This window comes from Pongo pygmaeus, chromosome 7 (assembly GCF_028885625.2).
Source record: "Pongo pygmaeus isolate AG05252 chromosome 7, NHGRI_mPonPyg2-v2.0_pri, whole genome shotgun sequence".
In the NCBI taxonomy this organism is placed as follows: domain Eukaryota; kingdom Metazoa; phylum Chordata; class Mammalia; order Primates; family Hominidae; genus Pongo; species Pongo pygmaeus.
In genome coordinates, this window is record NC_072380.2 from 132,574,423 (window position 1) to 132,843,592 (window position 269,170).

The following is a 269,170-nucleotide window of genomic DNA, read 5'->3' on the forward strand; positions in this document are numbered from 1 at the left end:
GGCGGGCCCTGTGATACCCACTTGGCATGTATAATTCCATGAGCCCGTTGCCACAACCCTGTAAGGTGGTCCCTTGGTCATTCCCTTTTGCCAATGAGGAAGCAGGCTCCTTGCTCGTGATGGCAGAGCCAGGAGGTAACAGAGTCTGACTCCAGCCTAGTCGACTGTGGCTCTAAAAGCTTCCTGCGGAGTTTTGTGCAAATAACCCATGCCCGGGAGCGAGGCACTTCTTTGGGTCAGGGCACCATCATATCTGGAGACAACGGCGGGACTAGTCTATTCGTTGAATACCTAGCGTTAACCGAAAAGTGACTGATGCAGGTCTCGTTCAATAGAGGTTTATTTAACCAAGGTTGAGGACGCACCCAAAGGGAAAAACACAAGTCACAGGAGCATCTGTGACTTGTACATTTTCCAAAGGTTTGGGGAACTTCAGTATTAAGAGTTTTAAGAGAAAAGGTTTTCACTGTGCACACATACGTGAATTGCTTGTAACAGCATAGTGTGTAAACTTTCCCAGAGATGCTTACAGACTCATTTAGGGCCCTGGCTGTCCCTGAGAGCTAAAATAGTCTGGGAGGAATCACTTAAGAGATGGTGACCTCCTGCTAGTTAGTGCAAATCAGACCTTGCTTGAAGTGAAAGAAAGTGTTGGGTAAGGTGTTGAATTCAAAGGATCTGAGCAGACATTTTTTTCAATTATTGGGTAAAATGATATGAAAATACCAGAGTAGGGCATCCCAGGAGTCTGGGCAGTGCTTTCGTTGGTGGTGGAAAGGTTGGTTCATGTGACCTACTTCTTCACTAGCCTCTTTTACATTTGAATGCATAGGAATTCGGTGAAATGAAATCCTGAATGTGACAGTGGTTGCCTGATGAGAAGTTATTATTGAAGACAATCAACCATTGTAGTTGCTCTATTAAATGGGAAACATTCCCTACAACTAGAAGCAGTGTCAACTAGAACCCTGACATTTACATCAGACAGGAATGGCTGGGAATCCCAACTCTCTTCAGAACTTTGTGACCTAAGGCAATTTACCTAATTTCTCTGAGTACAACTTCTTTATGGATAAAAAAGGACATAAGACCTACATTCTTAAGACCTGCATTCTAAAATGCATGGCTGCTTAATAAATGGCAGCAGTTCTTTTTATGTATTAATTCATTATGAATTTAATTTCCAATTAATGATATGAAATTATTGCCATTAATTTGATATTCTGGCAGGGAGCTGGACCTGTGTTCCTCTCATAAGATAAAATGATGATAGTTTTTATTAATTCATTCCTTAAAATTATGTTAATATGTTTTTCTAAAGTAAGAAATTTTCTGTACCTTTTCAAAAAACGATCGAAGCTGGCTTAATCATTCATCTGGTAGCAGGAAAAAAATATTCTTTATCAGGTAAAAAAATGAACAGTTATAATAAATTTCAAAAGTTCTGTTCATGAGAACAGAATCAGCTAAAATTGATTCTGTTCTCATGGACACTGTACTGTTGATTATATTGCTCATATATTGTGTTTCATGGCATGAAATGAGAATTTTATTTACTAAATCATAGTTCATATTATAGAATCATGTATGAACTTTTTTCCTTTTCTTTTCCTCTCTTCTTCTCTTCTTTTTTATTCAATAAAGAGCACAGTGATGGCCGGGTGCAGTGGCTCACGCCTGTAATGCCAACACTTTGGGAGGCCGAGGTGGGCAGATCACCTGAGGTCAGGAGTTCGAGACCAACCTGGCCAACATGGCGAAACTCCGTCTCTACTAAAAGTACAAAAAAATTAGCCGGGCATGGTGGCAGGCACCTGTAATCCCAGCTACTCTGGAGGCTGAGACAAGACAATCGCTTGAACCCAGGAGGCGGAGGTTGCAGTGAGCGGAGATCATGCCACTGCACTCCAGAGTGAGACTCTATCTCAAAAAAAAAAAAAAAAAAGGAACACAGTCACTTCCAGACATTCCAAAAACTGAAAATGTGGCCTTGGTTTGGGTCCTTATTCTTATTACTGTGACTTTCTAACAGATTTTCCTGCTTTTCATCCCCCTTCCCACTGCCCCTCCATCTCTATATCACAGTCAGATTAATTTTCTGAACATTAAGTTCTCTAATGACATTACACTAAGCTCACAGGTCATCAACCTCTCCCTCTCCTGTCAAAGCTCATACTCAAACCTCCGCTGATTTCTGGTTTTCTGTGCTTTGTGTCCGTTCTGCCTTTCCAGACTCCACGGCCTTGAGTACTCTTCACACACATGATAGCCAAACCTACAGATGGCCCCGTCCTTCCCTACTTTCATGCTTGTGTGGCCAGGCATGTTTAATTTCAGCCATCATTTACACATTATTATTATTATTATTATTATTATTATTATTATTATTTGAGATGGAGTCTCGCTCTGTCACCCAGGCTGGAGTGCAGTGGCACGATCTCGGCTCACTTCTGCCTTCTGGGTTCAAGCGATTCTCATGCCTCAGCCTCCCGAGTAGCTGGAATTACAGGTGTGTGCCCCCATGCCCAGCTAATGTTTGTACGTTTAGTAAAGACGGGTTTTCACCATGTTGGCCAGGCTGGTCTCAAACTCCTGACCTCAGGTGATGGTGATCTGCCCACCTTGGCCTCCTAAAGTGCTGGGATTACAGGTGTGAGCCACTGTGCCCAGCCCATATATAAATTAGAAAAGTTTTCATTAACATTTTCATTTTATGTCTTTTAAAAAAAATCAGGATATCTATCAACATGGGACTCATATTTCTGGATAGCAGCACTAGGCTGGAGTTGCTAATGGTTTCTTCATAGTTCTCTCCAGGCCTGTGCCAGGCTCTCTCAATATGGAAACTTATATTATTCTTCAGTTCTGGGAAGTTTTATTGTATGATTTCTTTGATAAGATCCCCTCACCGCTACCCCATCCCAGATTTGTTTTTCTTTCTTTCCTTATTTTATTTCTTTTCTTTTTCTTTCTTTCTTTTGAGACAGGGTCTCACTCTGTTGCCCAGGCTTGAGTGCAGTGGCTCCATCTCAGCTCACTGTAACTTCTGTCTCCCAGGCTCGAGCTATCTTTTCACCTCAGCCTCCGAAGTAGCTGGGACTACAAGCACGGGAACCACCATGCCTGGCTAATTTTTGTATTTTTTTGTAGAGATGGGGTTTTGCCATGTTGGCCAGGCTGGTCTCGAACTCTGGGACTCAAGTGATCCACCTGCCTCAGCCTCCCGTAAGTGCAGGGATTATAGGCATGAGCTACAGTGCCTGGCCTGTTCTATGTTTTGGAAATCTACTTTTTATACTTTCTTATATAGACATGTAAGTTTCAATACCAGATATTTGGTTTTAGCAAGATAAAGAAAATGATAGAAAAAGTGGGGCAAAATGTTAACAACTGGTACACCTGGGTAAAGTGAATAAAGATCAGGGAAATTCAAAGCCTAGGTACAAAAAATGAGTGATGGCTCTAGGGCAAGTATCAGGTTGATTGAGCAGCTAAGCTGGTAGTACCCTCTTGTCCAGCTATAACAAGCTAGTAGTAACTTTGTAAGCTAAAGCAGTGTGGGAAATGGTCTTGGATAGGCAGAGAAATGCACCCCCTTCCCACCTTGCAGCCAGTGAATCATGCAGCGCTGAGGAGCATCAGCTCCCAGAAGACAAACTACCACCAACCCTCCCTATTCAAAGTATGGCCTTACTCCCTCCCCACAATCTCTGGAGTTAGGGAGAGAATACAGAACAGCTGGTGCACAGGGCTTCTCAAATATAAAGCTGAAGAGAGAATCATCGTTTGTGTACATCCAATAGCGCAAAATAGAGACATCTAAAATCATCAAATAGAAGAGTTAGCACCCAAGGAGGCAGAATAGAGCAAAAACCACATGACTTTCTGGTAAATACACTATCTTCACAGTAATGGGAGATAATTCATAGAAAAGAGTCAATCAGAGATCAGAGATCATTTCCCAGCTTCCCAAATGTCGGTCGCATTTGGAATGACATATTTAGTATTTGGCAGCCTCTCCTTAGGTCTTTCACTCCTAGAGTAAGAATTACTAGGCCAGGTATGGTAGCTCACGCCTGTATTCCCAACACTTCAGGAGGCCAAGGCAGGAGAATTGCCTGAGCCCAGGAGTTCAGGACCAGCCTGGGCAACAGGGAGACTCCCTGTACAAAAATAAAAAAGAATTATTATAGTTGAAAAGCCCAAGTAGAAGGACTGAAATTGACTCCACGCAGAAATTAAAAACAGCATCACATAACAGAGGTAATGGCAAAAATTAATGCTACCCTTAAAGATTTAAAGAATGCAGAGATAGTGGTTCCTCTTGTACCTGCATTTAATTCACCTGTCTGGCCCCTGCAACTGCTGTGATGAATGTAGTATCTTTCCTAAGACAGTTTAGCATGGTTTACGGTTTTTGTATCTGTTATGTTTGACCTCATCTCTCCCACATTTTTTACTTTCTCTATTTATAGGCATATTTGTTTTGTTGCTTATTTTCTTATTGGATTGCTTTTGTTTGATTTTTTCCTCCAGCAGTTTGGAATGTATGTACCCTAACCGAACTCATCTACTACTTTCCCTTTTCCTCTTCCATGTTTCTTTATAGCATTGGGCACACTGGCTTTCTTTTCTTTTTCTTTTTTTTTTTAGGTTTTTATTTCTATCATATTGCCTCCTGCCATACAGTGCTCTGTCTGGCGTTTTCTTCCCTGTGTTCTTTACCTGGATAACACCTATTCATTCTCTAGCCAATAACACTGTCTGATAGAATTTACTGAGATGTTGGAAATGTTCTATAGCTCCACAGTTGAAGTGGTAACTACTAGCCCCATGTGGCTTTTGAGTGCTTGAAATATGGACAGTGAGAATGAGAAACTGAATTTTAAATTGTATTCAATTTTATTTAATTTAAATTTAAACATCCACCTGTGGCTAGTGGCTACTGCGTTGGAACACTCAACTCTAAATCAATAGTTGCTTCTCAGAAATCTTTCTCTGATCTCCCTGATCAGGCCAAATATCTCTAATATAGGCTCTCATGGTAGAAAATCTTCTCATTTTTAGTTTTAAGTAAATTGCAATTTTATATTTATTTGTGTGATTACTTGATGTCTTTTTTGTCAGACTATAGACTTCAATAAGATAAAATTTTGGTTGTCATTAAGCAAATGCCCAGCATGTAGTAGATAATGATATATATTTGTTGAACAATTTGCTGAATGAATGAATGAATGAATTATAACAATGCTTTACCTCTAAGGAGAGGAGTAGAAGGGTAGATTAAAAGGGATTTCTTATTTATCTTTATATATCTCAACACGGAGAACATATTCATGCATTAAATATTTGCAGTTAAAAACATTAAAAAAATTTTCCTCAGCTTTACAAAACCCAACGTACAGACAATAACTTCAAATGAACAGGTAATAAATCATACATGAATAAAGAGAAAGAAAAAAGGAAAGAGAAGAAGGGAGGGAAAAGGAGAAGGAAAGAGGTGATCATTCTATTTTGTGACACAGATTAAAGGGGGACAAGAATAGAAGCAAGGACACCTGCTAAGAGGCCAAATGAGTGATGAAGGTAGCTGGATTGAAGGAGTAATTAGGGCTGGCCATGGTGGTTCTTGCCTGTAATGCCAGCACTTTGGGAGGTCCAGGCAGGAAGACTGCTTGAGACCAGGAGTTTGAGACCAGCCTGAGCAACATAGTGAGATCCCCATCTCTACAAAAAAATTTTTTTAAATACAATAAAAATTAGTTGTTGTGGTGGCACATGCCTGCAGTCCCAGCTACTCAGGAGGCTAAGGCAGGAGGATCACTTGATCCCAGGTGCTTGAGACTGCAATAAGCTATGATTGCACCACTACACTCCACCTTGAGCAACAGTGAGACCCTATTTCTTTTTTTATTTTTTTTGAGGAGTCTTGCTCTGTCACCCAGGCTGGAGTGCAGTGGCATGATCTCAGCTCACTGCAACCTCTGCCTCCTAGGTTCAAGCGATTCCCTTGCCTCAGCCTCCCGAGTAGCTGGGATTACAGGCATCTGCCACCATGCCTGGCTAATTTTTTTTGTATTTTTAGTAGAGACAGTGTTTCACCATGTTGGCCAGGCTGGTCTTGAACTCCTGACCTCAAGTGATCCACCCGCCTTGGCCTCCCAAAGTGCTGGGATTACAGGCATGAGCCACCACACCCAGCCCCTATTTCAAAATAATAATAATAATAATAATAATAGTTTGGAGATAGCATGGACAACAGTGAACTTCGAATTTGAATTAAGGTCTTGCCAGAAACTAAAATATAAAGCTTTAAAGTGTACATATATTGTAGTTATGAGAATGCCTGTGATTGAGATCATCCAGGGACAGTGTGATGTGCAACTGATAAAAGGGCTGAAGTTAAAGCCTTACTAGCATTTGAGGTGGAAGCCTTGAAAGAAGTATCTCCCCAGAGGAAAGAATTGCAAGCAGTTGGAGAAATAGAATAAAGCAGTGTCTTGGAAACTGTATTACTTTGTTTCAAATAAGCAAGTTCTGGTTTACTGCAAGATTCATTTCATCCTATAAAAAATAGAGTAGCTTAAATTTTAACTTCACATCTTTTGTTAAACTTCCAACATTTTGCTTATAAAACAATCAGGCTTTTCCCCCCACTAGATGGCAGTATTATTTAATGTTTTATAAAGCAGCCTGCTTTGCCTTTTTTTTCTTCCACTGCCTTAGAAAAGGAAAGTGAAGGAATATTTATTCAATTATTTACTGAGTTAAGCACTTAACTGAGTACCCTGTATAGGCCGGGCGCGGTGACTCACCCCTGTTATCCCAGCACTTTGGGAGGCCGAGGCGGGCAGATCACGAGGTCAGGAGATCGAGACCATCCTGGCTAACACGGTGAAACCCCGTCTCTACTTAAAATACAAAAAAAAAAAAAAAAAAAAAAAATTAGCCGGGTGTGGTGGCAGGTGCCTGTAGTCCCAGCTACTCGGGAGGCTGAGGCAGGAGAATGGCGTGAACCCGGGAGGCGGAGTTTGCAGTGAGCAGAGATCGGGCCACTGCACTCCAGCCTGGGCGACAGAGCAAGACTCTGTCTCAAAACAAAAACAAACAAACAAACACAACTGAGTACCCAGTATATGCTATCTCATGCAGTCCCTGCAATAATGTAAGTCAGAATCTTGGCATTTCTCTGTTCAAAATGCTTCAATGGATTCTGATCTTCTTTAGAATAAAAACCAAAGTCCTTACCAAGGCCAATAAGACCTTATGCAATCTCCATTGCCCCCACACCCCATAACCCATACCTTGCCACTCTCTAAATTTACAGAAAACACTTTTACCTCAGGGCGCCTTTGTTTTTTTAATCAACCTTTTTGAGGTATAAATTAAGTAAAATAAACTGCATCTGTTTAAAGTACACAATTTAATCTTTTGGCACACGTACACACTGATACCTTCTCTTTCTTAGAGGCAGGAGAAAACTTTTGGGGGGTGATGAGAATATCCTGCATATTTGGTTTTTAATATTGTGCACATTCTCATCACCCCCAAAAGTTTTCTCCTGCCCTAAGTAAAAGAAAGAGAATGAATATTTATGAAATACTAATTTCTATTTACTTTGTGTTTGCTTTACTCTTCTTTTTCTAGATTCGTATCATTGTGTTAGACCTTTCTTTTCTAATATAAATACTTTAAACTATTAATTTTCCTCTAAGATCTGCTCTAGTTACATCCCACAAATGTGGAGATGTAACTGAAGTATTGGAGAGTTATCTTTCTTTTATTTATTTATTTTTTTTGGAGACAGAGTCTCGCTCTGTCACACAGGCTGGAGTGCAGTGGCACAATCTCAGCTCGCTGCAACCTCCGCCTCCTGGGTTCAAGCGATTCTCCTTCCTCAGCGTCCCAAGTAGCTGGGATTACAGGTGCCTGCCACCATGCCTGGCTAATTTTTGTATTTTTAGTAGAGACAGGTTTCACCATGTTGGCCAGGCTGGTCTTGAACTCCTGACTTCAGGTGATCCACCCGCCTTGGTCTCCCAAAGTGCTGGGATTAAATAAAATAAAGACAGCATTACTTCCAACTGTTACACTTGTAATACTGTTTTTGTGTTTGTTTTGGGGTATTAAGACTTTTTATTATGACAACCTGCAAAGTTTTGACCTTTTGTTTTCAGTGCCTCTGTTGAGAGAACTCTTGTGGCCCTTTGTCAAGCAAAACTTTCCAGTAAGCACACATATTTATATCAAGCTCAATGATTTTCCAGGTCATCTATTGTGATGGACAAAAGTAAAGATGTTTGATAACTTCTTCATCAATGGTATTTTTCATTTCAGAATAAAATAATATTTTAATGTTGCAAAGCACTGAATAAGTACATTTTCTGTGCCTAGAACTGGGCTAGACCCCACAAAGGGAGAAAGGAGGATGACAAAGGTGCCATGCTTATTTATAATTTAGGAGGAGAGAGAAGACATACACTCAAGAAACAAAATCTATTCCATGCTGTATTGGAGTATGCTAACTGACGGTTAGCATATAATATGATGCTAACTGAGGAGTATGACAGTGCAGGAGTCATAGCAGGTTGATCTCAGAGAACCGCCATCATTTCCCTTCCTCCTTTTTTTTTTTGAGATGGAGTCTCACTATGTTGCCCAGGATGGCCTGGAATTCCTGGCTCAAGTGATCCTCCCACCTCAGCCTCCCAAGTAGCTTACCACTGTGCCTGGCTCCCCTTTATTTGATGTAGTTATAAAGCACTAGCTGATTATCCAGGCCCGTAGGGGGATGGAACTAATACCATGTACAGCACTTGCAAAGCTCCTTCGAATTTCTCATTCAATCCTGTGAAGTTGATGTTACCATCACATTCATGGTCTGAAACAGCCAATAGTGAAGACAGTCGGGGCTCTCTGTGGCTAGGCAGCCTGGAGGTAATAACACCTACATCACAGGGTTGTGATGAAGCCAGTAAAGCACATAGAACAGAGTGACTGGCCTGTGGGAAGAGCTCGGGGCTCAGTGATCTGTCTCTATGGAGAGGCAGTAGAATGGAGGAACTTCCAGCGGGGCCTCTAAAGCCAGAGTGGCTGGGTTCATACCCAACCTCTATAGTTTACTCTACTACAGAAGACTTGCCTAGTCCTCTCTGGGCCTCAGTTTGTTCATCTGAAAATGGGAAGGAAAATAGCCAACTCACAGGGTTATTTTGAGATATAAATGTAATACTTTTTGAACATGGCACATAGCAAGAGCTCAATAAATATAACCTTATTGTTATTCCACGTAAAAAATTATCAATCCCATCTAATTCAATGTCTCCTTTAAAAATAACAGGTATGTGGCCGGGTGCAGTGGCTCATGCCTGTAATCCCAGCACTTTGGGAGGCCAAGGTGGGCAGATCACCTGAGGTCAGGAGTGCGAGACCAGCCTGGCAAACATGGTGAAACCCTGTCTCTATTAAAAATACAAAAATCAGCCGGGTGTGGTGGTGGGAGCCTGTAATCCCAGCTACTTGGGAGGCTGAGGCACAAGAATTGCTTAAACCCAGTAGGCGGAGTTTGCAGTGAGCCAAGATTGTGCAACTGCACTACAGCCTGGGTGACAGAGAAAGATTATGTCTCAATAAATAAATAAATAAATAACAGATATGTAACTCTTATTTTATTTTGTTGTCATTAAATTAATAGATAACATAACCTTGCTGTGTATATAATTTGAAAAATCAATACAATGCCCTTAATAATTAAAAAAGAGAAATTATGTGTAATAATGTATATTTCAGTATTTAAATGATTACAGTAGAAGGCCTAATGAGATAGTTGTAGTCAGATGTTTACAACTACTCATAATGAATAATTTTAGAGTAAGAAAATTAAGACAATATTTAGCTGAATATTGCCATCAATTCTTTTTTATACTTGGCATTTTAAACTTTGGCTAAGTAATATATTCCTATTCAACACACACCTAGAATTACCCCACATGTGACAGCTCCAAATGCAGACTGAAGTTGTGTTATACTGGAGGTGTGTATGCCACACAAATGACACAAAAGAGGAGTAATTTTATGCAGTGATAAACCTTTCTTAGTAATATTTTGAATAGAACAATCTTCTCAATGTACACAATAGTTACATTCCTGACCATTGAGGATTATACGCTAATTTTTTTTTTTTTTTTTTTTTTTGAGACGGGGTCTCACTCTGTCACCCAGGTTAGAGTGCAGTGGTGCGATCTCAGCTCACTGCAACCTTCGCCTCCCAGGCTCAAGTAATCCTCCCACTCAGCCTTCCAAGTAGCTGGGACCACAGGCATGCACCACCACACCCGGCTAATTTTTTGTATTTTTTTCTTGAGGTTTCACCATGTTGGCCAGGCTGGACTCAAACTCCTACGCTCAGGCGATCCACCCTCCTCAGGCTCCCAAAGTGCTGGGATTACAGGTCTGAGTTACTGAGCCCAGTCTACCTACTAAAATTGTTACAAAAATACCTCATAAGAAAAACATTCAGGATTTGGAACAACCCAATTTTTTTGTGAGTTGTTGTCCCAAACAAGTGAGAATATCTAGCATTCCTAGTCTTTCATCACTAAACCCAGTAGCATTCCCAATAATATGACACACCACAGCCTCCACCCCAAATTTCCCAACAAACCCTCATGGGGGGTGACCCTTTTTCTGTAGGAGACCTACAAGCATTTCATGTCATTGGGAAAGCAATCACTAGGTGGCAGCATATATCAAAGTACTCAAGACCATGCGGGAACCAAGGTTAAGATTAATAAGACTTCCTGGGAGGTGAGCAGGGTTAGAAATGAAGGACAAGAGGATTTCAGTTTTATTTGTAATGTTTTATTTCTATCACTACAAAAAGAGGACTCAAATATGACAAAAATATTAAAAATGGGTGTGAATGACAAAAGCCATGGAAATTGTACATTTCTCTGTTTTTACATTTATTTATTTGTTTATTTAGAGACAAAGTCTCCCTCTGTCGCTCAGACTGGAGTGCAGTGGTGCGATCTGGGCTCACTGCAATCTCTGACTCCCGGGTTCCAGCGATTCTCCTGCCTCAGCCTCCAGAGTAGCTGGGATTACAGGTGTGTGCCACCATACCCGGCCAATTTTTGTATTTTTATTAGAGACGGATTTCACCATGTTGGCCAGGCTGGTCTTGAACTCCCGACCTCAGGTGATCCACCTACCTTGGCCTCCCAAAGTGCTGGGATTACAGGCATGAGCCGCTGTGCCCGGCTTTTTACATTTATTTTTAAAAGATCTACAAACAGAAAGATCTGCACAGAATATTGCTAAATCATGAATCTTCTATTCACAAAGAGAAGAAAAATTGTGGTAGCTAAAGAATCAGGACTTCCATTAATGGTTAAGAACAATTTAAATCTTCTGTAAGATGTACATTTGGGCCGAGCGCTGTGGCTCACGCCTGTAATCCCAGCACTTTGGGAGGCCGAGGTGGGTGGATCACCTGAAGTCAGTAGTTCGAGACCAGTCTGGCCACATGGTGAAACCTTGTCTCTACTAAAAATGCAAAAACTAGCCGGACATGGTGGCACACGCCTGTAATCCCAGCTACTCGGGAGGCTGAGGCAGGAGAATCGCTTGAATTCAGCAGGCAGAGGTTGCAGTGTGCCAAGATTGCGCCATTGCACTCCAACCTGGGCGACAAGAGTGAAACTCAGTCTCAAAGAAGAAGAAGAAGAAAAAGATGTACATTTGTAGGAAAGAGTGAAACTGCTTTAGTAAAATTATGACTGAGACAGAGAAAGAGTTCTAACTTAACCAGCTCTGTCTTGCTTCTAACATCCAAGCTGTCCTTGTTCATTCCTGGGCATTGGCTGAACTAATTTGGGGAGAACCTTAATTTATAGTTTAAACCAAAGACGCTAACAGCCCCTTCACAAAGCAGACCTCCTTCTTGCCTGGGGACTAGATTGCCTCTGTAGGACTAACATTAGCCACAAGATTAGAAATTATAGTTTAGGGATTATGCAGCTGGAGGCTACAAGATTCCGACCCTCCCTAAACTGCTCCTAAGATCAGTGCTTGTGATATTTTGCAGACCCTGAACTTGATGGATCAGCTGGCACCACCCAGATCGATTAATTGGCTCATCTGATCTGGGGGCCCCCCATCCAGGAACTGACTCAGCGCAAGGAGACAGCCCCGACTCTCCATGATTTCATCCCTGACCAATCAGCACTCCTGGCTCACTGGCTCCCCCCACCCACCAAGTTGTCCTGAAACACTCTGCTCACCCAATGCTTGGGGAGACTGATTTGAGTAATAATAAAACTCTGGTCTTCTGGTTCTAGATCCTTGAGGAATCGCCACACTGTCTGCCACAATGGTTGCACTAATTTACACTCTCACCAACAGTATAAATAAAAACAAAACAAAACAAAAAAAAGTGTTCCTATTTCTCCACATCCTCTCCAGCATGTGTTGTTTCCTGACTTTTTAATGATCACTATTCTAACTGGTGTGAGATGGTATCTCATTGTGGTTTTGATTTGCATTTGTCTAGTGACCAGTGATGATGAGTTTTTCTTCATATGTCTGTTGGCTGCATACCATTTGACCCAGCAATCCCATTACTGGGTATATACCCAAAAGATTATAAATCATTCCACTATAAAGACACATGCACACGTATGTTTATTGCAGCACTGTTCACAATAGCAAAGCCTTGGAACCAACCCAAATGCCCATCAATGATAGACTAGATAAAGAAAATGTGGCACATATACACCACGGAACACTATGCAGCCATAAAAAAGGATGAGTTCTTGTCCTTTGCAGGGACATGGATGAAGCTGGAAACCATCATTCTCAGCAAACTAACACAGGAACAGAAAACCAAACACCACATGTTCTCACTCATAAGAGGGAGTTGAACAATGAAAACGCATGGACCCAGGAAGGGGAACATCAAACACCAGGGCCTGTCGGTGGGTGGGGGGCTGGGGAGGGATAGCATTAGGAGAAATACCTAATGTAGATGACCAGTTGATGGGTGCAGTGAACCACCATGGCACATGTATACCTATGCAACAAACCTGCACGTTCTGCACATGTATCCCAAAACTTAAAGTATAATTAAAAACAAACAAACAAACAACAACAACAACAAAAAAACCTCTGGTCTCCAGCACAGCCGGCTCTGCATGAATTACTCTTTCTCTATTGCAATTCCCCTGTCTTGATGAATTGGCTCTTTCTAGGCAGTGGGCAAGGTGAACCCCTTGGGCGATAAATAGCAATAAACTGCTTGGAGAAGTGCAGGAAAATAGCCCAGAGAAGGTGGCATTTCAGTTAGCCTTTAAAATCAGGCAGGATGGCCGGGCACAGTGGCTCATGCCTGTAATCCTAGCACTTTGGGAGGCTGGTGGGAAGGTCACCTGAGGTCAGGAGTTCAAGACCAGCCTGACCAACATGGTGAGATCCCCGTCTCTACTAAAAATACAAAAAAATTAGTCAGGCCTGGTGGCATATGCCTGTAATCCCAGCCACCCAGAAGGCTGAGGCAGGAGAATTGCTGGAACCCGGGAGGCAGAGGCTGCAGTGAGCCAAGATCATGCCACTGCACTCCAGCCTGGCTGATAGAGAGAGACTCTGTCTCAAAAAATAATAAATTAATTAATTAATTAAAATCAGGCAAGAATAATACCAATGCATATTAAAAGGCAACAATAATCATGACAGCTAACATATTAATCTTCATAGCTGACAGTATTCTTTCATGCATTTTATCAATTCAAGTTCATCTCCTTTTTATATTGCTGCTGACCCTTAGGAAGAGTTTATTACACCAGTGCTACTCCAAGTGTGGTTTGCTAACTGGGCACGATCTCGGCTCACTGCAACCTCCGCCTCCCAGGTTCAAGCAATTCTCCCACCTCAGCCTCCCAAGTAGCTGGGATTACAGGCACCTGCCAACACACCCAGCTAATTTTTGTATTTTTAGTAGAGACAGGGTTTCGCCGTGTTGGCCAGGCTGGTCTTGAACTCCTGGCCTCAAGTGAGCCGCCCACCTCACCCTCCAAAAGTTCTGGGATGATAGACGTGAGCCACTGCGCCTGGCTTCATTTTTATTATTGTATGTCATCAAAGTATCAGGCTTCAATGGGTTGAAAGCATACATATACACACACACAGGTGGATCTTCCCCACCAAACCTTTGAGAAGCACTGGCCCCAAAGCACCAAAACAGACAGAAGGCATGAAAGAGGTAAGTGTGGAGAGCTAGAAGAGAAAGCTCACACTTAATAGTTCCCACCTGTAATAAGTGCTTTCGGTACATTTTATTTAATCCTCCCAATAACCCAATGGGATTGGTGTTATGATCTTAATTTTACAAAAGAGGGACAGCAAATTCAGAGACGATAATGAGCTTGCCCAAACATGGCCAAGAATCAAACCAAGGTTTGTCAGAATTCTGTTTTTCTGAAATATTTATGCTGAATTAGTTGCCATATGAGTGCCCTTTTCTCCTTGATCAATATCTAAAAAATTACAGTTTATCTGGAACCAGTTGCTCCTGGGCTCACAGTCACGGACATGTCCTCAGGATGTGGCTCACCAATTTTTCCCTAAGTTAAGAAAAAGGATCTGTCTTCTTACCCAGTGGAGCATGGTGTGTGTCATATGTCAAAAGGTTAAAACAATAACAGCAAACCAGTTCCCATTTCCTGTTCAAATATACCTACCTATACACACACCGCCCCCTACACACACTTCTTATTAGGCAAGAAAAATAAATCATGCTCTCTCACTGTCACTGGAACAATAGCATCAGGTACTTTCCTAACTCGAATTTCCTTTCTTTTCTTTTCTTTATGTTAAGGTGCTTTTTTATCTTAAACTTACAAATTTGTGTTACTGACATGGATCTTAGAAACTTTACATAATAGAAATTTTAATGTTATTTATTTTTTCTTTTTTTTAAGTGGCAGGGTCTTGCTCTGTTACACACACTGGAGTGCAGTGGTGCAATCATAGCTCACTGTAACCTTGAACTCCTGGGCTCAAGTGATCCTTCCACCTCAGCCTCTGGGACAAGTAGCTGGGACTACAGGTATGCACCACCATGCCTGGGTAATTAATTTTTTTTTTTTTTTTGTAGAGACAGGGTCTTGCTATGTTGCCCAGGCTGGCATTGAACTCTTGGCCTCAAGCAATCCTCCCGCCCTAACTTCCCAAAGAACTGGGATTACATTATTTCATTTAAGGCATCCCTATGAAGTAGAAATTATTATTCCTGTTTTATCGATAGGAAAGGGAGGCCAAGAGAAATAACTAGCATAAGGTTGCAAAATTAGCAAACGACAGAATTGAGATAGAAATTGCATGTTTGACTGAGAAGCCCGTGCAAACTCTTGATATTCTATTTAGTAGTTATAAGATTAAAACATGAGCAATAGACACCTTTTAATCTCATTAACTCTGGGACTTCTGTTCAATGATTTATATATTTTATGCAGAATAAGGCTCTTAGAATCACAGTCACCTAGAACTATGTCTGCCTTGGTCTACATGTCTATTGTGGCCTATTTAAAAAATTAAGAAACTTAAATAATTTCTTTTGGCAAAAGAGTCACCTAACATCTGTCTCATGCAGAGTCAGAGCTGGTCTGCTCCTGGATGTTCAAGAGAGTTGGGCAACTATTCTCTTTCTGGAGTGGGGCTGAGCATGGCCAGGGTTTAAGGGCTGCCTAACTTTCTAGGCAAATTACTTCATCTTTCTATACTTAAGCTTTCTCATTTGTAAGTTGAAAATAATACCAAACTCCAAGGTTTTGTAAGGATAAGGTGTTTAGCGCAATGTAAAGCACAGAATAAATGCTCAACAGACATGAATACTGCCATAAACATTACTTCACCTTCCTGCAGACCAACTCTGACTCTGCATGAAACAGAAAATCAGAACATTTATTTGGTACTAATCAAATTTCTTTTCATAATCTTTTACGGTAGACAATACCATTGTATCCCCATTTTAAGAGGCAGTCTTTCAGTCTTTTCAAAGCATAACTTTGAAGCCAGAATGGCCTGGGTTAGATTTCTTCTTATACTTATTATTATTATTATTTGAGACGGAGTCTCGCTCTTGTTGCCCAGGCTGGAGTGCAATGGCCCTAACTCCGCTCACCCAAACTCGGCCTACAGCAACCTTTGCCTCCCGGGTTCGAGCGATTCTCCTGCCTCAGCCTCCGAAGTAGCTAGGATTACAGGCATGCACCACCACGCCCGGCTAATTTTGTATTTTTAGTAGAGACGGGGTTTCTTCATGTTGGTCAGGCTGGTCTGGAACTCCTGACCTCAGATGATCTGCCCGCCTCGGCCTCCCAAAGTGCTGGGATTACAGGCATGAGCCACCGTGCCCGGCTCTTCTTATACTTATTATTTGCTTGCCTTAGACAAGTAACTTCACCTCTCCAAGCCTGCATTCTAACGCAAAACAAACACCAATACCCATTTTATGATTTATTGTAATAATTAAAGAGGTAATACCATACCTGAAGTATCTTTAATGCAGCAGATGTCAAAAAGTGGTAGCGGCAATTATTTTCATTTTGTAAGGGAGGATTAAACACATTTAAATAGGACATCACAGGAGCGGAGCTGGATCCCAGGTCTGCCTGATTCCTAGGCCTGCGTTCCTTATTGATTACAACATAAGGCAAACAAGTCGTCTTTGGTGAGAGAGGTTGGGGAAAAAAGAATGTTTAATTTCTCCATGCCCTTCAATGACATGTATAACCTTCACTGTTGACCATTTGGCCAGGTCGTTGAATTATGTTTTGCTCTCTGGCAACTTGGGGTGTGGAACGAACAATAAAAACGCCTTCATACTAATAACCTCCAGGCCTGTCCCCAGGATTCTACAGCATGAGCTTTGTGGGTAAAGAGAGCTCACCAAATTCAGCCTCCAGCAGCACACACAGCTCGGTAACAGCGCCCCGCCCAGATGTTTATATTTTCCTCCATCGGCCCCGCCCCCCGACCACGAGTTGCTCTAGCCACGCCCCCAAGCTCAAGTTTCTGGGGCCGGACTAGCCCAGCGCGTCTGCCTACCCACAGGGATTCCCTCTCCAGCCAATCCAGTCAGAGCAGCGGAGCTGCCCCGAACAAAGATGGCGCGGGAAGCGTCTGTGAGGGCAGGCTGATCCGAGCACCCAAACCCTCGGCGGACAGCGGAGCTAGAGATAGCCGCACGGCCCCAACCATGGAGGAGGGCGGCAGCACTGGCAGTGCTGGCAGTGACAGCAGCACCAGCGGGAGTGGCGGAGCGCAGCAAAGGGAGCTGGAGCGCATGGCTGAGGTCTTGGTCACCGGGGAGCAGCTACGGTAAGGCAAGAGACACAGCGGGTGAGCTCACGATGGCACTGCCAACGCGTGCCCGCTGCAGTGCTGCGCGCACGCGCTCCCTGGCTCGTGGCTTGCGACTCGCGTGGGGCGCCGGGACGGCTGCGGGCGCGTGGATGGTCCTCAGTGCGCCCGCGCTTAGCAGCTGCAGCCCCGGTCCCTGAGGACTCGCTCGCCACGCGGGGCTGCCTGGCAGAAGCCGACGAGCGGGTGGTGCGCGCTGCGCCCTAGCCTGGCTGCTGCAGCCCTGTGCCGGGCAGAGTCCCTGCCACCCACCGCGCTGTCCGTCTTCTCGTGTACCTGGACGCCGCCAGGCCTCCCGGCTGACAGCCTGCGCCTCGTCCGCCAAGAGAGCAAGAGGGGTCGGTGTGGGGTCCCGAGAAGACCCCAGCCCCTCTACTCCTTGATAAGAGGAGCAAGACCAACGATAGCCTTCACTAGGTTTTCCTTTTTGCTGACAAGTCTTCCTTTACTCCCCTGAGCCTCGGTGTTTTACATCTGTAAAACAGGGCTGATTCAAGGGCTTTTGTGGGGTTAAACTGAGATAGCATTTCTGAAACCCTGCACCTATCAGTTAATTGGCACATCGTCCTCAATCATTTGGGTCCGCAAGGGGGCGTGGAGGCACCTTGTCGGGCTGCCTTGAGGCTGTGCCAACTCCCCGGGTTCTCACGTTTTGGGCAGCGGGATCTATGGGGACCCTGGCTGCTGCAAGAATTAAGACTTGCGGCGTCTCACGGAACTTGGGAACAAGGATGACCCCCAGAATCCCCCTTGCCATTCCTATCCCTGTATGGTCTTTCCTCTAGGGCTGTTTGGGAATAGTACTTATGGTCTAACTGGTTCTGCAGCTGCCCTTCGTGTGGTCACAAATCAGTTTGCCAGGAAAAAGAAAACCCAGCTCTGCAGCGTTTGAGCCACAACTTGTACGCAGGCCCCTGTTACTTCTAGTTCTTAGCCTGAATTCCCCAGCTCGTTTTGGTTTCTAAATGTCTGTGTTTCAGGACCTGAAAGAGTGTCTTGCAAAGGTCTCTGAAGGAGACCAATATTGGAAGTCAGAATTAACTGATTTTTAATGTTACAAAAGGCAAATTGCACCTATTGATTCTTTGTTGATTTTTAAAAATATGTGGTCAAAATTAAAGGGAATAAAAACTTCTTTTCCTTCGTCAAAAGTACTTTCTAATGAAACCTGTCAAGCGTGTCCGTGTGAAGAGACCACCAAACAAGCTTTGTGTGAGCAATAAAGCTTTTTAATCACCTGGGTGCAGGTGGACTGAGTCTAAAAAAGGAGTCAGCGAAGGAAGATGGGGAAGGGGTTGCTTTATAGGAGTTGGGTAGATAATGGATAGTGGTTTAAGTTTGTGAGGTGCAGTCCAAGAAGGCGGGGGTGACTTCATAAAGCCCTGTTGTAAAGAGTAGAGTAAGGAAGAAGAGACCTGATATCCCTTGGAGAATAAATGTTGAAGGAGCAGGAGGGTGTCTTGCTGAGAAGATTCAAAGGAGGGGCTACAAAGTAGAAGGTCATCAATATATTGAATAAGGTGAGAAGCAGAGAGGTAGAAAGAAAGTAAATCATGAGAAAGGGCTTGGCTGAAGTAACGAGGGCTGTTCCTGAAGACTTGCAGCAGTACAGCCCAGGTAAGCTGCCGGGACTGATGAGTGTCAGGGTCAGTCCAGGTAAAAGCAAAGAGAGGCTGGGATGAGGGGTGCAGGGGAATAGTGAAAAAGGCATTTTTAAGATCAAGAATGGAACAGTGAGTTTGGAGGAAGGTATTGAGGACAAAAGAGTGTACAGGTTGGGCACCACAGGGTGGATAGGCAAAACAATTTGGTTGATAAGGTGCAGATCCTGAACTAACCTGTAAGACTTGTCCGGTTTGGGGACAGGTAAAATGGGGGAATTGTAAGGAGAGTTTGTAGGCTTTAGAAGCCCAAGCTGTAGCAGGCGAGTGATAACAGGCTTCAGTCCCTTTAAAGCCTGCTGTGGGAAAGAAAGTTTAATTTCTCTGCTCTTTATTACTGGGCCATCTTTTTAAAAGTCTTCTGTTGGATAGGGTTACTTATTTTTTCATTTATTTTACAAATATTAAATTGCATGATGGCTCTTTTTGTCCAGCAAGTACTTTTTCCTTCAAGATGCAGTTTAAATGCCTTTTCCTTGCAGTCCCCAGAGCACTTGTTATTCCCCACTTTTCTAGCGCCTCTCTGCACTGCAGCAGTTTTGAGAGCCATCCTTGTCACGCAGGAATTAGACCTGGGTTTGAATGACTGCTCCACCATTATGTAGGCAAGTGTCAGCATTAAGTTGTTTCAAGGAAGACTTTAAGCTAGACTGAATCTTGGCTTTGCTACTTACTAGTGTGGGACCTTGGACAAGTTATTACGCCAGTAATCCTAGCCCTTTGGAAGACCAAGGCAGGCGGATCCCTTGAGGCCTGGAGTTCGAGACCAGCCTGGCCAACATGGTGAAACCTCATCTCTACTATAAATACAAGAATTAGCCGGGTGTGGTGGTGCACGCTTGTAATCCTAGCTACTTGGGAGGCTGAGGCAAGAGGATTGCTTGAACCTGGGAGGCAGAGGTTGCAGTGAGCCAAGATAGTGCCACTGCACTCCAGCTGGGGCAACAGAGTGAGACTCCATCTCAAAAAAAAGAACGATGGGTAACAATGGAATTTACCTCATAGTGTTACTATGAGTATTAGATGAGTTGCACTTAGGACAGTTTCTGATAGATATGTACTAAGCACCAGGTCAACATTAGCTAAGGTGGAGTTCTGTGACCTTGGACAAGTAAATTCACTTCTCTGAGTCTCTGTTTCCACATTTGAAAAAGACAATGAAGATGAATGTATTTCATGGAGTTGTGAGAATTTGCCCCTGGGCTTCATGTATTAATGAGCATTCATCAAATTGTTCCTGGAATTAATTAGTATTATTGGTCTCTCTGCATCACTGCATGTGACTTCCAGCCAAGCAAGATCGGGCAGGAAGGATTGGGTGGTGGTGAAGAGCGCAGGATATAGAACTAGGCTGCCTGGGTTCTTATTCTGCCTCCACCGTTTATTCTGTAACTTTAGGACAATATGTTTAGCCTCTCTGTGCCTCAGTTTCTTCTTCTACGAAATGTTATTCTGATGACACTTCTTCAGGAGCTCTGTGAGGATTAAATGAGATGCTACATGTAAAAGGCTTAGGAAATGTTAGCCACTTAATTCTACTTTGGAAAATTTTAATCATTGCTCTTTTTTATCTCAACTGTTTTGGCACTGTAACTAGCACATAGTAACTACTCAGTAAGTAGTTAAATGAATATCGTGAATATTCAATATACTTCTGTTAGTACAGAGCAATATAATAGTCAGAATTTAGGAATTAAAGTGGTCGTATGCCTGGTTTCCTAGTTATTGGAGGGTTGGAAGTTCAGTCATTATTGTCACTTTCACAAAGAGTTCTTCTGTCTGCAGGATTGTAAGTGCTTTGCAATATTCAGGCCTCCTGCCTCTAAGTGCTTCACACACTCTCAGTTCCCCTCTGCTTTCTCTCGCTTTGCATTACTTTCTGGGTCATCAGAGATGAGGTAGAGGTGATAAGAGGAAACCAAGGACTGGGATTTGAAATAAAAAATTTAGCCTCTAGGCCCAGTTCTATCAATTTCTTTTTCTTTCTTTAATTGTAGCTATGCCCGCTTGAGCAAGTCACTTAACCTCTCTAGTCCTAAGCATCCTTCCCTACAAAATGGGAACAATAATATCTTCCCACATAAGATTTGTGGTGTTGGATCAAATAGGGTACAACATGGGAAGAAACTTTGTAAAATAAATCAATAAAGCAAGAAGAGTGTTGTTATGACTATTGTAACCTCCAGATGTGAAACTGGGGGCTGGCTCCACAATCCTGACACTTCTTTTTTTGTTTATATTTTGTTTTTTGAGATGGAGTTTCACTCTTGTTGCCCAGGCTGGAGTGCAATGGCACGATCTCGGCTCACCGCAACCTCCGCCTCCCGGGTTCAAGCGATTCTCCTGCCTCAACGTCCCAAGTAGCTGGGATTACAGGCATGCGCCACCATGCCCTATTTTATATTTTTTAAATTTATTTTTCTTGAGGCACAAGAATCACTTCAACCCAGGAGGCGGAGGTTGTAGCTAATTTTGTGTTTTATTTATTCATTTATTTATTTATTTTTAGAAGAGACGAGGTTTCTCCATGTTGGTCAGGCTGGTCTCCAACTCCCGACCTCAAATCCACTCGCCTCAGCCTCCCAAAGTGCTGAGATTACAGGCATGAGCTGCACCCGGCCGATCCTCACACTTTTTTTTTTTTTAAGACAGAGTCTTCGCTCTGTCATCAGGCTGGAGTGCAGTGGCATGATCTCAGCTTACTGCAACCTCCGCCTCCCAGGTTCAAGCGATTCTCCTGCCTCAGCCTCCCGAGTAGGTGGGATTATAGGTGCGCGCCACCACGCCCAGGTAATTTTTTTTTTTTTTTTTTGTACTTTTAGTAGAGACAGAGTTTCACCATGTTGGCCAGAATGGTCTCGATCTCTTGACCTTGTGATCCGCCCGCCTCAGCCTCCCAAAGTGCTGGGATTATAGGCGTGAGCCACCGTGCCCGGCCAATCCTCACACTTTTTAAAGGGCAGTTGGTTGTATAAGGACAAGAAATTAACTAACAGACCTAAAAATATCTCTTGCTTCCTTTTTCAGCTTAACTGCAGGACCCTTTGTTTAATTTTCTTCATGTTTTTCCCTTGTCATAAAAGATTTGACTTCCTTCCCCCAATGAATTTCTATTTTTGCATCTTAAAGATGCATTTGGGGCCAGGCGCAGTGGCTTAACACCTGTAATCCCAGTAGTTTGGGAGGCCAAGGCGGGCAGATCACCTGAGGTCAGGAGTTCAAGACCAGCCTGACCAACATGGAGAAACCCCATCTCTACTAAAAATACAAAATTAGCCAGGCGTGGTGGCACATGCCTGTAATGTCAGCTACTCGAGGGTCTAAGGCAGGAGAATTGCTTGAACCTGGGAGGCAGAGGTTGTAGTGAGCCGAGATTACGCCATTGCACTCCAACCTGGGCAACAAGAGCAAAACTCCATCTCAAAAAAAAAAAAAAAAATGTATTTGGATACTACTTCACAGCCCCCAGGATGGGTATAACAAAAAAGACAGTCACAAGTGTTTCTGAGGATGTGGAGAAATTGTGGAGAAATTAGAACCCCTACACACTACTTGGTGGGAATGTAAAATGGTACAGCCACTTTGGAAAAATATTTGGCAGCTCCTCAAATATTAAACATAGAGTTATCATATGACCTAGAAATTCTGCTTTTAGGTATATACCCAGGAGAAATTAGAAAACATGTCTACATAAAAACTTGTACATGAATGTTCATAGCAGTATAATTCATAATAATCAAAAACAGGGCTGAGTACAGTGGCTCACGCCTGTTAATCCCAGCACTTTGGGAGGCTGAGGTGGGTGGATCGCCTGAGGTCAGGAGTTCCAGACCAGCCTGAACAACATGGAGAAACCCTATCTCTAATAAAAATACAAAAATTATCTGTGCGTGGTGGTACATGCCTGTAGTCCCATCTACTCAGAAGGCTGAGACACAAGAATAGCTTGAACCCAGGAGGCAGAGGTTGCAGTGAGCTGAGATTGCACCATGACACTCCAGCCTGGGTGACAGAGCAAGATTCTGTCTTAAATAAATAAATAATCAAGGGCCGGGCACAGGGGCTCAAGCCTATAACCAGCACTTTGGGAGGCCAGGTGGGTGGATCACCTGAGGTTGGGAGTTCAAGACCAGCCTGACCAACATGGAGAAACCCTGTCTCTACTAAAAATACAAAATTAGCTGGGCATGGTGGCACATGCCTGTAATCCCAACTACTTGGGAGGCTGAGGAAGGAGAATCACTTGAACCCGGGAGGCAGAGGTTGCGGTGAGCTGAAATTGTACCATTGCACTCCAGCCTGGGCAACTAGAGTGAAACTCTGTCTCAAAAATAAATAAATGAATAATCAAAAATGGAAACAGCTCAAATATCTATTAACTGATAAATGGATAAACAAAATGTGGTATATCCATATAATGGAACATTATTCAGCAATAAAAAGGATTGGCCAGAGAATGCAATGACATTTATTTATTTATATATTTATTTTTTGAGACGGAATCTCACTCCACAGTGGCTCATGCCTGTAATCCCAGCACTTTGGGAGGCTGAGGCGGGTGGATAATGAGGTCAGGCGTTCAAGACCAGCCTGGCCAAGATGGTGAAACCTCGTCTCTACTAAAAATACAAAAATTAGCCGGGCACAGTGGCAGGTGCCTATAGTCCTAGCTACTCGGGAAGCTGAGGCAGAAAAATTGCTTGAACCCGGATGGCAGAGGTTGCAGTGAGCTGAGATTGTGCCACTGCACTCCAGCCTGCGTGACAGAGCGGGACTCCGTCTCAAAATAAAGTAAAATAAAATAAAATAACATAAAGAAGCCCAACAATATCACTATTCTCTTTCTAGCAATGGTAGCAATTGTAATAATAACAATAACACTTTCATGGCACCTATTACCTGGTAAGGACTCTTCTAAGCACTTTATGTATGGTAATGCCTTTAATCTTTATAGCAACTCTATGTAGCAGATACCTTTATTACTTGTATTTTGTAGATTAAAAAATTGAGGAAAAGATCATTTAAACCAACAGGCCATAGATTATTCAGCCAGAAAATTACGGTAGAGTTGAGGGTTTCTGCTCTTAAGCAGTATGATAAGCTACAATACTGTTCCCAACTAGTGACTTACAGGGTTAAAAAAAATGTAACACTAAAACAACTTTAAAACAGAATCATGTATATGAGAATATCACATTGCAGTGTGACAACTTTGGTAAACAAAAAAGTAAGACAAGTAGCTTTTCCATTCTGCTGGGGAGAATCTGATTTATTCCTGTGAGTATTTATATTTTGACAAGATAGGATTGTCACTTTCTCTACTAAATATTAAACTCAATCTTTCCTGACATGTGGTTTTGAAAAGTGAATTTGGACTCCACAGATTCAGAATTTGTAACCATTTTAATGGGAAGATAAATTGCAGTTCTATTTTGCCATCTGTGAGAATGGGAGTAGGGTAAGGAAGAGAATTAAGAATGTATAATAAAGGGAATGCTTAAATAGAGAGAAAATGCATTAATCATTAATTTCACTTTAATTCATTTAATTTCATTAATTCATAATTAATTTCACTTTTGCTCCTCTACCAAGATGAAGTGTGCTAATTACAACAATCTTATCCAATCACTAAGGCTGACTTCCCAAAAGCAACTTACTAGACTATGAGTTTAGTTAGCTAAGTTGGAGGAAATGCAGTTCTTTCAAATTGTTTGTCACCTTTGCCTTTTTTCTATAACAGGCTGCCTTTCAGGCTCTTCCAGGCTTGCTATTGTCTTTTTAATAAAAACGTCTTTAATAAATATTGAATTGCTTTCCTGAATTTACTTTGCAAATGTTAATGCAGTTTTCAGAAAAAAGGTAAAAACAGGCCAGGTATGGTGGGTCAGGCCTGTAATCCTAGCACTCTGGGAGGCCGAGGTGGGCAGATCACTTGAGGTGAGAAGTTCCAGACCAGCCTGGCCAACATAGTGAAATCCCGTCTCTGCTAAAAATACAAAAAAATTAGCGCTGGTGGTGGTGCATGCTTGCAGTCCCAGCTACTCTGGAGGCTGAGGCAGGAGAATCACTTGAACCAGGAAGGCAGAGGTTGCAGTGAGCTGAGATGGCACCACTGCACTCCAGCCTGGGAGACACAGTGAGACTCTGTCTCAAAAAAAAAAAAAGAAAAAAAAAAAAGGTAAAATCAGCCATTGAACCAAAGATCAAGCTCTAATAAATCGAATATGAGATAAGGAATTTAGAGCATACACAACAGGAAAAGGAGAAATAATTCATTTTATTCAAGTAGGCACCTAAGGAACTTTACGGTTGGTATAAGAATATCTTAGGGGGTGTCCCTTAGAAGCTAGGATTGAAATTTTCTTCTCCTAAACAGCAGAGAGGTATCCTGGAGTCAGGAAATTACTGCCTATACAGATTTTTGAAAAAGAAGGGCTTTAGGAAATGAAGAGTCCCTGTATTTGGAGTCAATGGTCAAGAGCCTAATTCATGTAGAATGTTTATTCTATTTTTATTTATTTATTTATTTATTTTTGAGATAGGGTCTCACTCTGTCACCTAGGTGGTGTGCAGTGGTGCAATCTCGGCTCACTGCAACCTCTGCCTCCCAGGTTCAAGTGATTCTCCTGCCTCAGCGTCCTGAGTAGCTGGGATTACAGGCAAGTGCCACTGCGCCCGGCTAATTTTTTAATTTTTAGTAGAGATGGGGTTTCTCCACGTTGGCCAGGCTTGTCTTGAACTCCTGACCTCAGGTTTTCTACCCGCCTCGGCCTCCCAAAATGCTGGGATTATAGGGATGAGCCACTGCGCTCGGCCTTGTAATTACTTTTCTAAAAGGCCATTGCTGATGTAAGTTATGGCTTCCATCAGCTTTGGAATCAATAAAACTGAAAATAAGTTAAATAAACCTCAAGAGAAGAGAATGCAAGGTGAAGGAAGGTCATTCTTCTGTCCTGTTGTGTTATTTCTTTCTTTTTTAATTTGTTTTTAAATTTTAGAAAAAAATACATTGTTTTATATCTTTTTTTATTATTTATTTTTATTTTTATTTTTTTAGACAGGGTCTCACTCTTGTCACCCAGGTGCAGTGGCATGAACCTGGCTCACTTCAACCTCTGGGTCCCGGGCTCTTGTGATCCTTCCACCTCAACCTCCCAAGAGTCTGAGACTCAAGTATCTGAGACTCAGGCACATACCACCACACCCGGCTAATTTTTGTATTTTTTGTAGAGATGGGGTCTTGCCATGTTGCGCAGGCTGATCTCAAACTCCTGGACTCCAGCAATCCTCCCACCTCAGCCTCCCAAAGTGCTGATATTAGAGGCCATCAGCACCAGCTTCCTGTCCTGTTCTTTCTAGTTTTCATTTGAGTCAGGAGTTCATTTTCCCTTAATTAGTGGCCCTTAAATGGTTGGTTTCCATGAGTTTAGTGATTAGGAAATGACAAAGGAAAGAACAATCGGTCCCATTTTCTACACGGTAATTATACTTTTCCGTGTTCCATTATCTACCAAGGAGAGGTGGGTACCAAATCTGAGATCCTTGTTCTAGTATTATCAGCCTTAACTAAACTTAGAAGTTTATGGCAGTGATTGTTTCTATGTATCTTTAGATACATGGGTGACACAGTGAAGATGGAGTTGGGGAGAGGATTTAGTGGGACAGACAGCATGCTTGCAGGGTGGTACCTTCAGGATCAACTTGAGCTATTTTCATCAGGGCGGGCTGCAGAGAATCACTTTTTGGTAGCTTTACAAATATTTGTGAGGTTGGATGGGGAGATGAGGAGAGAAAACACACCCTGCAGTATGAGACAAGATATGCTTTAGGGCCGGGCTTGGTGGCTCACGCCTGTAATCCCAGCACTTTGGGAGGCCGAGGCGGGTGGATCACAAGGTCAGCAGATCAAGACCATCCTGGCTAACACGGTGAAACCCCGTCTCTACTAAAAATACAAAAAAATTAGCCGGGTGTGGTGGCAGATGCCTCTAGTCCCAGCTACTCAGGAGACTGAGGCAGGAGAAATGCCGTGAACCCAGGAGGCAGAGGTTGCAGTGAGCCGAGATCACGCCACTGCACTCCAGCCTGGGCAACAGAGCAAGACTCCGTCTAAAAAAAAAAAAAAAAAAAATGAATGATATGCTTTAGTATTCCCACTTTTCAGATAACAGCTGTTGGTAGGGTGTAGCAAAAGGGAACAAATGTCATGGCCTCTAGCTTGGGGAAGCCCGTGGCAGCTGCAGAGGAGGAGGTAGGTAGCAGCTGAGGGAGGCTCAAGGCTCAGGTCTTTCCACCTATAACTCTCAGGCTGCTACTTATAGATCTGTTTGATTGTGTTTGTTTGCTTGGATCCTTGTGTCCTCCTATCTCCCTGCAATACTTTTACCTACAGATTTTGGGTTCTGATATTTACCTGGAAGCTCTGTTTACTGAGCAAGCCTTGGGCCAGTACGTATCTATGTCTTGGCCTTGTTTAGATCATCCCCCTCTATGAGGCTCTCCTTTGAGTGGTTAAACTATTACAGCTATAGAGAACCGAACCTTGTCCCTTGTGTGCAGAGCAGGCAGGATTCAGAAGGACTAGTCCTAGCACAGTACGCTCAGTAGCTACTCTGACCTTGACTTAAGGTGTAAGAAACAAATGAACATTCTCATGGCCATTCTCTCATTGCATGCCACCATAGTTTCATTAGAGTTAGGTTACAGTTAGAGTGAGACGAAGTTTCTCTGTTGCCCAGCCTGAATTGCAATGGCGCGATCTTGGCTCACTGCAACCGCTGGCTCCCAGGTTCAAGTGATTCTCCTGCCTCAGCCTCCCCAGTAGCTGGGACTACCGGCATGCACCAACACACCTCGCTAATTTCTGTATTTTCAGTAGAGACGGGGTTTCACCATATTGGCCAGGCTGGTCTCAAACTCCTGACCTCAAGTGATCTGCCCGCCTCGGCCTCCCAAAGTGCTGGGATTACAGGCATGAGCCACTGCACCTGGCCAGTTGCATTTTATTATGTATGAAGTTTGACTAACATCTAACAAATATTGAAATTCTGGAGGAATACTATGTGAGTCGTGAGTGGTGTCCGAAAACAAAGAAGATAGTGTAGAGGGGGAACAGTGTAGAAATAAAGAATTATTTGCTGGTTTAAGGACAACCAATATGAGAAAAGGCAATTTATAAAGAAAAAAAATACTTTTAAAGGATTGGCTTTTTCTTTTTTTCATGTTGAAGGATTGAGCACATATTTCTATGGAGGATCTTGAGTTAGTTTGCTACTTAAAATGCAAGTTCCTTATACAGATAAGGTTTGTGTCCTATTTCCAAACACATATAATGAGTGTAGTAAAGAAGGAATTTCTTTTTTTGTTTTTCTTTTTTGGAGACAGAGTCTCTCTCTGTTGCTCAGGCTGGGGTGTGGTGGCGTGATTGCAACCTCTGCTTCGAGGGTTTAAGCTCACTGCAACCTCCGCTTCCAGGGTTCAAGCTCACTGCAACTTCTGCTTCTAAGGTTCAAGCAATTCTTGTGCCTCAGCCTCCTTAGTAGCTGGGACTACAGGCGTGCACCACCATGCCCAGCTAATTTTTTGTATCTTAGTAGAGATGAGGTTTTACCATGTTGTCCAGGCTGGTCTCGAACTTTTGAGCTCAGGCAATCGGCCCGTCTTGGATTATAGGCGTGAGCTACCTTGCCTGGCCTGAATTTCTTGATTTGAAGAACTATTGTTTTGCTTCTTAGTTTCTTTCTCCTTTCCCAAAGGGAAGGAGAATGGGGTAACCTTGGACCCTCTTTTCACTGAATTTTTTTAAAGCACTACTTATTTTTTACTCTTTAACTTTTCTATATATGAAAGTGACGTACACAGAATATATTCACTGCAAAAAGTGGGGTTTATTCCCTGTAGTGGTATATGACTGTGTTCTACACTGAAGTGTGAAATGCCCCTTAATCATCTTAAGTTATAGTGTGGTTGATAAAATAAGACTATACCAAAGCTCTTCCTATTTTGTTCTGAGGAACTGACAATAATAAAACTGTTTAGGGATATGGTTTTGAGGGAATTACCTAATGTATGACTCTGATTCATTTTCCTTCACATTGCCGATCACATTCTACAAACCAGTCATCAATAAAATAAATTCTAACAGTAGAAACAAATTCTCCTGTTATACAGTGAGCATAGCCTAAATCATCTTGAGAGAGGATTAGCAGGCCTTGACGCCACGATAAGGAACATTTTTCATCTTGCTATACTTGAAGAGCCAGAAGCCATCACATAATATCTAAAGACATCCCAGTATAAGCAATAGGAGTGAGCTAGTTTTTCCTCTAACATTGTATTATGAAAAATTTCAAATGTACAGAAAAGTTTAAATAATTTTACAGTGAACACTCATGTCCACCACTTAAGATTCCACAATTAACATTTCACTGTATTGCTTTATCACATAACTATCCATCTAGCTCTCCCTCTATCCATCCATCAATTAATTCATCTTTTTTTGGAAAGTATTTCAGAGTACGTTGTAGACAATAATACACTTTTCCTAAAACCTTCAGCCCTCAGTGTGCTAACTAGTATTCACTATTTGCTTTTGGTTCTTTTTTTCAGAGATAAAATTTATATAGAATAAAATATACCATTTGATGAATATTGGCTAAGGCAATTGCAAATCTATGCAACCCAAATCCCTATCCAGATATTTTTTAATGCTTTTGACTGCAAGAAACAGACAATCAACTTAAACTTATTGCCTCCTATAAGTGGAAGTTCAGGAGATACAATGCCTTACAATTTAATTCATTCTCTGCAATTCTTTTGGTTCTCTCTTGTAGCTCCTTCATGTGCCAGCTCTTTTATTGGTTGGCTTCATCTTCCAGCCAGTGGTAGAACAGGAATTTCAGGCCTCATATGGCTTATAATAATGTCTGGGAGAAGGAGAAGAAGCATTTCCATTCAGGATTCCAATCACAAGTCCTGAGGTTCACCCTGATTTCACTGGTTAGGTCACATGCCTATTCCTGAGTCGGTGGGATTGTAGCCAGGGGAGGGGAATGACACAAGCCAAGGAGGCATCTCCCCCAATACACACACACAGACACACACACACACATACATATACACACAGATACACACACACAGACACACACATACACACATAGACACATACAGGAGTCACTCCACGATTCACGCACAACCCTATTCTACCACTTCCAGAAAAACTGCGCTGGTTAATATAATTTTCTACTATTTTGAGAAAGGGAAAAACCCACTAGTACATGTTGTTTTGAGAAAAAGAAAAATAGTGTCACAAATTAGAAAATACTCCAGTGAAAAGACAATCTTTTATTTCTTTGCAAATGTAAAACTACGATGCAGGAGGTCAACACTGTGATAGTAATCCTTAAATTTATAATAGGCAACTATATTTCAGCTAATTTTATGAGAATTTCTTTTAAACAAACCTTATTTTTGGCAAATGATACCATTTCTTCACTTGCTCAGCTCACATTTACTCAGTGCCTGCTATTTGTCGGGCATCTCAGTACTAGCTGTGAGAGATACCAAGTGAAATAAGAGAAGGTTCTCATTCTTGAGCAGCTCAAAATATATCCTGCCCAGTTTTACCAAGTGTGTGTACTAAGTGGAATTCATGACCTAAAACCACATTATATTAAAGACTATGGAGAAATGGTTATGTGTTTTTACCAGTCCCTTCCCCTTCCCCTCCCCGCTCCCCTCCCATCCCCCGTCCCCTCCCCTCCCCTCCCTTCCCCTTCCCTTCTCTTATTTCTGGAGTTTTACTCACTCTGTCACCCGGGCTGGAGTTCAGTGGTGTAATCTCAGCTCGCTACAACCTCCGCCTCCAGGGTTCAAGTGATTCTCCTGCTTCAGCCTACCAAGTAGCTGTGATTACAGGCATGCAACACCACGCCCAGCTAATTTTTTCATTTTTAGTAGAGATGGGGTTTCACCATGTTGGCCAGGCTGGTCTCTAACCCCTGACCTGACCTCAAGTGATCCTCCCGCCTCAGCCTCCCCAAGTGCTAGGATTACAGGTGTGAGCCACCGCGGCTGTTTTTGTTTTCTCTTCTTTCTTTGTTTTGTTTATTGGACACATGGTCTTGCTCTGTCACCCGGGCTGAAGTGCAGGGGCATGATCACAGCACACTGTAGCCTTAACCCTACCCACTCAAGTGAGCCTCCCGCCTCAGCCTCTGAGTAGCTGGGACTACAGGTGTGTGCCAACACACCTGGCTAATTTTTTTTTATTTTTAGTAGAGTCGACGTCTCACTGTATTGCTCAAGCTGTTCTCAAACTCCTGGGTTCAAGTAATCCTCCCGCCTTGGCTTCCCAAAGTGTTGGAATTACAAAGGTGAACCACTGTACTGGGCCTCATTTATTTTTTTTTACTACAGCAATTAATTTAAAATGTTATTTGTTTTATTAGAAAGAGAACAAAGAGAACACAACATCATATTTTTCTCCTTCTAGGAGAAAGAACTCCTCCAAATAGAATAACCAAATGATGCCACACTCGTACGTAACTACGTTTCTTCTGAAATTATACTGCATCCTTAGAATTATGATACTATACTATTAGAATTGTCAGACATCAAGCCCTCCCCTCCCTTTAGCTCTCGACTTGGCAGAAGTGTCGAAAAGCTATAGAAAAGATTGGATTGTACATTTTGAAGCCAAAAGTTGACTCAACAGTGGCATAAAGGGCTCTGTCTTCCTGTTGAATTCTGGGCAGAATTTTTCTCAGTGCCTCATTACTAGTTTGATAAACAGTCAACAATCAACAATCTTGATTGATAAACAAGAATTCTTTATCCAAGGCTGGCAGGGTGGCTCATGCCTGTAATCCCAGCACTTTGGGAGGCCGAGGCAGGCAGATGGCTTGAGGCCAGGAGTTTGAGACCAGCTTGGCCAATATGGTGAAACCCCGTCTCTACTAAAAATATAAAAATTAGCCGGGTGTGGTGGTGCACGCCTGTAGTCCCAGCTACTCAGGAGGCTGAGGCAGAAGAATTGCTTGAACCTGGGAGGTAGAGGTTGCAGTGAGCAGAGATTACGCCATTGCACTTCAGCCTGGGTGACAGAGCAAGACTCTGTCTCAGAAAAAAAAAAAAAAAAGACTTCTTTATCTGTTCATTTGTATTTGTCCTGAGGTAAAATCAATTTTATGAAGGAGTGTATATCACATAGGAGTGGGAGTTGGGAGGATGCCTGGGCGGAAAAGGGCAAAAGCACATATTATGGAAATCTCATGTCTCATACATTATTCATATAATGAATTTATTTAAAAGTTTGTACACAATAACTTTAATAAATATATTGATGATAATTCAATAGATATAAAAACTGAGAAACATTAAAATGAGGTTATTCAAAATCTAAGGGTGGAGGAGTTAGGGAGTATTGAAGATGTTATCAGGCATCCTTGGCAAAGAAGGACACTGAAAAAAGGAAGTCATACTTCTAACACAAGGGAAGATAACTGTCTTAGAAACTTCCACAGAAGCTGGGTGTGGTGACTCACGTCTGTGATCCCAGCCCTTTGGGAGGCTGAGGTGGGAAGATGGCTTGAGCCTAGGAGTTTCAGACCAGCCTGGGCAACATTGGGAGACCCCATCTCTACAGAAATTTAAAAAATTAGCCAGGTGTGTTAGTGCATACCTGTGATCTGAGCTACTCGGGAGGCTAAGGTGGGAGGATCACTTAAGCCCAGGAGGTGGAGACTGCAGTGAGCCATGTTCTGGCTACTGCACTCCAGCCTGGGTGACAGAGCGAGAGCTTGTCTCAGAAAAGAAAAAAGAGGAGAGGAGAAGAGAGGGGAGGGGAGAGGAGGGGTGGAGAGGGGATGGGAGGGGAGGGAAGGGAAGGGGAGGGGAGGGGAAGACGGGGAGGGGAGGGGAGAGGAGAGGAGGACAGGGGAGAGGAGTGGAGAAGGGAAAGGAGTGCAGGGCAAGGGGGCTTAAGACCATAAACCTAGAATAAGTGATAAAGAGCCTATGTTGTGGGAAACCAGGCCAGAATTGACCCTTTAGCTTCTGGGTTGCCCCTCTGACCTAACAAGCTTGTGGCAGTAGCTCAGTACAGTATGAAGATCTTCTCATGACTTTTAGATGAATTTGGGACAAAAAGTTAGAGGTGATGATAATCATTGTAGAGGAGGGTGATCAAGGTGTCTTTTTTGTTGTTGTTTTGTTTTGTTTTGTGTTTTTAGACAGAGTCCCACTCTGTTGCCCAGGCTGGAGGGCAGTGGTGCAATCTTGGCTCACTGGGACATCTGCCTCCTGGGTTCAAGTGATTCTTGTGCCTCCGCCTCCTGAGAAGCTGGGATTACAGGCATGGGCCACTACACCCAGCTATTTCGGGTCGAGACAAAGATTCCCAGGCTGATCTCAAACTCCTGACCTGAAGTGATCCACTTACCTTCACCTCTGAAAGTGCTGGGATTACAGGTGTGAGCCATTACGCCTGGCAAGGTGTCCATTTTTATATGAGTTTTTTGTTTGTTTGGTTGGTTGGTTGTTGTTGTTGTTGTTGTTTGAGACAGGGTCTCACTCTGTCACCCAGGCTGGAGTGCAGTGGCACAATCTTGGCTCACTGCAACCTCCCTCTCCCAGGTTCAAGTGATTCTCTTGACTCAGCCTCCCAAGTAGCTGGGATTACATGCACCTGCCACCATGCCCAGCTAATTTTTGTATTTTTAGTAGAGATGGGGTTTCACCATGTTGGCCAGGCTGGTCTTGACCTCCTGACCTCAGGTGATCCACCCACCTCGGCCTCCCAAAGTGTTGGGATTACAGGCATGAGCCACCATGCCTGGCCTATATGTGAGTTTTGAAGAAATGCAACAATTCAGTCATTTGTTAAATAATAGTGATAGCAACAATTAAAAGAACTAGAAAAGCAAGAGCAAACACATTCAAAAGCTAGCAGAAGGCAAGAAATAACTAAAATCAGAGCAGAACTGAAGGAAATAGAGACAAAAAAAACCCTTCAAAAAATTAATGAATCCAGGAGCTGGCTTTTTGAAAGGATCAACAAAATTGATAGACCGCTAGCAAGACTGATAAAGAAAAAAAGAGAGAAGAATCAAATAGACGCAATAAAAAATGATAAAGGGGATATCACCACCGATCCCACAGAAATACAAACTACCATCAGAGAATACTACAAACACCTCTACACAAATAAACTAGAAAATCTAGAAGAAATGGATAAATTCCTCGACACATACACCCTCCCAAGACTAAACCAGGAAGAAGTTGAATCTCTGAATAGACCAATAACAGGATCTGAAATTGTGGCAATAATCAATAGCTTACCAACCAAAAAAAGTCCAGGACCAGATGGATTCACAGCCGAATTCTACCAGAGGTACAAGAAGGAACTGGTACCATTCCTTCTGAAACTATTCCAATCAATAGAAAAAAAGGGAATCCTCCCGAACTCATTGTATGAGGCCAGCATCATCCTGATACCAAAGCCGGGCAGAGACACAACCAAAAAAGAGAATTTTAGACCAATATCCTTGATGAACATTGATGCAAAAATCCTCAATAAAATACTGGCAAACCGAGTCCAGCAGCACATCAAAAAGCTTATCCACCATGATCAAGTGGGCTTCATCCCTGGGATGCAAGCCTGGTTCAATATACACAAATCAATAAATGTAATCCAGCATATAAACAGAACCAAAGATAAAAACCACATGATTATCTCAATAGATGCAGAAAAGGCCTTTGACAAAATTCAACAACTCTTCATGCTAAAAACTCTCAATGAATTAGGTATTGATGGGACATATCTCAAAATAATAAGAGCTATCTATGACAAACCCACAGCCAATATCATACTGAATGGGCAAAAACTGGAAGCATTCCCTTTGAAAACTGGCACAAGACAGGGATGCCCTCTCTCACCACTCCTATTCAACATAGTGTTGGAAGTTCTGGCCAGGGCAATTAGGCAGGAGAAGGAAATAAAGGGTATTCAATTAGGAAAAGAGGAAGTCAAATTGTCCCTGTTTGCAGATGACATGATTGTATATCTAGAAAACCCCATTGTCTCAGCCCAAAATCTCCTTAAGCTGATAAGCAACTTCAGCAAAGTCTCAGGATACAAAATCAATGTACAAAAATCACAAGCATTCTTATACACCAATAACAGACAAACAGAGAGCCAAATCATGAGTGAACTCCCATTCACAATTGCTTCAAAAAGAATAAAATACTTAGGAATCCAACTTACAAGGGATGTGAAGGACCTCTTCAAGGAGAACTACAAACCACTGCTCAATGAAACAAAAGAGGATACAAACAAATGGAAGAACATTCCATGTTCATGGGTAGGAAGAGTCAATATCGTGAAAATGACCATACTGCCCAAGGTAATTTATAGATTCAATGCCATCCCCATCGAGCTACCAATGACTTTCTTCACAGAATTGGAAAAAACTACTTTAAAGTTCATATGGAACCAAAAAAGAGCCCATATCACCAAGTCAATCCTAAGCCAAAAGAACAAAGCTGGAGGCATCATACTACCTGACTTCAAACTATACTACAAGGCTACAGTAACCAAAACAGTGTGGTACTGGTACCAAAACAGAGATACAGATCAATGGAACAGAACAGAGCCCTCAGAAATAACACCACATATCTACAACTATCTGATCTTTGACAAACCTGACAAAAACAAGCAATGGGGAAAGGATTCCCTATTTAATAAATGGTGCTGGGAAAACTGGCTAGCCATATGTAGAAAGCTGAAACTGGATCCCTTCCTTACACCTTATACAAAAATTAATTCAAGATGGATTAAAGACTTAAACGTTAGACCTAAAACCATAAAAACCCTAGAAGAATGACGAGTTGGTGGGTGCAGCGCACCAGCATGGCACATGTATACATATGTAACTTACCTGCACGTTGCGCACATGTACCATAGAGCCTAAAGTATAATAATAATAATAATAATAATAATAATAATAAAAAGAAAAAAAAAAAAAAAAAAAAAACCCTAGAAGAAAACCTAGGCATTACCATTCAGGACATAGGCATGGGCAAGGACTTCATGTCTAAAACACCAAAAGCAATGGCAACAAAAGCCAAAATTGACAAATGGGATCTAATTAAACTCAAGAGCTTCTGCACAGCAAAAGAAACTACCATCAGAGTGAACAGGCAACCTACAAAATGGGAGAAAATTTTCGCAACCTACTCATCTGACATAGGGCTAATATCCAGAATCTACAATGAACTCAAACTAATTTACAAGAAAAAAACAAACAACCCCATCAAAAAGTGGGCAAAGGATATGAACAGACACTTCTCAAAAGAAGACATTTATGCAGCCAAAAGACACATGAAAAAATGCTCATCATCACTGGCCCTCAGAGAAATGCAAATCAAAACCACAATGAGATACCATCTCACACCAGTTAGAATGGCAATCATTAAAAAGTCAGGAAACAACAGGTGCTGGAGAGGATGTGGAGAAATAGGAACACTTTTACACTGTTGGTGGGACTGTAAACTAGTTCAACCCTTGTGGAAGTCAGTGTGGCGATTCCTCAGGGATCTAGAACTAGAAATACCATTTGACCCAGCCGTCCCATTACTGGGTATATACCCAAACGACTATAAATCATGCTGCTATAAAGACACATGCACACGTATGTTTATTGTGGCACTATTCACAATAGCAAAGACTTGGAACCAACCCAAATGTCCAACAATGACAGACTGGATTAAGAAAATGTGGCACATATATACCATGGAATACTATGCAGCCATAGAAAATGATGAGTTCATGTCCTTTGTAGGGACATGGATGAAATTGGAAATCATCATTCTCAGTAAACTATCGCAAGGACAAAAAACCAAACACCACATGTTCTCACTCATAGATGGGAATTGAACAATGAGAACACATGGACACAGGAAGGGGAACATCACATTCTGGGGACTGTTGTGGGGTGGGGGGAGGGGGGAGGGATAGCATTAGGAGATATACCTAATGCTAAATGACGAGTTAATGGGTGTAGCATACCAGCATGGCACATGTATACATATGTAACTAACCTGCACATTGTGCACATGTACCCTAAAACTTAAAGTATAATAATAATAAAAAAAAATAGTGATAGCAATGTGTCATGTCCTATTTTATGCTTTTATATGTACATTATTTCCTTGAATTCTTACAATAATTTTATTATCTCCATTTTAAAATGGAAGAAACCAAGGCATGAGCAACTTGCCACGGTCACACATGTGGTAAGTATGGGAGCTTGGTTTATTGGTTTTGAATCCAGGCCTCTCAGAATACATACATACAGCTGTGGAAGTAGCCCTGTAAAATATCAAGAAGTAGGGCTTATTCTCTTTGCCTTCAGGTCGCGGTCTAAGCAGGATGGGAAGGAGGAAAAGACATGCATTTAGGTACTAATTCAAAAGGGCAATATATAGAATGGTTTAAACAATAATGGGGATTTCTTAAGCTTATGTAACATTAAATTTCAGGAGAGGGTTTGATCAGAATTTCAGGTCTATTCCTCCCATCCAAGTACCCAGGCTGGAGGACAGTGGTGCAATCTTGGCTCACTGGAACATTCTGTGGACAGGCCTGTAATCACAGGATTACAGGCCTGTCCCTGCTTAGCTTCCGAGATCAGATGGGATCCGGCGTGTTCAGAGTGGTAAGGCTGTAGACTCAAGTCTATTTCTCTTAAATTTCCTTGATTCTACTCTGAGCATTCACGATGTCTTCATGAAGACTTCTTTTATAGTCATACAATGGCCACCCACAGCAATCAAGACTGAAGACAGGGCTGTCTGCCATTCACCATCCACAAAAGTTGTGAGCTCTGATCTTTTTGAATCATCTTAACTCACAGACCCACTAGATACTAAGGCACAGCAATGTCCTTCATTGGTTGAAGAAAATATTCCACAGAAAAAGATACAGGCTGGGAAAAATTAGGAGACGTTAGTGTACATTTTGTTCTTTACTACTTACAATGTGATTGTCCTGGTAAACCTCCTCACCGTGAGGATGGCCTGTTCATCATGCTCACTCCTTCACCCCAAACCATTCCCTTACTTGGAAGATATGCCTGTCCCCCCCTACAAAGATTTACTCAGTAATAAAGTAAAATAGAGCTCTCAACATATGACTGAAGTGGTAATTGGCTTATGTTCAAATTTCATGGAACGATTTTTGTATTACTTGAGTTTTGATGTCTTTCCAAGAAACACCTCCACCCAGAGAGAGTCCCAGCCAAAGCTGTATAAAAGTCATCTCTTTGTATAAGCAAAGCTACTTAGGGAATAATTAAGTTGCAGACTTCTGGGAAAACTGCAAAATGTTCTTTACTTGCATAACTCAACTGAGTAAAGGTCTTTCAGGTCGTGTGTTTCAATATATTTGTCATCCCCTCAGCCTCTGTTGGAGCTACCTTTGTTTTTTTGTTTTTTTGTTTTTTGTTTTGTTTTGTTTTGTTTTTTGAGACAGAGTCTGGCTGTGTCACCCAGGCTGGAGTACAGTGGTGCAATCTTGGCTCACTGCAACCTCCGTCTCCTGGGTGCAAGCAATTCTCCCACTTCAGCCTCCCGTGTAGCTGGGACTACAGGCACGTGCCACCACGCCCGGCTAATTTTTGTATTTTTAGTAGAGACGGGGTTTTGCCATGTTGGCCAGACTGGTCTCAAACTCCTGACCTCAAGTGATCCACATGCCTTGGTATCCCAAAGTGCTGGGATTACAGGCATGAGCTACTATACCTGGCCTGGAGCTACCTTTGATTATCAAGGTGTCAATTTTTTTCTCCACTATTAATAAGATTAAGCTTATACCTCAGTATATCATTGCATTGACATTACAACAGTAACTTTGGCATTGATTTTGTACTGCATCTTACCATAAACATAAGTAATAGGAATGAATCCAAATAAAAGTGATTTTATGCTCAGATAATACTGTATGAGTTTAGCCTTTTATTCTATGGAATGGGTAGCACGTGTCCACATGCAGCAAACCTTTTGTACTCAAGTACTGACAAGGAACTGTGATATGAAAAGCATGATTTTTCTTATGCCTGTGTTGACTACAAAAGAGAGAAGCTCCAGTTAAACCCATTGAGAAGTATCTATGAAATACAAGAAGCTGGGCTTGGAGCCAACACATTTGTCTACATGTTCACCATTTGCTGAGTCTGCGCTAATGAGAGCTTTAAGCCAAGAAGAGCAGAGTCTGATTACTAAGGACTTTATTATAATTTTTTTTTTTTTTTTTTTTTTTTTTGAGATGGAGTCTCGCCCTGTTGCCCAGGCTGGAGTGCAGTGGCACGATCTTGGCTCACTGCAACCTCCATTTCCCAGGTTCAAGCGATCCTCCTGCCTCAGCCCCCCTAGTAGCTGGGATTACAGACACGCACCACCAGGCCCAGCTAAATTTTGTATTTTTAGTAGAGATGGGGTTTCACCATGTTGGCCAGGCTGGTCTCGAACTCCTGATCTCAGGTGATCCACCCGCCTCGGCCTCCCAAAGTGCTGGGATTACAGGCATGAGCCACTGCGCCCGGCAGACTTTATTATAATTTACAATTACATCTTTCAGGTGAAGGTATAGTGGTTAAGGGCAGGAATTCTTTAGAAACCACTATCCCGATGCACCAGGATTTATTGAGCCATTTTGTTTATCATGGGACAAAAAGTTATTTGATTATTTATATGCTTAATTAACCAGGGGGAATCTCTTCAATTGTCTTCCTCTGCTTTGGGTGGTTATTCGGCTGCTAGATAATTTCTTTCCCTAAAGGGGAACACAGAGAAGGGGAGGAAGTTGGTTTGGCTACTTGTCAGCAGTTCTGGAAGAACGTTTATTTAGGGAGGAGTTTGAAATCTGTGAGAATTTGGGGATTATCTGGACATTTTTGGTTCCTTCATGTTGTTCCTGTCTATCTGTAGTCTATGATTTCCTGGTTGAAGCCAGACTTACTGAGAGTGCATGAAGTTAGTGGATGAATCTCATAAAGATCTTCTCTCCTAGGCCAGGCCTGGTGGCTTGTGCCTGTAATCCCAGCTCTTTGGGAGACCGCAGTGGGCAGATCACTTGAGGTCAGGAGTTTGAGACCAGCTTGACCAACATGGTGAAACCCTGTCTCTACTAAAAATATAAAAATTAGTGGGTGTGGTGTCATGCACCTGTAACCCCAGCTACTCAGGAGGCTGAGGCAGGAGAATTGCTTGAACCTGGTGACAGAGAAGACTCCATCTCAAAAAAAAAAAAAAAAAAAAAATCTCTCCATAGGTTCTTGAGATTCAGAACACTGCTCTGTCGCCTGTGACTCTGCTACCCTACCAGTGTTCCTCCATTGATTCTCCAGCCTCTGCCAGAGAAAACTTCTAGTGGCCAGAACTCTATCTCATCTTCATGAGCTTCTAAACAGACAGGTGTTGAGGGGAAGGCCACCATCACTGTGGTAGTCATACTAACGGGATCTATATGCTTTTGGGGAAATCATTGCAATCTTTATTAACAGCTTGTGTGAAAGGAAATTTTCTTATGATATTTATCCTCACAGTTGTTTTGTTTTTTGGTACAAGGTCTTCCTTTGTTGCCCAGGCTGAAATGCAGTGGTGTGATGAGGGCTCACTGCAGCCTTGATCTCCTGGGCTCAAGCGATCCTTCCACCTTAGCTTCCCCTTGAGTAGCTGGGACTGTAGGTGCACACCACCACACCCAGCTAATTAAAATTTGTTGTCGTTGTTGTTGAGACAGGGTCTCACTATGTTGTCCAGGCTGGACTCAAACTCCTGGGCTCAAGCGAGCCTCCCACCTCGGCCTCCCAAAGTGCTGGGATTATGTCTTGGGTGTGAACCACTGCACCTGGCCTCTAATAGTTCTTAAACGTCAGTAATTGAATTTACTATTATTAATAGAACATAGCCACAGTTAGTTAATATGCCTGGAGAATCCTGGGAATTGGACTTTCATGGAAAGTTCAGTATAGTATGTAACAAAGACAATACTTATTTATAACTACCCTGGGGTCTATTCAGAATCTTTTTCAAAGGTTACATCTGAAAAATGCAGTTTGTCACTTAAAATTTGCCTACATTAGAAGGTAGACATTTTGTACCACACGAGGCCATGTGGCTTTGGGAATCGAATCTGTGTGACCTGAAATGCATTCCATGGTAGAACGTTGTCAAAGTGAGGTATGTTTTTCTCATAGGGCAGATGTTTTCTACTTGAAGAGCCCCTATGTCCCATTTGATAATTTTCCTGGATAAAGGTCAAGGTGATTGCAGGCCTGTCTCCCCGTCTCCTTCAGACTTTCAGGAATGGAAAGTGTAAGCAATAGTTGAAACCTGAAAGAGAAGTACAACTGTAATTGCTGGACTCATTATTCTAGTGACTTAAAAGAATGGGCGCCCTTCCTGCATTGAGCCTTTTAGTACCTTGTATAGACTTCCATCAGAGGGTCTACAGCCTTGCACATTTCTGTCCTGTTTGTGTGGTGAAGTACATAAAGGTGAATACCACAACATTTTATGGTCCAGATTAAGGAACAGCTTAACTGGGCACCCATAAATGCAAAGGATCAGCAAGAAGGGACGTACAGTCCTCTGTCCTCTTAATATCCTACAATGAGTTGGGCAGGTACATCAAGCTGTCTGGCCAAGCTGCATATTTCTGTTCCTCAGGGGGTACCCTATCCCTCTGCTATAGTACAAGCATGAGAATGGCTGAATGGCTTTATTTCTGGAGGACAAGTATTTTGAACTCAGGCACAGAAGAGACTGAGCTGGGAAAGAGTGAGTGCTGAAGTCTTGGGGGCTTGCTTGAAGCTGCAGCTTCTCCTGCTGTGGAAAGGCCAGGCTACTAGTCCCAGCCCACTCACTGCCTGGCAGATCAAGCTGAGCTTCTGAGGTCACATCCACAAATTCCATGGGTCCCTCCACAGCTGGCATGTCTGCACAATTTCCAAGGTGAGGTATGGTGTCCTATTTATTCATATATCCAGGGGTTCCTTGCTTAAAATCCAGGAAGAGGCATACCATTATTTCCATGGTACAAATGCATTTTGACTTACACGGATGCTTTGAAATGAGGACTTTAAACTTTACCTTATCTTATTAGATAAGGATGTTTAGATCAAAGGTTAAACTAGGTTTTTTTTTTTAACCTCTTACTCTTTTTAATTGTTTAACCCTTTTTAACACTCTATTTTATGTCCGCCAAGATACATGGCTAATTTATTCCTTGGGAGTAGGTTGTAAATTTTGTTATTATGCTATTTTTTTGCAGTATTTGTGGATTTTGTGTTATGTGGATTTTTTTCAACCTTCTCAATAAATAGTAACAACAATAATAAAAATAAAAACCAGTATTTATTGAACCATACTATGTGACCAGTAGTTGCATGCAGTTTATTTAAACAGTATCATTTAATCCTTGAGTAAGTATCATTAGTCCCATTTTAGAAATGAGAACGCAAAGGCTTAGAAAGATTAAGAAACTTGCCCAGGGTTACAAGATGAGCAGGTGGGAGCTGGGATTGCAGCTCCAGTTTCCCTCCAAAGGCCATGCTCTTTGATGGTTGAGGACACAGCTGGGCTCAGCCCTAAGCTGTTGGAGTGTGGCGGTCAGAGGCAGAGATGCCCCAGCTATTGTGGACATGGAGCCTGGACCTTTGAATTTGACTTTTCTTTGTTTCTTTGTATTTTTGTTTTGTTCTGTTTTGAGCCTGAGTCTCGCTCTGTTGCCCAAGCTGGAGTGCAGTGGCGCCATCTCAGCTCACTGCAACCTCTGCCTCCTGGGTTCAAGTGATTCTTTCGCCTCGGCCTCACGAGTAGCTGGGATTACAGGCATGTGCCGCTGTCTGGCTAATTTTTGTATTTTTAGTAGAGACGCGGTTTCATCTTGTTGGTCAGGCTGGTCTCAAACTCCTGACCTCGTGCAATCCTCCCGCCTTGGCCTCACAAAGTGCTAGGATTACAGGTGTGAACCTGTAATCCTACCCAGCCTTGACTAATCTTTGAATATTTGTGAATACTTGACTAATCTTGAAAACCGTGCCCAGCCTTGGCTAATCTTTGAATATTTGTGTCTGTGTTGGGCAAAAATTAAACTTAAATAGATGATAATAATTGTGTCAACCACATATATGGAAATGATTGATAACAACATTAATACATTGTAAATGAAGAAATATTTATTAATAAAAGCTACAAAAACTTGGGTTGGTTGCATGAATAATTATTTATACTATTATGTATGCCTAATTACCAGACAACATACTGATCAGTGTATGTGTGTATGTACACATATAAGAAGATATCACTATGGATTATAAGTAACTAAAAATATTAGAAGTTCTAGAATATGAGTATAGTTGGTTATATTTTAGGTTCTCGAAGAGTTTCTATGACATGAAATTCTAGGAAAATGCATATCCCCAGACTGGATGTGTTTTACACACAAGGGATAGATTATCCATCAGAATCTCATGTAAGGATCATTAAAACATATTCCAGGTCGGGAGTGGTGGCTCACACCTGTAATCCCAGCACTTTGGGAGGCCGAGGCAGGCAGATCACGAAGTCAGGAGTTCAAGACCAGCCTGGCCAGCATGGTGAAACCCTGTCTCTACTAAAAATACAAAAATTAGTGGGACATGGTGGCAGGTGCCTGTAATCCCAGCTACTCAGGAGGCTGAGGCAGGAGAATCATTTGAACCTGGGAGGCAGAGGTTGCGGTGAGCTGAGATTGCACCATTGCACTCCAGCCTGGTTGACACGGTGAGACTCTGTCTCAAAAAAAAAAAAAAAAAAAATTCAAAAAATTATTTGGTATATTGTAGTATAAGAGCTTTTCAAGATATTTCTCAATTTCTGTAAGCACTGGACAATTAATTCAAGACACTCCTGCTTTCTTTGTAGGAATAGATAAGGCAATAATTTTATGACTATAACTGAATTTTTTCACACAAGACCTTGAGATTTGGTAGAAAATAGGATCTGTTTGATCTGCCTGCCTTGGCCTCCCAAAGTGCTGGGATTACAGGTGTGAGCCACCGCGCCTGGCCTGTTTACTGTTCTATAAAATAAGAAGAATAAATGGGGTACTTGAGGTACATGCATTTGAAGTTCTTAGAATGACACCTAGCATGTAGGAAACACTCATTGTTAGTTGCTCCTGCTATTAATAATAGTAAATAGGTCAACATGACTCAGTTAACATTCAGGAAGTACCTTTTTTTCAATTATGAAATGAGGATGTACAAATTTTCATATATCATTTTAAATGTAGAGATGTTTAAGTTATAGATGCCTATGTGAGGGATAGACAACAACTATGGCTACCTGTATAATAAAGTTTTACTGAAACACAGTCATGCCCATTGATTTACATATTGTCTACAACTACTTTTGTGCTTCAACAACAGAGTTAAGTAGTTGCAACAGAGATTGTGTGGCCTCCTAAGCCAAAACTATTTGCTATGTGGCCCTTCATAGAAAAACTTTGCCAACCCTTGGTGTATATCTAAGAAAAAAAAGATGTGTGTACGTGTGTGAATGTGTGTGTGTGGTTTCTATATGGTTAAACTAAGGAACATTTACTAGAAGTTGTTGGCATTCTCCCAAACAAGAGATTATAAATTTATAAATTGATTTTGAAAGGTTTGGTGTTGATTATGATATTTTTAATTTTAAAAGCCTTGTATTGGGCTGGGCATGGTGGCTTACGTGTGTAATCCCGAGAACTTTGGGAGGCCAAGAAGGGCAGATTGCTTGAGCTCAGGAGTTCAAGACCAGCCTGGGCAAATGGTGAAACCCCGCTTCTCCAAAAAGTACAAAAAATAGCTGGGCATGGTGGCATGTGCCTGTGGTCCCAGCTGCTCAGGAGGCTGAGGTGGGAGGATCGCTGGAGCCCGGGAGGTTGCAGTGAGCTGAGATTGTACCACTGCATTCCAGCCTGGGTCCCTGTCTCAAAAAAAATAAAAACTGAAAAAAAAAAAGGTTTATATTTTAGGAAAGCAAGCTTAGGGACACTGATAGTTTTGATCAAGGGTAAATACTTTACTGAAATAATTAGCCACATAGAACCCTAAACCATTTGTTTTCTAGTTATTTTCCCCTCAGCATAGGTGCCTACCACTTATTTCATTGATACAGAAGATGACATTAAAAATATATATGCCACTAAGGACTAATAGGTTCTCTCTGTGCAGCCTGTGCCAAAACCCCATATTCCTTTCGGTGAAATTCATATGAGACCACATGTATTGTTGTTTTAGCCAAATGTGGAATACTGACTTAATTTTCTCCCATCTCTTTTGGTGAACCCTCTATCAGCCACTATAAATTTAAAAGTAGTATTGTAGATAGAAAGTCATACTGTTCTTCAGCTTTTCCCTATCCTGTAATAGAGTGATTTATTCATTTTGTCATATATTTATCGGCTGCTTGTTTTGGTTAATGTTATCAGACTTCCTCATGTTACGAGACAAGAAATTACTTTAGAAACCCATTATTATTTAGCTGGATTGCACTTTACTAACACAGGAGTCTCTTTTGATATCTTTTAATTCTTGTTCTTTGTCTCAGGATTTTATCTAGGAGCTGAACGAAGGCTGAAGAAGGAATTACCTACTCTTCATTCATTTTCATATCTTCTTTAAGCGGGAAAAGTTGTTTGTCAGTTGGACCCAAAAGGCATGCATACATTCATTCAGATGCTAAATATAGACTTATAGAAGGTTAATGCCTTAAATCTGTGCAAGAGTGTATGTGCATTTACAATGGTAGTAAAAAATTTCAGTTAAATAAAGTATCTGGTTTCTGAGATGAGTTTTTTGGCATTGGCAATTGGAATGGTTTTTGTTTTGTAAAATATTTTTTTAAAAATCACAGTCTGTTATGAGACAACCATAATTTGTGCTCCGTGAATCACTACATAGCTCAGAGAAACTTGCAAACCTATTTCAAGATCATGCAGTCTTCGTCATCTCGAAGTTCTTAAATGTCTCTGGAAATCTCTTACCTATCTAATTTTAAATCCTTCTAGCAGTTCCTATGCTTCCCTAATGAGACTCCTAAGCATAGTCACAGTTATACAGTTATGTTTGTCTGAGCTTGGTTTTTTAGCCTTCCCTTGAATTTATAAGAGCCTCTATTTCCTTTCAGTAAACTCCCTCTTTGCTTAAATTAGCCAGAATTTGTTCTTGTTTCTTGTAATCAAAGAACCATAATTAACACAGAGATTAGTACCAGGAACGGGGTAAATATAAATTCTATGTGACAAAAATTATAGATGTCGGCTGGGCGCAGTGGCTCACGCTTGTAATCCCAGCACTTTGGGAGACTAAGGCAGGCAGATCGTAAGGTCAGAAGTTCAAGACCAGCCTGGCCAACACGGTGAAACCCCGTCTTTACTAAAGATACAAAATATTAGCTGGGCGTGGTGGCACACACCTGTAATCCCAGCTACCTGGGAGGCTGAGACAGGAGAATAGCTTGAACCCGGGAGGCGGAGGTTGCAGTGAGCCAAGATTGTGCCATTGCACTCCAGCCTGGGTAACAGAGTGAGGCTCCATCTCAAAAAAAAAAAAAAAAAAAAAAAAAAAACTAGATGTCTATTACACACACACCCCCCCCTTTTTTTTATTTTTTTGAGACAGGGTCTCACACTGTTGCCTAGGCTGGAGTGCAGTGGCATGATCATAGCTCACTGCAACCTTGACCCCCTGGGCTCAAGTAATCCTACCATCTAAGGCTCCTGAGCAGCTAGGACTACAGGCGTGTGCCACCACACCTGGCTCATTTTTAATTTTTTTTGGAATGAAAAGGTCTCACTATGTTGCCCAGGTTGATCTGAAACTCCTGGGCTCAAGTGATCCTCCTGGCTCAGCCTCTCAAAGTCCTAGGATTACAGATGTGAATCAGTGCACCTGGACCTTACACTTTTTTTTTTCTTTTCTAAAAGCACAAAGACAGAGCTATTTATATTAAAGTATTGCCTGCTACAAGGTATAAGCAAAGGCTAATTCTGCTTGATATAGAATAACCATCTTATCCCTCACATTTGTATGAGCTCTAATACCCAAAAATGTTTGACTTCTAACTACATTTGTTATATAAATGGCTGAATGTTATTCTATTTTTGCAACTCTCACAGCATCTTCACTCTTCTAGGCATAGAGTAGAATATAAATAAATGTGAAATGCATGTTGATTGATCCCTAGTGGAAAGTAAAATTGCTTTTAGTTTCAAAGCATTGAAATTTCATTCTCCTCTTTCCTTTTTCAAAAGCAGGAAGACTCAGAGATTTTAAGAATTGAACCTCTGTGCTTTGGAATTCACATTGGGAGTAAGAAGCAGAGTGTTTGTACTTAATTGATTTCATTTGGTTGTTTGCAGTTTCAGATCTATGCATGGACAAGGATATTTATGCAATTCTCTCATGAGCCATTAACTTTCTATTGGTCTTTTTATGTTTCAGTCTGTCACTTCAGTGTGCTATTGAAACTGCTAAATATTTAGGTACAAACACAAACTCCCACTTCAGAATCAGCTGATTATGTAATTGCAGGTGAGAAGATACACAAACATATTAATATTTTTAGCTCTCCCTGATGCTGTTAGAAAGATATGATAATTTCAGCCAGGCGCGGTGGCTCACACCTGTAATCACTGCACTTTGGGAGGCCGAGGCGGGTGGATCACGAGATCAGGAGATCAAGACTATCCTTTCTAACACGGTGACGCACCATCTCTACTAAAAATACAAAAAATTAGCTGGATATGGTGGCATGTGCCTATAGTCCCAGCTACTTGGGAGGCTGAGGCAGGAGAATTGCTTGAACTCAGGAGGCAGAAGTTGCAGTGAGCCAAGATCGTGCCATTGCACTCCAGCCTGGGCAACAGAGCAAGACTCCATCTCAAAAAAAGAAAGTTATGATAATTTCACTCTCATGGATTCGCAGCAGCTGTTAGTTGATGGCTCGAATGCTTTCTGAAGCGATGGACATAGGTCGTACTGTTAGCCTTTGGTCTGTAGAATCACAAGGAACACTTGCTGGGTGAGACGAAAATATAAGGAAATTCCACTATTTCTATATTTCTGTAACAGTTTTCCTTTCCTTTTATTTTGTTTTATTTATTTATTTTTTATCCTAATTTTTAAACTTTTTTTTTTTTCAGTTTTCCTTTTCTTGATTTTAGTTTTGTGCTAAGTGTCTGTGATACATATTATGAACATCTGCTAACATTTACACAGCATCTTATATTTTGGAAAGAGATTTTATATACACCAGTCTATTGATCCCCAACATTCTACTGACCCTTAATCCTAAGAGCAGAGAGGAACCTGAGTGATTATGTTGATTCCCAATTTAGAGATGAAAAGCTTTACGTGAAGTCTTGTAATACTTCCTTGCTCAATGTCGTGTCCCCAGGATTTGGCACAAAGATGGGTATACAATAGACACGGAATAAAAAATATGCTAAGTGGCAAAATAAATGGAGCTCAGAGAGAAACTAAGTGACTTGGCCATGGGCACACATGACTGATTGATAGAGACAGTGCTCAGATTTAGGATTTAGGATTTTTTTTTTGAGACAGAGCCTTACTTTGTCTTGCCCAGGCTGGAGTGCAGTGGCACGATCTCAGCTCACTGCAGCCTTTGCCTCCCTGGTTCAAGCGATTCTCCTGTCTCAGCCTCCCGAGTAGCTGGGACTACAGGCGTGTGCCACCACACCTGGCTAATTTTGTATTTTTAGTAGAGATGGGGTTTTACTATGTTGGCCAGGCTGGTCTCAAACTCCTGACCTCAGGTGATCCACCTGCCTCAGCCTCCCAAAGTGCTGAGATTACAGGCGTGAGCCACTATGTCTGGCAGATTTAGGACTTTTTGACTCCAAGTTCCATACAGCTTTCTAATGCTTATGCTCCAAAGAGGACAACTGAAGTAGTTTATAGTGATGCCAAAAGCTAAAGTAAAGAAATACATTTGAAATCTTAAGATGCAGATTTCTTAAGTTGGATGAGGAATTATTTTCAGCTAAAATTAAGTTGTATAGTTCGTATGTGTTCAAGGGGAATTTTTAAAAAGTATGCAAAATTGGAGAGAACATCTTGAGGGTCATGCCATTTTGGAGTTTAGAGTGAATCATCAAATTTCAGGGTTTTTAGACACGAAAGAACCTGTACATCTGGAGACAAGACAAGTGAAATGTACTAAAATTGTGTGCTCCATGAGGGCAGGGTCTATGTGTGTCTGTTTACTACTCTATGCACAGTGCCTGGCACAGTGCCCAATGGACAGCAGTGAAGTAGGAGTTCAAGTAATATTCATTGGCTGGGTGAGGTCCTTTTTTTTTTTGAGATAGAGTCTTGCTCTGTTGCCCAGGCTGGAGTGCAATGGTGCGATCTCGGCTCACTGCAACCTTGGCCTCCTGGGTTCAAGCAATTCTGCTTCAGCCTCCCAAGTAGCTGGGAGTATAGGCACCTGCCACCATGCCAAGCTAATTTTGTATTTTTAGTAGGGATGGGGTTTCGCCATGTTAGCCGGGCTGGTCTCAAATTCCTGACCTCAGGTGATCCACCCGCCTCGGTCTCCCAAAGTGCTGGGATTACAGGCTTGAGCCACTGCACCCAGCCAAAAATACTATTTTTTTGCCCTAAGTTTGTTGCCGTAAGTCACTCCTTAATGAGGGTCTTCCTAAAGGTTACTCAAACCATGCATGGTTGATTAACATACCATCTTTATGTCATCAGCATAGGGAAGTTGTTGAAACTTAGGCTGGAGGAAACAGCAATGATCTAATCCAGCTCCTTTAAAGGACTCTTGCTTGGCCATCTGATTTGGTATTAGATCAGGGATGAGAACTGACAGTCTTGGTCTCCTATTTCATCATGTCAACTATGAAAGTTCTTATAAGGAATCTAGACTGACTCCTCTGGCGACCGAGTGGCCCCTGAGGTAACCTACAGAGACTGAGCAGGACATGAGGCTTACAGCTCCATCCTGGGCTCCTTTCTGCTCAGTCCTGCAGGCATCTTCACAGGACTGTGCCACCCAAACACAGCATTTTTCTGCACTTCCAATTTGGTCTTCCCAGCTTTACCAGTGCTTAGTCTCAATCTTTAATTCAAGATTGAAACTGGGCAGCCCTCACTGATAAATTTAAAATGTGTAGCACTCCCACCTCCCTTCTGTAAATGTTATTCCTGATCTGGGGGTCAGGGGTTGTTACTCTGACATCTTGAGCCTCAACACTCTTCCCCACCCCAAAGTGCCTCTATCCCTCCACAAGAGGAGGAGGAAGTAAAAGGCACTTGATTTAATTGGCTGTGTGAAACCTCAGTTCTCTCTCTCTCTTTTTTTTTTTTTTCTTTTGAGATGGAGTCTCACTCTATCTCCCAGGCTGGAGTACAGTGGTGTGATCTCAGCTCACTGCAACTTCCACCTCCCAGGTTCAAGCAGTTCTCATGTCTCAGCCGCCCTGAGTAGCTGGGACTACAGGTGCCTGCCACCACGCCCAGCTGATTTTTGTATTTTTAGTAGAGACAGGGTTTCACCTCGTGGGTCAGGCTGGCCTCGAACTCCTGACCTAAGGTGGTCCACCCGCCTTGGCCTCCCAAAGTGCTGGGATTATAGGCGTGAGCCACTGTGCCCGGCATAAACCTCAGTTATCTTTAAGTCAATTGCAGCTAGAAAAAACTAGATACATTTTAAAAAAATGTTTATTTATTTATTTTTATTTTTTTTGAGGTGGAGTCACAGTCTGTCACCCAGGCTGGAGAGCAGTGGTGTGATCTCGACTCACTGCAACCTCCACCTCCTGGGTTCAAGCAATTCTCCCTGCCTCAGCCTCCCAAGTAGCTGGGATTACAGGCGTGTGCCACCACGCCCAGCTAATTTTTGTATTTTCAGTAGACACGGGGTTTCGCCATGTTAGCCAGGCTGGTCTCGAACTCCTGACCTCAGGTGATCCACCTGCCTCAGCCTCCCAAAGTGCTGAGATTACAGGCATGAGCCATTTTGCACCCAGCCTTTATTTTTAAGAGACCAGAGTCTTGCTCTGTTGCCCAGGCTGGAGTGCAGTGGTGTGATCATAGCTCACTACAGCCTCAAACTCCTAGGCTCAAGTGATTCTGTCACCTCAGCCACCCAAGTAGCTAGAACTACAGGCACACACCACCATGCCTGGCTAATTTTTGTATTTTTTTTTTTTTGTAGAGACAGAGTCTCACTATGTTGCCCAGGCTGGTTTTGAACTTTTGTTCTCAAGCAGTCCTCCTGCCTTGGCCTCCCAAAGTGCTGAGATTACAGGTGTGAGCTACCATGCCAGCCAGTGAATACACTTTTTACCTAAACTGTGAGTCTCCTATGTGCCAGGCCCCGTGCTAGCCCTTGATGGCAACATGAAAACCATCGGAATCTTGTCCCCAAGAAGCTCACAGCATGAGATTCCAGACAGCTACAGCCAGAGATAGAAATGTGGACAGAAAATTACAACCCAGCGTGAGAATTTCTGCGGTAGAAGGATGTGCAAGGTGCAATGGGAGCTCCGGATGGAAGTGACAGACTGCCTGGGAGAGTGAGATAGCCAAGACTTCCTGCAGCAGGTGACAGCTGAGTGAGGTTTGAAGTTTGGAGGTGTTTTTACTAGGAGTGCAGTGCAGGAAGGGGGAAGCACCATACAGAGACAAGAGCAGGTAGAAAGAAAGGTGTGAAATAACATGACATGTTTAGGAAAGTTGAAATAGTCCTGTTGTCTAGTGGTTTTCGATGTTTCTGATGTTTCTGCTTGCTCGTCTCTATCTGTAAAAATAGTTCAGGCATAGATTTTTCCCCAGTATGGGCCTTATATGGGCTTTTTTTTTTTTTCGAGACAGAGTCTTGCTTTCTTGCCCAGGATGAAGAACAGTGAAGTGCAGTGGTATGATCTCGGCTCACTACAACCTCCGCCTCCCAGGTTCAAGCGATTCTCCTGTCTCTCAACCTCCTGAGTAGCTGGGACTACAGGCACATGTCACTATGCCCAGCTAATTTTTGTACTTTTAATGGAGATGGGGTTTCACCATGTTGGCCAGGGTGGTCTCGAACTCCTGACCTCAAATGATCCACCCACCTGGGTCTCCCAAAGTGCTGGGATTAAAGGCACAAGCCACTGCACCTGGCCAATTTTTAAAATGTTATTTATTTATTTATTTTTATAGAGACAGGGTCTTGCTATGTTGCCTAAGCTGGTCTTGAACTCTTGGGCTCAAGCAGTCCTCCTGCCTCAGCCTCCCAAAATGCTAGGATTATAGGCATGAGCCACTGTGCCTGGCCTAATGTAACAGTTACACACATGTACTACTATACTAATGCATTCTGTATATTATAAACATACACACACACACAAATTTTGCCGGGTGCAATGGCTCACACCTATAATCCCAGCACTTTGGGAGGCCAAGGCAGGCAGATTGCTTGAGCTCAGGAGTTCAAGACCAACCTGAGCAACATGATGAAACCCCATCTCTACTAAAAATACAAAAAAAAAAAGCCTGGTATGGTGGTGCATGTCTGTGGTCCCAGCTACTCAGGAGGCTGAGGCGGGAAAATCACTTGAGCCCAACCGGTGTAGGTTGCAGTGAGCCAAGATAATGCCACTGCACTCCAGCCTGAGTGACAGAGTGAGACCCCGACTCAAAAGAAAAAAAAAATTAAAATCCTTTTAAGAAAAAGTATAGATATGCTGATGTTTTCTAGCTGTGCACCAATGGTTGGTCTTAGGCCCCTCCTTTATAGGCCACTGTTAAGACTCTAAGCCCTGTGAGAGAGGCCAGGCCTGTCAGATTCACTGCTGTATACCCCTTGTCTAGCATTACTAGGCACCCAATAAACATGGATTGTTGGATTGAGTTTGATTTTCCCTATTGCTGGGCCATAAGCCTAAAGTGATGACTGGTGACAAATGTTTATAGACTTTACTGAAGGAAGGCCTTCATAGGATTTCCCAGAGCTCTATGCAGGACACCAGAGCTTTGATTTTGAGCTCTAGCCATCACTGTTTATCTTAGGGTAGTCAAGACCCTCACATAATTTCTCTGTGTCTTCTGAGAGCATTCGCGTTGTTCATCAGGGCCAATAGTATTCCTGTGCATTACGTGGTGCCTGTGGTGAGTGATTAATAAAAGGGATATTGTGACTCTCTTGGCAGGGATGAAAGGACTATCAACATGGTAAATAGCCCTTGTATAAGCAGGCGAAGAGAATGAGGCTATTCTTTTCCCACCATGGATCTTACTGGTGATGATAACAACACCAAAAGCATATTTTTCTGTTTGACTTTTGAATCCAGGGGTCTATGATGTTGTAGCAACAAAACTGTTTCTTTCACATGGCAACAAAACATAAGATCTGGCCCATGACACTACCTTCCTACTAATGGGTGGATTGGAACAAGGTTGAAGGGTAGTGTTTTGTGTGAAGTGCAATTAACATTGTATGACACATTAATTTGAGGTTTTTAAGAAATATATGGGGCACAGATTTCTTCACCAAATTTCAAAGAAACCTAGATTTTTTTAAAAAAATATTTTCTTCCCAGAATGATTTTTAAAATACATATGCCTACTGATAATATTTTATGTTTAGTTAATCAGCCTATAAATATTTATTGAGGGCCTGTGGGAACAGCTTTTGCTTGTGCTAAACAAAATATCAAGAAATAGACACCATGATTCCTGCCCTTAGGGAGATGACTTTTTAGGTAGAGAAAGAAAATAAGGGCCAGCGTGGTGGACTTTGGGAGACCGAGGCAGGCGGATCAAGTTTGAGACCCGGCTGGCCAACCTGGTGAAATCCCATCTCTGCTAAAAATACAAAAATTAGCGGGGCGTGGTGGCACATGCCTGTAATCCCAGTTATTTGGGAAGTTGAGGCAGGAGACTCACTTGAAGGTTGCAGTGAACCAAGATCATGGCCACTGTACTCTGGCCTGGCAACAGAGAAAGACTCTGTCTCAAAAAAACAAAAACAAAAAAAAAACAAAAGGAAGAAAATCAGAATCCATGAATCAATGGAGGGCAATTGAGTTACTGTGATATAATATAAAACATATTTAGTCCCTGGTTCCTCACAGAGCTTCAACTCTCAGAATTTCCCCAGTGATAAGAGTGTCTGTTGTTATAATAAGCCCTTATTAGCACAACTGAATTTATGTTAATAAAGTGACTTAGGGTGGGACGCCTAGCTAGCCTCACCATGGGGCTGGCCATCAGAAAGACCAAGTGATTAGAGGATGAGAGGGTTGGAACTTTCAACCCCACCCACCAACCACTAGGAAAAGTGGAGGCCGAAGGAGTCTGGAGATCAAACTGTAAGACTCTTGAACAATGAGATTTGATGAACTTCTGAGTTGCTGACATGTGTAGGTGCTGGGAGGGTGGCTGGCCAAGAGAGGGCATGGAAGCTCTGTGTCCCCCTTTCTATACCTTGCCCTATCCATCTCCATCTGGCGTTCATCAGTATCCCCTCTAATACACTGGATTAAAAACCAGTAAATGGGTGAGGTGCAGTGGCTCACTTGTAACCTCAGTGCTTTAGGAGGCCCAGGCAGAAGGATGGCTTGAGGCCAGGAGTTCCAGGCCAGTTGGGGCAACATAGTGAGACTCTAGTAGCACAAAAAATGAAAAAAAAATTTTTTAACCAATAAATGTGTTTCCATGACTTCTGTGAGCCTTCCGAACAAATTACTTGAACTTGTGGAGGAGACGATGGGAATCTTGATTTAAAGCCAGTCAGTTAAAAGTACAGGTGACCGCCTACTACTTGCAATTGGTATCTGGAGTGGGGGCAGTCTTGTGGGACAAGTGTAGCTGGGACTACAGGCATGCGTCACCCCGCCTGGCTAATTTTTGTATTTTTAGTAGAGATGGAGTTTCGCCATGTTGGCCAGGCTGCTTGCAGCTCTTTTCTTAAAACAAAGAAATTGAGGACTTGAGTTGCTATTGAAGCTGTTTGTCCCTGAGCTTCCCTTGTGTAATCAGTGGGAAAATTACAAGTCTGATAAATGCGAACTGATTTTCTGGACATTTTACATTTCGTTGGAAAAATAGAGAGTTATCAGATTCCTCCAGGGCAAATGTAACTGTGATGTAAATCAGAGTCACCAAGGAACAGAGCCCTAGGCTAAAATAGATGCCAGGACCTCATTTAAAAACCATGACAGCCAGCCCACGAATTATCAGAACACAAGTATCATTTACTTCTTGGTGCCTGGAGTGAGAGTTTATCGTATTGGCTTTGCTTCCTAGCATCTCACACAATAACAAATGCTAGGATGGAACGATATTGGAGACAGGTGCAGTAGTGTGATTATATTAAATTGAGAAAAGACTTTCAAAGGCTGTCTAGAATCTTAATGATTTCCAAAGGGTCCTCTTTCAGCTTCCCTACCTTGCCTCTGGTAGCCTAATTAATAGAGTGTGACTTTTTAGTTCTTGCCAAGTGCCGCCCCAGTTCAAATGACAGCTGTCAGGAGAATGTGACAGATAACTGATGAAATCTTTAGTTACCTAGCTATCTTTAGAAGACACTGTCTTTGGCTTAATGAGTGCTGTATTTTATAAGTAGCCACAGGTGTTTGGCACCCTGTCGGCATTCTTGGGACTCTAAATAGAGTTAAGTTTTCCGTCTTTATATAGGCATCAGCAGGGTTTGAACACCTGCCCATCTACCATAGCAAAGTGGAAATTTACAGAGAGAAAACGGAGCCTTTAGGGTGGCATGAAAGGTGTAAACATGCAAATTAACTCTACAGATAAAACCATTAATGTAAACAATTGCAAACTATGCAGAAATATTAATAAGACTAAATATACTCTTTCAAATATGAGTCTTGATGAGTGAAAAATCTTAAGTTCTAGGTTCTGTATGTGGCCTTGCCACTTACAAACTATCCATAACCGATTCCAATCACCAGAAGTGAACCTTCTTCTCATCTACAGACAGGGGTTAATCATCTCTTAACTAGGTTACATGCTTGTTTGCCAAATCAAGTTTTTGCAAATGAGATGCAGTATGTAGAGGTAATTTATAAGCCATAATGTGCTGAGCACATGAAATTTGGATTTATTATTATGTAGAACCTCATTAGGTATCAGATATATAGAACACTGGATAATCTGGAGCTACCACCTAAAGTCTCACTCACACCTGACATGAATTTCCACTTGGCTGTTGATAATGGCTTTGGTGCCTCTTGTATTTTTTTTCTGATTCTCAAACTGTTTGAGTGACCTGGAGATCCAGATAGAGGTGTATGTAGATATATGAAATTGTATCTACCAAAGCCTCATCATATACAGGCATATACCAAGAGTATTCAGGGGCTACACTGGGAAACAGGTAGTCTGAAAATTTGACTCTAAGTGTAAAGAACACCTGCAAAAGTCAGAGCACCTATGTTAAGAAAGGGAAAATGCAAACCTGGCATAAGCCAATATACGGATTACCAGAAGGTGCTTTTCACTGGCTGTGTCTAACAGACATAGAAAAGATTTTCCTGAGGGTGGTATCAGATATGTGAAACAGCATTTTATTATGCAGCCCTGGGAAACATTTTTGTTTTCTACATTGTCAGTAGTGAAATATAAATTTTTAGGGTTTTAAAATTTTTTTCAGGCCTTATTTTTTATTTTTTATTTTTTTGAGACAGAGTCCCGCTCTGTCGCCCAGGCTGGAGTGCAATGGCACAATCTCGGCTCACTACAACCTCTGCCTCCTGGGTTCAAACAATTCTCCTGCGTCAGCCTCCCTAATAGCTGAGATTATAGGTGCCCAGCTAAGTTTTATATTTTCAATAGAGACAGGGTTTCACCATGTTGGCCAGGCTGGTCTCGAACTCTTGACCTCAAGTGATCCACCCACCTCAACCTCACAAAGTGCTGGGATTACAGGCGTGAGCCACTGCGCCTGGCCCCCAGGCTTCATTTTAACTCATGTTCTGTTAGACATAAAAAGAAATCACAGTACCAAGTGTATTTGATGTCTGCACTGAGTACCAAAGATGGCCTAAACATTTGACTACGTGAGTTAATGATGGGTAAGGGATAGTTAACCCCCAAAATGCTTAATGTGGAGTGGTTTGGGATCATTTGTGACTTTTTTGTTTCCTAGAGGGGTGTGTGTGTGTGTGTGTTTGTGTATGTTTCGATCACTGCATCTGAGATTTTCAGTATTCAGCATTTTTGGTGGGTGCCGTTTTATCTTTTCAACACAGCAGAGCTGCCTCTGCCCATTGCCTCACAGGACTTTAGTGAACAGGAGCACCTTCAGTGTTGGCTGTTTATCTTTGGGACTGACCAGATACCATGGCCTTCTATCAATTTCCCTGCTAGCTAATGCTCTGACTTCTTTGCTCAGCTATCCATTGTCTCCTGGAGTGCCCTGTGAACCAGCCTGAGCTACACCTATCCAAACCTGCCTGGATCCTGACAGCAGACAGAGCTTCAGCCACAGCCAGGACCATGCTATGTACACACATTCTTTTTTTTTTTTTTTTTTTTTTTTTTGAGACGGAGTTTCACTCCTGTCACCCTGGCTGGAGTGCAATGGCATGATCTTGGCTCACCACAACCTCCGCCTCCCGGGTTCAAGCGATTCTCCTGCCTCAGCCTCCCAAGCAGCTGGGATTACAGGCATGTACCACCAGGCCTGGCTAATTTTGTATTTTTAGTAGAGACAGAGTTTCACCATGTTGGTCACACTGGTCTTGAATTCCCGACTTCAGGTGATCCGCCCACCTCAGCCTCCCAAAGTGCTGGGATTACAGGCCTGAGCCACCACACCCGGCCCCTGCTGTGTACACATTCTGTGAAGAATAACATGTTCCTTTCTGAAGGAAGGGTTATGTAACATTTCTTATCCAGTGGAACTAAACAGACACATAGGTTGTCCAAATACTTCTTCATATTAATAGAAAGGTGATGGCAGAAACATTCTGAAGTCCTTCTCTTCCATGGATATGACAGCTATCAACACAGCTATCAAAGGACCCCACACTAGAGGCTCAAGGTTTGCATTCTGTACTACACTATGGTTTCTTTTTGTCCAGCCTGAAACAAAGATGAAAATCCAAACCTTTATACTCACAGAGTGTCATTTACCCTAAGCCCTGTCCCACACACTTTGGGAAATATGAAAGAAGAATGAGACAGTTTTTTACTCATCAAATTTGTAGTATAATTGAAGAGAATTAATGCAAATAAGATTAAAGTAATACAAAATATTATACAGGTCAACCTGAGCATTTTAGAAAGTAGATCATATCTGTTGGATGAAAAAACACATCATGGAAGAAGGCTGAGGCATTTGAGTTTGGTGGATAAATAGGAAAAGAGGGAGAGCATATTCTGAAAAGGGAGTACCCTAAATATAGGGAAGAGGCAGAAAGGAAGGATTGGGCTAAAATTGGAAGAGGAAAATAATGTTGGATAGATTGAGTTTTAACATATTAAGGAAACTTTGACTGGCATACACACACACAATTCCCTAACATATAGAATACAACATTTCCATTTGGAAGAAACAACACCTGTTTCAGTTACATAATCCTTGAACTCCAGAAACTGGGCCAGCATGAACAGTTGTTTAAGCTATGCCAGGTATGCAGTTGGGAATCAATAAATGTGTTTCGGTTGAGAAATTTTTGCAAGTCCTTTAACTGCAAGCTGCCTCCGCGATAGCTGCGGATGTTCCTGAGAACACTGCTGAAGATTTGAAATATTTTTAAATCCAGAAAAACCTTGTCTATTCTCAAGTTATAGACGTGCAACACTCAAAGCCTGTGGCACTTTGGCAGCCTCAGCATCTGTCCTGTGAACTGAAAATAGATGATCATAACCCTAGACAGTGTTTGTACAGCATGCTTAGCACAAGATTCACTTTAATGTGTTCATCCTTGTTTGGAAGCCCAAAGGAAATGAGATTTGCTGTTTTGTGCTCCCTGGCCTTGTGGCTTATGGTAGATCTTTTCAGTACAAAATGTACCCAACACAGTTGATTCTATTTTGATCTTGTGTGTGAGGATGTATCCTAGAGGCTGTCAACCTAAAATAATAAAAAGGATCAGAATCTAGTTTTGTATTTTTGTTTTTGTTTCGTTTTTTGTTTGTTTGTTTTTGAGATGGAGTCTTGCTCTGTTGCCCCGGCTGGAGTGCAGTGGCCCGATATTGGCTCACTGCAAACTCCACCTCCTGGGTTCAAGAGATTTTCCCTCCTCAGCTTCCCGAGTAGCTGGGATTACAGGCGCCCACCACCACACCCGGCTAATTTTTGTATTTTTAGTAGAGATGGGGTTTCACCCAGTTGGCCAGGCTGGTCTTGTACTCCTGACCTCAAGTGATCCGCCTGCCTCGGCCTCCCAAAGTGCTGGGATTATAGGCATGAGCCACTGCACCCGGCCAGAATCTAGTTTAAAGAGTGTTTATTCAAGCTCAAAGTTTGAGGACTGCAGCACCAGGCACTTCCAAGTTGCCTTGGGGAGTGGTCTGGAAAACAAGAGAGGTTCACATTTTTAAGGAAAAAAGAGGACGAACAAAGAGAGGGGGCAATGACAAAAGTTGTTCATCAGGAATTTTCACTGGTTTACAGAAATAACGTTGATTGGTGATTGGCTGTACATTGTTGAACTACAGGGTGCATGGCATTTTATGGCTACTTAGTGTCAGTCTATAGCCCACAAAGTAAGTTGCTTCAAGAGGTAATTATTTAGCTCAAGTGAGAGTGGGATGTGACTGCTGTTACCTTTTAAATGTCTTTCTAAGCCTGATAATTTAAAGGGGCTCATATTCCTTGGATAAAAGGTTTTTATTTCTCAAGTTTCATCAGGGTGTCCATAAAAACCTGAGAAGTTTGAGTTGAGAGATTTTAGAGACAAATCCAGTCAGTTTCCTCAAGAAGCTGAGGTCTTAGTTGGGTGAGAGATCTCCCCAGGCCATGTTACTTAAACCAGCAATGCATACTCTTCAGTTAGGTGTCCTGACTCCTCCTAGAGACAACACAGGCCCTAGCTTCTGTTGTTCCATCGAGGCTTGGACAATTGTCAAGTTGGCTTACTATGCCCTAACGTCACCTCTGTGCATCCTTTCCCATCAGCGGGACAAGCCCTCCTGCTTTTCCTTCTAAATCATGAGGCTTCCTAGTTTAAATTTCTTCCCCATCAAAATGGGAATGGCTTTAATACCTACCCAGCCTTTCTTTTCTTTTCTTTTTTTCCGTGTTTGTTCTTTTCTTTTTTCTTTTTTTTTTTTTTTTTTTTTTTTGAGAAGTCTTGCTCTGTCACCTAGGCTGGAGTGCAGCGGCACGATCTTGGCTCACTACAACCTCCACCTCCTGGGTTCAAGCGATTCTCCTTCCTCAGCCTCCCAAGTAGCTGGGACGACAGGCAAGTGCCACCACGCCTGTCTAATTTTTGTATTTTTAGTAGAGATGGGGTTTTGCCATGTTGCCCAGGTTGGTCTCGAACTCCTGACCTCAGGTGATCTGTCTGCCTTGGCCTCCCAAAGTGCTGGAATTACAGACATGAGCCACCGCACCCACCCTCTTATTTATTTCATAATGCAGTGTTGGCTCTGTTTCATTCCAACCCCACTGGGTTTGCAAAGTGTGGTCCCTAATCAGTATCATCAGCATCACCCAAGCCTTTTTTTTTCTTTTTTGGGATGAAGTCTCACTCTGTTGACCAGGCTGGAGTGCAATGGCACGATCTTGGCTCACGGCAATCTCCGCCTCCCAGGTTCAAGTGATTCTCCTGCATCAGCCTCCCTAGTAGCTGGGATTACAGGTGCTTGCCACCATGCCAGGCTAATTTTTGTACTTTTAGTAGAGACAGGGTTTCACCATGTTGGCCAGGCTGGTCTGGAAATCCTGACCTCAGGTGATCCGCCTGCCTGGGCTTTCCAAAGTGCTGGAATGACAGGCGTGAGCTTGCCAATCCCCCAAGCACTTTTGAAAAATGCAAATCCTTGGGCCCACCCCAAACCTATTGAATTACAAACCATAAGAGGTGGGGCCCAGCCTTCTGTGTTTTACAAGCCCTTCAGGTGATTCTAACACAGTCTATTTTTGAGAATTACTGCTCTCACCTTCTCTGACTGTAATAGTTACAGCAGTCTGCAGATTACTTGGTGTGTATTTTTTTATATCAATGAGGGGGTGGTATATTGGGAAATATTATTATCTTTTTTGAGATGGAGTCTCGCCCTGTCACCAGGCTGGAGGGCAGTGGCGCAATCTCAGCTCACTGCAGCCTCTGCCTCCTGGTTTAAGCAATTTTCCTGCCTCAGCCTCCCGAATGGCTGGGACTACAGCCACGTGCCACCACGCCCAGCTAATTTTTTAATTTTTTATTAGAGGTGGGTTTCACCATGTTGGCCAGGATGGTCTCGATCTCTCGACCTCGTGATATGCCTGCCTCAGCCTCCCAAAGTGCTGGGCTTACAGGCATAAGCCACCACGCCCAGCCTATTTTAGTTATTATTTAAATAATATTTTTATATTTGATCTTTCTATATATTTTGTCTTTGTCTAAAATTGTCCCTGAGACTGTTTCTTCTCAGGAAAGAAATTTTCAGTTTCCAGGACTAAACATTTCGTGGCAATGCAGTGTCTTTCTCAAGAGTGAGTATAATCTGGGTGTTTCCAGAAATGACTTGCAGGGCTGTCACAAACAGATTCTGGGCTAGCTCTCTCATCAGCGGTCCACTCTTGCTTAAAGCACTAGATTAGCAACTTCTGTTTCCACAGTGGCGCTCAACCAATATTCTGGTAGTAGTCAGGAGGTCAAGGTTTAAGTCTTATCTGGGAAAAGAGGCAATTTACCTAACTTCTGTAAGTCTCCGTTTTTCCAGCTGTAAAACAGTGATATTGGCAAGGACTTGAACTAGATTGCCTGACATTTCTTTCCAGTTAAGACAATTCAGTGATTCTGGTTATCGGTTAGGTTGATACCATAGAAGAGATGAGGTTGATTCCAGCAAACCTCACAGTAAGGAGTGGCCAAGCACTCTTTCACCTGGACTTTTCTCTGCTTTGACTTACTACTCCACCAGAAGGGCTCTCTTTCTAATCCTTTAACGAAAGAGAACAGCCAAGTCTCTCCAGTAATTGCCAATCAATTGTTCCTTGATTCAGGACTTCATTTGTTAAAAAAAAAAAAAAAAAAAAAAAGCTGAAATGCTACTTAGTGGCCTCTTGATGGCACTTCTGGCAAAATCTGACTCTCATTTAATCCTCTCAATAACCCTATGAGACATTCTCTATTATTCCCATTTTACAGATAAGAAAGTAAAGGCACTGAGAAGTTGAATGCTTTGTCCAAAGTTACACAGTGAATAACAGGTGGACGCTGGAGTGCAGTGGCGCAATCTCAGCTCACTGCAACCTCCACCTTCTGGGTTCAAGCGATTCTCCTGCCTTAGTCTCCCGAGTAGCTGGGATTATAGGCACATGCCACCAGGCTAGGCTAATTTTTTTTTTTTTTTAGAAATGGGGGTTTCACCATATTGGCCAGGGTGGTCTGAAACCCCAGACCTCAAGTGATCCACTCACCTGGGCCTCCCAAAATGCTGGGATTACAGGCACGAGCCACGGTGCCTAGCCAACAGGGATATAATAAGGCTCAGCTCTGACAATGTATTATGGCGCCATTCAGATGTAAGATATTACTGTTACTATGTCTGCTGTCCACCAAAGAAAAAGTTAAGCTTTTAAAGGATTAAAGTTAGTTTTATTTGGAAGGCTTACTGAGGACTATAGACAGGGGTCAGCAGCTCAGGAGCAGCCCTTTAGAAAGGTTCTATCCAACTGCCCCGGCACAGTATTTCAGCCCATTGCTTATATACAGGTAGTGGAGGTTCAGTACGTGCAAAATCACATCAGACTTGTTCAGAAATTACATTAAGCTGAATCACATCAAGGTTTGGATGTAAGGGTGCATCTGATTGTAGATTACAGAGGCATAATTACTAACTCCTTCAGATGTTATCTTATGGGTAGGAAAAGGCAAGGACTAGAGTCCTTTATCATTTGTTTATTTATTTGGTTGTTTGTTTGTTTGAGACAGGGTCTGGATTTGTCACCCAGGCTGAGGCGTGTGCCGCCACACCTAGCTAATTTTTTAATTTTTGTTGCTAGAGATGGGGTTTCACCATGTTGCCAAGGCTGGTCTCGTACTCTTGGGCTTAAGCAATCTGACAGCCTTGGCCTCCAAAGTGCTGGGATTATAGGCGTGAGCCATGGTGTGGGGCCTCATTTATCTTTTAAAGTGTACAGTGCTCCGGCAAGTCTAGGGGGCTGTGTGCTCTATCCTGTTTTGTCTTCAAAGTATCTTTCTAGAGAGCTACGCATTATTAGAGTCAAGGGCTTTGTGAAATTATGTTGGCAAACAGAAATGAGCAAACATGCCCTCTTATATGTGTTACATTGTCTCACTCTGCTAATACTCCATGTTGATTTCAAAGACAGTACATGATATATGAGATTCAGAATGAAACATGCTTCCTTCCTTGTGGGGAAAAGAAAGACAGACCAGATTGTTACTGTGTCTGTGTAGAAAGAAGTAGACATAGGAGACTCCATTTTGTTCTGTAATCTGTAACCTTACCCCCAACTCTGTGCTCCCTGAAACATGTGCTGTATCAACTCAGGGTTAAAGGCAGTGCAAGATGTGCTTTGTTAAACAAATGCTTGAAGGCAGCAAGCTCGTTAAGAGTCATCACCACTCCTTAATCTCAAGTACCCAGGGACACAAAACACTGCAGAAGGCTGCAGGGACCTCTGCCTAGGAAAGCCAGGTATTGTCGAAGGTTTCTCCCCATGTGATAGTCTGAAATATGGCCTCGTGGGAAGGGAAAGACCTGACCGTCCCCCAGCCCAACACCCGTAAAGGGTCTGTGCTGAGGAGGATTAGTAAAAGAGGAAGGAACACCTCTTTGCAGTTGAGATAAGAGGAAGGCATCTGTCTCCTGCCCGTCCCTGGGCGATGGAATGTCTCGGGTGTAAAACCCGATTGTATATTCCATCTACTGAGATAGGGGAAAACCGCCTTAGGGTGGAGGTGGGACATGCGGGCAGCAATACTGCTCTTTAAGGCATTGAGATGTTTATGTGTATACATATCTAAAGCACAGCACTTAATTCTTTACCTTGTTTATGATGCAGAGACCTTTGTTCACGTGTTTACCTGCTGACCCTCTCTCCACTATTATCCTATGATCCTGCCACATCCTCCTCTCCGAGAAACACCCAATAATGATCAATAAATACTAAGGGAACTCAGAGGCTGGCGTGGATCCTCTGCTGAACGCCGGTCTCCTGGGCCCCCTTTTTTCTTTCTCTATACTTTGTCTCTGTGTCTCTTTCTTTTCCAAGTCTCTCATTCCACCTAACGAGAAAAACCCACAGGTGTGGAGGGGCAACCCACCCCTTTACTTCCTGGGTGTGTTTATCCTCTCAATCCATTGCAGTGGCAAGACAGAGAGGTTGCATAGAACTTTACTTTGTATTAACTTGACGTGAGTCCTGGAAGGGCTCTGTATAGGAGTTAGGACTCTTGACTTGTTTTTTATTCACAGAGCCATTGCTAGTGAAACATTTGGCATAGACCACCTTTATTTATTTATTTATTTATTTAGAGACAGATTTCACTCTTGTTGCCCAGGCTGGAGTGCAATGGCACAATCTCGGCTCACTGCAACCTCTGCTTCCCGGATTCAAGTGATTCTCCTGCCTCAGCCTCCCGAGTAGCTGGGATTACAGGCATGCGCCACCACGCCTGGCCAATTTTTTATTTTATTTATTTATTTTTTTTTTGAGACGGAGTCTCGCTCTGTCACCAGGCTGGAGTGTAGTGGCACGATCTTGGCTCACTGCAACCTCTGCCTCCTGGGTTCAAGCGATTCTCCTGCCTCAACCTCCTGAGTAGCTGGGACTACAGGCATGTGCCACCATGCCCAGCTAATTTTTGTATTTTTGGTAGAGACGGGGTTTCACCATGTTGGCCAGGATGGTCTTGATCTCTTGACCTTGTGATCTGCCCTCCTTGGCCTCCCAAAGTGCTGGGATTATAGGCGTGTGCCACTGCACCCAGCCTAATTATGTATTTTTAGTAGAGATGAGGTTTCTCCATGTTGGTCAGGCTGGTCTCGAACTCCCAACCTCAGGTGATCTGCTTGCCTCAGACCCCCAAAATGCTGGGACTACAGGCCTGAGCCACGGCGCCTGGCCATGGAGCACCTTATGAAGTGGTTACTGCAGCTATTTGCATAGTGTGTGTGTGTGTGTGTGTGTGTGTGTGTGTGTGTGTGTGTGTGTATGTGTGTGTTGTCCAAGACCAATTGCTTCTGGCTCTACAGAATCACCTGTGCTCTGTTTCTATAAACCAGTTGTATTCTCTTTCCTTCTTATTTCTATTTGTATTTGTTGTTTTGTTCTGATCAGGTTGGGAGAATTCAAGCATTTTCTTGAAGCAAAACTACATGAAATGTGTATTATGATCCCATTTCATGTAAAAAATATACAAATATAGCCATATGTGTACACATACATAGAAGATTTCTGTAAGAATACATAGGCAGCTATTATATTAGGTTCCTTTGGAAAGTGGAGGTGGAGGAAAGCCTGAAACATATTTTTTGCACAGTAGGTAGAAACATATAGTGACCTCCTATGTCGCCATCTCCTAGCTTCAGCAATGATCAGTTCATTGCCAGTTAACTCAGCTTTAATAATTGTCTGTTCATCTGAAACAAGAAAAGAGACTTTTAATTTTATTTTTATATACATTTGAATTATTTTCTACTGTCAGGATATATTATTTTGATAATTTAAAATCTGAATTAGAAAATAAGTTCAAATATTAAAAGGAAATGCAGTGTGTTATATTTCATTTTTCTTGTTTTTGTTTTTTTCTTTTAGACTCAGAGTCTTTCAAGGGTGTGTGATAAAGAGTGACTTTCCCTGGGTTCTCAGATCCCCAAGGACAGATATTGGCTGTTGCAGAACATCTGGAAAGGAGGATAGCCGTAGTTTAAAGCACATCTATGTCAGTACTGTTGCCCAAATCACAGGCTCACACTGTCAGCCGCACTATTTGGCTTGCTGTGTTTGTTAAACTGTTTACTTTGGCTGAGATTTATGACGCTGTTTTAAAATGAGAATATGTGGTTTCAATCTCCCCTTTGTTCCCTGAGTCCCACAATCTGCCACAGTTCTCTGCAAGCTATTTTTGAAAAACAATTTCTACATTTCTTATCAGATGGACAGTGATTTTGCAGGTATTATTAACACCCTGCACCCAGTAATGTTTGTTCTCTTAGGGCTGGAAGAGGAAATGGTCTGATGCAATTTCAGCAGCTGGTTAGCTGCACAGGAATAGAACATTACAGAATCACCTTGAATCTAAAGCCTGTGAACCAGCTGTCTGAGATAAATAATAGGAAGGTTTTTTTTTTCTTAATTTATATTTCATAGCCAGTGGGATTGAAAATGCAGCTAAAATACAGATGGTCACTTCCCAATGGTTTAATGTGGAGTGATTGGGACTCTGTTGCTCAGAAAACTGTTCTATCTATGCTTCCTACCATGCTGAATACATAATATGCACGAATTAACTTTCACATCAATGAGATTTCTATCTCCTACTATTTGCTATGCACTAGAATTGCAACAATAAATAAGCAACTCTCCTTTAGTATCCCTGATGTCATCTAGTTGTAATACAGTTCGATGAAGGCTTTACTGTTGGCGCTAAAATATTGTGGGACAATAGAGGAGAGAAAAGGCTGTTTTCTGGCTTTGGAAGGCTGGGAAAATGTTCACAGAGGAGGTGCCCTTGAAAAGCTGACCCTTGAAGATAAGTCAAATGGTTATGAATTATTGAAGGCAGGAAGAAGGAGCATTCTAAGCAGAGGCATGCAGGGTGATTAGCATGTTCAGAGGCTGAAGAAGAGTTCAGAATATTCAGAGTACAAAGCAGGAATGCATGTGATTGGGAGGTGAAAGAGACAAGGAAGCTCAAGAGGGGATCTAGGGTCAGGGTGGAAGGCCTCCTTCCTTAGCTCCTGGGTAGGTGAGGTTCTTTTGGATCCAGGGAGTCGAGTCCCACTCAGCCCCCTGAGGGGATTGGTAGTGTCTTGGCTATTATACGAGTGCACATGGCTTGGAAGAGGAACTGGAAAACTCTAAGGATCTGAGGAACTCCTGCAGCTTGTTCCTCTTGCATCCCTCATTTGCTGTTTCAGGGGCTTCCTGCTGCTTTCTTGGCTTCTCTGTGCTGCCCCCACTCCCCTCTCCTTCCTGAGGGTCCAGTTTCCTCGATGACTTTTAGCACTGAGTGTTTTTTTTTGTTTTTTTTTTGAGACAGGGTCTTGGCTCTGTCACCTAGGCTGGAGTGCAGTGGTGCAATCTCAGCTCACTGCAACCTCCATCTCCCGGGCTCAAGGGATCCTCCTGCTTCAGCCGGCGTAGTAGCTGGGACTAAAGGCATGTGCCACCACACCCAGCTAATTTTTGTATTTTTAGTAGAAATGGGGTTTCACCATATTGGCCAGGCTGGTCTCAAACTCCTGACCTTGGGCAATCCACCCGCCTCGGCCTCCCAAAGTGCTGGGATTACAGGCATGAGCCACTGCGCCCAGCTGAAAATAACATCATTTCTATTAATGTCCTTATACATTCATTTGTTCACCAAATATTAAGTATTTGCTGTGCCAGGCAAAACACATATGTGTGCAGTGTGAAAATTTTTATCTCTTTATTGGGATAGTTTTTCTGGAATTATACAATTTTCAAAGCTCATTTTTAGAAGTCTGTGTTTCTGACTACAAAAGAAAAAAGATAATAGCACAGTTCTTATAGATTTTAACCCCTGGTGACGTGTCTAAAAATATTGAGTTCTAGGCTATATCCTGGATCCAAAATTATTTCCCCCCCATCATACTCAGTTTTCTTAAACATGGAAATGTACCAGGCCCCAGTGGGACAGTAGGAATAGTGTGTAGTGCTTCTCCCCTTCCACCCTTGCAGGGAATTGGTGGAAATCAGGAATGTTCAAGAATTAGCCCTAAGCTCAAGGGTCATAGAAGGATAGTAACTGAAAGGTTCTATTCTGTAGTTTTTTTGTGTTTTTTTTTTGAAACAGGGTCTTGCTCTGTTACCCAGGCTGGAATGCAGTGGCATGATATCGGCTCACTGCAACCTCTGCCTTTTGGGTTCAAGCAGTTGTCCTGCCTCAGCCTCCCGAGTAGCTGGGACTACAGGCACACACCACCACGCCCGGCTAATTATTTTGTAGTATTTAAAAATAAATAGGCTGGGCGCGGTAGCTCAGGCCTGTAATTCCCAGCATTTTGGGAGGCCAAGGTGGGTGGATCACCTGAGGTCAGGCGTTTGAGACCAGCCTAGCCAACATGATGAAACCCCGTCTCTTCTAAAAATACAAAAAATTAGCTGGGCATGGTGGCGGGCACCTGTAATCCCCACTACTCGGGAGACTGAAGCAGGAGAATTGCTTGAATCCACGAGGTGGAGGTTGCAGTGAGCCAAGATTGCACCACTGCACTCCAGCCTGGGCAACAAGAGTGAAACTCTGTCTCAATAAAAAAAAAAAAAAAAGATAAATACTATCTAATAATTCTTTTAGGTTGGAAAGTTTACAGGAGCTAAAACTCTTTTCTTGGCTCATAATATATTCCTCCTCCTACTATATATAACAAATTACATAGTAGCTTGTTCCACATTTTAATTTCTAAGTAAATTGGTCTTCATTATTCTTGGATTCCTGACAGACATCATATCTAAGAATTAATATTTTGCATTCTGCCACTCTGAGCATGTTAAACAAATTACTCAGTGTTGTTGTCACTGAATTAATTAGAAGGATTCATGGGATGACTTTAGCACACCCTATGTAAACTTGTTTTTTTTTTTTTTTTGTAAGCTGGTGCTTAGTTTTTATTATTAATAATTACAACTCTATATAGGTATCATTTGTGGTTTTAGAATTGACTGCTTCAGGGAGTTATGAGGATTAATGCCCATAAAGCAGTTCAAACTGTCCCTAGCACATAGATGCATAAGATTATCTTCATTTTACCAGTAAAAACTCTGATTGATGCTCAGAGGTTGTAGAGTTACTGGCAGCACTAGGGTGAGAACCAAGTCTTTGTATTCCTAATCCCGTTTTTCTCATTATCCTCAGAACTGACATTTTGGGATGAAATCTGTGATAGTCAGAAATGAACAAATCTGTGTGGAGTGGAAATGTAGCAGGCCCTGGTGGGACAGTAAGGATAGTGTGTAGTGCCTCTCCCCAGGAAGTACTTCAGACCCAGGAAGAGTTGGAGGGTCTGCACTTCCTGAAACACCATCCCAGAACATGGACCGGTTGTCCAAAGGAAGAACTGAACCTCATTGGCTTGCTAGGAAATACTCCTGCCACCTCTTTTGTTCTGAAGATCACCTAGGTCTTCCCTGGAATTGTGTGCTGGAGGCTATTTTAGTTGGTTTTGTTTAGACTTATTATGTATATTGAGGTAATATTATAAATTAATTTAGTGGCTTAAAAAATCTCCATATCTATTAACTTCTATCTGCTGTATTTATTTATTTGTTTATTATTTATTTATTTATTTTTGAGACGAAGTCTCTCTGTGGTGCCCAGGCTGGAATGCAGTGGCATGATCTTGGCTCACTGCAACTTCCGCCTCCCAGGCTCAAGTGATGCTCCCACTTCAGCCTCCCAAGTAACTTGGATTACAGGTGTGTGCCACAACACCCAGCTAATTTTTGTATTTTTATAGAGACGGGGTTTTGCCATGTTGCCAGGCTGGTTTGAACTCCTGAGGTCAAGTGATCCTCCCGCCTTGGCCTCCCAAAGTCCTGAGATTATACGTGTGAGCCACCATGCCCAGCCTATCTGCTTTAATTGCTTTTTCTTCTTTGTTTTATTGAAGTATTTTTTCAATAAGAATTTCATTTTTCAGTTATGTGATTTATTTGTCCTGACAGCTTATAATTTGCTTGATAATCTATCTGACATCCATTTATTTTCCAAGATCTATATCTCCCTCTTCATAATTATTTTATCTTTGATTCCTTATTTTCTTGACTTTGTGTTCTTTTTAAATTGTTTTTAAATTTTTTATAGTTCAGAACACTTTAAGAAAATTGTCTGTTTCTTGAATTGTGTTTTCTTTCAGACAGGGTTCTTCTTATCTACTGAATGCTCTCTTTTTCCCTTCCCTCTGTTTTTCCTTTCTTTTCTTTTTTCTTTCTTTTTTTTTTTTTTTTTTTGGTATTATTTATTTTTGCTTCACAGTATCACATAGCTGTTTGCTTTTTCCCATGATGTTTATGCTTAATGCAGACAGTTTTGTCCATGCTTTCAATCTGTCCATACTCCATCTGTGCTCGGAAATAAAAGCAGGTGACATCTCCTTAGCACCTTCCTAAGTCATCTCAGAATGTCATTTTCCCCTCTGAGCTAAATTTGATAGCTAATTATTTGTTCCATTGTTTTACAGCTTAAGGGCTCCTGGTGATGGAAGGAGAGAGTCTTGCTTCTGAGGTTTTGTTCAACTTCCTGTCCTAGGGTTCGTTTCACATAGTCAGAGATGGATCCCACTGCTATGGAGGGATATTTTTGCCGCTGCAACAGTCCCCAAATTTATTATTGAGTTTGGGAGGCTTCACTGTTAGAGAAAAGGTCTAGTTCTTCATCTCCTTCATTGCACCTATTTTTCCCCAACAGCCATTTCGACTGTCTCCTAATCAGAAGACAGAAAACTCAGTTATTTATGGTTATTTTTTCTTCAGACTTTGGGGTTATTAATGAAAATTCTGAGGGTTTCATTGACTTAGCAACAAGGCTTCTGGGTGGTGAGAGTCTACTTGCCTTACCTTGCCACTCTAAAATCTCCTGCTTATTTTTTTGGCTGCTACTTTATTTACGTTTTCATCTTTTCCCTTTATTCAAAAATTACAAAGCCTTTTTTTGGTTATTTCAGTGGGTAGAGAGTATTTTAAGTCTAATCTACCCTATCAGTAATACAGGCCTAAATCACTTTATTATATCATGATTCCTTTTGTTTGTTTGTTTATTTTTATTTTATTATTTTTTTCTTTCCAACTTTTATTTTCGTTTCAGGGAATTCACGTGCAGGTTTGTTACATGAATAAATTGCATGTTGCAGGGGTTTGGTGTACAGATTATTTTGTCACCCGGGTAATGAGCATAGTAGGCAATAGGTAGTTTTTGGATCCTCACCCTCCTCCCACCCTCCACACTCAAGCAGGCCCCTGTATTAGTCCATTCTCATGCTGTTAATAAAGGCATACCTGAGGCTAGGTAATTTATAAAAGAAAGAAGTTTAATGGACTGTCAGTTCCATATGGCTGGGGAAGCCTCATCATCATGGCAGAAGGCAAAGGAAGATCAAAAGGACTTCTTACATGGCAGTGGGCAAGAAAACTTGTGCAGCGAAACTCCCATTTATAAAACCATCAAGGCTGGGTGTGGCAGCTCATGCCTGTAATCACAGCACTTTGGGAGGCCGAGGTGGGTGGATCACTTGAGGTCAGGGGTTCGAGACCAGCCTGGCCAATATGGCAAAACCCCATCTCTACTAAAAATACAAAAAATAGCTGGGAGTGGTGGTTCACACCTGTAATCCCCACTACTTGGGAGACTGAGGCAGGAGAATTACTTGAACACGGGAGGTGGAGACTGCAGTGAGCCGAGATTGCACCACTGCACTCCAGCCTGGGCAACAGAGTGAGACTCTGCCTCAAAAACAAACTAACAAAAATAATAAAAACAACAACAACAAGAACAAAAAAAACCCATCAGATCTCGAGATTTATTCATTACCACGCGAACAGTATGGGGAAAACTGCCCCATGATTCAATTATCTCCACCTGGCCCTGCCCTTGACACATGGGGATTATTACAATTCAAGGTGAAATTTGGGTGGGGACACAGTCAAACCATATCAGCCCCAGTGTCTATTGTTGCCTGTTTACTTTTTTTTTTGACACAGAGTTTTGCTCTGTCACCCAGGCTGGAGTGCAGTGGTGCAATCTCAGCTCACTGCAACCTCTGCCTCCCAGGTTCAAGCAATTCTCCTGCCTCAGCCTCCTTAGTAGCTGGGATTACAGGCGTGCACCACCGTGCCTGGCTAATTTTTGTATTTGCAGTAGAGACAGGGTTTCACCATGTTGGCCAGGCTGGTCTCGAGCTCCTGACCTCGAGTGATCCACCTGCCTTGGCCTCCCAAAGTGCTGGGATTACAGGCGTGAGCAACCGTGCCCGGCCTATTGTTCCCTTCTTGATATCCATGTGTTCACAATGTTTAGCTCCCTTTTAGAAGAGAGAACATGTGGTGTTGGTTTTCTGTTCCAGCATTAATTTGATTAGGATGCCAATTAAAAACATTTATGTAGTTAGGGTTTCTTTTTCTTTGTCTGGCTACTTCTGTTTGCTGTTTTTTGTGTTTTTTTTTTAATTATTTTCCTTAATATGAAGAAAGGGAGATTTTGTGCTTCAGTTTCACTCCACCAGCTTTACCAATGTATAATCTTTACAGTTCCCATTTCCTACCTGGTCCTTGGCAAATGAAGGCTAGTCTGGCTCCAAGCACATGGGTTGAAGTATCTTCTGGAACACTTAGATAAACATGATGATTCAGGTGCTCTAAAAAAATCACACAACTAGCTTTCCCTAGAAGAGGAAGCCCTAAGGACTCAAAGTGTCTGCTGGCATCAATGTAGGTTCCTTTCTTTTTTAGCTTAAAACATTAATCCTAATGTACTAACCTTCAAGTTTAATAAAATATATCCCCCATAAGGTTGTCAGAAAATGCAGAGTGCCCACTAAAATTTGAATTATAGATACAGTATAATGAATTGTTTTTTTAAAGTACAAGTACATCCCATGCAATATTTGGGTCATGCTTTTCTACACAATGGTTTGCTGTTTATCTGAAATTCAAATTTAACTGGGTTTCCTGTCTGGTTTTTCCTTCCTAAACCTGGCAGCCCTACTCTAACACCACCATCTTATGAGAATGTTTTCTGGGTCTATTGGATACCTCTCCTTTAGTATTTTCCTGATATCACTGATATCCTCATCTCTGTTACTAGTGGATTCATTGCTATGTCCTTTCCTTAGCCAATCCTATAGTGTGACTTGACTCTTAAGTTTTAGATAATAAATATTTGCAGATGGTAGAACATTGTACAGTAAGCATCATTAACATTTATTCCCAATTATTTAGCACTCAGCTAAAGAGCAGTAATAAAGCACATAAGGTAATCTTTGAGCAACCAAAATAGATGTCATAAATTCCATGCCCAAAGTGCTCATTTTCTTTCTTCGTAGATGTTCATATCAGGCTTTTGCTCAAAATATTTTAAATCCTAAATACTGACTACTTAGCAGACCATGGCAGAACAGAAACAGCAGATTAGGGGAACTGCTTGAGTTTAGGAACAAGGACAACAAGTGCATATCACAGCAGGACAGGGAAAGAAGATAGGAGAATGAGAAACAGACCCTATGAAGTTCTGGAACCACTGGGTGCAGAGTACATAGCTCTGGCAGTTTACGTGGTCTCTGAAGGCACCACTGTGGCAACATTCCATGCCATGGAGCCACAAGCTAGCATTCAGCTTGAGGGTGTATTGGGACAATATTGGTATTAGTAACAGATACCTGAATAAACTCACTAAAGCACAGGGAATGTATCGATTCATATAATTTAAGCCCCGGTTAGGTGGCTTCATGAACTGTTGAATTCAGGTGCTCAAACAGGGTTGTTTGTAATCTCTCTGTCTCTCTCTTTTGTCTCTATCTCTTTATCTCTATCTATCTGGTCCACTTTGCTCTGTGTTGTATTTATTTCTAGGCCGGTTCTTCCTTTATGATGGCAAGTGGCTAGTAGTAGCTCAAGACGCATATATACATATATATATACACATATATATTATATATATACACATATATATATTATATATATTTTAAGACGGAGTTTCACTCTCGTTGCCTAGGCTGGAGTGCAATGGCACGATCTCAGCTCACTGCAACCTCCACCTCCCGGGTTCAAGCGATTCTCCTGCCTCAGCCTCTTGAGTAGCTGGGATTACAGGCACCTGCTACCACACCTGGCTAATTTTTGTATTTTTAGTAGAGATGGGTTTTCACCATGTTGGCCAGGGTGGTCTCAAACTCCTGACCTCAAGTGATCCTCCTGCCTTGGCATCCCAAAGTGCTGGGATTACAGATGTGAGCCACCACACCCTGATGTATGTCTCTAGTGCCTAGAAGTACCTAACAGGCAGGTAGTAGACATTCATTAATATTTGTTATATGAATGAATGACCACAAGTAGGGTGGGCCCTGAACAATTTGTGATAAACAGGGTGCACTTTGTTTCAGCACATTTCTAGGGTTTTTGTTTGCTGGTTGAAACAATAACCCCACTGGAGAGAGAAAAAGCAGGGAGTGAGGCAGAGTAGGGGATGGAGAGCTTTTCTCACTCTCAGGAGTGGCAGGAGAGTTCTGGGTTGGCTGTGATTGTTTCACCCTCATATTTACCTCTGTCATCTAGATCAGAGGCTGGAGTCACTTTCTGGAGCCTTTGAACTCTGACAGTATGGAAATCACCAAGCGAGCTAAAGATGTTCAATGACACTCTCATGCCTTTAGAACTTCTGTTATGTTATTACTCTCTGGGATTGGTTTAATAATTTGTGCTGTCATCAAGATTTCCAAAGTAATTGCTAATTTTTCTTTCAGGCTCAGGCTGCATGAAGAAAAGGTTATTAAAGATAGACGTCATCATCTCAAGACCTACCCAAACTGTTTTGTCGCAAAAGAACTGATTGACTGGCTGATTGAACACAAAGAGGCTTCCGACAGAGAGACGGCAATTAAACTCATGCAGAAATTAGCAGACCGGGGCATTATTCACCATGGTGAGTGCGGTGGCGAGTCAAGGTGACTTGAGAGAAATAGAAGGACTAAATCTTTTCATGAACATACCCACTTAAGAAAGAAAACATTTTGCTTTATTTTATCTCCAGTGTACCTCTCCCTGATTGCATTTTCTTCCTCTCTCTAAGAGGCATTTGGGTTCTTTCTTTCTTTTTTTTTTTTTTTTTTTTGTATTTTTAGTACAGACCGGGTTTCACCCTGTTGGTCAGGCTGGTCTCGAACTCCTGACTTTGGGTGATCTGCCCACCCCAGCCTCCCAAAGTGCTGGGATTACAGGCGTGAGCCACTGTGCCTAGCCGGCATTTGGGTTATTTCTATGTACTGCTTTATACCTGTCTGTATATGCATCTTTAAGGAATGCATCATATTGTTTTAAAAGTTTTCTATCATTATAGAAGTGCATATTTATTCTTTTGCAACTTGATCAACACACTGTGAGCTTCATCCACGTTGATAGTATATGTCTTATTTGTTATTTTTGCTGTTGTGTAATACATATGTATAATTATGCCACTATACATTTTTCAGTGGGCGTTTACATGGTTTCCAAGTTTTTGCTGTTACTCTCAGTGGGTTCAATGAAGATTCACCAACATGTCTTCTTGAAATCTCTCATCCTGGCCTTGACCTTTGCACATGCCATCGTTCTCTTGGAATACCCTTTCCCCTCATTTTTTGCCCAATTTCGATTCATTCTTCAGGTCTCCACTTACATGCAAACTCTTCAGGGAAGCTTTCTTTTTCAAAAGTTGTGTCACTGTGTTCCTGGGGCACTGGGTACTCTTCCTTTGGGCTCCCATTGCACTCTCTCCTTACCTCTGTAGCCTTATCATACCGTATTTCAATTACAGTTAACATTTCTCCTTACCTCACTAGATTTCACATTCTTTGAGGCTGATGCATGCCCCAATATGCTTTAGAAGAATTTGTGGATTGCATGATGAATTGAATTATGTGAACTTCCTAAAGATGGTGATGATGATGATGATGATGATGATGATGATGATGATGATGATGATGGTGATGGTGATAATAATAGCTAAAAATACTGAGGACTTACTCTGTACCAAGTACTATGTAACTGTTTTACAAGTATTAGCTCATATGGTAGATATTTGCATGCATGAAGAATTTGGTAGTGAAATAATTCTTAATTAGCATCATGCTTCACTTGAGTAATTAAATAATAGCGATTTTTTTTCTCATTTGCTTCTCTGTGCATATTGTGTTTCAGTGTGTGATGAGCATAAGGAATTCAAGGATGTCAAACTCTTCTACCGCTTTAGAAAGGATGACGGCACATTCCCATTGGATAACGAAGTGAAGGCCTTTATGAGAGGACAGAGGCTATATGAAAAGTATGTTCCACATGAAATCCCCCCTGTAATCTTGACTTATAGAGAGAAGCAGAACTGTGCCAGTCTCATTATGTTGGTTTCAGCGTGGCTCTTCTATGTGGGCTGGTTACATAACTGTTCTTTTCCATATGAGAAAACTATCAAGCATTTGCTGTCTCTTTGCCAGAAAATAAGTCAATTTCATAAGGTTCTTAATAAAGAATTTACTTAAATCTTATTTTCTGTATTTAAGTTGATTCTACAAAGCTCCAGAATTTTTGTTTACCATCAAATGATGTGGATGCCCCTTTCCTCTCTTATTTTTATTTTTTATTTTTTGGCACTGAGTCTCACTCTGTTGCCCAGGCTGGAGTGCAGTGGCATGATCTCGGCTCACTGCAACCTCCGCCTTCTGGGTTCAAGCGATTCTCATGCCTCAGCCTCCTGAGTAGCTGGGACTACAGGCGTGAGCCACCACACCTGGCTAATTTATGTATTTGTAGTAGAGACAGGGTTTCACCATGTTGGCCAGGCTTTTCTCAAACTCCTGACCTCAGGTGATCTACCCACCTCGGCCTCCCAAAGTGCTAGCATTGCAGGCGTGAGCCACCGTGCTTGGCCCCCTTTTTTCTTTTAAATACTGTTGTTGTGTAAATTGGAGGTTCAGGCTTGTAAGTGACTGGAGAAGCAGCATCGAGAGCAGGGGAATTGGTCAGGCCAGGAGATGCGTAGTGAGAGAACTTCAGATAGTAGGATGTCTATGAGGAACAAGTTTCAGCTCTTTCAAGGGATGAGTATAGTGTAGCACAGGAGTATTTTGTTGGTGGGTCTCGAATCTTCTGAGTGGCCATCTCCGGGTTGATCTGCTACTTCTGTGGCCTCTTTACCATCCTGCCTTCCTCATTTAGTTTTCTAGGGCAACCATTAGAAAAAGGGGTGCAGAAGCAATGGCACCTCCTTTGTAACCCTGGCTGCCTTACAAGACTTGAGGGAATTAAAAAATACATATTTATCGGCCAGGCGCAGTGGCTTATGCCTGTAATCCTAGCACTTTGGGAGGCTGAGGTGGGTGGATCACTTGAGGTCAGGGGTTCGAAACCAGCCTGGCCAACATGGTGAAAGCCCGTCTCCACTAAAAATACAAAAATTAGCCTACCATGGTGGTAAGCACCTGTCATCCCAGCTACTCGGTAGGCTGGGTACGAGAATCGCTTGAACCCAGGAGGCAGAGGCTGCAGTGATCCGGGATCACATTACTGCACTCCAACCTGGGTGACAGAGTGAGACAGCATCTCAAAACTAAAACAAAAACAAAACATATTTGTCACATAAAAGAGCCTGTTGTACAGTGGGTGGGGGTAAGGGTCTGGGTAGGTGTCTAAGTGGTCAGATTAATTGGCATGATGGTTAAAAGCCAGACAGAGTTTGAAGTGTAGCCCTGTCACCTTACCTTTGTAAAGCTCAGTGTCCTCATTAGTGACATGACAGCAGCAAAAGAACCTACCTCCTAGTGCTGTTTTGGGAGTTAAAAGGATAACTGTGTCAAGTGCTTAAGTATTTAGCTCAGGATCTCTGGTGTGTAGTAAGACCTCACAGATGATAGCCATTCCAAATATGAGCACAGTACTGATGGCCACCCTCGACTGTGTCCTTCCTGTGTTATGTGCTCTGTCCCAGTTCTTGTCTCCGTTTCTTGAGGTGGAATGATCACCATTTGATGTCCTAATTTGTACTCAGTCTACTATCACTTGCTTTCTGTATCGAAATGGAGAAACTCTCTCATCTTTCTGACTCATATGAATTTGAATGGAAGGGATCTATCAGTACCTCCATTTGTTTACTTGAGCATGTGCATTTGTTTTGTTGCTACTTTCTTTTAATTAGTTCCTTTTCTAAAATTCTAGCAGATGTTAGGTATTTCAATTACGACAATGTTCCTTTCAAACAATGATTCTATGTTGGCCAAAACATGCATGTCATCTCCATGGATGAAGGCCGTGGATTCTGTAACACTTTTCCTTTTTTTTTTAATTAAAAAAGATTATCATTATCGTTATTATTATTATTTATAAAGACAGGATCTCGCTCTGTCTCCCAGGCTGGAGTGCAGTGGCATTATCATAGCTCACTGTAACCTTCAATTTCTGGGCTCAAGTGATCCTCTTGCCTCAGCCTCCCAAGTAGCTGGGAGTACAGACTTATGCTATCATGTCCAGCTATTTATTTTTTTTAACTTTTTGTAGAGACAGGATCTCATTATGTTGTTCAGGCTGATATCAAACTCCTGTCCTCAAGTGATCCTCTTGCCTTGGCTTCTCAAAGCATTGGAACTACAGCCATGAGCTACTGCACCTGTAACACTCTTCTCTAGCTACAGCTTATCTCTTGGGATCTGCATAACCACACTGTGGGGCAGGGATCAGCTATAATTGAAAATGTCTGGCAGAGAACTGTTATTCCTTAATGGAATAGTTATGATGGCAAGATAATAATAAGAAGAGTTAAAGTTGCTCACACCTTCTAGAAAGCAGACTTACTCCAGCCTCATGTTCTGTTGGATCTCCCTTCCATCCTATGGGCCAGTCACACAGCACTATGTATCTCTGAGCATCTTCTTTCCCTTCAGGAGATGCATTAATGCATTAATTATTCAACAAATATAGATTGAGCCCTTTCCACATGCTAGGCACAGCTAAAGACACTAGAAATGCCTGTAGCAAAGCCCCTGCCTTCATGAGCTTGCACTTCAGTTAAAGAGGCAGACATTAAAGGCACAGACACATGAAGATGTGATAGAGTATAATACAGGTGTCGTCAGTGCTAGAAAGAAAAATAGACTTACTGAGGGTGGTGGGCTACTTTAAATAGGGGCATCAGGGAAGGTGTTTTTGAAGAGACAACATTTGAATAAAGAAAGCCTTGCAGATATCTGGTGGAAGAACATCCCAGGCAAAGGGAACAGTAAGGATAAAGGCTTTGAGATGGGAATGTGCTGGACATATTTAAGGGCAGTAATGAGACCAGAGTGTCCAGAGGGCAGAAGTAAAGAGGAAAGTAGTAGGAGATGAGACGGGGCCAGTTCATAATAAGGCCCTTAAAACCATGGTAAGAATTGGTGATTTTAAGTGTAATGGGAGGCCGTTGGAGAGGAGGGAGTGGGGAAGTGGCAATCTGATATACTTTTTGCATGTACTGTTCCCTCTGCCTAGAGGACTCATGCTGCTCTCACCCCTTTCCCTAAATCACTGACTCCTGTGGCCTCCCGTTAATTGTGAAGGTGGCTCAAGTAATATGTGGTGGCTCATGCCTGTAATCCCAGCACCTTGGGAGGCTGAGGTGGGCAGATCACCAGAGGGCAGGAGTTCGAGACCAGCCTGGCCAACATGGCGAAACCCTATCTCTACTAAAAATATAAAAATTAGCTGGGCGTGGTGGCCGGCACCTGTAGTCCCAGCTACTTGGGAGGCTGAGGCAGGAGAATCGCTTGAACCTGGGAGGTTCAAGCTCCCTTTCTTTGAGACAGAGCAAGACTCTGTCTCAAAGGAACACACACACACACACACACACACACACACACACACACACACAAACAAAACAATGTTTATTATTTGTAAGTTAAGCTTCTTAATGCACTTCCTTTAGATTATTTTACCTAAGCTTCTTTTTAAAATAGATGGAGCATTACTTTACTGGCCCATTTTCAGAGGGAGCATCTGGGATCCAATGCATTTAAGTAATTTATATGTGATGTTGACACAGTTTGCGAGGGACGGGGTGAGGCATGAACCTGGGGTGGCAGGTGTTGGGGCTGCTGCTGTCTCAGCAGCTCTGAGGGGGTGGGCGTATTGTCAGTATTTCTTTTTGGCTCTTTTCTTGCTTGTTTGTTCTGTGTTATAAATAAGACTTTGTGAAACTTTGTGGTTTCTGACTGAGGTTTTGCTGAACCATGTTGATTTTTGGGAACCCTGGCTTTCTTTTTTATTTTTATTTTTATTTATAAGAGTCTCACTCTGTCACCCAGGCTGAAGTGCAGTGGCATGATCTCGGCTCACTGCAACCTTCACCTCCTAGGTTCAAGCGATTCTCGTGCCTCCGCCTCCCAAGTAGCTGGGACTATAGGCATGTGCCACCATACCTGGCTAATTTTTTGTATTTTTAATAGAGATGGGGTTTTAACTTGTTGGCCAGGCTGATCTCAAACTCCTGGCCTCAAGTGATCTGTCCGCCTCAGACTCCCAAAGTGTTGGGATTATAGGCGTGAGCCACTGCGCCCGGCCTGGGTACCCTGGCTTTCTAACCCATAGTGGTGTTTCTCAGTCTGCTCGTTGGTAGGATAAACCCAGGTCTCAAAACTACAGTTTCAGTAACTCTGCTGGCTCTTAGTATGTATGTCACTCTAGTTACCTTACTTGAGACATGCTGGAACAAACACTAATGAAGAAGCAAGAAGCTGGCCCTTTCAAGTTGCCCCAATGTGAGTGAGGAAATCTTTAGAGGAAATGGAGGCATGGATCGTCCTGCATAGTGAGTGGCAATGGCTGTAGGCTCTGGAGTCACACAGCCCGGGTCTTCCATCCCCGCTTCACAACTTGCTTGCTTTGTGCCCTTCAGCAAGCTGCCTAAATCTCTGTGATCTGCAGTCTACCGTGGAGATAAGGTTGGGACCCACTGCTGGAAAAGGCTGTTGGGAGGACTGACCGAGATCCATCTGTACAGTGCTGAGCACACTGCTTGACATGGACTGAGAGCCTAGGAAATGTTAGCTGTTGTTATTAGAGTAGTAAATAATAATATAAATACGTGACACCTATTCTTGTTTTCTCAAATTATTTTAAGATGCAGCTTTGCATAGCAGATAACAGCCCAGGAGCCCAGCTACCTGGGTGTGAATCTTGGCTCCATGCCTTGGGGCAAGTGGCTTTATCTCTCTGTGTCTCCATTTGCCAATCTAGTAAATGGAGATACTGACCGTGCTGACCTCATAGACTTGTTGTGGGGGTAAAATGGACTAATGGGTATGCACACAGGACAGGGCCCGCATCAGATATGAGTGTATGCTATTGCTCACCTCCTGCTGCCAGCTTTGGGGGAGTATGAGAAAGGGTGTGTGCTTATGGATTGATGCCTTGATGGTGTCATTTTGAGGAATTCATCTAAGTACGTTCAGGGCACAATATACTTTCATCAACAAGCTCTAAGCTCTGTTGAGTTTTCATTATGGCCAGCAAATGGGCTGAGGGTGCAAAGAATAAGGCATAGCATTTTGTCTCTTCGGGAGGGGCTTACAGCTCTCCACTTAATTTTGCATGGGCACAAGTACCCAAGACACTCAACAGATGAACATAAGTCACATTTTCCCAAATAGTACAATTTTTGCTTCTCAAAGGAAACCTTTATAAGCAGGATAGTACCCATAACTTAGAAGAACAATGTTGAATCTCTATACACGGCCTTAAGATGGTAGAAAGTGTTTTGAGTGCATGTTCCCCACTGCAAAACTTGATTGGCAAAATAGATTTCTTTAAGAAAAAAGCTGGCCAGACATGGTGGCTCACACCTGTAAACCCAACACTTTGGGAGGCCGAGGCGGGCAGATCACTTCAGGTCAGGAGTTCAAGACCAGCCTGGCCAACAGGATGAAATCCTGTCTCTACTAAAAATACAAAAATTAGCCAGGCGTGGTTGCATGTACCTGTAATCCCAGCTACTCAGGAGGCTGAAACAGAAAAATTGCTTGAACCCAGGAGGCGGAGGTTGCAGTGAGCCGAGATCGCACCACTGCACTCTAGCTTGGGCAGCAGGGCAAGACTCCATCTCAAAAAAAAAAAAAGAAAGAAAAAAGAGAAAAGTTGAATTCAGGATTATCAAGTCCTCTGTATAGTAACAAATAAAATCAGCTATAAAAGTGAGTGTGTGTTTGAGGTACAATTTGGTCTTTCCTTACTAAACCCAGTAGTTGAAATGTATATTTTAAACTAACTTTGATTTTATCTTCAGACTTAGAAGAGACTTCTTAATTTTAATTTAACCTCAGTTTTGATATGGAACTAAATCCCCTCTTAATCTGGTTCATAGACACATTAGTCTAGTTTTTTTTTTTTTTTTTTTATTCAAAGGGCCTTGATTTTCTCAGCAGCAGGAGTTTCTATCTCCAGCTACTATTAGTCTCTTTATCCTGCTTAGGAGTTTAGACCTGATGAAGAATTGGCTTTAACATGCCCATATGCCATTAGATGTCTATTGAATTCCCACTGCTTCCTTCAATTTCTCTTCCACAGGACCAAAGAGAAATAAAAGGGAGAAAGTATATCCAAAGAGGCAAAGCCCTTCTGCATGTTTTATCTTATCAGAAGTTTCTCTACCCTGTGTGTTAGGATCTTTCTCCTGTTCTCTCCCCGTGCCTGGGACAATAAATATTTGTTGAATGAACAAAGGGCTCTACATGTTGTGATTGCTATGAGCTGCTGAGCCTGTACCATGAGCTCCACAGAGCTTGCTTTTAATAACAAGCAACAATAGCCAGAGATTCACCTTGTCTGGCCTCTTTAGAGCCCACAAACCATCATATACATTAATTTGTTTGATCCTCTGTACAACTCTGTGAGTTATACCCAGCAGGCATAATATTCCCATTATAAAAATGGGGGACATGAGCTATGGAGAGAGGTTTAATGACTGAGATAGACCCTAGGTATGGAACTGGAGTGAAAAACAAACAAAAAAAGTCTTCACGCTTTTGTCTCCATCTTGTTCTATTTCCAGTATAGAGGCGTTTTTCAGGTGACCAGCCTGGGCAACATAGTGAGACTGTTCCTATTAATTTTAAAATAAGGCCAGGCGTAGTGGCCCACACCTGTTATCCCAGCACTTTGGGAGGCCAAGATGGGCAGATCACTTTACATCAGGAGTTTGAGACCAGCCTGGCCAACATGGTGAAACCCCATCTCTACTAAAACTGCAAAAACTAGCTGGGCATGGTGGTGGGTGCCTGTAGTCCCAGCTACTCGGGAGGCTGGGGTGGGAGAATCGCTTGAACCCGGGAGGCGGAGGTTGCAGTGAGCTGAGATCATACCACTGCACTCCAGCCTGGGTGATAGAATGAGACTCTGTCTAAAAAATAATAATATAAATAAATAAAATAAAGTCATTTTTTAAAAAGAAATGTTTCTTAAACTGAGATCCTGAGTTTTACAAATTGCAAACTGTAATAAAAATATTTTCTGGCCAGGCTCATGCCTATAATCCCAGCACTTTGGGAGGCCAAGGCAGGCGGATCACAAGGTCAGGAATTCAAGACCAGCCTGACCAATATGGTGAAACCCAGTCTCTACTAAAAAAAACAAAATTAGCCAGGCGTGGTGGCCGGTGCCTGTAGTCCCAGCTACTTGGGAGGCTGAGGCAGGAGAATCGCTTGAACCCGGGAGGCAGAGGTTGCAGTCACCCATGATTGCGCCACTGCACTCCAGCCTGGGTGACAGAGCAAGACTGTCTCAAAACATATACATATTTTCTAATATATGTATAGATATGCACTTTCACAGTTTACTTGTGCTGCCCTAGTGGTTACATATAATTTTAGAATGAATGTTCCCGGCCTTCTTGGTTTATTTGAAGAATGTCCTAAGATTGCAATGTGAGTGGGTTAAAAGTTGTTACCTTTCGTAACTTTTTATTTGTGTGACCAGAGATGTTTATACTATGTAACTAATGTCAAGAACTGTTAGGAGTCTGAGATTTTTACCCTACTTGCAAGCTCACAAGTTTGCTGCCACCATTTTGTGGATACTGGCAGAAAACAGAAGACCTCTGGACAAAGACAAAGACAGCTCATTACTCTCAGGAAGAGCAGCAGCCAGAGTATCATCAACTTTAATGAATCAGTTCCCAAGCCATAGTCCTCGCAGAACAGCACAGTGAGGGGCAAGTGTTACCTGCACATGCAGTGGGCTGTATGACAGCAGAGGAAACCTAAGCTTTGGGAACCTGAATATTTTATAATGGTCTTCAAGCAAACTTGCCCTCTGTCCGAGATAAGGAAGATGTTATCTTCATTATGCTGGCAGAAAACAAATCTGCCCTGTTGCTCCAGAAAGAAATACTACCTTTATCTTTTAGGTCTGTTCACTGTACAAAAATTCTTGAAAAGCTAGTCTGGAACAAAAGCTGTCAGTGCTTCTGCTTATAAGACATAAAGAAATCTGAGAGACCCATAAAGAATTATCTCCTAACAACTACAACAAAATGTACAAGTAAACTGGATTCTGTAGCTGATCACTGGAGTTGCCATAATTATCCTTACCAATCCTCTTATTTCTTTATTTTTTGTGTAATCAAGACTACTTTATAGGTTTCTCTGTTTAACTTTTATAAGTAAATGTCATAAACATGAAATTTGAAAATGGATTATATGAAAGATTTCAAAAAAGAAGTTAGTTTTAAAAGTTTTAAACCTATGCTAATTTTAAAGGGCCATCATCTCTTCCCACAGAGTATTTAATAATTTTAGAACAAAATTTAAGTGGTTTTATTGTTCATGTGCAGCTTAGAGCCATGGGAAATTTTTCACCTAGAAATACATGTTTGTTAGATGCTCCTGAAATCTTTATCTTTCTTTTTTCAAATTTTTTTTAATTGAGACAGAATCTTGCTCTGTTGCCCAGGCTGGAGTGCAGTGGCACAATCTTGGCTCGTTGCAATCTCTGCCTCCTGGGTTCAAGTGATTGTCTTGCCTCAGCCACCCCAGAAGCTGGGATTACAGGTGTGCATTACCACACCTGGCTAATGTTTTATATTCAGTAGAGAGTGTTTTGCCAGGTTGGTCAGGTTGGTCTCGAAGTCCTGGCCTCAAGTGATCTGCCTGCCTCGGCCTCCCAAATTGTTGGGATTACAGGTGTCAGCCACCACACCCAGCCTGCCTGCCTGCCTTCTTTCCTTCCTTTCCTCCGTTTCCTCCCTCCCTCCCTCCCTTCCCCTTTCTCCCTCCCTCCCTCCCCCCCCTCTTTCTGTCTTTCTCTTTCTCTCTTTCTTTCTTTCTTTTCATTGTGTTCCTTCTTGCTCTCTCTCTCTCTCTTTCTCTCTCTCTCTCTGTCTGTGTGTTTCTCCAATTTCTTTATAGGAAGCCATGCAAAGTTGTCTAGCCTGACAGGTTATTCAGATGCTTTGTAATTTGCCCATCAGGGGTCTTGGGGACTGAAGAGACTACATAAAGCAAACTCAGTGTTTTATAATTCTAAATTTCAACAAAAGTTTTATACCGTATAATTTCTCTATGTAAACAATGCCTTATAAATTATAAGTGCCATTTAAAGTATGTCAAAGAGTGTGCTTGCATGTTGGAAATAACCAGCCCTAGGTCACCTAACTTTATTGGCTCGCTCATCTTCTATAGTGACAAGCTTGGTCTGCCAGGGAAGGGCCATCTCAGGAGGCAGCCTCATGTCTAGTTTCATCCAGGTAGCTGAGTTCAGTCCTCTTTCCTGGGAATAGAACAACTAGTCAGTGTCTACATATTTGGTTATACCAAGGGACTGGTGGTAAAATGCATGTGTGAACACAGAGCTATTGGAAAACAAGTGGTGGGAGGCAACCTCTTCACATCTATTAGTATGGCTTTTTTTATTTTTGAGCCAGAGTCTCATTCTGTCACCCAGGCTGGAGTGCATTGGTGCGATCTCGGCTCACTGCAAATTCCACCTCCTGGGTTCAAGTGATTCTCTTTCCTCAGCCTCCCGAATAGCTGGGAGTATAACCATGTGCCATCATGCCTGGTTTTAGTAGAGGTGGGGTTTTGCCATGTTGGCCAGGTTGATCTTGAAATCCTGACCTCAAGTGATCTGCCCGACTCAGCCTCCCAAATTGCTGGAACTACAGGTGTGAGCCACCACACACCCAGCCAGTATGGCTATTATTTTAAACAAACAAACAAACAAAAAAACAAATTTGTGTTGGTGAGTAAGTGGAGAAATTAGAACCCTTGTGCATTGCTGGTGGGAATGTAAGACGGTGCAGCAGTTATGACAAATGGTATAGAAGTATCTTTAAAAAGTAAACATGTAATTACCAGGCCAGGCATGGTGGCTCACACCTGTAATCCCAGCACTTTGAGAGGCCGAGGTGGGCAGATCACCTGAGGTTGGGAGTTCGAGACCAGCCTGACCAACATGGAGAAACTCTGTCTCTACTAAAAATTCAAAATTGTCCAAGCTTGGTGGTGCATGCCTGTAATCCCAGCTACTTGGGAGGCTGAGGCAGGAGAATCACTTGAACGCAGGAGGTGGAGGTTGCAGTGAGCCGAGATGGCGCCATTACACTCCAGCCTGGGCAATAAGAGCGAAACTCCATCTCAAACAAAACAAAACCAAGCAAAAAAACCCATGTAATTACCATGATCCAGCAATCCTACTTTTGGATATATACTCAAAAGTGGAAAAGCAGGATCTTGAAGAGATATTGGCATACCCATATTTCTAAGCAGCATTATACAGAATAGCCAAAAAGTGGAAGTAACCCAAGTGTTCACTGATGAATGAATAAACAAAATGTGATAGCCACATATAATGGAATATTATTCAGCCTTAAAAAGGAAAAATATGGCCAGGCACAGTGGCTCACGCCTGTCATCCCAGCACTTTGGGAGGCCGAGGTGTGTGGATAACCTGAGGTCAGGAGTTTGAGACCAGCCTGGCCAACTTGGCAAAATCTCATCTCTACTGAAAATACAAAAATTAGTCGGGCGTGATGGTGGGTGCCTGTAATCTCAGCTACTCAGGAGGCTGAGGCAGGACAATCACTTGAACCCAGGAGGCAGAGGTTGCAGCGAGCCGAAATCACGCCATTGCACTCCAGCCTGGGTGACGAGTGAAACTTCGTCTCAAATTAGAAAAAATAATAATAATTAAAAAAAAAGAAAAATTATTCTGACACATGCTTCACAACAGGGATGGACCTTGAAGACATTATGCTAGGTGGAATGAGCTCATCACAAAAGGGATAAATATTATATGATCTCACTTATGTGAGATACCTAGAACAGTTAATTCATAGAGATGGAAAGTAGAATGGTGGTTGCTAGGAGCAGGGGAAACGGGGGAACAGGGAGTCATTGTTTAATGGGTGTAGAGGTACAGTTTAGGAAGATGAAAAAGTTATGGAGAGGGATGGTGCTGATGGTTGTACACTGCTATGAATGTACTTAGTGCTACTGAACTTAAAAATGGTTAAAATGGGGCTGGGCGCGGTGGCAGATGCCTGTAATCCCAGCGCTTTGGGAGGCTGAGGTGGGTGGATCACCAGAAGTCAGGAGTTCAACACCAGCCTGACCAACATGGTGAAACCCCATCTCTACTAAATACAAAAAGTTAGCCGGGCATGGTGGCATACGCTTGTAATCCCAGTTTCTTGGGAGGCTGAGGCAGGAGAATCACTTCAACCTGGGAGGCGGAGATTGCAGTGAGCAGAGATCGCACCATTGCACTCCAGCCTGGGCAACAAGAGCAAATCTCCATCTCAAAAAACAAAAAAAAAAAGATTAAAATAGTAAATTTTATGTTGTGCATATTTTACCACAATAAAAAATAAAGTAAATCAATATTTTAAAACACACAAAAAGGCAGGGAGTGGGGAACAGACAGGCTTATCTTATCAGTGTACTGGCAAGCAAGAGAAAGCCAAAATGATATCTAAACAGTTGGGGCCAGATGTTTTTGATCAGAGGAGTTGAAGAGATAGCGGAGTAAGCCTGGAGATGTTGATAATGATGAAGGCAGCAAACCCGGGGCGAGTAGCCCTTACTGATGCTTATTATATACCAAGGACTTTACAAGTATCTTCTAAAAGCTTCATTCTAAACCAAGAAGACAAATATGGTTATTCTCCCTTTGGAAAATAGGGAAATTGAGTCTAGAGAGGTTAGCTAACTTGCCTAAATTCACACAGCTGGAAAGTGTGGGAGAGCATCTTCAAACCCTGGTTTCTAGCTCTAGGACCCATGATCGTAACTCTTTTTCCTTTAGTCCCAGGCAGCAACAGTAATGAACCCACTGAATAAAGGTAAACGGGATGCAGCTTAATCAATTTTTAAATGAGTGGGGGAAAAAGTGTCTGTCACTTGGCTCATGCCAACTCCTTGGGTCTGGTTTTGGAAATCACATCCTTCTTACTGTTTCTTTGTAATGCCTCCCTCTCCCTGCTGTAACATATATGGCAATTTGTTAACATGCAAAACAGGCAGCCGGCCAGCTGTGCTTGCCAGAAGCCATCAGCCCTAGATTGTCATCTGCAGATTTCTAGCTCTGGTTTATTATGTAGAAGTGACTTGATTTATTTTTTATTGATTTATTGATTGATTTTTTGAGACGGAGTCTCATTCTACCACCCAGGCTGAAGTATGGTGGCATGATCTTGGCTCACTGCAATCTCCACCTCCTGGTGAGTTCAAGCAATTCTCCTGTCTCAGCCTTGTGAGTAGTTGGGACTACAGGTGTGCGCCACCACACCTGGCTAATTTTTGTATTTTTAGTAGAGACAGGGTTTCGCAGTGTTGTCCAGGCTGGTCACGATCTCCTGACCTCAGGTTGTCTGCCCACCCTGGCTTCCCAAAGTGCTGGGATTACAGGCGTGAGCCACCGCATCCGGCCATGACTTGATTTAAAGGTAAATATATTGCTATTTGAATGGTAGACTGGACTCATTGATGGTGGAGGTTGACTGTGCTGGCTACTTCCGCCAAGTTTTCCTAATCCTATGTAATGTCAGGGCTATGAACCAAGTTTCTGTAACATTGATTTTGCTAATCCATCTCTGTAGTAATTTTTCAGCTTGATAGAATGCAGAAATCATTTAAGTTTTCTGGAGTTGAAGAAGCATGTGTCAGAGTTCTTATCCTGCCCCTTATTAGCAAGACATTCAGCTTTTCTGAGTCTCTGTTTTTTCATGGGAAAATGGGAAGATAATGCATACTTCACAGGCATGTTTTGAGGACATGATAAAATCCAGTGGAGTTTCATCTAATGCAGGATATGCTAGGTTTCTAATAAACAAGGAAAAATGCAATGCATGTAGTCTAAAGTATCCTTGTGCTACCCAAGCTGCATAAAAAACACATGCCTTCCTGCACTAGAATTGTATTCAGCATGGTGAGATATTCAGCTTCTATGTGGGACATTTCTGTTTGTCCTTCCAGATCCATTCTCTATCCTTTTCCAACCTGCTGTGTCCCCAAGAGGCTGACTTATATGGACGGTTTCACCGGAGTCCATTGCCCTTTGGCTTCCGGTTCAGCTCAGTCAGTGGGAGGCACTAGTAGGAAGTAGGTGGGAGGAAGGAGATTGAGGTCAGTGTATTTATTCCCCTGCTTCCTCCCTGCCATTGAAGGCCACTGTATTAGTCCATTCTCACACTGCTATAACGAACTGCCAGAGACTGGGTAATTTATAAAGAAAAGAGGTTTAATTGACTCACAGTTCTGCATGACTGGGGAGGCCTCAGGAAACACAATCATGGCAGAAGTGGAAGCGGAAACATCTTACATGACAGCAGGTGAGGGTGAGACAGAGAGTAGGAGGAACTGTCAAACACTTAGATAACCATCAGATCTTGTGAGAACTCACTCACTATCATGAGAACAGCATGGGGGAAACTGCCCCCGTGATCTGGTCACCTCCCACCCAGGTCCCTCCCTCGACATGTGGGGATTATGAGGATTACAATTCGAGGTGAGTTTGGGTGGGGACACAAAGCCAAACTACATCAGTCATGGTTACTGTCATGCAGCCCTCCCCTTAACATCTGTCCCCTTGGGCTCTGGAAACTGGTCTCTCTCTACAATCCTGAGGCCTAGAGTTGTTAATGACCACCCCGTTCTGTCAGCCCAGGAGCTTCACCATCCTTTATAATTTCCCTTAACCCTACCCATAGCTTTGGTAGTTCCTTTATTATAAACTGTCTTTTTTATTTATTTATTTTTATTATTATTTTTTGAGATGGAGTCTCGTTTTGTCGCCCAGGCTGGAGTGCAGTGGTGCAATCTCGGCTCACTGCAAGCTCCGCCTCCCGGGTTCACGCCATTCTCCTGCCTCAGCCTCCCGAGTAGCTGGGACTACAGGCGCCCGCCACCATGCCCGGATAATTTTTTGTATTTTTTTTTAGTAGAGATGGGGTTTTACTGTGTTAGCCAGGATGGTCTCCATCTCCTGACCTCGTGATCTGCCCACCTCGGCCTCCCAAAGTGCTGGGATTACAGGCATTAGCCACCGCGCCTGGCCTAAACTGTCTTTTTCATTAACCCATTTGCATAGCCTTGTTATTTCTGGCTGGGAGCCTGTGAAATCCACCTGGGAAGTGAGACGAGTTCATCTCCCATCTCCTTGAGTGGACAGGCAGGCAGAATTATCCACACTCTATAAATGGAAAAGCCACTTGCTCTTTTTGTTTTGTTCTGTTTTCTTCTGATTGTGTACTATGCGTGATGTGATGGTTGAAGTTGGCACATGATACACTTAGTGGCCACTGTTGTATGAACATTGAATATGGCTGGATTATAATGAATTATTTTGACATCCTTCCTCGCTGCTTCTGTATCACCTTGGGTTCCAGCACAGCAGCCATCTCAACAGGGTGATTGAGTCTTGATATTTCAGTCTGTCCAGCTTGACTATAAGCTCTCTGAGGTCATGCACCTTGAGGCCTCACACAACTTTGGTATACGTACATAGCATATGCCCCATAAATGTTAGTTGAAGACATGAATAGATAAATGATTGCATGGTAATTCTTTCTTTTCTTTTTTCTTTTTTTTTTTTTTGAGACAGAGTCTTGCTCTGTCACCAGACTGGAGTGCAATGGCACGATCTTGGCTTACTGCAACCTCCGCCTCCTGGGTTTAAGCAATTCTCCTGCCTCAGCCTCCCGAGTAGCTGGGACTACAGGTGCGTGCCACCACGCCCAGCTAGTTTTTTGTATTTTTAGTAGAGACAGGGTTTAACCATGTTGGCCAGGATGGTCTCAGTCTCTTGACCTCATGATCTGCCCACCTCAGCCTCCCAAAGTGCTGGGATTACAGGCGTGAGCCACTGCTCCCGGCCTATAATGAATTATTTTGACACCCTTCCTCTCTGCTTCTGTATCACCTTGGGTTCCAGCACAGCAGCCATCTCAACAGGGTGATTGAGTCTTGATGTTTCAGTCTCTTCAGCTGGACTATAAGCTCTCTGAGGTCATGCACCTTGAGGCCTCACACAACTTTGGTGTACGTACATAGCATATGCCCCATAAATGTTTGCTGAAGAGATGAATAGATAGATGAATGCATGGTAATTCTTAATTAGGAAAGAAATCAATAGGCAGTCCATTCCTCCTTTTCCTAACCTGAAGAATGCTGAAATTTCAGTAAAACTAGTAGTAGATATTGATTATTCTAGGTCACTCTATTTGTGTTTATTGGTTGTGGGTTCTGATCACAAAAATTCAGAAGATAAGAATAATAATCTTAGCCATCATTTACTGAGGATTTCTATGTTCTAGGCACCTTCCTAAGTATTTTTTACATATTAGTTCATTTAATCCTTCCTATACCTCTGAGAAGAAAATATTTTCATCACCAATTTCCAATTTGAGATGGGCTAAGTAGATGCTTTCAATACTCCATTTGCTAAAGAGTGATTCTGGCCAAAAGTTGCTCATGGCACAGGCTCTTCACTTCCCCAAAATTCTGCATTAAAAATAAAAAAGTTAAATTCCTTGCAGTGAACCTATAGAAATTGAATGCCATGTTCAGCACGTTTTGAATCCAAGAACCCTAGCTGCCCCAGAGGGTCAGTTGATTCCATCTGGAAGAGAGACTAAAACTCAGAGTCCTTCCTAGAGGAAATCCCTCTTGTTTATTTTTAAGTGTGGAGATTCTAGAGCCAATGGATGAAGGCACGTGAGGCAGGGTTAGGCTGTGCTAAACGTTCTAAGACACAGACAGAGCAGCAATGGGGTTGGGGCCTTCTGAGAGAAGTGGCACGTATTGAAGTAAAAGTGGGTATTTGAAGAGTGATACCAGTGGAAGACATGGCTGGGAGTTTTTAAAGGAGGAGGATATTCTTCCATGATTAAAGGCTTTGTCCATGCAAACCAAGGCTCCCTCGGTTGGTCGGGCGCTTTGTTGTTAAGCGCAGAGATGATTCCAAGGGGTGTAGTTGCTGTATTGTTTTTCTTGCTTTGTTTGCTAAATGAAAACATCCCTGCTTAATTGCAGTCCCTTCACACAGAGCTTTGGAGGGAAAACAAAGGCATTGTTCCATCAGATGGAAAAAGCACCAAATTGACAAAAAACATTTAATAATTTCAGACCCCCTAACAAAAGAGTGTTTCAGACCAGAAAGAAAGAAAATCCAAATAACATTTTTAACTTTATTAAAGTTAAATTTGCAATTAAATTTTAATGATAAATTTATTGAAATGTAATCTCCATAAACTGAACATATCATAAGTGTGCAGCTCAATTCATTTTCACAAGCTGAACATACCTGTGGAACCACCACCCGAATAGTGGTTTTTTTTTTGTTGTTGTTGTTGTTGTTTTTTTAATGTTCTCTGAGGCCGGGTGCAGTGGTTCATGCCTGTAATCCCAGTACTTTGGGAGGCCGAGGTGGTAGATCACTGGAGATCAGGAGTTTGACCTGACCAACATGCTGAAACCCCATATCTACTAAAAATACAAAATTAGCCGGGTGTGGTGGCGCATGCCTGTAATCCCAGCTACTCGGGAGGTTGAGGCAGGAGGATCGCTTGAACCCGGGAGGCGGAGGTTGTGGTGAGCCGAGATTGTACCATTGCACTCCAGCCTGGGCAACAAGAGCGAAACTTCGTCTCAAAAAATAAAATAAAATAAAAAATGTTCTCTGTATTCTACCAAGGTTTAATATCCTAAACAAAATTAACTTTTGCATCGGTGTTAGTTTCTTCTAGAATATAAACATTCTTTTAAGTAACTTAACTTCCTTGGCTTTTCTCTGTTTCACCTGCCACCTGATGCTGCCCTTCTTCCCTCACCCTCTCCAGATGGCTGGAATTTGTTATTCTGGCCAGTTCAGACTGTCATCCAGCCTCTGCAAGGGTCAGCTCTGAGGGGCGTGTGTGTATGAACCTTGTATATCACTTGTTCATGCTACTTTATGCTAGGCAATATGCTAGATGCTTTAAACGGATTAGCTCTAATTTTCACAATGATTCTGTTAAGGTAAGTATTATTGTCCTCATTATGTACAAGAAGCAGCTCAGGATCATAGCACCCAACTGCAGCTTAGAAGTCCCAGGACGGCTTCCCTCCTGCCACTACCTCTCCGGAGCCGTGGATGTTCATAGGCAAGAAAGGGGGACAAGGTAATTGACCAGATCATCCCAACACCTTTTGTGTGGCTCTGGAGTACTGTTTTGTACTCATTATATTTCCTTCCTACGCTAGGACAGATATATTCAGAAAGAACTGTGAAGTTTTCCCTTTCAATCATATTCTGCTTTTGCAAACCATTCCTTTCTCCTAGTCCATGCTGAGATGGTTGAGAGTCACCAAGCATCTGCCTGCACACCAGTGGCTCCTGATTGCTGAGTGTTTCTTTTTCCCATCGACCCTAGACTGAAGTTAGTCACTGATGCTTTGGCTCTGATGAACCCCTTCTGGTTTCTAGCCAGTGGGTGAAATCATTATATATAAGAGCAGTTCCCAGCTTTCAAGAGGTTTGTTTACTTTGCTTCCTCCTGATCTTCCAAAGTGGAAATTTTGCCTTATCTTTATATTCCCAGTGACTAGCACAGGGCAGCATATCCAGTAAGTGCCTGAGACATTTGCTGAACTGAAAGCACTGTTGCCATAATGAAACTGAAAAGGTGATGGATAATCACAGTACAAAAGGATCATTATGCTGTCATCTTTATCCTGATAGACACTCTTGAGCTCAGAATTTTTCCATGGCTATCACCTATAGGCAATGAAGCCTTTCTGACCTAATCTTTGCCTGCTGCCCATGCTTAGCTCCCTGTGCTTTGCTCTCCTGCCCTCCCCCATCCTCTCCCTGCCCCGTACCACATGATTAGTCCTGACCTCTCATTTGCACCATGCATTTGTACCTGCTCCTTGATCCTGTGTCCTCTCACCGTCTCGAAGGACCAATTTCCATTTCTTCTTAACTTGGAACTTGAAAGTGCGCTCTGACACTTAAGTATTTCATTCCCTTGCTTCCCCTTCATCTTGTATGTACCTGTACCTCTGTTATAGCATTTATCTGTCTTGCACATAGGTTTTTTAATGTTTGCTTCCCCATCTAATAGTAGGCAACTTAAGAGTAAGGGCCACATCTTTTCATTTCTGCATATCCTGGGAGACAGATGATGCTCAATAGATATTTAAATGGTCTAGGCATCATGGCAGGTGCCTGTAATCCCAGCTCCTTGGGAGGCTGAGGCAGGAGACTCTCTTGAACCCAGGAGGTGGAGGCTGCAGTGAGCCAAGATCGCACCACTGCACTCCAGCCTGGGTGGCAGAGTGAGACTCCGTCTCAAAAAATAAAATAAATAAATAAAAACTAAAATAAAAATAAGAATTAAAAAATATATTTATTAAATGAATGAACAAATGAAACTACTAAATACTGATTTTTAAGAGCTTTATGAAGACATAATTCACATACCATACAATTCACCTATGTAAAGCATATAAGTTAATTTTATGCTTTTTAAAAACTTTGTTTATAGTATAATCACAGATGTATGCAACATTACCACAGTCAATTTCAGAGCATTTTCATTACTTCAAAAAGAAATCCCTTACCCCATAGCTATCACTCTCCTATACTTTCATCTACCCCCTCATCCCTAAGCAAACATTAATCTACTTTCTGTCTCTATACATTTCTCTATTTTTTTAATTTTAATTTTTATTTATTTATTTATTTTGAGACAGAGTTTTGCTCTTGTTGCCCAGGCTGGAGTGCAATGGTGCGATCTCAGCTCACTGCAACCTCCGCCTCCCAGGTTCAAGCAATTCTCCTGCCCCAGCCTCCCAAATAGCTGGGATTACAGACATGCACCACCACACCCGGCTAATTTTGTAACTTTAGTAGAGACAGGGTTTCACCATGTTGCCCAGGCAGTCTCAAACTGCTGACCTCAGGTGATCCACCCACCTCGGCCTCCCAAAGTGCTGGGATTACAGGCATGAGCCACCATGCCTGGCCACATTTCTGTATTTTGAGAATTTTATATCAGTGGAATAATATAATGTATGGTCTTTTGTGACTGTCTTCTTTCACTTGGTATAATCTTTTCAAGATTTCTCCATGTTGTAGCTTGTTTCAGTACTTCACTTCTGTTTATAGCCAACTACTAATTCCTTGTATGCATACACCACATTTTCAATTTCATCAGTTGATGGACATTTGGGTTGTGTTTACTCTTTGGTCTTTATAAATAATATCGTTATGAACATTGATGTGCAAGGTTTTCTGTGGATATATGTTTTCATTTCTCTTGGGCACGTACCTAGAAGTAGAATGGTGGGATCATACAGTAACTCTGTGTTCAACGATTTGAGGAACTGTGAGACAATTTTCTGAAGTGCCTGCGCCATTTCAAATTCCCAGCAACAGTGTATGAGGCTTCTAGTTTATATCATTGCCAAAACTTGTTCTCTGTCTTGTTTCTATCCAAGTAGCAGATATGAAATGGTATGTCATTGTTTTTATTTGCAGTTCCCTGATGCAAATCTTTCTATGTAATTATTGGCAATTTTTATATTTCCTTTAGTTTATTCAGATCATTTGCCCATTTTTATTTTTATTTTGAGACAGAGTCTTACTCTGTCACCCTGGCTGGAGTGCAGTGGCGTGATCTCAGCTCACTGCAACCTCCACCTCCCTGGTTCAAGCAATTTTCCTGCCTCAGCCTCCTGAGTAGCTGGGATTACAGGTGCACGCCACCATGCCCAGCTAATTTTTGTATTTTTAGTAGAGACAGGGTTTCACTATGTTGGCCCGGCTGGTCTTGAACTCCTGACCTCAGGTGATCCGCCCACCTCAGCCTCCTAAAGTGCTGGGATTACAGGTGCGAACCACTGCGACCAGACTGTAATCCCAGAAGAAGGGTAGTTTTAGCTTTTAAATCTATTTAGTGTTATTTTTTCTATGCGGTGTGAGGTTAAGGATCCAACTTCAGTATTTTGCATGTGACTATCTAACTGTCCCTGCATCATCTGTCGAAAAGACGACCCTTTCCCCCATTATATGGCCTTGGCACCCTTGTTGAAATCAGTTGACCATAGACATACCAAAGTAGTGATTTAAAATTTGTGTTAAGATAGATAATAATATAAAACACCTTGGTTGAATAATGAAAGCAGAGACTGCTTCTCTTGTCTTTTTATATTGCTTCCACAAATATGAGGGACAGAGAAGCCCTGCTATCACCTAACCTGTTATTATGTAGAAAGGCAGTTCCTACTTATCATTGTGTTCAATATTTTATCATTGTTTCTTTTTTTAAATTTTAATTTAATTAATTTAATTTTTTTTGAGACGAAGTCTTGCTCTGTTGCCCGGGCTGAACTGCAGTGGTGCCATCTCAGCTCACTGCAGCCTTCACCTCCCAGGTTCAAGCAATTTTCTTGCCTCAGCCTCCTGAGTAGCTGGGATTACAGGTGTGCATCACCACACCATGCTGATCTTTTCTTTTCTTCTTTTTCTTTTCTTTTTTGAGATGGAATCTCGCACTGTCACCCGGGCTGGAGTGCAGTGCTGCAATCTCGGCTCACTGCAATCTCCGCCTCCCGTTCAAGCGATTCTCCTGCCTCAACCTCCCGAGTAGCTGGGATTACAGGCGTGCACCACTATGCCCAGCTAATTATTTGTGTATTTTTAGTAGAGATCGGGTTTTACTATGTTTGCCAGGCTGGTCTCCAACTCCTGGCCTCAAGAGATCTGCCCACCTCGGCCTCCCAAAGTGCTGGGATTACAGGCATGAGTGACAGCACCCTGCCATGTTTCTTATATCTTTTAAATATATTTGGCGTGGTGAAGTGGCTCACACCTATAACTCCAGCACTTTGGGAGGCCGAGGTGGTAGGATTGCTTGAGCCTGAAAAGTCAGGGCCACAGTGAGGTGTGGTCACACCACTGACAGGGTTAGACACTATCTAATATATATATATATATACACACACGTCAATTTTCCCAGATTGTCTTCAGTTTTCCTTCATCACTTCATCTTACCTCTCCTAAATATCTTTATTTACTCCTCATTTCTTTCTCTGTTTTGGTAGCAATTTCTTCTATTTTCTAATAATTATGAAAGCATTCAAAATAAATAATAACCATTCCTGTCAAATGAGCCTTTATAATAGATTTTAGAACCCAGCTTCCCTTGACATTTGTTTGAAAAGGCTCACCGAGGTTTGAATTGTTTCGAATCGAGGGTACAAGCACTTTGTTTCTCTCCTTCTTATATAATTTTGTGGTGATGAAACCATAGTTGAATGTAGCCTTTTAGGATGGCCATGGCCTGAGAATCCACACTTGGCTTCTATCTAAAGCTGATTCAGATTCTGAAAATGGCTGTTGAATGCAACACTAAAACCCATGGGGAATGTGAAAATTACAACTTTCCAGAATATCAGTCTCTTCAGAGCATAAAACCAACACTAAAAAGTTCTCATCTTTCTTTCAGCTAATTTGAAATAGCAAGCAAAGAGGAAGGGATTTTATTTCCAAAAACAACACCCTCCATTACTGTTGCTTATGGTATTCACTTAGTTTTTAGTCAGTCGATTAGAAGATATTTGTTGAGCACCTGATGTATACCTCCTCCCTGGGCTCAGTTTTCTAAGAAATAAAAACAATTAAGACATGATGCCTGTTCTTCAGAAAGTTCTAGTTTCACTGGAGGGATAAAAATAGTACATAAAAATTGAGAGGAAATTCAGGCCGAGTATGGTGGCTCACGCCTGTAATCCCAGCACTTTGAGAGGCTGAGATGGGTGGATTACCTGAGTCAGGAGTTCGAGACAAGCCTGGGCAACATGGCAAAACCCTGTCTACTAAAAATACAAAAATTAGCTGGGCATGGAGGCGCACGCCTGTAATCCCAGCTACTGGGGAGACCGAGGCAAGAGAATTGCTTGAACCCAAGAGGTAGAGGTTGCAGTGAGCTGAGATCCATCACACTGCCCTCCAGCCTGGGTGACAGAGTGAAACTCTGTCTCAGAAAAAAAAGAAAAAAAAAAGGAAGTCAAAGAATTTCTTTTTTTTAAAAAAAAGAGACGAAATTCAGAGAGGGCAAGACCTGTATGGATTGCTCCTTAGTTGGGATACGTTCACAGAGACCGTAGGGCTTAATCTGTCCATTTAAAATAGTCCCACTGTCTCCATTGACACTTTATATGAATGACAGCCAGGCCCCTTCTGCTCTTTCCATCAGGCTGGTGCAGCCCCTCACCTCCACACAGGACACAGGACTGGTCATGAAGGCCTGGAGTTGGATTTCAGCCCCTGAACCTAGGTTCCTTTGTACAGTGAACAACCTGTATCACTGTACAAGTAGCCCCTAAAGTTCTGAGATACATGTGCGGAATGTGCAGGTTTGTTACATACGTAATAGTGTGTGCCATGGTGGTTTGCTGGCACCTAGGTATTAAGCCCTGCATGCACCGTGCCCTCCCACCACTACTGGCCCCAGTATGTGTTGTTCCTCCCTGGCCGTGTCCATGTGTTCTCATTGTTCAGTTCCCACTGATAAGTGAGAACATGTGGGCTTGGTTTTCTGTTCCTGTGTTAGTTTGCTGGGGATGATGGCTTCCAGCTTCATCCATGTCCCTGCAAAGGATGTGTAGTTTCAATTTCTTCAGGGAAGGGAAAATGGGAAGAAGCGAGGGAACACCATGAGTAAGGAACCAAGGTGAGATTGAGTATGTTCTATTCAGTGTCTGATATGAAGGCTGGTGAAGGAGGGTAGAAGATCCTCGTTGTCAGACTATGAAGTGCTGTTTCTTCCCCTGTTCCTCACCTTTTCCAGTATTGCAGTAGTTTTACTCATAAATATTAACTGAGCAGCTGTTTATTAGTTCCAAACCAAATTATTATGAAAATTACATCAATTTAGCTAAGTAACATGTGCTCTATAGACAATAGCATAGTACTTAAAAATATCAATGCTCTTGTGAGCATTTCTCCCTAATTAATACTTTCTTGCTGTCAACGCCGAGGGAAAACTTTCCCTTTCTTGCTGTTGGGGCCAAGGGAGAAAAGGCATATATATTTATGCATAGTTTTATGTGACATAGGAACCTTTAAAATGAAGACCCAAAGATACAGGGGAAATTGTCCATTTCTATGCTAAGGTTCAAGAAATTATGAACAGTTGTGTAGAAATATGACTGGAGGCCAGGCGTGGTGGCTCACGCCTGTAATCCCAGCACTTTGGGAGGCCAAGGCAGGCGGATCACTTGAGGTCAGGAGTTTGAGACCAGCCTGGCCAACGTGGTGAAACCCCGTCTCTACTGAAAATACAAAAATTAGCTGGGCATGGTGGCACACGCCTATAATCCTAGCTACCTGGGAGGCTGAGGCACAAGAATCACTTAATCACTTGAACGCAGGAGGTGGAGGTTGCAGTAAGCCAAGATTGTGCCACTGTACTCCAGCCTGGGTGACAGAGCAAGACTCTGTCTCAAAAAAAAAAAAAAGAAAGACATATGATTGGACAAAAAGGGTATGATCTATGATTAATAGACTCAGTGGGGAAACCCAGTAAAGCCTGTCTATCTAGATTCTTCTTGGCCTCTCTGAGCATGCATTCCTTCTGAGTGTGGGGTAAGACCCTCTCTGGAATGGGGGTCTTATGACCTACAGTCAAACAAGATAGGTCAGATAGCTTCTTTTTTTTCTTAAGACAGATTCTCACTCTGTCACCCAGGCTGGAGTTCAGTGGCACGATCTTGGCTCACTGCAACCTCCACCTCCCCGGTTCAAGTAATTCTCCTGCCTCAACCTCCCGAGTAGCTGAGATTACAGGTGCCCACCACCACACCCGGCTAATTTTTTGTATTTTTAGTAGAGGTGAGGTTTCACCATGTTGGCCAGGCTGGTCTCAAGCTCCTGACCTCAGGTGATCCACCCACCTTGGCCTCCCAAAGTGCTAGGATTACAGGCGTAAGCCACCACACCTGGCCAAGGTAATGGTTTTAATATTTGGGTGAATGAATTATTAACTTTTTTTTTTTTTGGAGACAGGGTCTCACTCTGTCGTCCAGACTGGATTGCAGTGGTGCAATCACAGCTCGCTGCAGCCTCAAACTCCTGGGCTCAAGTGATCCTCCCACCTCAGCCTCCTGAGCAGCTAAGACTACAGGCATGTGCCACTACACCCAACTAAACTTTTGGTATTTTTTGTTGAGATGGGGTTTTGCCATATTGCCCAGGTTGGTCTTGAATTCCTGGGCTCAAGTGATCCTCCCACCTTGGCCTCCCAAACTGCTGGGATTAAGGTGTGAGCCACCATGCCTAGTCTGTTTTGCTTTTAAAAATAATTGATCATGTTAACACATGACTTGTTTTTTAAAGCTCTCTTTCTAAATTCTGAAGCATCTTTTTGACCTAAGCCCCACAGGCCATTTTGTCTCCCTCCCTGGCTTTTGCTCCTGTACATCATTCACATCTATTCCCAGGTTACATAGGGCCTCCTCAACTCTTTTGAATTTTTTTTCCCAATGTACAAGGAGATCGCTATCAGCTTATTTCTATTCTTGTACTGGCCCCTAAATGTAGTAGTTCCTTCTATTGTAGTGCTGCCTTCCCTCTAGGTTAATATGCGTCTGGGAAATCTGAGTCAGATATAGATCCAGGAAAGGTGGAAATCAGCTCACATGCACAAGCAAAACCTGGTGAGTGCTTGCAGCAGGCAAATATCGGGGGGTGTGTGTGTGTTTATGTATGTGTGTTTTGAGACAGTCTTGTTCTGTTGCCCAGACTGGAGTGCAGTGGCACAATCTTGGCTCACTGCAACCTCCGTCTCCTGGGTTCAAGCGATTCTCCTGCCTCAGCCTCTTGAGTAGCTGGGATTACAGGTGCCTGCCACCACACTTGGCTAATTTTGTATTTTTAGTAGAGACAGGGATTTGCCATGTTGGCCAGGATGGTCTTGAACTTCCAACCTCAGGTGATCTAACCACCTCAGCCTCCCAAAGTGCTGGGATTACAGGCATGAGCCATTGCACCTGGCCTCTACGATTGAATTTTAAGAGTTATTATGTTCTGGATGCAAATCCGTTATTAGACATATACTCTGCAAATATTTTCTCCCATTCTGTTCTTGATGGTATTGTTTGTAGCACAAAAGTTTTTAATTTTGAAATAGTCCAATTTGTCTATTTCTCTGTTATGTTGCTTGTGCTTTTGGCACCCTATCTAAGAAAACATGCCTAACCCAAGCCTATGGAAACTTGCTACTTATGTTTTCTTTCAAACATAGGAGTTTTATAATTTTAGCTCTTATGTTTAGTTCCATAATCCATTTTGACATAATTTTTTTCCTTTCTTTTTTTTTTTTTTTTGAGTCAAAGTTTCGCTGTTATTGCCCAGGCTGGAGTGCAATGGTGTGATCTCGCCTCACCGCAACCTCTGGCTCCTGAGTTCAAGCGATTCTCCTGCCTCAGCCTCCCAAGTAGCTGGGATTACAGGCATGTGCCACCACGCCCAGCTAATTTTGTATTTTGGGTAGAGACGGGGTTTCTCCATGGTGGTCAGGTTGGTCTCGAACTCTCGACCTCAGGTGATCCACCCACCTTGGCCTCCCAAAGTGCTGGGATTATAGGTGTGAGCCACTGCACCCTGCCAACATAATTTTTATATAAGGCATGAGGTATATATTAAAAACCACTGAATTGTACGTGTTAAATAGGTTAATTTTATGGTATGTGAATTATCTCTGAGTAAAGCTGGAAGAAGAAGGAAGGGGAAGGGGCGGGAGAAGAGAAGGAGAATAAGTCATCTTGGCAGCATCTGCTTCCTCTTTCTTGAGCCCCGCATCACCACGTCCAGACTTCCTTACTGGAGAGAGGCTATTTTGAGGGACACCGCAGAGCCAACTATCTAGTTCTGGCCATCATCTGCATGTAATTGTGAGTGATCCCAAGCTAGAGTCATAGAGGAACTGCCCAGGTGAACCCCAGACAATGCATACAATGCTAACATATAATTAAATGATGGTTATTTTAAGCCACCAAGTTTGGGAGTAGCTTGTCTTATAGCAAAAGATAATTGCAACAAGTAGTAAGTCAAATTCTTGCTTTAACGTTGTGACTACATATTAATCCTAAAATAAAATCCCACGAAAGGCATGGTCTTCAAAATAAGAACCTGGATGGAGACATTAGTTGATTATAAGGGGAAATGAAATAAGGAAGCGCTAAGGCTGGTGGAGCATGTTGTAAATGGCAAGTTGATCCAATCCAGGCAGGCATGCCAGCTGGCCTCAGTCCTAAAGCTCACACTGGCAGAAGCAGCTAACCATTCACTTGTCCAGAGGCCACCAGATACTTAGTAGGAGCTCTAGAGGGCTGGCAGGTCATGTTTCTAGTTACAAGAAATGACACAAGTTAACCCCATCCACTGGCCCTCCCCATTCCCTGAAAGGAAAATCACTGAACTGGAAGGGACAGAGTGGTCAGAAACAGGGATAAAGGCCGGGAGTCTGTGTCTGTATCTTAAATGGAGACTATCAGTGGTGCCAAACTCTCTTGATTATCTCCACACAGGTCTCTTTTTTTTTTTTTTTTTTTTTAAGAGACAGGGTTTTATTTATTTATTTATATATTTTAGATGGAGTCTCATTCTGTCACCCAGGCTGGAGTGCAATGTCACAATCTCAGCTCACTGTAACCTCTGCCTCCTGGGTTCAAGTGATTCTCCTGCCTCAGCCTCCCAAGCAGCTGGGATTATAGGCACCCACCACCACACCCAGCTAATTTTTTTGTGTTTTTAGTAGAGACGGGGTTTCACCCTGTTGGTCAGGCTGATCTTGAACTCCTGATCTCAGGTAATCTACCTGCCTTGGCCTCCCAAAGTGCTGGGATTACAGGCGTGATCCACTGTCCCTGGCCAGAGACAGGGTCTTGCTGTGTCATCCAGGCTTGAGTGCAGTGGCACAATCATAGCTCACTGCAACTTTGAACTCCTGGGCTCAAGGGATCTTCCTGACTCAGCCTCCCAAAGTGCTGGGATTGCAGGTGGAAGTGAGCAACTGCACCCAGCTTGGAGTTATTTTTAGTATATACTTGGATAATGATGTATAGTAGGAGAATGCATATAATTAAGTTTAATTTATTCATTCAGCTTTTTGAAAACCTACTGTGCTAGGAAAAAATTGTGAACCACATAGACAGGGACTCTGGTCTCAAAAAGCTTCTAATCAAGTGAGCAGGTAATTCCCCTAGGGCTTCAAGAGGGACCTTAGAAATGGTACATGGTCCAGATTTGTAGGAATTGGAGATTTCTTAGAGAAAGTGATACCTAAAACCAGAAAACTGAGGACGCTGGTTTTTCCTCCATTTTGTCCTCCAAGACACCTTATTTGAGAGTCAAAAGAAATGAAGGAATGGTGGTATTTCTCGCCTGGGCATGCACTCACATGGGTTCTTCTATTTCTTTCTTTCTTTTTTTTTTTTGTGACAGAGTCTTGCTCTGTCACCCAGGCTGGAGTGCAATGGTGCGATCTTGGCTCACTGCAACCTCTGCCTCCTGGGTTCAAGCGATGCTCCTGTCTCAGTCTCCCATGTAGCTGGAACTATAGGCATGAGCCACCATGTCTGGCTAATTTTTGTATTTTTAGTAGAGATGGGGTTTCACCATGTTGGCCAGGGTGGTCTCGAACTCCTGACCTCAAGTGATTCGCCCACCTTGGCCTCCCAAAGTGCTGGGATTACAGGCATGAGCCACCGTGCCCAGCCTCTATTTCTTTTCTAGATTCTTGTCATCATTCCATGTGGCTTTATTCTATTCAGTTTATTCCCTGGAACTTCAGTGTTCATCCGTCATTCTGTTGTGACTTTCTGAGCTATGTAACATGCCTCAGTGTGTGTGGTTTCACATATCTTTGCCACTGCTTATTCATATGAATGTGTTCCAGCTATCTATTCCTACAAAACAAGTCATACTAAGATTTAGCAGTCTAAAACAAACAATGATGTGTTATTTCTTCTGATTCCATAGTTTGCGTGGTGGTTACTCTATTGGTTTCATCTGGGCACATTCATATGCTTACTGGAGGATCAGCTGGGCTGGAAGGTCCATGATGCCCTCATTCACATGTCTGATAGCTGGTGCTTCCTGTTGCTTGGACAACCTGGTCCTCCTCCTGTGGCCTCTTCCCCTCTAATAAGCTAGACCTGCCCCCTTTCATGGTGATTTCAGGAGGGCATTCCAAGGGGCAAAGGTGGAAGTTGTAAGGCCTCTTAAAACCTCACCTTAGAAGTTGCATAACGTCACTTTCATTGCATCCTGTTGGTCAAAGCCAGTCACAAAGCTAGGCCAAGTTCATCACCTTAGAAGTTGCATAACGTGGCCGGGCATGGTGGCTCACACCTGTAATCCCAGCACTTCGGGAGGCCGAGGGTGAATCACTTGAGGTCAGGAGTTCGAGACCAGCCTGACCAACACGGTGAAATCCCATCTTTACTAAAAATACAAAAATTAGCCAGGTGTGGTGGCATGCACCTGTAATCCCAGCTGCTCAGGAGGCTGAGGCAGGAGAATAGCATGAACCCGGGAGGCGGAGGTTGCAGTAAGCCGAGATCACGTCACCACACTCTAGCCTGGGTGACAGATCGAGACTCTGTCTCAAAGAAAAAAAAAAAAAGAAGAAGAAGAACCTCACTTTCACTGCATCCGGTTGGTCAGAGCAAGTCACAAAGCTAGCCCAAGTTCAAGGGAAATTGAAATGGACTCAGCGTCTGGATGGGAGAAACAATGAAGTCACACTGGAAGACACATGAGGAACTACTGTGTCCATCTTTGCATACAATTTCCTAGACAGTGTTTTTATGTTTCTGTCACTTGCGTTGACATACTTGTGACAGTTGTCCTTACCACCTTCTAAGAAGGGGTTGTCCATTATTATATTAAATAAAATTCATATCGCTTATACCAACTCAGCTGTTACTAACTTTGGGAAAGAAGCCTGTTGCCTGTTGGCTCTTTCTTTCTTTCTTTTTTTTTTTTTAGACAGAATCTCGCTCTGTCGCCCAGGCTGGAGGGCAGTGGTGCTATCTCGGCTCACTGCAAGCTCCGCCTCCTGGGTTCACGCCATTCTCCCGCCTCAGCCTCCTCAGCAGCTGGGACTACAGGCGCCCACCACCACACCCAGCTAATTTTTGCATTTTTAGTAGAGACAGGGTTTCACCATGTTAGCCAGAATGGTCTCGATTTCCTGATCTTGTGATCCACCTGCCTCGGCCTCCCAAAGTGTTGGAATTACAGGCATGAGCCAGTGCACCCGGCCGCCTGTTGGCTATTTCTAAGCATGGATTAAAGTGCAGAAGAGGTTTGATTTGGGAAAAGATCTAAATAGATCCTTTTTTTTTTTTTTTTTTTGAAACGGAGTCTTTCTCTGTCCCCCAGGCTGGAGTACAGTGGTGTGATCTCGGTTCACTGCAACCTCTGCCTCCCAGGTTCAAGTGATTCTCCTGCCTCAGCCTCCTACCACAGTAGCTGGGATTACAGGCATGCACCACCACACCCAGCCAATTTTTGTATTTTTAGTAGAGATGGGGTTTCACTGTGTTGGCCAGGCTGGTCTTAAACTCATGACCTCAAGTAATCCGCCCTCCTTGGCCTCCCAAAATGCTAGGATTACAGGTGTGAGCCTCTGTGCTTGGCCTCTAAATAAGATTTTTAAGTGACTTCTGTTACATGCTGAATGAGAAGGTCTTTAATGAGTTCTATTAGATGCTTATACCTTGTATACTCTTATCCTTTTAATAAGGGTATACATTCATGGGCCAGGCACAGTGGCTCACACCTGTAATCCCAGCACTTTGGGAGGCTGAGGCAGGTGGATCATGAGGTCAGAAGTTCGAGACCAGCCTAGCCAACATGGTGAAACCTCATTTCTACTGAAGATACAAAAATTAGACATGATGGCACACGCCTGTAATCCCAGCTACTCAGGAGGCTGAGGCAGGATAATTGCTTCAACCTGCGAGGCAGAGGTTGCAGTGAGCCGAGATCAGGCCACTGCACTCCAGCCTGGGTGACAGGGTAAGACTCCCTCTCAAAAAAAAAAAAAAAAAAAAAAAAGGAGTATACATTCATATACTTAGAACTTCACTTGCCCCCAAGATTTTTGATGATAACAACAATTTAGTGCAGGAAGTGGAACAGGTATTATCTTCCTCATTTAATATGAGTTTGGGAGACAGTGAGAAGGTACATGACTAGTTTGTAGCAGAGCTGTGTTTGGGTCCCAGGCATCTAATTTCTAATCCTGAGCCCCTTTCATGGATTTCAAATAGAAATCTAATCATTCATTCTTCTAGGAAGAGAGAAGGGACCTTAAAGGAATCTCCATTTTCATCAGCTCATAGCTATGAAGGCAGAAATTCATCTTGCCCCAATGTAGCTACAATGATTACTTACATAGCATAACACTTTATGTATACTGTACATTATTTCTTATTACAAAGTTGTTTCATTCACACTCATATGATTTTCACAACAGCTGAGTAAGGATACCATTATACTCTTGAGAAAAACAAGGTTGAATAAAAGAAAAGTGGCTCCCAGCATGTTGGAAGGCTGAGGCTGGCGGATCACCTGAGGTCAGGAGTTTAAGACCAGCCTGGCCAACATGATGAAACCCTGTCTCTACTAAAAATACAAAAATTAGCGGGGCTTGGTGGCACGTGCCTGTAATCCCAGCTACTTGGGAGGCTAAGGCAGGATAATTGCCTGAATCCGGGAGGCGGAGGTTGCACTGAGCCAAGATTGCACCATTGCACTCCAGCCTGGGTGGTGACAAGAGTGAAACTCCATCTCAAAAAAAAAAAGAAAGAAAGAAAAGTGGCTTGCCTTACATCTCAAAGCTATTAAGTGACTCACCGGGATAAACTTAAATCTTTGAATGCCTAGTCCAGTGTTCTTCCTACCATTATATTCTTGAGAAAAACAAGGCTGAATAAAAGAAAAGTGGCTGGGCACAGTGGATCACGTCTGTAATCCCCGCCCTTTGGGAGGCTGAGGCGGGTGGATCACCTGAGGTTGGGAGTTCGAGACCAGCCTGACGAGCATGGAGAAACCCCGTCTCTATGAAAAACACAAAATTAGCCGGGTGTGGTGGTGCATGCCTGTTATCCCAGCTACTTGGGAGGCTGAGGCAGGAGAATCGCTTGAACCCGGGAGGTGGAGGTTGCGGTGAGCTGAGATTGCGCCATTGCACTCCAGCCTGGGCAACAAGAGCGAAACTCCATCTCAAAAAAAAAAAAAGTGGCTTGCCTTACATCTCAGAGCTACTAAGTGACTCACTGGGATAAACTTAAATCTTTGAATTCCTAGTCCAGTGTTCTTTCTACAGCATGGTTGGGCTCTGAGTTTCAAAGCATTGAAAATAAACATCATATGGCATTCAGGTACAGGGCTTAATTACCTCCAAATGCAATGATTGATAGGTATAGAGTGAGTGTTTGCATGACCTTGAGCAAGTTTCCTTCCCACCACACTGAAAGCTGCCCTTCCATTTTTCTCATTTGAATGGGAACTACATTTTTCTCATGTGGATAAAGAGGGTTTGGACTACAATGATCTCCAAGATTTCTTCCTACTCTAGAATGAAATAATTGAATTTGTATTGTATATTATTATTAGTTTCAAAGGAAATGAAGGTTTTTAAAAGAGACAGCCAGACTTTCATATGGAAGACAGTAACTCATCAGGAATAATTTTACAGAGGAAGATGACACAATGACCGTGACATTTTATATGGTTCAATTTTTAATTTAACAAAGTTTTATGGGCCAGGTGTGGTAGCTCACACCTGTAATCCCAGCACTTTGAGAGGCCGAAGCCAGCAGATCACTTGAGATCAGGAGTTTGAGACCAGCGTGGCCAACATGGTAAAAACCCATCTCTACTAAAAATACAAAAAAAAAAAAAAAAGTAGCTGGACATGGTGGTGCATGCCCGTAGTTTCAGCTACTTGGGAGGCTGAGGCAGGAGAATCACCTGAACTTGGGAGGTGGAGATTGCAGTGAGCTGAGATTGCACCACTGCACTCCAGCCTGGGTGACAGAGCAAGACTCTGTCTCAAACAAAACAAAACAAAAACAAAAAACCCCAAAGTTTTATGGACAAACATGGACACAACCTTCTTGGAGCCTATAATTGACCTGTCTTTAATCTGATAATCACAGAAACTGTACAGGGAGCAATGAGATGGTCTAATTGAGACCTGACCGTAACCGAGATGCAAAACAAGAAGTCAAGTAGGCATGGGAGGGGGTGGTGGGGAGAAGAGAAGGAGAGCATTTTAGCCATGGGGATGGCAAATTCAAAGGCCTGTGGTAGATGGGACATGGTATGTTTGGGGAACTGAAAGAGGGCAGGATCACGCATACTTTATAGGCTATGTGAAGAATTTTGGTCTTTATCCTAAAAGCAATGAGAAGCTATTGAAGTGTATTTTCAACAGGGGAAGGACATTATCAGGTTTGAATTTTTAAAAGATAATTTAATAGCTACGTGTAGACTTAGGGGTCCAAAGTTGGGTTGAGAATAAGAGTGAATGCATAGTATAGTCAATTAAGAAAACACTGTAGTTGTCTAGGTTAAAGTATTGGTATTTTAGACTAAGGTGGTGGCAATGCCTGAGATGGGAAGGCTTAGACATACATGAGAGAGATTTTAGGAGTTCAAGTTCACAGTTCGTGCTGATGACTGGGCAGGGGGTGAGAAAGAGAGAGGGGCCAAGGACAATGCCTCATTTTCTGGCTGGACAGTGTAAGCATTGACTGGCACAAGACCAGGTTTGGAAGGAAGAACGTGAGCTCAGTTTTGGGCTTGTTGATTTTGAGGTGGCTTTGAGAAATCTATGTGGATGCAAAGCTGTAGGGTTGGGAGTATAGGCCTGGTCTGGGAATATAAATTGGGGAATCTGGAATGTGGATAGTAATTGAAGACAGGGAAATGGAGGAGCTCACCAGAAAGACTATGGAATGAGAAAAGAGGTATGTAGGGACTGAATCTCAAGGAATTCCAGCCTTTAAAGTCCAGGGAGATGCAGAGAAGCCAACACAAGGGTAGCTGAGTAAAAGGTAGGAGCAGAGGACAGGTCGGAAACCAATAGTGTGACTGATGTCCCCCTAGCCAAGGGCAGTGGTCAGTACCTTCTACTATTGGTTTTTTTTTGTTTTTTTTTTTTTTTTTGAGAGGGAGTCTCACTCTGTCACTTAGGCTGGAGTGCAGTGGTGCAAACTCAACTCACTGCAACCTCTGCCTCTGGGTTCAAGCAACTCTCCTGCCTCAGCCTCCTGAGTAGCTGGTGCTACAGGCATAGTGCCAATGTGTCTGGCTAATTTTTTTGTATTTTTAGTAGAGATGGGGTTTCGCCATGTTGGCCAGGCTAATCTCAAACTCCTGACCTCAAGTGATCCACCAGCCTCGGCTTCCCAAGGTGCTGGGATTACAGGTGTGAGCCACCATTCCCGGCCCCATATACTGGTATTAATGTCAACCAGAATAAGGACTGACATTTGTGTTACATTGCATTATATATGGATGCATAGGAGAACACTTATAGGCCCAGTTGAAGCTATTTTGGAGATGTGAAAATGGAATCCAGAGGAGTTGAGGAATGCCTGGGAAGATAGGTGTGAGAAGCAAGCTATGTGGGTATGGGAGGATTTCAAAAGAGTCACTTATGTAGTCGTCTTAGTTCAGGCTACTGTAACAAAATATACCATAGGCTGAGTAGCTTAAACAACAAACATTTGTTCGGGAGGTCCAAGATCAAGGTGCCAGCAGATCCAGTGACACCTGCTTCTTGGTTTGCAGGTGGCTGCTTCTTGGTTTGATCCTGCTTCTTGGTTTGCAGATGGCTGTCTTCTGGCTATGTCCTCACATGGCAAGAGCAGAGAGAAAGAAAGAGAGCAAGCTCCCTTTTGTCTCTTTTTATAAGGGCACTAATGCCATCATGATGGTTCCAGCCTCATAAGCTAACTACCTCCCAAATGTGCCACCTGCAAATGTCATCACATTAGAGACTAGAGATTCACCGTATGTAATCAGCAGGCACGGCTGGGCACGGTGGCTCACGCTGGTAATCTTCGCGCTTTGGGAGGCCAAGATGGGCAGATCACGAGGTCAGGAGTTTGAGACCAGCCTGGACAATATGGTGAAACCCCATCTCTACTAAAAATACAAAAATTAGCCGGGTGTAGTGGCATGTGCCTGTAATCCCAGGTACTCTGGAGGCCAACGCAGGAGAATCACTTGAACCCAGGAGGTGGAGGTTGCAGTGAGCAAAGATCGCACCATTGCACTCCAGCCTGGGCAACAAGAGTGAAACCCCGTCTCAAAAAAAAAAAAAAAATTAGCGAGGACACACTCAGTTCACAGCACTAGTCTTCTTAGCACAGAAGTGAAATAATGCAATTAGGAAAGAAATACTAGCTTTTTCATAATGGTAGAGTAGAACATGAAATTGTAACTTCTTTTCAAGATTGCTAACTTGAATGCAGTCTACTAATCGTAGAGTTTTGGATTGCATTTCCAATTTTTTTTTTCAAATTACTAGGAGAAAATGCATCTTGTTTGCTTCTGAAGCAATTAGAAATTACATGTGTGATAGGCTGGGCATGGTGGCTCATGCTTGTAATCCCAGCACTTTGGGAGGCCGAGGCGGGTGGATCACCTGAGGTTGGGAGTTCAAGACCAGCCTGACCAACATGGAGAAAACCTGTTGCAACTAAAAATACAAAATTAGCTGGGTGTGGTGACACATGCCTGTAATCCCAGCTATTCGGAAGGTCAAGGCAGAAGAATTGCTTGAACCCAGAAGGCGGAGGTTGCAGTGAGCCAAGATCACACCATTGCACTCCAGCCTGGGCAACAAGAGTGAAACTCTGTCTCAAAAAAAAAAAAAAAGAAAAGAAAAAGAAAAAGAGAAATTACATGTGTGGTGGCACCTGACAGCTGTGTCTGTCTGTCTGACAACTTTGCTGTGGTACTTCATGGAAGTCTATGATTTCAAATGAAATGTTTTCCTTTTGTGTAGGTTTATTTTTCTTTTCCCTTTTTTTCTTCCCAGGCTGATGAGCCCTGAAAACACACTCCTGCAGCCCAGGGAGGAGGAAGGGGTCAAGTATGAGCGTACCTTCATGGCATCTGAATTCCTGGACTGGCTTGTTCAGGAAGGTGAGGCCACCACGAGGAAAGAGGCAGAGCAGCTTTGCCACCGGCTTATGGAGCATGGCATCATCCAGCATGGTGAGTGTATTGGGCAGCTTTGCTGCAGGAACAAACAGCCAGCCCGAAATCTTGTGTCTTACAACAACAAGTACTTATTTCTCACTCATGAATCTGTAAGTCAGTGGCACCTCTGCTTATGTTCAGCTTGTCTCCAAGCTGGGGGTCAAGTTCAGGTCTGTGCTCCATGCCTTTCCATTCTGGGACACAGACTAAAGGAATATCCGCTATCTGTGATGTGTTGTTTTTAATAGATGATTGCAGATGCTAAAGAGGGCAGGCAGGTTCTTATAGCGCCTCCAAAAGCTGCTGCTTGGATGTGATGTAACATCACAACTTTGTATCTAACTGGCTAAAGCAAGTCATGAAGTCAAGTATAATATGGAGTTGGGAAGTGGATGCCTCCTAGCAGGTTGGTTGTTAGAGGAGAATAAACATTTCCTGAACCATGATGTAAGCTGCCACAGTGAAGAGTTAAGCCAAAGAGGCTTCATAAAAGTATCACTTTCCTTTTAGGTCCGAATCATAATGATGCAATTTAAGTTACTGGTTAAGAAGTGTTTTAGTCAGCCCTTTGTATCTGTGCGTTCTGCATCTGTGTATTTAACCAACCATGAATTTAAAATCTTTGGAAAAAAGTTGTGTCTGAACTACACACACATAGACATTTTTTCATCATTATTCCCTAAACAGTACAATGTAACAACTACTTACAGAGTGTTTACATTGTATCGGGTATTTTACGTTGTATCTGACCTACGTTGGTTAACTGTAGGTCATGAGACTCCCATTCCAAGTCGGGCACGGTGGCTCACACTTGTCATCCCAGCACTTTGGGAGGCTGAGGTGGGTGGATCGCCTGAGGTGAGGAGTTCAAGACCAGCCTGGCCAACATGGTGAAACCCCAACTCTACTAAAAAATACAAAAATTAGCTGGGTGTTGTGGTGCACATCTGTAATCCCAGCTACTCAGGAAGTAATCTAGAGATGATTTGAAGTATACAAAAGGATGTGCATAGGTTATACATGTAAGGACCAAAAGAACACTTTCCCCTTTGCCCGCTGAAGGTTTGCTGAAAATCACTGACAAGAGGAAGATTTGTTTTGTTTTGTTTTGTTTAAGACAGAGTCTCCTTCCATCACCCAGGCTGGACTGCAAAGGCACCATCTCGGCTCACTGCAACCTCCCCATCCCGGGTTCAAGCGATTCTCATGCCTCAGCATCCTGAGTAGCTGGAATTACAGTGGGATTACAGGCGCACTAATTTGTGTATTTTTAGGGGAGGGATTTGCCATGTTGGCCAGGCTGGCCTCTAACTCCTGGCCTCAAGTGATCCACTCGCCTTGGCCTCCCGAAGAGCTGGGATTACAGGCGTGAACCACCGTGCCGGGCCCAAGAGGCAGATTAATAGGAGAAAAGGCATACAAATTTGTTAACATGTATGGCAGCCTTTAGAATGAAAACCCAGAAATACAGGGAAAATTGTCCATTGTTATGCTTACGTTCAACAAAGTATGGACAGTTATGTAGAAATATGATTGGACAAAAAGGGTATGATCTAAAGTTAATAGACTGAGTAGAGCAGCCCAACAAGGCCTGTCTGTATAGATTCTTTTTGGCTTCTCTGCAGCATTCATTCCTTCTAGGTGTAAGGCAGGACCCTTTCTGGAATGGGAGTCTTTTTTTTTTTTTTTTGAGATGAAGTCTCTCTTTGTCACCTAGGCTGGAGTGCGGTAGCGTGATCTTGGTTCACTGCAACCTCCGCCTCCCGGGTTCAAGTGATGCTCCTGCCTTAGCCTTCCGAGTAGCTGGGATTACAGACATGCACCACAACACCCGGCTAATTTTTGTATTTTTTAGTAGAGATGGGGTTTCACCATGTTGGCTGGGCTGGTCTTACGCTCCTTACCTCAGGTGATCCATCTGCCTCAGCCTTCCAAAGTGCTGGGATTACAAGTGTGAGCCACCATGCCCGGCTTGGAATGGGAGTCTTATGACATACAGTTAACCAACGTAGGTCAGATAATTTCTTTATGGCCTGTTTTTACACAGAAAGGCAGAGGGAAAGTTAGAGTAATATTTTAAGATTTTATGTAATCCCAGCACTTTGGGAGGCTGAGGCTGGTGGATCACCTGAGGTCAGGAGTTCGAGACCAGCCTGGCCAACATGGTGAAACCCCATCTCTACTAAAAATACAAAACATTAGCTGGGTATGGTGGTGTGTGCCTGTAGTCCCAGCTACTCAGGAGGCTGAGGCAAGAGAATCGCTTGAACCCTGGAGGTGGAGGTTGCAGTGAGCCGAGATTGTGCCACTGCATTCCAGCCTGGGTGGCAGAGCAAGACTTCATCTCAAAAAAAAAAAAAAAAAGAGTAAGTATTGTTTTACAGTACTTTTATTTCATTTAGATATACACTATAAAACATAGGGATATATGCAGGTATATAGTGAGTTACAACCTAAAAATTATTTGTTACTGTGTATTGGAGTCAAATATTTTGGAAGCCATGGATCTAGAGGCATTGCTTAGAGTGAGTGACACTGTATTCCAGGCTGCTTTCTCCTGTGCAGTTCTGCCACAGTTGGACTCACAGCTGTCTGTTGGTGGCCTAACATGTCTAGCTCTGGTTTAAGTTCACTGAGGAAAGGAAGATGGACAGGGAAGCACAGTGCTGGTATGATCCCTGACCTTAAGCAGTTCCTAGTATTGTCAGGACTATGAGATGGTCATAGAAGCATTTAGAGGACAGTAGAAGATGTGCTATCTATTTCATTTATTTATTTATTTTATACTATGTGCCAGCACTGTGCTGATCCTTTTAGCCTTATTAACTTATTAGTAAATAAACTCTATGAGGTAGATATTCTTTTTTTAAAAAATGTATTGTGATAAGAACATTAATATGAGAGCTACCTTCTTTTATTATTATTATTATTATTTGTTGAGACAGTTACTGCTCTGATCATGCAGTGGCAGATCTCGGCTCACTGCCACCTCCACTTCCCAGGTTCAAGGGATTCTCCTGCCTCAGCCTCCCGAGTAGCTGCGCACCACCACACTCAGCTGATTTTTGTATTTTTAGTAGAAACAGGATTTCACCATGTTGGCCAGGTGGGTCTCGAACTCCTGACCTCAAGTGATCCGCCTGCCTCAGTCTCCCAAAGTGCTGGGATTACAGGCATGAGCCACCATGCCTGGCCTGAGAGTTCCCTTCTTAACAAATGTTTAGATGTACAATACTATAGGACCAATATTTTTATTATCTCCATTTTACAAATCAGGAGGTGAAGGCACCAATAGGATAAATTACTTGCCTGAGGCCACTCAGGTAGTAATGTCCAAATGGATATTACTGCTAGTAAGTGTGACCTTGGAGTTGGGTGGGATGACTGGGGTTTTTCCCCAGTGAAAAATGTTAGGTTTAGGTTACAGTTGGTTCTTTCATATCTTTGCTCTACAGAGAAAAAGTCAGATGAGGCTGGGCATAGTGGCTCAGCGAGCTGGCCAACATGGCAAAACCCCGTCTCTACTAAAAAAACAAAAATTAGCTGGGAGTGGTGGTGGATGCCTGTAATCCCAGCTACTTGGGAGGCTGAGGCAGTGAGAATCACTTGAACCCTGGAGGCGGAGGTTGCAGTGAGCCAAGATCACGCCACTACACTCCAGCCTGGGCGACACAGCAAGACTCCATCTCAAAAAAAAAAAAGTCAGATGATACCAACTTCTAGGAGAAAACCAGCCTCTTATACTGTGATGTACTGACTCCCACTGTATATCCTTGGCTTTAGAAAGAAGATAGAGGATGCTGTGAATGGTTTCTAAATGATTTCCAAGGGATGAGTAATTATGCTTCAATTACAGTGTAACTTTGTAATGTTATAAACAGAAACACCATAAAGGTACAATGTAAAGGATAAAATAAATACATTTTTGATAATAAATCTTTTTTTTTTTTTTTTTTTTTTTGAGATGGAGTTTTGCTCTTGTTGCCCAGGCTGGAGTGTAATGGTGTGATCTCGGCTCACTGCAACCTCCACCTCCCAGGCTCAAGCAATTCTTCTGCCTGCCTCAGCCTCCCGAGTAGCTGGGATTACAGGCATGTGCCACCATGCTTGGCTAATTTTTTGTATTTGTAGTAGAGAGAGGGTTTCACCATGTCAGTCAGGCAGGTCTCGAACTCCTGAACTCAGGTGATCCACCCACCTTGGCCTCCCAAAGTGCTGGGATTACAGGCGTGAGCCATCGCGCCCGGCCGATAATAAATCTTAACCACAGAAGTATGCTTTCCATGGTTGTAGGAGGGCTGAATATTCTATATAAAAACTGGGTTCTGAGGGAGTTTCAGTTTCCCAGCACAGTAATTCATTGCTAGGTCACAGGTTGTAACTTGGAGTTATGAAAATATGGCCACCATACCTGTGTATGTTAGAGCTCATGGTAAGTACCAGTTAGTGTCTTGAGCAAAGCTTTTAATTGTCTGGCTAATAATTAATTTCATAGGTTAAACATTAAGGAAAGTCAGCCTTTAAGCTTTGAGCAGAAAGTTTCTGGATAAAAGTGGTTCCCTATTTTGAAACCAGTAAGTGTAAAAATCAGGTTCACCTATGAAATCCTAACTAGCTTCATCTATGAATGGTGACTGGTGTGCTTTACTCAAGGCAGAAATTGTTAGATGAATAATTAACATGCATGTGTATTTATGTGGATATATATATGCATGTATATGTACATATTTATACAAATGTCTGTATGTTGACCACATCTATACATATTTGTCTAGCTTTTTAATTTATAGATGTGTACCATCTATAAAGGCATTAGGCTACTTTATAGATCTTAATATACTGTGTATTTAATATGTGTGCTTCACACATATGCTTTGTATGTTGTACTTATTAAATCCTCACAGCAATTTTGTGGCATTAGTATTATTATTGCAGATTTACAGTGAAGAAATCTGGGTTTCAAATCCTTTAAGAGATTTTCTCAAGTTGCAGAGCTACCCTGTAGCTACTAGGTGTTGTGTCTTAGAAAGAAGCTTGCCTTGATCTGGGATGTATGTGACTGGGTATGGCTGCCTGGCACGATGGAATGAGCACAGTCTTTGGAAAGAGAGACTGGATTTAGATGCGGCTTTTTCACCTACTAAGTGGCCACGTCTGCATCTTGTAACTTTCCCATTCCTCGGATTTTGAAACTATAAAATTAGAGTTACATGATAGACCTTTGAGAGTTTGTTTTTTCAGAGACCTATGAACATCCACAAGTTCAGTGTGTACTAGAAGGGTTCAACGTGTAGTTGTGTTCGTGGCTAAGATTTATTACAGTGAAGGGATACACAGCAGGGTCAGCAAGAGAAAAGGGCACATCGGGTGGAGTGTGGAGAAATCCAGGCACAGTTTCCTATGTCATTCCTTCTTGAAGGGACTCCCTTCTCTAGCCGTGAAATGCAGTAACACGTGTGCAATATCTCCGCCAGGGGAGCCCTCCTAGGGGCCAAGGGAAAATATCCCCTTTGCCGTCTGAAGGTTGGCTGAAAAATCGGCCGGGCCCAGTGGCTCACGCCTGTAATCCCAGCATTCTGGGAGGCCAAGGCGGGCGGATCACAAGGTTGGGAGATGGAGACCATCCTGGCTAACACGGTGAAACCCCATCTCTACTAAAAATACAAAAAACTTAGCCGGGCGTGGTGGGGTGGTGGGCGCCTTGTAGTCCCATCTACTCGAGAGGCTGAGGCAGGATAATGGTGTGAACCCGGGAGGCGGAGCTTGTAGTGAGCGGAGATTGCACCACTGCACTCTAGCCTGGGCAACAGAACGAGACTCCGTCTCAAAAAAAAAAAAAAAAAAAAAAAGGTTGGCTGAAAAATCAACTCACAAAAGACAGATTAATTGGAGAAAAGGCAAACCAATTTATTAGTGTGTACACTGGGAGAACCAGAGTGATTGCTTAATATCCCAGTGGGGTACAGATACTATCTATCCTACTTCTTAGAGGAAAGGGAGATGGAGAAGTGTGAACGATTTTTAGGAGGATTCAATGGGCTTGAAGAATATACAAGGGCCTGCTACAAAGTCCATTGCGTCAGCAGAGCAGACCATGGTTTATGGCAAAAGTCTGACCAGGTTTGTCGACAGACTTCAGTCTTTCTTCCTGTCATATGAGTTCAGTTAATGAAAACTCAGGGAAGGAACCAGAGGTAAATTGTTTTCTTCTTTGGCAGGTCCAGACTTACGCAGGTAAGGAACTTCGGAGACCTTTATCCAGTGCTTTGGGGGACACATAGGATTGAGGGGCAGAAGCAGGGGAGAAGGTCAGAGACATCGTAGATTTTTCTTCACTTCAGCATATCAAAGTGCCATATTTTGGGATATCCGTTTCTGAGCCCTAATACCATGTTGAGGTGCAGAGCCAAAGATTTTTACTGGGGGCTTTTCTTGCTCAGCCAGCCACAACCAGCAGCATTGCAGACTCTCAGAAGGAAAGCAAGTATTCTCCATAAATCACACTGTTTGTACAAACAGTCTAGGCAGGCCGATACAACACAATTCAGTGCACCAGGTGGGCAAAGTCCTTATCAGTTAGTGACTTGGGAACCTTCCAAAAGCCAGGTTCCCAGATGCTAGCCATGGGCCAGCCCCATAAGCCTGCCCTTCTGTATTGGGGCTGCTATGGTAACTCTTTCCTGCACAGAATTGTTGGGAGAATTAAGTGATTGCGCTTGGCAAAAGCTTTTTTTTTTTGAGACGGAGTCTTGCTCTGTCTCCCAGGCTGGAGTGCAGGGGTGCAATCTCTGCTCACTGCAAGCTCCGCCTCCCAGGTTCACGCCATTCTCCTGCCTCAGCCTCCCAAGTAGCTGGGACTACAGGCGCCCACCACCACGCCCAGCTAATTTTTTTTTTTGTATTTTTAGTAGAGACGGGGTTTCACCGTGTTAGCCAGGATGGTCTTGATCTCCTGACCTTGTGATCCGCCCACCTCAGCCTCCCAAAGTGCTGGGATTACAGGCATGAGCCACCACACCCGGCCTGGCAAAAGCTTTTAACACAGCATCTACCTCTTATGGCCCTCAAATGCTAGCTCTTGTATGTGATCTGATCTACTCTAATAGGTGAAATGTATAGAGCTCTTACTATATCCCAGCCGCTGTTCTAAGAACTCTATTCATGTATGTATTTCCCTCAAAAACTCTGTGAGTTAGGTATCATAATCATTCTCATTTTTGAGATGAGGTTAAGTAACATGCTGAAGGCTGGGCATGGTGGCTCAGGCCTGTAATCCCAGCACTTTGGGAGGCTGAGGCAGGCAGATCACTTGAGGTCGGGAGTTCAAGACCAGCTTAAGCAACATAGTGAAACTCTGTCTCTACTAAAAATACAAAAATTAGCCGGGTGTGGTGGTGGCATGTGCCAGTAGTCCCAGCTACTTGGGAGGCTGAGGCAGGAGAATTGCTGGAACCAAGGAGGCAGAAGTTGCAGTGAGCCGAGATCGTGCCACTGCACTCCAGCCTGTGTGACAGAGTAAGACTCTGTCTCAAAAAAAAAAAAAAAAAAAAAAGTAACATGTTGAAGATGAGAGCTAGTGAGTGGTAGATTCAAGATTCAAATCAAGACAGTCTAGCTTCAGAGCCTGCACTCTTAACCACTAAAGAAGATGAGATGCTAACTGCAGGCCCCACTAGAAAAAAATTCTCAAGTTCTATTGCGTCAGCCGAATCAGCTGACATAGCCTGGCAGATATTTATACTACAAAAATTATTAACCTGTGAAATCTACAAGATTCTTTTCTCCCAAACAATGACCAGGGACCTTGAGATTTTTGGGTAACCTTTGCAAATGGGAAATGGGATGAACACACTTTTTTTTTTGAGACGGAGTTTCGCTCTTGTTGCCCAGGCTGGAGTGCAATGGTGTGATCTCAGCTCACCACAACCTTCGCCTCCCAGGTTCAAGCAATTCTCCTGCCTCAGCCTCCTGAGTAGCTGGGATTACAGGCATGTGCCACCACACCCGGCTAATTTTGTATTTTTAGTAGAGACAGGGTTTCTTCATGTTGGTCAGGCTGGTCTTGAACTCCTGACCTCAGGTGATCTGCCCACCTCGGCCTCCCAAAGTGTTGGGATTACAGGCATGAGCCACTGCACCTGGCCTCTTTTCTTTTTTTGAAACAGGGTCTTGCACTGTTGACCAGGCTGTAGCGCAGTGACATGATCATGGCTCACTGCAGCCTTGACCTCCCAGGCTAAAGTGGTCCTCCCACCTCAGCTCCTGAGTAGCCAGGACTACAAGTGCTCACCACCATACAAGGCTGATTTTTTTTATTTTTCATAGAGACGGGGGTTGTTGCCAAGTTGCCCAGGTTGGTCTTGAACTCCTGGGCTCAAGCGATCCTCCAGCCTTGGCCTCCCAAAGTGCCAGGATTACAGGTGTGAGCCACTGCAAAGGGCCTGAACACACTTCTTTACTCACATAAGTTATCTTTCCCAACTCCCTTAGTTGCCATCCAGCTATTTTAGCAGCCTTAAATGGAGGGAGATGGAAACCAGATAATCATGTGGGTAAATTGCTCACAGCTGCAGCAGCTGACCCTAGCCTACCAGGCCGCCGCTGCTGTGTCTGGGAGGATAATTTCCTCTTTTAGAACTTTAGTCAGAGCACTTCAACAATTTCAACACTAAGCCCTCTTTCTTTTTCTTTTGTTTTAAACATATATTTATATCATACCGTGCCATATACAAAGCAGTTTTACATACATTATCTTTTTAATCCTCCCAGTTGCTTGAGAGTAGCTATGATTATCTCATCCTTCAGTGGAAGACAATAGCAGAGACATTTGCTCTGCTGGCCGTGAAGAGAGAATTTGGGATCTGCAGCAAAGGAAGCTAGAGGCCACATCCAGACAGGAATTAACTGCATCTCTCCAATAATTAAGATAATTGATAGAGATCAGCCTAAGCCTGGAATAGCCCAGCTGGAAAGGAAAGGGGAAAAAGGGGAAGAGGAGAGGGAAGGAAGAAAAAGAAGATACTAACTGGGTGTGGTGGCTCATGCCTGTAATCTCAGCACTTTGGGAGGCTGAGCGGGGAGGATTGCTTGAGGACAGGAGTTTGGGACAAGCCTGGGAAACATAGTGAGATCTTGTCTCTTTAAAAAAAAAAAAAAAAAAAAGAGAAAGAAGGTACTGATGATTGAGGCTAAAGGCAAGATTACACAGAGGAGGAAAAATCATTTTTTCTTTACTTTTCATGAGTTCTTAACTGAGACCTGCTGTAACAAAGGACAGACTAACAAGAAAAAAATGAACAGAAGTTTAATATGTATGCCCTCTGTAAATATGGGTGAAAATCCAGAGAAATGAGTAAATCTCTAGGATAGATCTCAAAAGAGTAGTTCAGGCCAGGCGTGGTGGCTCACACCTGTAATCCCAGCACTTTGGGAGGCTGAGGCGAGTGAATCACTTGAGGCCAAGAGTTCTAGACTAGCCTGGCTGACATGGTGAAACCCTGTCTCTACTAAAAATACAAAAATTAGGCAGGTATGATGGTGTGTGCCTGTAATCCCAGTTACTTGGGAGGTTGAGGCACAAGAATTGCTTGAGCTCAGCAGGCAGAGGTTGCAGTGAGCTGAGATCACACCACTGCACTCCAGCCTGGGCAACAGAGCAAGACTGTCTCAAAAAAAAAAGGGGGGGGGTGGGTAGTTTAGACTTCAGGCTTAAATACCATTATTCCCTGAAACAAAGAAAAAAAGATGTAACCCAGTTAAAACCAGAGGGTCAGAAAAAGCGCCTTATACAAATGTATGGTTTGTCATCCAGATTTAGGTCAACACCTTCTTTATTTATTACGAGTCTCTAGTGACTTAATTTTCTTTCTGTTCCTGGTGCAGAGAGGGAGAGACCCTTACAGAGGGGCATTTCCCATCTCTGCATGTTGGCTCACACTTGTAATCCTAACACTTTTAGAGGCCAAGGCGGGAGGATTGCTGGAGCCCAGGAGTTTGAGACCAGCTTGGGCAACATAGCAAAATCCCATCTCTAACAACAAAAAAACAATTTAAAAAAGGACAAAAGGACATTTCCTTTACAGATGTACATTTCTGAAAGGACAACTTTTTGGAGCTACTGTTGTGTCTGCAGCTTCTCAAAATAACCAGTACTAAACAATCCTTATGCCAGGTAGCCACATTTCGGGGTGACATGTCCTGAGCCCCATCAATTGCAACTTTCTCAAGACTATATGGCATTAAGAAAAAAATTATTGACACTTGTTAGAAAAGTAAGGAAAACTTTGTTTAAGATAATTACAATAGGGGTATTGCAATAAGGGAGACAGATTGGGCTCAACTTATAGGGACAAGTAGGGATTTAGAGTCAAGGAGCACAGTGCGGGGTGGGTCAGTGGATGGAAAATTACTAAATAGGAGACTTAGGGTGGAGAGAGTCTTACTCAAGACAGGCCAAGGACTTAGAAATCAAAGGTGGAGATAACAAACTTGATTGGGTATCAAGGGTGAGGGATTTTCAGTATACCGACTTATCAGGGTTATTTGCTAAAACTGGGCTGGGTAAGCAAAGATAGCAGGATGGGGGGTGGAGGGGAGGGGAAGGGAACAGCAAGGTGGAGGCCCAGTAGAAAAGAGGGCTCAAAGGAGCCTGACTGAAGCTTGGTCCAGGGGAGCGTCTGTCAGTGCCAACCTAGTCTTGCTTGCCCACCCGCCCTTCCTCTCTGTCGCGGCTCTCCTGCTCTCCTACTCATGCTCGCTCCTTTTTTTTTTTTTTTTCTTTTTGAGATGGAGTCTCACTTTGTTGCCCAGGCTGGAGTGCAGTGAACCAAGATTGTGCTGGGTTCAAGTGATTCTCTTGCCTCAGCCTCCTGAGTAGCTGGGATTACAGGTGCGTGCCACCACACTGGGCTAATTTTTGTATTTTTAATAGAGACGGGGTTTCACCATATTGGCCAGGCTGCTCTTGAACTGCTGACCTCAGGCAATCCACCTGCCTGGCCCTCCCAAAGTGCTGGGGTTGCAGGCATGAGCCATCACTTCCAGCCCCCTACTCATGCTCTCCGATTTGCATTTGCTAACTTCTTGCCAAGAGGACTTTCAAGACAAGAAGAAGAAATGGAGGAGACTTATTTATAGATGGCACCCTGTGTCTTAGCCTTTCTTTACCCCTAACTAGAGAGTAAATGTTTTAAGGATAGAGAAGTTGTTTTGTTCATTTCTGTATTCCTATTGATTTGGCATATATATATATATATATATATATATATAGAATGAACACGTGACAAAAGTGACCACTTACTGAGGATTTGGCCTTTGCTGGGCACAATACTGGTGTTTATACCAGCAAGCTTTCTTTGAATATAAGCAGTTCCAATCATCACTTCCTTTAAATATATGGCAGAGCCAGCTGATAGTTAAAGGAAATGTTGAAAACAAGGCTACCTGAAGAAGAGAAACTGAAGAAACTCTGGGGATCCAGGAACCAGAAACTAGTGACTAAAAGGTAATCCCTTCCAGCCATCTATGGCCAGGTGAATCAGCTCTGTTTTCTGCATATGCAGTTGCCTTCTCCAGATGCTAATGTTCTAGAGAGGACCCTTATTGGCTGGGTCGGGTCACAGGCTCACCTCTTGACCCTGGGTGGGGACCCTTTGACTGACAGATTCACCAAGTGGGAGAATGGGGGTAGTTGTTCCACTCTCCCCCCTGCCCGCACACCCTGCAAAGAAAAACAAAAGAAAAAGCAAGCCCTGTTTCCACAGGGAAATGAGTGCTTGGCAGGCTGTTCTTTACTGCTATTAGCTCATTTAATCTTCACAAGCAATCAATGCACTTGATACTGTTATCTCTCTTTTTAAATTTTATTCCATTTTTTATTAGATGGAGCCTTACTCTGTCGCCCAGGCTGGAGTTCAGGGGCACAATCTTGGCTCACTGCAACCTCTGCCTCCCGGGTTCTAGCGATTCTTCTGCCTCAGCTTCCCAAGTAGCTAGAATTACAGGCATGTGCCACCACACCCAGCTAATTTTTTTGTACTTTTGGTAGAGACGGGGTTTCGACATGTTGGCCAGTCTGGTCTCAAACTCCTGACCTCAAGTGATCCGCCCGCCCTAGCCTCCCAAAGTATTGGAATTATAGGCATGAGCCACTGCACGTGACCATCTCTGTTTTTTTAGATGAAGACATTGAGGCATTCGCAACTGGTATAATCATTCTTAGCTCCTAAATGTTCAACTTTGAAAAGAAAAAAAAAAAAAAAAGCTGGGTAGAGTATTTTCTCAATCTACTTTCAATATTTAACATTTCAAGTGTAATCTTAGCAGCAGCTGTAATCTAATCTAATTTTTTACTTTCCCAGGTTAGACTTTCTGGGCATTTTCCCACTGTGCTCTCTCATATGCTTTGGCCCTGTGTTACTTTCTATTATAGCTGAATCCAATGCAGGAGGAAAAATAGACACAGCCAGAATGCTGTTGTAATGTAAATAGAAAGGAACAGGTTGCTTTATAGAGGGCTAAGACATTGGCACACAATATAGTGTTGGTTTAGGTTAAAGGAAAATGTACCTGTAACGGCACCAAGCCTTAACTTTTCAGAAAGTATGAAAGGAATACACAATGCCTTATCTTATGTAATCTTCTGAAAGAAGAGTGTTATGCACACAGACCAGAGGTTTCTCTCTCTCTTTTTTTTTTTAAAGATGGGGTCTTGCTACATTGCCCAGGCTGATCTTGAACTCCTAGGGTCAAGTGATCCTCCCACCTCAGCCTCCCAAAGTTCTGGGATTACAGGCATGAACCACCATGCCCATTTGAGGCTTTTCTTTTGTAAACAGTGTCATACCTACGAATATTTCTTTCCTTCTTGACATTAGTAGAATCTTTGTCCATTGTATATAAACTGCTTCTCGAGGACCTATGCTTGCTTCTGAAGCCTGTGTTCCTACCCACCCCTGCCTCAGTCCTGACAGCTTGTCACCCAGTGTCCCCTGCAGTGTGTGGTCCTCACTTTGCCCAAGCATGATCTTTTACAACAGCACACAGAAGTCTTAAAACACAAGCACAAGATCTCTATGCAGTTGAGGTATATTGAAAGTGTGCTCCTACTGAGTGCTCAGCTTGGCCTTATCTGGTCATTTAAATCCTCAGCAGGGTTTAAGTGGTCATTTTCAGTGGGGCCTGTAGGCTGAGGTCTCAGGCTCGCTATAAGAGCATATCAGGTTTCTCAGTCTCCTGGGTGGAACAGAGAGTTCAAACTTCAGATTCTGATATGCTTCATCTCTCTCCTGGTCAAAGAGTGCTGTGATATTAAGTTCCAGTTCCTGATGAACATGAGCTAAATCATACTCATCAATGGGAGGCGGGGGCTGAGGAGACAAGGGGACCAAAAGTTGAGAGGCTCTCCTTTAAGCAGTGAATTGTTTCCATTCTCTTTCCATCACAGACCTTTTTTCTAGCCCTGACCCCTGTGTCAACCTTGGGTGAGCTTCTAGTATCAGCCCCCTCCCAGCTGGGTGGCTAGGGGGTTAGGGCTGGGATTCCTTTCTGGGACCCAGGCTCTCCTTATGCAGGTATAAACAATGATTACTCTCAGCCGTTTCAGCCTTGCTGCACTGCTGTCACTCATGATTCTTCCTCTAGAAGTTTTTCCACTAGCTTCTTCTGGCTTTTGATTCTGAGCCGCTCACTATAATTCAGTTTCTCTTAGCTGATCATTCTTATCTCAGTACATCTGGATCGTCTTTTCTGTTTGGCTCTCTGGTTCTTTGGAAAAACTCCTTCATTCTATCTTCCCTCTCCCTGCTCCCTGCTCACCCCCACTCTAGCCAGGAATGGATAGTTATGCTAATACTATAACTATCCAAGTATGTTATATATAGTATAACAGTCCAAGTATGTTAATGCCAGGGAGTAACTACCAGGAATAAAACTGAGCATAAGCAAACTCATCAGTGTGACCACTGAACGGTATGAAGATGAAATTTAAGAAGGAATTTCACTTACACTCACATACATCTATCCTGATTATGATTGGAAAAATATGTGTGTTGATTAATATTCATAATCAGTTTTGATTTAGAGAGTAATGTTTTTAAAAATTATTAATTAGTATGTTATTTTAAAATCAACATTTTAAAGACTAGAACCTTTCATCCAGCTTTTTTTCTTTTTTTTGAGATGGAGTCTTGCTCTGTTGCCCAGGCTCCAGTGCAGTGGCATGATCTTGGCTCACTGCAACCTCCATCTCCCAAGCACAAGCAATTCTCCCTCCTCAGCCTCCCAAGTAGCTGGGACTATGGGCGTGGCTAATTTTTGTATTTTTCATAGAGACAGGGTTTTGCAGTGTTGCCCAGGCTGGCCTCCAACTCCTGACCTCATGTGATGCACCCGCCTTGGCCTCCTAAAGTGCTGGAATTACAGGCGTGAGCTACTGCACCCGGCACAGCTTTTTTTCTAGAAAGCTTCCCTTTACTTTCTTTCACCTCTGAGTGATGACACTTAACCCAACAAAGAGCTCACCCCACCCCCGCTTCCATCCAAGGAAGGCCTGCGTATCAGGGTTCATATTCTTTAAATTTTATTTTAGCCACTCCCCCAGCTGTCCCAGGTTTTGATCATATTGGCAGTTGGCAAAGCCTCCAGGCCACTGGGGAAGGGGTGGGTGTTGGTTTTGCCCCACTGGCTCACTCCTGTGACTCTGAAATCCTTCTTGGTGCTGAAATCATAACCTCAATGGGGGATTCCCCTTAAGTGGGAACAAAATGTGCTTCCTCATCAAAATAAGGGAAATGGGATGGGGGAGATAAGTGTGAGAAAAACTGGAACAACTCTTGATCATTTGCTTGTTCAGGACAAGGATCATCTTCTATGGCAAATGGCTTTCAAGGTGCTGTACCCAATGAAAGGGGTGAACTTGTTTGTTGGTTGGCTGTTCTGTTCTTGTGGGAAATCAGCCACCAGACCAGGGCTACTCAATGAAAATATGCTAGGAGCCACCAAGATGATCTACATATGTGATTTTAAATTTTCTAGTAGAAATAGCAAGAAAAAAAGGAGGAATGGGTTAAATTAATCTTCATAATATACTTTAACTCGCCATCTCCAAAATATTATCATTTAAAAATGCAATCTATATGAAAAATGCAAATTAGCTACTTTACATTTTGTTTTACTAAGTCTTCAAAATCCAGTGTGTTTTTTCACTTAATCAGACTCACATTTCAAGGCTCACGTGGCTAGTGGCTGCCATCTTGGAGAACACAGCTCTAGGCTGTTTTGAAACCAGCAGAGGGCAGCATGGTGTCCTGACCTGTGTGCATTTCATTTTTCTTTTCTCTCTTTGTGTTTTTTTTGGAGATGGAGTTTTGCTCTTGTTGCCCAGGCTGGAGTGCAATGGTGCAATCTCGGCTCACTGCAACCTCCGCCTCCTGTGTTCAAGCAATTCTCCTGCCTCAGCCTCCCAAGCAGCTGGGATTACAGGCACGCGCCACCACAGCCTGCTAATTTTTGTGTTTTTAATAGAGACAGGGTTTCACCATCTTGGCCAGACTGGTCTCGAACTCCTGACCTCAGGTGATCCACCTGCCTCGGCCTTCCAAAGTGCTGGGATTACAGGCGTGAGCCACTGTGCCCAGCCGCATTTCATTTTTCAGTCTCTTATCTTTGTGATCTTTGTTCCTCTATGTTTGAGATTTCTGATATCTGTATTTTTACAGTGCCAGTTTGGACATCCATATAAAGCGGGTACCAGCCACATAGGTAACAACAAGTGTTCTCCCTTCCCCAGCACCATGATTTCACAATCCTATTTTCTTTCTCTCTCAGTTTTTGATGAGGAAGCTAAAGCCCAAAGGTATTAGGAAGTCACCCAAAGAAAACACAGTAAATGGCATGAGGAGAAATAGAACTATAGTGCCTGACTCCAGAATCCAAGTTCCAAACAAATGTTCTATGGCCTCCATGAGAAACAATACCTGTGCTTGTTTAACAGGTTCTCCTAAAGAATCGAAACAATGTCCATCAAACTGCTAATGTATGGCTTCCAAACTGAATTAACACCAAATTCTACACTACCAATTATATTTTAGGGGGAGTCTATTCAGGTCAATTTGCAGCTTCAATTTTCTACTTTTTCTTTCCACTCCGTTTTTACTTTACCTTTGATTTTTTAATATTTCCAGAAGTAAAAAATGTAGGATGGGCACAGTGGCTCACGCCTGTATTCCCGGCAGTTTGGGAGGCCGAGGCAGGCAATCGTTTGAGCCCAGGAATTCAAGACAAGCCTGGGCAACACAGTGAAACTCCATCTCTACAAAATATCAAAATAATTAGCCAGGTGTGGTGGTGCACGCCTGTAGTCCCAACTACTAAGGAAGCTGAGATGAGAGGATCGCTTGAGCCTGGAAAAGTCAAAGCTGCAGTGAGCAGTGATTGTGCCACTGCACTCCAAGCAACAGAGCAAGACCCTATCTCAAAAAAAAAAAAAATGTAGTTGGCTATTATTGTTTAGACTGGACTTGATTTTGGCAATTCTCTTAAATTCCTAGTCTTCAGGCTGGGCGTGATGGCTCATGCCTGTAATCCCAGCACTTTGGGAAGCCAAGGCAGGCGAATCACGAGGTCAGGAGTTTGAGACCAGCCTGGCCAACATGGTGAAACCTCGTTCTACTAAAAATACAAAAAATTAGCTAGGAGTGGTGGCGGGCGCCTGTAATCCCAGCTACTCAGGAGGCTGAGGCAGGAGAATCGCTTGACCTGGGAGGCAGAGGTTGCAGTGAGCCAAGATCATGCCACTGCACTCTAGCCCGGGCGACAGTGTGAGATTCCGTCTCTAAAAAAAAAAAAAAAAAAAATTCTAGTTTTCATTGTGGGGTCCTTTGGAGTTTTACTGAAAGCAGAACAATATTATTAATGGTATATTAGCATTATGGAGGCCATGTCTTTCAGGGAGAGATTGGTTTCTACATATTTATTAATTTCACTTGCTTTGGATAAAAGAATACAGTATTGTAATTTCTCTTCCACAGATGGAAAAATTGAGGCCTAAGGACTGAACATAACATAACTGAACATTCACCTGTTCTGTTGCAGGGGCATCTGAGCCACGTTGCTAGAAGCCATGTCTTCTGACAGCTTGACTTCCTGTCTAAGCAGCTTCATGGCTTCTGAGTCAAGCATAGTTTCTTACATGATATGGGCTTCAAATAGAAAGTGTTTGTTTCCTAAGCTTTTGATCTTATGTCTCTAGACTTGAATTTGGGATGCTATCTGGGTTGTGTTTAGCAACAAAGAACAGAAAGTGCAGTAAAGATAGTTTAAGCCTCTAGACTTGAATTTGGGATGCTATCTGGGTTGTGTTTAGCAACAAATAACAGAAATTGCAGTAAAGATAGTTTAAGCAGTGAGGTTTCTCTGCCTCCTGAAATGAGATGCCCCCAGGTCTGGAATCCCAGGCTGACACTGAGACTCCCCACAAAGGTGCTGTCCATCTCTCTCTCTCCTGTTCTTAGTGTACACCAGGCCTCATGCCTGCACTCTGGGCAGGAAGAACAGGGAATGACAAAGAGTTAAGAGCGGAGAGGTGTCACCTAGCAAGACTTTGCTTTTTATCTGGGAAGGGCAGTCTGTCCCAGGGATTTCATCCACATCTCATGGGCCAGAACTGTGTCACATGGTCACCCCATGCTGGAAGGCAGTCGGTGACTCATATGGTTTTGGCTGGGCACACTACTGCCCTGAGCAAAACTCTTAAGGAGGAAGAAAGAGAGATTGGTTTGAGTAAGCAGCTGGCACTGTCAGCTACAAGGACAAATGTCTTTTTCATTAAATAACTAAGCAAACTTCCTTATGAAACATACGATTTTAAGGAACAGCTTTCTTCCTGTGTCAACACAAAGAGTTCCTTATAGCTCTAAGCTAGATTTAAAAGCAGATGGGTATACCAATGTTAATGTCTCAGTTTCAACAAATGTACCATAGTTATGTTAACATTTGGGGGTGCTGGATGAAGGGCATAAGGGAGCTATCTGTACTATCTTTGCAGCTTTTCTTTTTTTTTTTCTTTTTTTGAGATGGAGTCTTTCTGTGTCTCCCAGGCTGGAGTGCAGTGGTGCAATCTTGGCTTACTGCAACCGAGTAGCTGGGATTACAGGCGCGTAGCATCACGCCCAGCTAATTTTTGTATTTATTTACTTATTTTTTTGAGACAGAGTCTCACACTGTCACCCAGGCTGGAGTGGAGTGGCGCCATCTCGGCTCACTGCAACCTCTGCCTTCCAGGTTCAAGCGATTCTCCTGCCTTAGCCTGTTGAGTAGCTGGGATTACAGGTGCCCACCACCACGCTCAGCTAATTTTTGTATTTTTAGCAGAGACGGGTTTCACCATGTTGGCCAGGCTGCTCTCGAACTCCTGACCTCAAGTAATCTGCTTGCCTCGGCCTCCCAAAGTTCTGGGATTACAGACATGAGCCACCATGCCTGGCCTTCTTTGCAGCTTTTCTGTAAATCTAAAGTTATTCTGAGACGTAAAGTTTATTTTTTAAAAAGTAGGTGGGTTTTTTTTTTCTGCATCTTCTTTTTTAAAGCTATGAACAATATAGAAAATATATAAAGACAGTTAAAAAAAAAAAAAGACTATGTCTTGCCACTGCTATGTTCCTTTTCTGAACTTTAGCCTCTTTCTCCTTTGAGGGTCTGTTGACATACTGACTATCTCTTCAGTCTCAAAAGCAGCACCGATAAATTACTGTGCAGTAAAGCACCAGCAAGTTAATATGGTAAACTTCCTGGGAATACTAAGAAAATGCCATGCATGAGTGAGCCTTTGGGAAGAAACTTTCACATCCTGGGGTTCCTGGGAAGGATTTTATTTCAGTATCCCCAATGTCTTTTCCCTGAGACCACCTAGAGTTACTTCTAGACCCTTCTATAAAAATAAGGTCTGAAAAGGCTTCTACCTTGGAAAGATATCCTTTTGGCCCTGACACCCTGGGCCCTTGCATGGAAGCACACATGGCTAATATTTATTGAATCTATGGACCAGGGACGCTACTAGGCCTTTTATTTTATTTTTAAATTTTATTTTATTTTTAATTTTTGTTATACTTTAAGTTCTGGGACAGGTTTGTTACATGGGTATACATGTGCCATGGCAGTTTGCCACACCCATCAACCTGTCATCTACATTAGGTATTTCTCCTAATGCTATGCCTCCCCTAACTCTGCACCCACTGACAGGCCCCAGTGCGTGATATTCCCCTCCCTGTGTCCATGTGTTCTCGTTGTTCAGCTCCCACTTATGAGTGAGAACATGCAGTGTTTGGTTTTCTGTTCCTGTGTTAGTTTGCTGAGAATGATGGTTTCCAGCTTCATCCATGTCCCTGCAAAGGACAGGAACTCATCCTTTTTTATGGCTGTATAGTATTCCATGGTGTATATGTGCCACATTTTCTTTATTCAGTCTATCATTGAGGGACATTTGGGTTGGTTCCAAGTCTTTGCTATTGTGAATAGTGTGCTATAAACATACGTGTGCATGTGTCTTTATAGTAGAATGATTTACAATCCTTTGGGTATATACCTAGTAATGGGATTGCTGGGTCAAATGATATTTCTGGTTCTACATCCTTGAGGAGTTGCCACACTGTCTTCCGCAATGATTGAACTAATTTACACTCCCACCAATAGTACAGAAGCATTCCTGGGCTGGGCACAGTAGCTCACGCCTGTAATCCCAGCACTTTGGGAGGCCAAGGCGGGCAGATCATGAGGTCAGGAGTTTGAGACCAGCCTGGCCTACATAGTGACTAAAAATACAAAAAATTAGCTGGGCGTAGTGGCAGGTGTCTGTAATCCCAGCTACTTGGGAGGCTGAGGCAGGAGAATTGCTTGGACCCAGGAGGCAGAGGTTGCAGTAAGCCAAGATCACGCCATTGCACTTCAACCCGGGCAACAGTGTGAGACTCTGTCTCAAAAAGAAAAGTGTTCCAATTTCTCCACATCCTCTCCAGAATCTATTGTTTCCCAACTTTTTAATGATCACCATTCTAACTGGCATAAGATGATACCTCATTATGGTTTTGGTTTGCATTTCTCTAATGACCAGTGGTGATGAGCTTTTTTTTTCATGTTTGTTGGCCGCATAAATGTCTTCTTTTGAGAAGTGTCTCTTCATATCCCTCATCTACTTTTCAATGGGATTGTTTTTTTCTTGTAAATTTGTTTAAGTTCTTTGTAGATTCTAGATATTAGCCCTTTGTCAGATGGATAGATTGCAAAAATTTTCACCCATTCTGTAGGTTGCCTGTTCACTCTGATGATAGTTTCTTTTGCTGTGCAATAGCTCTTTAGTTTAATTAGATCCCATTTGTCAATTTTGGCTTTTGTTGCCATTGCTTTTGGTGTTTTAGTCATGAAGCCTTTACCCATGCCTATATCCTGAATGGTCTCTAAGAACTTGCTTTATGAATCTCAGTTCTCCTGTATTGGGTGTATATATATTTACGACAGTTAGCTCTTCTTGTTGCATTGATGCCTTTACCATTATGTAATGCCCTTCTTCTTCTTTTTTGATCTTTGTTGGTTTAAAGTCTCTTTTATCAGAGACTAGGATTGCAACCCCTGCTCTGCTCTTTTTTTTTTTTGCTTTCCATTTGCTTGGTAAATATTCCTCCATCCCTTTATTTTGAGCCTATGTGTGTCTTTGCACATGAGATGGGTCTCCTGAATACAGCACACCAATGAGTCTTGATTCTTTATCCAATTTGCCAGTCTGTATCTTTTAATTGAGGCATTTAGCCCATTAACATTTAAGGTTAATATTGTTATGTGTGAATTTGATCCTGTCATTATGATGATAGCTGGTTATTTTGCCTGTTAGTTGATGCAGTTTCTTCATAGTGTCAATGGTCTTTACAATTTGATATGTGTTTGCAGTGGCTTGTACTGGTTGTTCCTTTCCATATTTAGTGCTTCCTTTAGGAGCTCTTGTAAGGCAGGCCTGGTGGTGACAAAATCTCTCAGCATTTGCTTGTCTGTAAAGGATTTTATTTCTCCTTCACTTATGAAGCGTAGTTTGGCCTGGATATGAAATTCTGGATTGAAAATTCTTTTCTTTAAGAATGTTGAATTTTGCCCCCACTCTCTTCTGGCTTTGTAGAGTTTCTTCTGAGAGATCTGCTCTTAGTCTGATGGGCTTCTTTTTGTGGGTAACCCTACCTTTCTCTCTGGCTGCCCTTAATATTTTTTCCTTCATTTCAACCTTGGTGAATCTGATGATTATGTGTCTTGGGGTTGCCCTTCTCGAGGAGTATCTTTGTTGTGTTCTCTATGTTTCCTGAATTTGAATGTTGGCCTATCTTGGTAGGTTGGGGAAGTTCTCCTGGATAATATCCTGAAGAGTGATTTCTAACTTGGTTCCATTCTCCCTGTCACTTTCAGGTACACCAATCAAACATAGGTTTGGTCTTTTCACATAGTCCCATATTTCTTGGAGGCTATGTTTGTTCCTTTTCATTGTTTTTTTCTCTAATCTTGTCTTCACGCTTTATTTCATTAAGTTGATCTTCAATCTCTGATATCCTTTCTTCTGCTTGATTGATTCAGCTATTGATACTTGCGTATGCTTCACAAAGTTCTCATGCTGTGATTTTTCAGCTTTATCAGGTTATATATATTCTTCTCGAAACTGGTTATTCTAGTTAGCAATTCCTCTAACTTTTTTTTCAAGGTTCTTAGCATCTTTCATTGGGTCAGAACATGCTCCTTTAGCTCAGAGGAGTTTATTATTATCCATCTTCTGAAGCCTACTTCTGTCAATTTGTCAAACTCATTCTCCATCCAGTTTTGTTCCCTTGCTGGTGAGGAGTTGTGATCCTTTGAAGGAGAAGGGGCATTCTGGTTTTTGGAATTTTCAGTCTTTTTGTGCTGGTTTTTCCTCATCTTTGTGGATATATCTACCTTTGGTCTTTGATGTTGGTGACCTTCGGATAGAGTTTTTGTGTGGATGTCCTTTTTGTTGACGTTGATGCTATTCCTCTCTGTTTGTTAGTTTTCCTTCTAAGTCAGACCCCTTTGCTGTAGCTCTGCTGGAGTTTGCTGGAGGTCTACTCCAGATCCTGTTTGCCTGGGTATCACCAGTGGAGGCTGCAGAACAGCAAAGATTGCTGCCTGTTCTTTCCGCTGGAAGCTTTGTCCCAGAGGGGCACCTGCCAGATGCCAACCAGAGCTCTCCTGTATGAGATGTCTGTCGACCCCTGCTGGGATATGTCTCCCAGTCAGGGGGCATGGGATTCAGGGACCCACTTAAGGAGGCAGTCTGTCCCTTAGCAGAGCTCGAGTGCTGTGCTGGGAGATCCAGTGCTCTCTTTAGAGCTGGCAGGCAGGAACATTTAAGTCTGCTGAAGCTGCGCCCACAGCCTCCCCTTCCTCCAGGTGCTCTGTCCCAGGGAGAGGGGAGTTTTATCTATAAGTCCCTGACTGGGGCTGCTGCCTTTCTTTCAGAGATGCCCTGACTCTAGAGAGGCAGCCTGGCTACAATGGATTTGCACAGCTGTGGTGGGCTCTGCCCATTTCAAACTTCCTGGTGGCCTTGTTTATACTGTGAGGGGAAAACAACCTACTCAAGCCTCAGTAATGGCAGACACCCTTCCCCCCACCAAGCTTGAGTGTCCCAGGTCCACCTCTGACTGCTGTGCTGGCAGTGAGAATTTAAAGCCAGTAGATCTTAGCTTGCTGGGCTCCATTGGGTTGGGAACTGCTGAGCTAGACCACTTGTCTCCCTGGCTTCAGCCCCCTTTCCAGGGGAGTGAACAGTTCTGTCTTGCTGGTGTTCCAGGTGCCACTGGGGTATGAAAAAAAAACTCCTGCAGCTAGCTCAGTGCCTGCCCAAATGGCTGCCCAGTTTTGTGCCTGAAACCCAGGGCCCTGGTGGTGTAGGCACCCGAGGGAATCTCCTGGTCTGCGGGTTGTGAAGACTGTGGGAAAAGCATTGTATCTGGGCTGGAATGCACTGTTCCTCATGGCTGAGTCCCTTACGGCTTCCCTTGGCTAAGGAAGGGAGTTCACTGACTCCTTGTGCTTCCTGAGTGAGGCAATGTCCCACTCTGCTTCTGCTCGCCCTCCATGGGCTACACCCACTGTCTAACCAGTCCCAGTGAGATGAACCGGTACCTCAGTTGGAAATGCAGAAATCACCCACCTTCTGCGTTGATCTCACTGGAAGCTGCAGACCAGAGCTGTTCCTGTTTGGCCATCTTGCCCAGGTCTAAATTTTATTTTACAAATATTTTTTTGAGATGGAGTCTTGCTCTGTTGCCCAGGCTGGAGTGCAGTGGTGTGATCTTGGTTCACTGTAACCTCTGCCTCCTAGGTTCAAGTGATTCTCCTGCCTCAGCCTCCCGAGTAGCTGGGATTACAGGTGTGTACCACCATGCCCGGCTAATTTTTGTATTTTTAGTAGAGATGGGGTTTCACCATTTTGGACAGGCTGATCTTGAATTCCTGACCTCAAGTGAACTGCCCGCCTTGGGTCCCCAAAGAGCTGGGATTACAGGCGTGAACCACCGTGTCCGGCCTACTAGGCCTTTTACATATGTTGTTTCATTGTTCCTCCAATTCATTTTATAGATGAAGAAAACTAAAATTCAGAGCAGTTAAGTAATTAAGTAAATCGTGAAACTGGGATTCAACCCTGGGCTATCTGAGGTCAGAGCAATGTTTTCTGTGCTATAGCCATATCCTTTTCTTTTTTTTTTTTTTTTTTTTTAATAGAGATGGGGCTTTACCATGTTGCCCAGGCTAGTCTCAAACTCCTGAGCTCAAGTAATCTGCCTGCCTTGGATTCCCAAAGTGCTGGCTGCCACATTCTTTTGGTAAGCAATTCCAAAGTAATTAGCATTTTATGGTGGTGAATATTTTTTTAAAAATTATTTTAAATAAATAGAGACAAGGTCTTACTGTGTTGCTCAGGTTAGTGTCAAACTCATGGTCTCAAGTAACCCTCCTGCCTTGGCCTCCTAAAGTATTAGGATTACAGGCAGGAGCCACCGCACTGGGCCATTGGTTAAGAATTTTATGGAAAACATTTCCAGCCAAATTACCTTCTGTAACCTGGAAACAGGAATAAATGTGGGCAAAGCAGACTCCACTCTCTTGTTTTGCGAGCTTGCCTGCCTCCTCGTTTCCATGATCACACCTGGAAATGGGAGGCAGTCTAGTGTGGAGGTTCAGGGGTGAGACCTGGAGTGAGTCTGTCAGCACTTCTCTCTTAGACAAGGCAAGTTTGCCTTGTCTAAGCCCCAGTTTCCTTATCTGTAAACTGGGAATCATAATATGGGAATATAATATATATGGGAATATAATAACTCTCTCATAGTACTGTTGTGAGAAGTAAATGATATAAACCTGTAATGTGCTTGGCACAGGGCCGTGCACAGGCTATCTATCACTCAGTAAATGATAGCTGATGATTACCATTATTTTTATCATCTGCATTCTCATTATCGGATGCCTGAGTGGGTGGAGCTTAATGTATTTGATGACCTCGTCCATTGCTGGTCTTAAACAGTGTCTTATACATACTCTCTGCTGTTACATGCTTGTTAAGTAAATCAGCACTGAAATACTTTGATCAGGCCTTTGGGTTTGTGCCAATAATTTCAAAAGATCTAGAATAGAGTTACAGATTTCTTTTGTTGAGTTATATATCTGAGATATTCCATTTGCCAGATGAAATAATTTTGTTTTTAGGCTTCTCTACACTTACAGTACAATCTAGTCTCTGATAAACAAGATTATCTTTGAAAATCCTACCTCTTGTTCTGTGTGTTATCACTAACAGTAGAGGTTCTTTCTAGTCTTTGGAATGTACCCAGCTATTATTTTTATTTGTTTATTTAGATTTTTTTTGAGACGGAGTCTCACTCTGTCACCCAGGCTGGAGTGCAGTGGCGCATCTCGGCTCACTGCAAGCTCTGCCTCCTGGGTTCACGCCATTCTCCTGCCTCAGCCTCCCGAGTAGCTGGAACTACAGGTGCCCGCCACCACGCCCGGCTAATTTTTTGTATTTTTAATAGAGACGGGGTTTCATCATGTTAGTCAGGATGGTCTCAATCTCCTGACCTCGGGATCCGCCTGCCTCAGCCTCCCAAAGTGCTGGGATTACAGGCGTGAGCCACTGTGCCTGGCCACCCCAGCTATCGTTTAATGATACATACAGAATAATAAAACATAGTTTGACTTTCCATCTGTTTATTGCCTTTACATTTCTGGCAGCAAGACACAGAAGCTGCAGCACTCAGACAATCACAGTGTCATGTTTGGTTTTCTGTCTTTACTATAGTTACTTTGAATCCTTTTACCTCTTTTCCATCCTTTTGCCTCCCTTCAATCAATTAAATAAGTGTAAGTGGGTTATAACTTTGTGAATGTGAAGTATTTTGTTTCAGTAATATCAGTTAATAGGACTTTATGTCCTACAATCAATTTCCTGCTTTCATATCCTCTTCTTAATGTTGTCAGTGCTAAGGAAGTAATTATTTTAGTCCTCTGACTCACTGTTGTTATTGCCTTTTGGAGAGTTTTGTATCCCAAGCAGCTAGCACCGTTTTTATGGAGTAGGCACTTAAAAACAATTGCTTACTGTTTTGAAAAGTCGATTCAAGGACTTTTGCTGCTTTAGGAAATAGGGCTTCTTCAACTACTGCTTCCATTTAGGATGGCTTGAGATAGTTGAGATGGCCTGAAGTACAGCTCAGGTTTTCTTTTCTTTCTTTCTTTCTTTCTTTTTTTTTTTTCTAAATCTTTTATTCTTGGTTTGGGGGTACATGCGAAGGTTTGCTATGTAAGTAAACATGTATCACGGGGGGTTATTGTACATATTATTTCATCACCCAGGATATTAAGCCCAGTGCCCAACAGTTATCTTTTCTTCTCCTCTCCTCCTCCCTACTTAACCCCTCATGTAGGCCCCAGGGCCTGGTCTTTTTTTGTTGTTTTTTGAAACAGTGTCTCGCTCTGTTGCCCATGCTGGAATGCAGTGGCACAATCTTGGCTCACTGCAACCTCCGCCTCCTGGGTTCAAGTGATTCTTGTGCTTCAGCCTCCCAAGTAACTGGGATTACAGGCGTGTGCCGCCACACCTGGCTAATTTTTTTCTATTTTTAATGGAGACGGGGTTTTGCTGAGTTGGCCAGGCTGGTCTTGAACTCCTGGCCTCAAGTGGTCTGCCTGCCTCAGCCTCCCAAAGTGATGAGATTACAGGCATGAGCCACCACTCTTGGCTTGGCTGTTGTTTCCTTCTTTGCATTCATAAGTTCCTATCATTTAGCTCCCATTTATAAGTGAAAACATGAGGTATTTGGTTTTCTGTTCCTGCATAAGTGTACTAAGTTTAATAGCCTCCAGTCAGATTTTCTTAAAAAAAAAAAAAAAAGCTTTAACTTTTCTATTGTAACTAATTCTTAAATAAGGTTTTTCTACAAATGCATGATTAAAAAGCATGTTATGAATATTTCTTCAGTCTTGACCATTTTTAAATTATGAAACATACTAAATGATATCAGATGCTTGGATTCTGTTGGACTGTGATCTAGCAGGACCCAGAAGACAAAATACTGCAAATCTATCCCTGGATGTGTGAAAGAAGTTAAAGCTTAAGTCTTGCTGGCAGGGAAACCACAGTACTTTTGTATGCAGAATTTACTCACCTTCTAGAAACACCAAGTCTAAGGAATAGTTCTACCATCCATTTATCCTTGCAGTTTATCAGTGATCTTGAGCGACGTCTATCAGGGCTAGGTGACTCTTTTAGGAAAAGATACAGAGATCAGTAGTAGCTAAGAAGATAAGAGGAAAAGGAGTGAATGAGTGGATAAGAGTGCCATCCTTGGTGACCGAAAAAACGATCCTTCACAGAAGCCCCAGCCACCCTTGTGCACTTGGTGAAGCAGTGAGCTGGCAGCTAGTGAGGGTCTTATGTCTTTAAGGTGATCTTGATGACCTCTGTAACTTTGACACTGGTTTGCAGTTAGCCCCATCTTGCTGACCTTCTTCTTCCTCAGTAGGATAATCATCATCTTTATTCCCTCTCTGTTTAAGTCTGTTTTCAGTCTACTAAGTTGTTTATGTGACCGTAAGTCCAAGACCACCTTTTAAAAATTTTTGATGATGTGTCATCCAGGGCACAGTTGGTATCTGCGCATTCCCTATATGCTGCTATCATAGTGCTGGATTCAGTTCACATGCTTCATGGTGCCTGTTGTGTTATATCATTTATGAGCAAGCATTTCAAGGATGAATGAAAGTATGTGACCTTCCTCCTTCCAACTAGATAAGTAGACTAAATTTCTTTTTTTTTTTTTTTTTGCCCAGGCTGGAGTGCAGTGGCATGATCTCGGCTCACTACAACCTCTGCCTCCTGGGTTCCAGTGATTCTCATGCCTCAGTCTCCCAAGTAGCTGGAATTACAGGTGCGTGCCACCACGCCTGGCTAATTTTTATGTTTTTACTAGAGACAGGGTTTCACCATGTTGGCCAGGCTAGTCTAGAATTCCTGACCCCGGGTCACCCACCCGCCTCGGCCTCCCAAAGTGCTGAGATTACAGGCATGAGCCACTGTGCCCAGCTAAAATATTTTTATATTCAGGAGAACCTGTAGAATTCAAGATGATACATTTTTATATTCATCCTTGGACTACATGCATGAGTTGAATGGAAGCCAATTTTCCCCCTTTTAAGTAATCAGCTTCTATTATTTCTTTGTCTGCTAAAATCATCCTAATAATATATAAGGGAGGAAAATGTAGTCACGTTATCCACAAAAAGAAGAATATATCTGTACCGTGTCACTTTATTATTTTGGTAAACTACATGACATTTCCCTCATGATTTCTGCAGTTAAACCTAACAGTGTATAGGGATCTGTTTTTCTTTGACCAAATAGTGAATTGAGTGCTTCTAGAGTTCCAACTTTCCTAAACAGAGATCCTGTTGTATTTATGTGGCTCTAGCTTTCTGGCTACGTCTGCTTTTCTTCCTAGTTTAAATCCCATTTAATACGAAGTCAAGACAAGCCCCTAGAGAATTCTACCAAAGCAAAAGGGAAGGCTTGGAAAGTCCCAGAAATTATCAATTGGATGAGTAACAAATTGTCAGTTTTCAATTACAACTGGTAAGATCACAACTGGAACATTAGATATTGAATGTAGATGTTGAACACTGCCTCTTTGAATCTTTGTCCTGTTTACAGATAAATAGTTCCAAGGAGCAAAAAATGGAATTTATCAAATGGTATGTATTACATTTACCATAATACGAAGGTCCTGTATATCACTGGGATCTGAGAAATGTAGAATTGGAACAAATTTAAGACTTACAGGCACAAACAAACTATTCCCCATGCTTTTTCCTTCCTTCTCTTTATTTTTTTTTCCATATCATGGATTTTTTTTTCTGTGTTTAACAAAAAGTAAGTTGTTTATGTAGCAAGGATTTTTATATTCAGTATGGAGAATTACATGTTAATGTGTAGAAAAAAATCAGGCTGAGGCCAGGTGCGGTGGCTCACACCTGTAATCCTAGCACTTTGGGAGACTGAGGCAGGTAGATTACCTGAGGTCAGGAGTTCGAGATCAGCCTGGCTAACACAGTGAAACCCCATCTCTACTAAAAATACAAAATTAGTGGTGTGTGGTGGCAGGCGCCTGTAATCCCAGCTACTCGGGAGGCTGATGCAGGAGGTGGTGATCCGAGATTGCACCATTGCACTCCAGCCTGGACAACGGAGCAAAAACTCCATCTCGAAAAAAAAGAAAAAGGAAAAAAAAAATCAGGCTAAGCGTGGTGGCTCATGCCTGTAATCCCAGCTACTTGGAAGGCAGAGGCAGGGCAATCGCTTGAACCCTGGAAGTGGAAGTTGCAGTGAGCCAAAATCGCACCACTCTGGATGACAGAGCAAGACTGTCTCAAAAAAAGTGTACAAAAAAAATCAACTTTTCTCCCTCTGGAATATAAACTCTATGTCATTTAGCTGTTGTTAATTCTTGAGCCTCTACTTATATAATTTATGACTATAAAAATGAAAGTCAAATTTTTGACTTTCATAATCTAGTTACTTCCCAAACCTTACTGTGTCTTAATGCACTGCTTTATTTTTTGCTTTCTGTCAACTTCTCAAGTTGAATATCTTCCAGTGGTGCACTCACTAAACTTTAGCTGTATATCTGGTTATGATTTCATATGTTTTTCATAGGTAAAAAGGTAACAAACTGCTCAGAGAAGGGCAATGTGTTCTTTAAAGAAAGTTAGACCAGGCGCAGTGGCTCACACCTGTAATGCCAGTACTTTGGGAGGCTAAGGTGGGCAGATCATGAGGTCAGGAGTTTAACACCAGCCTGGCCAGCATGGTGAAGCCCCGTCTCTACTAAAAATACAAAAAATTAGCTGGGCATGGTGGTGCACGCCTGTAGTCTCAGCTACTTGGGGGACTGAGGCAGGAGAATTGCTTGAACTCAGCAAGTGGAGGTTGCAGTGAGCCGAGCTTGCACCAATGCACTCCAGCCTGGGTGACAGAGCGAGACTCTGTCTCAAAAAAAAAAAAAAAAAAGTTAGAAGAATTAGAATTTCAGAATAAGTAGTAAATTTAAAAAAGAAAAAAGAAAGGCAGAAAAGATAGAGAAAATGAGTTCTGCATAGGAACTTAAATGAGCAAAGTGTGAAGTCAATCTTTAGAAGTCTAAAATGAAGAATGCTTACAACACTATATGTCAGATGCCGTGCCACATCTCTTACATAAATTATCTCATTTTTCCTTCCCATGGAATATATTCAAAAAATTGAACAAGTTGTCCAAATACTCAGATAGTAAATGTGGCAGAGCTAGGATTGAAACTGAAGGTATCTGGCTGTAAAACTTGTACTTTTCATTGTATGATAAATTTTCTAAAAGTAGGCCGGGCGTGGTGGCTCATGCCTGTAATCCCAGCACTTTGGGAGGCCAAGGCGAGTGGATCACCTGAGGTCAGGAGTTCGAGACCAGCCTGGCCAACATGGTGAAACCCTGTCTCCACTAAAAATACAAAAATTAGCCAGGCATGGTGGTAGGTGCCTATAGTCCCAGCTACTCGGGGGACTAAGGCAGGAGAGTCACTTGAACCGAGGAGGTGGAGGTTGCAGTGGGCCAAGATCACGCCACTGCACTCCAGCCTGGGTGACAGAGCGAGGCTCCTCTCTCTCAAAAAAAAAAAAAAGAAAAAAAGAAAAGAGAAATTTCTCAAAGTTATTCAGCATAAAAATTGTCAATAAAGTTCCAACTTAATTGCCTTGTTCTTGTGTGAAATGATGTCTCTTTTAGCAGGCTTTGGTATTGGTGAGCATAAAGAGATGAGCAGATGAAGGTGTCATATTTTAATCACAATGTTAAAATCAGTAGCTGGGGTGGAGTATGATACTTAGTAGGTGCTCAGTTTGTCAAATAAATGAATGGATGTCACGTGTGATTTATTGGTGCCATAATATGGCTGTCTACCTGCACTCCTTCAGCTTTTGAAGCTGTGATTATATATATTAAACCTAAAACTTTACTCACACACAAAGCAAATGTATGAAACTCAATGTTTATATCATTAAACTGTTTATATCATTAAACTTTTAATGAGAGACAGAAAAAAGGCAAAATATTAATAACTTATTGGCAACAATGCAAGTGATACATACAATTGTCACTTTTGTATGCTGAGAGGAGAACTCGACTCCGTCTGTGCCAGCCACACAGGTAGGTGAATAAACACGTGGCAACCTTCATTTCAGGGAGGGTGGCTGCTCCTGAGACACTCAGATCCAAATCCATCCTTGAAAATTGAGGTGGGGCATTAAATATTATATCCCATAAAATTGAATTCTCCTAGGCCAAATGTCAGCATATCATCAATAGATGATGATAACAGTAAAAAACAACAGTGGTTGTAAAATAATGAATGTATAATTTATTGAGTGCTTACAATGTATTTGGCATTATGCTGAACACTTATAGTTGACTATCTCATCTGGCCCTCATGCTACCTGATTTCCTCATGTTTGAGGTCACCTGTTCTATTGGGGAGAGAATGTGATGAGGAAGGACTATTTAAAGTTGACTTTTGTATTTGATCTTAGATAGTATGTTTGCCCTGTTGGTTATAGGTGGTATAGAGGTGGGGAGGTATAAGATGGAGACTGGGTGTAAATTAAACACTGGGTCAGTAATTAAAGCTGGAGGAGATACATAATTAGGTCAGCAGTCAAATTTCTATTTCATTTAAAAATAATCTCAAAGTACTTTGAAGTCTGTTATAGACTTTTTTTTTGGATTTAGAATGCCTTTCTGGATTTATTTATACAGAGCCAAAATTTTATGTAATTCACTGTGCAAAGAGAAAACAGTAGGTTTTAATAATGTATACAGGGCTATATATACATTTTAATAAATGTATACAGGGCTATGTATTTTCAGGTTATAATTTTAAGATACTGTTGCCAAAGCCAACTTGAGGATTTTTAAAAAATCTCAATAAACTCAGAAGGTTGCCAGAAATAACTTACCTACAAAATTTTATTATAGCATTACTGAGTATAGCGACGTAGTGAATTTATGTAAAAATTTGACTATCCACAAGACAGCCACATTGGTAGCTATCATATCAAAGTGTGATTGGCTTATTTTTTGGTCCAGGTTGCATTAGGTGAGCCTCTCCTGAATCCAAGAATGGTTGGTTTATTTATGATTTTATTATATTTTATATTTTATTTTTTGAGACAGAGTCTCACTATGTTTCCCAAGCTGGTCTTGAATGCCTGGCCTCAAGCGATCCTCCCATTTCAACCTCCCAAAGTGCAGGGATTACATGCATGAGCATTCATTGATGACTGATTGGTTGAGTGAGACAGGATCTCACTCTGTTGCCCAGGCTGGAATGTAATGGTGTGATCACGGCTCACTGCAGCCTCAACCTCCTGGGATCAAGCGATCCTCCTGCCTCAGTCTCCTGAGTAGCTGGGACTATAGGCATGCTCCACCATGCCTGGCTAATATTTTAATTTCATTTTATTTTTAGAGACAGAATATGTTGCCCAGGCTGGTCTTGGACTCCTGGCCTCATGCTATCCTCCCACGTTGGCCTCCCAATGTGCTGGCATTACAGGTGTGAGCCACCACACCTGTCCAGATTATTTATTAAGAACATGTAGAAATACCACTGAATTAACTATATTTGTCTTTGAGGCCAACATTATTCATTTGGCCAAAGTGAATATCACCATTTAAAAACTGTGGAATACCCATATGAATTATTAGATTAAATGCTGGCACTGGTGCTCTCTTAGTAGGGACCCATGTTGTAAGACTTGATATTTATGTGACCAGAAGAATTGTTGATTAACATATGTGGATAATAAATATAGTTACAACTCTAGATTGCATTTGTTGATGTTGACCTAGAGAGGATGTGATGCTGTTTGTGAAATAGCAAAAGAGACTGTTGAACCAGTTAGCATAATTGATAAAGGCGTTAATATGATTCTTAATGGGTTTTTATTACCTAGATTATTTTCCTAGTGGTTTATAACATTTTGAATTTTACAATCCAAAAAAACTTGCCAGGATTTAATTTTTTATTTAACTTCTGTTTTTACCATTTTTTCCCTAAAACATTGGGCAAGAAAAGTACCTGGTATATAGTCAATCTAACTCAATACATGGTAGTTGAATAAATGGATGGATGATCAAACAACAAAAAAATAGTAGAGTCTTGCTCTGTCACCCAGGCTGGAGTGCAATGGAGTGATCTTGGCTCACTGCAACCTCCACCTCCCAGGCTCAAGCGATCCTCCCAGCTCGGCCTCCTGAGTAGCTGGAACTAAAGGCACGCGCCATGCCTGGCTAATTTTTGTATTTTTAGCAGAGGCTGGGTTTCAACATCTTGGCCAGGCTGATCTCAAACTCCTGACCTCAAGTGATTCACCCGCCTCGGCCTCCAAAAGTGCTGGAATTACAGGCATGAGCCACTGCACCTGGCCTCATTGTGGGGTTTTAATGTGTATTTCCATATTGACTAATGAGGTTGAGCCTCTTTTCATGTGCTAATTAGATATTTGTGTGTCTTCTGTTTTTGTGTCATCTATTCAAGTTTTTTGCTTTTGGGGGAAAGTTGCATGAGACTTCTGCATGATGGTGACCAGTTTGCAGAGTTCTTGATGACTCTGCAGACGGACAGAAATGACCCAGGAACGTGGCCTTTGGGGGCTGATGTACCACCTGCACTATAGCTCCAAGAATCTTGCACTCAAAGTATAAAATTCAGGCAATAAATAAATCTCAATGGATTTCTAAGATATAAATGGTATAGAATTGGGTGCACATTCAGACTAATAGTCATACATGAGCAGTTTTATAGGACATGGTTTTGATTTTTATGATGATCTAGAGAAGGAATTGTTTCTCATAGAAGCAGTAAGAGCAGTGGTTTGGAACTTGGACTCTGGAATCAGATACTGTATTATATTTCTACCTCTGCCATTTACTATGTCTTCTTTGGGTGACTTCCTAATACCTCTGGACTTCAGTTTCCTCATCAAAAATAGGAAAAAAAATAAGAAATAAAATAGGCCAGGTGCGGTGGCTCACTCCTGTAATCCCAGCACTTTGGGAGGTCAAGGTAGGCGGATCACCTGAGGTTGGGAGTTTGAAACCAGCCTGGCCAACATGGAGAAACCCCATCTCTACTAAAAATACAAAATTAGCCGGTCATGGTGGCGCATGCCTGTAATCCCAGCTACTTGGGAGCCTGAGGCAAGAGAATCGCTTGAACCTGAGAGGTGGAGGTTACGGTGAGCCAAGATTGTGCCATTGCACTCCAGCCTGGATAACAAGAGTGAAACTCTCTGTCTCAAAAAAAAAAAAAAAAAAAAAAAAGGAAATGAAATACTGGTACCTATATCCCAAGCTGTTGTGATAATTGAAGGAATTAGAACATATAAGACACTTACTTAAGGTCATGCTGGGTTTATAGGACATGCTGTATGAGGGGCTAGCTCTTGTTATTACTGACTTCAAGTTGACACACTGGCATGTTTATATCACTCTAAAGTGTGGATTTTGGCTGGACACAGTGGTGTGTGCCTGCAGTCCTAGCTACTTGGGAGGCTGAAGCAGGAGGATCGCTGGAGCCCAGGAGTTCGAGGCTGCAGTGAGCTATGATCGTGCCACTGCACTCCAGCCTGGGCAACAGAGTGAGTCTCTATCTCTAAATAAATCAGTAAATAAATAAAGTATAGATTTCCTTAGGGACTAAGCAGGCTTTATTATTGGATAACCATTTATTTATGTATTAAACATCAAACATAAATGGCAACAGACAGTATGATTCCACTTACATAATGTTCCCAAAGTGATAACATTATAGAGATGGAGAGCAAAGGTGGTTGCCGGGCATCAGGAACTCAGTGAAGGAGGCCATAGAGGGGAAACACAGGGAGAGAGTTCTTTTGCCATGATTGTTGTGGTGGTTACAGAAATCTCTACATGTGATAAAACCGCATTGAACTATATGTGCTCCTGCACACACATGCACACTCACACACACAAATGAGTGCATGTAAAAGCTGGTGACATCTGAATAAGGGCTGGAGACTGTACCGATGTCAACATTCTGGTTTGATATTATACTGTAGTTATTTGTGTAAGGGGTTACCATTGGGGAAATCTGGGTGAAGGGTACCCAGGAACTCTCTGTACTCTTTGCCGATTTTTTTTAACAGCTTTATTAAGATATAGTTCACATACCAAGCAATTCATTAAAGTGTACAATTGAGTGGTTCTTAGCATATTTACAGAGTTTTGCAATCATCACAACAGGCAATTTTAGAACATTTTCATCACCTCAAAAAGAAATTGTGTGCTGTAGCTAATACCCCTCCCAAACCAACCCCAAGGCCCCCCTCCAGCCCCTGGCAACCACCAGTATACTTCTGTCTCTAGAAATGTCTCTGTTTTGGACATTCCATATGAATGGAATCATACAGTGTGTGGTCTCTGTATTTTCTTTGCAACTCTCTGTAAGTCTATAATTATTTCAAAATAAGAAGTTATTTTGGTTTTTTCTGAGACAGAGTCTTGCCCTGTTGCCCAGGCTGGAGTGCAGTGGTGCAATCTCAGCTCACTGCAATGTCTGCCTCCCGGGTTCAAGTGATTCTTATGCCTCAGCCTCCCAAATAGCTGGGATTACAGGTGCATGCCACCACACCTGGCTAATTTTCGTATTTTTAGTAGAGACGAGGATTCACCATGTTGGCCAGGCTGGTGTCAAACTCCTGACCTCAAGTGATCCACCCATCCTGGCTTCCCAAAGTGCTGGGATTACAAGCGTGAGCCACCGCACCCAGCCTCAAAATAAAAAGTTTTTAAAAATGAATTGAGGGACTGGGCGTGGTGGCTCACGCCTGTAATCCCAGCACTTTGGGAGGCTGAGGAGAGTGGATCAATTGAGGTCAGGAGTTCGAGACCAGCCTGGCCAACATGGTGCAACCCTGTCTCTACGAAAATACAAAAATTAGCCAGGTGTGGTGGTGGGCACCTGTAATCCCAGCTACTCGGGAGGCTGAGGCAGGAGAATCGCTTGAACCTGGGAGGTGGAGGTTGCAGTGAGCCAAGATCATGCCACTGCACTCCAGCCTGGGTGACAGAGCGAGACACCATCTCAAAAAAAAAAAAAAAAAAGAATCGAGTGTGGCTGTGAGACAAGCTCTCTGCTGGGCACTGGGGACACATGAGTAAGTGAAGCCATGATCACTGCCCCAACAAGCTTAGAGTTTAGAGGGAAAGAGAAGGGGCAGACAGTGAGGGAGCAGTGTTATCAGTGCTTTGGTGGAGGCAGCACAGGAGCCAGGAGAACACTAGGAAGAATAGAACTCAGATTGAAAGCAAGGTCAGGTAAAGTTCCCCAGAGGAATTGGTTAGCAAATTTTTAAAGTGCATGCCATGTGGAAAGAACTTGGGACCATGGGCGGATGGGCGGCAGCTCATGTGGCATCTGTGGAAGAGAAGTCTTTCTTGAGACTTTTGCCACTGTTGCCTGCAGTCCTTTGGCTGTAGCGCTCAGTGGCCAGGATGCCAGATAGTCCTCATTGGTTGTTTTTTTTTTTTCTCCCCAGTGTCCAACAAGCACCCATTTGTGGACAGTAATCTTCTCTACCAGTTCAGAATGAACTTCCGGCGGAGGCGAAGACTGATGGAGCTGCTCAATGAAAAGTCCCCCTCCTCCCAGGAAACTCATGACAGTCCCTTCTGCCTGAGGAAGCAGAACCATGACAATCGGAAATCTACCAGCTTTATGTCAGGTATGCCATCCCAGCGTTTATTGGAGCTCAAGTGTTTGTCTTTTGAGAAATAGTGGAGCCATGACTCACCTTTGTGAAATTCTGTTCTCTATCAGAGCGTAGAATTTTTATTTATTCATAACCAAGAAGTATGAAAAAAATTCCGAAACCCTAAGTTTTTCTTGCACAGCCAACTTAGATGCCAGGACTCTGTTTTATAAAATTATGTATTTGAATTATAGAAGGCCTGTAGGCTCTCACTCATACCTTATTTACTTTTTATTTACAAGCCATTCTTGCCTGGCATGGTGGCACACACCTATAATTTCAGCTACTTGGGAGGCTGAGGTGGGAGAATCACTTGAGATCAAGAGTTTGAGACTAGGCTGGGCAATATAGCAAGACCTCATCTGTCCAAAAAAATTTAAAAATAAATAAATAAATACAAGTTTTTGTTTGTTTGTTTGTTTAGACAGAGTCTAGCTCTGTTGCCCAGGCTAGAGTGCAGTGGTGCGATCTTGGCTCACCACAACTTCTGTCTCCCAGGTTCAAGAGACTCTCCTGCCTCAGCCTCCCAAGTAGCTGGAACTACTGGCATGCGTCACCATGCCTGGCTCATTTTTGTATTTTTAGTAGAGATGGGGTTTCACTATGTTGGCCAGGCTGGTCTCAAACTCCTGACCTCGTCATTCTCCTGCCTTGGCATCCCAAAGTGCTGGGCTTACAGGCATGAACCACCGTGCCCGGCCTTACAAGTAGTTTTTATATATCATTTAATTATTCAGTTTTGTAAATCACAACTTCGAAAAGCTATCCATTTCAAAGATGAATAAGAAGATTATTTCTGTGGGCATTTACACCAGTAACCACAAAAAAGTGACTAGTTATCCACCCGTTATCAGGGGGTGACAGAGAACAAATCTCTACTAAAAGTACAAAATTTAGCCGGGCATGGTGGCGGACACCTATGGTCCCAGCTACTTGGGAGGCTGAGGCAAGAGAATTGCATGAACCCAGGAGGCAGAAGTTGCAGTGAGCCCAGGTTGCGTCACTGTACTCCAGCCTGCACAACAGGGCAAGACTCCATCTCAAAAAAAAAAAATATATAATACAATATAAAGTAAGTGGCAGAGCTGCAACTCAAGTTCTTGTTTTTCTGCCACTAAGACCAGTGTGCTTTCTCCTGGCCCCTCTGGACCTTGCAGTTGAAAGCCTATGTGTTCTAGTGAGCCAAGACCACCCCCTCGGTGACTGTGTGTGTTCTCTGGCCTACACAGTGAGCCCCAGCAAGGAGATCAAGATCGTGTCTGCAGTGAGGAGGAGCAGCATGAGCAGCTGTGGCAGCAGCGGCTACTTCAGCAGCAGCCCCACCCTCAGCAGCAGCCCCCCTGTGCTCTGCAACCCCAAGTCTGGTGAGTGCCCAAAAGGTGGCCCCACTCCTAAGACTGTGGACTTGGGCAGGTCCCTGGGAAGCAGAATCTGAGATAGCAGGAGACTAGTGTGTGGGTTCTAATAAGTTAGAGCATGCTCCTGGGGTCCACACGTGTTGAATGGAAGGGAAGGAAGAATTGAGCTGAAGGAGAAATTGGGTTGTAGCCCAGTCTCAATGACGGCTATCATTGACCCAGTAAGACCTCTGGAGCTGGGATGGCCCTTCCAAGTTGCCTGGAGTTGTGTTGAGGGGGCTGGGCCTTTACATCCACATGTTGGCCACTTATTAGGTATTGGCTGCCCCTGGGAGGAGGGCATGACCTTGGACAAAGCAGCTGTCTTCAGAGAGATGGTCTCCAAGACAGCTGAGGGCTGTCGCCATTAGCACTCTCGGAGCTGGGAGAAGTCCCTGAGCCATGAAGGGGGTTTTGGGCAGTGCGTGACAGTGTTTACAGCAGGGGAAACAGCACTTCCCCAGAATGTAGCCGATGCAAAGATCTGTTGGGGCCCAACACCCTTAAGGAAGAAGCATGGATGTGTGTAAACCCAGCTGTCCCTGGAATTGACCCTGGGTGCCTTGTGGTTTCAAAATCTGCTCATCAACCTCCATGGCCTTTATATTCCAGGAAAAAAATCTAGGCACAAAGATCGTTGGTGAACATGTACTTAGAAACAATCCTTCCTCCACCCAATCAGTTCATCAACCACCCAGGAACTGGTAATCCATTGAAACTACCCTTTCTCACCATCCCTTACCCACCTAATGTCCTCACTTGCCAGGATGAGGATGTGTGGTCCATCACTACAGTAACCACCAGAAAACACTCTCAAACCCATTTGTTTAAGGCACTGTCCACCCCCAGTTCAGTCTGTCACCTTCGAGGAAGAGGCTCTGTTCCTTTTGTTCATGTTGTTTCCTCATCATCAGATCTTGGGGATACAAAGATGACAGGTCATAACCCCCAACTCAATGAAAACACCACCTCTTTGGAGAAAAAAACAAAACATTTCATGTTAGTAAGAATAAGGACTAATTGATGCAGTTCAAAAGGCTTTGAGAGAAAACTCTGTCATCTAATGCTATTACCTAGGAAGGTGGCTCTTTTTCCTGATCTAACTTTTTTTCTTTTTTTGCTGCCTTCTGGAGTGTTAGCGGCAGGAATAAATGTAACCTGTAAGTGAATGAAGAAACTTGCTTCCACACTGTCCTGGCTGAAGAGTCATTGAGTACTGGGTTTTTCAATTACTGGAGCTTGCTGCTAAAGTAGAATGAAAAAAGAGAACTGAATTCTTAGAAATGGGATGTTTGAAGCCTTCACAGAAATCTGACAGGCATCCTCAAAGTTAAAAGCAAAAGATCTCAGTTTCAATAAAAGGGTCAGTGGTGCCATAACCATTTTACATGTTTTTGATTGCTTATGATGGAGTATGAAAAACAGTGTTAATTACTGAAATTAGCAACAAAATCCATGTTCCCTGAGGTAGGTTAGTATTGTTTCCTCTTTCTCCTTGCTTCTGGGTCAAAGGGAAGAGTTTACTGTTATGCAGGCAGAAGAAAAAGGCTTGTTTCCTTTCATGGGTCTCCAAGGACAAGAGCTGTCAGGACTGAGTTGTGGTTTGTAAATCCCACTTCTTACCCATAGTTTGACAAGCTTCTCTCTCACTCTTAAGAGGATTCCCAAGACCCAGTGAGTTCATCTGTGATTTTTTTTTTTTCTCAAGCAGATGATCAGGCCTTCACAGTGATGCGTTTAAAAATTAATTATCTGAAATACACCAGGATATGTTTTTCTAGTACTGTATATAAATGCCCTAAGCCAGACACAAAAAAACAGTACTAAAGATATTGATGTTATCAGTATCATTGTGATAAGCAAATAAGCCTCCAAGGATATGAAAAGAAAAAAGTTTTCCCTGGGCCTCAAAGTTTCTATATTTTTCAACATAATAAAGAGAAGTGCATTAAAATAAATGGTCAGCTCTGCTGCCAAGTAGTACAGTGTGATTCATGTATCCAAATTCATAAGCCCCCGAGGGTTTATGGGGAGTGGAGAGAGAGTTATCCAACAGGGAATAAAAAAGATCTCAGTCCTCAAATATTGACCACTTTTCTTACCTCCCATCCATCTGCTGAGAGATTCTGTTTCCATCTTGATATTTGACTTACTCCCTCTTGTTTGGTGAACATAAATTAATTTTTGCTTTTATGAGATTTCTGAAAGCAAAGGTGATAAGATCAGCAACCTGTCACCTCAACAAGAAGCACTGGATTGCCTTTCACTGAAAGGGTGCTTGTCAGGCCAGAAGGCCGCGCATGTAACCAGTGGGCAAGGTCCAGCTGCCTGGTAGATCATCAGGCCTCGCCCCACGCTGCCTTTCCTTGTCCGCTGCACACTCTTTCCAGGACTGGTACCTGACCTCTGACTGTCACTAGCAAAGGGGATTGGAGGATGCCACTTCACCAGGTTAGGCCCCTTGGCTGGGGCCTTTTCTGTTTCTCTGTGGCACTTCAAGTTCATGATGTCTACAGAGCTGGATTAGAATGGTCTCTGTCCCCTGACCCCCTGGCTACTTGGGGAGGATACGACAGCCCCTCTCCAGTTCTTAGTGAGCCCAGGATGGATGGGGAGGTTCATTATCGGTGGGTTTTAGGCAGCCGCAAGTCAGGAATTGGCTGCTATCTGCCATCTTGGTAGGCAACAGCAGTGAGCTGATGTGAACAGGTGTCTCAGGAGGACAGCATGCCACTATCTTCCTGAGCTTCTAGACCCTTTCTTTTGCTTGCAGGACAGCACGGCCCAGAGTGAGTGTGGCACAGTAGCTGAGAGTGTGGATGCTGGTGTCTAATGCCTGAGTTTGATTCTACATCTGCCACCCATTCGCTCTGGGACCTTGGACACAATCAATTTAACTTTTCTAAGGTTGTTTTTGCAGTTATAAAATGGGGATAACAATGATCCTAACTCATTCATTCTTGTGATGATTGAGTGAGTTAGTATATTCACCTCTCATGGTGCCTCTCTAGCACATGTTGAGTACTCAGAAAAGTTCACTGGCATTATTACTCAGGGCAGAAAGCAGTGGATACATGCAGTCCTAGGTGTTAAGAAGGCAGTGAGGCCGGGCGGCTCATGCTTGTAATCCCAGCACTTTGGAAGGCTGAGGTGGGCAGATTGCCTGAGGTCACGAGTTCAAGACCAGCCTGGCCAACACGGTGAAACCTGTCTCTACTAAAAATACAAAAATTAGCCAGATATGGTGTTGGGCGCCTGTAATCCCAGCTACTCAGGAAGCTGAAGTGGGAGAATTGCTTGAACCCAGGAGGCAGAGGTTGCAGTGAGCCGAGATCACATCATTGCACTCCAGCCTGGGCGACAAGGGCGAAACTCCATCTCAAAAAAAAAAAAAAAAAAAAAAATTTGAACTGCCCCCTTATCCCCATCCCTGGCACTCTTGCTTTCCTTCCCTTTCTTTTTTTCCTTAGCTTTGTAAGGTAGGTTTAGGGTTATTTATGTTTGCTGCTATTTTCTGTCTCCACTCAGCTAAAATATCAACTGTGAGGCAGGGATCTTTGCCACTTTTTCTCACTGATGGTCACCTACGAGATATCAATAAATAGCTGCTGAATATATGGATGGAGGACTAGGAAGTGCTTATGTCTTGACATTGTGTTTGTCTGACAGTGCTGAAGAGACCTGTCACCTCTGAGGAACTCCTTACTCCCGGGGCTCCATATGCAAGGAAGACATTCACGGTAGGTTGATGGTCTGGCCTTTTTCTCCTATGCTGCCCATTTTTCTGCACCATGTCCATGTGTCAGTGGGTAGCCTATAGACTGAAATGAAAACTATTTTTCTAATTTTCTTTTTGTTTTTAGCATAATTATGATAATAGGCTTTCTTGACCTCAAGGCACTAAGATGCATTAGGACTTCACAAGCTTTATTATTAATATAGCATTTAAAAGTTTTTTGATGTGTTCTTTGTTAAAGAAAAGATTTCCATTATGCACTTATTCTAATTGAATTGCAAATTTTAAGATTGGCTTCATTTGCACTTGCATTTACCTTAAAATCTAATAATTTTAGATTTTATTTCCCACCATTAGTAATTTAAATTATTATTAGATTTTATGGCCAATGGAAGTGCAAATGATGCCAATAATCCCTTCTGCATTATAGTTAATTCTAGAAATTATTTAAAACATTAAGGGAGTGTTAAGGTAGAGAAAGGAAACTGTGGGATAAATTGTTCTACCGTAGGCAGGGTGCTTCGACAATGTGAGCCTGCCTTGAGGTACACAAGCCTCTGACTTGCTGTGAGCAGCTCCGGACCACCTGCCCCTTCTTGGAGGTCCTTTAGGTTCCTTCTGTCTGCATTGGATTTCTTCAAATGGAATGAAAGTGCTCCTCTCAGCATCACCGCACCCACTCCCCTTCCCGTGTCTCCTTCTGTCAATCTCCTCGAATTCACGTTCATACCCTCTTCAAAACACTTCTCCTTCATCTTCTAACTTTAGTGGTATTACCTCAGGCTGGGGGAGAATTCTATCCACACTCAGTCACGCTGCAAACATTTGCTGAGGGCTACTTCACATTCTGAATGCTGAGGAGTTAATAGGAGAAAGGCGCTGACAGCATGTCTGTACCAGAGGAAAAGATAAACTCCACCTTCGGAAGTGAAATTGAGTATAATATACAAATAACAGCAAACTGTAAAGTAATGGAAGTGCCTGAAAATCTTGAGCATTTCCACAAAAATTTTCATTTGCCTCCCTGTTTTTCCTCAGTCTCCAGCATTCAAAAGAGAGTAGATTGTATTTTGAAAGTATTTATTTTTGATTTTTCATTTAAATGCCAACATTGTTAGTAATTGATTGTGAATGTGTTTCGGCTGTGTTTTGGTTGGGATATGTGTGAAAGATGTGGCTAGGAGCTGTCCAGAGAATTAAACTGCTAGCTCTAATAATGATTTCTATAGAAAAGGCCTTCTCTAATTCCAAACAACTTTTGGATTAGAGTCTACTTGTACATTGTGAACTTTATGTGCTTTTTCACTTTTCTTCCCCCCTTGGTGGAGAATATTGTGTTTTTAGAAAGCCAAGGCTAGGCTGGGCGCGGTGGCTCACGCCTGTAATCCCAGCACTTTGGGAGGCTGAGGCGGGCGGATCACCTGAGCTCAGGAGTTCGAGACCAGCCTGACCATCATGGTGAAACCCTGTCTCTACTAAAAATACACAAAATTAGCCAGGCGTGGTGTTGCATGCCTGTAATCCCAGTTACTCAGGAGGTTGAGGCAGGAGAATCGCTTGAACCTGGGAGGTGGGGTTGCAGTGAGCTGAGATTTCACTACTGCACTCCAGCCTGGGTGACAGAGCAAGACTCTGTCTCAAAAAAAAAAAAAAAAAAGCCAAGTCTCTTTATTTCCCACCATTAGTAATTTCAATAATTATGCTAGACTTCAATGACATTGCAGGATCAAGAGTGTATCATTTGGATACTGGGGAAAAGAACAAACTTAGAGTAGAAATTGTATCTGGAGAGACATTTCAACCACGTTACGACTTTTTCTAAACCTTCTATTGGAGTCTGACATTAAATTGTATAACAGCCTAAGAAAGAGAAAATCTTCCAGTTGTTTATTGAATCATGCCCTCATGGGAGCATCTTCTTTCTGCCAAACAGGTTAGATTTTTTTTACCACCTTTTCTACAGGGAGATGCCCGGGTTTGTGATAGAAGCAGTGTTCCAATCCCCTGGCAGGGAAGAGAGAAACGGAGGAAAATATGTCACGGTGTATACTTAATCCTGGGCTGGTTTTCCCTCCCTCAGAAGAATAAGCAAATTGCCGGAGACAGTCGGCTGCTTGCTAATTGTGGTTTTCCTCTCTAGATTGTTGGTGACGCTGTTGGCTGGGGTTTTGTGGTGCGAGGAAGTAAGCCATGCCACATCCAGGCTGTAGACCCCAGTGGCCCTGCAGCCGCAGCAGGAATGAAGGTACTAACGGGTCTTTCTCACCCTCTTTTATATCTGTCTTGGGTTCTTCATGCTAAATTGGCCATGATTCTTACTAGGGATCCAAACCCGTCTTATTTTGTGTCCTTTTCTATTTCTGCCCTCTCGTTCTTGTTCTCCAAAGTCTTTAACCTCTCCCTGGGTCTTCCCTCTCCTCTAATAAACATTTAGGAGTGTCTAGCCAGGTGCGGTGGCTCACACCTGTAATTCCAGCACATTCGGAGGCCAAGGCAGACAAATCACTTGAGGTCAGGAGTTCAAGACTAGCCTGGCCACCATGGCGAAACCCTATCCCTACTAAAAATAAAAAAATTAGCCGGGCATGGTGACACACACCTGTAATCCCAGCTACTCAGGAGGCTGAGGCAGGAGAATCGCTTGAACCCAGGAGGCAGAGGTTGTAGTGAGCCAAGATCGCACCACTGCACTCCAGCCTGGGTGACAAAGCGAGACTCTGTCTCTAAAACAAAACAAAACAACAACAACAACAACAAAACAACATTTAGCAGTGTCTAAATACCTCTAGCTTAATTTCATTATTTGGTGCCATGTGTACTTTTTCTCCTTAAGTGTTTTGGCTTCATTTTTGTCAAATTTCCTTTTCCCTTTCTGAATGGGGTTAAAATGAAGCCAAGCACATATGATATAGGAACCGGGAGAGCAAGTTTTCCTACCTCCCTGGTGTTTGGAGGTTTGGTCTCCAAACCTCCTCTGGTGTTTTACATGTTCCCCCTCAACCAATACTGAATTTGAAAAAGTATGTATTTCCCTTTGCTTAAATCTTTGTGTAAGAACTCCAATGCTTCTATTCTATGCAAGGTGTATTCCTGTGGGGTTTATGTATCCAGTAGCACATAATAGACCATACGACATAGCCAATATTGAGAAAAAGAAAACAAAAGCCAGGAACTTTGGAAGAGATCTGGAGATCTAGATCTTGGTCCTATTAGTTACTAGCTCATTGACTTTGAACAAGTTTTATAGCATCTCAGAGTCTGTTTTCTCCTCTCTGAAATGACAATCATACTATTTCCCATTGTTTTATGGATTAAATGTGTGGAAACCTTGATAAAGTACAAAGAGCTACACAAACAACAATTCATTAATGAATGAATTATGGAAGATTTTTGAAAATAACTTTTACATATTTTTTAGTACTAAAATGATACATATACATGCCAGGTATGGTGGCTCATGCCTGTAATTCCAGCATCTTGGGAGGCTGAGGCGGGTGGATCACTTTAGGTCAGGAGGTCAAGACCAGCCTGACCAACATGGTGAAACCCGGTCTCTACTAAAGATACAAAAAATTAGCCAGGCGTAGTGGCGCATTCCTGTAGTCCCAGCTGATCGGGAGGGTGAGGCAGGAGAATTGCTTGAGCCTGGGAGGCAGAGGTTGCAGCAGGCTGAGATCGCACCAATGTACCCCAACCTGGGTGACAGAGTGCGAGACTGTCTCAAAAAAAAAAAGAAGAAAAAAAGACACATATACAGTCAAGAAAATTTGGAAAATATATGCAAGCAGGAAAAATTAAAATTAAAATTACTTCTAATCTTCCCTAACTCAGAGATGACTACTGTTAACATTTTTTAAGCAGCTTTATTTGAAGTGTGTAATTGGCATCCTATAAAACGTAGCCATTAACATTTTGATTTATATTCTTCTAGACTTCTTGTGTGTGTATATATATTATTTACATTGTTTTTATTGATGAGGATGTTGAGGTTTTCTGCTTTGAAATACTTTTTATAGCACAGCTTTGTTCTATTGTCTGTGAAATGTTTCACAAGAGGGTATTTCTGTCTTGATTATCCGAAACCATAAGAGGATGCAGAAGGCTTAAAAGCTAAAGATCATTCCCCTGTTCATTTATTCAATACTTTCATCCTCTTCCATCAGCCTTTTCCTAGAGTAGCAATAAGCATGATTGGGATCGCCGCCTCTCTGATTTCCAGCATGAGCTCTCTGGCATTGGTTTGCATGCTGGAAAAAATAAGTGGGCAACAGAAAATGGCTCAAGGAAGCAAAGAGCACCTTTACTGCTTGCCCAGGTAATCAGCGCTGGTATGATTAGGGGCTGCTTCCGCCTTTTGATTTGAACACCTCACTCATGTCGGGGGGGCACAGGCCCTGGGGTCCTGTGCTCTGGAGCAGCCGTGGAAGCCCTGCTGGCTAAGGTGGTGCATGGCAGAGCCCTTCTACCTTCCCAGGACTGCAGCGGGCACAGCACCAAAGCAACTCAGAGTAGGAATGTTGGCCAGGATCATAAAAAAGCAAGCATTTGCATCCATGCCAAGGCTGAATTTTTCATTTTCTAATGGAACTCTTGGCTGGGGAAGGATTTTATATTTTATTTCCACAATAAAGTACCTAGCATAAATTTTTTTTGGCACAATGCTTCAGTTCTGAGTGTGCACTCACTCGCATGATGCTTTGGCTTAAAGAGCATTTCTTTTGAGGAAAGCAATGAATTTATTTACATTGCAACTAAAGACCTTGTTTTGCTTAGCCAAGTGTACAGTGAAATTAATTGATTTTAGTTTATCTTTGTTGATGTACATACATAACCATTCTGGGCATTGTCAACTCATTAACTAACTCTTTAATGTATATACCCTGATCGATGTTTTACCTGATATATTTTTTCAATTTCATAAGCTAATACTTCATATGGTTTATATGTTTAGTTTCTTCAGAGGTACACAGTGGTTTTCTTATGTTATAGAGCTTTACAGAGTTCATTAGAGCAGCCTTTCCATCACTGTATTATTACACAGTTCCCTGGTCCAGCAAAACATCTGTCCTGAGGTTCTCTGATCAAAGCAGTTTTAAACTGCCACATATTTTATCCCCCTTTTAGAAATTTACAAAGCACATTAGCATATTGAAAACTCTGACAAACCTGGCAGGAGGAAAAAAAAAATTGTTTAACATAACATTTTATCATTTAAGAGAAACACGCAAAAGGAATCTTTATCAGTGTTGTTGTTAAGATATAGCCCTAAAACCCTTCTAAGAAGATGCTTTTGGCCAAACTGCATTGGAATTGATATAAAGTCATACACTACTTAATGACAGGGTTATGTTCTGTGAAATGGGTTTTAAGGCGATTTTGTCATTGTGACCATCATGGAGTGTACTCACACAAACCTGGGTGGTATAGCCTACCACACACCTAGATATAGCCTATTGCTCCTAGGCTATAAACACTGTACAGCATGTTACTGTACTGAATACTGTAGGCAATTGTAACACAATGGTATTTGTGTGTCTAAACATAGAAAAAGTAATGAATTGAGCTATAATGTTATGACAACTGTGATGTCACTGGGCAATGGGAATTTTTTTTTAAAGCATTCTTTCTTTCTTTTTTGTTTTTTTTTTGAGACAGAGTCTGGCTTTGTTGCCCAGGCTGGAGTGCAATGGTGTGATCTCGGCTCATTGCAACCTCCGCCTCCTGGGTTCAAGCAATTCTCCTGCCTCAGCCTCCCAAGTAGCTGGGGCTACAGGCACGCACCACCATGCCGAGCTAATTTTTGTATTTTTAGTAGAGACGGGGTTTCACCATTTTGGCCAAGATGGTTTCGATCTCTTGACCTCGTGATCTGCCTGCCTTGGCCTCCCAAAGTGCTGGGATTACAAGGGTGAGCCACCATGCCCAGCTGAATTTTTTAGCTTTATTGCAATCTTATAAGATGATGGGAGGCCAGGCTCAGTGGCTCATGCCTGTAATCCCAGCACTCTGGGAGGCTGAGGTGGGAAGATCACCCAAGGTCAGGAGGTTGAGACCTACCTGGCCAACATGCTGAAACCCAGTATCTACTAAAAATACAAAAATTAGTCGAGCATGCTGGTGGGTGCCTGTAGTCCCAGCTACTCAAGAGACTGAGGTAGAAGAATCACATGAACCCGGGAGGCAGAGGTTGTAGTGAGCCAAGATTGCACCATTGCACTCCAGCCTGGGTGACAGAGCGAGACTGTCTCAAAAAAAAAAAAAAGATGATGGGACCACCATCATATATGCAGTTCGTAGTTGACTGAAACATCATTATGCAGTGCATGACTATACAGAGATATACATTTTTTTAGTATTACTGTTTGTTGGTTAAATTACAATGATAGCAAATACCATGTCCTTCCGTATAGTTTAGCTGCTTATATTCATTAGAAATTATTTTGTACATTATTTTCTTACCAAAAACACTGACTCAATTATTTCCTATTTTACCATTTCATAGAATAATTTCACTTACAAAGAAGCCATTTGTATAATCTATTTGTAAAGGCTTGTTCCCAGCAACCTGTCATTGCTGCTATCTTCAACTCGGAAAACTGCAGAGTTTGGGGTGTGTAGTCCTCAAGAAGGTCCTGGGGTGCCCTGTGGGAAGGATCTGCCCACTTGGGCACTGGTTAACCTGCTAGGTCTGAGTGGTGGAAATTGTCCAACATTCTGACCACATGCCTCCTTTTGGCATCTCTGACTGTCCAGAGCTGACCTAGGATAGTGTAAAGTGCCTCAGTGTCCCTTCCTACACTGAATGTCAGGCTCTCCCTTTAGTCAGGGTTCTCATTTTCTCCAGGTTTTGAATGGGGGCAGAACCCTGTATCTGGGCCTTTGTGGCCGCTCCATCCAGTGAGATTTTCACACTTTTGCTATGACTACTTTTTTTTTTTTTTTTTGAGATGGAGTTTCACTCTTGTCGCCCAGCTGGCGTGCAGTGGCGGAATCTCGGCTCACTGCAACCTCCACCTCCTGGGTTCAAGCGATTCTCCTGCCTCAGCCTCCCGAGTAGCTGGGATGACAGGCGTGCCACCATGCCCGGCTAATTTTGTGTATTTTTAGTAGAGATGGGGTTTCACCATGTTGGCCAGGCTTGACCAAGCATCTTTGAATTTGAGCTATTCTTATTTTGAAAGTTCTTTTACTTGAAAAATAAAATCTGTAAACGTCGGGCTTGGAGGACTTTTGTTTGGCACTACAATTCTAGAATGGAGCATGAAATATGGAAATCATCAAAAGTTTCATCAACCCATGCAATGCATTTACATCGAGAAGTTGTTTCCTGCATTTTTCCTTTGATGACTTTTCACTCATCCTTGAAGAATTTTATATCCAGGGCTTCTGGTTTCCTTTCAATGCAAAGGGGAAAGGAGCGAACGAGAGAAGGAACTGTCTCTTCTACGTACCTGACCCTGAGCCGTGCAAGGCTCTTTTGCTACAGGAGCTCATTTAATGTCAGCATCCAAATACTCATATCCTAGAGGAAGAAATCATCCCAGGAGGAAAAAAATCTGTCTCTTACCTCTTTGCTGCTACTTTGAAAGGGAAGCCAGTTCCTCCCCACAGTATTTTTTTTTTTTTCCTTTTTTTAGACAGAGTCTCACTCTGTCGCCCAAGCTGGAGTACAGTGGTACGATCTTGGCTCACTCAACCTCCACCTCCCAGGTTCAAGCGATTCTTCTACTTGAGCCTCCCAAGTAGCTGGGACTACAGGCATGTGCCACCATGCCTCATTTTGTATTTTTAGTAGAGACAGGGTTTCACCATGTTGGCCAGGTTTGTCTCAAACTCCTGACCTCAAGTGATCTGCCCACCCTGGCCTCCCAAAGTGCTGAGATTACAGGCGTAAACCACCATGCCCAGCCCCCAAGCTATTCTGTAGGTTACAGTATAATGGATATTGTGTAAACATTAACGTTGGTTTCATGTCACAACCTTGAATGATATAATTTTTTTAATCACATCAAGTCTAAACCCATTTCTGGACAATACTATCTAGATAACCTTATTTTACATGACCCTCTAGAAGACATCCTCTGCTTTAGTCAGGGAGAATTTTTACATTTCCGGAATACATCATGATTATGCTTATGTCTGCCTCTCAAGAAAATCTAATTAAGTGACTCAGGCACTCAAAATACTCTAATGGCTCCCCATTACAATAGGAATAAACTCAGATGTTTTCTGTAGTCTACAAAGTCTATAATCTGGGCCCTACTTATCATACCTTTATCTCCTTCCCGGCCTTCTCTCTGTTCCTCCCAGATACTGGGTTTGCTCCTGCCTAGGGCTGAATAGCTGGTTCCATTGTTGTCCTTCAAGTCTCAGATTAAATGTTAATTTTTCAGAGAAAATTTCCTTGAATACCCTGTGATATTCCTCCTGTCTTTCTCCAATTACTTCTCCTCTTATCACCATGTGGTCTTAGTCATTTTAGGCTGCTATATAGAACTGATGGCTTAAATGACAAACATTTGTTTGGGAAGTCCAAGATGAAGGTGCTGGCAGACCCGGTGTTTCGTAAGGGTCTTCCTTCTGGTTTGCAGTTGGTCATCTTCTCGCTATATCCCAACAATGATGATATAGCTCCAGTGAGTGGAGGAACACCAGGTTCTTTGTCTCTAGTCAAATTGGAAAAAATGACATGGACACACATGGAGTGGTTTTCAGAAGTAGAGAGTCTAATAGGCAAGAAAGATGGGAGGAGTCTGAAGATAGATGCTCCCCCATACAGAGACAGAGGGAGGGGGGCTCCAAAGCCAAAAGAGGAGACCCCAGGTGCCATGGATACCAGCCAGTTTTATAAGTAGGCTGGCGGAGGTGGTGTCTGATTTGCACAGGGCTCAGGGGATTGGTTTGACGAGGCATGTCATTCATGTAGCCCAAAAAAGCTTGCCCTCCCACCCTAGCCTTTTAATATGCAAATGCAGGGCACCCTGATGTTCTACACACGCTGGGATAGGTGGGGGCAGCCATGTTGCCAGGAACTTGTGGGGCAAGGGCAAGAAGGCCAGGGAATCGCCATGTTTGGATGGACCCAGTTTCTAATAGCCACCATTTGCATATTAAAGGTTGCTGGCCTGGCTGTAAGAGCTGCTTTAAAAACAAAAACTTCCCTAGGACCCCTTTTCCTCTCTATCTGCCTAAAATAACTTCTTAATAACTCTTACAGCAATGATATAGTACAGAGAGAGCAAGAGCAAGTTCTCTGGTCTCTGCTTATAAAGGCACTAATCTCATTCATTTGGGCTCAACCCTCATGACCTAATTACCTTCCAAGGCCCCACCTTCTAATACCATCACACTGGGGGTTAGAATTTCAATGTATGAATTTTTTTTTTTTTTTGAGACAGAGGTTCGCTCTTGTTGCCCAGGCTGGAGTGTAATGGCCCAATCTCAGCTCACTGCAACCTCCGCCTCCCGAGTTCAAGTGATTCTCCTGCCTCAGCCTCCCAAGTAGCTGGGATTACAGGTGTCTACCACCATGCCCAGCTAATTTTTTTGTATTTTTATTAGAGACAGGGTTTCACCATGTTGGTCAGGCTGGTCTCAAACTCCTGACCTCAAGTGATTCACCTGCCCCAGCCTCCCAAAGTGCTGGGATTACAGGTGTGAGCCACCATGCCTGGCCATGGAATTTTTTTTTTTTAAAGAAAGAGTTTCACCTTGTCACCCAGTCTGGAGTGCAGTGGCCTGAAGATGGCTCACTGCAACCTCCACCTCCTGAGCTCAAGCGATCCTCCTGTCAGCCTTCAAAGTAGCTTGGACCACAGGCACATCATGCCACCATGCCTGGCTAATTTTTGTACTTTTTGTAGAGATGGAGTTTCGCCGTGTTGCCTAGGTTGATCTCGAACTCCTGACCTCAAGTGATCTGCCCACCTCAGGATACCAAAGTGTTGAGATTACAGGCTTAAGCCATCACACCCAACCTCAATGTATGAATTCTGGGAATACTCAAACGTTCAGTCTGTAACACCTGTCTTATTTCCATCATATTTTTTAGAATCTGATTATATGTATTTATATGTTACTTGTCCATCTGTTCTCAATGGCTGTCTAAATGTAGAGCCCTTGTCTGTTTTAACTACTATATTCTCAATACCTAGCACAATTCTTGGCATTTAGTACGTGCTGGAAGCAAATTTACTAAACGATTCAATGAACTGATACTTCCAAAGAAAGGCTCAGGAAATACACTTAGTGACCACTAGCATTGTGTCCCCATGGTCTCTCAGTGTTCCAACAACTGCTGAAGGTGGGTGGGTAGTGTTCGCCTGACTTTACAAATGAGGAAACCGAGACCCAGCTTATCCCTTTCCCAAGGTCACCCAGCTTGTAAATGTCAGAGTTAGATTCAAATCTGATTTATCTCCCCCAACACCCACATGCTTCCTATTGTATTATTTCAAAAAATGCAAACCCATGAGGCAGAGCCCAACAGATGACATATTCTATTAAACCCTGAAATCCCTGGCAAACTGCTCATAGATGTGTGACCTTTCGTGTCTTCTGCAGAGAGAATTTGTATTCTTGTTGGAGTGCTCACGTGTTCACCTGGGTTGTTTTGGAGAAGATCAAATAAATAATTTTCATTCTTGGCATCAGCTCCTCACTTAGGTCAGGACCAGATCTAGCAGGGTCATCCAAGTGAAAAATCCCAAATCCTTACTTTTGGTAGTTTAATCAAACACTCGTCAGAGCAAACCATTCAGCCTTCAAGCTGTGAAGGAATTTGAGCCCTACTTACAAATCGGGAACAAAAGATATCCTTGCTTTTTTCTGGAAAGTTTATTTTTTCTTATGGGAATAATTAAATCCTGTGAGAAACAGTGTTCAAGTTTTCATGCTACCCTGTGCCAAGCCTCAAAGGGATTTCAAGCCTCCTGGCTTCTTTTCTTGTTTCCTGCCGTGATGAATTGATGGATGTGGACTTAATGGGGCCTTTTTTCTCTGTTTATCTGTTTCTTTGCATATTTACATAGAAACAGAACCATCTGAGTCAGAATAAAGAATTAGTGGCCATGATGTCCTTTTTTTCCTCTTTCAAAAATTTCTTATTTTTCATAGCAAGGAAAAAAAATGTCAAAATCCTGCTTCTTGGTCTTTCCCTCTGATGGCAACATAACTGTCTATTTCATGGAATTTTCCCCCTGAAGCAAGAGAGGCCAGGTTCCTAATTAATTTGGCCAAGATAATTTGGGCACTAAAGAAGCAAATTGTGGAGTAACTGTCCACACAAATGAGAAAATGCCTTCTGTGATTTTTTTTTTTCCCTAGGACATAGATCCTGAGGTGATGTTTTAAAAATATGTAGTTATAGCCGGGCATGGTGGCTCATGCCTGTAATCCCAGCACTTTGGGAGGCCGAAGCAGGCGGATCACCTGAGGTCAGGAGTTCGAGACCAGCCTGGCCAACATGGTGAAACCCCATCTCTACTAAAAAATACAAAAATTAGCCGGGCCTGGTAACACATGTCCACAATCCCAGCTACTAGGGAGGCTGAGGCAGAAGAATCGCTTGAACCCGGGAGGCGGAGGTTGCCATGAGCCAAGATCATGCCACTGCGCTCCAGCTTGCACGACAGAGCAAGACTGACTCAAAAGGAAAAAAAAATTTAGTTCCTTTCCAGTGGAGTTCAGGAGAGTCATATGGGATAAACGGCGTTGTTTTGTATGCGGTGCTATGTCTCACTTTTGCAGAGTTGTAGCTTCTCAGTTAACAGAAAATGATAGGGTCAATGAGCTACTGCTCACCATTGGGCATGACTGGGAGGAGCAAGATGACCACTTTGCTGTGAAGCAGTGGCCTGAGAGGACGGCTTCTCAGGGTCTCATCACAGAGCCCTTTTCTGCTCTGTGTCCTTCCTTTGCAGGGATTCTTCTTCTGTGCCAGGCTCTGATGCCCTCAGTAATACAGCGATAACAGTGCACAGTTCCTTGTTCAGTCACTGTTCACTGACCGCTACCATGTGCTAAGCATTATGTTAGACCTTCATGGGGTTTATAGCCTAGAGAGGAAGATAGACATTTTTTAAATGCACAGCTTTTGGCCAGCTTTTGTAGCTCACACGTGTAATTTCAGCGCTTTGGGAGACCGAGGCAGACGGACCACTTGAGGTCAGGAGTTTGACACCAGCCTGGCCAACATGGTGAAACCCCGCCTCTACTGAAAATACAAAAATTAGCCTGGCATGGTGGCCCATGCCTGTAATCCCAGCTACTCATGAGGCTGAGACAAGAGAATCGCTTGAACCCAGGAGGAGGAGGTTGCAGTGAGCCGAGATTGCACCACTGCACTCCAGCCTGGGCAACACAGTGAGGTTCTCTCAAAAATAAAATAAAAAATAACCGGGGACTGTTGTGGGGTGGGGGGAGGGGGGAGGGATAGCATTAGGTGATATACCTAATGCTAAATGACGAGTTAATGGGTGCAGCACACCAACATGGCACATGTATACATATGTCACTAACCTGCATGTTGTGCACATGTACCCTAAAACTTAAAGCATAATAATAATAAAAAATAAAATAAAATAAAATGCATACCTTTTAAGTGTATAGATTGGTAAGTTTATCAAATGTGCACACTGGTGTTACTCTTAATCAGAACACAGAACACATCTGTCCCTCCAGAGAACCCCTAGTGCCTCTTTCAAGTCAGCCTCTTTCAGCAGAGGCAACCACTGATGAGATCCTGTCACAAGAAATTAGTTTAAGCTCTTAGAGTCAGACAGAATATTGGCTCCACTCCTCAAGCCCGTGTAACTTTTGGCAAATTGTCTCCTTTCTCTGGGCTTCCTTCTCATCTGTTAACTAGGGATATGTGTGGTGTCTTCCTCGTAGGGTTGGTGAGGGATTAAAGGAAGTAATGCACGCAGGGCCCCTCATGCCGGTCAGCCATGTCGTCCTTCCCTCCTTCGCCACAGTCTGAATACATGGGCACATCTCAGAGGCATAACCAGCTTGTGAAATAAATCTGAATAATTCTTCAGTCTTGGAAATATGTCTTGAGTTCTCTGAGGTTCAGCTTTCCCAGATCGAGTTGCCCTCTGCCCTGTCACCCTGGAATCCTGCCCAATCTTACCGTGTCCCCCAAGTTCCTGTTCCTAACCTCATCTAAGTCACTGCCACACTGCTCGTTACTGAGGACCAAGGTCCTTTCTGACTGATTTTATCGGATGTCACCTTCACCCCGGTATCCCCCATCACCAGCACTGCGTGTTTCCCCACTTTCCAAAATCTCCAGAAGCATCTCTGACTTCTTCCAGTTATTTTTTTGTTTGTTTGTTTTTTCTTGTTTGTTTGTTTGTTTTGAGACAGAGTCTCACTCTGTCACCCAGGCTGGAGTGCAGTGGCATGATCTCGGCTCACTGCAACCTCTGCCTGCCAGGTCCAAGCGTCCTCAGCCTCTCAAATATAGCTGGGACTACAGGCACATGCCAACACACCCAGCTAACTTTTGCATTTTTAGTAGACGTGGGGTTTCACCATGTTGGCCAGGCTGGTCTCAAACTCCTGACCTCAAGTGATCCACCTACCTCAGTCTCCCAAAGTGCTGGGATTACAGGCAAGAGACACTGCACCCAGCTTGTTTTGTTTTTTGAGACAGGGTCGCACTTTGTCACCCAGACTGGGACTGGAGTGCAGTGGTGTGAACGTGATTCACTGCAGCCTCCACCTCTTGGGCTCAAGCGATCCTCCCACCTCAGCCTCCCAAGTAGCTGGGACTACAGGCATGAGCCATCACACCCAGCCTCCTTCTCATTCTTTTCATCTGACACATCACATTCCCTTTGTCTTATGGCCCATGTTTGTGTTCACTTAGGGCTTGAGTTTCTAGTTTGTGACTGGCAGAAGGGCCGCTGCCAAAGAGCCCTGGCTTAAGTGTCAGACATGGGGGGTTTGAGTCTTAGCTTCGCCACTTTTACAGGACCAAAAAAAATTACTTAACCTAATCTAAGCCTCAAATTCTTCACCTTTAAAATGACGCTGGCCAGACATGGTGGCTAATTCCTGTAATCCCAGCACTTTGGGAGGCTGAGGCAGGTGGATTACTGGAAGTCAAGAGTTTGAGACCAGCCTGGCCAACGTGGCGAAACCCTGTCTCTACTAAAAATACAAAAAATAGTTGGGTGTTATGGCATGTGCCTTTAATCCCAGCTAGTCGGGAGGCTGAAGCAGGAGAATCACTTGAACCCAGGAGGCAGAGGTTGCAGTGAGCCGAGATCACGCCACTGCACTCCAGCTTGAGTGACACAGGGAGACTCTGTCTCAAAATAAAATACAATAAAATAGGGCTGATAATAGTCATGATTAAATGGAATATGTGGGCCGGGCACGGTGGCTTACACCTATAACCCCAGCACTTTGGGAGGCCATGGCAGGCAAATCACCTGAGGTTAGGAGTTCGAGACCAGCCTGGCCAAAATGACAAAACCCCATCTCTACTAAAAATACAAAAAATTAGCTGGGCATGGTGGCAGGCACCTGTAATCCCAGCTACTCAGGAGGCTGAAGCAGGAGAATCACTTGAACCCAGGAGGTGGAGGTTGCAGTCAGCTGAGATTGCGCCACTGCACTCCAGCCTGGGTGACAAGAGTGAAATTCCGTCTCAAAAATACATAAATAAAAAATAAATGAAATATGTGTCCTAGCTCAGTAGCTGGTTCATAATCAACAATAAATATTTCTGGGTGTCATTTATTATATTGCTTATTTAAATAATTGTGTTACTCAGAGTCTTCTGGCTGATTGTTGCTTAAATACATTTATATTTGCAAACAAAACACAAAGTAACAAAACAGTAGCTAAAAGGAGATAATGGAGAGGGTCTATGTAATCACATGTTTCTGCCATATTGCAGTATACTATTCCAATTCTTTCTAGTCTTAGAAAAGCTAAGTCTAGGTTTCTCATTTTTAAATAGCAATAATAATTGCTTCATGGCATAGTGATGAGGATAAATAAAAAAGTGTGTATGAGGTATCAAGCCCATGCCCATCATGTGATGGACATTCAGTGAACACTGTCTACTATATTTCATCAAATAAAAGATGCATGGATTGTGGCTGGGTGTGGTGGCTCAAAACTTTAATTGCAACTCTTACGGAAGCTGAGGTGAGAGGATCACCTGAAGCCAGGAGTTTGACGACCAACCTGGGCAACATAGCAAGACCTCACCTCTACAGAAAAAGTTAGCCAGGCTCGGTGGCACGTAGTCAGCCACTACTGGCATGTAGTAGTCCCAGCTACCTGGGAGGCTGAAGTGGGAGGATCACTTGGGCACAGTAGTTCAAGGTTACAGTGAACTGTGATTCTGCCAATGCACTCCAGCCTGGGTGACAGAGCGAGACCCCATATAAAAAAAAAAAAAAGATGCATGGATTGTAAGCTATGCTTTGATTTCAGAGTTGCTAAAATGTGCATCTAAAAATCAACAAATGCTGGTATTACAAGTTCAAGCCCCATTGACTACTACATTCGTATCAGTGGGTTCATTTTTGCTAATTGCTAAGTTTGTTTAACGTTTTGTTGACACTAAACATTTTTATTCACAACAGTAGGAAAAGTTCTCTTTTCCAAAGCAGATACATGGAAATTTTTTTAAACATCTTGGTACAATCCTGTGCTTCTCCTAAATTGATCTGCTATGGGTTTTTACTCTGCCTTTTAACTCTTTGTGTTGGATCCTTAAAGACAGTAAGAAGGGCCAGTTCTGAGAAAGGGGCAGTCTTGAGGTTCCTAAAGCCTCAGAAGCTTAGGCAGCTACTCTGTTTTTCCAGGTCACATCCAAATAACTAGTGTGAGGCCAAATCTGTCACCCCTTTGGAGGACTCTTCAAAGCTAGATAAGTCCTAAAAGTGTCCCCACTTTTTGTTTTTTTATTCATTTAATCTGTTTTAATTTTTTTTTTTCTAGAGATGAGACTCTCCCTATGTTGCCCAGGCTGGTCTTGAACTCCTGGGCTCGAGCAATCCTCCTGCCTTGGCCTCTCAAAGTGCTGGGATTCCAGGCATGAGCCATTGCACTCAGCTGAAACTGCCCCCACTTGTAAAGTCAGGGACTACCCTCGACTGACCTGTACCTGGAAGAGATTCAAAGCTGATCCAACCCAAGCTAGACATCTTTTTTCAAAGATGTACTCTTGAATTTATCCATGACAGTATCGGTCAGTTAGGAATGCCATAATAAACCACAGACTGGATGGCTTAAACAACAGATTAATTTGCTCACAGTTCTGGAGAATGGAAGTCTGAAGTCAGGAGCCAGCATGGTGAGGTGGGCCCTTCTCCTGACTCACAGAGGGCCACTTTCTCACTGTGTGCCCACAAGGAAGATAGAGACAGTGAGCTCTTTGGAGTCTCTTCTCATTAGGCCACTAATCCTATAGGGACCCACCTTTGTAACGTCATTAACTTTAATTACTTTCTTTTCTTTTCTCTTTTTGGAGACAGAGTCTCACTCTGTGGCCCAGGCTGGAGTGCAGTGGTGCAATCTTGGCTCACTGCAAACTCTGCTTCCCGGGTTCAAGTGATTCTCCTGCCTAAGCCTCCCAAGTAGCTGGGATTACAGGCACGCACTACCACGCCCAGCTAATTTTTGTATTTTTAGTAGATATGGGGCCACCACACCAAGCCTAATTATTTTCTTATTCCACATACAGTCACATTGGGCATTAAGACTTCAACATCTGAGTTTGGGGTGGGATGGCACAATTCAGTCCATAGCAGTGACCAACCCAAGTATCTTGGGAAGTAAAGATAAACATGAGAGTGCCTTTACTATATCTGCTGGGATGTTACCTAGATAAGATTCTATATATCAGTTACAATTAGCTTCATTTATGACTGTCATAAATCCTCCAAAACAATGATTAGTATTATTTTAGTATTTTGAGTTTTTTTGTTTCTTTGTTTTGTTTTCATGTCAAAGCCAGAAGGAAGCCAGTTCAGGGCTGAGCTGTGTCTCCATGGTTTCGGTCACCTATTTTGTTTTTTTTTACTTTGCTTGGCTTCCATTCCCAAGGTTACTTCAAGATCTGAGATAGCTGCTAGAACTGTAGTGATTAGGTTTGCATTCTAGCCACCCAGGAGGAAAGAAGGGAAGCAGAGGGCACTATCCTTTTTTAAAAAACACATCTCATTGGTCATGGTTGCTCACGCCTATAATCCCAGCACTTTGGGCGGCCGAGGTGGGCGGATCACCTGAGGTCAGGAGTTTGAGACTAGCCTGGCCAACATGGCAAAACCCTATCTGTACTAAAAATACAAAAACTTAGCCAGGCATGGTGGCATGCACCTGTAGTCCCAGCTACTTGGAAGGCTGAGGCAGGAGAATCGCTTGACCCTGGGAGGTGGAGGTTGCAGTGAGCCGAGATTGCACCACAGCACTCCATCCTGCGTGACAGAGCAAGACTCTGTCTCAAAAATGAATAAATAAACAAAAATAAAAGACACCTCTGGAAGTGGCACACATGACTTCTTTTACATCCCATTAGCTAGGACATAACCACACATGGCTGTACTTAGGTGTGAGGGAATCTGGGAAATGTAAAATTTATTCTGGATGGCTGTTAGGGGTTGAATTTTGTCCCCCAAAAAGATATATTGAAGTCCTAACCCCGAGTACCTCAAAATCTGACTCTCTTTAGAAATAGGGGCCTTACAGAGGTAGTTAAGTTTAGATGAGGTCATAAGGGTGGGCCTAATCCAATATGACTGATGTCCTTCTAAGAAGGGGAAATTGGCCACAGGGACAGACATACTCAGAAGAAAGATCATGTAAAGACACAAAGGGGAATTGTCCATGTGACTGGAGTGGTGCATCTATAAGCCAAGGAGTGCCAAGGATTGTGGGCAGACTCCAAAAGCTGGAAGACACAAGGAAGGATGCTCCCCTAGAGCCGTCAGAGGGAGCATGGCCCGCCCTGCTGAACCTTTGATTTCGTACTTCTAGCATCCAGAATGTGAGACAAAAAAAATTTCTGTTTTTAAAACCATCCAGTTTTTGGTACTTTGTTACTGTAGTCCTAGGAAACGGACACAGTGGCCATGTGTCCAGAAAAATAATGGGGGTTCTATTAGAAAAGGGGTCGGGGCATTGGATACAGGGGAGAAACCAATAGTTTCTGTTATTGACTGGAAAAAAAATGTACAAACATCCTTCGACAAGTATTTATTGAGTACCTACCGCATATAGTACACTGTGGCAGGTACTGAGGCTCCAGTTGTGAGCAAAGCCAGTGAGGTCCCTGCCCTCAGGGGGCTTCAGATCTAGTGACAAGACAGATATTAATGACTTGCAAATATTTAATTACAAGCTACGTTAATCCACACAGATTTTAATTAAATGTAATGTTTAATTACAGACTGTGATATGTGCATTTGGCAGGAACGTTACAGGGTAAAAGACGGATTCTCAAATACATATTTTGGCATATTTGGACATTTCACTCATTTTCAGAATTTTGTGATGAAGACTGTAAAGTCAAGTGTTGGGTCTGTCATTTTGCCTTTAGCTTCAGAGTCTCTTAATTCCACCCACCATTTTTTTTTCTGCCAGATGAAATCAAATATTGTTGGCATTCTAGTTACAGCTTATGGTTCTCCAAGGAGAGCCTGTGAGAGAGAGAGAAATGATGGAAAGCCAAAATGGGAAAACGTTTGTTTGGCAGAGGGTCAGATTACTGGAACAGGAATTATGGAGCTTCAGTTGATTGAATGCTTTGTTTTGCACATTCCTGTTCCTCCTCCAGTCTCTTCCAGCTCAGTAAATATCGTTTCCATCCACCCAGTTACTGGGGCCAGAAACCTAGAAGTCATGCTTGCTTTTCTCTTTGCCCTCCGATTATAGACACTTCCAGAATGCATCTCAAATGCATCTTTCTTCATTTCCCAAAATCCAAACCACAATCATCTCTTACCAGTACACTGTGGCTCTAGCTGGTCCCCTTTCATCTACTCTTGCACACTTATCATCCGTTCCCCACCAAGCAACCAAAGGAAATCAGGAAATGATGCCACTCTCCTGCTTGAGATCCTTCATTGCTTTCCCACTGCATCCTTACCTTGACCCAAACAGTCATGCCTGACCTGCCCTCCTCCTTCCTTACCTCCATTATAGCTTTTTAGCTCCTGAAACTAGTGGTAGCTTTCCCTCTTAGGGATTTTAATTTTTTTTTCTTTTTTTTTTTTTTTTTGAGACTGCGTTTCACTCTTGTTCCCCAGGCTGGAGTGCAGTGGTATGATCTCAGCTCACTGCAACCTCTGCCTCCCAGGTTCAGGTGACTCTCCTGCCTCAGCCTCCCAAGTAGCTGGGATTACAGGCATGTACCACCATGCCCTGCTATTTCTTTGTATTTTTAGTATTGACGGGGTTTCGCCATGTTGGTCAGGCTGGTCTCGAACTCCTGAGCTCAGGTGATCCTCCTCCCTCAGCCTCCCAAAGTGCTGGGATCACAGGCGTGAGTCACCGTGCCTGGACTGTCTTAGGGCATTTGTATGTGCTGTGTTTTCCTCCTGGAATTCTTGTTTCATGGCTTTTCACTGGGTTTACATGTTTTACACCTTAAATGTCTCCTCCTTTTTAGTTAGAATGGTACTATGGTCTAAATGTTTGTGTTTGCCTCCCACACCCAAATTGTTATATTGAAACCCAATCCCCGATGTGAGGTATTATAATGGGGCCTTTGGAAAGTGCTTGGGTTTTGAGGGTGGAGCCCTCATGAATGAGACTATTGCCCTTATATGGAAGCCCCACAGAGCTTCCTGGCCCCTTCCTCTGTGTGAGAACACAGCCAGCAGGTGCCATCTATGAAACAGAAAGTGGGCCTTCACTAGACTCCAAATGTGCTGGCACCTTGATCTTGGACTTTGCAGCCTTCAGAACTATGAGAAATAAATTTCTGTTGTTTATAAGCCACCCAGTCTATGGTATTTTGCTGTAGCAGTCTGATGAGACAGATGGAAAACTTTCATAGCATTTCTGCTCACAGCTCGTTGGTTGGAATTGTGTTGCGTGGTCACTTTAAGGGGAGCAGGGAACTCGAGTATTTCAATTTTCATTTTAGAGGGCAAAAGAAACAGAGATGGAAGTGGGGTAAAGTGAATGACACCTAGAGTACCTGCAGAGCTCCTCATTACTCTCTTTCATAATCCTTGTATATTTTTTCTTCACAAATACGTATTTCTCATCTTGCTTTTTTTTTTTTTTTTTTTTTTTTAAGAGACAGGATCTTGCTCTCTCATCCGGGCTGGAGTGCAGTGGCACAGTCACAGCTCACTGCAGCCTCAAATTCTTGGGCTCATGGGATCCTCCTGCCTCAGCCTACCAAGTCACTGGGACTACAGGTGCATGCTATCATGCTCAGTATTTAACCCCTCTGGAATATATGCTGTACGTGTGTAGGAATAGTATCTAATTGGTGTTTTACTATATGTCCAATAAATGTTTGTTGCATGACTAAATTAATACTTCTGTTACTAGGGACAGTGTATATTCTAGTCTAGACACTCTCTCTACCTTACTAGAATAAAAAGCTTGTGTGATAGCAGATAGCTGGCGGAATTTCATTCAAGTACCTACAACACTACATGACATTTAAGAGGTGCTGAAAATTTTTTAAAAAAGATCAGTTGGTTGAGTCTATTTATTCACATCTTACTATTTCTAATATATGAATTAAATTCTTAAAAGTTTATCCTCAAACCACTATCATAATCTAAGACAAATATAAAATGTACTGGAGCTCAGCAGTAACAAGATAATTTATATGAAAATCCCTACCATTTTACCTGGTACTAAGTTGGTACTCATTTTTATGTTCTAAAAGACTTTGAGCATGTCAATGAATGTCCAGACAACGTATTATTTCAGTCAGATACAGAGGCAGACAGCACTGAGCATGTTTGTATTGCTAAAAAGGTAGTTTTTTTCATGGAATATTTTTGGGCCCTCCCACCCCCAACTTTTAGTAGATTTCGTGGATAACTGGTGAAAATAGTTAGTTCTAAGATATATTAGAGCAATATTTATTGAGTTATCTCATGTGCTAGGCACCATGCTAGGTTCATTTTCTCTGTTTTATCCTTTATAACAATCCTGGGATGCAGGTATTAGCTCCATTTTTACAGATGAAAAAAAAGAAAGTTCAGAAATTTGCCTATCATATATGAATTCAGATATGCCTAGACTTTGATCTCATGCTTTGGAATTGTTATTGTACACTCGTGGAACTGATTATCTTAAGAGAAGGTATTGGCCAAAAATACCTTTCCTATTATAGGAGTTTAGCTGATCTTCAGTTGATCTTGTGGTAACAAGCATATTACATTCGGGTTCATTCTGCATTGGCTCTTGCTGTGTAGGTATATCCTCTGAGAACATAATGCTGCTAGATGGTGTTTTGGGGCAGTGATAAATTCCAGTCAATAACATTTTTAAAACTTAAAGGACTGAGCTCTAGAAACTAGAAAGAATCTGTGCTTGTCCTTGAACTTTCTGTATCCCAAGGATTTGAGCAGCCCAAATCTGTTGACCTTTAGGATGCATGTGATATTCAGAATTTTAGCCTGTCTCCTGAATGAGTATTTTCTGTTGGCATGAAGTCCAAAAGCATGAACTCTAGTGTCTCATGTTACCAAGTGTAGATCCTGATGATGTGGTTATAGACAGCCTGCAGCAAAGTCTGTACTAAGCCTCATCGGACACCTTGTTCCACTCTGGGCTTTAGAGTCTGGTTTTTCCTTATTCTGTGTTTTGTCTGACACTGGTTCAAGTTCTTATTCTGAGTTTCATAGTTAGACTTGTCTCCCTTTGCCCTAAGACTTCATTTCCTTCCCCATCCGTCCTCCAGTCCCCATGCGTAAATACACTCTTCCACCAGTACCACTGTGGAATGAGAGGTCAGCATCTGCAAAAGGCCTCCAGACTGACAGGAACCAAGGATGTCTTGAATCCAGCAGGCCCAATCTGGGCTGATGTGAATTTTTTGGTCTTTTGAGATCACCTTCAAACTAACTTCTAGGAAATGAAGGAAGCCATTGACAATGCTTAATGGGCATGGGGTCAGCTTTTGTTCTTGGCTCTTATCTAAGATTTTGCATTGGATTGCTTTATACATGAAAATATATTGGGATAAAGATAGTTTCATCAAAAATGTGTTTGAAATCCACCCATACATAAATATCTTTTGAATTCCCAAAGTGCTGTTTGTTTCTACTACCAATAATCAGAAACTTAGAACTGGAAAGATTCCTCTGGTTCTTAACATTATTTGGAGGTCGTATGCTTCCTTCAGAATCCAATAATAGCTATGGACCCTATTCTCAGGAAAAAGGTGGGCACGTGTGTGTACCATATTTGCACAATTTTTTTTTTTGAGACAAAGTCTTGCTGTGTTGCCCAGGCTGGAGTGCAGTGGTGCGATCTCAGCTCACTGCAACGTCCGCCTCCCAGGTTCAAGCGATTCTCCTGCCTCAGCCTCCCAAGTAGCTGGGACTACAGGTGTGCCAGGCTAATTTTTAGTAAAGATGGGTTTTCGCCATGTTGGCTAGGCTGGTCTTGAACTAGAGACCTCAGATGATTCACCTGCCTTTGCCTCCCAAAGTGCTGGGATTATAGCATGAGCCACTGCACCCAGCCACAGTTGCATAATTTAATGTTGTTAATGGAGTATCTGAAACTTATCCAGGATCCCAGGGTAAAAATCCTCCAAACCTAGCATTCTATTTTTTTTTTTTTTGAGATGGAGTTTTGCTCTTGTCACCCAGGCTGGAGTGCAATGGTGCGATCTCGGCTCACTGCAACCTCCACCTCCTGGGTTTGAGTGATTCTCCTGCCTCAGCCTCCCAAGTAGCTGAGATTACAGGTATCCACCAACATGCCTGGCTAATTTTTGTATTTTTGGTAGAGACAGGGTTTCACCATGTTGGACAGGCTGGTGTCGAACTCCTGACCTCAGGTGATCCACCCACCTTAGCCTCCCAAAGTGCTGGGATTACAGGCATGAGTCACTGAGCCCGGCCAAGCATCCTAATTTTATAGGTAAGGAAAGTAAGGCCCAGAATTGAAATGACTTATCCAGTGTCAATTGAGATAAACAGAAGTAGAATCTGATCACTCCTGAGCATGCTGTTAAATAAGTTGTGTGAAATAGACCCACTTCAGGGCCTGGCCCATTGGGCACTCATAATATAAATTTTCCATCCCTTCTCTGTCCTCTGTTCCACTTCTACTATCATAGTTGTTTCAGAGACTAATATGATCTAGACTTTTTAAAGTTTATATTATATTCAACTGCTCTTAATAATAGTAATGCCCACCGGGTGTGGTGGCTCACGCCTATAATTCCGGCACTTTGGGAGGCCAAGGTGGGTGGATCACCTGAGGTCGGGAGTTCGAGACCAGCCTGGCCAACATGGAGAAACCCCATCTCTATTAGAAATACAAAATTAGTGGGGTGTGGTAGTGCATGCCTGTAATCCCAGCTACTCGGGAGGCCGAGGCAGGACAATCGCTTGAACCTGGGAGACAGAGATTGTGGTGAGCCGAGATTGTGCCGCTGCACTCCAGCCTGTGCAACAAGAGTGAAACTTCATCTCAAAAAAATAAAAATAAAATAATAATAATAATAATAATAATAATAATAATAATGCCTTTCTTTTGTAAAACATTTGTCAGAGGATGTCACATTTCTCATTGTATTTTCCCAACTTTCTGAAATAGAGGTGAGTAAGTACTATCAACTCAGTTTCACATGTAAGATGATGGAGACCCAAAGAGGTTGCTCAGGACCAAGTTAAGAGTAAATTCTAGGCCGGGCGCAGTGGTTCACACCTGTAATCCTAGCATTTTGGGAGGCTGAGGCGGGTGGATCACCTGAGGTCAGGAGTTTGAGACCAGCCTGGCCAACATGGTGAAACCTCATCTCTACTAAAAATACAAAAATTAGCCGGGTATGATGGTACATGCCTGTAATCCCAGCTACTCGGGAGGCTGAGGAAGGAGAATCACTGGAACCCGGGAGGTGGAGGTTGCAGTGAGCCGAGATGGCGCCACTGCACTCCAGCCTGCACAATGGGAGTGAGACTCCAGCTCAAAAAAAAAAAAAAGAGTAAATTCTAACTCTGTCATGCCATGAATTCCATTTCCAGGTACTGGGCTGGAATAGAATCCTCTTATTTAAAACAAGCATAAACAAGAACACAGAGATCCTTGAGTGAATGCCCAGACTAGATTTTCTTAACTTTTACTACGTGTCAGAATCATCTGGGAAACTCCTAGAAAATACCCAAAGATACAGACTCAGTTGGTCTGGGGTAAGGCGCAGACATCAGCACGGTTTGGAAACTCCCAGGCAATTTTAAAGTGGAGCTTAGAGAGAGCCTACTGGCCCAGACCTCTTAAAGATGGATATGATGCTGCGTAATCTGGTCATATTGTTGGATGGAGGGCTGCATTGATTTTCATGCCTCAAATTCAAATGGAAGGTGGTGTTCCACAGTTTATGAAATATATTGTGAAGGCATTTAGATGTGTACTTTTTTTTTCTTTTTTTTCCTGGAGATGGAGTCTTGCTCTGTCACCCAGGCTGGCATGCAGTGGCATGATCTTGGCTCACTGCAACCTCCGCCTCCCAGGTTCAAGCGATTCTCCTGCCTCACCCTCCCAAATAGCTGGGATTACTGGCATGCGCCACCACGGCCAGCTAATGTTTTTTGGTACTTTTAGTAGAGACGAGGTTTCACTATGTTGGCCAGGCTGGTCTTGAACTCCTGACCTCAAATGAGCCACCCACCTCGGCCTTCTGAAGTGCTCGGATTACAGACATGAGCCACTACGCCTGGCCTAAATGATGTACTTTTGACGTTGCAGTATTTCCTTGCACAGTACCATTTTACACACACATTTGGGAATTTATTAGCTCCACTTGATGTAAAAATTTTCTTGGAGCAAACCAAGCAAAGAAACAGCTCCAAATCTTTTTTTTTTTTTTTTTCCTGAGACGGAGTCTCTCTCTGTCACCCACGCTGGAGTGCAATGGCACAATCTCGGCTCACTGCAACCTCCCCCTTCCAGCAAATCAAGCAATTCTCCTGCCTCAGCCTCCCAAGTAGCAGGGGTTACAGGCGCCTGCCACCATGCCCAGCTCATTTTTTGTGTGTGTTTTTAATGGAGATGGGGTTTCACCATGTTGGCCAGGCTGGTTTCGAACTCCTGACCTCAAGTGATCCACCCACCTCGGCCTCCCAAAGTGCTAGGATTATAGGCATGAACCACTGTGCCCAGCTCCTCCAAATCTAAAACCAGTTTTTTAAAATCAAGTATTGCAGCCGGGCACAGTGGCTCCTGCCTGTAATCCCAGCACTATGGGAGGCTGAGGCAGGAGGATCACCTGAGGTCAGGAGTTCGAGACCAGCCTGACCAATATGGTGAAACCCCATCTCTACTAAAAATACAAAAACTAGCCAGGCGTGATGGCATGTGCCTATAATCCCAGCTACTTGGGAGGCTGAAATAGGAGAATCACTTGAACCTGGGAGGCACAGGTTGCAGTGAGCTGAGATCGCGCCATTGCACTCCAGCCTGGGCAACAAGAGCAAAACTCCATCTAAAAAAAAAAAAAAATCAATATTGCTCGTGCACTCATCTTGGTTACTTTGAATTGTCATACCTGTGCCATGTGACATGCAAGACACCTGGCCCGTCTAATTGCCAACGTAAGTAAAACATAGCTCTTGTTTCATGTACCATACCTAGTGATGGTACCCATGAATGGCTTTGGTCTTGTACCCTAGAAAGCCTCTACTGTTCTCTTTGAGCAATGGACACTTTTTTAAAGAATGGGAAAATATCCTTTATACTATCCCGAGGAAGGTTCAAGGAGGGCAGTATCTTATTAATTCAAATATGCTTTGAGTCTTGAGTTTTATTTCATTTATTTATTTATTTATTTATTGAGATGGAGTCTCACTCTGTCACCCAGGCTGGAGTACAGTGGCTTGATCTCGGCTCACTGCAACCTCTGTCTCCTGGGTTCAAGTGATTCTCCTGTCTCAGCCTCCCAAAGAGCTGGGACTATAGGCGCACACCACCATGCCTGGCTAATTTTTGTATTTTTAGTAGAGACAGGATTTCACCATATTGGTCAGGCTGGTCTTGAATTCCTGACCTCAGGTGATCCACCCACCTCGGCCTCCCAAAGTGCTGGGATTACAGGCATGAGCCACCGCACCCAGCCAAGTTTTAAAATATGGATTTTTTTCTGCTGAAAAGAAAATGTTTACTTCTCCCCACCCCTCCCCATAATGCCTAGACCCATATCCAGTCCGTTTTGGCAGGAGTTTGTGCTGACTGGTGAAAAGTTCACAGAGCAGGGTGTTAAATGGGCCTTACTCTTGTGATGGAGAGAGTGCAGAATGCCAGCTATCTGCATAAGGGAGGCCCAGAGAGGCCCTCTGCATCTCTGAGGAGAAAGCTGTCTTTATCATGGCCAGATGTGGCCAGCTGTGTAATTGCTGATCACTGGGGCCTTAACTGCCCTGTGTTCTGGGTGAGGTGACCGCCTGCATGTACCCACAGCTGGGTTAATGAGATCAAGTTTCACTTTTTAGAGCTAGAGTAATCAGGACCAGGCACAAACCATATCCTTGTAAGCCTGGGGGTGCATGGGTATCCCCTGCCTTGGCCAAGCCAGGAGAGGCCAAATACCATGGTGGACCCTTGTCTGTGTAAGCTGGAATCCTGGGCTGTGATGTGTCTGCAGAGAACAGACTTTAGTGTCTCCAATCCTGTGGGAGTCAAATGTCCTTTCTCTTCAGTTATTTCTGATATTGTGGAAATAGGATATGTATTAAAAGAAATTACTAAAAAAAGTACCTTTTTGAATGTTTAGGGCAGGGACACTACTCTGTCTGATACTATAATGGTGGATGCAGGTCATTATACATTTGACCAGAGCCATAACATGTGCAACGCTAAGAGTGACCCCAGTGTAAACCGTAGACTCTGGGTGATAATGGTGTATTGTGTAGGTTCATCAATTTTTTCTTTTTTTTTTTTTTGAGCTGGAGTCTCACTGTGTTGCCTAGGCTGGAGTGCAGTGGTGTGATCTTGGTTCACTGCAACCTCTGCCTCCTTGTTTCAAGCAATTCTCGTGCCTAAGACTCCCCAGTAGCTAGGATTAGAGGCGTGCCACCACACCCAGCTAATTTTTGTATTTTTAGTAGAGATAGGATTTCACCATGTGGGCCAGGCTGATCTCTAACTCCTGACCTCAAGTGATGCACTCACCTTGTGCTGGGATTACAAGTGCAAGACGCCATGCCCAGCCTCATCAATTTCTTTGTTGTTGAGACAGGGTCTCACTCTGTCACCTAGGCTAGAGTGCGGTGGCTTGACCTAAGCTCACTGCAACCTCCAGGTTCATCAGTTGTAACAAATGTACCACTCAGGTGGGGGGTGTTGATAATGGGGGATGCTGTGCCCATGTGGGGCAGGAGGCATATGGGAAGTCCTATAGCTTCCTCTCAATTTTGTATGAACCTAAAACGATCTTAAAAAATAAAGGTTATTTTAAAAATACTAGTGAGGCACAGTGACTCATGCCTGTAATCCCAGCACTTTGGGGTCCCAAGGTGGGAGGATCACCTGAGCCTCAGGAGTTTGAGACTAATCTGGGCAACATAGTGAGACTCCATCTCTACAAAAAATTATTTTTAAAAGCCAGGCACAGTGGCTGACGCCTGTAATCCCAGCACTTTGGGAGGCTGAGGCGGGTGGATCACCTGTGGTCATGAGTTCAAGGCCAGCCTAGGCAACATGGTGAAACTCTGTCTCTACTAAAAATTCAAAAATTAGCCAGGTGTAGTGGCATGCACCTGTAATCCCAGCTACCTGGTAAGCTGAGGCAGGAGAATCCCTTGAATCCGGGAGGTGGAGGTTGCAGTGATCCAAGATTGCACCACTGCTCTCCAGCCTGGGCGACAGACTAAGACTCCGTCTCAAAAAAAAATAATAATTTAAAAATGCATTATTTGCATTTACTTATGTGCTCCATCCTGCTGTAAGGATTTCATGCCCATCCCTTCCATTTTATCCATCACCTCCCAAAGCTGACTGTACCCCATGCTTCCTCAGAGCTCCTGCCCATATTCCATCCCATCCCAGACACCAGTGCCAGCACATCTCATCAACACAGTGATCCCTCTAAGTCTCTGCTTATCTTTACCTTAAACTTCCTTCTCCTGATAATCCCCTCCCCTGTTTCCATCATTGCCAACATTTTTCTTCAAGTTAGGCAGCCTTGATACTGGGAGCTCTCTTGTCTCCTCAGTCTCCCTGCTCAAACCTGGGGAGCTTCCATTTTTACGCCTCCTTTCAATTCCCACTGCTGTGACTTGAGTTCTGCCTCTTTCATCCTCTGTCTCAAGCCTGAGGGATGAGTCCTTTTTTACCAGTCTGGGAAAAGGAAAGGGCCTGGTGGTGAGCTGAGGCTTCTCCCTGTTAGCAGGGCTGGCAGTTGGGATGAAGAGCTGGACACAGAGTGCGGGAGAGTGAGAACAAGTTGGAAACTAACAGCACTTCCGCCTTTACCTCTCACTTCAGAGAACAGGTTGTAACCCATCAGCATCTAGCCTCTGTATTAATAACTTCCTTTTCTAATATTTATTCCATATTCCCTGAGCCGTCAGCAAGCACTTCAGTTACTTATAGTTCCCAAAACTTCATTCTTATATGACACTAACTTTCTTTTTTTTCTTTTCTTTTTTTTTTTGAGACAAAGTCTTGCTCTGTCACCCAGGTTGGAGTGCAATGGCATGATCTTGGCTCACTGCAACCTCCGCCTCCTGGGTTCAAGCAATTCTTCTGCCTCAGCCTCCCGAGTAGCTGGGCTTAAAAGGTGCCTGCCACCATTCCCAGTTAATTTTTGTATTTTTAGTAGAGATGAGGTTTCACCACATTGGCCAGGCTGGTCTCGAACTCCTGACCTCAAATGATCTGTCTGCCTCTGCCTCCCAAAGTGCTGGGATTACAGGCGTGAGTTACCACACCCAGCCAACACTAACTTTCATTCCTGAAGGTTCCCAAGTGGGACCACAAGTGAAGCTGGTGATGAAGGCTGTGACCTTGTTGGCTGGTGGGGGCCTTGAGTCCACTGTTGGTCGGTAGGGCCGTCAGCTGGGGAGCAGAACTGCATATGGAGCAACGGAGAGCAAAGCCGAGCTGAAATCCTTCAGCACCTCTGCGTCTGCCTCTCACTGCATTTAACCATAACAGCCATAAGTCATGGTGGCTCCTTCGCTTCTACCTTCCAGGTATTATGGAAAATTCTTTTCTGGCCAACTTGAATCTGGAACTGTGCAGGAAAGGGAATCTGAAAAATGTAGTTCTGGTTTGGCCAAGTTGACGCCACAAAGCTCCACCCTCTTATTTGATTCATGTTCTTCCTCACAACTGGTCCAGAAAATGCGCTCTGTGCAAGTGTGAGCCAGGAATGGGGGAATGAATGTGAGAGTCATCCAGTAAAGGAGAAGTGAGGATGGGCTGATAAGGGGGGTAGAGAGCTTTTGGTGAGTATCATACCTAATACATGCTACTGGATATGGAATTTTTTTTTTTTTGAGACAAAGTTTCACTCTTGTTGCCCAGGCTGGAGTGCAATGATGCGATCTCAACTTACTGCAACCTCTGCCTCCCGGGTTCAAGCAATTCTGCTGCCTTAGCCTTCCAAGTAGTTGGGATCACAGGCATGCACTACCACGCCCAGCTAATTTTGTATTTTTAGTAGAGACAGGGTTTCACCATATTGGTCAGGCTGGCCTCGAACTCCTAACCTCAGGTGTTCCACCCACCTCTGCCTCCCAAAGTGCTGGGATTACAGGTGTCAGCAACTGTGTCTAGCTGTGAGCTATGTTTTATAGTTGAGGCTGAAAGTGTTTGAGTCACAGCTTCTTGTGTAACTACGTGGCAGAGCCAGAAGCCAAGCTAGCCCAGGTCTGTCTGGCTCCAGAGCCCTTGGTCTTTCCATTATATCACAGCACCCTTCAAATGTGTGATATTACCTGACTTTTCTGATCCTCAGCTTTCCTTCAGGCTGATATTGGCAAAATGTTATTCACTCTGCCAGAGGTTAGATGTTCTCTAGGAATGAAGATTTTGAGGGATCTCAATCTCCAAATCCATAGATTTATCTGACTGGTGTGCTAGGCTCCTAAAGATGACAAGACACAGATGACTCACTGGCCCGCATCCACTTTTTAATTGCCAGGCAAGGATTTACTACCAATCTTTAGCCAAGTCAGTATGGAGCACTCTTTAAGCCTTTAGCATGACTTCTTGAACTGAGTCAGTCCTGAGTAGCTTGATTGGCAACCCCAGTCCTTGCTTGGTCCTGAATATAGCTATGTACTGGTAGACAAATGAAGGGGCCTGTAATCCCAGCTCCTCGGGGGGCTGAAGCAGGAGACTTGTTTGAACTCAGGAGGTGGAGGCTGCAGTGAGCCGCGGTCACACTATTGCACTCCAGTCTGGGTGACAGAGTGAGACCAAGGGTCTCTGGAGCAGAAACCAGCTACTTGGCTCTCTCCCCTGGGGGCATCCAGCAAAGGATGTTGAAGGTTGCTTAGTCCCAATCTCATCACACCCAAAAAGAGGTTGCTCCATGCTCAGTCCTATTTATAATCATTTTACTTTTCCCACCAAAACACTACCAACAAGATGGTGGTATAACTGTGTGTCTCTGCAAGCATGTACACACACACACACACACACACACACACTGTATTCTTAGCTGAGATCAGGGCAGCTCCACCTTGGAGGAAGAATCGGATATGCTGACTCACCCTTACAGGTTAGATAATGTCACCAACACATCCTAAATCACCCCCTATGAATGAAATATAAATATGAAAAAATGCATTGCATTTATAAAAACAAAGCTGTAATGTGATTAGTTGCATGATTAGTAACTTTTTTTTTCTTTTTTTTTTTGAGATGGAGTCTTGCTCTGCTGCCCAGGCTGGAGTGCAGTGGCGCAATCTCAGCTCACTGCAATCTCCACCTCCCGGGTTCAAGCAATTCTCCTGCCTCAGTCTCCCAAGTAGCTGGGATTACAGGTGCCAGCCACCACGCTTGGCTAATTGTTTTGTATTTTTAGTAGAGATGGGGTTTCTCCATGTTGGCCAGGCTGGTCTCGAACTCCTGACCTCAAGTGATCCACCCACCTCGGCCTCCCAAAGTGCTGGGATTATAGGCGTGAGTCACCGTGCCTGGTCATGATTAGTAACTTTAATACTGCATTTTGTTTAGTACTTAATCTTTTAAAATCTTTGTTATATTAATTTTGCATTTTTGGCATAATCTGGAAAAAAGAAAAATAATTTCTGGGTGTTAAGTAGTTATTGATAAACATTTATTGCTAAATTTTGCTAAATATTGATAAACAATATTGCCAAACAGATACTTGGGCAAAAGATTCTTACGGAGGAAAAAATTTGAGATCAGGGAGGAAGTTTGTCCTTGTGGAACCTCTTTCCTCTTTGCTATAAGCTTGTGTGGGAGTGATATATGTGTTAAGACTCTTGGCCAGGCGCAGTGGCTTATGCCTGGAATTCTAGCACTTTGGGAGGCTGAGGCAAGCAGATCACTTGAATCCAGGAATTCGAGACTAGCCTGGGCAACATGGCAAAACCCTGTCTCTACAAAAAATACAAAAAAATTAGCCAGGCATGGTGGTGCATGCTTGTAGTCCCAGCTACTCAGGAGGCTGAGGTGGGAGGATCGCTTGAACCCAGGAGGCAGAGGTTGCAGTGAGCGGAGATGGCACCACTGCACTCCAGCCTGTGAGACAGAGTGAGACCCTGCCAAAAAAAAAAAAAAAAAAAAAAGAAAAGAAAAGAATGTGTCTCTTGCTGTTGGAACCCCTCCTTCCCATCCCATTCAAAATTACAGGGTATTCTAAAGAACTTCCTATATCCACAGTAAAAGCAAATGTTGTATGGGGGTGTAGGAATGTAAGAATGAGAATTTGTTCTTAGGTGATAGATACCTTTCCTTCAGTGGTAGAGGAGGGAGTCCACAGAATCTTGTGGTTATAGTGTGTAAATGTTGCCTTCTTTTCAGCAACTGGAGTGCAGTGGCACAATCTTGGTTCACTGCAACCTCCACCTCCCAGGTTCAAGTGATTCTCGTGCCTCAGCCTCCCAAGTAGCTGAGATTACAGGTGCCCACCATCATGCCCAGCTAATTTTTCTATTTTTAGTAGAGATGGGGTTTTGCCATGTTGGCCAGGCTGGTTTCGAACTCCTGATCTCAGGTGATCCACTCGCCTCGGCCTCCCAAAGTGCTGGGATTACAGGCATGAGCCACCGTGCCTGGCCATGCAACTGAACACTTCTTATAACGTTCAGAAACCACCAGATAGAGAGAATGCTGTTTGTCCTTAATGCAAGCAGCCCTTGGAGTTGTTTCTGGAGCTGTCATGAGCTGCCGATGGGAAGGTGACATCAGTGTTGGTCACAAATTCTCCATTCAGCCTGATCTATGCCTCTAGAGAGAATTCCCAGGAAGGCAAGTTTTTGCCCTAACTTTGGGAATCCAGTATGTGTGGACTGAACCGGGGTTCCCCATACCTCCCCCTCTTTTATGTACACCACAATCACCCTGTGATTGACCCACTCTGCTGAGCAGAGCATACCAAGAGGGAGCCTAGATCTTAAACAGAGCTTTGATTGATTGGGGCTGAAAGGGGGCAGATTCTGTATGAGACCAGCAGGCATTACAAATTTCTCAATTTGAAACAAAAATGCTTTAATGCTACTTATTGTTGTTGTCTTATTGTGAAAGGTAGTTATTCTTACATATGGTTGGCTTTCTTTCAAGGTCAATTGCACAGTCTGTTCCTTGGGGGCACTGCATAGCCCTATAGCATGCTTAAAATGCATAAAGCTTAGAGGAAGACTAGTTCTCTGGAGAGAATCCTGTGTTTGTCCAAAAACTGGATCCCTGCCTCCTCCCACACAGTCACTCTGCAGCCAGTTGCATACTTGGCAGAGAGATTTATGGGGCTGAACATACAGCTGCAAGTTTTCTTTTCTTCTACTTTTTTTTTCTCCCAAGAACAGTGTCCTGCTGTCAGGGCTGTGTGCACTAGACACAAACACATAACTTATTTACTACAGCAGTATCCAAAACTCCTAAGTAGTGTCCTTGCTGAATGTGGATGTTTTCATGAATATGAAACATTCTAAAGATGTAAGGAATTCCTAGATACAAGCCAATCTTGACTCAGTTTACATCTCTGTCTAATATTTTGGTGAAGGACCATCCAGGAGTCTAGTTACACTGTACAGCTGTTTCAGTTCTAAAGCAACTTGGTTAATGTGGATACCTTATGGTCAAGATCAGAGATTCCTTAACAGAATTTGACTGCTCTGTTTCCTTTAAAAGTATGCTGATTGTTTATAGTGGCTTCTGGATTCTCTGTCCTTGGGAGGTTCTCTTAGATTGAAGCAAATTCTCTCTCATACCTTGTGTTGGTTTTTGTTTTTATTTTAATTTTTCCTTTTTGATCTGAATAAATTACATCATCACTTAACACCTATTGCCATTTCCAAGACAGAATCCCAACAGGCTTTTCTGGGTATGGACCCATGCAATGGTTTGTCTGCCTTTCAACAATTCGTATTCTCTTGGCCGTTTGGGGGAACAGGGATTGTGCAGAGGGAAGGATGGAAGAGGAAAACCAATATTTATTTAACATTCAGTGGTAATAAACACTGGGATTAGAACTTAGAGTTGATCCTCATAATAAACTTGATCCCCATTTTACAGATGAGTAAATTATAACTCAGATAATTTCTAACTTGCCCAAAGTAATACAACTAATAAATTGTAAAGGTGAGAGTTAAAGCAATTTTTTATTGAACTATATAGAAAGTGTACAGATTATTTATACACATCTCCAGTTATTACAAAGTGAACTGCTAGGCCAGGCGTGGTGGCTCACGCCTGTAATCCCAGCACTTTGGGAGGCCAAGATGGGTGGATCACCTGAGGTCAGGAGTTTGAGACCAGCCTGGTCAACATGGTGAAACCCCATCTCTACAAAAATACAAAAATTAACTGGGTATAGTGGCAGGTGCCTATAATCCCAGCTACTTGGGAGGTTGAGGCAGGAGAATCGCTTGAACCCGGGAGGTGGAGATTGCAGTGAGCTGAGATTTTGCCACTGCACTCCAGCCTGGGTGACAGAGCAAGACTCCATCTAAAAAAACAAACAAACAAACAAACAAAACAAAGTGAACTGCTATTGTAACCACTACCAAGAAAATTCTAAGACCATAGATTATTTGTATACTCTTGAACTTTATATGAATTAAGTATGATATAGTTATAGTATTGAGTACATATTTAGGAGTGGAATTACTGGTCATAGATTATGTATATGTATATAATATATTTAGAGTGATCTTCTGCCTAGCTGTTCTATGCTTTATTGAAAGTAGGACCAAACTATTATTGTCAAACTACTTGTTTATCTCTTGGATTCTGTGAGTTTTGTTTCATGTAATTTAGGCTTTTTTGTTGGGTGCGTGTATGTTTTTAATTTTCATATCCTTCTCATGGATTGGACTTTTGTCATTATAAAAGGTCTCTTTTCTGCAGCTCCCTTTATCACAAATCAAGTGTCTGTGTATGAGGTTTAGTTTCTGGATTTTTCAATTCTGTTATATTTGTCTATCTGTCTATACCAATACTACACTGTCCTAAAAGAATACAGCTTTACGATGTATCTTTTAGCTTTTTTGTCTGTTTGTGGGCATGGGAGAGACTCTCTTCTTACATTCTTTCATTTGTAGTGTTCTGAACCTCAGTTTACATATCCAAGAAGAGTGTTTTCTTTACAAATGTAATATAAGCAAACGCCTGGTCTAATTCTTGTAAACAGTAAACCAAAGTTGTTGGTTGTTGTTAATAGTAACTGGGTTTTTCAATCACTAACAAGTAGAAGTTATTTTTCTAACATAAAATTTAAGAACTGAAATATACTTTTTTTTTTTTTTTGAGACACGGCCTCACTGTGTTGCCCAGGCTGGAGTGAGTGGTGCAATATCAGCTCACTGCAGCCTCCGCCTCCCTGATTAAGTGAGTCTCGTGTCTCAGCCTCCCGAGTGGCTGGCTAATAGCTGGGATTACAGGTGTGCACCACCATGCCTGGCTAACTTTTTTATTTTTAGTAGAAATGGGGTTTCACCATGTTGGCTAGGCTGGTCTCAAACTCCTGGTCTCAAGTGATCTGCCCACCTCGGCCTCCCGAAGTGCTGGGATTTCAGGCATGAGCCACCGCACCAAGCCGTGAACTGAAATATACTTTAAAGTTCCTAATAAGTATATTTTTTTTCTACTCAATTTATCAGATGGAGAATGAACACTTTGAGAAGTGAAGTTGAATGTTGACAGCAACTCAGCTCATGAAGTCCAGGGCTGAGACTAGAGCTTATCTCCAGTCTCCTGATCCAATGTTTTCTTTATTACCCTGCACTTAACTTTAGCTTTGGGGGACCATCACTGAGGAGAGAAGGAAGAGAATGAGAGTATTCCTGAAGATAAACTTCTTTTTTTTTTTTGAGACGGAGTCTCACTCTGTCACACAGGCTGGAGTGCAGTGGCGCAATCTGGGCTCACTGGAACCTCCGCCTCCTGGGTTCAAGCGATTCTTCTGCCTCAGCCTCCCGAGTAGCTGGGACTACAAGCGCATGCCACCATGCCTGGCTAATTTTTGTATTTTTAGTAGAGATGGGGTTTCACCATATTGGCCAGGCTGGTCTCGAACTTCTGAACTTGCGATCCGCCCGTCTTGGCCTCCCAAAGTGCTGGGATTACAGGCGTGAGCTACCGCGCCCAGCCGAAGATAAACTTCTTAAGGAATTCATTTTTGCTATGGTTAAGCCAAGCTTTCTAGGCAAGTGAAGGGTGCCCCCCATTGAACATAGTAACATTCATGTTGTGTCGATCACCTCATACCGAATTTCTCACCCACCTACAGAAGACAGATGGTAAATTATTTAATCCTCTGCTGTCCCGTTTCTATTACGAAGCAAAGATTGCAACAACAACAAAGAAGGAATGTGAGTGGAATTGGTAATGTCAGTTAAAGGCAGAGATTAGGCGATGCCATCAGTCACTGTGACAAATGGTGTGTGTGGGGAGCTTGCTGTCTGAAGCATTGTTACCGTGGGTAATTATACACTTTATATTCATGTGTTATCGTTCCACCTGGAATCTTTAAACTCTTCATCCAGGAGACACTAATCTTCACCTTATTATTACGCCCTAGTGTCACTCTAGCAGAAGAATGGGGCTGCCAACAGGGGGAGGGAACTTCCTCCTTCTCCTCTAGGTTGTAATAAACATGGTTATTTGTTATTTGAACTCTGGCTGAAGATAAGACGCTATATGCCCCTGCCAGATATGGCCCAGGTGTAGAGATGAGTCCAGGTTATTGTTAAAAGAGTGAAAATGCCCCTGTCACATTCCCCATCATTTTCTTCCATCTATAAAGATGATGGCAATGGTGTTGGCAATGGTGGTGATAATGATGATTATCAAGTGAGCATTATTCCATTTTCAGGCATGCTGGAAGGAAAAGTCAAACGCAGTGTTCTTAAGAAATTACACTGGGCCCGGTGGCTCACATCTATAATCCTAGCACTTTGGGAGGCCACGGCGGGTGGATCGCTTGAGGCCAGGATTTCGAGACCAGCCTGGGCAACATGGTGCAACCCCTGTCTCTACTAAAATACAAAAAAATTAGCCAGATGTGGTAGTACACACCTGTAGTCCCAGCTACTAGGGAGGCTGAGGCACGAGAATTGCTTGAACCCAGGAAGTAGAGGTTGCAGTGAGCTGAGATTGTGCCACTGCACTCCAGCCTGGGTGACAGAGTGAGAGTCTGTCTCAAAAAAAAAAAAAAAAAGAAAAGAAAGAAAAAAAGAAATTTGCTATAGCCTGGCACAAAGGCTCACACCTGTAATCCCAGCACTTTGGGAGGCCAAGGCAGGTGGATTGCTTGAGCTCAGGAGTTCAAGAGCAGCCTGGGCAACATGGCAAAACCCTGTTTCTACAAAACTTAGCTTGGCATGAATGCACACACACTCCAGCTACTCAGGAGGCTGAGGTGGGAGGATATAGCTTGAACTTGGGAGGCAGAGGTTTCAGTGAGCTGAGATCACACCACTGCACTCCAACCTGTGTGACAAAGTGAGACCCTACCTCAAAAAAAAAAAAAAAGAGAAACAAATAAACAAATAATAAATAAGAAGAAAAGAAAAGAGGTACTTAGACACCAGGCTAGGATGCTCATCTATGTGGTATCTGTGCCTGTTTGGGGGAAGCTGATTATCCACTGCTCAGGGGGCAGAATAGCTGAGGTCTTAAGTGTACAAGTTTCAAGTCAGATCCTGGTTTCACCACTTACTAGCTCTGTGAACTTGGGGCAATTACTTTACTTTCTGAATCTACCCCCTCAATCGTGAGATGGAAATAAAAATAATAGGACCTGCGTTGGGAATTTTTAATGAAATTACACAGGTAAAGAGTTTTGGAAAATTGTTAGATGTTCTTATTAGCTATTATAGCACTGCCCATGCTGACTGGCAAGTTGTGACCTAAGAAGTAGTCTGGGAATATGAACTACTATGGTCTGAGTGTTTACACCCCCTCCAAATTCATATGCTAAAATCCTAACTCTCAAAGGGATCAGGTATTAGAAGGCGGGGCCTTTGGGAAATGATTAGGTCACTGGGTCAGAGCCCTCATGAATGGGATTAGTGCCCTTATGAAAGTGGCTGGGAAGAGATTCCTTGCCCTTCTACTATTTGAGGACACAGAAGGTGCCATCTACAAAGAGGAAGCCCTCACCAGACACCTGCCAGCCTTGATCTTGGACTTAACCAAGATCCAGAAATGGGAGAAGTAACTATTTATTGTTTATAAGCCAGTTTATGGTATTTGATGTTTGTTGTCGCAGCCCAAACAGACGAAGACATGGATGGACCCAATGGCTAGGCTTCCTCAGGTATAGGACAGAGAGGAGAAATAACAAATTATAAGAAGATAGTGCTTTATCTAAATGTGTATGACATTGCTTTCACAATCTGATATCATGTTATGAAAGCCAGATATATGATTTGGAGTGAAGTTTAAAGAAATAGGAACAATCAATAACTTTTCTTTCAAAAATCTAAATTTCAACAGCTTTCAAATATTTCTTAATCTACTCATGATTTTTGTTGCTCTGCTTCAGTCTCAGCCTTTTTCTTTTTGACGTTTTGGCTGCCAAAAAGCCTGAGTCCTTATTCTCAGGAGCCTGATTATTATCTCCGATAGTGGTTCTAAACTTAGTCATTTTTGTCCATCATTATTTTTATTAGTTTTGAAGTTTAAAAAATAGCAAAATTTCGCTCTAAAATTGAAACAGACTTTCGTCAAGTAATAATTTTTTTGTTTTTTGTTTTTTGAGACAGAATCTCGCTCTGTTGCTCAGGCTGGAGTGCAATGGCACAATCTCACCTCACTGCAGTCTCTGCCTCTCAGATTCAAGCAATTCTCATGCCTCAGCCTCCCAAGTAGCTGGGACTACAGGCACATGCCACCACGCCTGGCTAATTTTTGTATTCTTAGTAGAGATGGGGTTTCACCATGTTGGCCAGGCTGGTCTCGAACTCCTGACTCCAAGTGATGCACCCGCCTCAGCCTCCCAAAGTTCTGAGATTACAGGCATAAGCCACCATGCCCGACCTTTAGGCAAGTGATAATTTTAATAACTAAAACATCAGCCTTCTGCTTCCTTGAGGCAGTTAATGCTCATAGTCAAAGAATGCTCTCTTATAATACTAACAGGTATGGGATGAGCATTTAAACTAACTTTTGGTAGAAAAAATCCTAGCAGGGCCGGTCGCGGTGGCTCACGCCTGTAATCCCAGCACTTTGGGAGGCCAAGGTGGGTGGATCACGAGGTCAGGAGATCAAGACCATCCTGGCTAACATGGTGAAACCCCATCTCTACTAAAGATACAAAAAATTAGCCAGGCGTGGTGGCCGGCACCTGTAGTCCCAGCTACTCGGGAGGCTGAGGCAGGAGAATGGCGTGAACCGGGAGGTGGAGCTTGCAGCGAGCCAAGATGGCGCCACTGCACTCCAGCCTGGGCGACAGAGCGAGATTCTGTCTCAAAAAAAAGAAAAAATCCTAGCAGATAATTATGGGCACTGTTTCTCAATGTAGTTCTGTACACAAATCACCTGATATGCTCAATGAAATTGCAAATCTTGGGACATACCTCCAGAGGGTCTGATTTGGTAGGTCTTGGGTGAGATCTGAGAATTCATACTTAGAATGGGATCCCAAAAGTGACTCTCATTTACACTACGGTTTGAGAGCCACTTTTTTTGTATTTGGGTGTGCTTTTTCACTTGAGCAATTGAGCAGTGAAAAATGGCTCAAATAGTGTTAACCGAATGCATAGCTAGAACTTCTAACATGCAACTGGACTCCAAAAGTCTTTCTTATTAAGTGGTACATTTCCTAACGTAAGTATTCCAGAGAGATGGGCTGGATACCTAGTAGGGATGTCTAGGAAAGAATTCCACTTTTTATGGGAGTTGGATCAGGATGATCTGTATAACACAAATGAGTGGTCTACTTGATTAAGGTTTTAGTAATGGCTTGCTACTTAACATCTTGTTCTGCTTTCTGTATCATTTAACTGGGCAGCCTTTCCTACTCTACTAAGCAGATCTCAGCTCTCCCTGGTCATTTTCCACATCTATTTGTGTGTATCTTATCATTCTTTTCTGTCTGAGTCTTTCTCTATATTGTTAAATGTTTTATGTTATTTTCAGGGATAGTCAGAAGCAGCCTTCCCCTTCAATCCTTCATTCTCAAGATCAGAAAGAAAAAAACAAGAAGGTATTGAATGAATGCAACAATTTCTGGGATGCAAATTTCTTGGTGAATACAGACTTGCATGACAGTGAGAAGACAATTATGTAATCATAGGTGTAGTGTTTCTCCCCAACTTCACTCCCACTTTGGATGAAACAACTGAATCATTGTGATGGGACGCCAGCCTATAAGAACAAATGTGCAATTGAACAATCCCATGGGCACTCAGTCTATCCAGAGGATTATCGTACATCTGCCAGGACTGGCGCAGGGAGAGGAATTGGAGGCAAGATTATTTAGTGAGTTTGGCTTCCTATCAGGAGGAAGGCTGGAGTTCAGCCTAGGTATTTATCCCAACCTGATCACACCCTGAAATGTGCTGAGTCCTGCCTCCTGCTTCCTGTTAACTCTTACAAGGCTAACTTTGGTTCTTATAACTTTTCTTTTAATTCTTCAAACAGGGTCTCACTCTGTTACCCAGGCTGGAGTGCACTGGCGCCATCTCAGCTCACTACAACCTCTGCCTCTTGGGTTCAAGCAATTCTTGGGCCTCAGCCTCGAGAGTAGCTGGGATTACAGGCATACACCACCACGCCCAGCTGAGTTTTGTATTTTTGGTAGAGATGGGGTTTCGCCATGTTGGCCAGGCTGGTCTTGAACTCATGATCTCAGGTGATCCACCCACCTCGCCTCCCAAAGTGCTGGGATTACAGGCATGAGCCACTGCACCCAGCGGTTCTTAGAACTTTCCTCTAGTACCCACTTGCTTGGAGACATTACTTACCTAGGCTTCATATTACTTGTGAAAGTTTTGTTCTTCCTTTTCATTCAAGAATTTGCTCCTCATCCCTTCATTTGAAGGTGAAGGTACTACCTCCTTGTGGGAGATGAGTTACAGAGCAGTTATATGAGCTCATGATTGATCCCTTTTCCAAGAACTAGGGAAATGCAATCCCATCTTTGGAAACAGATCCGATAAAGATAATTATAAGGAAAAAAAAAAAAAAGTATTGCAACCTTACTTGAACTCTTGTTACCACCAGTGGGTGGCACCTAAGTCACCCCACCTCAAGTAGAAGGTAATAAGTTCCTAAGGTGGCTGCCCGCCATTCAGAGGTAGTCACGCATTCTGTGTGTTTGTGCCTGTGTGCTTTTGAATACAGAGGAGAAATAATTTTCCCCAGGCTGAGTGCTTCCTGTGGTTACTCATAATGTGTGTTGACTTGCAACACATAGTGTACCATAGATGTTAATTGAAAATTCATTATAACTGAATATGTTACATAGTAATACCTACATTTCTAGATCATTTTGTACATTTTTACTAACAGGACATTGGAATTGCTGGAACCACAGCAGTTGTTCAGACCACTTAGGGACAGATGACGTCTTTCCTAACAGCCTAAATCTATTTTTATTTTATTTTTTATTTTTGAGACCGAGTTTTGCTCTTGTTGCCCAGGCTGTAGTGCAAAGGCACTATCTCGGCTCATTGCAACTTCCGCCTTCCAGGTTCAAGCGATTCTCCTGCCTCGGCCTCCCAAGTAGCTGGGATTACAGGCATGCACCACCATGCCTGGCTAATTTTCGCATTTTTAGTAGAGACAGGGTTTCACCATGTTGGGTCAAGCTGGTCTCGAACTCCTGACCTCAGATGATCCACCTGCCTTGGCCTCCCAAAGTGCTGGGATTACAGGTGTGAGCACTGTGCCCAGCGTATTTTTTATTTTTATTTTTTTAATTTTAAAATTTATTTTATTTTATCGAGGCAGAGTGTCACTCTGTTGCTCAGGCTGGAGTGCAGTAGTGCAATCTTGGGTCACTGCAACCTCCGCCTCCCAGGTTCCAAGTGATTCTCCTGCCTCAGCCTCCCAAGTAGCTGAGATTACAGGTGTGCACCACCACACCTGGCTAATTTTTGTATTTTTGGTGGAGACCAGGTTTCACCATGTTGGCCAGGCTGGTCTAGAACTCTTTTTTTTTTTTTTTTTTTGATTTTTTATTTCTATAGATAATTTGGGAACAGGTGGTGTTTGGTTACATAAGTAAGTTCTTTAGCAGTGATTTGTGAGATTTTGGTGCACCCATCACCTGTGGTCTCAAACTCCTGACCTCAAGTGATCTGCCTGCCTCAGTCTTTCAAAGTGCTGGGTTTACAGGCATGAGCCACCATGACTGGCCCTAACAGCCTAAATCTAAAATTACTACCTTGAATATTAACATGATAAATGTTTTGAAGACATTATTTTTTGCCTTATTCAAGGAAAAAGTTTGAAATAAGTATCTAAGTTTACATATTATTCAGAGTTTTTAGTGACACAAAAAGAAACCCAAAAGCTTAGTTGAATAAAAACCTTCTTAAGAAGCTGAAAGAAGCTAAACATCAACACCGTAAGATATTTGAGTGGACCTAGGGACTGTTTAACAGTTAAGAGAAGAAACATTTGTCATCCACTATTCTGTGCATGCCTGAGAACTTGCATATACATATTTTACTTTATAAATTTGTTCTTATGTAGGGCTGTAGAGTATCCTGGAGGTCAGATTCCAGATGCAGCACTTAGTTGTGTGAACTTGAGCAAATAATTTAACCTCTCTGACATTTAGTTTGTTTATAAAGATTGCATTGGGGGCCAGGCATGATAGCTCATGCCTGTAATTCCAGCACTTTGGGAGGCTGAGGTGGGTGGATCACCTGAGGTCAGGAGTTCAAGACCAGCCTGGCCGACATGGTGAAACCCCGTCTCTACTAAAAATACAGAAATTAGCTGGGTGTGGTGGTGTGTGCCTGTAATCCCAGCTACTTGGGAGGCTGAGGCAGGAGAATTGTTTGAACCCAGGTGTAGGAGGTTGCAGTGAGCCAAAATCCTGCCACTGCACTCTTGCCTGGGAGACAGAGTGAGACTCTGTCTTTAAAAAAAAAGATTGCATTGGGGATGGTGGGTTGCCAGTGACAGAAATCAGCTAGCCTAACAACAACAACAACAAAAAATTGATTAGAAAGATATTAAGTATGTGAAACAAACAAAGGCAGATCCAGAGAACCAGGCAGATCCAGAGAATCAAGCTTTTTTTTTTTTTTTTTTTTTTGAGATGGGGTTTTGCTCTTGTTGCAACCTCTGCCTCCCGAGTTCAAGCAATTCTCCTGCCTCAGCCTCCCAAGTATCTGGAATTATTACAGGCATGCACCACCATGCCCATCCAATTTTTTGTATTTAGTAGAGACGGGGTTTCACCATGTTGGTCAGGCTGGTCTTGAACTCCTGACCTCAGGTGGTCCACCCGCCTCGGCCTCCCAAAATGCTGAGATTACAGGCATGAGCCACCGTGCCTAGCCTGGAGAACCAAGCTTCATAAAGGACAGGAACCAAGGCATATTTGGGGACCCAAATACCAGAGCAAATGAACTTTCCTGTGTTACTCAGCTCCACAGTCAGTGGTCCAGGAGACAGAGTCTGATTGGCTAAGCTTGGGGTCAGGTGACCCTGTGAATGGGGGAGGGCAGGTCATGTTGGTTGACATTCCTATCCATACTGCCCACAGCAGAGGAAACGTGATACCTGAAAAGGATATCAAGTCAATTGTAGCGAAATGAAGCTGGATAACCAAAAACAAACAGATGTCACCTTATGACTTTTAGGACAATTTTTATTAAGTGTGTAAAGTACTTGGATTGGTGCTTGAGAAATAATAGGTTTTTCAATATACGACTGAATTGATTGAGACGTTGCCTGCTATTTTGAAAAGGATCCTGCCTGTGATACTCTGCCTTCTAAACTAAATTGTAAGCTTCATGAAGGCAAAGATGCTGGTATTTATTAGGTTGGTGCAAAAGTAACTGCAGTTTTTGCAATTAAAAATTGCAAAACCACAATTGCTTTTGCACCAACCTAATAAATCTTTATTTAAGTTCTCCACACACTAGTTGGTACAAGATGTCGTGGGCTTTTTCTCCAGAACATCTGTGACAGAGGGTCTTCACCTGATCCTCTATACCCCTAGAGATGTGCTCAGGTGGCAGCACAAGTAAGAAGGTTTGTGGGAAATGAGCAGTTCACGGTGTGCTTGGTCTGACCCCACTCTTGACTGGCTGCTCTGGACAGCATGTGGGAACGCAAGGGAGTGAGACTGTCTTTATGCCTAGGGTAGCCGTGAATCAGCCTTACTTTATGAAAGAGTGAATTAGTCACAAACTTTGGCATTTGAGAAATGTGTGTGTGCATGCACTTAGAAAACAAAAACAAGAAATGACCTTTTTCTGTTTTTCTAATTTTTTTTATTTTTTATGTTTTTTAGGCAGGATCTCACTTTGTCACTCAGGCTAGAATGCAGTGGCATGATCTTGGTTCACTGCAGCTTCAACCTCCTGTGTTCAAGCGATACTCTTGCCTCAGTCCCCCAAGTAGCTGGGACTACTGGCATGTGCCACCACACCTGGCTAATTTTTTATTTTTATTTTTGTAGAAACAGAGTTTCGCCATGTTGCCTAGGCTGGTCTCAAACTCTTGAGCTCGAGTGATCCGCCTGCCTTGGCCTCCCAAAGTGCTAGGATTGCAGACGTGAGCCACTGCGCGTGCCCGGCCTGTTTTTCTAAAATTAAATTCAGTTGAAGTGACCATCACCAAAGTTGATGACAAGTTCAATGTCAGATCATTTTGGTGTCCCTTGCCTGTGTCCTTCCCATTTGAGATCATGTGCACCATTCCCCACCACAGCCCCCATCCCAGGGCTTTTAGGCAGTCCAGTAAAATGAACCCTGACCAGTATTAGTGACTGGTGCCACTGGCCCTTGGCCAGACAGCCCTGCTGACTGCCCTTTTCCTACCCCTGAACACCTGGGTAAAGGTCCTGTGCAGAGTTCACCAGGTGCTCATCCTCCCACACAGACAGCCTTGACCATCCTAGCTTCTGAGGCCTCCAAGAGCTCTGCAATCAAGAGGTACACGGGACCCCATCTTGAACCAAACCAGCCTCTCCCTTCTGTCTACAAGGATCTACCCACTGTTAGCATCAGGGCCCTCTTCCCTTCAATGTTTATTGTTTTGTTTTGTTTCATTACTTAACTAAGAGCTTTATGGAGATATAGTTCACATAGCATGCAATTTATCCATGTAAACTGTAGAATTCAGTAGTTTTTAATATATTCACAGAGTTATGTCACTATTACAACAATTTTAGAGCATTTTTATCACCCCTAAAAGAAACCCTGTACCCATTACCAACCACTGCCATGCCCCACCCCACCAGCCCTGCTCCCAGCCCTAAGTAATCAATAATCTACTTGCTGTCTGTGGATTTGCCTACTCTGGACATTTCGTATAAATGAGCTCTTATACTCTATGGTCTATTCTGACTGGCATCTTTTACTTAGCATAATGTGTTCAAGGCTCACCCATGTTGTAGCATGTTGTATGTTCCATTTTATGGCCAAATAATATTCCACTGTATGGATATACTGAATTATATTTCTCCTTTCCTCTGTCTTTTTTAATTTTTTAAATATATAGATATATATATTTTGTAGAGACAGGGTCTCACTATGTTGTCCAGGCTGGCTCAAGCAATCCTGCCTCAGCCTCCCAGAGTGTTAGGATTACAGGCATGTGCCACCACGCCCAACCTCCTTTCATCTGTTGATGAACATTGGGGTCCTTCAGTTCTTCAAGCTTCAAGCCACCCTCTCTTCAATGCTTTTCCCTCTGGTGGCCACAGATCAGGGACCACAAACTCACATGCCTGGCAGCCAGGTGTTAGGAAGATAGGAAGCCGTAAGGACTGTGGCAAATGAGTGTCCATGCCATGTGTAGAACAGGCAGGCTCTACTCAGCCATGGCCACATGGCCATCTACACCTGGTATGATCACAGCTTCTGATTGTCCCAGAGAAGCCAGAGTCTGGATTTTTTTAAATTTATTTATTTTGAGACAGAGTCTTGCTTTGTTGCCCAGGCTAGAGTGCAGTGGCAGAATCTCAGCCCACTGCAACCTCTGCCTCCCAGGTTCAAGCGATTCTCCTGCCCCAGGCTCCTGAGTAGCTGGGATTACAGGTGCGTGCCACTACGCCTGGCTAATTTTTGTATTTTTAGTAGAGATGGGGTTTCACCATGTTGGCCAGGCTGGTCTTGAACTTCTGACCTCAGGTGATCTGCCTGCCTCGGCCTTCCAAAGTGCTGGGATTACAGATCTGAGCCACCTCACCCAGCCCAGAGTCTGGACTTTTGTGCAAAGATTTTCTAAATTTTATTTTATTTTTTACTTTTATTTTTTGAAATGGAGTTTCCCTGTTGTTGCCCAGGCTGGAGTGCAATGGTGTGATCTCGGCTCACTACAACCTCCACCTCCTGGGTTCAAGTGATTCTCCTGCCTCAGCTTTCCAAGTAGCTGGGATTACAGGCACCTGCCACCACGCCCAGCTAATTTTTTTGTATTTTTAGTAGGGACGGGGTTTCACCATGTTGACCAGGCTGATCCACCCGCCAGGCTGATCCACCTCAGGTGATCCACCTGCCTCGGACTCCCAAAGTGCTGGGATTACAGGCATGAGCTACTGTGCCTGGCAGGTTTTCTAAATTTTAAATGCTGGTCAATTAAAACAAACATGATGTGCGACAGGACACACAATTGTGGTTAAGACTAAATGCTGAGGCCAGGTGTGGTGGCTCACACCTATAATCCCAGCACTTTGGGAGGCCAAGGTGGGAGGATCACTGGAGGTCAAGAGTTCAAGACCAGCCTGGCCAACATGGCGAAACCTCCTCTCTACCAAAAATACAAAAAATTAGCTGGGCATGGTGGCACACACCTGTAATCCCAGCTACTCGGGAGGCTGAGGTGGGAGGATCGCTTGAGCCTGAGAGATGGAGGAGATTGTGCCACAGCACTCCAGACTGGGCAACAGAGTGAGACTCCATCTCAAAAAAAAAAAAAAAAAAAAAAAAAAGTAAATGCTGAAATGTGATCCCTGAGCAATGCGGAGACATGGCTAATCTCAGGGAGCCTGCGAAGGGTCAGCTGGAGACAGGGCACTCACCTGGCAACTCCTGCCCTCTTATTTGGCAGTGCAAAAAGGCTATTCATCTCTTTGGAGAAGGAAATCCCTGTATCTGTGGAAAAGACAAGGAATTTGAAAGGCCCAAGTCTAGAGTCTAAAGCTCTGGGTTGAGAAGGAGGTGAAATTCTTCTCATTCTTTGGCTCATGAGTCTGCTGCAGCAGAAAAAAAACAAAGCCCAGGCTGATGCCTACATCAAATTACTGCTAAATTGTCTTGCAAATTACTGTGGCCTCGTTCAGGGTAGATTGTGACCTGCTTGTGTGACCTCGATTATGACTGTGACCTCCACCATAGTTGAAAACTGCTGATTTTGTATAAGATGTGCCCTGAATCCATGAAGACATATTTGTGGAACCAAGAAAAGAGAAACAGTAATAGTGTGATCTTATGTGGAGAAAACACCCTAGTCATGTAGGCTGGAGAGTGGAAAGGATCGAGATTTATGACAACAGTGAGTGTTTATTGAGTAAAAGCAGTCTGTGTACTACTGCCGGCTTTCTATTTTGTTTCGCCTGTGACCGTGAAAGAAGTGGGTATTTTTTGAAAGGAAAGAAATTAATAGAACTCAGCGTCGGTGTAGTGCTTGGTGTTTGCAAAGAGGTTTTAAATGCACTATCTAGTTTGAGCCTGTGAGAATAGGTGTTTTTACCTGTTTTACAAATGAGGCATTTATATCATTGAAACATAGAAGAGGAGAAATTACTTGATTAATGTATTCCACCAAAGGGACCTATAACTTAAATCTGTATCTTTGATTCTAAGTCCCCTCATCTTTTCCACAGTGACAGAGCTTTCCAATACTCTTCCCAGTACTCTCCAATTTTGTTGTATCTAAGTAATAAGTATAGATATTTTTGGACTTAATATCATGTTTAAGTTTATATCGATATTACCCACACCGAAAACAATAAAAGGAAATGATGGTTCCCAAGGTGTTTTGGTACTTTTTACATTCTTTGGTTGAGTCCTCAACACTAATAATTAATAATTGGGAGCAAGCGTGCCTGTGAATTACTGCAAGTGGAAACTGTATATATGTCATTAATTCTTACAACAGTCTTATAAGGTAGGTATTAATCTTATTATTATTATTAATTCCTATTTTAGGGTTGAGGGAAATAAAGCTCAGAAATTTAAATACCTAGCTAAAGCTAGTACATTTCTGAGTTAGGATTTAAGCCCAATTTTGTAAAACACTAAAACGATTTTTTTTTTTTTTTTAAATTATACGGCCTTCCAGAAAACGTGTAGCTCTTTGGAAATTATTGAATTGGAGTCGTCAGCTGGATACATTTGGATATTTTAAGAATGAAGTTACCTGTTATGGCTACACACTGTCTTTATTAAAGCTTTGTGCAGAACCAGGCGCTATAATAGATGCTCTTGCTTTGCATCTTTCCTTTAGGTCTGTCAGTTTGTTGTCTCTGTCAACGGGCTCAATGTCCTGCACGTAGACTACCGGACCGTGAGCAATCTGATTCTGACGGGCCCACGGACGATTGTCATGGAAGTCATGGAGGAGTTAGAGTGCTGAGCTCCTGGTCCTCCCAGCCCTCTAGCGGCCTGTGGGTGATGGAAGCCAGAATGACACAAAGCAATGCAAAGACAAGATTACCATTCAAATGGATGGTTTTGGACATACGAGTCTTCTCCGCACATACGAGTCTTCTCCGCACATACATGTCTAAAGTTGAGTTTTATACACTGAATGTGGAAGAACCGGGTATCATATGTTTTTTTAAAAAACGTCAGTGTAGAAAACATTCGAGAAACCGTTTTCCTACATGATAGAACTGCCTTACTAGATTTCTATTTGTAGCTCTCATTCATTGTTTTTATCTTAGTTTGCAGAAAGGTGTTGAAATGCTTCTCTAGCCCAAACAGCGACATGCTAAAGTCCCCTTCTTCAGAGTCAATAGAGTAGTTGTTAAAGGTTTTAAATTGTACTTTCTCCAAAATTAGTGTGCAGCTATTAATAGGGAATCTAGATTTCACCAAGATTCAAATCAAAGCAACATTTAAAGGAATAAGACCTGTTCACTAGCATTTTCAAGGGGGTTCTAAAGCATTGAAGTGCTTAAAAGCCATAAAAGATGACTTCTTAATTCCTGCCTTTAGTGTCAACTTTTAAGTTAATACAGGTTTCAATTGTGGCATTAGGAAAAAAAAAAAAAACCTTGTGATGCTATGGGTGGGGGTAGTTAGGGAGAGACTACATGAAATTGTGTGCCCCTATTTTCTTTCTGATCCTAAATCATTTTGTTTTATAAATCAGCTATAGCATCTTTCTAGAATTAATCCTGAATATGTTGAATGTTAAAATAGAGAAGTTTGTATATACACATAATTAAAAATCAACCCTTCTGGCAAGATTTCACTTTGAAGGTGTCTGTTTTTAAGGGAAGGCTAAAACTTGGCTGATATGTGATAAAACTTGAACTCTATATTGCCTCCTTAGCCTGAATTTTTACTAGCTTTCTAGTGTAACATATTCTAAGGACATGACATGCTGCTTATTTGGGGGGATTACTTTTCACCAAAATGATCATCTTGTGTTGTAACTTTTCAGCTCACTTGTATATACGCATGTTTTCATTTTTGGTCTAGAAAATAGTGCATTTTGGGGCTCAGTGTGCAGAGGAAATTCCTCAAAGTGCCAAATTAGGGAGTCAGGAACTACTAAATTCTTCATTCCAAATAATGGATCTGAATGACGAGGTTAATTTTTTATCATGCATTAACAAAATAAAATATGAGAATTGTACCACAGCCATTTCTTTTCATTAGGTTATCGTAATGTATAGGTACTGGTGGAATGGACCTACCGTGCTAAATATGTTACAGATATATATATATATTTCTGGTAATCCAACTTTTCTGATTTGTAGCTTTAGTCAGAGAATAGGATTTTGGAGTGACAGAGAATGTCTAACAGTAATACTGTTGATATACATTTGAGAAATACTATCACCTCTGTGTGGGTGTGCATCTGTACTGTATGGCAGGCTCTGTGCATTTAATATATATGATATCCTTTAACCCTCAATACAACCTTGCAATGTAGATATTAACAACCACATTCTTCAGATGTGGAAACTAAGCCTGAGCAAGTTTTAAAATGGTCTCTAAATTCACACAGCTGCAGGAACTACTAAGTGAAATAGGCTGAATGTAAACACAGGTTTAACGCTAAATCCCATGTTACTCCCCTCAACTTTTCCCCATTTAAGGACCTTATATTGAGGGTTTATTCTGAGCCAGGCTCTATGCTAAGACTTTACGCCATTTGTCCTTATTGACCTGTGAAGTCAATACGGTCGTTATCTCCATTTTACAAACGAGGAAACTGACTTGTAAAGTGGTTAGTCTTATGCCCAAGGCCACAGAACGAATGAAGTGGGAAACCTTACCACTGGCTTAAAAAAACTTTCATAGCATCTTTAAAAGGTGAGTCTTAAATGCTTTCCGTGCTCAGGTATTCATTAAGTGACAAAAGAAGAAGGAACACCTTTCAAGAAATGGTATCTCCTTTCGAGAAACGGTATCTTCTTCTTGCCTGCTGTACCCATTATCTTGGACCCTGGCATAATAGAACTTCCCTTTAGCCAACCTAAGCACCGGAGAAGCATTTCTCTGTATCTATTGCACACAATCTCCTCTTGGCCGTGAGGAAGGAAGGAAAGAAGGGAGAGAGGATTTCCTTCTTTGGTTCCCATCACCCTAGGTTCAAAAGCCATGATAGCTACTCCTCCAGCCCACCCCTGACATCTTTACACAGCAATTAAAATGACTACCCCTACCTTCCTGGGGACCCTATCTCACTTCCTCCAGCCCTTGCACACGTACTTTCTTCTTCATGGAAAGAAGAATATTCTTACTGTTGTCTGGAAAATTCTTTCTTCATGTAAACTCCTTTTAGAAATTATCTCCTCTGAGAAGCCTTCACCAGCAGCCCAGTTCTAGGATTGATGCCTCTTCTCTAAATTTACATGGATCCTTAAGTCCTCCCTGTGCCCCGTTAGAGCACTGATGACATTTACTTTGAAATTCCCCTGTTACATGTCTGTTTGCCTAAGTAGACTGTAAGCATCTGCAGAACAGGGGCTGTGTCTTAGTATCCAGGGTATTTTCCTCACCTAGCACAATTCCTGCCACAGAGTAGTGTGTCAGCTCTCTATTGTTGTCTAAAAACCCACCTCAAGGGTGGGGTGCAGTGGCTCATGCCTGTAATCCCAGCACTTCAGGAGGCTGAAGCAGGCGGATCACTTGAGGCCAGGAGGTCAAGACCAGCGTGGTCAACATGGCGAAACCATGTCTCTATTAAAAAATAGAAAAATTAGCTGGGTGTGGTGGCAAGCACCTGTAATCCTAGCTACTTGGGAGGCTGAGGTGGGAGAATCGCTTGAACTCACAAGGCGGAGGCTGCAGTGAGCCAAGATAGTACCATTGCACTCCAGCCTGGGCAACAGAGCGAGACTCCAACTCAAAAAAATAAATAAGTAAATAAAAAATAAAAACTCAGCCGGACATAGTGGCTCATGCCTATAATCCCAGCATTTTGGGAGGCCGAAGTGGGTGGATCACTTGAGGTCAGGAGTTCAAGACCAGCCTGGCCAACATGGTGAAACCCCGTCTGTACTAAAAACACAAAAAATTAGCTGGGCGTGGTGGTGCATGCCTGTAATCCCAGCTACTTGGGAGGCTGAGGTGGGAAAATTGCTTGAACCCAGGAGGCAGAGGCTGCAGTGAGTCAAGATCATGCCACTTCACTCCAGCCTGGGCAACAGAGTGAGACTCTGTCTCAAAAAAAATAAAAATAAAAACCCATCTCAAATCATGGCTTAAAAAATATAAAAATAAAAACCCACCTCAAATCATGGCTTATAGCAACACCATTTATTTGCTTATAATCCTATGCTCTGGCAGTCTGGGCAGAGCTCTGCCAGTATGATCCACCACTGCTCCTTGGGTGCCAGTTGGGACACCACACACCATTGTGGTTAGTGAGCAGATTGGTTGGAGGCGGATTGACCTTGACTGGCCTCATGTATATGTCTGAAAGTTGGCTGGGGCTGTCGGCTGAAATTCCTTGCTTCTACTCCACATGGCCTTTCCCCATGGCCAGCCCAGGCTGAGATCTGAGATTGAAGAGGGTGAGAACAGAAAGTACAAGATCTTCTTTTGACTTGAAAGCTAGCCCAGAATCAAGGGAAATAAACCCCATCTTTTGATGGAAGGAGCTTCAAAGAATTTGTAGTCTTTCCAATCCACGAAGAGTAGGTACCCACTATTTGTTGAATAAAGCCCTATCGAAAACTTTTTAGCTATCCAGATGCAAATTACTGGCCAACCTTTGGGTAGCATTATAAAATTCTGCCCAAAATTCTACCAAATTACTGGTACTTGTAAAATTCTACCAAATAACTGGCCAACTTTTGGGTAGAATTGTAAAAATTAAGTTGTGAATAAAGCCTATTGCCTAACAAGAACTTCAAAGTCAGAGAATCCTAAAATGATTGTGCTACACAGGGCCACATAGAGCACAGCTTTGTCTTTTTTTTTTTTTTGAGATGGAGTCTCGCTCTGTCCCCCAGGCTGCAGTGCAGGGGCGCAATCTTTGCTCAAGGCAACTTCTACTTCCCAAGTTCAAGCAATTCTTCTGTATGAGCCTCCTGAGTAGTGGGACTGCAGGCATGTGCCACTATGCCCCATTATGTATTTTTAGTAGAGATGAGATTTCACCAGATTGGCCAGGCTGGTCTCGAACTCCTGACCTCAAATGATCTGCCTGCCTCGGTCTCCCAAAGTGCTGGGATTATAGGCATGAGCCACCATACCTGCCCGCTTCGTCTTTTCACTGGACTAATGAAGATACAGATGTGGAATGGTTTCATGGCATGCCCAACCTCATGAGGCTTGTTGGGTCAGAGCTTGTGCCAGATGCCAGTCTTCTGCCTTCCAGTCTTATAGTTGTTACGCTATAGCCTTCTGCAGTGGATGGTGACGTGGCCAAAATAAGCCTTTGGTTTTGGAGTATTCATAAAATGAAAGTGGTGCCCTGTACCTTGATGCTGGGGGAATATATTTTAATTGACTCAAGCCTTTCATTGCTGAATGATATCTTAAAAAAAAAAAAGTATTTTGCCTGATATTTTCACAGTTGTTCTGCTTGAAATGTAAAATTCCAATTTCTAAGTGTAATACCAAGATTTATCCTAAATTAACAATAAGCAGTGTTTCTAATAGCTTTTCATATATGTGTGTGTGTGTATAATCTTCAAATAGGAAAGTGTATTGTGCATGAGGTTTCACTCATTGAGAACCTCTGAAATGTCTTTCTTTGCCCCCTTTAAAAAAAAAAAAACCATGATTTTCCAGGTGTTTGTGTTTATGTTTTCGCTACGGAGATGAAAGTAGTTTTTGTTTCTTCATTAGCATAGGATGTGCACATCGAAAGCCATGTTCCCTTGTAGAAAGAAAAATGCTGTTGCCTTTTGGGTTGATTCTATTATCTGATGTTTTATTAATCTCTGTGAAATAATTGTGTAAATTAATATAGAGACTAGTTGAGAAATGGTGGATAACATGAAGAAGATACCCATTTTTGCGTAGATTAGATGTGATCAACTTCACACTATCATATGAAAGGTGGCTTCCTTGGAGAGACAGGAATTAATATTAAAAATGTTTTCAGTTCAGACTGATATCTTACATTTCCAAATATCATTTTCTTTCGAATATGTGGTATAAGTAATCTGCTTTAAGTCCTATTTCAGGTTGAGTGCAGTGGCTCACACCTATAATCCCACCATTTTGGGAGGCTGAGACCAGGAGTTTGAGACCAGCCTAGGCAACAGAGTGAGACCCCATCTTTACAGAAAATAAAAAATTAGCCAGGCGTGATGGCACATGCCTGTAGTCCTAACTACTTGGAGGCTGAGAAGGGAGGATTGCTTGAGCCTGGGAGGTTGAGGCTGCAGTGAGCTGTGATAACACCACTGCACTCCAGCCTGGACAATAGAGCAAGACATTATCTTGAAAAAATAAAAAGACCTGTTTTAAACTGATGATATTAACTATTCTCTCCTGTTGACTTTTAATCTTGTTTCATTTTTATTATAAATAATCAGAATGACTAAAACATTTCAATTTTGCTTGTTGGCTGAAATCTATTGATGTAGTTAACCAAGATTTTACTCACTTAAGGCAGAATTTCAGGTGTGACATGTTTTTTCTTCAGTTCAGTACCAAAAGGACAAATCTGCCATGTACCAAAATGAAATTTGTCATCAAAAACAGCATATGGTATTGTCAAATACATTAATAAATATTAAAGATACTTAATATATAATCTTTATTTTAAAATTATGTTGAGATCTACTTGCTCCTCTTATGAAAATGTATACCATAATACTTAAAATTATTGTATGAAAACACATAGGTGTATAGCATGAAATAAATGTTACTTTTTTTTTTTTTTTTTTTTGAGATGGAGTCTTGCTCTGTCACCAGGCTGGAGTGCAGTGGCGCAATCTCGGCTCACTGCAACCTCCACCTCCTGGGTTCAAGTGATTCTCCTGCCTCAACCTCTTGAGTAGCTGGGACTACAGGCACGCACCACCACGCCCAGCTAATTTTTTGTGTTTTTAGTAGAGACAGGGTTTCACCATGTTGGCCAGGATGGTCTCGATCTCTTGACTTCATGATCTGCCTGCCTCGGCCTCCCAAAGTGCTGGGATTACAGGTGTGAGCCACTGTGCCTGGCCGACATTTTTTAAAACAATGACTTTAGGGTTTCAGCTTTTCCTGTCTTTTAAAACAAATTAGCCATTTTTTATTCTAAGAAAGGGTTGTATTATAAAGCTGACCTACTACTAGCTTATCAGAAAAAACACATGGGTCTCATATCTGATTCTCCTATGTAGCCAAAAGTGCCATTTGTAAGTCTACTTAATGATGGATATTTTCTGAAGATCTTTTGCCTGGAAAACAAATAGTGCATTAAAAAGCTTTTTTGGTACTCTGCTGGATTCAGAATTATTTTCTCCCTACCTAGGTCAGTATTGATGGGTGTAATAGAATATTCTATGTGGAAAAATACTATGTGATTGTTTACTACTCTGGGAGAATGTTAATTTTTTTCCCAATGAATTAGGAAATCAATTACATAATTTCATGTGTGTATGGGTTACTGTAAAGTATTGGGGTGAGAGGTTTTTCAGACTACACTCGATAATAACCAAAAATATTTTTGAATTTTCTGTAATTTATTCACTCACTCATTCATTCTTTCATTCAGGAAACATTACTGAGGACTTGGGTTTTGCTGAACATTGTATATAGGTACTATGAATACAAAAATGCGTAGACATGCCCTTGGACCCAGATAATCCTTCAAGAGTCACCTTTGAGCCTGAATCCTAGAAGTCTCCACATATAGGAGGAAATAAAAAATCATGGTGTTAAAACAGGTGGCTTAATGCTAGAAACCTCCATCCAACCCAAGCACCAGAATATAGATAATTATTTACACTTACCTGTATTCTTTTTCCCAGCCACTTTTCTTTATCCAAGGAAAACACAATGATAAACATTGAGTTTATAATTTTCTTGCTTTTTTTTGTTCTTAAGGGTTGTTTATGTTTTTAAAAAATGAACTTCATTAAAACAGCACCAAGTTTTAATATAATCTTCTAGGACTTGGTTGTTTTCATCCAGTATTAATATTATTAAGTTTCTTTCAAATGTTTGTGTATAGTTGTGATTCATTCATTTATCATAGCTTCATAAATTTCCAGACCACTAATTATTTATCTATTTTCTTGTCTGTGGGCTTTTGGGTGCTTTCCATTTTTGTTTTCATAAGTGGGGTTACTGTGAACATTCTCATAGCATCTCCTAGGGGTCCAAGTGAAGGAGTTTCCCTTAGGAATCCACTTAGGAGAAAAATTCCTGAGTCATAAGAAATGTGAATGCTCAACTTTACAAAGTCGCATCTAACTGGCCTTCAAATTGGTTGAAGTAAAACATAAAAACGATGCATAGGCTGGACGTGATGGCTCACGCCTGTAATCCCAGCACTTTGGGAGGCCGTGGCAGGTGGATCACTTGAAGTCAGGAGTTCGAGACCAGCCTGGACAACATGGTGAAACTCCGTCTCTATTAGAAATACAAAAATTAGCCGGGCGTGGTTGTGCATGCCTGTAGTCCCAGCTATTCGGGAGGCTGAGGTGGGAGAATCACTTGAACTCAGGAGGGAGAGGTTGCAGAGAGCTGAGATCACACTGCTGCACTCCAGCCTGGGCGACAGAGCGAGACTCTGTCTAAAAAAATAAAAAAGTGGGGGTGGGGGGAGATGTATAGTAATCAATATCTTCTCCAGCACTTGATGTTTGAAACTTCTTAATTTTGATCAAATGAGTGTTTTTTTTGTCATTGATACTAAGGATTCTACATTGCTGCAAAGCTAGTAAACTTTAAAGCACAGAAACCCTAAGAAGTCGTTTGCCATCCTAACTTGCTACATCACTGTCTTTATAATACCCAGGATGTCTTGAAACTTTTACCTTACAACTCTGTGACTTGAGTGAGGCCAGGATTATTAGGAATTGGTATGACATAGTCAGGAACATGCAACAAATGATTTATTAAGTGCCTACTATGGCCAGTCACTTAATATTTGGCCAACAGCAGTAAGTAAGACTTATGAAGCTTGCATATTCTTTGGGGAGACAGACAATAAGTAAGTTATATAAATAAAATAGTTAATTTTAGATAGGGGTAAGTGCTAAGGAGTAAATAAAACTGAATGAGTGATAGAGAATGACCAGGTTTCATCTGAGAGGTGAATGAAAAACGAGGCTTCCAGGTCTACAATTCCAATGAGGCACCATTAACATTACAATCTATAAGAACAGTACTTTCTGAGTTATGGAGTGCAACAGCCCTGAGCAAAAGCCTCTGCAAACCTGATGGTTTGAGTTAATGCCTAAAGTATGGGAATGAGCCAGCCCTAGAGAAACCTGGAAGAAAAGCATTGCAGAGAAAACAGGAAGTCTAAAGGAACCAAGACTGTAAAGATCTTAGTGGTTAAGAGCATGGGCTCTGGGGACATAAAGTCCAGGTTCAGGCTGGGCAGTGTGGCTCACACCTGTAATCCCAGCACTTTGGGAGGCCAAGGTGGGCAGATCACCTGAGGTCAGGAATTCTAAACCAGCCTGGCCAACATGGTGAAACTCCATCTCTACTAAAAATACAAAAATTAGGCCAGGTGTGGTGGCTAACACCTGTAATCCAAGAACTTTGGGAGGCAAAGGTGGGGAAATCATGAGGTCAGGAGTTCGAAACCAGACTGGCCAACATGGTGAAACCCCGTCTCTACTAAAAATACAAAAAATTAGCTGAGTGTAGTGGTGGGTACCTGTAATCCCAGCTACTCAGGAGGCTAAGGCAAGAGAATCACTTGAACCCGGGAGGTGGAGGTTGCAGTAAGCTGAGATCACGCCACTGCACTCCAGCCGGGGTGACAGAGTGACTCTCTCTCAAAAAAACAAAAACAAACAACACCAACAAAATACACAAATTAGCCAGGAGTAGTGGCGGGCACCTGTAATCTCAGCTATTCAGGAGGCAGAAGCAGAAGAATCACTTGAACCCAGGAAGTGGAGGTTGCTGTGAGCTGAGATTGCGCCACTGCACTCCAGCCTGGGCGACAGAGCGAGACTGCGTCTCGAAAACAAAATAAATAAATGAAGTCCAGGTTCAGATTCCTGCTGTAACACTCAGGAGCACATCCAGTTACTCAATCTCTCCAGGCATCAGTTTCCTTATCTGTAAAAGAGGGATAACAGTACCTACTCCATTTGACTACTGTGAGGGTTAAATTAGATGATGCAGGTAAAATGCTTATCCCTGTGCCTGATCCATAATACCTAATCAATAATTGAATGTTTTTCTTGTTTTCGTAACTACTAAACAAAAGAGAAAATGCACTCTAGAGGAGTGATTTGCCCCAAAACTCACACCAACTAATGTGTAACTGGGACTGAAATTCATGCTCAGAAACTTTCAGTCCAATGCTTTTTTTCAGCACATCTTCTGCACCTTAGTTTTCTCATTTTTAAGTGGGATAATAATCTCATATGAAGTATTGTAGTAATCTTTTATTAAGGCTAATGAATTAATACATGTAAAGCTTTAGTACAGTATCTGGCACACAGTAGGTGCTCTGAAATTAACTATAGGTATTGTTATCATTATTAATACTATATTATGTTAATTACCTGTCCTCTTGGCAGGCCCACACTAACGCACAAGAACATTACATTGTCTATACATTTATATCTTCACCGGCAATACGCATTTTAGCTGTTCTAATTATCATAAGACAATAATACAAGTGTGATATAGTTTGTCTCTGTGTCCCCACCCAAATCTCATCTGGATTTGTAATCCCCACATATCAAAAGAGGGAGATGATTGGATCATGGGAGTGGTTTCCCCCATGCTGTTCTCGCGATAGCGAGTGAGTTTTCATGAGATCTGATGGCTTTATAAGGGGCTCTTCCCCCTTTGCTTTCTCTTCTCCCTCCTGCTGCCCTTATGAAGAAGGTGACTGCTTCCCCTTTGGCCATGATTCTAAGTTTCCTGAGGCCTCCCCAGTCATGCTGAACTGTGAGTCAATTAAACCTCTTTCCTTTATAAATTACCCAGTCTTGGGTAGTATCTTTATAGTGGTGTGAGAATGGACTAGTACACTGGCAATATGCATTTTAGTTGTTTTAATTGTCATAAGACAATAATACAAGTATTAGAAAAATACATATAATAAACTCTATATTCAGTTGAGTACGGTAAAGGAAATCACCCATTCTGTTGCTTTCCCTATATTCCTCAGGTACTGAGAAAGAAATTAACGGGTTGGTAGAAAATGTAGCTTTGCCTGTAATCCCAGCACTTTGGGAGGCCAAGGTGGGTGGATTACCTGAGGTCGGGAGTTCAAGACCAGCCTGACCAACATGGAGAAACCCCATCTCTACTAAAAATACAAAATTAGCTGAGGGTAGTGGCGCATGCCTGTAATCCAAGCTACTCGGGAGGCTGAGAGAGGAGAATCACTTGAACACGGGAGGCGGAGGATGTGGTGAGCGGAGATCTGCCATTGCACTCCAGCCTGGATTTCTGGCTGTAAATTGGAAGAAGGCAAAAATAATTTTGCATTGGATCCTTATTCAGCTATCTAGCTTTTAAAACTAAAAGTTATAAGTAAATAACTTCCCAAACAATCTTTAAAACTTAAAATTTCATACAGAATAATTTTAAAACACTGCTTAATATTATCTACTTATTACCTTATCAGACTCTCAGCAGTTTTACAGCCTGTTAGAAAAGCAATCAAAGTAATCAACGTTTATGTACTGAGTATTTTATACAGCAAACACTCTTTCTCAGGATATATTGGAGATTTAGTTTTGATGACAAAGGAGGTTCTTTTCCTGAACACACCTTAATTAAGACATTATTTGTCTTTTGAGGGCAGCCTCCTAAGTCTACAGGTTTTAGAGATTCATGCCAGAATTATGTAAGCAACACCACCCCCATGTGCTTCTGTTAGCACAAGCTTTCTGTGGTCAGAGATGGAAGCACAGGCTGCTGTCATGGAACGCACTGGGCAAAATAAAGGAGTGCTCTGTAAAGAACTTGGCTGAAGTGTCTATTTTCTTAGTTCCAGGACCTGACAACTCTCTTTTTCTTTTGCATGTCATTCTGCTTATATGAATTTTTCTCTTTGCCTCTTGGGACTCCCTATCTTATTCTAAAATGTGCTTTTCTCCCTTGGGGTGAAATACTAAATTTCTTGAAGTCTGAGATGACTGGGTCCACAGAGGCCAATTCATAATTGAAACTTAATATAGGTGGCCACTGACACCTCTTGAGATTCAATCCCAGAGGATGGAAGAAAGAGAGAGAGAAGATGTATGCTGTTACCGCAATGTTTGTTGTTGTTGTTTGTTTGTTTGTTTGTTTTTTGAGACTGAGTGTCCCTCTGTTGCCCAGGCTGGAGTGCAGTGGCGTGGTCTCAGCTCACTGCAACCTCTGCCTCCCAGGTTCAAGCAATTCTCTTGCCTCAGCCTCCCAAGTAGCTGGGATTACAGGCACGTGCCACCATGCCTGGCTAATTTTTGTATTTTTAGTAGAGACAGGGTTTCACCATGTTGGCCAGGCTGGTCTCAAACTCCTGGGCTCAAGTGATCCACCCACCTTGGCGTCCCAAAGTGCTGGAATTACAGGCGTGAGCCACTGCACTTGGCCTGTTACCTCAATTTTGAAAATGTGTGGGTAAGTGTGAGCCCAGGTTTTAAAAGATTTGGATATTTCTGCAGCTGTGAAAGGTAAGGAAGCAGAATACTAGCCCCTGCTCCTGAACCCAGAAAACCCATGTATGGTGTGACATGGAAATATCAAGACTAGTTAATTATTGAGCAGAGAGTCTCCCAGATTTGGTATGTAGCAGCAGAAAATGAGTACGTGAGAAGCTCTAAAGAAGATGGGACTCATCAAATGTCAGACCAGCCTGTCTATGTTAGAGAAAGAACCCCTGTTTTTTCAGATTTTTCTCTTGGCCATCCTGGACTACACAAGAAGTTAAAAACTTTCTAGTGTTTTCTTGCTTCATGTATACCATCTCATGCCGTTAAAATATGTATTATTTTTTATTGCAAGCACAGGGCAATCCACTCATTCAATTCCCTACTTACCCATCCACCTTCTTTGATTTCCGTCTTCTCATCAGTACTTCATACCCTCCCAACTTATTATTTTTGTTTGTTTGTTTGTTTTCTATATATTTTCCTGCACATAGTAGGTGCTCACTTCCCAACTTATTACATAAATGGAAACAAAAATACGAAATCATAGAACTTTTTTTAATCAGTAAATGACCATTTTTTAATCAGTAAATGTGCTGTTTTGCTGTGTCCTTAGGAACTCAGAAACAGTCTTTGAAATAACTCCTAGTGATACCTAATATTTATTGCACACCAAATATATGCCAGCTCCTCTACTAAATGTTTTCTACAGATAATCTCATTTAATCCTCACAACAAGTCCATGGGGTAGGTTCTAATAAAATCCTCTTTTTTTGTTTTTTTTTTTGAGACTGAGGCTGGAACGCAGTGGTGCGATCTCGGCTCACTGCAAGCTCCGCCTCCCGGGTTCACGCCATTCTCCTGCCTCAGCCTCCCGGTAGCTGAGACTACAGGCACTTGCCACCACGCCCAGCTAATTTTTTGTATTTTTAGTAGAGACGGGGTTTTTACAGTGTTAGCCAGGATGGTCTCGATCTCCTGACCTCGTGATCCGCCTGCCTCGGCCTGCCAAAGTGCTGGGATTACTGGCGTGAGCCACTGTGCCCTGCCAAAATCAAGGAACTCAGCTCTCTAGGAAGGTTAAGTCAGTGGTACAGGTCATGTACTGGACAAGCTGTGGGGCCAGGCTTGGAACCCAGTCACTGACTACTGAGGGCATCTGCCTCCTAGGACCATCCAGTTTGCCCAGAAGCACAAGGTCACTCATGAACATGCTGGAAGAAGACAATCTAGAGCAAGAGCTTGTTCTTTGGGAGCACCCCACTTTCTTTTTCTTTTGTTGTTGTTTTTGAGACAGAGTCTCACTCTGTCACCCAGGCTGGAGTGCAGTGGCACAATCTCAGCTCACTGCAACCTCCACCTCCCAGGTTCAAGTGATTCTCCTGCGTCAGCCTCCTGAATAGCTGGGATTACAGGCGTGCGCCACCACACCCGACTACTTTTTTGTATTTTCAGTAGAGATAGGGTTTCACCAGGTTGGTCAGGCTGGTCTTGAACTCCTGACCTCAAGTGATCCCCCTGCCTCAGCCTCCCAAAGTGCTGGGATTACAGGCATGAGCCACTGCGCCTGGACCCCACTTTCTCAGTGTTGCTGTTGGAGACCATACCCAGCCCCCTCCTGAGCAGCAGGGATCTAGGGCTCATTCCTGTAACTTGTTGGCTGCCATTACATCCTTGCTTTTCTTCTGCAGGCACTGGTGATTGCATCTGCTTTCCTCTTTCTTCTCAACATCACTGCCTATCATTTGGTTCATTTTTGGGTTTTCCTTGTTCCCAAACTGGGAGTGTAGTAGCTTATTTTTCAGATTCCTTTGTAGGTTTTATTCTGGAAGCCAACACCCAGACCCTTTGTTTTTATCCGTGTATTTTGTTTCATTTCATTCAACACAATGATTGACTCTTTGATTTGCTGGAGACCTTTGCTATGGTAAATATTAAATTGCAACACCACAGGTGGGCAACCAAAAAGTAACCTGGCAAGTCGTGGAGCTCTAGAGGATTGGAACTACATCAATGAATTCTTACATGCCCAGGGCCTAAAAAGGTCAGCAGAAAGCCTCTTGATTAGCATTTGTTAATGAAAGTATATGTTTGTAAACATTTCTGCAAATTTGTAAATATCCCTTGTCCTTCCTGAAATGTAAGTAGGCCTAGAATTGAAGTCTTGCTGAAGTCTGTTTCTTGCCTCCTTTCTCAGATGGCCTGTAAGAGACATTCTACTCTCTTTTCATTCATTCCTGGAAGCGGGCTTGTATCTTCTCTTTCCCTAGGTCCTTCTTAAGACACCCATAGGGCCGGACTGACATCTGGTGGAGGACAAGAGACCTTTAACCTCGTGTCTTTCTTAGAGTTCAGAGAGAATAAAGTATGGGTTTACCCCAAGGATGGAGGAGAGGCAGAGACCTTTTTAATTTTTTTTTACAAGATCTGAGGTCACCAAACCACCATAAAATGAATCAAGCCAAATCCTCAGGATTCCAGACTCTAGAAAGTTTCTCACTGACAATATCAATAGTTCTTGAATGTCTATGATGTGTCATGCACATGCTAAGTGTTTTCTGTACTGTGAAAGGAAGATATCTTGGGCCCCCCAAATCACTAAGGAAAACTCAAGCTGGAAATTGCTTAGGGCAAACCTGCCTCCCATTCTATTCAAAGTCACCCCTCCGCTCACTGAGATAGATGCATATCTGATTTCCTCCTTTGGAAAGGCTAATCAGAAACTCAGAATGATGTAACCATTTGGGTCTCACCTATCTGTGACCTGGATGCTCCCTCCCGCTTGCAGTCTTCCTGCCGTTGCTTCAAGTTGTCCCACCTTTCCAGACCGAACCAATGTACTTCTTACATATATTGATTGATGTCTCATGTCTCCCTAAAATATATAAAATCAAGCTGTGCCCCAACCACCTTGGGCACATGCCGTCAGGACTTCCTGAGGCTGTGTCATGGACGTGTCCTCAACCTTGGCAAAATAAGCTTTCTAAATTAACTGAGACCTGTCTGAGATGTTCTGGGTTCACTGTACATTATGAAGTATATTATTTACTTTGTGTACATAGTCCCATGTAATCACTTTCTAATACCTCTCACAATGCTTCAGCAATTCCACCTTAAACTTTTTTTTTTTTTAGACAATGTTTCTCTGTCACCTAGGCTGGAGTGGCTGGAGTGCAGTGGTGCGATCTCAGCTCACTGCAACCTCTGCCTCCCGGATTCAAGCTATCCTCCCACCTCAGCCTCCTGAGTAGCTGGAACTGCAGCCTCCACGCCTGGCTAATTTTTGTATTTTTAGTAGAGACGGGGTTTCACCATGTTGGCCAGGTTGGTCTCAAACTCCTGACCTCAAGTGATCCACCAGCCTCGGCCTCCCAAAGTGCTGGAATTACAGGTGTGAGCCACTGCACCTGGCCCAATTCCATCTTAAATTTTGATCTTTTACCTGCCCTTTGACCTCCAACATGCAAAACAACTAGTCATAAGGTCAGGGCTCTGTGTTACAGCTGGACTTTGCACTGACACATATGTGCACACACACACACACTCATATACACACATTTGAAGGAAAAAACACATTCATCTTAATTCAGGATGTGAGAGTTGCTGCTGTCTTTTAATTCCTGACAACTCCTTCATTCTTGGATGTGTTGTGCCTTTCTTATGTGAATTAGAAGTCCAGAAAAATGTGTTGGAGTTTTTACTTAGGTGAACGTGTCATCCAACCAGCTTAGAAAGACTGCCTAGCCAAGTTACTGACTACCTCAAAGTTTTATCAGGAGAGAAAGTAGCTGTGAACAATTCAAGATCATTAGTGCCAGAGCAAAAACAGCTCAATGGCTGTGCATATTTATGGTTGCGTAATACAATGCCCATAATTGTTAGGGGGCTTCCTGATTCCAGCTCCCTCCCAGTTGTCTGAAGGGGGAGCAGAATGCACACACCACCCTTTAGCCAATTTCAACCAGAGACTGAAGTACTGTCTTCTTACTAGTTGGAAATGGCTTCTGTTCACATCAACTACATCATGGATGACTTTGGATGATGTAAACCTCTTAATATGAAAAAGATTAAGTCCAGAAACAAAGCATGCATTGGTTCATCTGGCAACTCTGGTGAGGTCAGACAATTAGAGAGTCTGTAAGGGCTGACACCCCTCGTTGCGTGAACAGAGACTGCCTCTCATTTGCCCCCGCTCCTAACCCCTGCCACCCCAAGAATTCTACCACAAAAAATAAAAATACAAGTTCTCATTCAATACCCTCCTTTTTTTGGTGGAAACATTTCTTTACAGTTAATGTCTAGACTCTAGATTAAGTTCACGTAAAGCTTCCCTTTTTAAAAATTCATGCTGACTAGGAGTTAAAGTGCAAGGCTATTTCCTTTTGATCTCCTTGCCGTTTGTTCTCCATGACCACCAACTGACTTTGCCTGTCTTTTACTGTTTCCTTCCCCATTTTTACTCACAATCTGTTACGTCTCCTTATCAGCTTCTGGCAGCCTCTTCCAGCGCTCATTGAATGCTGAGCTCTCTCTCTGGGATGCTGGCTACAATGGGGGTCTCTGGGATGCTGGCTACACTGGGGGCAAGCATAAACATGAGTGTGGGTGCAAAACTATACAATGGAGCAGCACTGTGGAGCTCATTTGGAGAGGCTGTATCTGCTGGTGGATTCATGTAGGATGACAGACGGGAAATACAGCCAAAAGTCAGCACCCGGGCAGCAGAAAGATATATCCAGAAGCAAGTCCAGGTGCTGGTATTGGACCTGAATTGGATATGGAGCCAAAAAACATAATCTACACAATGCATTTGGAGGAAATACATTAGGAGACAAAATGAAAAATGGAAAGGGGCCGGGCACGGTCGCTCACATCTGTAATCCCAACACTTTGGGAGGCTGAGGCAAGCGGATCACTTGAGGTCAGGAGTTGAGACCAGCCTGGCCCACATGGTGAAACCATGTCTCTACTAAAAATACAATAATTAGGTGTGCATGGTGATGCATACCTGTAATCTCAGCTACTCGAGAGGCTGAGGTGGGAGAATCACTTAAATCCCGGAGGCAGAGGTTGCAGTGAGCTGAGATCATGCCACTGCACTCCAGCCTGGGCAACAGAGTGAGACTTCATCTCAAAAAAAACACAAACAAGAAAAAACAACAACAAAAACAAATCTGCAAAACTGCGTGCAGAGTTTCTGTAAAGCTACAGGGCATTATTCTGCTGAAAGACTAACTCCCAGGTTTACACAGCGACGATGATGGCAGACCTGGAACATGAATCAGGTGTTTCTGACTTCAGGACCAGTACTTTTGTTCACTACATTTTTCATCAGCTTAGGGCGAAGCACTGAAGGTGCCTCCTGCAAGGGTCAATGCTAAGGTACAAGGACTCAGGATTGAATTATGTATTAGCCTTGGGCTTTTACAGATTAAGGATGTTGGGAAATTAGAGAACCACAGTATGAAGCTCTAGAGGGAGTGCTGGAGGGTCAGAGCGGTGAGATGTGCTGTAAATAGGAAAACAAATCATGAGGTCAGAAGTCAAAAGAAGAGAACAGGGCAGAAGCATAGAGCCACGGAATTTACACTAGGAAAAAGGCTCAAGCTGGAGACTGAACCATAGGAGGATGCTAGAAGCCAGCTTTCATGTGATGTGGGTTAAGGGGGTCACCAGGATAGAGAGGACCCAGCAGGGTAGACTTGAGGCAAGGGATGAGAATATCAGAGAAACCACCAAAACTTCCTACAAATACTAGCCCAAAATGTCTTTGTCATGATTATGAAGAGTGGAAAAGTCCAATAGATCAAGACTAGGTAAATTATCACTTGGGGTGATCATATTTGGGATTCTTGGTTATTCCAGAAAGATCAACCCCAATTCTTCTGAGCACCAATCATATATATTTTAATTGTTCACTCAGCTCTCATTTGTATGGACATACAAATAGCTGGCTATACTATTGAATTATTAAATGCACATTGTTGAATATATTTTTCATTCCCCAGTACCTGTTCCTATTCTTTTGCTAACACCTGTATTTTGGGAGTAAATTGCCTCTCCTTCATTTTGTGTAGTTCTTGTGAGATGTCTATCATGGTGTCCCAGTCTCTCATAGTGAAAATAATGAGTCCCATATCTAGGCTATACCAATTAACATTCCCTTCCAGGACTTTGAATTTTGAGCAGAAGAATATAAAGGTATAGAAAAGAGCTGAGGTTTATTCACCCAGGTGGTTCCCCAGGCCTGTCTTGGTTGCTTTCCTCTCTGAGCATGGTCCTAGAGCTTTAGGATGAAATCTGTGGACTATAGTGGGCTTTCGTGATGTAGGGAGTAAAGAACTCATGATTAGGACAAGGTGGTTGAGTAAGCTTGGAAGAACCCACGGTATCAATTCCACAGAGGAAGTGGAGACCAAACACCAGACACAGAATCAGGCATCTGCCAAAGAATTCAAGCAAGAATGCAAGCAATCAGATTCAGAAGGTGTACTGTGGAAAAGATTGCCTGATTAATTCAGAAAAGAGTGGTAGATCAGTCATAATGTTTCCTGCTTGCAAGTGACAGAAAACCAGCTTGAACCAGTTTTAAGAGAAAAGAAAAAGGCTGTATTGCTTTAGTTAACCACATTGCAACAGGAACAATGATTAAATAATTTATCATCCACCTGGGGCACTTCTGAGACTGAAAGAGCTACACTTCTGAGAAAGAAAGTTAATGATTAAGCTGGAACAGCAGGTGTAAACTGGGACAAATGGGCCCTATACCCATTTGGATGTCTTCTCATCCTAGTGTAAGGAAGTTATGATGAATAAACCTGAAAGGCTGCCTGCCAGGGGTCTATCTCTCTCTCTGTATCTTTCTCTCTGTCTCTCTCTCTTCGTGTGTGTGTGTGTGTGTGTGTGTGTGCGCGCGCGTGCACGCAGCTGACAGAAGCTCTGGGGTCGAATTCTTACAGGTTACCAATCAGGAAGGAAAGGATACTTCTTTTGTTTGCTCCAGTGTAAAATATCTTGTCCAAGAATTCCAAGTAGTCTGACCTACATCATATACTATCCCTGGGCCAATTTTTGTGGATAAAGAGATGGATGCCTAACCTACCATGGGTTCATCTGGGTCACATGTGTTTACTGTGCTGAAGACATAGGAGTCCTATGAATCCATAGTCCCAATAATTTGGAGCAGCACTTCCTTGAAATAAAGGCTCTTCTGGAAGACAAAACCATAAATATCCACTCAGGCAGCCTTTTATAGAGTGTCTCTGCCAAGTCCACTCGCAGTATGGGAACTGTTAAGTGTTACATAAAACACTCTGGAGCTACCTGGGAAAGGATTGAACCATGATCCCTGAGACCTTGGAAGCCCTTTGCAATCTGCTTTAACAAAGAGCCATGGGGCTGCTCTATCCCTTTATAGTCTTGTATGTAATTGCCCATTGGGGGTATGTGAGGCCCCAGGCCTCAGTGTTCCTATAAGCCACTAGCACCTCTCAAATGAAATGATGGTGGTAATGTAGGGAGAGGAACAGATCTGATTTCGTGGTGCTCTTCTCATTTGGCTTTGCCCTGAAAAGCCACTGGCAGAGCCACAGCACCCTGGGCACCTTAGGCTTTCATTGAGGAGTTGGGGAACAGAAAGGAAAGCAAGGACTCCGTAGAAAAACTTTAGGAAAGAGGACAGCTAGAGGCAGACTTCCCTTCCATCCAAGATTGGCTAGGCTCCCAGTTCTACCTCCCCCGGCTCCTGTTTCAGCTCTGTTGTTGGAAAGCACAACTGTGATGGTTAATACTGAGTGTCAACTTGATTGGATTGAAGGATGTAAAGTATTAATCCTGGGTGTGTCTTCGAGGGTGTTGCCAAAGGAGATTAACATTTGAGTCAGTGGGCTGGGAGAGGCAGACCCCCCCCCTTAATCTGGATGGGCACCATCCAGATCAGCTGCCAGCGAATATAAAGCAGGCAGAAAAATGTGAAAAGTTTAGACTGGCCTAGCCTCCCAGCCTACATCTTTCTCCCATGCTGGATGCTTCCTGCCCTGGAATATCGAACTCCAAATTTCTTCAGTTTTGGACTTGGACTAGCTCTCCTTGCTCTTCAGCCTGCAGATGGCCTATTGTGGGACCTTGTGATTGTGTGAGTTAATACTTAATAATCTCTCCTTTATATATGTGTGTGTGTGTGTGTGTGTATACACTATATATTCTGTTCCTCTAGAGAACCCTAATTCAACAATCATTTATGATGAAACTTGGAACAAAGAAAGACGCTACTTTTTGCCACCGTGATATGATCCTCTCTACCTTGCAGAAGAGTTCTTGGTGGCTAAAACTCAACAAGAATCTGCTTGTCCCCAGCCCAGACTTTGGGAGAAAAAGGAGTGGATAAATGTATGGAAGATTGATTGAGTGACTGTGGGCTCCCACCCAAAGAGATGATTCAGTCCAGTGGCAGGGAGAAGAGTGAGACCCAGTGGAACGTGATTTCGCAATGGGCCCCTTGCCACAACAGGGAACACAGTGTTTACTGAAGAGAGCTCTTCAACCTCTCAGTCATCTTTGCCTTCCAGAAAACTGCAGCCTCAACTCTAGTAAATAATCCACCGGCTCAGCCCAAGCCCTGTTGGAGCGGACAGGGCTATCCTTGCCACAGTACTGAACAGCAGGAATGTTGCTTGCAAACCCTGCCCTTTGGAAGTAGCCAGCAAGGCTGAAAGTGCTCAACCACTCTTTGGAATGCCACACTGTATATGGGAAATTCCATAATGCACTATTAATAAGTAAAGTTTCTCTTGCTGGGTTGTAAGTATCTGGGCAAGTCACAGGAAATTCTTCTTGGAATTAAGCAATATGGGAATAAACACACGTATTAACATCTGCTCACGATAAGTAGCTAATGAAATAGCCCACTTTGGCCCAGAGTTCGGGATAATGAAACAAATGACTGGTGGTTGATATAATCACTTCAGTGCCAGTATATGTTCACTGTACGTCTTGTGTGTCCTATATGTTCATTTGTTCTTTCAATTGATTCTTCTTTCATTGTCCAAGACACAGTCTTTGTTTTTAAACTTTTTATTCATATATGCACTGGTTGCTGTGGCATCTTTCTGGACTGAGACATTCATTTACCTGGCTGCTAGGAGTGCTGGTGGTCAGTAGCTCTCATCTAAGCCTCTCTCCAAAGATGACCTCTGCTAAAGAGAGCTACCTGGTTCAAGATCATGCTCCCTTCCCCATGGTAGCCCACAATTTTAAAGAAAGGACTGACTACATTGCAAATACTTGAAGACACCTCTTAAAAAATTGATATGTAATCAATGTGGACATGTAAAGACCCAGCCCTTAAAGCCCAATTTAAGATAACCTAGAAGGGCCACTTGCTGGCTACTTCCACAGGGCAGGGTTTGTAGCGGAAAAGCCATCACAGCTCCAGCGTTTCCAGTGGGCTTGGCTGAGGCCTTTGACTGTCTCTCTGTTCATCTGCTTGCTGTGCTCATTGCTGTCTTTCTTCTTTCACAGATACTGTTCCTGAGAGCATCTGCCCCAGTCAACTTCTCATCCACAGATATTAATCTCAGTCGACCTCCAGGTAACCTGACCCCTGATACTATATAACATAAACCCTGAAAAGTGGCCAGGAGCGATGACTCACGCCTGTAATTCCAGAGCTTTGGGAGGCTGAGGCAGGAGGATCCCTTGAGGCCAGGAGTTTGAGAAGAGCCAGGGCAACATAGCAAGTCCCTGTCTCTGCAAAAATAATTACAAATTAGCCAGATGTGGAGGTAACTACTTGGAGGCTGAGTGGGGAGGATCACTTGAACTCAGGAGTTTTTGGTTACAGTGAACTATGATGGTGAGACCCTGTGTCAAAAAAGAAAAAAATGAAAGTGCCTTGATTATAATGGTACCACTTCATGAATTTTACAAAATGAACACACCTGTATGACCAGCACCCACCTCCCTTCTAACCCAAGGGTAACCACTGTTATCACGCCTAACAGTACAGATTTGTTTTTACCTGTTCTAGGGATTTATCTAAATGGTATTATATAGTGTACATTGTTTTTGTGTTTGGCTTCCATTACTCAACATCTTGTTGGTGGGATTCATTCACATTGCATGAGGCTGTACAATCATTCCCATTTCTTCTTTTTTTTTTTTTTTTTTTTAGATGGAGTCTCGCTCTGCCGCCTGGGCTGGAGTGCAATGGTGCGATCTCAGCTCGCTGCAAGCTCCACCTCCCAGGTTCATGCCATTCTCCTGCCTCAGCCTCCCAAGTAGCTGGGACTACAGGCGCCCGCCACCACGCCCAGCTAATTTTTTGTATTTTTAGTAGAGACGCGGTTTCACCATGTTAGCCAGGATGGTCTCGATCTCCTGACCTCGTGATCTGCCTGCCTCGGCCTCTCAAAGTGCTGGGATTACAGGCATGAGCCACTGCACCCAGCCAATTCATTCCCATTTCTATGTAATATTCCATGTGAGAATATAATACCATTTATTTTTCTATTCTTAGGTTGATGAATATTGGGTAGTTCCAGTTTGAGGCAATTATACATCTGCAGTGAGCATACTAGAATATGTTTTTGGATGGGCCTAAGCACTCATTGCTGTAGGGAACTGCATATATTTAGTTTGTGTAGATACTGCCAAGCAGTTTTCCAAAGTGGTTGTACCAATTTATACTGCCACTTGCAGTGTATGAGCATTAAGACCAATACCTGGTGTTTTCTCCACCCTTTTAATCTCAGCCACTGTGGTGAGTGTGTGGAGGTAGTACATTGTGGTTTTAATTTGGACTTCCCCGGAGGCCAGTGACACTAAGCACATTTTATACGTTTATTGGTTATTTGGACATTCTCCTTGGAGGATGTCTATTTGAGTCTTTGCCCATTTTCTGTTGGTTTGTCAAGACAGTCTTTTCTTTACCGTTGGCTGCTGGGAGATCCTACAGAGGCCATCCCTGGTGGAGAGGAAAAGAGGAGTCATATTTTGTTTAAGGACAAAAGTAAGAAACAGATAAATAAAACATACAGGGAAGCATGTAGGAAATAATAAACACGGGCTTCAAAGCTGCTGGAGAAGGGAAGAAATGAGATTGATCTACAACAGCAAAGTCATAGACTTGAATGGGGAAAAGTAAATTGAGGTGGGATTGAGGAAGCCACAGAAAAAGATGGGGTCCAGGCCAGTCGCAGTGGCTCACGCCTGTAATCACAGCACTTTGGGAGGCTGAGGCAAGTGGATCACCTGAGGTCAGGAGTTCAAGAACAGCCTAACTAACATGGTGAAAGCCCGTGTCTACAAAAAATACAAAAATTAGCCAGGCATGATGGCGGGTACCTGTAATCCCAGCTACTTGGGAGACTGAGGTGGGAGAATCACTTGAACCCAGGAGGCGGAGGTTGCAGTGAGCTGAAATCATGTCATTGCACTCCAGCCTGGGTGACAAAGTGAGACTCTGTCTTAAAAAAAAAAAAAAACAAGAAAAGAAAAAGAAAAAGATGGAGTCCAGCTATTGGACTCAGGAAAGACAAAGTGGTAGCTTTGGGTGGGTGCCAGCAAGAATCACGAAAATCCACTCAGCTGATGAGACTCTGTGATTGTAAGAATAGTTAGAGAAGGCTGTGTTTACCAGCTGGTATCCAAAAAACAAGTTAGAATAAAACACAATGGCTGTTATTGGTCTTGTGTATCCAGGCAGAGTCTCGAGCTGAGTAAACAGATAGCATGGCTTTAGAAGAGAAGGTGTATATTTTTTTCAGGCTCACTCAACCACTACATGTGAGAAATAACAAGGGCAGAGTGACCTGGAACACAAAAACATCATTATTCATGCAGCTCTGCTCCTGGGGAGTAGCCCACAGTCACAAGCAGCAGGAGGGGAGTGGAGTCACATCTATAGTGGCTTTGCAATCTTTTACTACCTACTACAAAATTGGCCCTCTTCACACTGCATCTTCAGCATGGGACCTGTCCTTATCCTAGAAATAGCTTTTCTTTGTTTGCTAAATATTGCAGCCTGGCTCGACCCTGAACATCCCCTCGATTCAGTCACTTGGAGTTTCCTTCTTTCTGCCAGATCAATCATCTGCTCCTGTTGTATCAGTGAATGTGATTAGAATTATCTCCCTTTGTTGGGAAGACAGACTCTAATGGTATAGAGTTTATTTTGTTTTCGTTTTTTCTTTGAGCAGAAACATGGGCACCATGACATTTTTCTGTGAAAATCCAGCATAATAATCTTCGATTGGCTAAAGTTAGGATGTACTATTAACTGTTTCACTTCCACTTGGTTATAAACCAGTGATTTTGAAGTTTATGAATGTGACCCATGAGAGAGTGTTCAATGTGGGACCTGTCCTTACTGCCACGGGGAATTTTGAAAATACTGTAGATCTTGCTTTTCTGTCAGTTTGACCTGAAAGGAGTTCCTCATGTTGGAATACTATTGGGAGTTCCATATAGGGTCATCATATTGCGTCCTCATAGCTGACCCTAAAAACCGGGATTCTCTTTAACCTTTCCAAATCCCCATCTGAGGACTTGTGCTCTGGACAAGACCTTATTGTTTGCAAGAATAGACTGTCTTGAGAGAACCTTTTTATTTTAGGGATGGAGCCAGAACGAAGTTACTTTCCACAAACCTACTCTAACCTATTGATCCTGCAGGAACCGTTTTCCTATTAGTAGGAGGGACTGCAGAGAAAATTTACTCTCTCATTTACTCATTTGCTCATTTGGTGATTTTTTTTTTTTTTTTTTTTTTTTTTTTGACAGAGTTTCGCTATTTTGCCCAGGCTGGAGTGAAATGGCACGATCTCAGCTCATTGCAACCTCCATCCCCTGGGGTTCAAGCAATTCTCCTGCCTCAGCCTCCTGAGTAGCTGGAATTATAGACACCTGCCACCACGCCCAGCTAATTTTTTGTTTGTTTGTTTGTTTTCATATTTTTAGTAGAGACCGGGTTTCATGATGTTGGTCAAGCTGTTCTCAAACTCCTGACCTCAGGTGATCCACCCCCCTCGGCCTCCCAAAGTGCTAGGATTACAGGTTTCAGCCACCGTGCTCGCCCTATTTGGTGATCTTTTTATTGAGCATCTGCTATGTGTCTGGTAATTTGCACCCTAGAGACACAGCAGAAAAGAACCAGACATAGTACCTTTGTGAAGCTTATATTCTAGTGGGTGAGATAGACATTAATCAAGTGGCTTCAATAAAATGTAACAATAGGGAAGCACAGATACCTTTCTCTCAGAGGGGTTAAACTTGTTCTGTGTTTTTGCTTTTGTTGTATAATGGAAAGCAGTAATTCTCTTTTCTACCAATAACTTGGAGAAAAAAAAAAGAAGTAATTGAAAAACTCTAAGCAGAGGTTCTGCAGCAGTGGTTCTCAAACAGGCCTGATTTTGTCCCCACGGGGCATTTCGCAATGTCTCCAAAGATATTTGGTCATCACAACTGAGTGCTACTAGCATCTGGTGCGTTAAGCTTTTTATAATGAACAGGATGGCCCAAAATGTCAGCAACACAAGGGTTAGAAACTCCTATCTATATCATATGGGTAATACTTTAATATCCTTTTTTTTGAGACGGCGTTTCGCTCTTCCTGCCAGGCTGGACTGCAGTGGTGCGATCTTGGCTCACTGCAACCTCCGCCTTCCAGTTTCAAGCGATTCTCCTGCTTCAGCCTTCTGAGTAGCTGGGATTACAGGCTCCTGCCACCATGCCCAGCTATTTTTTTAAATATTTTTAGTAGAGATGGGATTTCACTATATTGGCCAGGTTAGTCTCTAACTCCTGACCTCGTGATCCGCCTGCCTTGGCCTCCCAAATTGCTGAGATTACAGGCGTGAGCCACCGCGCCCAGCCCAGAGTAGCTTTTTGCCTTTTACTTTTAAAACATAAATTCTTTGGTATTATATTTACTACTAATGATATATTAACACTTTGGGGCCAGGTATTGTGCTAAGAACTTTTCATTCATCATCTCATTTATTCATGAGAAAATATGAAATAAGGAAAAGTATCCTCATTTCACAAATAAGAAAACAGAGGTTCAGAGAGATTAAATAATGTCCTTTGGGATTTGAAACCAGGTTTGACAAAGCCTAGGCTCTTAACCACCTTACTCTCTACCCCTTCTTGTGATACTGTCATTACTTTGCATCCTTATGAGGTTTTGTAGTTTCAAAGAATTTTCATATGATTATCTCCAAAGCACAGACTTGTGATAAAGCACCGGCTTGGAAGTCAAATGTATGTTTGAGTGTGGTCCTCCTTTACACTGTGACCTCAGATAAATTATTATTATTATTATTTGAGATGGAGTCTTGCCCTGTCGCCCAGGGTGGAGTGCAGTGGCATGGTCTCAGCTCACTGCAACCTCCACCTCCCAGGTTCAAGCAATTCTTGTGCCTCAGCCTTCCAAGTAGCTGAGACTACAGGTGTGTGTCACCACACCCAGATAATTTTTTGTATTTTTAGTAGAGACAGGGTTTTGCCATGTTGGCCAGGCTGGTCTTGAACTCCTGACCTCAAATGATCCTCCTGACTCAGCCTCCCAAAGTGCTGGGATTACAGGTATGAGCCACCAGGCCCAGCCTCAGATAAATTGTTTGACATCTTTTAGCCTCAGTAGTCTTCTCTCTAAAACCAGAGCATTCAACTAGAGTTATTTCTCAGGTCGCTTTCAGATTTGGGGCTTGTTTATTACTGCAGCATAACCTCGATATGACAGTTTCAGTATACTCCATAAAACTTATATTTCAGTATTATATGTCATCATACAAGATGAATCTATTTTATGATCAATAAATAATGATATAAGATAAATGACATAAGATAAAAATGCAGTCTATGTTAGTGGCTATCAAACTTCTTGCTTACAGTGTACAGTAGGAGATTCATTTTGGGCTGGGTGTGGTGGCTCATGCCTGTAATCCCAGCACTTTGAGAGGCCGAGGTGGGTGGATCACCTGAGATCAGGAGTTCGAGACCAGCCTGGCCAACATGGTGAAACCCTATCTCTACTAAAAATACAAAAATTAGCTGGGCATGGTGGCGGGCACCTGTAATCCTGGCTACTCGGGAAGCTGAGACAGGAGGATCATTTGAACCTGGGAGGTGGAGGTTGCAGTGAGCCAAGATCACACCAGTGCATACCAGCCTGGGCGGCAAGAGCAAAACTCTCTCTCTCTCTCAGAAAAAAAAAAAGGATTCATTTTGTATAATGACATATATAACTGAAATATAAGTTTTACACAGCATACTGAAACAGATCAACTAGATTATGCTGCAGTAATAAACAACCCCAAATCTCAGGGGCTTAAAACAATAAAAATTTTGTTCTGGCTTGTGTTGTGTGCATCATGAGGTAGCTGGGAATCCTGCTCCATTTTTTTCTTCATCCCAGGACTCAGGATGGAGCAGCCTCCATCTCAAAGGTCACCAACATCAGCAGTAGAGACAAAGGGAGCACAGCAAATCTATAGTGGCTCTTGAAGCTTCACCTGGAGCGATACACATCACTTCTCCTCACATGTTATTGGCTAAGTCATTTGGCTGCGCCTAACTTCAAGGAGTGGGGAAATGCCATCCCTTCATGTGCCTGGGAAAGAAACTAAAAACAACTGATGAACAGTATGAATGACTGCCACAAGCGTGTACCCTTACCATGTAGATACATTCTGATGTTTTCTTTTCTTTTTAATTCAACTAGGTACTAGTCTACTCTACCCTACCCTATTCTATTCTATTCCTTTTATTTTATTTTTTAAGGCAGTCTCACTCTGTTGCCCAGGCTAGAGTGTGGTGGTGCAATCTCGGCTCACTGCAACCTCCACCTCCTGGATTCAAGATGTTCTCCTGCCTCAGCCTCCCGAGCAGCTGGGACTACAGGTGCGTGCCACCACACCCAGATAATTTTTGTATTTTTAGTAGAGACAGGGTTTCACCATGTTGGTCAGGCTGGTCTTAATCTCTTGACCTTGTGATCTGTCTGCCTTGGGCTCCCAAAGTGCTAGGATTACAGGTGTGAGCCACCGTGCCTGGCCTCAAATCTTTTTTTAAAAAAATTATACTGCCTTCCAGAAAATGCTAGTCAGAACCCTATATATTGATTTCAAAACTCTCCTATGACTGTGATTGGGTCACAATCATAAACTTCAAAATCACTGGCTTATATCCAAGTAGAAGTGAAACGGTTAATAGTAAACTCCAACTTTAGCCAATTGAAGATTATTATGCTGGATTTACACAGAAAATGTCATAATGCCCATGTTTCTGCTCAAAGGGAAAACAAAACAAAATAGAACTCTACACAAGGCTGTCTTCTCAACAAAGGGAGATAATTCTAATCACATTCGCTGATACAACAGCAGCAAATGATTGCTCTGGCAGAAAGAAGGAAACCCCAAGTGACGGAGCCGAGTGGGATGTTCAGGGTACAGCCAGGCTGTAATATTTAGCAAACAAAGAAAAGCTATTCCCAGCCGGGCTCGGTGGCTCACGCCTGTAATCCCAGCACTTTGGAAGGCCGAGGCAGGTGGATCACCTGAGGCCAGGGGTTCGAGACCAGCCTGGTCAATGTGGTGAAACCCTGTCTCTGCTAAAAATACAAAAAAAATAAGCTGGGCATGGTGGTGTGTGCCTGTAATCCTAGCTACTCAGGAGGCTGAGGCAAGAGAATCACTTGAACCTTGGAGGCGGTGGCTACAGTGAGCTGAGATTGCATCACTGCACTGTAGCCTGGGCAACAGAGTAGGACTCTGTCAAAAAAAAAAAAAAAAAAGAGAGAGAGAGAGAAAAGAAAAGCTGTTTCCAGGAAAATGGGTATATGAATAGAATTGCCTTTCCTAAAAAAGAGATGTTGGAGTCTTACCCTCTGTACCTCCGAACATAATGTTATTTGGAGATAGGGTCTTTACAGAGGTAATCAAGTTGAAATGAAGTCATCAGGGTGGGCTCTAGTCCAATGACTAATGTCCTCATAACAAGGACAAACTTGGATGAAGAGACAGACATGCACAGAGGAAAGACAATGTGCAGAAACACGGGGAGATCGAGGCCACCTACAAGCCAAGGAGAGAGACTTGGAAGAGATCCTTCCCTCACAGCCCTCAGAAGGAACCAACCCTGCTAACACCTTAATATTGGACTTCTAGCCTCTAGAACTGTGAGACAATGAATTTCTGTTGCTTAGTCCACCCAGTTTTTGGTACTTCCTCATGGCAGCCCTAGGAAGCTAATACAATGGGGGAAGATGGCTCCAGCAATAAGCAGAGCATATTGGAGGTAAGCAAGACCTCACTGGCAATATCATAAGAGGGTATATAAGATTTTTCTGCAAACAGTGATGAGGGCACTGGCATAAGAAAGTTATATGCAAGCAAAGAACACTGTGAGACACATATAACAGTTTCAATAAACCCTGGGCAATTCAAAGAAGACAACCTGGGCCTGGTGCAGTGGTTCATCCCTGTAATCCCAGCACTTTGGGAGGCTGAGGCGGGTGGATCACTTGAGGTGAGGAGTTTGAGACCAGCCTGGCCAACATGGTGAAACCCCAACTGTATTTTAAAAAATACAAAAATTAGCCAAGTATGGTGGTGCACACCTATGATCCCAGCTACTTGGGAGGCTGAGCCAGGAGAATTTCTTGAACCCAGGAGGCAGAGGTTGCAGTGAACTGAGATCATGCCACTGTGCTCCAGACTCTTGGGCGACAGAGTGAGACTGTCTCAAAAAAAAAAAAGGAAACTAAACGAAAAACAAGAGAATCTGTACCACAGCGGAAAAGGCCAGTATTCTTACTAACATAAACTAGTGATTTTCAGCATTTCCTGGTTAAGGAGAGTAATTGGCATTCTCTGGCAGAATACCATTGAATAGTAACTAGAATTTGAGCTACATAATTACAGTATATTAATTGCACAGTAAAGTATAAATAATTTGTATTCTAGAGTGTAGGTTCAGTTCATCTCAACAAATTCTATTGTTGTTTCATAAAGCTCCAAGTTAAAAAAATACTCTCTAGCAATTATTACAAGTAGATTTATGTAACAGATAGAACTTACCTATTTAAAACAGACATATTTAGATGCAGAGCACGAGATACCACATTTTACATGGCCAACGTATGCGGGTCATGCCGGTTGCAGCCTGCACAGCTGTAGGGGACAACACACAAACTGTGAGGAATGATGCTTCCTGGAATCATGCCCTACAGTGGTCTTGCCCAGATAAATAATCTCTCTCATAGGCCTTGTAGGGCTTTTATCTATTTATTTATTTATTTTTAAATTTTTTTCCTGACTATACCGGGTAACAAAAGCTCTTACCACAAGATGATGGATTCAAAATTATTAGTTGACTCTATTTCCATGTGAAGGAAATGAGACTTTGTGAAACTGTTGTGGAGAATACCACCAAAGTGTCACAGCTGATAGCTTAGATATGTTAACCTAGATACATTAAGATAACTTAGATACAATAACGAAGACACATTACTGGAACTTAGTGCTCTTCTACCTGCGCCCCTACCTCACTCCTGGTTGCAGAGCAAAAAACAAAAACAAAAAAAAAGCAAAACCCAACAATCTCTGAGACAATGCAATAATTAAACAGGGAATATACAGTTGAATGTAGGTATATAAAGATAGAAGGAATGTTAAAATTCTCAGCAAATTTAACAATTCAGTTCCAGAGAACTTGCCATGACCTATGATACATGAATAGAAGAATTAAAAATGGTGTCACCAAGAGCTTTGGCTCTATATGAAAAACATTGAAGCAAAAAAAAAAAAAAGGAGATCTAGAATGTGGAAGCTTCTCCCATCCAGCCTGCAGCTTGGGGTTGTCTTTGTGCCGACAGCTGCCCAGTAAGTCAGAAGATACCTGAAGGCTTGAATCTCCCTGTTGCCATGTTGTTTACTCAGGAAAAGCCCCAGCCAAGTGTCACATCTTTTAAGAACTGTGAAAAAAAGCAAGTAATTTGTCTTACCTATTTAAGTGGTGAGAAACATTGAAAAGATTGATAGGAACGCCCCTCTTCTGCTGAATCCAACTCTGCAAACTGGTTGGAGAGCTGAAAGGGAAGTGCGAAGAGAAAGAGGGAAGCAAGGGCAGATTTGGGAACTGGTGAATCGCTGTTGTATGTGGATTCTGTGTATGAACAATAGTCCTTCTGCAATGAGAAGACTGGTTACAAGAATCCCAGTGGTCCTGGAATTTTTTTTGTTGTTATTTTCTGTTTTTTTTTTTTTTTTTTAAGAGGTGGTAAACTCAAATGCCGTGTTGGCATGTGGGTATGGAAACGTGTGCAGAGGCAGGGGCTAAGGCGATGGTGAGTAGAGGGACTGTGGTTAGCTGCAGACAGCGTGCTCCTCCTAAAGCATTCAAATTCACAACAGTGTTTTTTGTTAAAACAAAATAGGACCAAACCACTGCCCTAATGAAACAAACACTTCTGCAGGCCCAATGATCCCCTTAACTCACACCTTTGTAATCCCGGATCGAAAGGATCAGAAGCTGGCAAAAGCTGTGCCTCTGCATCTTCTAAAAGTCACTATTCGTCCATAAAGTACTGCTTTTTGTTTTGTTTGTTTGTTTGTTTGAGGCAGAGTTTAGCCCTTGTCGCCCAGGCTGGAGTGCAATGGCACGATCTTGGCTCACTGCAACCTCTGCCTCCCAGGTTTAAGCGATTCTCCTGCCTCAGCCTCCCGAGTAACTGGGATCACAGGCACGCACCACCACGCCCAGCAAATTTTTGTATTTTTAGTAGAGAGGAGGTTTCACCATGTTGGCCAGGCTAGTCTCGAACTCCTGACTTCAGATGATCCACCTACCTCAGCCTCCCAAAGTGCTGGGATTACAGGCGTGAGCTACTGCAACTGGCCTGTTTTTTTGTTTTGTTTTGTTTTGTTTTGAGACAAATTCTCACTCTGCCATCCAGTCTGGAGTGCAGTGGTGTGATCGCAGCTCACTGCAACCTCTACCTCCCGAGTTCAAGGGATTCTTCTACCTCACCCTCCCAAACAGCTGGGATTATAGGTGTGTGCCACCACACCCGCCTAATTTTTGTAGTTTTAGTAGAGATGAGTTTTGCCATGTTGACCAGGCTGATCTGGAACTCCTGGCCTCAAGTGATCTGCCTGCCTTGGCTTCCCAAAGTGTTGGGATTATAGGTGTGAGCCACAGTGCCTGACCTGAATGCTGTTTTACTAACAATTTGCCACCTTATTTATAAGTACAGTCTTGATTAGATAATTTACCAAAGAACATTGATAATTCTTCCTAGAAATAAAGGTAGAGGGAATCATATTATTTACATACAGTCTTGGCTATTTAGTAGGCTAGGGTTTAGAATCTGTGCCCATACATTTTAATGAAGTATAATTTTGTGTTGATTACTTCTATCTAGATATGAAGATATGTTGCTTTCTAGAGTTTATGTAAGCTTTGTCTCTTTAAGGAGGCTAATACCATTAAGCTAATAATAATAACGGGTAACATTTATTGACCTTCCTATGTGTCAGACACCATATACTTTACATGGAATATCTTGTTGTGTCTCATTTAATTCTTGCAACAACCCTCTAAGGCAGGTAGTGTTGCTATCCTCATTACACAGATGAGAATGCCAAGGCACAGAGAAGTTAAGGAACTTTCCTAAAGTCACCCAGTAAGTGGCAGAGATGGGGTTTGAATTCAGGAGGTGTGGCTGAGTTAGCAGTCATAAATCTAACTAACTAACTAACTGACAAACAAACATCAAAATCTCTTGTCCTCTCATGGGACCCCTTTACCAAGTCTCTTGAATTCTTGGCTAGGCCAGTGGAGAGAGTTATCCCAGAGCCTCAGACCTGCAGGCATACCGACTCCCACTGCCTTGCAGAAAGAGGTTCAGGAGCAGTGTTCTTGGTAGTCGCTTGAACTGTTTCTTCTGGGAACATCATTATCTCTGTTGTGATTCCTCAGAGCAATAGTCAAGGTCTCAGAGTAAAGACCTCACTGCATACTTGCGGCCACTTATCTCACTGGGCATGTGAGAGAATGTCCAGGTTACGCAAGACAGGCTGACGAGCATCCTATTAGCACGAAAACATGACGCACCCTGGGTGGATGAGTTTGAACTCATAGCTGGTCCCCAGACCTAAAATTCCCAGAAGAGTGGGAGAATCAGTGGCTTCTTTTTGAATTCCAAGGCAGTGTGCCCGGTCACAAGGCATTCCCCAGGAAGGGTGAAGCTGTCTTGGGACGCAGAAGTTTGGAACACCATCTGGGAATTAACAAAGAGATAAGTTTTTCAGTTCAATGTCATTCAAGTTGATTTATGCTTCAGTACCAGGGACTTGATATCAAGTCCCTAGAGAAATAGGGACATATGGGGACTATTAGTGAATCAAACAGAAAAGAAGAAGTAGGCTAATAAGCATCCTTAGGAAAGGGAGGGAGGAAGGCTGTCCTGCTTTCAACTTAATGAAGGAGTTTGTCCTAAGTAGGAGGACATTTCTCCATGTTCAACTTTTAGCAAGGCTGTAGCTGTTGTAATCTGTAATCTGTTTTCTCTCTGCCTGGCTAGGGCCTGGGCTCCTCTTTGGCTGACTTAGTCTCACTTTGGCTCTTTCTGGCCCTACAGCTACCCTGGTTCCACCATGTCTTCCTCCTGGGCCTCTGGCTCTGCCACCCACATTCGGGTTCTGCTTTGGGGCAGCCCCATCCTTTGCTGCAGTGGGCATGTAGGACACCTTCAGGGTCTCCACACTGCTGCCTTCCAAGGTCTTTTGGAGCCTCATGATCTCGTGGACCCTCTACAGAAAATTGTCTGGGGAAGCTCAGAGTCATTTACTTTCTCTACTAACCACGAAGGACAGCCAGGTTTACTTTGACGTGGCCATTGCCTAGTTGGGCAGCTAAGGAGTGGCCATCACTTCTAGAGTCCTGAGTATGAAGGAGGGTAGAAATCTCTCTTTCCATTGGCTTTCTTCAGCCTTCAGGCTTTATCTCCAAGAAGAAAACCCAAAACAAACACACCGACCACTTCATCCTCCTCCTCTCTTTCTATATACCTTCTTCCCACAGTCCCTTCAGTTAGAAGAGGCAGGATTTTTTCCTACTGTCTGACATTGTAGCCACCTTTAAGCATGGAGCAGCAAGTCCCAGGGCCTGACTGTCATGAGCAGAAAAGGAAGCTTCCCTATATTACGAAAAACTGCAAACTCATCCACCAGCCCTGACCTTGATTTAAAGACGGGCTCTCCAAAGTGCTATAGCAAATCCTTATTTTCTCTCCTCAGAAAGCCTGTTTTCATGGTCTTAAAAGAAGGCAGGTAGGTAAGAGAATGCAATAAAACATGATTCAAGGGATAAATGAAAATGCACAGTTTTAACATTTGCAAAACACATTTTTAAAACTGTCTCAACCTAACCATTTCCTTAAGGCCTCCTTGATGTTGAAGATTAGTGCATAATTACATTGAGAGCATAGGTCTGCTCTGGAAGTTGATTCATGTTTTACTCCAATTGAACTATTCATCTTTAGTGACAAGGTGCCAGTCACCTATGCCCTAATTGGTGTCCATGGAAAATGGAAACCTTATCCATGGGTCTTTTGGTGAGAAGTCAGTCATTTTCAGCATGTAGCAGGGATCTTTAATCCAGGAAGACCATATGAGACAACATGGGATGGAAAAATACTGAATTAGACCAGGAGTGGTGGCCCATGCCTGTAATCCCAGCACTTTGGGAGGCCAAGGAAGGCGGGTCACCTGAGGTCAGGAGTTCAAGATCATCCTGGCCAACGTGGTGAAACCCCATTTCTACTAAAAATACAAAAATTAGCTGGACATGGTGGTGTGCACCTGTAATCCCAGCTATTCGGGAGGCCGAGGCTGGAGAATTGCTTGAACCAGGGAGGCAGAGGTTGCAGTGAGCCGAGATCGCGCCACTGTACTCCAGCCTGGGTGACAGAGCGAGACCCTGTCCCCCCCAAAAAAAGAAAAATACTCAATTGATAGTGGGAAGCATTAGTGATAGTCCTTGTTTTGCCACTCTTGAGCTCTGTGACTTAAGGTTACTTAGGATGACTCACTTGATAACTTCTTTATTTGTATATATCTTTACCCCAAAAAGCTGATTCAGCATTTATTTGTAATGTTATGAAATGCTGCCCCCTTGTGTTTTTGCAGGGTTCATTTAGTTTCTGTTTTGATTTTAAAATAAATTCTTAATTTAAAACGTATTGACCTGTTAAAACTTTTCTTTGTTTCAATCATTTCTTTTTTGGCTCACTCATCTTCCTAACTGCCAAAATCAAATGAGTAGCTACTACTACACCTCATTAAGTTAACAGCTCTCTTACAATATCCTTGGAGAAATGTAAATATCATTTTAACGATAGAGAAAGGCAATACTTGCTGTTTCTTATTCCTAAGAGAATCATTCCTGGACTTGGAACATGGACTTGCTGGTCCCGCTCAGCTCCTATTGGACTAAACATTCCTGACTTTTCATTTAAGGAAGAGCAAAGTCTTCTTCTAAATGCCAACCTCATTCCCTTAGAGTGGTCATTCTTTCATCTGGAATACTGCAGCCACTCAGACAAACTACCTTGTAATAGCCCAGTTGTCACTTAAGGATACCTTGCCCCTTGGAGAATTGTGGAAAACATGGCCCAGGCACAAATTTTAGTGCCTAGGATCTGAAAGACTTTAAAATGATTTCTATTGCTTGGTTTCCCGGGCCACAATAAGTGTGACGTTCCATCCCTTCTTTTCTTCTTAAAAAAAAAAAGACCAAGATATTTTAAAAATACCACCCCCCCTTCTTTTTTTTGTCAGGGTCTCGCTCTGTCACCCAGGCTGGAGTGCAGTGGCATGGTCTCAGCTCACTGCAGCATCTGCCTCCTGGGTTCAAGCGATTTTCCTGCCTCAGCCTCCCAAGTAGGTGGGATTACAGGCATGGACAACCATGCCTGGCTACTTTTTGTATTTTTAGTAGAGATGGGGTTTCACCATGCTGGTCTGAAACTCCTGACCTCAAGTGATCCACCAGCCTGATAAATATGTATTGTATTGTATTTATTTATTTATTTATTTTTGAGACAGGGTTTTGCTCTTGTTGCCCAGGCTGGAGTGCAATGGTGCAATTTTGGCTCACTGCAACCTCCGCCTCCTGGGTTCAAGTGAGTCTCCCGCCTCAGCCTCCTGAAGTAGCTGGGATTACGCCACCAGGCTCAGCTAATTATTTTTTTGTGTTTTTAGTTGAGATGGGGTTTCACCATGTTGGCCAGGCTGGTTTTGAACTCCTGACCTCAGGTGATCCACCTGCCTCGACCTCCCAAAATGTTGGGATTACAGGCGTGAGCCACTGTGCCCGGCCTAAATGTGTATTTTAATATTTTATATACATATATATTTTTTGATATATATATATATTTTGCGGCAGAGTTTCACTCGTTGCCCAGGCTGGAGTGCAATGGCACGATCTTGGCTCACCACATGCAACCTCTTCCTCTCGGGTTCAAGAGATTCTCCTGCCTCAGCCTCCCGAGTAACTGGGATTACAGGCATGAGCCACTATGCCTGGCTAATTTCACATTTTTAAGTAGAGATGGGGTTTCTCCATGTTGGTCAGGCTGGTCTCGAACTCCTGACATCAGGTTATCTGCCTGCCTTGGCCTCCCAAAGTGCTGGGATTACAGGCATGAGCCACTGCGCCCGGCCTTACATAAAAATATTTTGATGCAATAAATTTTAATGTAAAATTTGCACATTTTGCAGCATACAAATTATACCTCATTTATTCCAGTTTTTTAATTTGTTTATTCTCAATGGCAGGGTTGGCCCCAAATAACCTTCCTCTTAGGCAAACACCTTATATAACCATAGCACAACTACCAAAGCCAGGAAATTAAAATTGGCACTATACTAATAAATGTAGACTCTCTTTCAATTTCATTAGTGTTTCAACTATTGTCCTTTTTTAGTTCCAGGATCCTATCCAGAACTCCATATGACATTTAGTTGTTATTTCTCCTTAGTCTCCTTCAGTCTGTAGCAGTTCCAATTGGGAGCAGAAGTTTCCACATCTTCTACTTTAGGCACACAAATTCAACCACACCTGGAATTTCATGATGTTTAGCAGCTTCTTGGGAGATGGGACCCTAGATTTCATTATCTCTTTAGGTTCTCTCTTCAAGCTCCACTTTGTCCCCACATAATAATCCACTGTCACCGAGGAAATGTGGCCCCGTCCCCAGGTCTCATTGCTTCTCTCATGGAGTAACTGTGCCAGGTTAGGCTGACTCCACCGTAGGAGCTCAGAAAATGACACCCCAAAATACAATGCTTTGGCTTGTTGAGTACTTAGAACTAAAGGAGATTGGAAGTCCTCTGAAGCAGCCTCAGAAGCAAAGTCTCTCTCTCCAACATTCTCCTGCCCTGAGGTCTCCTCTCCTTTCTCCTTGGTGGCAAGCCATAGAAATTATAATTCGAGGCCAGGCACAGTGGCTCATGCCTGTAATCCCAGCACTTTGGGAGGCCAAGGCAGGCGGATCATCTAAGGTCAGGAGTTCGAGACCAGCCTGACCAACATGGCAAAACCCTGTCTCTACTAAAAATACAAAAATTAGCTGGGCATGGTGGCACACACCTGTAATCCCAGCTACTCAGGAGGCTGAGGCAGAAGAATTGCTTGAACCCAGGAGGCGGAGGTTGCAGTGAGCCAAGATTGTGCCACTGCACTCCAGCCTGGGTGAGAAGAGCGAGACTCCATCTCAAAAAAGAAAAAAAAGAGAGAGAAATTAGAATTCTTCTTCCCCAGGGCAGGTTATAGAAACCAGCTATATTACTCTAACCTTCCCCTGCCTTCTGTGTAGGAGCTGGCTGTAAGAAACTCTCTGACCTACCTTGTCTGCTAGTAGGTCATAAGACCCTCCTTCTAGAGGGCTTCTGTCCTGTACCAGGAGGAAGAAGTGCTGCACACAGAGGCCAACAAGAATCTGAACAGACAGGCCTTGCTGGATTAACTCTCCCCCAGTCTATTACCATTAGTTCACACCCGTTTTGTCCAATCACATTTCCACATGGCTGTCTACACTTTACTAAATCTAAGGATAAAAATGAACCATTTTCTCTGGGTCTTTGGGTCTTCATTTCTGAGGGCTCCCATGTCATGGATAACTTTGAATAAATAAATTTGTTATGCTTTTTTCTTGTTAACCTGTCTTTTGTTACGGTGTGTCAGCTTTGATCCTCATGATGGGTTAGGAAAGGTATCACATATTTCCTGCTTCCTGGAATATTAGTCAATGATATTTTCTCCAACTCATAAGCTTAGAAATTCAAGAGGCATCTTTATTGTCTCTTTAGGGCTGGCTACATGGTGGCCCTGGTGTACTGCCAGCTGCACCACTGCTTACCTTAGTGAATTCCTTTGACATGTGGCAGGATGCGGTGAGTTGGGAATGGTTTAAGCATTATTACTGTAGCCAGAAACAGTCCAGTTGTTTATGGCCAGGTTAAATAAGACAATGGGAAGGATATACGTGTGTGTGTGTGTGTGTGTGTGAGAGAGAGAGAGAGAGAGAGTGTGTGTGTTTGTATGTGTGACAGAGAAAGAGAAAGAGAGAATGGTGAGTATGATGCAGAGAGGAGGGTAAGATAGGAAAGGCAGCAGCTTGGACATAAAAGGAGTCCATGCTGAACATCTGCTATGTACCAGGGACTTCAAGACACTCTCTCATTTAACCCTCATAGCAACTCTACTTTAGTTTTGTTTTTGCTTTTGTTTTGAGTGTCTCACTCTGTAGCCCAAGCTGGAGTGCCGTGGTGCGATGTTTGCTCACTGCAACTTCCGCCTCCCGGGCTTAAGAGATCCTCGTGCCTCAAGCTCCCGAGTAGCTGGGACTACAGGTGCACGCCACTATGCCTGGCTAAGTTTTTGTATTTTAGTAGAGACCAGGTTTCACCATGTTGCAAATAATCTCAGTGGCTTAGAACAACAGAAATTTATTTCTTTTTAACACATATTCAAATCGACCATCAGCGGGGAAGCGCTGTTCTGAGTCGCCCCTTCTCAGGCTGATGGACCAACCGCTAGATGGAGCAACACCGGTCATCGCAACAAAAAGAAAACTCTAGAACTGGACCGTGCTTTACACAGCCTGTAGCCACCTGAAGTTACTTATATTTGATTCAAAAGTAATTAAAATCAAAGAAAATGGAAATTTCAGTCCCTTCTTTGCACAAGCTGCATTTCAAGTGCCTGATAGTTTTTTCCACTTGTGGCTACTGGCTACTATATTTTGTAGTGTGGATTATGGAACATTCCCATCATCACATTGGTCTTGACCGATCTGGTCTCTCACACTGTCCTGACTCAGAAATAACACATGTTTACTTCCACTCAGAATTCACTGGCCAAAATTGAGGGATTGAGAGGCTGACATTTTTGAAAGACTGTCCTGAAACTGAAGATAACAGAAGTTAAAGAAAACATAAACATAAAAACATTCTTTTTAAAAATTATTTTTCTGACCTAGTGGTATAACTTGTTTCTTTCCTCTACTCTCTCTTTTGGTAGTGAAATCCTACAGGCTTGGCAGAAATTTATAGATGCCTTGCCCAGATATCTAACTCCCTGGCCCCTAAGAAACCTTTACATGATTCAAACTGTCATACTTGCTCTTGTCATTGTGCATGTAGAGCTAGACTGACTTAGTTTTGAATCCTAATTCCTAACATGAAGTAGCTTTAAATTAAGGTTTTTCTCAAGCAACTTAACCTTTCTGAACCCCAGTTTTTTTTTTAGTAAAATGAATCTAATAAAAATATTTCTCACATATTTACTTTAACCTTATATATAAAATTAGAATACCTAACTGTATCAGGCAGCCAGTAACTGTTAGCTACTGTTGTTGTTGTTGTTGTTGTTACCACAAAGAAATTTATTTCCTTGTCCATTCATTCCAAGTCCAAGAGTTCTATCTCTGCTGGGCCAAATAAGGCCATTTTACTATGTCTTAATTATACATCATTTTACACCTATTCATTATATATGTATATATTTTTGATTACATATGTAATTGATTTTTAATAATATGTAGCATTCCACTGAGAGACCGGACATTTATTTAATTTCATTTCGTATTTATTTCATTATAATTGGCAATTATTAAGAAGCCCAACAAAACCGAGCTTTAGAAAGATGTTATCATCAAAATCTCTTACGTCTCTTATAAATTGCTGGAGGAAGAATAAATTGGCACAACCACATTGGAAAGGAGTTTGGCAGTATCTCATGAGGTTGAATATTCCTAACTCCTATAAACCAGCATTCCCATTCCTGTACTGGCATCACTATTCATAAGAAAAAAAAATGGACAACAATCTGAAAACCCATTGCTTAGATAATGAGAACATAGATGCAATTCAGTCCCACAAATAATGCTATGTATCATTGAAAATCAATTATAACTACATGTATCAATAGGAATAAATCCTTTAATATTGAATTAAAAAACCAGTTCAAAATAACTAAAACTAAATATACAGCATGTATATGTATCTATTTATGTATATGTGTATGTATATTTATGTACATATCCATGTGTGTATAGATATATATTTGTAATTTATTATCAGTATTCTAGTTCTCAGCTTGGTGATAGGTTCACAGATATCATTTTATCATATTACATCATAGTAAGAAAAAGTGAGGCCGGGCGTGGTGACTCACACCTGTAATCCCAACATTTTGGGAGGCTGAGGCGGGTGGATCACTTTGGGTCAGGAGTTCGAGACCAGCCTGGCCTACATGGTGAAACCCCATCTCTACTAAAAATACAAAATTAGCCAGGCGTTGTGGCACATGCCTGTAATCCCAGCTACTCTGGAGAAGGTGGGAGAATCACTTGAACCCCGGAGGAGGAGGTTGCAGTGACCCAAGACCACACCACTGCACTCCAGCCTGGGTGACAGAGGGAGACTCCCCCTCAAAAAAAAAAAAAAAAGAAAAAGAAAGAAATGAACATGTACGGAACAATGATAGTAGTGTGTCATGAACTAAGGGTTGAGAGGAGTCCAGTGAGAGCACTTGAGGTGCACTGAGCCCCAGACCTTTCACGCTTTCTTACGTACTACCCTCAGTTGCCTCTAATTTTCTCTCTCCTAGTGGTACCTCACCTCGGCCAGGTTGGTCTTCCATTTTAAGACTGGGATGAAACACCACAAAACAGGGTAGGTGATATGGTTTGGATGTTTTGTCCCCTCCAAATGTCATGTTGAAATGTGACATCCAATGTTGGAGGGGAGCCTGGTGAGAGGTGTTTGTGTCATGGGGGCGGATTCCTCATGAATGTCTTGGTGTGGTCCTCGCAGTAATGAGGTGAGTTCTCACTCCATGAGTTCATGTGAGATCTGATTGTTTAAGAGAGCCTGGCAGCTCCTCCCGCTCTCTTGCTCTCTCTGTTGCCATGTGACACGCTGGTTCCCCTTTCACCTTCCACCATGACTGTAAGCTTCCTGAGACCCTCACCAGAAGCAGACGTGAGCACCATGCTACCTGTACAGCCTGCAGAACCATAAGCCAAAATAAACGTTTTTTCTTTATAAATTGCCCAGTCTCAGCTATTCCTTTATAGTAACACAAACAGACTAATCCAGCACTTATCTGACTTCCTCAGCAACTGCCAAGGGGTTAGATACGACAACACAGAAGTACAGAGGAGTTAGCTTCTTACAGAGTGAAACATAACCAATGGGAAAAAAGGAGGGAGATAGAGTAGTAGAGTGAGTAGATTTCCTCACCATTCTCTCTTCCGTAGGCTACTCCGAGATGCAGTTCCTCCTGGCAACCCTTCTAGACAGGTTCTTTGTGCAAGGCAAACTTGCTTTGTCTCTTTGCAATGTGTCATGAAATACATAACAGCAGAGAGCATGGAACACATCCCCTTGTGTTGCTTTTCATCTTTCTTTGCCTTTTGGGTTCTCACTTTCCCCAAACCGTTTTAGGATCTTAATTCTTGTTTCAGGCTCTGTTTTCTAGAGGACTTAGTCTAACACAAGGGATTCATTAATAGTAATAACAATAATAGTCATGTCTCAAAATGAACTTATGTTGTGCCTGGTGCTGAACCACGCCCTTTCTCTGGATTATTTCCCATAAAGCTCCCAATAACCCTAGGAGATTGTATGATCTTACAGGTGAGGAAACAGTCACTCGGAGATGTCTTCCTTAAGATCACACAATCACTGCAATGCTTTATCTTTAGAAACATGCATATTATTCAAGGAAGAATGGACAGTTTCTGGATACTTGTAAAAAATAGAAATATGCTATTTTTCAGACTCACTTTATGTAGCATTCCTTAGAGAACTAGCTTCTCCCCTGCTTCACAAATATTATGACTCAGAAATGCAATGGCTGTGACAGCCACACAATAAAGATTCTACACAAGCAGTTAAAGACAGAATATTTAATGACAGAAGGTTGAGAAGGCTTTGTCTGAATAAGAAACTTACTAATAATGTGGACAAACACAGAACAACCTCTCTTGCCTATTTGTAGTGATAATAATAGTATTGGAAAATATTGGCCAAAACATAATTTTAGGTAAAAAATAAATCCATGAAAATTTAAAAGCTAATATCAGGAAAAAAATCACCTAAAGCAACTTATATAAATAATGTAGGCAGGTTTGGATCTATTAATGGGTTGTGAAATATATTTCACAGGTTGAAACTAGCCTACTCTGAAACCAGAGTGGGTTAAAACCAGCATGATAAAAAGTAGAAATAGGACAGAATAGTAATGATCCATCTGCATTTAGGAAAGGTGTATATTGTTTTGCGAAGATTTTCTTTATAAATGTGTTTTAGAGTATATGTGACTGTATGCTAGGTTATGATGTAAATCTCTTTATTGTTGTAGAAAAGACTTTCAAAAACGCTGATATAGTTGGTGACAATATCACAAGGTTTATAAAACAAAAACAAAACATATTTTCAGAGTCACAGACATCTAAGTTGAACCATCTAGGTTGAACATCTACCCAACCACAATGTTTTCTTTCTTTCTTTCTCTTTTTTTTTGAGATGGAGTTTCACACTGTTGCCCAGGCTGGAGTGCAGTGGCCCTATCTTGGCTCACTGCCACCTCTGCCTCTTGGGTTCAAGCAATTCTCCTGCCTCAGCCTCCCGAGTAGCTGGGATTACAGGTGTGTGCCACCACACCCAGCTAATTTTTCTATTTTTAGTAGAGATGGGATTTCACCATGTTAGCCAGGCTGGTCTGGAACTCCTGGCCTCAAGTTATCTACCTGCCTTGGCCTCCCAAAGTGCTGGGATTACAGGTGTGGGCCACTGTGCCCAGCCCCAACCATAATTTTCTTTTGAGTCTAAGTCGAGTCTGCTTGCTCATCAGCTGTCCCTCAATGAGAGAGTCTTCTAGAAAAGGGTTAGAGGCTCTCCTTTTTTTTTTTTTTTTTTTTTTTGTGAGATGGAGTCCTCTCTGTCACCCAGGCTGGAGTGCCGTGGTGCAATCTTGGCTCACTGCAACCTCTACCTCCCGAGTTCAAGCAGTTCTCCTGCCTCAGCCTCCTGAGTAGCTGGGATTACAGGCGCCATGCCCGGCTAATTTTTATATTTTTAGTAGAGACGGGGTTTCACCATTTTGTCCAGGCTGGTCTCAAACACTTGATCTTAAGTTATCCACCTGCCTTGGCCTCCCAAAGTGCTGGGATTACAGGCCTGAGCTGTGGCGCCCGGCCCCATATTTTCTTGTCTTAAGGAAGCCCATATCTCTTAATGCTCAGAAAACATCATGGAAATGCATCTCTTGGAGGCTGTGCTCCAATCATGCTTCTACCCGTGACGGACTGGACCCCACTGACCTTCCCACCTGATTCTCACATATCATCCATTATGGCGGTTTTCTCATTTTCTCGACACCTGGGGGAAATCTTAAGGTTGTTAAGGGCTCGGAGCTAACACTTGACTCAGAGTCTGACACATTTTTGGTACAGAAAATGTTTATTTCTTTCCAGATGGTTCACACCTGAGACCTGACTAAGTACCCAAGCTTCAGGAAGATTCTTGGGATGGAGAAGACAAGGAGGAGATCTAAGCATGGTGAAATGGAAAACAATTAAACTCAGAAGGAATTTGAATTCGTTTTTGGCAGGACCCTCCACTTTTTCCTAGGCTTGCTGCCTAAACATCAATTCAGTCTGCCTCTTGCAGGTGTGTGTGTGACGCAGAGGGAGTCATTTCATGTCAGAAGTGTGGGCTGGAGAAGACCTGGCTAAATTTCAGAATAGATGGGCTGAGGATGGGGAGGGAACTTTACTTCCCCTCAGTGTTTCTCCATCTCTCTCCTTTGCAACTAGCTGCTTCCTCTCTGGAATTTTAACTTCTATTCCTGGAGGAGAGAACATTTTTAACTGCTATCAAACTCAGTAAAGACTCCAAAACAATTTTTTTTAAATAAAAATTACCTCCAAAAATGATCAAAGCAAGGTACAATAATTGTAGACAACATTAGCAATAAAGAGAAACAAAAAAGAACAAAATTTATATTACTATCACCTCATCACCCAGAGGAAATTATGGTTTACTCCTTGGTCTATATTCTTCCAGACCTTCTTAACACATATAACACATACTTTGTCCATTTTGTTTTGCTGTTGTGATTATCCTTGTCTCTTAAATTTCAAAAATAACCATGGTCATTCCTTAGGATAATTCTAGAAGTAAGTATCATAACTATATTTTCTGAGTCAAATAGTACACATATTTTGAAGGTCTTCTCTTCAGTTTCCACACATATTCTCAGTCTCTCCTCTCCTCTCCAACCTTCATAGGCAGCCTGGAGATGTGACAAGACTCACAACACTGCTGTTCTGGTTTACTCTGTAATATCTCCATTTACTGAAGAATTATTTGATAAAAGACCATGTCTGGTTTTTCTCCCAAATGCAAATATTTTTATCCATCTGCTATCTGATTAAAATGAGTTCATGGGATAATCTTGATAAATCTTAGACATAAATATTATGAACTGAAGTTTATTGGTGTGAGTGTTTACAAGTATAAGCACAACCAGGAATCATAGAGGAATTAGCTTTTCCTGTGATTAAACATGACTAATGGCAAGAGAGTCAGGGGAGCTTGTCTTCTAAGAAGTATAATTAACAGGGCAACATTGGAGCAACAAAAAGTTACAAAGTAGGAAAAGCAATCTTTTAGGCCATATTAAGAATGTTTGACTTTATCCTAACAGTAACAAGAAACTATTGAAGGAGACTAAGTAGAGGGTAACCTGTTTGGATTGACATTTTGAAAAGTTACCTTTCACTTCAATATAGAAAATGGACTGGTAGAGGCCGGTTGTGGTGGCTCACACCTATCATCCCAGCACTTTGGGAGGCGGAGGCGGGTGGATTGCCTGAGATCAGGAGTTCAAGACCAGTCTGCCCAACATGGTGAAACCCTGTCTCTACTAAAAATACAAAAAAATTAGCCGGGCGTGGTGGCATGCGCCTGTAATCCCAGCTACTCAGGAGGCTGCGGCAGGGGAATTGCTTGAACCAGGGAGGTGGAGGTTGCAGTGAGCTGAATCGCGCTAATGCACTCCAGCCTGGGTGACAGAGTGAGACTCCATCTCAGAAAAAAAAAAAAAAAAAAAAAAAAGAAAATAGATTGGTAGAGTAAGCAAGAGAGGATGTGGGAAGGTCTTGGTGATTAACAGGACTATGGAATTCAACAGAGACTGAGGCATTGAGGATGATTCCTAAATATACAATAGCGCTACCTTTTCTATGAGAGTAGGAAAAAATAACAATAGGTGATAGGTGCGTGTATGTGTGTGTGCGTGAGTGTGTGTGTGTTTCTGCATACTTATATTTTTCTTTTTGCAAAAAAACCCCAAAACAGCAACAAAAAACCCTCACAAACACTAAGAATAACCAGAAACTAGGAAATTGCTTACCCATAGAGAAGAATTGTAAGAGTAATAGGGGAGGGTGTGATTTCTCAAATATACCTTTTATCATAGTTTCTCTCAACTTTTTTTTTTCTGGCTGGGCGTGGTGGCTCACACCTGTAATCCCAGCACTTTGGGAGGTCAAAGCAGGTGGATCTCTTGAGGTCAGGAGTTCCAGACCAGCCTGGCTAACATGGTGAAACCCCAACTCTACTAAAAATACAAAAATTAGCAGGGCGTGGTGGCATAGGCCTGTAATCCCAGCTACTTGGGGGGCTGAGGCAGGAGAATTTCTTGAACCTGGGAGGTGAAGGTTGCAGTGAGCTGAGATCACGCCACTGCACTCCTGCCTGGGCAACAGAGTAAGACTTCATCTCAAGATAAATAAATAAATAAATAAATTTAAAGAACCCCCCCACCCCTTTTTTTTCTTTCCAACTTTTATTTTACGTTCAAGGCGTACATGTGCAGGTTTGTTACATGGGTAAATCTTCACAGGAGTTTGGTATGCAGATTATTTTATCATTCAGGTAATAAGTGAAGTACCCAATAGGTAGTTTTTCAATCCTCACCCTCCTCCTACTCTCCACCCTCAAGTAGGCCCCAGTGACTATTTTTCCCTTCTTCGTGTCCATGTATATTCAATGTTTAGCTCCCACTTATAAGTGAGAACATGCATTTGCTTTTCTGTTCCTGCATTAATTTTCTTAGGATAATGGCCTCCAGCTCCAGCCATGTTGCTGCAAATGACAGGATTTTGTTCTTTTTTTTGTGGCTGTGTAGCATTCCATGGTATATATGCACTGCATTTTCTTTCTCTAATCCACTGTTGATGGGCATTTAGATTGATGCCATGTCTTTGCTATTGTGAATACTACTGTGATTAACATATGTGTGCATGTGTCTTTAAGGCAGATATTTATTTTATTTTTGTTTGGATATATACCCAGTAATGGGATTGCTGGTCAAATTGTAGTTCTGTTTTAAGTTCTTTGAGGTATCTCCAAACTGCTTTCCCCAGTGGCTGAACTAATTTTCATTCCCATCAACAGTGTATAAGCATTCCCTTTTCTCTGCAACCCTGCCAACCTCTGTTATTTTTTGACTTTTTAATGATATCCATTGTGACTGGTATGAGATAGTATTTCATTGTGATTTTGATTTGCATTGATTAATGATGTTGAACATTTTTTCATTTGCTTGTTGGTTGCTTATATGTCTTCTTTTGAGAAGTGTCTATTCATGTCCTTTGTCCATTTTTAAATGAGGTTGTTTTTTGCTTGTTAATTTGTTTAGATTCATTATAGATTCTGGATATTAGACCTCTTGGATGCAGAGTTTGCAAATAGTTTTCCCATCCTGCAGGTTGTCTGTTACTCTGTTGATAGTTTCTTTCACTGTGCAGAAGTTCTTTAATTAGGTCCCATTTTTCAATTTTAGTTGTGCTTACAATTGCTTTTGGAGTCTTTGTCATGAAATCTTTGTCAGGTCCTATGTGTAGAATGGTATTTCCTAGGTTTTCTTCTAGGGTTTTTATAGTTTTAGGTTTTATACTTAAGTCTTTAATCCATCTTGAGTTGGTTTTCATATATGGTGAAAGGTATGGGTCCAGTTTCAATCTTTGCATATGGCTAGCCAGCTATCCCAGCACCATTTATTGAATAGGGAGTTCTTTCCCCATTGCTTGTTTTTGTTGGCTTTGTTGAAGATCAGATGGCTGTAGGTATGATACTTTATTTCTGGGTTCTCTAACCTGTTCCGTTGGTCAGTGTTTCTGTTTTTGTACCAGTACCATGCTGTTTTGGTTGCTGTAGCATTGTAGTATAGTTGGAAGTCAGGTAGTGTGATGCCTCCAGCTTTGTTTTTTTAGCTTAGGATTTATTGGCTATTCAGACTCTTTTTTGGTTCCATATTAATTTTAGAATAGCTTTTTCAAATTCTGTGAAAAATATTGGTAGTTTGATAGGAATAGCATTGAATCTATACATTACTTTGGGCAGTACGACCATTTAAACAATATTGATTCTTCCTATCCATGAGCATTGAATGTTTTTCCATTCATTAGTGTCATCTCTGATTTCTTTCAGCAATGTTTTGTAACTGTTGTTGTAGAGATCTTTCACCTCCCTGGTTAGTTGTATTCCTAGGTATTTTATTTTATTTGGCTATTGGGACTGGGATTGTGCTCTTGGCTTGGCTCTTAGCTTGGATGTTGGTGGTGTATAGAAAGGTTACTAATTTTTGTACATTGATTTTGTATCCTGAAACTTTGCTGAAGTTGTTTATCAGATCTAGGAGCTTTTGGGTAGAGACTATGGGGTTTTCTGGGTATAAAATATTATCTGTGAAGAGAGATAGTTTGACTACCTCTTCCTGTTTGGATGCGTTTTATTTGTTTCTTTTGCCTGACTGCCCTGGCTAGGACTTCTAGTACTATGTTTAATAGGAGTGGTAAGAGTGGGAATCGTTGTCTTGTTCCAGTTTTCAGGGGAAATTCTTCCAGCTTTTGCCCATTCAGTTTGATGTTGGCTGCGGATTTGTCATAAATGTCTTTTATTATTTTGAGATGTGTTTCTTCAGTGCCTAGTTGTTGAAGGTTTTTAACATGAAGTGATGTTGAATTTTATTGAAAGCCTTTTCTGTGTCTACTGCGATAATCATGTGTTTTTTGTTTTAACTTCTGTTTATGTAATGAATTACATTTATTGATTTGCACATGTTGAAGTAATCTTGCACCCAAGAGATAAAGCCTACTTGGTTGAGATGGGCTAGCTTTTTGATGTGCCAGTGAATTCAGTTTGCTAGGATTTTGTTCCTGATTTGTGCATCTATATTCATCAGGGATAATGGCAAGAAATTTTCTTTTCTTGTGTCTCTGCCAGGTTTTGGTATCAGGATGATACTGACCTCATATAATGAGTTAAGGAGGAGTCCATCCTCCTTAATTTTTTTGGAATAGTTTCAGTAGGATTGGTACCAGCTCTTCTTTATACGTCTAGTAGAATTTGGCTGTATCCATCTGAACCAGGGCTTTTACTGGTTGGTAGGCTTCTTATTACTGAATCAATTTTGGAACTCATTATTGGTCTGTTCAGGGTTTAAATTTCTTCCTGGTTCAATCTTGGGAAGTCGTGTGTTTCCAGGAATTTTTCCATTTCTTCCAGATTTTCTAGTCCATGTACATAGAGGTGTTTATAATAGTCTTTGAGGGTTTTTTGTATTTCTGTTGTATCAGTGGTAATAACCCTTTGTCATTTATGATGGTGTTTGGATCTTCACTCTTTTTTATTTGTTAGTCTCACTAGAAGTCGATCACTTTTATCTAGTCTTTCAAAGAACAAATTTTTGGTTTCATTTACCTTTTGTATATTTTCTTTGCATCTCAATTTCATTCAGTTCAGCTCTGATTTTGGTCATTTCTTGTTTTCTGCTAGTTTTGGGGTTGGTTTGCTTTTGTTCCTCTAGCTCCTCTAGGTATGATGTTAATTTGTTAATTTGAGATCTTTCCAACTTTTTGATGTGGGCATTTAGCACTATAAACTTTCCTCTTAACACTGCCTTAGCTGTGTTCCAGAGATTCTGGTATGATGTATCTTTGCTTTCATCAGTTTGAAAATTTTGGAACTCATTATTGGTCTGTTCAAAGTTTCAATTTCTTTCTGGTTGAATCTTGGCAAGTCGTATGTTTCCAGGAATTTATCCATTTGTTTTAGATTTCTTCTAGAGTGTGCATGACAGCACATACTTTTGACTGTCAAAGAATTTCTTGATTTCTGCTTTGATTTTATTGTTTACCCAGAAGTTATTCAGGAGCAGGTTAACTTCCATGTAATTGCATGGTTTTGAGAGGTTTCCTTAGTATTGATTTTAATTTTTATTGTGCTGTGGTCTGAAAGTGTGGTTGGTATGATTTTGGTTTTCTGGAATTTGTTCAGAATTGTTTTATGCAGAGCATGTGGTCAGTTTTAGGGTATTTGCCATATAAGAATGAGAAGAATGTATATTCTGTTGTTGTTGGGTGGAGTGTTCTGTAGATGTTAAGTTTGGGTCTTGAATATCTTTTTTTGTTAGTTTTCTGCCTCAGTGATCAGTCTAATACTGTCAGTGGGGTGTTGAAGTGGCCCACTGTTATTGCGTGGTTATCTAAGTCTCTTTGTAGGACTCTAAGAACTTGCTTTGTGAACTGGGTGCTCATGTGTTAAGTGCATACATATTTAGGAAAGTTAAGTCTTCTTATTGAATTGAACACCTTATCTTTATATCTTTATCTTTATATAATGTCCTTCTTTGTCTTTTTGATTATTCTTGGTTTGAAATCTGTTTTCTCTGAAATTAGAATAGTAACCCTGTTCTTTTTTGTGTTCCATTTGCTTGGTAGATTTTTCTCCAATCCTTTACTTTGAGCCTGTGGGTGTCATTGCATGTGAGATGAGTCTCTTGAAAACAGCATAGAGCTGAGTCTTTCTTCTTTATCCAACTTGCCACTCTTTGCCTTTAGTGAGATGTTTAGCCTGTTTACATTCAAGGTTAATATTGATATGTGTGGATTTGAACATGTCATCATGTTGTTAGCTGGTTGTTATGAAGACTTGATTGTGTAGCTGCTTTACAGCGTCAAGGATCTATGTACTTAAGTGTGTTTTTGTGGTGACTGGAAATGGTTTTTTATTTCCATGTTTAGTACTTCCTTAAGGGTCTCTTGTAAGACAGGTCTGGTAGTAACAATTTCCCTTAGCATTTACTTGTCTAAAAAAGATTTTATTTCTCCTTCATTTATCAATTTAGTTTGGCTTGATATTAAATTTTTGGTTGGAATTTATATTCTTTAAGACTGCTGAATATAGGCCCCTAATTTCTTCTGGCTTGTAGGGTTTGTGCGGAAAGGTTTGCTGTTAACCTGATGGGTTCCCCTTATAGGTGGCCTGCCCCTTCTGTTTGGCTGCCTGTAAGATTTTTTTCTGATGGTCAGAGATGATGAGCATTTTTTCATGTGTCTGTTGGCTGCATAAGTGTCTTCTTTTGAGAAGTGTCTTCTTTTGAGAAGTGTCTGTTCATATCCTTCGCCCACAAATGTACCCTAGAACTTAAAGTATAATAGTAATAATAAAAAGATTTTTTTCTTTTACATTGACTTTGGAGAATCTGATGACTGTGTGTCTTGGGGATGGGTGTCTTGTATAGGGTCTACGAATTTCCTAAATTTGAATGTCAACCTCTCTAGTGAGATTGGGGACATTTTTGTGGACAATATCCTTAAATATGCTTTATAAGTTGCTTGCTCTCTCTCCCTCTGTTTCAGGGATGCCAACGAGTCACAGGTTTGGTCTCTTTACATAATCCTAAATTTCTCAGAGGTTTTGTTCATTCTTTTAACTTTTTTCTCTTTATTTTTGTCTGTCTGAATAGATTCAAAGAACTGGTCTTCTAGTTCTGAGATTCTTTCCTTAGCTTGGTCCATTTTGTTGTTAATACTTCTGATTATATTATGAAATTCTTGTAGTAGGTTTTTCAGCTCTATCAGATCAGTTTGGATCATTTCTTCCTTTCTTTCTTTCTTTTTCTTTCTCTTTCTTTCCTTCTTTCTTCCTTCCTTCCTTTCTTCCTTTCTTCCTTTCTTTCTTTCTCTCTTTCTTCCTTCCTTCCTTTCTTTCTTTCTTTTTTTCTTTCTTTCTTTCTTTCTCTCTTTTCTTTCTTTCTTTCTTTCCTTCCTTCCTTCCTTCTTTTGTTGAGATGGAGTCTCACTCTGTTGCCCAAGCTGGAGTGCAATGGTGTGATCTCAGCTCACTGAAACTTCTGCCTCCCGGTTCAAGCAATTCTCCTTCCTCAGCCTCCCGAGTAGCTGGGATTACAGTTGTGCGCCACCACACCCCACTAATTTTTGTATTTTTAGTAGAGATAAGGTTTCACCATGTTGGCCAGGCTGGTCTTGAACTCCTGACCTCAAGTGATCAACCTGCGTTGGCCTCCCAAAGTGCTGGGATTACATGTGTGAGCCACCGTGCCTGGCCAGTTTGGTTATTTCTTAAAATGACTATTTCATCTTTCAGCTCTTATATAATTTTACTGGATTCTTTAGATTCCTTGGATTGGGTTTTGATTTTATCCTGAGTCTTGATGATCTTCATTGCTCTTCAGTGTCTGAATTCTATGTCTGCCACTTTAGCCATTTCAGCCTGGTTAAGAATCTTTGCTGGGGAGCTAGTATGGTCATTTGGATGTAAGAAGATACTCTGGCTTTTTGAGTTGCCATAGTTCTTGTACTGGTTCTTTCTTATCTCTGTGGGCTAATGTTCCTTTAATCTTTGAAGTTGCTTTCCTTTGGATGGGTTTTTTTTTTTTTTTTTTTTACTTTTATATTCTTTGATGTCCTTCAGAGTTTGAGTGTGGTATAAGTTGGGTTTAGTTGACTGGCCTTGTTTCTGGATGATTTTAGGGGGCCAAGGCTCAGTTCGACACTCCTAGGCTTTGTGCTCTAACCTTGGGGGGCTAAGACCTGCCCCACAGGTTTGCTCTCCTGCCCCTCGAGGTTAAGTGCCTGCTGCATTGGAGGGGCTGAGGAGTGTTCCTGATTTGCTGGCGACCACACTCCAATGGGGTGAGGGAGCGTGCCAGCAAAGGTGCTTCGTTGGGGTGGTGGCAGCAGGATCCGCACTCGTGTGTGCCAGCAGTGGCAGTGTGCATGGCAGCACATAGTTTTGACTATCATAAACTACCTAGTGTTTTGCATAATCAAAGCACAAAATTAAAGCAACATGGATGGGCATGAAACCTAAATTTTAATACAAACAGAAACAAACATTACCATATTTCTATTGAATATGTTTCAGGGATGCCAACGAGCCACAGGTTTGGTCTCTTTACATAATCCCATACCCTAAAGGAAAATGAGAATAATCCGAATAACTTCTCTATCCCATCCTCTGATTAAATATCACTAATGTAAAGAGAAAATAACTACTAAGAAACCTTGAATTGTATTTAGTGAGTTTATTATTGGTAATGGTATGAGTATGGCAATTCTGAAACTATCTTGTGTGTGTTGTATGATTGAGCAAAGGAGGAAATAGATTGATGTTTTGGGGAGTTATGTTTCTGACTGTGGAGAAAGGAGAGAGAATTATGTTATAAGAGAAGCCCTGTAGTAGCGAACTGCAAAGAGCCTATAGGCGACGTTGTCCCAAGAGTGTTCAGAGCTTGCCTTCTAGATACTCTCCCCCAGTGAAAGGAACCACTTTGGAGAAATAGCTGATTCTAGGACTGAGAAAAGGAAAATGCAAGGTAAGCCTGGGACATCTTGTTCCAGAAAGTAAAAGAACTGCTGAAAAATGGATGAGGTCATGTCAAAAAGGACACAGAGCCAGTCTGAAGTGGTTCTACTGGCCAAATATGGAATGATTTGAGAATCAAAATAAATTATGATAGTAATGTATTATAGTTAATTGAATAAAAATTAAAAATTCATGGATCTAGAGGTAGATAGATAAATAGATATTAATAGTATAGCCTTCCTTACTGTAGAATGCCAAACAATGAATACAGAAGGATTCCAAATATAGTAAAAATTGACTTAGGCAAGAATCATTACCGGATGCTAAAGTTATTAGGTGGTGGAACTTTATGGGAAACAAGATATTACACAGTAAAAATTGTGGTATTGGCACACTTGCAAGTCAGTGAGAAATAGGAGAACAATTGGCTGGAACAATTGGTTATTCATTAGGGACCAGGAACATGGATTCCAGAGCCAAAGTGTCTGGGATAAAATCCTTGGCTATACTGCTTACTTCCTTTGTGACCTTGGGTAAGCTACTTAAGCTCTCAAAATTCTGTTCCCTCATCTGTAAAACAGGGATAAGCATGCTATGTATTTATGAAAATTTAATTTTACTATTTGTATAATGCAGAAAGGTGCCCACACACATAAAATACTGTATACATATTAAGTAAATACATTTGGAGAAATAATTATAAAATTTAATCACATCATGCTAAAATTAGTTTCAGATTAGATTAAAGACAAACAAAAAATAATTTTAGAAGGCATTATGGGAAAGTGTATTTTAATTCTTGTGCAAGATACAAATAATGTAAACCATAAAGGAAAATGTCAATAAATTAAATCATACCAAAATTAAGAGTTCAAAGGCATCTGAAGCTTAATTAGTTCAAAACAATTTTTTTTTTTTTGAGACAGAGTTTTACTCTTGTTTCTCAGGCTGGAATGCAATGGCGTGATCTCAGCTCACTGCACCCTCCACCTCCCGAGTTCAAGCAATTATCCTGCCTCAGCCTCCCAAGTAGCTGAGATTACAGGAATGTGCCACCAGGTTTGGCTAAGTTTGTATTTTTAGTAGAGACAGGGTTTCACCATGTTGGCCAGGCTGGTCTTGAACTCCTAACCTCAGGTGGTGCATCAGCCTCGGCCTCCCAAAGTGCTGGGATTATAGGCGTGAGCCACCACTCCCAACCCAAAACAATATTTTTAATTTCCCTCTTATTCTAGACTCTTTTGGCATTTTTGATCGCAGAGAACGACAGCTTTTCCCATTGAGGCTTTTGTATCTTGCTTATTTTCTTTAAAAATAAATCGGGCCAGGCGTGGTAGCTCATGCCTGTAATCTTAGCACTTTGGGACGCCAAGGTGGGTGGATCACCTGAGATCAGGAGTTTGAGACTAGCCTGGCCAACATGGTGAAACCACGTCTCTACTAAAAATGCAAAAATTAGCTGGGCATGGTGGCCAGCGCTTGTAATTCCAGCTACTCAAGAGGCTGAAGCAAGAGAATGGCTTGAACTTGGGAGGCGGAGGTTGCAGTGAGCTGAGATCATGCCAGTGCACTCCAGCCTGGGTGACAGGTGAGACTCTGTCTCAAAATAAATAATAAATAAATAAATAAATAACTCGTGGAAATCATTTTATTTCAGTTCATATAGGTTTTCCTTATTGTTTTTTAAAAAAGATGCACAGTATTCTATTGCAAGGATCTATCATTCATGCAATCAACTTTCTATATAGGAATTTGTGAGTTGTTTCCAGTATTTTGGCAATTACAAATAATGTCCTAATAAATAACATTTTATGTATTTATTTTCATATTGTTGAAAGTAAACTTCAGGGCAAATTCCCAGAAGTCGGGTTGCTGGGTCAAAGCGTAAAATGTGTATTGACTTTTGTTAGATGTTACCAAATTTCAATCCACAGAGATTGCATCATTTTGCACACCCATCAGCAATATATAAGAATGCTCATTACCTTACAGAGTATATCATCGTACATACTAATTTTGATCACTTGGATAGACGTGAAATGTTTTACTCTTTTTCATTTGGATTTAATTATGAATGAGATAGAAGAGCTCTTCATAGGTGTAAGGACATTTTGTATCTTTTTAGGGGTGTATTGTCTACATCATGTACTTTGCCCATTTATCTATAAGGTTTTGATCCTTCTTTAATCTTGATGTTTACAAGTTCTTTACATATTAATGATATTAGTTCTTTATCTGCAACGTGTGTTGAAAATATTTTCTCCCAGTTCATCATTTGCCTGTGTTTTTGTTTACAGAGTTTTGTGTCATTCAAAAGTTATTTAAAAATTTCAAAAATTTTTAGAGTTGAGTTCATGAATCTTTTCTTTTATTGTATCTAGATTTTTAGACATATTTTGAAAGTCTTTCATCACCAGATTTCAAAGGTATTTATCATGTTTTCTTCTAATACTTGCATGGCTTCAGTTTTATAATGAGTTTTCTTATCCATTGGGGTTTTCTTTCTTGTGTGGACTGTGAAGATACAATATTATCATCTATATGGCTTTTCAATTGTCATAACCTAACATCATTTAATGAAAGTCTATCTTGGTCCCAGTAATTAGAGATGTCGACTTTATCATGCATTGTATTTCCATATATACTTGTGCCTTCTAGTCTATTCCACTAAGTAATCTGTCTATTCATAAACTAGTACAATAATCTTGTAATTATATGGCTTTCTGATATATTTGAGTATGACAGAGATTTCTGCCTCCACCTGTCCCTCGATGGCTCTTTATTTTTTTCAGTGTTTTCCTGACTATTCATGCATGTTTATTTTTTTCATATAAATTTTAGTATTAAATTATCTCATTTTAAGATAATCAAATCTTTTTGGCATTTTTATGGGGGCTTTATTAAATCTGAAAATTAACTTATGGAGAACTGACATTTTTATGACATTGAGTCATTCTCTGCCTATTTGTTTAAATTCACAAGTTAAGTTTTTGGAAGTGTTTTGACATTCCCCTTATGTAGATTTTAAAATTTTCTTAAGGCTATTTCTATTGTAATTGCTATTGTAAATGGGATTCACTCTTCCATTGTTTGTGTATATATGATGGATACTCTATTGATTGTTGTATATTCATTTTATATCTTGCTATCTTTCTGATTTGTAAAATCATGTTTTATTATTGATTCTCTAGATGCATTGAATTTTTATTTTTTTAATAGTAGGTTTTTCTTTTCTAAAAACTGTCTTTTTTCTTCCAAATACGCTGTTATTTTAATAATCTTTTATTCTTATTCATATTTTCAATTCTCTCTCTTCTTTAAATATTTTAAACATAAACTTATTGCATGCTTATTAATCTTCTTACCTAAAGTCTTTGTAGATATGAGTCTATTGTCCACTTGTTTTACTTCTGCTGGCTATTGCTTATAGTGTCTTACTTCCTTATGTGGTTTTGTGATTTTTTTAAAAATCATGTATTTGTATATCTTGGAATACTATCCGTGGAATTGTTCAAGGCCTATGTTTAAAATGAGCTCCTCTAGAAAGGACTGAATTTGCTTTTGCTGGGTGTTTAGGACCAATGTCAACCTGGGACCAATTTAAAATCATTCTTAGCCATGAGCTGTTGAAATTCACACACATCCTGTGAATTCAGGCTACAAACCTGGATGAAGGCTGTGTTAGGGCTGTACATCTCAGAAGGAAATCTCTCCTCACTTGTTTAGCCAGGTCCAAGATTAAAAATACATAAATACATTAATTTACTGTTTGCTCTGACAGCAGGTTTATTTCTGGATCTCACTTTCATGGAAGGTATGACCGTTTATGTTGCCAGCTTTCTGTAGGGATCTCCTGGAAAAATTCCTTTTTAGGGGGCCCTAGCCTTGAGCTTCAGAGGCTGTCACAGCAAAACTCAGTCTCCAGGGTTTGGCAGATGCCCTAGGACAAAAGCATGCCTGAGTGTTTGTGCACCTTTCTGGATTCCCAGGAGACTTTTATTAATTTTTGACCTTTATGGATTTTTAAAAACTTTCTCACTAGGTTAACAATACATTTAGAAAGCACCTATTTAAATATGTTATATAGCTTTTTGGTTGTTTCAGTGGAGAAGTTGTTAAGAGTATGCAGGCTGTCCTAGTTTCACTAGACTTGGAAATCTAAAGTGATTTCTGAAACATCAAATACATTTAATTTAAAATGAATTAAAATTATCATATAGATATATATTTCTATCATTTTTCTTCCCTTCTTTTCACAGGTGTTGATAGATATCTATTTTTAAACATGGAAAGATGGTGGTGCAATGGCCAGTGAGTACAAAAAAAGTTTAAAAATTGTAAAAAGTATGAGCCCATCCTTAGAAAACATTCATAGAGATTTTTACATAGACAGGAAATTGTTTTACATAAAAGTGATTATTAACAGTAGCTGCTTGGGAGGTTGAATTATGAGTGATTTTTTTTTTCTTTTGTTTCCCCTTTTGTAATTTTCCATAATAAACATGGATTATTTGGCTGCAATATAAAAACCTGTTTAAAAATCATACAAATCTGAATGAAACATTTCAATACTAAACAGGAATAGTGTTAGTCTTTTTCAATACTATTTCAGTATCTTTTTAAATTCATCAGCTTTGACTTAAAGTCATATTTTATATACAGATAAGCTTTTTTTTTTTTTTTTGGCCTCTTGGAAAACTCAATCTGGTGTAGGCTTCTGTCTTCTGTAGAGCTATCTGATTTCCAGAAATGAAAGGCTCTTCCCAATAATGAGGCTGTCAATGGAAAGGGAGCAGAGAATGTGGTTCTCTTTCATTGGAGCCTTCCAAAACATTGCAAGTAGTTTGAGGAGTTGAAATGGCTTAGATGATGTCTTGCCTGGAAACAGAAAATAGGGATGATCTCGCAAATGCTTTCCAGTGGATGATTCTATTATTTTGTATGAGTGTCCCCTGGCTGGAATTAGCTCTTATTTTTTCCACTACCTCATTATAGAAAACTTAACTAACTCCAGATGAAGAATCTTACAGCTTCAACTCTTTTAGAGTTGATCTTGTTAACGGGTCTTTCTAGAATTGACCAGGTAAAAAAATATACAAAATTTAGTGTGGATACCAAGAAATTATGAACTCTGAAGACATCACAACAGCCCCTTTTCTGGGCAAATTTGCAAGAAAATGCCACACCAATAAGATCAACTGTGTGTAGAAGTGGTTGCTGTTGTACAATAAAAAAGTTTGGAAAAACAAAAAGAATACTCTTGAGACTCCAGGAAAATTCCACTTGCATACATCATAGAATTATTAAAACAGGAAAGACAGTGTAAGGTCATCCAAATCAATTTCTTTCTTTCAGTTAGTCCCCCAGACTTGGTGATGACCAACAGTCATTTTCACTGTGAAGGTTAGTTGTACCAATATGTACACTATACTTATTATTTTGAAAGAAAACTTTTTTTTCTAAAACATGATTCAGGTTAGTAGAATCCCACACCCTCATCAACAGAATTGTTTTCCTCTCCAAGATGTAGTTGTGTTTAGGTGTTCAATAAAATAACTGAAAGTCCTTCCAGTGTTACAAATGAATATTAATTGGTCCCTAGTAGTAAGTCAACTATGCTACATGTACTCATTCCAAAGATCAGACAGATACATTTATTTCGATCGTTGATTTGAAATCTCTTAGTTGAAAGTGCATTTTTGTTCTGTGTAGTAAGGAAAGATTTTTAAATCGTGTTCAATTCTGTCATCACAGACCATCATAAATTATTTCATTATCACAAGTCCTGACAGATCAAAGTTGGCAGGTTCACTTCACAGAGGTTTGGAATGAGCTGAAGGTTCATCATCATCTCTCCTCTAGTTTAAGGCTGAGTCCCTGTGCAGAATACCTCTAAGCAAGGAATATATCTAACCCTTTATGGTCCTGGATCCTCCTCTGGATTTCTGAATGGAAATGTTTTGTGTTGTTTGAGATATTAAGCCAATTAATTATGCTGCAAGTTGGCCCTCACACTGGTGAGGTAGTGCCTCCTAGGGACTGGCTACATCACCACAAATCTCCTTTTTCTTATTTAATTTCTTCATGCCTCCATTTCTTTTTCTAAATGGATGTTACTACATGCTCTTGCTGTATTTATAGGTTTGTGATAAAAATCATGCATGATAGTTTATTTCAGGAAGCTTTGAAAGTGAGATGGCTATCTCATAAAAATTATTCTTATTATCACTCTTAGAAGCAATATTTTCATAAGAAAAGCTTCTGAGAAAGTCAGATATGGAGGCTTGAGTGGGCTTCTTTATTTTTATTCTTATTTTTGAGACCTAGTTTCGCTCTGTTGTCCAGGCTGGAGTACAGTGGCATGATCTTGGCTCATGGCAACCTCCACCTCCCAGATTCAAGTGAATCTCCTGCCTCAGCCTCCGGAATAGCTGGGACTACAGGTGTGCACCACCATACCTGGCTAATTTTTTTTTTTTTTTTTTTTGAAACCTAGTCTTGCTCTGTTGCCCAGGCTGGAGTGCAGTGGCACGATCTCAGCTCACTGCAACCTCTGCCTCCCGGTTTCAAGCGATTCTCCCACCTCAGCCTTCTGAGTGGCTAAGATTACAGGTGTGTGCCGCCACACCCAGCTAATTTTTGTATATTTAGTGGAGACAGGTTTTGCCATGTTGCCCAGGTTCCTCTCAAACTCCTGACCTCAAGTGATCAGCCCGCCTCAGCCTCCCAAAGTGCTGGGATTACAGGTGTGAGCCACCATGCCTGGCCTTTTTCTCATTATCAGCTGAACATTTAGGACTCTTTTTTGTGCAAATATTCATATAGTTTATTTCTGGTATATTTACCTATAAAATTTCATAAGAGTAAATTTTAAATGCACACATATATTAGGGCCTCTTACCCAAAAGGCCTGGAATAAAAATAGTGGAAGATACAGAGTGGTATCTGGCACAGTTAATATTAGTTAACAGTGAGGACTTACTGTGTCCCTGACACTCTTCTGAAAGCTTGAAGGGATTAATTAAATTAGATGGATTGATTCATTTGATAATTACCACATGCCCATGAGTACCATAGTGGGTACTCTTACTATTCCCATTTAACCATCCTAAGAAACAGGCACAAAGAGGTTGAGGGTCTTGTCCAAGGTTAGTAGTGGTGCCAGAATTCTGCACAAGAATCCATGCTTTTAATCACTGCATTATGAATGAATATGCTCCAAGGAAGCATGCATTCCACCTGGGCAGATAAGAAAGAAACACTCTAAATATCAGAGTTGAGAGCAGAGCTTTCTCAAATTAATATGTATATTTTTTCCAAAATACACAATAATGACTATAAGGGATCAAAGGAGCCGAAGATAAGTTCTACCTGGGGTAGTATTGAGCAGGAACTTGATGGAGGGGTGGGTTCTGTTTAGGTAGATGGCAATAGAAAAGTGTTCATATGGCTTAACATCAGAAAAAGGGCAGAATTAGGAAAATTCTATTTGGGGGTCAGAGAATAATACAAGAGAAAACTTTTAGGAAGTGCTTACTAAGTAAAAGGTGAAGAACTTTCCAGATATTATAAAATTAAATCTCCTAAACATGATAAGAGGTAACTATAACTACCATGCTACAATGTGGATAGAGTAACATGTCTGGCTCTGTCTGACTTCGGAACTCACACCCTTAATCTACATTATAAAGTTTGTCCAGGAGGTTGAGTGGACATAAGATAGGAAAGTTAGGCTAAGGCAGACATGGAGGAACTTGATTACTAAGCTAATATATTTACATCTTATTCTGTTTAAAGGAGCCACCATTGGGAGGATCAGAGCAGGTGGAGGATGTGAGTAAAGTGGGTTTGCTCCTGCAGGAATATAGAGACTATTGATCTCAACCTTGGCTGTGCACCAGAATCACTGAGAAGCTTCTAATAAAATACCCATGTCTGCCCCTGCTCCTGGTCAGCTAAATAAGAATCTCTGGGTTGCTCGTTTCCCTCATTTACTTAAAACTTTCCATTGCCAAGATATAGTCAAAATACTTACCTTGGCATACAAGGTTGTCCAAGGTCTGATCCTTGTTCACCTCCTGTGTCTCACATCACCCATCTTTATTTATATATATATATATATTTATTTATTTATTTAGAGACAAGGTCTTGCTCTGTCACCCAGGCTGGAGTGTGGTGGCGCGATCTGGGCTCACTGCAACCTGTGCCTCCCAGGCTCAAGCAGTCCTCCCATCTCAGCCTCCAGAGTACCTAGGACTATAGGCACGTGTCATGACGCCTGTCTAATTTTTAATTATTATTATTATTTTGTAGAGATAAGGTCTTATTATATTGCCCAGGCTGGTTCCCAACTCCTGGGCTCAAGTGATCCTCCCAAAGTCTTGGGATTACAAAGGCTCTGAGCCGCTCCACCTGCTCTTAAGTCTCTCCTCTGATTTCACCAAACTCTGCTCATTCAAAATAATTTGGGCCTATGCAGGCTCTCTCTTGCCTGATGACTTTGTTTTCTTGTTCTTTTTTTCAATTGTTTGGTTGAAAACCCAAGGACTTCATAAAAGCTTTTCTTTCTTTTCAGAATGCTTCTGTTTCATATCTTCTCAAGGCTGGCTGTCTCTCTTTTTGTCAGCCTAAAGGTCATCTCCTCACCTATGTACTTCTTGATCATTCTACCTGAATAAGTTGCATAATACCTGCACTCTCGCCCCTCAGCCCGCTACCATCAGAGCACTTCATGTTTTGTTAGCGTGTGTTTGTGTAGCTGGACTGTAGACTCCACAAGGCCAACAGACTTGTTTTGCTCACCCCATGCATACTCAGAGCCCAGCAGTAATATCTGTGGCATAAATTAATGAGAAGGCATATCTTAAATAACTTAGTTAATGTCACCCAACTCATGAGGGCAAAGCCTGGAGACGAACACAAGCTCTAAACCATCGTGGTGCTCTGCTGGAATATGGTGGTTTGCTCATTCATTGTTGCTTTTGTTCACTCATTCAGAGAACATGTTTTGGATTGATAATATGTGCTAAGCCAGGTGCTAGGGACACAAATAAAATGGTCATTGATCCTGAGAACATAACATGGACAACTTAAGTGAATACAGTCATGGAGGGAGCAGGGCACTGCCAACTGATTTCAGTGCTCAGCTTGGTTTCCTGTAAGCTTCTGTACTGAGGCTATTGCAGGGTAAAGAAATTCTCAGTCTAGTGGCTCATGGTGAATTTTCAGACAAATCTGAAGGTTTTGGATTGAAATAGTAAAAAGTTTGAGAACAAAAGCTTCATCAATTAATTAACACGTCAAAGGGTATAGATCAGAAGAGATACTAACTTGAACCACAACTTATATGAAAAACAGCTGAAAACAAAACAAAACAAATAACAAATATCGCAGAACATTTCACTACAGCATAACAAACAGAATTTTCCAAAACCCAGACCCAGACGAGATTTTCTATCTCACACCTTCTCTGTCTCTCTGCTCTCTCAGTTCTCTAAAAGAAGAGATCTCTGTGGTTTTCTCTTTATTTCTAGCTCTGTGTGCTTCTCATTTCTCTGGAAAATCTAAAATGTCCTCGGTGAATACTTTCTGGCCATCTTCAATCTTCCCAAGCTGATTCTTGAAATGTTGCCTTAGGATGTCTTTCCTTTGGTTTAAAGTTTTGCTCCTATTAATATTTTAAATTTCTCTGTAGTCTTAGTGGATATATCTTGGTGGTTATATGTTATCAAAAATTTTTTCTGGGGTGTAGGTTCTTGGAGGAAGTCTCACCAGAGGCCTGAGGCTAGCCTTGGTGAATCCATGGACTATGCTGTATATGGGAGCAACAGCATGAATAGCAGGAAATAATCTGAGACATAGCTTTAGGCTCGATGTACAGTGCAATCACCACTTCTTTCTTTTCCTTTAGCAACATATTGGCTTGACCAATAGGCAACAGGAAACAGGTAACAATGCTTCATTCTTGTCATCAGTTTTTACTGTTTTTTTTGGGGGGGGTGTGTGTTATTATTATGGCTTCTTCAGAATAGTCAAGTAATTTTCCTTAAAAGACAGAAAAAATAGGCAACATGAAATTAAGTTGATTAAAAGAATGTGAATGGGGAAATAGATCAGCATCGTGTTAAGGATATTCGCTTTGGTGACATTTGAATTCTCACTTCCATTTACAGACTCCATAGTAATCTTGGTAATCTCCTCTCTCCACCCTAGTTCCCTCTTCTGAAAATAAAGAGTGTAATACTACCACTTTATAGGCCCCTAGAGATGCTTCTCAGCTGGTCTACTCTTCTGGTAAGGGCATGAGTCCCATCAGGGGCGCTCGATCCTTATGACCTCATTTATACATTATTACCTCCCACAGGCACTACTTCCAAATACCATCATATTGGGGGTTAGGGCTTCAATCTATGAATTTTGGGAGGACAGAAATATTCAGCCCAGAGCCATGGGATAAAAAGAGTTGGTGCTAAAATAAGAAGGATTGGGTGGAAGATATTTAAGAGGGCAAATTTCTAGTCCCTCTCCTTAATGCTACACTCCTGTATGTTGGTAGAAAACAGGTTTATTGTTTGGAGATGGAAAAACCTGGAGTTTTGAGCCTGAGAGTGAACTCATGCAGTGGAGAGTACAGGCGTGCTACTGACAATAGAGGATTAAGAGGCCGTATGCATAAGGAGTGCTGATTTTGAAGTCCTCAAGCCAACTCGTTCAATCAGAACTCTGGCAGCCAGACTTTGTCCTTGAGGCAAGGGACAGGAAGTGCACGCTTTGAGGAAGCTGCCAGCCCAAGAGGAAGGAATAAAGACACTGACCCTGGGGCTTCTTAACAAAGGGCTACAGTGAAGGTCACCCTAAAAAGCAGGGACTCATGTTCAGCTTCCAATTCCTTTTTCAATCTCCCACTCTGCGTTTACTCTCCTTTCTTTTTATATCTCAGATTTTTACTTTGAAAAATTAAAATCTCAGGGTGGGCACGGTGGCTCACACCTGTAATCCCAGCACTTTGGGAGGCCAAGGCAGGTGGATCACTTGGGACCAGGAGTTCGAGAACAGCCTGGCCAGCGTGGTGAAACCCCATCTCTACTAAAAATACAAAAAAGGGCTGAGCATGGTGGTGAGTGCCTGTAATCCCAGCTACTCAGGAGGCTGAGGCAGAATAATCGCTTGAACCTGAGAGGTAGAGGTTGCAGTGAGCCGAGATCATACCACTGCATCAGCCTAGGAGACAGAGTGAGACTCCATCTCAAAAACAAAAACAAAATAAAAAAACTACAGAAAAGTTGAAAGATTAGTACAAAGGATACCCATATAGTCTTTACATAAATTCATCAACTGTTAACATTTTGTATACCTTCTCTTGCTTTTTCTCTACACAGACATTTTTTTTTTTGGAACCACATGATACTTTCTCATACTCAGACCACCAAGGAATAGCAGAAGTCTAAGTAAAGTTCCTAATGTGGAGATGGAATTCCAAACAAACAAAGAGATGAAGTCTTTTGGAAAATATAGAGTCTATGCAGAGAGAAAAAAGCTTAAAAAAACACAATTGTTAGTATCTTCAGAGAGTTTGTGCCTATGAAACAAGGATAGGATACTATTATAAAAACCTTTAAAAAACACAAAATAGATTTATTGGAAATCAAAATGTAATAGTAGAAATTAGAAACTAAAATATAAGGCCAGGCACAGTGGCTCATGCCTATAATCCCAGCACTTTGGGATGCCAATATGGGTGAATTTCTTAAGGCCAGGAAATCAAGAAATTAAAATAAAATTTAAAAGTAAAGTGACAAAGTAGAAGTAAAAGTAAAGTGACAAAGTGACAAAGTAGAACAAAAAGACAAAGAGAGAAACAGTGAAGAAAAAGTAGTAACGTTACAGTATCACTCTCAGAGGTCTATTATCTGAAAAAGGAAATCCAGACAAAAAGAAAAGAAAAATAGAAGGGAGGATTTCATTAATAAGATGCTTAAGGAGATTTTTCTAGAAACAAAGCATGTGAATTGCTAGATTGAAAGAATCTATAGAGTACCTAGTCAATGGATGACTGGACCCACATCAAAGCATACCATCATGAAATTTCAAAACATAGGAGACAAAAAGATTTTATAACCTTGCAGGAGGAGTAGGTTGTTGCGGAGACTGTTCACTCAGAGAGGACCAAAAGTCAGAATGGCTTCTTAATCATAGCAACAATGCAGGAAGCAAGAAGGAGGGGAGCAACACCTTCACCATTGTGAAGGAATATTATTTCTAAGCTAGAATTCTGCACCCATTAAACTTGTAATGAAATGTGAGGGTAAAACATAAGACCTGAAAAATGTGTCTTCCTTCACCACACACCTATCTTAGGATACCACTCGGGAATATCCTTATTCAACATGAGGGAATGACATAGAACTAGGAAGACATGTACAATTGAAAACAGGATATCCAGCACATGAGAGAAATAGAGAGAACCTGTGGAATGAGAATTGCACCCAGGTACAGAGGTCAGTGGCAACAGGCTGAATATTTTTGGCTCCCACCCCCTAAAGAACCACATGTTGCAGACCAAATCCCCAATGTGATGGTATTGGAGGTGGGACCTTTGGGAGCTGATTGGGTTCTGAGGGTGGAGCCCTCATAAATGGATTAGTATTCTTCTAAGAGAGATGCAAGAGAGATGATCTCTCTCTCTCTCTCTCTCTCTCTCTCTACCATGTGAGGACACATGAAGACAGCCATTTGCAAACCAATTTGTAGGCCAACACCAGGCACTACAGCTGTTAGTGTCTTCACCTTAGATTTCCCAGCCTTTAGAACTGTGAAAAGTAAATTTGTGTTGTTTAAGCCACCCAGTCTATGGTATTCTATTACAGCAGCCTGAACTGACTAGGACAGCAGCCTTTCAAATTGAAGCAGCCTGGCGCAAGAGACAGATAGCTAAGAGCTGTCGTCACCATGCCTGCTACTGTTGAACCAGCTTTTAAACCAGATCAAACTCCTGGAGGATGTACTCAACCAGAGCAAGGGGATGTACTAGGAAAGAGGGAGCCATCATATCCAGGAAATCAGAATCCAGTCTTGGAAAAAGGCAAAGGAACTTCTAGGTACAGTAGAAAAGCAAAGGCCAGGATGACAACCAAGCAGAAGCTCTAAGGGGGAAAACTGCCCAAAGAAGGAGAAATGTCTAAAAAAACTACCTGATGTAAATTATGGAACCCTGTACTGAGATGCTGTTGGAAGTAGTAGGAAGAACTAGCAGAAAGCAAAGAGAAGAGTAAGAAAATGAAAAAGCAAGGTAGTTTATTAACTTCAGGAAAAACTAAGCGTAGAAAGAAAATAATCATTGATGCTTCCATATAAATAATATTTGCATAGCATATGAATGAAAATGCTGAATATGGATTTAACCAAAATTGTAATCTAATCACATTGGGATGATAGAAGAGGAGAAAGGGAGATGACAGCATAAGAGAGCCTATCCTTTTTGCCATAATAGGAAATATATAAATGATGTTTAAAATTGATTAATAGGGCTGGGCATGATGGCTCACACCTGTAATCCCAGCACTTTGGGAAGCCGAGGCAGGCAGATCACCTGAGGTCAGGAGTTCGAGACCAGCCTGGCCAACATGGTGAAACCCTGTCTCTACTAAAAATACAAAAATTAGCCAGGCATGGTGGCAGGCACCTGTAATCCCAGCTACTCAGGAGGCTGAGTCAGGAGAATGGCTTGAACCTTGGAGGTAGAGGTTGCAGTAAGCCAAGATCGCACCACTGCACTCCAGCCTGGATGACAGAGTGTGACTCTCTGTCTCTCTCTCTCTCTCTCTCTCTCTCTATATATATATATATAAAATATAACTGATTAATAGACACATGGCAGTACGTGTGTGTTATTTAGAAGTATGGAAATTTTGAAAGTCTCAGAAAAAAACTGCTAAAAGAGTAAAAAAAAATTTACTTCTGGAAAGCAAGACAGTATTATTTCTATTTTACAAGTTTTCAGTATT

The 269,170-nt window shown here is 42.4% G+C and overlaps 1 protein-coding gene and 1 long non-coding RNA gene across 4 annotated transcripts; one reads left to right on the plus strand and one right to left on the minus strand.

The window, feature by feature from the left end:
* The first annotated feature begins 17,082 nt into the window (after positions 1–17,082).
* On the plus strand, positions 17,083–203,312 carry DEPTOR (DEP domain containing MTOR interacting protein). Of its 3 annotated transcripts, none has more exons than XM_054498937.2 (9): positions 17,083–17,376; positions 74,963–75,141; positions 76,395–76,518; positions 111,817–111,995; positions 148,161–148,346; positions 149,603–149,737; positions 153,440–153,510; positions 155,647–155,751; positions 201,954–203,312. In XM_054498937.2, exons 1-9 carry the CDS (start codon positions 17,255–17,257, stop codon positions 202,080–202,082), a joined length of 1,230 nt encoding a protein of 409 aa, XP_054354912.1. In that variant the 5' UTR covers positions 17,083–17,254; the 3' UTR covers positions 202,083–203,312. The 3 variants fall into 3 exon arrangements, with proteins under 3 accessions (XP_054354912.1, XP_054354911.1, XP_063525111.1); XM_054498936.2 differs by lacking the exon at positions 201,954–203,312 and adding an exon at positions 173,779–173,988 and having other exon boundaries at positions 17,100–17,376; XM_063669041.1 differs by lacking the exon at positions 201,954–203,312 and adding an exon at positions 164,832–166,063 and having other exon boundaries at positions 17,116–17,376.
* A 21,454-nt stretch (positions 203,313–224,766) lies between these two features.
* LOC129043028 (uncharacterized) lies at positions 224,767–232,992 on the minus strand. The gene is made up of 3 exons (XR_008504271.1): positions 232,919–232,992; positions 231,993–232,085; positions 224,767–224,878 (listed from the first exon to the last, which is right to left on the minus strand). It is a non-coding gene; the product is annotated as an uncharacterized LOC129043028 (long non-coding RNA).
* Between the last annotated feature and the right edge of the window lie 36,178 nt (positions 232,993–269,170).

Excerpts from the sequence above, each read along its gene's own strand:
- DEPTOR (XM_054498936.2), top strand. The coding sequence starts at position 17,255 with ATGGAGGAGGGCGGCAGCACTGGCAGTGCTGGCAGTGACAGCAGCACC. Across the intron at positions 17,377-74,962 it reads GTCACCGGGGAGCAGCTACG|GCTCAGGCTGCATGAAGAAA; the intron begins GTAAGGCAAGAG and ends TTTTTCTTTCAG. Across the intron at positions 75,142-76,394 it reads CCGGGGCATTATTCACCATG|TGTGTGATGAGCATAAGGAA; the intron begins GTGAGTGCGGTG and ends ATTGTGTTTCAG.